At 40.6% G+C, this 288,358-nt stretch overlaps 1 protein-coding gene and 1 long non-coding RNA gene across 4 annotated transcripts; both read right to left on the bottom strand.

The window, feature by feature from the left end:
- Positions 17,055-36,319, bottom strand: LOC108637760. The gene is made up of 3 exons (XR_001919260.1): positions 36,261-36,319; positions 33,180-33,331; positions 17,055-17,067 (listed from the first exon to the last, which is right to left on the bottom strand). It is a non-coding gene; the product is annotated as an uncharacterized LOC108637760 (long non-coding RNA).
- On the bottom strand, positions 64,231-284,856 carry DISP1 (dispatched RND transporter family member 1). 3 transcript variants are annotated; one of them, XM_018060190.1, is made up of 8 exons: positions 284,746-284,856; positions 121,785-122,310; positions 85,863-85,892; positions 78,973-79,096; positions 78,018-78,145; positions 77,560-77,657; positions 75,564-75,661; positions 64,231-67,862 (listed from the first exon to the last, which is right to left on the bottom strand). In XM_018060190.1, the coding sequence occupies exons 1-8, from the start codon at positions 284,795-284,797 to the stop codon at positions 64,251-64,253; spliced, it is 4,668 nt and encodes a 1,555-aa protein (XP_017915679.1). In that variant the 5' UTR covers positions 284,798-284,856; the 3' UTR covers positions 64,231-64,250. The 3 variants fall into 3 exon arrangements, with proteins under 3 accessions (XP_017915679.1, XP_013825573.2, XP_005690561.2); XM_013970119.2 differs by lacking the exon at positions 284,746-284,856 and adding an exon at positions 139,963-140,046; XM_005690504.3 differs by lacking the exon at positions 284,746-284,856 and adding an exon at positions 136,655-136,853.

Genomic DNA, 288,358 nt, shown 5'->3' with positions numbered 1-288,358 from the left:
GTGGGAGGATGAATGGAAGGGTGAATTAGATACATATATAGCTGGGTGGATGGATGAATGAATAGATGGTTGGCTGGCTGGATGGCTGGGTAGATCAGTAGATGGATGGATGGATGGATGGATGGATGGGTTGGTGGGTGGTCATTATCAAATGCTTTATGAAAATCCCATAATAAATGACAAAGACCTACTGTATAGCATAGGGAATGATATTCAGTATCTAGTATTAATAACCTGTAATGGAAAAGAATCTGAATCACTTTGCTGTATATATAAAACCTTGTGAATCAACTATAGCTCAATTAAAAAAAAAAAAAACACAAAATCCCATAAAAGGAACCCTGGCTTTGGTTACGTAGAGGTCACTAGTCAGAAAACCACAAGACAGTTTTTAGGGGATGACTAGTGAGAGAGTGTAGATTGTTCTAGTAAGCAGCTTGGCTGTGAAGGGCAGAAAATACAGAGTATTTAGGAGGGCGATGTGCTGAAGAGAAGGTTTTTGTTCAGTTTTAAGATGAAGCACCTTCAGGGTATAGACATGCTCATGGAAAGACGACCTAGTAGGGAGGGGAGAGCTGAGGACGCAGGAGAAATTAGAGGTCTGTGGTTGGGGGTAGGGAAGAAAATGGGCAATGACAGGGTTGGGGGAGGGTGGGAGGAGGTAGAAAATGAGAGTGGAGGAGGGGAGGAGGGCTGAGATCAGGCCAACTCATAAACCTCTATGCAAGTATCTATGGCTGTACTTATGGACAAGGCCGTAAAGATACATTCGAACTTGGAAGAAACAGAAGTCAGATACAAAAAGGATTAAAGCTCGCAATCTTCCCCAAGCTGACTCCTTCCCTGTGTCAGTAAAAAGCATTTAAGCTGTTTTGCATTTAGGCTTCTAACCCATCCCTTTGAGCACACAGCACAATGTATTCACAGCTGAACTGACTCCTTGATTTATGTATCCTTGAGAAACTTTCTTCAGCTGTATTTTCAAAGACTATAATGTGCGCCAGTGTGTGTCATTTCATCTTGTTGAAAGTTTCAGCTGGGAAAGTGAAGCCATGCAGATTTGTAATGGAAAGAAATGCTCACTTCTCACAGAAATCTGAATGTGGAGGGGGACTGATCGTGGATCTGGTCTGTGTTTTGTATATGTTTGTCAGACAGCAGCAACATTGACATCACAGCAAACACTGACAAATTCTTTCTCCCCACAGCTCCCTCCTCGTTAATTGCAGTTAACTTTCATGGAAAAATTTTTCCTTGAAGTCTTCCACATTCTGAGTCAGTCTCAGAGTAAATCTTTTTGGGGGAAAAAGTGAGTTAAAATTGCTTCAGCTGTTTTTGACTGATGGGATGTTGGAAAACATACACTTTCTTCTTTAAGAGAGGGAAGAAAAAGCACTGACCTATTTTTACCCTCACGTAACTCCCTAACAGTGGAGCAGTAAACTCCATGCTTGGCAAGGCTGGGGATGACATCTTTGAAGAGGCAAACCCAGCTGGCTCAAAGGAAAAAGGCCACAGACATCACAAAAGTTTCAAACCCTGCCTCTGAGCCTACAGAGAAAACATTTCCTATCCAGAATTTCAGCAAACCTCATTATAGGAGCCCCACTAAAAAACTTCAGGGATGTTGCCAACTGCCATTTCTTTTCATGAAAAACAAACTTGGAAAAAAAAAAAAAAAAGAAGAAGAAAGAGCAGAAAGCAAAGCAACATTTATCACCCAGCAGCACCCTGGGCAAGGGACAAACTTCAAAGACCTGAGCTCCTGCGGACACCTCAGCTGATTCAGGAGACAATGGCAAGAGTTTTTCTGGACTGATGTGGGTATTTGAAGGCGCCAACAGTAAACCCCAGGGGATGGGTGGCTGACTATTGAGCTCATGAAACAAGCAAGGAGGCCAGCAGATGGGACTCCCCAAAGTGTGCCTAAAAAGTCGAATACAGCTGATCTCCTATTTAAAAAATGGTTTGGCTACATCCAAGGACAAACTGTGATGACAACACACCAACAAGGAAAGGTCAGACTTGACCTGGTCAGTCTATAAAGGATGGTCTAGTCCTCCCCAGTCAGGGACTGGAGAAGCTTTCTATCCCCTTCTGTGTAAGGCTGGGATGACCTAAACCCCAAGGAGACAGAGGGCCAGGAAGCAGATGGAACGTGGAGTCTGGGATCAGAGGATCCAAGTTCAAAGCTCAGCTCTATAGTGACTTGAACTCTCCAAGACTCAGTTTTTCTTTGCTGTTGTGAGGTCCTGCACATGTTCAATAAACAGCTGAATGTAGGCATAACGGGAACAGAGGCCCCAGCACCACACATTCTGCCAACACTATTCACTAAAAATTCCCTGCTCTTCAGGGAGCCCCAACTCCTTTGAGCCTCAGTGTTCTCATCTGTGAAATGGAAATTGCAATGATGATAATGATACCTGCTTCATCTAAAGTACACTCCCTAGGGGACTTCCCTGGTGGTCCGGTGGCTAAGACTTTGCACTCCCAGTGCAAGGGACGGACTCAGGTTTTATCCCTGGCCAAGGAACTAGATCCCACACGCCGCAACTAAGAGTTCTCATGCCACAACCAAGACCCAGTGCAGACAAATTAAAAAATAAATAAAGTAAGCAAATTCATTTTACCAACAAAGGTCCATATAGTCAAAGCTATGGTTTTTCCAGTAATCATATAAGGATGTGAGAGTTGGACCATAAAGAAGGCTGAGAGCCAAAGAATGGATGCTTTTGAACTGTGGTGCTGGAGAAGACTCTTGAGAGGCCCTTGGACTGAAAGGAGATCAAACCAGTCAATCCTAAAGGAAATAAACCTGAATACTCGTTGGAAGGACTGACGCTGATGCTCCAATACTTTGGCCACTGGATGTAAAGAGCTGACTCATTGGAAAAGACCCTGATGCTGGGAAAGATTGAAGGCAGCAGAGGATATGTTGGTTGGATGGCATCCCGGACTCAGTGGAGATGAACTTGATCAAACTCAGGAGATGGTAGAAACAGGGAGGCCTGGTGCGCTGCACGCATGGGGTAGAAAAGAGTCGAACATGACTCAGAGAGTGAACGATAACAAACGATGGGAACGAGCTGAGAGCTGACTCCATCTCCCGGAAGGCCCATAGCCGGGCTCCCCTATCCCATCACCCCCCACCAACCCCTGCCTCCTGGTTAGAATAGGGGTTCCTGGAGCCCTGGGGGCCTCCAAGGCCAGAGCCCTCAGCATCAGCATGGGCAGCAGTCCCTGTCACTGACTCTTGGGCCCCGTGGGAGAGCCCCTACACCAGCAACCAGGGGCTCTCTGGACCTGATCTGTTGGAACAGCCTCAAAGAGCCCCCTCCCCCTCTTCCTCCCTTGTGCTGTCCTCTGGCTCTGCCACCCTCGCGCATCCTTCCCCGTGCGACGTGACCGTGGCCCCGCTCCACCTCCGGATGTACACTGTCCCGGGGTCTAGACAGCCCATATGTCCTCCCGCGGCCGGACTCAAAGCCTGTGTCAGCGGGCCTGGCAGCAGTGAACCCGCTGTTCCAATCTATCTCGAACACTTTGTCCCTGAAACCATTACCATTCCTTTCAGACAGAATTTATTAAGTGGAAAGAGGTTCCCGGAGACTGTCAGGCAAATTCCATTGCTTCGGCGCCTGCAGCAAACGGCCCCTCGAAGCCTGGTTTAGATCTGCCTGGGGTGCCAAATGCTTCCCTGACTCCTTTGCCTGAGGCTGGGCCTGAGATCAAAGGGAGCAGCAGCCACAGGCCCTCTTAAACACAGGGCCCTTCTAGTAACTTCTAAACCCTGGGGGCGAGGGGTTGGCCAACATTTGGGAGAGGGGAAAATCTGAAGAGGACCTTGTGCAGGGCTGCACTCAGACTGAGGGGGTACAAAGTGAGCATCACTCTTCCCATCAACATTCTAGGCACCAACAAACACCAGCGTCTAGGGAGCTATAGATATGCGTGCATCCAGCACTGCGTTAATGCTAGTATAAAGGGGCATGATGCGGGTCGGCCTTCCAGAGGTCTACGGTTCACAGAAGCGTGCTTTGAGACCTACAATGTGCAGGGCATGTATTAAGCACCCTCAGGTGGGGCTAAGGGAGAAACAGAGCTGACTCATGGTTGCAGCCAGGTTGCTGACCATTCTGGACATGTGTACAAGAAGAACGCGCGGAGGGGGGAGTAAGGCTAACCGCTGGTGGCTGGCGGTGGTGAAAATGGTGTGGATGATCTGCTTACTGTAATGTGGGTATTTTTGCTGGAACAAAAGCAGCTCACCTATGCAGGGAAGAGGGTTGTAAGCTGGTCCTCAGAGGATGAGTAAGGTTTAGATTTACTGGCGCTCTCCCTGGGCCCCTCAGCAGTGCTTGCCCTTGCTCTTGAGCCAACCTGGGTATCCTCACACTGCATCCCCAACACAGACCTAGCTCCAATCTAGGGATAAGGAAGGAAACCCTTGCTGTTTTCCCAAGGAGATGGAAGAGAAATTGATCCAATACCCCCAAACAACAAAACCTTCCCCCAAACCACTTCTTTCCACCCATCTCTGATCTTTGGTGGAGTTTCTGTTCCTACATGAGTTGCTTCATCCACCCCTTACATCCCCACAACTCTCCTCCTTGCTGCTCTCTGAACCATATTCCATTTCAGAATTTCCATTCAGAAATCCATTCCCTTCAGCTTTCAGATGGCCTTTAACGGGAGGAAGAGCCCAGCAAATGCCAGATCTGCGCAATAGATTTTTATGGAATAAACGGCGTCCTCTGCCAAATTCCTAACGCCCCTGTTTCTCAGACTATGACCTCATTGGGAGAGAAGCTCTTTAGAAAGGCAGTCAAGTTAAAACAAAGTCATTAGGGTAGGCCCTCATCCAATATCTTTATAAAAAGGGAAAATTTAGAGACGGGCAGGAATACGGGAAGAATGCCAGGTGAAGAGACACAGGGAGAACACAAACCAAGGAGAGAGGCCTGCAGCACATCCTCCCTGCCCCAGTCCTCAAAAGGAGTCAACCCTGCTGACACCTCGCTCTTGGCTTCAGCCTCTAGCACCAACCATGAGATGACACATTCCTATTGTTTAAGCCCCGCCCCCCCACTTCTGTGCTGTGTTACAGCAGTCCTGGCAAGCTAACATCATCACATCCCCCATCTCCAATCCCCCCACACACACCCCCACCCCATCCCAGCCCTAGGGGCTCCTCCTGGCTGTGTTCTGCTACAGCAGAGAGGAGCATGGCAGGCATCCACCCCAGCAAGGGGACCCAGCAAAAGCCAATGCATGGGGACAGAGCATCCAGCGAGGCCCAGCAGCCTGGCTCTGGGGAAGGATCACGGCTGAGGAGCATCAGATAACAGGGTGGCCAGGCCAGGCTGAAGAAAAGGAGGCCAGGCTGTGGAATTTAGTCATGAAATTTATCACAGTATTCATTCCCTCTTGTACCACAGTGTTGGCAGGCAGCAGAGTCTGGGCTCCCCAGAGCCTCAGCTCTCTTGGACCTGAGTTTAAGTCTGGACATTTTCACAGCAGGTATGCTGTCTCCATCATCATCACTTTGCCAACAAAGCTCTGTTTAGTCAAGGCTTTCATCTCTCCAGTAGTCATGCACAGTTGTGAGAGCTAGACCATAATGAGCGCTGAGGAACTGATGCTTTCAAACTGCAGTGATGGAGAAGACTCTTGAGAGTCCCTTGGACAACAAGGAGATCAAACCAGTCAATCTTAAAAGAAATCAACCCTGAATACACTCATTGGAAGGGCTGATGCTGAAGCTCCAATACTCTGGTCACCTGATGTGAAGAGCCAACTCATTGGAAAGGACCCTGATGCTGGGAAAGACTGAAGGCAGAGAGAAGAGGGTGACAGAGGATGAGATGGTCGGATGGCATCACTGATGCAATGGACATGAACTTGGGCAAACTCCAAGAGATGGTGAGGGACCGGGAGGCCTGGTGTGCTGCAGTCCATTGGCGTTTCTTAGAGTCAGACACAACTTGGTGACTGAACAGCAATGCTGCCTCCGTGCCCCTTGGGGTCACTCTGTCTGCCTCAGGCCCGCAGCTCTAGCTCCCCTTCTGAGACTTTCAGCTCCATGCTTATCTTGGCTTTATTTGGTGGGCCCTCCTCCCTTTAGATCGTCGTGGGTCCTCAGCGGGGTCCCTTGAGCCCCTCTGTGGAGGCCCGATGTCCTCTCCACACCGCGGGTGGACCACACACTGCAGGTTGGGAGGAGCGCGGGGCTGGGGGTCAGGAGACGGCCTTTCTGAAGTTCAGCCTCCTTATCTGTAAAAGGATCCTCTAAGGCTGTTGTAAAGAATTGTCACCTCTCAATAGAACAGGTACTTTGACAAAACATGGGGCAGGGAGGCTGGGAAATGGGGTCTTCTGGGTACTCCAAGATCCCCCAGCAACGCCATCTGAGGGTTTCAGGGCTAAGTTTTTTCCTGTTTACTGATGTGACCAGAAAGCAGATCTCCAAGGTCTCCCAAGGGCCTGGGAAGTCTCCCCTGGGGTCAGGGCCAGAGAGAGGACTCCCTGATCGTCCACCGCAAATGGTCCCTCTGGCTCTTCCTCCGGTAGCCATTCTCCTCATCGCCCCCAGGTGGCGCTGCAGGACCACAGCCCTGAGCCGTCCTCAGCCCAAGGCTCCCCGAGTCCTTCCTTGGGAAGAAGACACCAAGAGGCTGAATCTTAAACTCAAGGCCTGGCTTTCGCTCCAAAGCCTTCTAGAGCCTTCCAAACCAGTTGACTCAAAGGCATCTAGCAAGTCCCTGACACCTGACGTCACAAGAGGCAAAGTGCTGAGAGCCTGGCTGGGGGAACTCACACAGGCCAGCCCCAGGGTGGGCCGCCCTGTCCTGCCATCTGTCCCCCTGCCCAGGGGACCGCCTTCCCCTTAGACTCGCTCTCCTCCAGAAACCAGGGCCACGCCACATCCCAGACATTCGCTTCAGGGAGAAAAACCTCTGTGAGCAATAAGCTCACAAAAACAAAGACAAACTCCAAACAGTCTTCACAGAAAGAGCCTTCTGACTGGGAAAATGGCTCACCTCCTCCACCTACGTTCCTTCTGGAATTCCTCCACACTCAAGGGGGACTCACACACCTCCCCCCTCCACACACACACACACACATACACACACCGCACACACCACACACACCACACATCACATACACACACCACACCACACACATACCACACACACACACCACACACATTACACATCATGAACACACTCCACACCGCACAGACACCACACCACACCACACACATTACACATCACATACACACACACCACACACACACACCACACATCACATACACACACCGCACACACCACACACACCACACATCACATACACACACCACACCACACACATACCACACACACGCACCACACACATTACACATCATGTACACACTCCACACCGCACACACACCACACACATTACACATCACATACACACACCATACCACACACATACCACACACACACACCACACATATTACACATCATGAACACACTCCACACCGCACACACACCACACCACACACACCACACACATTACACATCACATACACACACCACACACACACACACACCACATATCACATACACACAACACACATCACATACGCACATCACATATCACATACACACACTACACCACACACACACCACATCACATACACACACCACACATCACATATCACATACACACACCACACCACACACACACCACACACACACACACCACATCACATACACACACCACACACACACCACATATCACACACACACACCACATACACACACACCACACACACATGCACCACATACACACGCACCACACATCACATACACACACCACACACACACACCACACACACACACACACACCACACATCACATACACACACCACACCACACACACACCACACACACACCACATCACATACACACACCACACATCACACACACACACCACACACACACCACACATCATGTACACACACCACACACACACACCACACTCATTACACATCACGTACACACACCACATCACACACACACACCACACATCACATACACACCACATCACACATATACCACACACACACACACATCACACATCACATACACATACCATACACACACACATTACACATCACATATACACATCACACATATATACACACCTCACACTACATACATGTACACACCACACACACCACACAAACACACACACACAGATATAGGCAGAAGGCGCCTCGTGGGGAATGGAGCTTCAAGTCCCCTTCAGCTGCATCTCAGCCTAAAGGCCAAACAAAAAGAGGTGTTTAGGCTCTGCACAAGGTCACTCCTTGAGGCTCAGGTTCTGTTCAGGCATCTTGAAATAGAAACACTCAAAGCTACTTGAACTCACCTGAGCAGCTGGTCGTTACCTTGGTGTCTGGGTAGGGAGAGTTCAGCCTGCCAGCCTGTGTTTCAACAGTGACTGGGGACTATTCCCCCAAAAGAGGATTGCTGGGACTTGCAAAATGATAACTGCCACCTAGTAGGGTCTGGACGGCTAACACGAAGGGTGGTTAAACGTATAAGGAATCTTGAGAGTTGCACCTCCTTTAGTCTAGGATTTATTCTAGTCTTTCTGGCAGGGTTGACCCAGCCTCTGCTTGAATACTTCTGGGGACAGGAAGCTCTCTCCTTTATAAATCAGCCTGCTCTCTCATTGAGAGGTCTCTCTTCATTCTTTGATTGATACAAAATCTGCTCTCTGGAACTTTGACCAGCTGGTCCAAATTCCACCTTGGAAGCTCCACAGAAGGGTCTTCTCTTCCCATGAGGCAAGATGACCCAGAACTTGGTCACCGATCACTATCTGCTGAGGAGAGGGGGGAGCTGTGTGAGGAAGCAAGAGGCGACCACGGCCGCTGGATCGAGGCCACTGGCCACACTCACTCCTGGGAATCATCCAGGGCCACACCACACCACACACACACCACACACACCACATCACATACACACACCACACCACACACATCACACACACACACCACACACACACACACACCACACATCACATACACACACCACACATCGCATACACAGCGGCTGGGGTGGAGGGTAGAGCTTTAAGGAATCTCAGATTCTGGGGGTTAAAAGGATCCAAAAACTGGCAGAGGAGAGGTTCATGGCCCTGCCCCGACTCTGGACTGGTTCTGTGACCTGCCTTGACCAGTAGAAGGCAGTAGAAGTGACCTGGCCAGTTCTAGAGCCAGCCTTCAGAAGACCTTCTGGCTTCCACCGTCTCCCCGGGGAGTCCAGTCACCCCGCTATAGAGCAGCTCCACTCTCTATATGGGTCCACTCCGTGATGAGACCCCCATGGGGCAGAAGCTTCCACCCCCGTCTCTCTGGCCCCTCTGCAGTCATGCCCCGTCCTAGTTCAGCCCAGCCTGCAGCCCTCCTCCTGCTAGGGCCTCTCCGTCCTCTGTGGCTGCTCCACAGCCCTTCTGCCTGCTGGTGCTCCTCTGCCTGCCAATGCCCTTCTCAGGCCTCCCACCTTCCTTCCTGGCCTCCCCACCCTGGCCTCCCGGGGCCCAGGCCCTGGCGGAGACACAGTGCTGATGCCTGAGCAAGGAGATGTCCGGGCAAGGTCACGGCTCTGATGGAGGGAACCCCAGGTTTCTTTCCTGAAAGCCTCACAGGTATCGATCCTGTTCGCTCTAGGTCCTTCACAGCTTTACCGCAGGATTAGCATGTGGGGGGCAGCCAGAGGGCGAAGCGAGCCTAGGAGGCTTGGAGGGAGAGTCTGAACGGGATGTGACTGTGCGCGTCCCATCTCCTTGGCAGAGCAGTTACAGACATTACCTCATTTCTCTAAGACCAGCTTCCGTATCTCCAGGATTCCAGGGCAAGTGGCTCTCCTTCCCTCCCTCTCTGCCCTGCTCACCAAACCCATCCTCATGCAGACCCAGGGAGGCTGGGAGCGCCTGGAAGGGAGACTGGGGTGGCCCAAGGGTGCTCCTAGGAAAGAGAAAGTTCCATCCCACAGGTCCCTGTGAGCCAGAGCCGGACCCCGACTCCTTGGGGGTACAGGCGGCCCTCTGGGCTGGGCCTGCTGCCCGGCACCTCCTCGGGCCCCGAGATTTGTCAGTTCCGCTTCTCTTTGTCCCTGTGCCCTGGCCTTTGTGTCCAGCTAACCCGAGTGTCTATAGCCATCTGGGACAAGGACTCTTCTTTTCATCTTAGTCTCAGAGATTCTTCTGCAGGCAATGTCTTTTATATAATAATCGCTCTGATGGATGGATGGACATGGCCCTCCTGGTGGCTCAGACAGTAAAAAAAACTTCCTGTAATGCAGGAGACCTAGATTTGATCCCTGGGTCAGGAAGATCCCCTGTAGAAGGAAATGGCTACCCACTCCAGTATTCTTGCCTGGAGAATTCCATGGACAGAGGAGCCTGGCGAGCTACTGTCCATGGGGTCACAGAAGAGTTGGACACGACTGAATGACTAACACTGATGGATGGAGCCCCAGGTTTTTTGGAGATCATGGGGGAAGGACCTCAACCTTCCCTGGAACCAAGATGGTGAACCCTAAGCCAGAGGCCTCACCCACACTCAGCCCCGCTGTCCATAACTGTGACCAGCAGACACTGCACGAGGCACAGATGCCCATGAAAGGCCACAGGGTGCCAGGACGCTTGTCCCCACCCACCCTCCGGTTGCGCTGTGTGCCCGGGGTCGGGCCAGCCACCCCTGCACCCTGTGGATGCAGAATGGAAGGGAGAGATTTCTGGAGCATAGCCCATCCCTTGGGCCACAACAGTATCCGCTAATTTGGCCTACTATAGTTTTCCTTCCTTTCACAGAGGCTATTATTGGCGTTTCCCACTCATCTTCAAGACTGAAAAGGAATCTCTGGAAACCGCATGAAGGGGAGGAGGGATGAGAGGAACTCCTATAGGCCAAATGCTTCTGGAAGTCACTGATCTCCAAACAGGAAGACTGGTCTTTCCTGTTTAGACATCATGTCTGGCAAGAGGAAGTCAAGACCAAAGTAACAATAATAATTACATAAACTCCTGATATGTTAACATCACTCCTATCAAAATTTTGTGGAGGGCCTGCCAAGCCCAGTGGGGCACAGCTCCACTGGGGGTTGCTGTGGTTGGATGATGAGCTGTGGAGTTTGGAAGACTTGGCCAGGGAGGGGATGCCTTAGGGACATTCCTGGATGCCCAAGGGACCCTTCAGGACCAGGGAGGGGTACTGAAGGAGTGCGGACTCTGCTCTCAGCCCAGATTCAGTCCCAGCCCAGCCCAGCCCAGCCCACATCAGCTAGTGAGCCTGGGCCACTCAGCTTCTCTGAACCCTGAGCTGGAGAAAATACTCAACTTCTCTATGTGCATGGACCATCTTGTCCGTACCCTTGAATGCTTATGAGCCATCTTGAGCCAACTGGGAGAAATACAAAGGCCGACAGTGCAAGTTATATTTAATCTTGAGAATGGTTGGATTCAAACGGGGCAAAGGGACTTGGTTTCCATTGGGGGAAGTCATCTCCCATGGAACCAGCTGTCCTAAGCCTGATCCAACTGTCCCTGGTTGCTGACCGGCTTCACCCAGTGAGAACCCCATCCCCTTAGCGGGTCTTAATAATCTGCACTCTGCCCAGGGCAGTGACTGTGCACACGTGTGTGCTCAATGCAGTTCAACCCCAGACATGTTTGTCGAAAACTGGGCCCACATGTCTGTGCATAAAAAGGGAACCAAGAAAAAGAACCGCAGTGGGTCCCTGGAATCCAACACTATCCCGGGGCGGGGTGGGGGGAGGGGGACAGTCTCTCAGCTCTCCCTTAGCTACAGAGAGTGCGCTTTTCGATGGTGTTTCTTTTAATTGATATAAACTATTTCCTTTTATTTAGAAAATGACAATTTTAAAAATTAATTGGGGTGTAGTGGATTTGCAAGAAAAAGCCCAGGTGGCGCGAGTGGTAAAGAACTCAGCTGCCGATGCAGGAAACAGAAGAGGTGCAGGTAGGTCCCTGGGTCAGGAAGGTCCCCTGGAGGAGGGCATGGCAACCCACTCCAGTATTCTTGCCTGGAGAATCCCCATGGACAGAGGGGCCTGGTGGGCTACCGTCCATAGTGCTGCAAAGAGTCAGACACGACGGAAGCGACTTAGCACCAGCACCATAGTTGCTTTACAATGTTGCGTTAGTTTCTGCTGTACAGCAAAGCGAATCATTATACATATTCATACATTCACTCTTTGCAAATCAAAACTGAAATGAAGTGTCACCTTCAGTCAAAATGGTTATCATTTTTAAAAATCTACAAACAATAAATGCTGGAGAAAGTATGGAGAAAAGGGAACTCTCCTACACTGTTGGTGGGAATGCAAACTGGTAAAGAACACTATGGAGAGTCCTTAAAAAACTAAAAATAGAGCTACCATATGATCCAGCAACCCCACTCTTGGGCATATATCTGGAGAAAACCATAATTTGAAATGATATTTATTCCCCAATGTTCATAGCAGCACTATTTACAATAGCCAGGACATGAAGCACCCTAAATGTCCATCAGCATAGGAATGGATAAAGAAGATGTAGTACATATATACAAACGAGTATTACTCAACCATAAAAAAGAATGAAATAATGCCATTTGCAGCAACCAGGATGGACCTAGGGATTGTTATACTGAGTGAAGTCAGAGAAAGACAAATATCATGCGATATTGCTTATATGTGGAATCTAAAAGGAACTTTTCTATAAAAACAGAAATAGGGGTACAGATGTAGAAAATAAACTGATGGTTACCAAGGGTTAAAGGGGGAGAGGGATAAATTGGGAGATTGGGATTGACATATACTCATTACTATCTATAAAATAGGTAACTAACAAGAACCTGCGGTATAGCAGAGGGAACTGTTATCAATACTCCGTAATGACCCGTATGGGGAAAGAAGCTAAAAAGGTGAACGAGCCAACAGTGTTTAAATGAATAGTGTCCCAGAGGGAATCCTAGTTGAATCCCAGAAGGCACTTACTGAGTATTAAGATCGCACAGGCACATTTTGTTCCTTCCGTTGCTTTGTTTCAGGTCTTTTAGGATGCTTCAGCTCCAATCAGTTTAGGGGAAGAGCTAACAAAGAAGGAAACGAAGGCATCGCAGGAAGAAGCACAAGCCTCCTGCTCACTCACTCCCATGCTTGTGCTCAGTCATATCCGACTCTTTGCAACTGGTGGACTGTAGAGCCAGCCCATCAGCCTCCTCTGTCCATGGAACTTTCCAGGCAAGAATACTGGAGTGGGGTTCTAGTTCCTACTCCAGGGGATCGTCCAGACCCAGGGATTGAACCCATGTCTCTTCTGTTTCCTGCATTGGCAGGATTCTTTACCACTGCACCACCTGCTCACACAAGCAATTTGCAAAATCCAAGAGCACATCTGGAGATATGGGAGATGCTGGAGAAGGCAGTGGCGCCCCACTCCAGTACTCTTGCCTGGAAAATCCCATGGATGGAGGAGCCTGGTAGGCTGCAGTCCATGAGGTCACTAAGAGTCTGACATGACTGAGCGACTTCACTTTCACTTTTCACTTTCATGCATTGGAGAAGGAAATGGCAACCCACTCCAGTGTTCTTGCCTGGAGAATCCTGTGGACAAAGGAGCCTGGTGGGCTGCTGTCCATGGGGTCACACAGAGTCGGACACGACTGAAGCAACTTAGCATGCATGCATGCTTTGGAGAAGGAAATGGCCACCCACTCCAGTATTCTTGCCTGGAGACTCCCAGGAACGGAGGTGCCTGGTTGGCTGCCTTCTATGGGGTCGCACAGAGTCGGACACAACTGAAGCGACTTAGCAGCAGCAGCAGTTGATTCAAGTTAATTCATCTCCCATCCGATCACATTAAGCAAATTGGTTCTGCAGGGCTGTCCTGATTTTTTAATCTGAGGCTTGTTTTTATTTAACTGTGTCTGATGTCTTCACAAGAGACCATGAAGACATCAAAAATAGCATTCCCTAAACCTAACAAATTGTGAGGGGAAAAAATATACATTAAAGGCTAATTGTTGAGCTGTAAATTTTTAACACAGCGCCGATGAACTCAGAGACTCTTAACGACAGTTGAATAAATAAGCCATGGCCTTTAGAACTGAGGCAGTAACCCAGGCACGCATCTCACGTGCGGGCTGCTGGTGGACACAGCGCACCCACGCCGCACCCATGTCCTTAGATATGCTGCCCCGGGCCAAAGACACGTCACCCAGACCTTGCAGAGCCTGTGACCGCGTTGTCATCTGCTGGCTTCCCAAGGCCACAAAAAAGCAAACTATGTCTTTATAAAGAAAGAAGTGACTGCCAAGACGGGATGCAGGGCACTTGAGCTCCTGCGGCTGAGGTCACACTCCAGGTGCTGTCCGTCCACCAGGGTCACGGTCACCTCTGGTCACCCAGGCTCCTTTCCACCTGCCCCCACCCATCTACCCTCCCGGACCCTGCAGACCAACATCTTGGCTCCACACACCAGGGGCCCCTCTGAAGCCAGGAAGTTAGCTTTCTGTCAGCTTCTATTTTGGGAGCTTGGACTTGGCCCTGGAATTTTACAAGACTGAAAGGAATTGGCGGGGCCTCAGAACTTTCCTTTGCCCCTTCCTCCCCTCCCCACAGCACCCCCATCGTCTACATCCCCAGGATGATGGAAAGACAGACAAACAGGCACCCGATATCCATGTGGTACAGTCCCAGGAAGATTTGGGAAAGCTAGCTCCCCACACTGGCCTGCAGCTGGGGAGCAGGGGAGCTGGGAGGGGTAGAGGCTAAAGCCTGATGAGGAGGAACTGGACTGTCATCAACCTTGCAGAAGGCACGCCATGCAGGGAAAGTCTAAAATTTTGTGATTTTCAGCAGCAAACTTGTACGGTTTAGAGGTGAGCCCCACATCCATTTCTGGGCTTGTGATACTGAACAACAAGGCTTGTGAATGAGCCCCTTAATGGTTGCCCTTGTTTGGGGGAATTATAACCCCAACCCTGACAATCTTATCCTCAACCTAAAGAGTTCCTTCTCTAATTTCCCCTCCACTATTCCAGAGGCCCCCAAAAGCTTGCCATCTGGCCAGTTTCTTCCTTGCAAAAAAATCTCTCCTATATAGCCTTTATGTTCTTAAATGGAAACATAACAACCCAGGCTGCAGGTCTTGTCTCTGTTCATTTCTCCAGTGTTTGTCCCAAGAACAATGAACAGGGGCCCACCTACATGACAAGAGGACTCACCAACGTCATCCTCCCAGAGCGAGGGATAAATCAGCCCAGAGGTGTAGCCTGCTTCTTATTTTAGAGCCAAATAAAGACTATTTTGATTACTTTTATTAAAAAAAATTTTTAGCATACTGTTTTGGCTGCACCAGGTCTTAATTGCATTTGGGATCTAGTTCCCTGCCCAAGGATTGAACCGGGGTTCCCTGCATTGGGAGCCCAGAGTGTTAACCTCTGGACCACCAGGGAAGTCCTTTGATTAATTTTAGAATAACCCTTTGCCTGTGGCTTGATCTCAGAGAATCCAGCTACTTGATAGAGAAAATCTGTTAATGATCAGGAAAGATGCAACCATCCTTGAAACTGTCATTTGCCAGACAGGAAGCTCCAATGACAAACAGTTGGGAAAAGCTAGACTTCTGGTGAATGAAGTCTGGGCAGCTCCGATTGGCAAGCCAAGAAGTCCTGGTTTCTGGTCTTCCGAACATCAGTCAGTTTGGTTTTTGAAGATTATAACTCAGTGCAGGCAGACCAGTAACTCATGAATGGTGGGGCCCCTGAGAGTGGACACTTTGTCCCCTGTACACTTGCACACTGCCTGCCTCTCCTTGAGTGTCTGCTGATTCAGTGTTTGGTGCTGAGTGACAACATCGCCCTTCAGTCACACAACCTCATTTCAGACCAGTGACACTGGTGGTGTATATGAGATTGAGATAACCAGTCTTCTGTAATTTAACCATTCCTCACAACTTCACTACCTTTCTTGGGGCTACAAGTAGGGCCCTTAAAGAGACTTGCCAACCCACACATCTGGTCCCAATCTGTCCAGACTGATTTCTCATGACATCTTGAGATCTCATTCCATCAGTCACCTTACAAGTTCCCATGCTAAGAACACCCTTCTTCCTCTTTTCCCACCCAGCCTCTGCCCATCCTTTACCTACCTTCTCAGCACGATCTTTCTTAATCACCCTCAGATCACCACAATCCTTCCATTCTCAGCTGTTCAGATCTGAATTACCCTAGGGGACTTATTCATTGATTTAACAAATATTTACTGAGCACCTACTGTGTGCTAAGTGCCAGAGATGAAGGATAAATCAAATGGCCCTATATTCTTAGGGACCTGCCAGGCTTAAAGACTACTTTGTAACTGTCAGTTAGCTTTCCAAGCAGCTTTGCTATAGAGATCAGTTCAGTCACTCAGTCATGATTGACTCTTGACGACCCCACGAACTGCAGCATGCTAGGCTTCCCTGTCCTTCACCAACTCCCAGAGCCTACTCAAACTCATGTCAGTGATGCCATCTAACCATCTCATCCTCTGTCGTCCCCTTCTCCTCCTGCCTTCAATCTTTCCCAGCATCAGGGTCTTTTCCAATGTGTCAGTTCTTTCACATCATGTGGTCAAAGTATTGGAGTTTCAGCTTCAGCATCAGTCCTTCCAATAAATATTCAGGACTGATTTCCTTTAGGATTGACTAGCTGGATCTCCTTGCAGTCCAAGCGACTCTCAAAAGTCTTCTCCAACACCACAGTTCAAAAGCACTCAGCAGATCCTTGAATGGTTAAGGATGTCATTCCGGTCTATACATCTGAGTTTGGCTAACGTGACTTTGACTCAAGAGACAGAGCCATTCTTGATGTGCTGAAGGCAAAGCTTCAGGGCGTATGAGGCTGAGAGCCAGACAGTGAGACTGCCACATTCATGAAGAGGAGGTCCCCGTAGGCCCTTCCTGAGTTCAGCCCTTCTTGTCAGTTTGTACCTCCACAAGTTGATCACACTCATCTCACAGCTGCATGGAAATACAGAGCACACACAGTCACCATGGGGCATCCTCAACAACATGCACAGACAGACCCCAGAGCATTCACACTCGGAGGGATGGGACCTGCCTAGGTATCGTCTGGCCTCTGCCCTACAGGATCTCCTTAGGTGTTTGTTCATGAGCAAAGAGCTGATAAATGCCTGATTTAGAGCTTAAAAAAAAACCCCAGAAGGTTAATTAAAAGGAAAGTGCATGCTTCCAGTGACTTGAAAACTGTGAGCAGAAGACAATTAAGTTAATCAGTCTCACTGTTTTTGTACTCAAAAGTGTTTTTAATTCAATTACTTCTAATTCACTGTCTATTAACTCAATAGAAGGAGAGTTTTACAATAATTAACTCGTTCTAAAAAATAAAATGTCAGCCACAGCCTGAACACAGTTAAATCTGAGGGGGGTATACAGAGAGTTTCTCTGTTGGCAGTGCTTAAAGCTGGTGCCCTGCACTCGGTGTGCTGAAATTAGCAAAGCTAATATGGTGATAATGGTGTCACAGTTCTCCATTTGTTCCTGCAAGTCTGTTCATTAATTGACTGATGTTGATTTTAGCCAATGCTTGGATCTTAGCCAGACTTTCTAGGAGTAAATGATTTTAATCATCACTTATGGAAATTCAATATTTTATACAAAATCTTCAATGCTTCTTTTTTTTTTTAACTTTTTGGCCCCTCAGTGGGGCATGTGGGGTCTTAGCTCCCTGACTAGGGATCAAACTCATGCCCCTGCATTGTAAGCATGGAGTCTTAACCACTGGACCACCAAGGAGGTCCCTCAGTGCTTCTTAACATTAGGTATTGTCCACTTCTGTGCCACCTTGGAACTTCATCTCTCTCATTTAGTTCAGGTCACACTCATTCTCACATCACAGATTCCCCTTCAGCAAGAAGTAAATGATTCCAGAAGAGGGGGAAGGGGTGGATCTTGGCACCCTTCTGCTGCTTATAGACACTACTTATTTTCTTTTATTTTTTAGTTGAAGTATGGTTGATTTCTGAGCAATCTTTATGCAGGTCAAGAAGCAACCATTAGAACTGTACATGGAAGGACAGACTGGCTCAAAATTGGGAAAGGGGTATGTCAAGGTTGTATATTGTCACCCTGCTTATTTAATTTATATGCAGAGTACATCATGTGAAATGTTGAGGTGGATGAAGCACAAGCTGGACTCAAGATTGCCAGGAGAAATATCAATAACTTCAGATATGCAGATGATACCACCCTTATGGCAGAAAGTGAAGACCTAAAGAGCCTCTTGATATAAGTGAAGGAGGTGAGTGAAAAAGCAGGCTTAAAACTCAACATTCAGAAAACTAAGATCATTGCATCCAATCCCATCATTTCACGGCAAATATATGGGGAAACAATGGAAACAGTGAGAGACTTTATTTTGGGGGCTCCAAAATCACTGCAAATGGTGACTGCAGCCATGAAATTAAAAGACACTTGCTCCTTGGAAGAAAAGCTATGACCAATCTAGACAGCATATTAAAAAGCAGAGACATTACTTTGCCAACAAAGGTCCACCTAGTCGAAGCTATGGTTTTTCCAGTAGTCATGTACGGATGTGAGAGTTGAACCATAAAGAAGGCTCAGTACAGAAGAACTGATGCTTTTGAACTGTGATGCTGGAGAAGACTCTTGAGAGTCCTTTGGACTGCAAGGAGATCAAGCCAGTCCTTCCTAAAAGAAATCAGTACTGAATATTCATTGGAAGGACTGATGCTGAAGCTGAAACTCCAATACTTTGGCCACCTGATGCGAAAAACCAACTCATTGGAAAAGACCCTGATGCTGGGAAAGATTGAAGGCAGGAGGAGAAGGGGACGACAGAGGATGAGATGGCTGGATGACATCACTGACTCGATGGACATGAGTTTGAGCAAGCTCCGGGAGTTAGTAAAGGACAGGGAAGCCTGGCGTGCTGCAGTCCATGGAGTTGCAGAGAATCAGACACGACTGAGCGACTGAACTGAACTCAACAGTTTATTTACAATGTTGTGTTATAGTAAAGTGACTCAGTTATATACATATATATATTCTTTTAAATATTCTTTTCCATTATGGTTTATCCCAGGATATTAGAATTCACTATACTATACAGTAGGACCTTGTTGTTTATCCATTCTTTATATAATGGCTTGCATCTGCTAATTCCAAACTCCCAGTCTATGCCTCTCCCACCACTCCTTTCCCTTGGCAACCACAAGTCTCTGTGTTGATAAATATGTTTCTGTATTGTGAAAAGTGAAAGTCACTCAGTCGTGTATAACTTTTTGTGACCCTGTGGACTATACAGTTCATGGAATTCTCCAGGCCAGAATACTGGAGTGGGTAGCCTTTCCCTTCTCCAGAGGGTCTTCCCAATGCAGGGATTGAACCCAGATCTCCCACATTGCAGGCAGATTCTTTACCAGTAGATAAGTTCATCTGTGTCATATTTTAGATTTCATGTATTAGCGGTCATACGATATTGGTCTTTCTCTGCCTGACTTACTTCACTTAGTTTGGCAGTCTCTAGGCCCATCCATGTTCCTGCAAATGACATTTTTTCATTCTTTTTTATGGCTGAGTAGTATTCCATTGTGTACATGTATCACATCTTTATCCATTCATCTTTTGATGGACATCTTGGCATGCATGCCAAGTTGCTTCAGTCATGTCTGACTGTGTGAGATCCAATGGACTATAGCCCACCAGGCTCCTCTGTCCATGAGATTCTCCAGGCAAGAATACTGAAGTGAGTTGCCATTTCCTCCTCCAGAGGATCTTCCCTACCCAGGGATTGAACCCACTTCTCTTATGTCCTCTGCACTGGCAGGCGGATTCTTTACCACTAGCATCACCGAGGAAGCCCATCCTGGGCATATATCCGGACAAAACTCGAATTCAAAAAGATATATGCACCCCTATGTTCATAGCAGTACTGTTCATAATAGGCAAAGCATGGAAACAACCTAAATGTCCATCAGTTGCTTGTTTTCTTAATGACATGTTTTAGAGTGGCAGGACTGAACAACCTATTTCTGTATCACTAGGGTGAGGCTGAGAGACTCTTCCATCCAAAACCTGCCCCCAATCTCATATGCCTCCAAGGAGATGGCATGGAAACTCAAAAGATGCATTCCACTCCATGTGAGTATAGCAGAGTACCCCAGGAGTGGGCAATTCCTATCTGGATGCCCAACCCAGACAAGCAGAGCTTGCTGCCCCTGCATAAACCAAGGCTCGGGTGGGGCAGAGCTGACGGTTGGTGGTGACTCGTGTAGCTGAAGGGTTGCAATTAGGGTAGGGGGTCAAGAACCAGCTCCACTTTCAGTTTCAGTTTCAAGAGTTCTAGCCAAGAGGTGAAGATCAGATCAGAGTGAAGGTCTAAATTCTACAAGGCAGCTCTGGAGATAAGCTGGAGGCAGTGTCAGGGGAGGCAGTGAGAGTCGGAGCATCCCCAGGAGCTCTGGCGTATGTCACAAGGGGAGGAGCGGGAAGGGCAGGCAGCCTGGTCCTACTGCTTCATTGCCCAGGTGGGAAGTAGCCCTGGGCCTGGGCCTGGTATGACATAAGCCAGAGACAGATTTTACAACTACAACCATCCAGACGTGTGCCTCTGTACACAGCTGCCCCTCTCCATGGAAAGCCAGCATCATTCTCCATTTCCCTCCTGTTCATAGTTAAATAGTAGATGCCTGTGTTTCTTCTCCAGCTAGATTTTGCCTCCAAACAGCAGAGAGCATGTTTTATTCATCTCCGTATCAGCCACTCAACGCTAACATTTGTCGTGCATTAATAATTACATTAATCATAAGACAAAGATGAACAAGTTCTGAGTATCAGGCGCTTGGCTGGGTGCTTTACATTAAAGATTGCATTGACTGCTCAGGACCATCCTGGGCCATAGGAATCAATACGTCCATTTCAAAGATGAGAAGACTGAGGAAGGAAGAGGTTAAGCAAGGTGACCGAGTCCTCCATCTGGTAAGTGGCAGACCCTGGCTTCAAACCAAACACAGTCCACCCTGAAAGTAGGGCTGACTCCACAAAGGAATCTTATTTCCAACTCTGGGCAAAAGGATGAGACCTGGCTGCCTGGGGAGGTGTGAGGGGGAAGCTAAAGACCTTCCCAAGGTCATACAGCACATATCTGACACAAGTTTGATTGGAGAGTCAGAGGAAGTAAGAACATAGATCATCTCCTGCTCTGAGAAACATCCAGACACAGCATTTATTAGTGAGAGGATAGGCCTCCTCCTGCCTCCAGAACCCCTGGAACTGCCTGCCATGGGTCCCCCATGATTCGGAGGCCACAAAGTTGCCCTTGACCTTCCTGGGAGAAGCCTAGTGCCTGAGAAGCAGGGGTGGAGATGCCCAGGCCACACACTTCAGTTGGCCCCAGCCTTGTGAAAAGGGGTCAACCATCTCTGCTGGGCCGCAGGCGAGCTCAAACATGAGGCTGGCCCTTTAGTTCTCAGGAACCCCTTGTGAAAATAGAAACAGACAGGCTAACAGGCAAGGTGAGCCTCCAGCTTGCTTTTTTAAAATCGGGATGCCTCTTTATTATTTATCTTTTGGCCATGCCAAAGGGCATGTGAGATCTTAGTTTTCTGACCAGGGATCAAACTCATGCCCCCTGCATTGGCAGAACAGAGTCTTAACCACTGGACTGCCAGCTTGTTTGACTCCTACACAGAAACCCAGCCAGACTCCGGCACGTGAACCAGGTCGAGGGACAGATGCCAGCACAGCTCGAGACAGGGCTCACCAGCTGCCATTCCAGTATTTCACACACACTGCACAACGGCCCTATGTGCTCAGATCACATGTAGGTTTGCATCCCTGGGTCACAGATGAGGAAAATCAGATTCAGAGGCCTTCCCAAGGTCATACAGCACATCTCTGACACAAGTCCAAGTCCACCAGTCACCCCAGCACTTTGCTGGGACAAAGCAAGGAAGGGTGTGGACTCCGTGTTAGGATTAGAAAGGTCCTCTGAGGCTATGTCATCCACCCCCTCCCATGCTGGAGTCTCCCGGGCTGTGGGCCGAAAGGCATGGCCTAGCGCCCCTTGCTCCAGGGTGCTCGGCCGGCAGCATCAGCGTCCAACAGGACAACCCACAGCAAACAGATGGCACACGTTGTCACAGGACTCGTCCTCATTTACTCATTTGGAGCAGGGCCCTACTTGAGGCTCAGTTGGCTGAGTCAGTCAGAGCTCAGGTTGGGCTCCAAAGCTCTGGGAGAACAAGAGGGCAGGGCATCCAGGATTCTGACAAATAGGCCGCAAAGACGCCCACATTAGTCTCTTGTTGAGGGCGGGCTCACTGATTTGCTCCCTAATCCAGCTTCCCCACTCCTTGGCCTCTTTGTGATGATGGGCAGTGAGGGGCAGACCTAGTTTTACTGTAGATGGAAAATACCTACCATGTGTATAACAGGAGCATATGGATACCCAGAAGACAGGAAGTGCTCTACAGAATCAATATGAGAAAGCCAATCCAGCGGCATAAAAACAGGATATGAATAGGTGAGCACAGAAGAGGCAGTGCAAATGGCTGATTAATACACAAAAATAGGTACAACACAAAAGGAATTTAATCTCCCAGTTACATGCTACTATTCATCCGTTGACAAAGGTTAAAAAGTGTTGGTGACAGCAACCTAAATGTCCATCAACACAGGAATGGATAAACAAAATGCGGCACATACATGCAATGGAATATTCAGTTCAGTCGCTCAGTCGTGTCTGACTCTTTGTGACTCCATGAATCGCAGCACCCCAGGCCTCCCTGTCCATCACCAACTCCCGGAGTTCACCCAAACTCATGTGCATCAAGTCGGTGATGCCATCCAGCCATCTCATCCTTTGTTGTCCCCTTCTCCTCTGCCCCCGATCCCTCCCAGCCTCAGGGTCTTTTCCAATGAGTCAACTCTTCGCATGAGATGGCCAAAGTATTGGAATTTCAGCTTTAGCATCAGTCCTTCCAAAGAACACCCAGGACTGATCTCCTTTAGAATAGACTGGTTGGATCTCCTTACAGTCCAAGGGACTCTCAAGAGTCTTCTCCAACACCACAGTTCAAAAGCACCAATTCTTCAGTGCTCAGCTTTCTTCACAGTCCAACTCTCACATCCATACATGACCACTGGAAAAACCATAGCCTTGACTAGATGGACCTTTGTTGGCAAAGTAGTATCTCTGCTTTTGAATATGCTACCTAGGTTGGTCATAACTTTCCTTCCAAGGAGTGTCTTTTAATTTCATGGCAGCAATCACCATCTGCAGTGATTTTGGAGCCCCAAAAAATAAAGTTTGACACTGTTTCCACTCTTTCCCGATCTATTTCCCATGAAGTGATGGGACCAGATGCCATGGTCTTAGTTTTCTGAATGTTGAGCTTTAAGCCAACTTTTTCACTCTCCTCTTTCACTTTCATCAAGAGTTCCTCTTCACTTTCTGCCATAAGGGTGGTGTCATCTGCATATCTGAGGTTATTACTCAGACATAAAAGGAACAAAATTGTGCCATCTGCAGGACGTGGATGGACCCAGAGACTGTCATACGGACGGAAGTAAGTCAGAAAGAGAAAAACAAATATCGGAAATTAATGTATACATATGCAATCTAGAAAAATGGTACAGATGAACCTATTGCAAAGTAGAAGTAGAGACACAGATATAGAGGGCAAACGTGTGGATACCAAGTGGGGAAAGAAAGGGTGGGATGAATTGGGAGACTGAGATTGACCTATATACACTACTATGTCTAAAAGAGATAACTAATGAGAACCTACTGTAGAGTATATGGGACTTTACTCAATGCTCTGTGGTGACCTCAGTGAGAAGAAAATCCAAAAAAGTGGGGGTATAAGTATGGCTGATTCACTTTGCTGTAGAGCAAAAAATAATGCAACATTGTAAAGCAACTATACTTCAACAAGTTTTTTTTTTTATAAAAAGTGTTGGTGAGGCTGTCAGAAAACAGGCACTGTTTGTAAGAATGTGTGCTCACACAGACCTCTTGGAGAACAGTTTGATTGAGTTTATTGAAATTTAAGGCATATGCTGGCTTAGACCTATGTTATCCAATATACAAAAGCCACCAGCTTTGTGTGCTTGTCTAAATTTAAGTGTTAATTAATTAACATCCATTCCCAAAGAAAGTCAGTGCCAAAGAATGTTCAAACTACCCAGCAATTACACTCATTTCACACGCTAGCAAAGTAATGCCCAAACTTCTCCAAGCTAGCCTTCAACAGTACATAAACCGAGAACTTCCAGATGTTCAAGCTGGATTTAGAAAAGGCAGAGGAACCAGAGATCAAATTGCCAACATCCATCGGATCATAGAAAAAGCAAAGGAATTCCAGGAAAACATGTACTTTTGCTTCATTGACTACACTAAAGCCTTTGGCTGTGTGGATCACAACAACCTGTGGAAAATTCTTAAAGAGAGACCACCTTATCTGCCTCCTGAGAAATCTGTATGCAGCTCAAGAGGCAACAGTTAGAACTGGACTTGGAACAACAGACTGATTCCAAATTGGGAAAGGAGTATGTCAAGGCTGTATATTGTCACCCTGCTTATTTAACTTATATGCAGAGTACATCATGCAAAATCCCATTCTGGATGAAGCACAAGCTGGAATCAAGATTGCCAGGAGAAGTATCAATGACCTCAGATATGCAGATGACACCACCCTTATAGCAGAAAGTGAAGAGGAACTAAAGAGCCTCTTGATGAAGGTGAAAGAGGAGAGTGAAAAGGCCAGCTTTAAACTCAACATTCAAAAAACTAAGATCATGGCATCCAGTCCCATCATGCTATGTTGCTTCAGCCATGTCCAATTCTTTGTGACTCTATGGACTATAGCCTGTCAGGCTATTCCGTCCATGGGGATTCTTCGGACAAGAAGACTGGAGTAGGTTGCCATGCCCTCCTCCAGGGGATCTTCCCCACCCAGGGATCAAACCCACATCTCTTATGTCTCCTGCATTGGCAGGCAGGTTCTTTACCATTAGTGTCACCTGGGAAGCCCAACACTTCATTGCAAATAGATGGAGAAATAATGGAAGCAGTGACAGACTTTATTTTCTTGGGCTCCAAAAGCACTACAGATGCTGACTGAAGCCATGAAATTAAGACGCTTGCTCCTTGGAAGAAAAGGTGTGACAAGCCCAGACAGCATATTGAAAAGCAGAGACATTACTTTGGCAACAAAGTTCTGTCTAGTCAAAGCTATGGTTTTTCCAGTAGTCATGTATGGATGATCATAAAGGAGGCTCAGCACCAAAAAACTGATGCTTTTAAACTGTGCTATTGGAGAAGACTCTTGAGAGTCCCTTGGATTGCAAAGAGATCAAACCAGTCAATGTTAAAGGAAATCAATCCTGAATATTCATTAGACGGACTGATGCTGAAGCTGAAGCTCCAGTACTTTGGCCACCTGATGTGAAGAGTTGACTCACTGGAAAAGACCCTGATGCTGGGAGGGATTGAAGGCAATAGGATAAGGGAATGAAGAGGCTGAGATGGTTGGATGGCATCACCGACTCAATGGACATGAGTTTGAGCAGCTCCAGGAGATGGTGAAGGACAGGGAGGCCTGGCGTGCTGCAGTCCATGCGGTCACAAAGAGGTGGACATGACTGAGTGACTGAACAGCAACAAATACAGTTACAATTTCACTTCCTCAGCGGCACTAACTACATGTCAAGTGCTCAAGAGTTAAATGTTAGCAAGTGTCTACCATCTTGGATAAGATGGAATAGAACAGTTATATCATTGTAGAATATTCTATTAGCCAGCACTACCTTAGATGCAGAAATTTCACTTGAAGGCTTGAAATCTTAAAGAAATAATAATGCATGAACTCGCATGCAAAGTTGTTTCCTGAAACATTGTTTGCAATAAGAGGAACTAGAAAAACTGGAAACGAGGACCCCTAAAAGAAAAGGAATGGGTAAATCATGGCACATCCATACTATCCTTAGTAGTTTTCCATTTTACTAACATGAAAATACCTCTTAAGTATAGTGTTAGGTAACAGAAACCAATTACGAAATAATAGTAGTACCCCATTTGCATTAAAACTCTTGTAAGCCAAAACTGCAGGGCTTCCCTGGTGGCTCATGGTGAAGAGTCTGCCTGCCGATCCTGAGAAGATCACAGAGGCCACAGAGCAGCTAAGCCCATGCACCAGGACTCCTGAGCCTGTGCTCCAGAGCCCAGGACTGAGCCACAGCGACTGAGCCCATGTGCTGCAACTATGGAAGCCCAAATGCCCTGCAATCTATGCTCCCCAACAAGAGAAGCCACCACAGTGAGAAGGCCACGCACCGCAACCAGAGAAGAGCCCGCACAGCAGCGAAGACCCTGCACAGCCACAAATGAGTAAATGCATTTTAAAAATTGTATGTTTCTGTTAGGTGTGTGAGTGAATACAGAGAAAAAGATCTAACTACAGTGAGTCTCCGTGGGAAGAAGGTAGGGTTGGTAGAGGTCAAAGGAAGGGGGGGACTTTAGCTTTATCTGTCATATTTGAATGTTTTAAAACAAGAACAAAATTTTAAAAACTGGCAAAGAGTATCGATGACTCAAGATTGGAGAAGTTTCGATCTGCCTTCAGCACAGAGTCCGATGCTCCCTGGGCTCTGTCCTGGTCCCATGGAGTCACCCTGGGGTCTAGGCCAGGTCCCCCAAATATGAGGCACCTAAGCGTGCATGATGGTGACATCAGTGGCCTTGGCAATCACCAGCCATCATCAGCACAATAGCGGCAAAGGCCAGCTGTCCTGGGCCTCCCCCCTGGCACCAGCAGCCCGCAGCCAGGCCTGCTGGGCGATGGGGTGGCGGCAGCAGCCTGGCCAGTCCCCTCAGTTCACGCAGCTTCACGGTCGGCTGAGATGTGAAACATCACAACAGGTAGGAGGGTGGATGGCCTCAGGAGGCGAGAGCAGGGGGAGACGTCTGTTTAGACTCCTGGGAGATTCTGGGCAATTGGAGGACAGTCTGGGGTGGGCATGAATGTGGAGAAATTATGCTTTGTGACTGTGAACTATTTTACTCCTAGACTGGTGTGTTAGTCTGTGTGGGCTGCCATAACCAAACACAGCAGATTGGGTATGGTAAACAACAGAAGTACATTCTCTCACAGTTTTGGAGGCCAGAGTTCAAGATCAAGGTGTCAGTAGGGCTGGATTCTTCTGAGACTTCCTTGGCTTGTAGACAACTGTCTTCTCCTTGTGTCTTTTTATTTTTTTTAAGGATGTGAACTCTTTTTTTTTTTTTTTTAAGTATTTATTTATTTGGCTGTGTTGGGTCTGAGTTGCAGTGTGCGGGCTTAATTACACATGGGATCTCAGCTCTCTGACCGGGGATGAAACCTGTGCCCTCTGCATCTGAAGGTAAATTCTTAACCACTGGACCAACAGGGTAATCCCTTCTTGCGGCTTCACACAGTCTTCCCTCTGTACATATCTATGTCAGATATGTACCTATTTCATTATAAGGACATCGGTCATCTTGGATTAGGGTCCACCCTAATTACCGCATTTTGCTTTAATCACCTCTGTAAATGCCCTGTCTCCAAACACAGTCACATTCTGAAGAACTAGGGGCTAGGAATTCAATCATGGGTTTGGGGGAGGAGGACACAATTCATTCCACAAAATTGGTATTGCTCAGGAAACACTAGTTGCTCATTCAGTCAATCTTTTGTTCACTCAAGAAATATTTATGGAGCATCCTCTCTGTGGCAGGCACTGTATTTGGTACTGAGGATAAAAAGATGAATGAAACACAGGCTTGGTTCTCAAGAAACTTGTAATAAGGAGACAAGCACACAACTAACTCAGTACGATACAGATCTGCCTTCCTGAGTCCAGCCACCAGCAGTCTGCTGACCTTATTTTCCAAGCCACCAACCACCGTGGAGCCTCCTAGGCTCAGCTCTGCTTCCTGGGTGGGACATCTGCCACTTGATCTCCTTTAACACAAACTCCTTGCCTGAACCAGGACCAGAAATTGCCAGCATGGAACATCATCCGTGATTCATCATCCATTCATTCAAGACTCATCTATTAAGCACTTATGATAAGCCCTGTTCTATATACTCAGATTTACAATCAAGCAGACACATCCCTGACCTCAAGGAGTAAGTAAGTGAAAGTCACTCAGTCATGTCCGACTCTTTGTGACCCCATGGACTATATAGTCCGCAGAATTCTCCAGGCCAAAATATTGGAGTGGGTTCAGTTCAGTTCAGTTCAGTTCAGTCACTCAGTCGTGTCCAACTCTTTGCGACCCCATGAATCGCAGCACGCCAGGCCTCCCTGTCCATCACCAACTCCCGGAGTTCACTCAGACTCACGTCCATCGAGTCGGTGATGCCATCCAGCCATCTCATCCTCTGTCGTCCCCTTCTCCTCCTTCCCTCAATCGCTCCCAGCATCAGAGTCTTTCCCAATGAGTCAACTCTTCGCATGAGGTGGCCAAAGTATTGGAGTTTCAGCTTTAGCATCATTCCTTCTAAAGAACACCCAGGGCTGATCTCCTTTAGAATGGACTGGTTGGATCTCCTTGCAGTCCAAGGGACTCTCAAGAGTCTTCTCCAACACCACAGTTCAAAAGCATCAATTCTTCGGCACTCGGCTTTCTTCACAGTCCAACTCTCACATCCATATCCCTTCTCCAGGGGATCTTTCCAACCCAGGGATTGAACCCAGGTCTCCTGCACTTCAGGTGGATTCTTTACCAACTGAGCTATCAGGGAAGCCCAACCTCAAGGAGTATATAATCTAAAATAGGGCAACATACAGTGATCAATTAAACAAGTGAGCATACTCACTGTGACAAAAATAAACTCTTAAAGCATAGATATTAATATAGAGTGATTAGAAGGGTTATTTTGAATAAGGTGGTGATGAGGTGGCTGTTGAGCAGACAGACCTGGGAGGGTGAGCCCTTTGGGTGAATGTCTGGGAAGAGCGTTGAATCGGGCAGATAAAACAGCAAGTGCTCAGGATGGGAGCAAGGACTATTTGGGGGAGAGCAGAGAGGCCAGCGGGCTGTCACTGAGTGGGGAGATATGATCTGGCCCAGAACAGAGGAGGAACTTTCCTGCAGGACCTGGTGGGTTCTGGGAGGAAGTTGTGCTCTCTCTGTCTGCAGTGGGAGACGATTCCAGGATTTTGAGATTGATCGTTCACTCTGGCTGTGTGGAGGGAAAATGACAGCAAATGTTGGGCAGCTCTGCAAGCACCCTGGGGAGAGAAGACAGGGTCCTAGCCCTGGGGGTGGTAAGAAGCAATGAGATCAAATGTAGAGCCGAAAGATAATAAGGGGAATGACTCAGACATGCTCTCGATTTAGTCTAGAAATGGACAGAAGACGTAAAACCAGGGTCAGTCTCACCTAGCTCAACTTGCTAGTCCAAAATCAACAGCCAGCATCATGAGTGGGGCCAGTGGTGATGCTCTAGAAAGGCACAAATGATGTGATGTCTAACTGTTACTAAATATCGTGAGCAAAGTGGTGAAATCACATGGAAACAAAGATATGGGCACCATCACAGTATGAACGAATTTGCTCTGAGTTCAGCCAAGGACCAGTCTGAAGCCCTTTTTCGGATCTGATGGCCAAAATCACTGTGAAGGACACAGGCCAAGGACTGATGTGCCCGTCCTATGAATGGGGCCAGAGGGGCAGAGCTGTGTTTGTGTTCTTCCCAGTGCTGCTGGACAGGGTGCTGGGTTTTGAGGGTCTCTGAAATGGTGATTGTCACAGAAAACAAAACCATTTCAACTCAAAATTTCTGATCACAAAACTGAACATTTAGGCCTGAGGTCAAGCACCAGCCCAGCCCACTTCTACCCATTTATGTCTCCGGACAGCCTGGCCCAGGGCACTGGGCAGCGGTAGGCAGCGTAGATTCTGGCCCCAGTTCTGCTTTGATTTAACGCTGTGACCCAGTTTCTCCATTTATACAGTGGTAACAGTATCTTCCTTTTCCTTCCTTGCTGAGAGATGAAGGCCCTAGCTATATCCAAGACACTAATGCAGTGTTTGGCAAGACCTAACAATGCTGATTGGATTGCTCTCTCAGTGCAGGGAAGGTGGGATTGTATGGGGTCGAATGCAATTACTTTACCTTACACAACAATAGGGCTTTTATCATCAAAGCACTTTCTCCCATTATTCTGGAGAAAAAGACAAGGAAACCCACTGTCACCACCTCCATTTAACTTTATACCATAAGGCAAAAGAAAGAAAAATGAAGAAACTGTTCAGAAAAGAAGAAAAACTACCTCTGTTAGCAGCTGTGATTTTATACATCAAAAATTTAGAACAATCCACAACTAGAATTAATTAGAACTAGATTAATTAGAATGAATAGAATTAATAAGTGGATTTAACTATATCACTGCATAGAAAGCCAATATAAAAAATTAATCATATTTCTAAATATATGCTAGCAACAAAGAATTGGAAAAGAAAATTTTTTAAAGAGATACAGTTGATTTACAATATTATATTAGTTTCAGATGTACAACATGATTCAAAATTTTTATAGATTATACACCATTTAAAGTTATTATGAAATGTTGGTTATATTCCCTTTGCTGTGCAATATATCCTTGTAGCCTGTTTATTTCATACATAGCAGTCTGTGGCACCCCACTCCAGCACTCTTGCCTGGAAAATCCCATGGACGGAGGAGCCTGGAAGGCTGCAGTCCACGGGGTCACTGAGGGTCGGACACAACTGAGCAACTTCACTTTCACTTTTCACTTTCATGCATTGGAGAAGGAAATGGCAACCCACTCCAGTGTTCTTGCCTGGAGAATCCCAGGGACAGGGGAGCCTGGTGGGCTGCCGTCTATGGGGTCGAACAGAGTCGGACATGACTGAAGTGACTTAGCAGCAGCAGCAGCAGTTTGTAATCCTTAATCCCTTACCCCTATCTTGCTCTTCCTCCCTGATGATTACTAGTGTTTTCTCTATATCTGTTAGTCTGTTTCTGTTATTTTCATATTCCACATATGTGATATCATGCAGTATTTCTTTTTCTTTGATTCATTTCACTTAACATAATTCCCTTCAAGTCCATCCATGTTGCTGCAAATGGCAAGATTTCATTCTTTTTTTTACGACTGAATAGTATTCCTTATACATATATACCACCTCTTTGTTACCCATTCATCTGGTGATGAGCTCTGAAGTTGCTCCCATATCTTGACTACTATAAATAATGCCGCTATGGACATGAGTTTCCCTGGTCATTCAGATGGTAAAGCATCTGCCTACAATGCAGGAGACCTGGGTTCAGTCTCTGGGTCAGGAAGATCCCCTGGAGAAGGGGATGGCTACCCGCTCCAGTGTTCTTGCCTGGAGAATCCCATGGAGTCTCCCTGGCAGGCTGCAATCCATAGGGTAGCACAGAGTTGGACACAACTGAAGCAACTTAGCACACACACACGCATGAACATGGGGTGCTGTGTACCTTCTCAAATTAGTCTTTCTGTTTTCTTCAGATATAGACCCAGGAGTGGAGTTGTCAGATCACATGGTAGTTCTAGTTTTAGTTTTTTGAGGAACCTGTATGTTTTCCACAGTGGCTGCACCATTAACTCGAGTATAACATTCTGCAAAATAGTCTCAGAGTTGCTGACTTGGAATGACATGCTTAAAAGTATAATTAGTGGGACTTTCCTGGTAGTCCAGTGGTTAGGAATCTGCCTTGCAATGCCTTGCAATGACACAGGTTCGATCCCTGGATGGGGAACTAAGATCCCACATGCTATGCAGCAACTAAGCCCACACACTGCAACTACTGAGCCCACATCGCCACATTTAGAGAGTCCATGCGCCTCAACAAAGATCCTACATGATGCAGAGAAGATCCTTCATGCCGCAACTAAGGCCCAACACAGCCAAACAAATAAATAAATGTAAATATTTTTTTAAGTATAACTCAGTTCAGTTCAGTTCAGTCACTCAGTTGTGTCCAACTCTTTGTGACCCCGTGGACTGCAGCACTCCAGGCTTCCCTGTCCATCACCAACTCCGGAGTTTACTCAAACTCATGTCCATTAAGTCAGTGATGCCATCCAACCATCTCATCCTCTGTCGTCCCCTTCTACTCCTGCCTTCAATCTTTCCCAGCATCAGGGTCCTTTCAAATGAGTCAGTTCTTCACATCAGGGGGTCAAAGTATTGGCATTTAATTAGATTCCAAGAAATTGCGGAAGTCATGATTTTGTCCGTGTGTCAGTTGGATCATTCTGGGAAGCAGACTCTAAGATGGAGTTAGAAGTGCAAGAGGTTTATTGGGAGTGATGCTTGTGAAAGACAAAGGGAGGACGGAGCAGGAGTAAGCGTCCCCATTGTGAGGGCTGTGATAGGAAGAGGCCTGGGGGAGGAAGAAGAAAGGCGTAGGAAACGCCTTCAGCTGCTGTGCAGCTCCAAGGAAATCTTGGCCAGTCCAAAGGGGAGCTCTGGCAAAAAAAGTGTTGTAGTAGAGTCCCACGTTGGACACAAAGAGTCATTCCCTGGGGCCCTCACCTCTCTGTGTCATTGGCTGGGGGCTACTTGGGAAGAGTGTGGCATTAGCTCAAACATTGCCACCAGAGGCTGACAGCTGGCTGCACACCTCAGAGCTGACTGGCAAGTCCTTTCTTAGAGGGAGATCCAAGTGGCATATTTTCAAGGTTGTCACAGGAAGCCTACAAGGCCTTTAGGAAGGATGAAACTTGCTACCGCTAAATTCTAAGGAGAAGGTATGACACGAGCTGTTTATAAGGGACGGTGAAAATATAACAGATACAGGAGACGCTGGAGCAGGGCATTATTTGGTGGTTTATGATAGAATTTGTTTTCAGCTGTCAAATCCATCTTGTCAAGAACTGTATTACACTGGGTGAAGGATTCCCTTACTATCGCCCAGGGCAGCGGTCCCCAACCTTTTCGGCAGCAGGGACCAGTTTCATGGAAGACAACTTTTCCCTGGACGGCAAGGGTGGGGGGAGTTCAGATAGTAATAGCCCTGACCTTGAGCTGCAGAAGCTTCTTTCTTTGCTCACCCGCTGCTCACCTCCTGCTGTGCAGCCAGGTTCCTAACAGGCTGTGGACAGGTGGGCACACAACCCAGGGGTTATATCCTGGGTGTATCCTGTAAATGTAGTCCTGGACACCGACTTGGAAAATGTGATCCTTCCACTGATCCGTGAGCACCTCCAAACTCTCCTGCAAGCACAGAGAGGACTTAAATGACAAGACCCTTGGCCACGTAGAGTCTGAGGCCAACATTGGCTTCCTGACATCACAGCTGGGAGTTAGTAAGTCCATGGGAGCCTCGTGGGTTCTGTAACTCCTGTCTAGTCTCCACAGCCGCCATTATGTATTCACACATGGCTGCTCACTGTTTCTAGCTTCTGAAAGAAAACCTCTGGAGTCCAACTCTCCCACTCATGGGTTCCATTCTCCATCTAATGAAACCTTTCTTTTTCTCCAGGAACATTGTCTCTTCTCCACCTTCTCTTATGGCCCCGAACCATTTTATTGTTCAGAATAACATCCATGTTATATGTGAAATGAGTCCTGGGTATGTGAGATTATAATGCCTAACGTAACTGATAAAAAAGGAGCCTATTAAAAGAAGCATAAAATCAAAAGAATGCTACAAAAACAGGGAAACAAATGAATACTTGACAAATAAATAGAGCATTTGGAATAGTAAAATATTATGCCCTGAATGGAACTTAATTACAGAGGGAAGGGTGTGAAAGTTTTAGGAAAATTTATTCTGTTACATGTGGAAGTAATGAACCATGAGTCAAAGAACATGTGATTTCCATTTCAACACCAAATTTCCCAAGCATATCCCCCAAATAATATGGTTTGCTTATTAGATTTCAAGAATTAATCCAAGTTGGGCTTCCAAACGCACATTTTGGAAAAAATGAATAATAAGAAAAACGCAATAAAATGCAAGCGTTCCTTTGCTGGCCCAGACAACAGGAAAACATATCCACTGCTCAAAGGCACCAAGCAAACTAAAGTCCCCAAGGGTTCCACCTCCCACAAACGCTCTTCACTGTTCTCATGCGGATGTCTTTCCCTTCAGGTCCATCCATATACACATCCACGCACACTGGGATTTCCCCCTCACTCCTGGAAATCTCCAGGAGACTTCCTCTTCCATGTGGAAATATTCCCAGACTACATGATTTCTTGTCTCTGGACAGGTGGTCATCTTCTGCATAAGCAGGATGCCAGCTGACCACCCAAGAGGATGCCACCACCCCTGAAGTTTTCGTCTGGAGTCTAGAAGAGTCATTTCCCCTCAGGGGTGGGGTTGGAGGCTTAGGAGCAGGTATTGACTAGGAAAGGGCCTGAGGGAGCCTTCTTGGGAGCTGGAAATTGAATGTTTTAATCTGGGTGGTGATTATATCTGTACAATGTCACTTTAAGATTCATTCGCTTAAGATATGTGATTATCTCAAAAAAAAAATCAGAAAAGAAAAAAGAAAGAGAATGGGAGGAGATAAAGAGGGGATGGCAAAGAAAGACTTGTGAAAAGTTTTTGCTGCAACAGGAAGCAAAGAAATGGGTCAGTGGCTGGAGGCAGATACTGCTGCTGCTAAGTCGCTTCAGTCGTGTCCGACTCTGTGCGACTCCATAGACGGCAGCCCACCAGGCTCTCCCGTCCCTGGGATTCTCCAGGCAAGAACACTGGAGTGGGTTGCCACTTCCTTCTCCAATGCATGAAAGTGAAAAGTGAAAGTGAAGTCGCTCAGTCATGTCTGACTGTTAGCGACCCCATGGACTGCAGCCTACCAGGCTCCTCCGTCTATGGATTTTCCAGGCAAGAGTACTGGAGTGGGGTGCCATTGCCTTCTCCGGGAGGCAGATACAGATAGGGTTAAAGGAGAGTTGTTTAAAGTGAAAGATATTATGGCCTGTTGCGATGCAATTGTAAGGTTCCAAGAGGGAGGGAAGGTTGGTAACGAGGAACAGAGTGGGCTCAGTTGCTGAGCAGGGAATGTAGTACAGAAACGCTCCACTCCTAGGGTCTGGCCTAGGAAGTCCACCTAACCTCCACCCCTGCCAGGGTAGATCCTCAGCCCCACTCGGGTCATCACTGTAGACTCTGCCCAACGCCTCACACCCCCCTGCCCCGCCCCCACCGCACACACACTTTCCTGCAGCTCTGGGAGAATGCCGTGCTGTCTTCCCTTTCCAGGTCTTGAACAGCAGCCTGCTTTTCCTGGGGTGGAAGACCAGGAGCCTGACATAGTCAGTATCTACTCTCAGCAGCAACCCCCCCACCCCCCGCCCCACCATCCTAGGATAGAGGCCAAGCGTGAATGACTCCTAAAAGGCCCACTAAGGAAGCAGACTGCATTGCCCAAGGCCTCTGAGGTTGGTTGGCACGAAAACAACAGGAAACTGGCATTAAATCCTTGTTTGAGGTATGATCTTGGGCAACTCACTTCTCTCTCAGTTTCCTCCTTTGTAAAATCAGCTGGTTCCCAAGGTCCTTTCAGTTCTGACTCTGAGTCAGTGAGTCTAGGCATAGAAGAGTCTGGGTGCCACGGAGGAGACAGCCTGAGGCCGCTGGTACCCCGTTCCTTGCCTCTCAGGGTCTCTTTTCTATGTGGAGTTTGACACACGAAGGATGGTAAGCCAGTGCTTCTCAGAGGCTCGCTCAGGGCCTCCCAGGAGCAGAATCAGAACCCGCGATCTACCAAGTGTAATAACTAGTTGATAAATGAAGAGCAGGGAACTCACAAGCGTTTATGAACAAGGCAGGACGCTTGGCTGAATGTTGACTAATGGGTCAGAGGCCAAAGCTGTGGCGAGAGCCAGACACGCGACAGCAGAGGCCCAGGAAGGACCGGCCCGCCCTCAGGTAAAGACGCCGACAGCCTCGGTGCCCAAGCCTGCCGGGTGGGGAAGAAATGTGAGGAGGAGCTAAATGGGGACTTTATTGGGTGTTGGGCTTGGGGACTGTTTTTGTTTGGGGTCTAGTCATAAATTAATCCTACACGTAAGTGTTCCCAGAAAGAGAACCCAGAAAAAATATTTCAGTTTCAGTTGATGGAATAAATCTTCGGGTCTCCAAGGCCCAACCAAACTCTCCTCCCTCTCAGACTCCCCCTCACCCACTCACCCTCTGGTGAGATGCCTGGAGTGTGGAGGCAGGACCCTTTCTTCTTGGAGAGAGAGGAGGCTGAGGCAGGAAGATAAGCGTGATTAAGGCTGAGGGAGGCAGATAAAGCTCTGTTTAATTTGGCTCTCCTTGCTCAGCCCTGGTCCCTGCCCAGATTCTCAAAATTCGAACGGCCAGCCCGGTGGAAGGAAAAGGACAAACAACGGAAATGCATGTAAACAGATTTAAGGAAAGTCCAAGAGAGGAGATGGGCTGGGCTGGGCTGGGCTGTGTGGAGAGTCCTTCTCCCGCTGCCCTCATCCCACAAGGGCCAGGGGACACAGAGCCCAGGAGCCTCACTGGCACCTCAGGTGCCATAGTGGGGAGCTGGGCCAAGCCGCTGGAGGCAGAGGTCAAAGTTCTGCAAGTGGCGGAGGCCCCCAGCCAGGGCTTCCATCCTGTCTACTAGTGCAAACCCTCTGCGGGGATCGTGAGCCACTGCCCACGTCACAGCCGCTTTATCCTTGGCCCAAATGAAGCCCGGTGTCCCTGCCATCTCAGACAAGAAGTCTTCCTGCCCTGAAACCCGTGCTGCAGAGGACCCTCCCCAGGGCTTCCTCGAACCACAGCCGCCCGCCTTGAGGCAGAGTCAGTGTGACCAGGGGGATGGCTCTGCCTGGAGCCATGCTCTGCCTTTAGAATTTAGACCCTGCTCGGTGGACCCAGGGCCCCCTCATGTCCTATCCAAATGGTCCTGAGCTGCTTCTGGGACCATCACAGGACTCTGCCTCTGGCCCAGCTCTCACAAGGGATGGCCAAAAAGCAGTCATCTGTAGGAGACAGAAACAAGGTAAGACCCTGGGCTGGAGGTGGGGGCACATGTATGCCTGAAAGGCCCCCCAACAATGCAGGACAGAACGAGGTTGAGAAGGGAAGGAGTGGACTTGGTGGGTTCTCCAAGCATCTCCTCCTTCCGGCACAAACACCAAAGAATTCAAAATTCATAAAACCTGGCCATCCAGTTGTTACAAAAGTATATTTCTCACAGTTGGAAAATAGAACACATTATGGTTTGTTGGCTTCTTAGAACTTTAAAATATTTAGACCTATGATGTATGGGACTCTTGCCTTGAGTCCCACCAATGTAAGAGTAAATCTGCCTAAAAAGGAGTAAAAGGCTTGTCCCTAGAGTCAGTTGCACCTATCTGTGTGGTTCCTCCTCCTGCTAGTTCAAAGTGTCAGATTAAGACAAAGGAGATTCTTCAAGAATGAGTTTGTATGCCCAGAGAGACATGAATCTGATCATGTTGTGGCATGCTTGCAAGCCTCCAGTGCCCCCAGAATCCAGAAAAAATTCTTTGGAGTGGCATTCAAGCCTCTTTGTGCCTTCTGCCTCCTCAAACTCACCCCTCAGCTTCCTCTACACACCCCCTGACTCCCTCACCAACACCCTCTTTCCTCCTCCTTCCACGATCCCAGAATCTCCTCCTGCTTCTTGGCCAGGCCACTTTCACTTTGCCCTTCCTGACTCAGCTGAAATGTCACCTCCTCCAGAATGCCTTCCTGGATTTGGTGCCCTCTGGTTCCTATAGCATTTCTCTCCTGGTCCCCGAGCAGCCTCTCAGTTTCTTTCTCTCCCAAGATGGGAGCACCTGGAGAAGATGTGGGGTCATTCCTGTGCACCAGGGCTGAGCACTTGTAATCCAATGCCCACTTGAAAGTGAACACACACATATCTGAATGAAGGTCCAGGGAGCACACGCACAGAGGGGCTGGGAGTGGAGGGAGTCCAGTCCTAGACTCCACAAAGCTAGAGGAGAGTTTTATCTTATGGGGCTTGATTTTCATCTTTAAAACAACCATAATAGTGTGAAAGCACCCAACATCACAGAGTACAAGACTATTCTGCCCACCTTGATAAGCACTTAGCCATCTTCCTTTCACCCCAAACTGGAGCCCCTGGGACAGTGTGGTAAAAACCAGAAGACATCAAACCAACAAGTCGAAAGTTCCACAGAATGGTCCCAAATGACAAGGATCCCTATGTGGAAAGAATAGAATCTGACCCCCACCCCACCTCCCACCACCCACTGTGGGTGACATCCTTTATCCCACAGTATTTAAGAACCAGGAGTCCCCAGGAAACAAAAGTCACCTTTCCAATGAACAGGATGCTGCCTCATCAAGAAGTGGGGGCTCTGGCATGTTCATCTGTGAGAACTTAGAGTCAGAAGCAGTTCCAAAATCCCCTCTTCCGGAGAGAAAGAAAGAAAGTGTTAGTTGCTCAATCGTGTCCCACTCTTTGTGACCCTATGAACTGCAGCCCACCAGGCTTCTCTGTCCATGGAATTCTCCAGGCAAGAATAACACTGGAGAGAGTTGCCATTCCCTTCTCCAAGGGATCTTCCCAACCAATGAACTCGGGTCTCCTGCATTGCAGACATATTCTTTACCATCTGAACCACCAGGGAAGAGGGGAGAAATCCCAAATATTCATGCCCAGCTGTGGGAAATGTATGAAACAGGTAGGAATGCAGAAAAATGGAAGAAAGAAATGCCAAAGATTTCCAGGAAAAGCCAGGAGTCACAGGACACCTCTGAAGTCCCAGTGGCTCAAGGGCTCCCAATGGCCTTGACAAGCCTACCTTAGACTGCACAAGGTCAAGGACACATCCACCCAAATTGCCTTCCACTCTTCTTCACTCATTGTCACACTTGCCTTGTGGTCTGACAACTCATCCAGCCTTCTGAGTCCCCTCCTCGTTATCTCTCATAAGCATTTCCCTTAATAAAATATACGCACTGTTAATCCCATCTTGTTACATGCTTTTTGAAGAACCCAGACAAACACTCTGACCTTCGGTGAGTCACTATCTCAGGACCCATAGCTCTCATTTGCTGTGTTAAGAGTAGATCTACTTGAGACTCTTGTATTGACATAAAATTAAAACAAAGAAAACATGTCAGACATTTTATTTAGTGCACTAACTGATGAAGGAACCTATATGATGTTACTGGTTCAGTATATATGGGCAGATAAAAGATGCTGAAATGAATTTACAAATAGATCCAAAGCAAGTCAATAATCAGTTGCATCCTACTGTATACAACTAATTTCCTTTTTTTTTTTTTTTGAGGGGGGAGAGAAAAATCATTTGCATTATTAAGCTTTTTACAATTTACAGAGCTGTAACAGGTGCGCTTAACAGGACACTCAGTAATCATTTGTTTACCCATTTCAGGCTTTCATATTTTTTCTTGACTGGAAAGAACAGGATTGAATGAGATGATCTCTGGAATTTTCCATAGCCCATATAACTGTGTTCACTTGTTATAACTGAAATCTGGTTCTTTTGCATAGTGCTGGAGTCTCCCACCCTAGAAAAATCTTTCTCTGATCATGGCCCCCTGATTAGGAATTGGCATTCTGTGGGTTCTGGATTGAATATTAACTGGTAATTAAGAATAAAAATTGTGGTGCTGGAGAAGACTCTTGAGAGTCCTTTGGATAGCAAGGAGGTCAAACCACTCAATCTTAAAGGAAATCAGTCCTAAATATTCATTGGAAGGACTGATGCTGAAGTTGAATCTCCAATCTTTGGCCACCTGATGTGAAGAACTGACTCATTGGAAAAGATCCTGATGCTGGGAAAGATTGAGGGCAGGAGGAGAAGAAGATGACAGAGGATGAGATGGTTGGATGGCATTACTGATTCAATGGACATGAATTTGAGCAAACTGGGAGATAGTGAAGGACAGGGAAGCCTAGTGTGCTGCAGTCCATGGGGTTGCAAACAGCCAGACACAACTTTGGACAACAACAAAGAGAAAAAATGACGGAGAGTTGTCATCCTTTAAAATTGAAAGGAACCTTACAGGGTGTAAAACACTCAGCGTAGTTGTACGTTTCAAACAATAGAAATAGCCTCTGATTAAGTAGAGAAGGACCAGTAGCTCACAGAATTATGGAAGCCTGGAGCATATGTCTGACCAGGAAATGAAGGGAGGGGGGCATCCAGCCCAGGGCCATTGTAATCACCCCTGCAAGCTTGACTTTAACACTGCCGGCACCAGCTGCTGAGCCATTAGACTCTCCACAGCCACTGTTAAAAAGAACTCTCTAGGACTTCCCTTCTGGTCCAGTGGTTAAGAAATCCACCTGTCAATGCAGGGGACATGGGTTCAATCCTTTGTCCAGGAAGATTACACTGGCTGTGGGGCAACTAAGCGCATGCACCCCAACTACTGAGCTCGCACTCAGTAGTCCAAATCACTGAGACCCTGCAGCTATTGAGCCCGCACACCTCGAAACTGTACTCTGCAATGAGAGACGCCACCACAATGAGAAGCCCTTGCACCACAACTAGAGAAAGCCTGTGTGCACCAGTGAAGATCCAGTGCAGCCAAAAATAAATAAACAATTAAAAAAAAAAGAAATCTCTAATTGATCTGGAGTCTATTTACTTCTTCAAAATGCAGAAACAGCGGCAGGAGTCTATGACTGACTGCCCTTAGGGAATATCTCCATGGTCAGCCCTTTCCTAATTTCTGGTGGTTGGTGAGTGATATTTGAGGTTCCTTGGGTTATAGATGCACCAACCAATCCCCCGACCTCCCACAGTGCTCCTTCTGTCTCACTCACTCCTCTGATGGCCATCTTACTCGGACAGTAGTCACACTGGATTGGGGGCTCGGCCTCCTCCAGCATGACTTCACCTCAACATAACTGAGTGAAGCGGAGTCTTTATTTCACTTTTTAACTTTAACTAGATGTGTTTTTGTATGTGTTCATTGATATGGTTCTCACACCATCAAAGAACTGGAAATGATCTAACGATCCATTGCAGGAGACTAGTTAAAACTATAAATCGTGGTTTATCCATTGGGTAGCGTACTATTCAGTCACAGAAAAGTGAGATAGGTCTATATACGCTGATATGGAACTTGCTAAAAAGCTATGTGAGGGAAAAAAGTGAGATGCAGAAGAGCCTTATTGTTTGCTGACATTTACATTTCATAATTATATTGCATTGTTATGTATTTTATAAATGTTCCATATATGTGTATGTATATATATATATATATATTGCTCATGCATGAAAATTTCTAGAAGAATGCTTTTGCTACTAGTAATTAACTGGGTAATGAGGCTGAATAGTTGTGGAACATTTGAACTGACTGTCTTTTAGAAATGAGAATATGTATTTTTTGATGTAGGGATTTTTGTTCATTTCGCTTATTTGTGTCTTTAAAGATGAAAGGATGAGAGGAGAAATGTCAAAAGAGAAAGCAGATCTGTCTCACAGCCATAGCATGTGGTTGCTTCAGTCCCACATTCAAGGCCAGCGATGAAGTATAGGAACAGGCACCAAAGGAACAATCATAACACATCTCAACAGAACACCTGTTACCTGTACCCCCACCTCAGCCCTGCACCACCTCAGCATCTTATGCAATGGTTTTATTCTCTAATCTTTCTCCCCACAAGATATTGAGAAGAGGAGTAAGAACCAGTACTCTCCCTCTTGGGGGGAGGGGAAGCTGAGTCCAGGACAAGCCCTGAATCCTTAGGGAGCCAACGAGGCACGGATATCACACTTCTCTGCAGCTCCACCTGGACAAATAGCTCACTTGGGGCCTTAGGAACCTCCTAGAGCAGGAGTTCTGTTGGTCATCTCACGTCCTACGACTTGGAGAGCAGAGCAAGTCTGATTTCCAGCGTAGCCCTGAGCACACTTCTACTCAAAGCTGGACATCAGAGAGTTCTCAACATACTCCACATTCTTGTGCAGACGCCAGGCATAATGCCTGCCTTCAGGATGAAATTAACCCCTGACCTTCTCAAGCTTGATCAGATGCCAGTCAAGACTCACATCAAAACCAGCAGTAATAAACCACAGCCTCTGGGCACGTGGCAGGAAGTGGAGAGATGAACTGCCTCCTCCTCAAGATTTCACCGCAGGCCGTATAGTCACTCCTCCAGGTGAAGACAAAGAGTGCGAAAGGGACACAGACCTCAGCCCGCACCTGGCTCCATTAAGAATGACCTCTTAGGGAAACTGCTGAGGAAATTTAAAGATCTCTTGTTATTTCCATTTGGAAATATTGCTGTCCAAATTTTAGTTGCATTTGGACCTTCTCAAGGTAGCAGCTCAGGGGTCATCCTCAGTGTCTTTTTGTCTGACCTCCCACATTCAATTCATCTGCAATCTCATCAGCTCTGTGTTCAAAGGAGACTTCCCAAGTGTATGTGCTTCTCCCCAGCTCACTGCCACCCCCTAAGTCAAGGTTACCACTCCCTCTCTCTCTTCCCCCTTCAATCAAGTTTTCTACCAACAGCCCAAGAAGGTAAGTAAAGGTGAATTAGAGCAGATCACACTCAGAGTGTAAGCACTTCTAAGAGCTTCCCAACAACACTTAGAGCCACATCCCAAGAGCTGCCCTTGCTCCCTCCTTCCAGCCTTGTCCCGTGTTTGCAGCAACACAGCAGACCCTTCCTGTCCCTTGAGCATGACAAGTGTGTTCCAGAGCCTGAGGTCCTCTTTCTGGTGTCTTTCTACAGCTGGATCTTTGTCCTGGTTCCTCGGTTCAGGCCACTTCCTCAAGAAAAACCCTTCTTGTTCAGGCTTCTGGTCTTTTGCTGCCCCTATCCACCCAATGCCTGGTTTTCTCTTCCTCAAAGCACTTAGCATGGTCTGCAGTTAATGCATGATTTTAAAGATAAGTTTGTGTATGTATTTACTTTTGGCTGTGCTGGGTCTTCATCGCTGCATGGGCTTTTCCCTAGTTGCAGCGGCAAGCGGGAGCTGCTCTCTAGTTGTGGTGCTTGGGTTTCCCTTTTCAGTGGCTTCTCTTGCTGTGGAGCAAGGGCTCTAGAGCACTTCGGCTTCAGTAGTTGTAGCTCCCAGACTCTAGGGCACAGGCTTAACAGCTGGGGTGCACAGGCTTGACTGCTCTGTAGCACGTGGGATCTTTCCGGATTCGGGATTGAATCCACGTCTTCTGCATTGCAGGCAGATTCTTTTCCACTGAGCCACCAGGGAAGCCCCAATGCATTATTATTTTTTAAAAAATATTTCTCTATTCTATTTCTTATTTATCTGGCTGCACTAGGTCTTAGCTGGGGCACTCGGGACCCTTAGCTGTGGCACTAAGGGTTTTGTCATGCAGCATTCACACTTGCTGGTTGTGGCATGTAGGATCTACTTTCCCGACCAGGGCTCAAACCTGCGTCCCCTGCAATGGGACTGTGGAGTTTCAGCCACTGACCACCAGTGAAGTCCCTGTATTATTTTATTTAACCTCTGTGTCCTGGTCCCCACAAAGTTAAGCTCTAGGACAGTGGGAACCTGCCCTTGTCGGCTTACTCAACCTTTGTGTCCTGGAAAGCCAGATAGCGCCTTGTCTCACCTTCGGGATTGGTTAAATGAATGGGTCAAAGAAGGGGAAATGGCATGAATGGAACCATCCACATTCTCCTGCTGCTGGGTCAGGACTGGTGTCTCCCCTGAGATGGGATGACTCTTGTACAAAGCTAACATGTCAAGGCAGGAGGCTAATAGGGAGATGTGGCCCGATTACCCTCCATCCAGGCCACTTTCACCAGCGAGAGGCCTTATCTATGTCAGACACATACATACTCTCCAAGTGGCAGAAAGAGAACGTGGAAAATCAAGCACTGGCTCTGGAAGTTTCTGCCTGATGTAACACAGGTCACCTCCACTGACAGCTCAGTGGCCAAAGTAAGTCATGTGACCAGAGCTGAGCTTCATGGGGACCAAAAGAACTAATCCTCCTCTTTGCATTTTTCTGTACTTCACTGTGTTCCCCATTTATTACCATTATAGTCTGAAAACAACACTCTATTGGATAAAGAATTGTTGGAAACCCTTCCTGACAAAGAGGGCGTGGTCCTTTCCTGTAGATTTCAAGCTTCCCTCATAGCTCAGCTGGTAAAGAATCTGCCTGCAATGCCGGAGACCCAGTTTGATTCCTGGGTCGGGAAGATCTGCTGGAGAAGGGATAGGCTACCCACTCCAGTATTCTTGGGCTTCCTTTGTGGCTCAGCTGGTAAAGAATTCCCCCGCAGTTCGGGAGACCTGGGTTAGATCCCTGGGTTGGGAAGATCCCCTGGAGAAGGGAAAGGCTACCCACTCCAGTATTCTGGCCTGGAGAATTCCATGGATACAGTCTATGGTGTCGCAAAGAGTTGGACACGACTGAGCAACTTTCACTTCACTTTAGATTTCAAGCAGAAGCGGTGGGGAGATGCCAGATTTGGGATTTAGAAAGTTCTCCCTGCTGATTGGAGAGAGTGAAGGGGAGTGGGTGGGGCTGGAGAGCAGGAGCCCAATCAGGACCTGAGACAGCTATTCAGGTAAGAAGGAAGGAAAAGATCTCCCAGCATCGGTTTGGATCCATTGGGTGAATGGATATTGCCCTTCCCTGAGATGGGGACACGGGGAAGTCACCACTGTGGGCCCATGGGGCTGTCTCATCAGGACGAGTGCATAGAGCCAGGGCGAACACTCCGCCCAGCCCCAGAGGCCGTGACACACCCCACCTGCGCGTCACACGGAGCCAAAGGAGTGGCCGCCGGGTCACCCAAGACACAGCCAGCCAGGCCAAGTTTGGGAGGAGGTGAGTGAGGCACAAATTTAAGGAGATACTCACTCCTAGGTCTTGAGGCCCTGAGAGAGCAGGGTCCATCCCGAGCATGATGCTTCCTTAAATTTTGCACCCTTAAACCTCGCCCCCCTCGCCCTAATCTCAACCCTGACCAGAGGACAATGGACTCAGACCCTCTTCCCAGGGCCCTGTGAGCAACATGGTCTGGTGGGACGGCTGAACACTGACCCCGCCTTTCTGGTCCCCACCACCACCCTCTCCAGGGCCCTGTTTCATCTAACTCTGATGTCTTGCGGATTCCCATGTCCATATGCCTGGTCCTTACTGAGCCACCTGGACATTATCGGTCTCTACTGGACGCCACACGCCCCTCTGGGCCCCATGGACACAGCCTTGCTGCCACTGGCCAAGGACCACAGTCCTGTGGAGGCCGCTCTTCACACAAAGGCCGTCTGTGAGCCGCACAGGAAATGCTCAGGGGCAGCCGACCAGCACTGGGCCCCGGGGGGCCCGTCCCCCACACGCAGCGGAGGCGTTTACACAGGCGGGCTGCCACCCTTTCTTGAATCTGGAAATAGGTCTGCCTGGTTACAGGAATCCCACAAACATAGCAACGCAGAGAGAGGCGAGACCGGAGAGGTAGAAGTCACCCAATTTTGTCTGAAAGCAGAAACACCCAGTTGAAAAAGCCACAGGGTGAAACATGCAATCACCCCTTAAAAAGCTGCAGAGACTATGTTTCCAGGAGAAGGAGGAGCCAGGGGAACTTTAGGAAGATTCAAGTGTAGAAGCTGAATGCCCTGAGCCAGCCTTGCACAATCCCGCTCCAGGGCACACCAGAGGGTGTTCTTGCTCAGACAAGGGGTGAAAGCCCCAGGGCCGTCACCTCTAGTCCAGAGGGGATGAGATGGGACACACGCTCAACCCTCCTTCCCTGGCCCTGCTCTGTCCCTGGAACTGTTTCTCTGGCAGGAGGCCTGAGCAGACACAACTGTTGGCTCTCCCGTTGGGTGGCACTCATCCCTGGCTCATCCAGGGTGCAAACCCCAGAGGTCGCCCACTGGACGCCCCCTTCTCCATCCTCTCTCCGAGAAAGGAACCACCTCAGGGCTTCAGGGGGCAGAGGCAGCGGCACTGTGTTTCACCCCCGCCCTGCCAGCCGTGGGATCTCAGCCCCCAGCCCTCCTCACCTGTGCCTTCGGATACACAGGCACCAGGCTGGGCGAGTTGAGGGGCCCCCTCCCCCTCCTCTCTCACTCCTCTCTTTCCTCCTGCCCCACCCCCACCCCCATCTCTCCTTTTCCTGCCTGAACCTCCAGTTCACCTCCCTACTAGGACTCTGGGCAGGGCCAGGCAGCCAAGCAAATAGCAGGACTCCCAGTCAAATTTGAATGTCAAATAAATAATGGATTTGGGGGGCTACAAGTAGGGCCTGCATTGTATCAGTTAGGAGGCTGCCAGTGGGGATCCCCAGGGCCCTGGCCCCTCTGCCCCTGCTGGTGAGAGGGGCTGGATGATGTCTGGCTTGCTATGGCCCTTCCCTGGCAGCTCATTGTGCCCTTCCCAGAGAGGAGTGAGCAAGGAAAATGGGAGTAAGATGGGGGCGGTGGGGGACAGGGAGAGGAGCCCCTAATGGCTTCAATATGGGAGACAGCGAGTGGAAACCAGATGGGCTATGCGCACAAATCCAGGTGCAAAGCCCAGCTCCAGCTCGCATTGTTTCTGTCCTTAAGGAAGTCGTTTAACCTCTGAGAGCCCCAGTTTCCTCATCTGGAGATGGAAATTCTATTGCCCTAGTTGAATAATTAGGAACCATGGATATAAAGTGCCAGGTAGGCAGAGACTTTGAACAAATAGTAGCTGCAGTCGTTGGTTGTTGGCTCGTTAGTGGTTGCCTTGTGATGAACGGGGTGTCCGAGACCCAGTTTTGCCCCTTCTCTCAAGGAGTTGATGGGCATCAAGCAAGTCCTGCTCCATGAAGGCCCTTGCTGGGCAAGCAGGCCTAGAGCCTGGCCCTGGGGGCAGAGGGTGAGCAGCAGGCCTGGCTCCGGATCTGGCCAAGTGTGGGGAAGTGACCCAGAGCCACGGTAATTGCCTGGGAGACCCTGGGAGGTGCGAGTGTGGTGCTTTTGTGCCATCCTGACCTGACACCAGGTGCTGCCCTGACACCCTCATACCCCATCTACCTGAGCCACGTGTGGTCTGGTCACTGGAGAATTCCAGAACTGCAGGAGCTCCTAGCAGGCCTGAGAAGCCAGCCTCGGGCTCAGAGATGGAGGCTGCTGGGGGCACAGCTGACCTGAGTGTGTCTCCCAGCCCAGAGGCCTCTGGGAAGGCAATTCCACAACCTGGGGCCTTAGGGAGAAGGAGGGGAAACATTCGCGGTGGCAAACGCCTCTCAATGGGGTATTCTTTCAGGGTCCTGGTCCCACTTGGTATGGGGAGGACTCGGTCTGGAGGTGCAATGTCAGGCCAGTCTGCCCCACACCCCCCAAGCCTGGGACTTCTGAGGGGTGGAGGCGAGGTTCCAGTTGCCTTTGGGTCTCTTTGACCCAGGACTAGACATGGAATTCACAACAGTGCTGAGAAGGGGCTGCGCAACCCCTCGAGGGTCCACAGTGCTTTCGTTCCTGCTTCTGTGGTACATGACCTCTCTCCTCACCAGCCCTGCTTGTGACTCTCATTTCCTTCTCCAGGGGATCTTCCCCACCCAGGAATCGAACCCCGGTCTCCTGCACTGCAGGCAGATTCTTTACCGACTGAGCTACAAGGGAAGCGACCTCTTGGCAGCAGCCGCTGTCATTTCCCGATAGAGCATCCAGTCTGAACTTAGACAATTGTCTGCCCTTCACAACGCTTAGTTATTACGTTGTTTTGAAATGGGGAAGAAAATCTTCCCAACCATCTGAAGTTCCTCGGAGGAAGAGAGGACAGACCAGCGATTAGTGCCATGAACTTGAGTCCTGGAAAGTCTCTGAGGGGCCCGGGTGTGTTCAGGCCAGGCCAGGCCAGGACTCCACCTGGGAGAGTAGGGCGGCGCCTGCTAGGAAACCACGGGCTGGCTGGGGCGGAGGATGACGTGGTGCAGATCTGCAAAGCGCCAGGACGTGTTTGTCCCTGGGCAACCCGCTCCTGAGCCACCAGCACAGGCAGCCCCCTCTCCCTGCACTCACCCCTACCCGCCCCTGCCAGACCTAGGACTGAGCTTGACTTTCACTTTCCACAACAGGGTGAGAGCGTTTCTTTCCAGGAAGGAAGGGCCACTAGGATGTGAGGTTTAAAAACACAACTTTCCTCCCATCCCCAGGAAGGAAGAAAATTCCAAGGAAGTTGCAGGAAATAAGGTGACCAGACTCTGGCAGCCATTTGGATTTTCCCAACATCTGTCTACGACAGGCCTGGTCCAGGACCTGGAGTCCTGAGCATGAGGGATTCTGCAGGGAAGGGTGGAGAGAGGCAGCGCTCTGCAGTGGCCGCAACAGTAACGCGAGGCCCCACCGCCCACATCACCAACTGAGGACATGCCAGACGCTTAGTCCATAGGAGGAGGCTGACCAGTCTGAGGGGATGCTGAGCCCTTCTCTGATGCTTGTTGCCAAGGAGACAGACCATCTTGGGTATGGAAAGAGGAACTCCCTGACCCGCTCTGCCAGAGAAGTGAGCCCTGCTCCATTTAGTCCAGGGCGGCTCTCGAGTTCTTTCCTACTGGGCAGTTTCACTCCGGTGCCCATTTTCCATCCACTGCAGCCCAGAAGAAGCAGATTCTGTTCCCTGACCCCACCCCCAGCCTCCCATATCCCAAACCCACAACTGTGCCCATGACCCTGGCCTGGAGACCCAGTGCACCCCAACTTTCCTCCTGACCACCGCTACCCTTGGGGGTCACTGCATTCACTTTAAAAAGCTTTCTGCAAATTGTACCCTTGCTGCTTGTTCTCTAATTTTTCTGCTGTTGCTTGTATTCCGCTCATGAGCTGTGAAGGGTTGGAGTGTTCTGATTTCTCTTTACCCTCTTGAAACTGAATCAATGGTATTGTTCAAACGAAGGACTGAGAGAGGGTATGAGTGAGTCAGTGAGCTTGCATGTCATTTCCTCCAGAAGGATTTTCCTCTAGACCAGCGGTTCTCGTCTTAGCTGTGTATTAGAATCACCATGGGATCTTTTAAACACCCTGGTGCCAGCCGCATCCTGACCAATTCAATCAGAATCTATGGGGAGGGAGCCAGTTACGTGTATGTTTCCAAGCTCCAGGGCAGGATGAAGAACCCGTGTATCAGGCTGGTACTTCACAAACATTACAGCGTCTGTGAGAATCCCGTGGGGATCTTGTTGAATGGAAGAGTCTAAATCAGTAAGGAGAAATTAGGGCTTGAGATTCTACACTTCAAACAGGCACCAAAGTGGCCTGCTCCGGCTGGATGCACAGGCTCACTTTGAATAACAAGACACTAGACCAGTGGTCCCCAACCTTTTTGGCACCAGGGACCGCTTTTGAGGAAGACAATTTTTCCACGGATTGAGATGGAGGGGGGGTGATTTCTGGATGATTCAAGTGCATTACATTCATTGTGTGCTTCATTTTCTGTTATTACATCAGCTCCACTTCAGTTCATCAGGCATTAGATCCCATCCCTGCACTAGATTACACTTGGAACTTTGGGGAGCTGTCCTGTGTACAGCCCCAGCTGGATACTCTTTACACTCTGATTGCTCATTACCTTCTCACTAGACTGCGGGCAAGGCCATAGCCTCTCTTGCCACAGTGTCCCCCCTCCTCCACCACACTGATAGCACGGGGTAGTGTTCAATCACTGTGCGCATGCGTGCATCAAGTAATTAACTGAACCGAATGAGCTTCAAAGTGCACAGATCCACAGTCCTGCTCCTACTCCAGGCAGATCCAGGTGCTTCTTGCTTGCTGGAAGCGCCCAACATCCTCTCCATGGACAGCCCGGAGCCCACCTCGTTGCCTGAACCGCTGGCCACATGGGGCCAGAGCTTCGAGGCTACTAGACTCACAGAGCACATCCTGTGGCCTGAAATCCACACCAGCTGCGGCCGTCCTGAGCTCCCTAAGGAAGGGTGGGCCCTGCAGAGAGGAGAGGAGCCGGAAGGAGGAAAGGGCAGGGCAGAGGGCTGGCCCCGGGGGAGATAAGCCTCTAATGGCGGCAGCATCTGATCTGCCTCTCCTTCCTGCTAATCCTAAATCACAACAGTGTGAAATCTGAGCAAGTGTGAACGCCATGGGCTCCAGCTGTTTTTCATGTCAGGCCTCCATCCCAGCCTGTCACAGCAAGAAGCCTGAGGATGCAGTGGTGAGATGGTGTGGGGCAGGGGCCCAATCCCTGAAGGAGGGGAGGGGGGACACTCCAGGCTGGGGTGCACTGTGGGGACCCCACCTGGTCTCTGCTGCCTGGCTGCCCCCAAAACTCTGGGTCAGCCCCCTGTTGCTGTCCGCTTCCTCTCTCCCCACTGACTCCTCCTGCCCCCAGGGACCCCAGTTCGGCCTTCCTTCCCTTTGTGAGTTTCATGGGGCCTCTGGGATGTAAACCAGGGACTGAGGGATGGACAGGGGCAGCTGCCTCCCTGGGCAGTGGGGACCCAGGGAGACAGCCAGCCCCAGCAACTGGGAGCTTGGAGACGGACCCCGACCAGGCCAGGCGACAGACCAGGGAATCTGGTGCAGGAGGCTCAGCCTTAGGGGCCTTGATTAGGGAGCGGTGACAACCACAGCGACTTCAGGGGGTCTTCAGCACCCAGATGGGCTGGTACCTGAACACAGCCTGAGCAACCCTCCGGGAGGAAGTGCTGGGGTCAGAACCCGGGGATGGGAGATCTGGGGGCCAATGATCTGTGGGTGGAATTCACTCCTCAAACAGGGGCTGGTGGGAATAAGGGAGCCACAGGCCAGAGCAGTGTGCTTCCTGCTGCCAGAAAAGCGAGGCCCAGCAGGACCGTCCGCCCTGCTGCCCTGCTGGTCTTCCAGCCCTCTCTGGGCCTAACCAGCCTCCTGACGGGCAAAGGTAGGTAAGCTCTCTGCAGCTTCAGAGCTGAAAGGATGTTGGAAGCTACTGGCAACCGGCTTCACAGAGCTGCCTTCACAGCCCTCCTGCCCCTGCCACACTTGCCCATGCTGCCCAGGGAGACCAAAGCCGTGTCCTGGTGGTGTTACTCCCCACAAACTGACTGAATGGGGTTTGCAGGCTGTCAGGTTTGCAGTTTGCCATCAAGACTCCAGGAACCCAGGGCAGAGAGCAGCTGGAGCTGTGGGCTCAGGGAAGAAGGCTCACTTTGGAGCAGCCCTGATAGGCCTGGGCAAAGGGCAGAGGGAGCGGATTCACACTGAGAAAGAGGAGAGATGGAGAGAGGCCAACGCACAGACAGGCGATCGTGTCACTCCAGAGAAGTAGCCATGGAGCCTGGGGCTGAGCCTGGGTGCCAGGTCCTCTTGGAAGCCTGCCCTAGGTTGCCATGTGGTCCCCTAAGCCCTCTCACAAAAATCTTTCCACTGAATTTGAAAGAGATCAAACTTCTGGTCTGTGCAAGCCGGTCATTCATGTAAGGTCAGATTGCAGAAGCAGGCCAGGCCAGGCGGTCCCACAACCCTGATCCCAGAGGCCAGGCCAGCTCCGGGGGTGTCCAGCCTTCCTCACCTGCAGGAGGCCTCTCAACTGTCTCCATGAGGGTCCTGGGAGCTGAGAGGAGCTCAAGGATCACAGGCTGACCTGATTTTGGTCCTAGATACAGGGCGGCGTCTGGATCCCCTAAGGTCTGCCGGCTGCCTCCCTCCTCAGGAATCCCAGGCTTCCTTTGGCCCCCTGACCTCAACACACCCACCACCCTGGGCCATCAGAGAGCTCAGAGCAGCTAGTCAGAGGTGAGGCTGCTGGCCGCCTCCCCGGCTCCTTCACCACATCAGGGAACAATTGTGCTTGGGCCCTTGAATAGCCCAATATCCAGTTTCCAGGAAGGTGGACTGCATTATTTGAACCTGAAACACACCAGGGGTAATAAGATCACTCTGAGAAAGCTGAGAAGCCTATAATTTATTGAGAAGAGCTTGGCGGACAGAAACCACCAGCCTCCACTGTGACCCTGGGGAGGGGGCGGTACTGGGATGAAAGAGGCATCTCCTCACTGCAAAGTGATTCCCTCTCACTCGAGAAGCAGGGACCTGGGGGCCCTGGAGCATGGGACGGATGGTTGCCAGACTTCACGACAGGGCCCAGACTGACACCTCCCCCTGGGCAGTTGCCAAGACACAGTGGCTGTTGCTGAGGTCCTGGGCCTTCAGAGAGCTGCTGCCAGGTTCTGAGGACAGCCTGTCATTCCCCACTTCACACTCATCCAATGCCCGGGTCATTGGGATGTTTCTGACTCCCTTGATCTACCATGATGGGGGGCTTCCCCGCCTCCTGGAGACAGTGCAAGGCAGGAATCTTCCCGCCCCAATCCTCAGTTGACCTGCTAAACCCTTCTTATGAAAACCCCAAAAGTTTAGAATTCAAAGATGTTGAAGGGCACATAGAGGCAGTGTTCACAGTGGGGAAAACAGGATGCTGGCTGGTGGGTCTGTGATCAGACTCAGTGAGAGGTATGAGGGGAGATGCTGAACTTACAGGGGTGCTAGGTCACCAGAAGGGGCCAGAGGAGAGTGAGGGCTTGCTGGATGCTGATAGGACCCGCTGCTGTTGGATTCCACCGTGTGCCACTGAGCGCTTGCAGATGTTTTGGACTGTACTGCGGTTGTTCAGTCACCCAGTCATGTCCTACTCTTTGTGACCCCATGGACTGCAGCACACCAGGCCTCCCTGTCCCTCACCGTCTCCCAGAGTTCGCCCAAGTTCATGTCCGTTGCACTGGTGATGCCATCCAGCCATCTCATGCTCTGACACCCTCTTCTCCTTCTGCCCTCAATCTGTCCCAGCATCAGGGACTTTTCCAATGAGTTGGCTCTTTGCATCAGGTTGCCAAAGTATTGAAGCTTCAGCTTCAGCATCAGTTCTTCTTCTGGGTATTCAGGGTTGGTTTCCTTTAAGACTGACTGGTTTGATCTCCTGCTGTTAAGGTGACTTTCAGGAGTCTTCTCTAGCACCACAGTTCGAAGGCATCAATTCTTTGGCATTATGCCTTTTTTATGCTCCGCTCTCACAACTGTACATGACCACTGGGAAGACCACAGCCTTGACAGCCCTTTGTCGGTGGAGTGATTCTGCTTTTCAACACACTGTAGGTTTGTCCTTGCTTTCCTGCCAAGAAGCAATCATCTTCTGATTTCATGGCTACAGTCATCATCCACAGTGATTTTAGAGCCCAAGAAGAGGAAATCTATCACTGCTTCCACCTTTTCCCCTTCTATTTGCCATGAAGTGATTGGACTGCAAGGAGATCCAACCAGTCCATTCTGAAGGAGATCAGCCCTGGGATTTCTTTGGAAGGAATGATGCTAAAGCTGAAACTCCAGTACTTTGGCCACCTCATGCAAAGAGTTGACTCATTGGAAAAGACTCTGATGCTGGGAGGGATTGGAGGCAGGAGAAGAAGGGGACGACAGAGGATGAGATGGCTGGATGGCATCAGGACTCGATGGACGTGAGTCTGAGTGAATTCCAGGAGTTGGTGATGGACAGGGAGGCCTGGCGTGCTGCAACTCACGGGATCGCAAAGAGTCGGACACGACTAAGCGACTGAACTGAACTGAACTGATGGGACCAGATCTTAGTTTTTTTAATACTGAGTTTTAAGCCAGCTTTTTCACTCTCCTCATTCACCATCATCAAGAGATTCTTTAGTTCCTCTTCACTTTCTGCCATTTGAGCGGTATTATCTGCATATTTGAGGTTGTTGACATTTCGGATAAAGACACTACAGAGAATTAGTGTCCATGCTCACAAGTCCGTCTAGCCTCCCCGCCTCAGGCTGAGTGACCATGGTCTGGACTCCCCATCCCAGCCCTCCACCATCAAGCCTGCATCACAGTCCTTCAGCACTCATTCGTCTGTTCAGTTAGATTTGCAGAGAAGAATGGAAACCAAGTGATGGAGGGAAAGGAGAAAGAAGGGGGTGACAGAGAAGGCTGAGACCTGGGGAGAAAGGCAGGAGGGGGAGGGGCAGAGTGGCTAGCGGTTGAGTTAGCTGGACAGCTCATGCCCCTCAGGGCCTCTCTCCCAGAAACCCAGCCTCTGAGAGGCCACTTCTCACTGAGCTGCTTGGGTGATGCTTGTTTTTATGCAAGTTTGAGAACCAGTGATGCCTGGGCAGGATTGTCCACTCTGGCAGCTGCTAGCCATCTGGGAGGAATTAAAATTCAACATTCAGCTCCTCAATCACCCAAGCCGTGTTTTAAGTGATCACTTGGCACCTGGGACTGGTGGTTATCAGGCCTCACTGTCCCTTTGAGAGGCTGGTTTCCAGCTCTGCTTTGTTGCCCAGATACAGAAGAGGTGCATGTCCCCTCCTCAGGGATTCTGTGCCAGGTGGTCCTTCCTGCATGCTCAGAGGGTCCCTCCTTGCAGACTTGGTGGCGATCTGTGTGTATCTCACAGGGACCAGTGACACCGGCTGACTCCCAGCTGGTATCCCCAGCTCTACTCAGGCTCCAGCCCAGACCTGCATTTCCTGGTCTCCAAGTGGCCACCATGTCCCCTTAGGCTCTGTCCTCCAGAGTCTCAGCAGAAGAGGGACCAGTGTTGAGAGACCAAGTGCCTTGGGACAGGTGGTCCTCCATTCATGTCTCTGCCCTCATAGTCAAGCCATCGCTTCTGAGTGATGCGAGAACAAGGCCGTGGGTGCCCTAGAGGCTGTCCATTTGGGGCCAAGGTGACACACAGCCCGGGGAGGCCAGAGGCCCTGTTCCCACTCACCACCCAGACCCAGGTAGGTGAAGCGATGGGCTTCAGGTGTCACTAGTGGGGGGTGGGGGCCGGACTTGCATCCCCACAGCCAGGACTCCTTGCACTTGCCCTGCTCTGTCCCTTCATGCCTGGCCTGGGAGTGGCCTGGTCTTCAGTTCACAGGACACAGCCTGTGTCCCAGCCCTTCCTCTTGTGGGTCTGGAAAAGATGCCGAGCAAGGCCCATCTCACCGATCAATGTCAGGATATCCCTTCTTTTCAGTTAAAAAGAAATACTGTGCTCAGGAATTTCCAGGGCTGGACGGCCTTCTGTTTATTCCTCTCAACCTGCTTCAGCCACAGATAAGGAAGAGCAGCCCATTCTCCGCCCGCGCCCTGTGTGCTTCCTGCCTAACTGCAGGCAGCCACTTCCCAGTAGGCTTTTTCCCAAGGGGTGGGGTGGGTGCCACAAGACCTTCAGCATGAGAAGGCAGGGGACAGGGAGCCCAAGGGAAGTGACAGCAAGCAGGATGGTGGCAAGAAAGGGCCCAGCTGATCTGGCCCCGGGCACCCTGTAAAAATGAACACACAAGAAACTGCTTCACTTTCTGCAGAAGACAGGCCCCTTCTCCCCACCCAGGGCCCCCTCAGCTATGCACTTAATGGCAGCTCAGATGAGAAACCAACCAACCCACTGGCCACCCAGTCAGTTGACACTGTAACGGAAAACAAAGCTGAGTCCATACTGGATTTATTTTTTAGCTCTAATCTGGTGCTCTGTAGCCTGTGCTTAGTCATGGTGGCTCGGCATCTTTTGTATTAATAAAAAAGATGTTGCCTATAGCCTGAAATATACAGGATCGCCCATTCTCAAGGCTTTGACCTTTAAAGGTATAACATGTTTCCATTCATAAAGAGATAAAAAGTTGCAGAACAGAGAATAACAATTGTCTTGATAGAGGTTTATAGGAACATTATGACCAGATCCACCTGAACAGCTGCAACAAAAAAAGGATTCCTGTGCTAAGAAGTTTGCAACAACCAACCACCCTCCAGTCCTTTGAGTGAAAAAGAAGCCTAAATTCTAACTTTGTCAACAAAGGTCCATCTGGTCAAGGCTATGGTTTTTCCAGTGGCCATGTATGGATGTGAGAGTTGGACTATAAAGAAAGCTGAGCACCGAAGAACTGATGCTTTTGAACTGTGGTGTTGGAGAAGACTCTTGAGAGTCCCTTGGACTGCAAGGAGATCCAACCAGTCCATCCTAAAGGAGATCAGTCCTGGGTGTTCACTGGAAGGACTGATGTTGAAGCTGAAACTCCAATACTTTGGCCACCTCATGCAAAGAGCTGACTCATTGGAAAAGACCCTGATGCTGGAGAAGATTGAGGGCAGGAGGAGAAGGGGACGACAGAGAATAAGATGGTTGGATGGCATCACCAACTCAATGGACATGGGTTTGGTGATGGACAGGGAGGCCTGGTGTGCTGTGGTTCATGGGGTCACAAAGAGTCGGACACGACTGAGCGACTGAACTAAACTGAACTGAACTGAAATTCTAACTTGAGTAAGATGGTTCTTTAGGACTTTAGTCCACCATCTTCTCGGTCTGCTGGCTTTCCAAATAAAGTAACTGTTCCTTACCCCAACAACTTGTGTCTCAACTTATTGGCTTATGGTGCAGCTCACAGTATAGGCTTGGACTCAGTAACGATACCAGGCAGACCTGGCCAGGCAATGGTCTACCTGGCTGGTGCTTCCTGGATGCAGCAGAGACAGATTCCTGGTGCTCCAATAGGGCACTGCAGTCCTCTGCCTTTTCCCGCCAGCCCAGTGTCTGCACCTTAGGGAAGCTGGTGACCCTAGTCTTTGCCTTCTGAATGTGGTGAAGAGAGAGCTCACACACTGTTGGCTCAAAAGATCTACCGCATTTCTTGTCCTCCAGAGCTTCAACTGTTCACATTCTTTTTCAGATGGGTAAACTTCATGGAGAAGTTGCTGGAGGAATTAGGCACAGCCCTGCAGCTATCTATTTGGGTGGAGTTGTTTCCACTATTAGCATTTGCTGGAGAAGTGGATGTTTCAGAGGTTATGAGGGCCAAACATTATTGTTAGAATGTTGAGCATACTTGTAAATAAATAAAATAATCAATGGCTTCTGGGTAGAGCTTAAAACACCAGGGTAAATCCTAAACATGATTGGAACTCACTGACCTCTGGGATGTAAAGACCAGTGTTGGTAGAGAGGCCAGTGCCCCTTATGTTTATTTCATTTCTTGCTCATTCCTTATATGAAGCTGAGACTAAGGTTGTAAGAAACCTCTTTCTCTCTCCTTAGAATTCACAAAGTTGCAGACAACAGAATCTACTCTAGTAGTCTACAAGTGATATTTTTACCAGGTCACTCATTTTATGCTTGCAATCCTATGAGGTAGGTATCATCAGCTTTATAGATGGGGAAGCTGAGGCATTAGTGGTTGGCTTCACTCTTCAACCTAAGTCTTTGGATTTTAAAATCCAAATCCCTTGGGATGTTTTAAGGCCTTGTTACTTCACACCAGGATGACTCTAAAATGATAAATCCTACTTTCAACATTTTTCATATCTCCCACTTAAAAAAAAGTCTTACTTGTGCAGTTGTTCATAAATTCCTTTTTCTTGGAGGGCATCCATTTTACTTTTTAAGGATGGTAGCTATCTTGAAATCAGAGGTTCTTCATCATTAGAGGCTCACCACTGTGTCCCAAATACAGTGGACTTTGGGTGAAGCTTTGTTACTTCAGCACAGCAAGGTGCTGAAGAGTGCCTGCTCTTAAGAGCTTATACTAGTGAGAGAGGCAGGTAACCAGTCAATGAAAACAGTAGGTGATGGATGCTGGTGGTGATCCTTGGTGTCAGAGACTCCCTACTCTAACAGAAGTGTGGAGTTTGAGCAAGTGAGGTTACCTGTAGTTTTCTTCAGAGTGGCACAAACTGCTTAAAAAGATTAATTAGGCTGATTTTCCCAAGACCCACATAATGACATCAGAGAAAATGAAACTCAAGATGAGTTCCTCCAGCCCAGAGTGTTTTTAAAGAATCAACCCACAGATGAGAAAAATCACAGCTTTTGTTTCCAAGGCAGGATTTATGCCTAAATTAGTTTTCTGAATCATAGTGATTTAGAGGAAGGATTGAATTTTGTCTCAAAATGGGCTTTTCTAACCTCTGCTTACTCTCTGGTAACGTGTAGATATTTACCAAAGTGCTGTATAATTTGTCATGATTGGCAGGGAAGTCATTCACTGAAGGAAATTTACTGCGCCTGCCAGTCACAGCCTAGAGTCCTTTTCAGGGTAGGGCAAAGAAATTCTAGAAGGGATCTGTGAAAGAATTATTAAAACAATTCAAGATTATTCAGCGTCTATCTCTCCCACCTGACGTATGTGACTCATAACACATACACTCTTCAGAACACCGAAGGTAAAGAGATCAGACTGTAGAAAGGAACATGCATCAGTGGGCTTTAGTCTGAGTGAGGGTGTTGCCAGAGATTTGCGTGCTTCTCACAGCCTTGCCTCAGATCTCTGCAGGAAAAGGAAATTTTGCCAGAGGGAGGATAAAGCTTGTGGCTTTACAGATCCCATCCTTTAAGGCTACATTGATTTAAGCACTTCCTTACTGCCAAAATGCAGAGAACTAGGTCACCCTGCAGACCAAAGAGTTTCCCAAGGTAGAACAAAGGTTCTCACGGGAGTGGGGAGCATCCAACAAAGATCACATTTAAGACATTTAAAAATAGATATTACTTAATACTCTCAACTAGTATTGAAAACATCTGGTAAAGTTTTGCCTAGAGATACTCCCACTAGACCTTTTTTTTTTTAAATCAATGAGATTTGTAAATGATCATGTTATATTGCAAAGGCAGTAACACTACAGTAGTTTTTAAAACTCTTAGGGGTTTGTTTTCTTAAGCAGGATGAACAGGCTCTTTGTAATCTTGTTTAGATTATTGATTTACATAGCAAATCCTTTCCCCTTTAAATAGTGGAAATCTCAAGTCCATTTCATTAATCAAAAACGTCCAACTAGTGGATAGAAGTTGAACAAGTTTCACTCTTTTTGTTACTTTGTTGCAGGTTAAAACCAGCTCGTATAAGAGAAAGTGTATCTTACTGTAAAGAGTCTATCTTCACTTTTAGGAAGGTGTAGATTACACTGCAGAGTTACATGGAAAAAATATGATTAGAAGGGTAAAGGTCATAGTATTCCAGTTGACCTGATGACATCAAGTGTAACTCCAATTTCACTGCTAGTCACAGGGTCAGGGATACCACAGAGCTGTTTATAATAAGCACAAGATCATGAAATTATCCAGTTTTACGTGTTAGGTAAGAAGAGTAGAGGGGTTGACAACCATTTCAAACCTTGGCTTAAAACCCCTAAGAAGAGGGTACATGCTCTACAGAGTTCCTATCAACAACTTAGGCCACTGACTTATTTTCTTACTCAAAATTAAAAGTATATGGTTCCTCTCCAACACTGTTGGTGGGAATGTAAATTGGTGTAGCCACTCTAGAGAACAGTAACAGGTTCCTTAAAAAACTAAAAATAGAGCTATAGGATGATTCTGCAATCCCACTCCTGGGCATATATCTGTAGAAAAACTTGATCCAAAAGGATACACGCACCCATGTTCATTGCAGCATGTTTACAATGGCCAATACAAGGAAGCAACCTGAATTTCCACTGACAGAGGAATGGATAAAGAAGATGTGGTCCACGTATACTTTGGAATGTTACTCAGCCTTTAAAAAGAAAGAAATGCCATCTGCAGCAACATGGATGGACCTAGAGAGTGTCATACTGAGTGAAGTAAGCCAGACAGAGAAAGAGACATATTGGTATGACTTCCCTTATACGTGGAATCTAAAAAGAAATGAGACAAACGAACTTAGAAAATAGAGACTCACAGACTTAGAGAACAGACTTACGGTTGCTGGGGGGAAAGGTGAGGAGAAGGGATAGTTAGGGAGTTTGGGATGGACATGTATACACTGCTGTATTTAAAATGGATAACCAACAAGGACCCACAGGGAACACAGCTCAGAGTTATGTGGCAACCTGAATGGAAGAGGGGTATGAGGGAGAATGGGTCCGGGTACACGTGTGGCTGAGTTCCTTCACTGTTTACCTGAAACAATCACAACACTTGTTAATTGGCTATACCCCAACACAAAACAACAAGTTTTAAAAAAGGTATACAGTTCCCCATTTTCCTGAAAGAAAACGCTAGAGGAATATCCAGGCTTGGAGGGGCCATTTCTTGCACTATGGTTTCTGAACTCAGAACATCACTGCTTTATTTCTTGCCCCCAACTTAATACAGCACTCTCACACCTCAAATATTAGGATGTCAGACTTATGGGCGACAAATATCCATCAGGCTTTGCTGAGTTAGGAAATCGTGTCCTAGTTGGCACTTGTGTTGCCAAGCTCATGTTCTAACTGATGGATTAGGGGAGCTGACAGACACTGCGTTGATCTCGGTTACTTAATGAGTTGTTTTTAAGTGTGCATGCTGTGGTTTCTATAGCTGATGAAAAGAGAAATGACACTTTTTTCCCCATGAAAAATCCAAAATGAGGGCCCTTATAACATTGTGAAGAACAAAAGGCATGACTAGTCAGCCAGTCAGAATTCATTGCTTATCTTTTTTGGTACATATTTAATGCAAAAATAGGAAACCTCTTAGTGCACAGAATCAAACATTATTTAAAGTGGCTGTCTCACAATGAAACAGTATAGATTAATATAACAACTGGAGATAAACAAACTAAATGCTAGCAAGCATTTTGGAAAGATTCACTAGGGTATAAAGGGTATTTGAACATGATAGTTCTTTCTGCATTAAAAAAAAAAAAATCCCCTCATGAGTCAACAAATTTCTCCTTTCATGGCCACGTCTGAATCTTATGAAGAAAACCCAATGGAATCTTCAGATTTTTTTTTTAACATAGGCTTAACTTTCTTTTCTAAAATGACTCTCCTCGTTAAAAAGATGCAGCTGTTTTCAAAGTCATTGTTTCCTCATATTTCCTTCAGAATCTGTCCTGAACTGCTGGCAGAAAGATGGTTTCCATGTGAGACAATGTGAGTGAGGAACATTTCCTAATCTCCTGTAAGACCACATTTGTAAAACTACTCTTCAAATCACCCGTTGCAAAAGTTTTAACATTGGGAATGATTAAGGCTGGGGCATAGATTATCATCATGAAATTTAATATAATAACAGCTTAGCAAAACTTCAAAGAACATTGTTTTCGGAGGATGTGCATTTTATAACAATGATACACAAATGAATATCTGCAGACAAGGCCGTGCAGCTTATTTCAAACAATATAATGCTTCTCTGTGAAAAGTTGTGTTCTTGGCCTATTCCACTTTTCCATCAAGTAGGGATTTAAAACCCTGGAGAAGGAAACAGCAACCCACTCTGGTATTTTTGCCTGGAAAATCCCATGGACAGAGGAGCCTGGCGGGCTACAGTCTTTGGGGTTCAAGAGTCGGACGTGACTTGGTGGCTACACCACTACAAAAGGGATTTAAAAAGTGACCTTACAAGGAAGAAGTCAGCGACAAACTTGGTAACTTGGAATCAGATCTCAGAGGTGTGTTCTGTTGCACAAGCTTGTAAGAACATCCTTTTCATAAGCAAATACCCTCCAAGTTACAAATAGTTTTCACAGTAAAAGGACTCTTTTTCCCTATGTACAAATTAGCCTCCTCTGTTTTGCAGTCCCTCTAGAAGAGGACAGTGGACAAAATGTCTTTGTGAAACGGAGCTACAAATAGTGATCCTTTGCTGCCCAGAATGAGGAATAATTAAAAATAACTTTCTAGTCCCAGCTAACAAATTCTCTAGAAAATCCTTGCATAAAAAATAGAGTCAATTCACAGTTCAGAGTCTGTAGATGAAATCAATGTGAAAAGGTTCTGACAGCATTCAAGGTTGAGGGTGATGAAGCAGAGTGGGTGGTGTGGGAGGGAAGAGAGGCCCCTCCTGCCCCCCAAAACCAGGGCAGGTGCAGGGGAAGATCAAGAGCGGTGCTGGACCGAGGCCCAAGGGAAAAGACAAAGGACTTCTCTCCTCCTCCTAAGTCCCTTTCATCCCAGTTTTTAATTTCTACATGAAATAGCGCTTAGCTCACAGGAGTCTTGCAGGTTGGACTCCTGGTAAATAAGTTTGCTTCTCTTGTTGCCCTTTAATTCAATCTGTGTCCCTGCTCAGCATAAAAAAAGAAGTGCCTTCGGATCACTGCATTTTCAGTGGTCAACTTTATATTTACATGTTTCAGAAGGAAAACAAAGGATATAGTGCTGGGGATTGTGAGTCCTGTTTTTCAGTGTTCCCTTCTCTTCCTTGGATTTTTCTAAGGGAGCTTGAGTGCACTGGGTATGCACATATGATCCCAAATAACAGGGTCAGAAAGGACTCGGTCTGAAGGGGCAGCTTGGCAGCAGTCCAGGAGAGAGATTTAGTGGGCTGAGGTTCCTCAAAGCTGCAATGTGAGGCAGCTGTCAGGCCTGAGCCAGAAGTTATTTCCATCTCTAAGTGAGCTACCAGAAGCACCATCCTGTCTCCCTGGGGTTGGCCCTCCTTCCTGCGCTCTACTGGAGTCTGCTTGGATCTGGTATCTGGGCAAGGAGTTCAACAACTTTACTTATCCAGAGATAGTAATTGCTCATTCACTTAAAACCTGGTCATGAGAAGAACAGTAGAGTGAACTAGGGATGTGAGTGGGAAGACAGGACTACTGTTTTCAAATCTCTTTAGGGATGCCATCTGGCAGAAAGATGAGAGCCATGTGTTTCCACTTCAGAGAACAGAATGAGAACCAAATAGCATAGAAAAACTATACAACAGATTTGGGTTCAACCAAGGTAGTCAGGTGGGGCTTCCCAGGTGGTACAAGTAATAAAGAACCTACCTGGCCAGTGCAGGAGACGCAGAGATGCAGGTTCAATCCCTGGGCTGGGAAGATCCCCTGGAAGAAGGCACAGCAACCCACTCCAGGGTTCTTGTCTGGAGAATCCCAAGGATGGCGGAGCCCAGTGGACTACAGTTCATAGGGTCACAAAGAGTCGGACACGACTGAAATGACTGAGCATGCACACAAGCTAGTTAGGTAGTAAGTTTCTTGTCACCGAAGTATTCAAGCGAAAGCTGGAAAGCTGCTTTCACAGAAAGGTGGTTTGGTGGAGATGGAGTGGAGTCAATGAACTGTAAGACCCTTTCCAACCCTTGACAGCCGTTTCAGGTCCTGAATAACATGCAGATCTAAGATGGAAAACCATTCTGAGAAAATAACAGAATTTTTGGAAAGAACATTGTACTTAGAAATATTTCCTCCAGTTTTCTTCAGAGGATCAAACTGGAGGCAGAACCCAGAAGGAAGAACGCAGTGGAAGGCTCCCTGCCTGGGACAGGAATGTGCACTCTGTCAGATGACAGCCTGAAAGGAGGCTCTGTCACCTGAAGAATTATCCAGAAAGCGTGCTCCGACAGCTCAAGGATTGGAGCTTGATCTAACACAAGATACAGGAGTGTCAGTTAAGACGCTGCCTGCAGGTTCAGCATTTCCAGGTGTTAGTTGCACAATAAAATCATCAATGCATATCCCAAGACATCTGAGCCCAGGAGAACACAGCCCTCTGAACACATTCCCCTGGGGGTTGGGCAAGACTGAAACAAAACTGCATAGAAGAAGTTCTTCTCTGACTGCTTCATCTGAACTGGGGCTCTCTAGTCAAGATGAAACTTATCATTTCAGGTGATCACCTCTCTACATCTGTGCTCTTCCTTCTGTGGCCCTAACATCATTGTCACCAGACCCAAGATGATGCCCATGACTCCTGAGTGAACAGGTGTAACCATGGAACGACTGTACATTTTGGCTAATTTGGAAAGAAAGACACCAGTTTGGATATAAATGGATCGTTGGCTTCATGGACAGTCTACCCATGCAGACAGGTGGAAGGCACTATTTAAATGCTTGGCAGTTCATTTCTGAATGAGGTCTCATCAAAATTAGCCATTTTAAAGTTGTTTAGATCCTGGATCCCAACTGAAGGAGCTTTCTTAAAAATCAGTATTTATCTTAAGTCATCAAAAGCCCGAACTACTGACAATCAAAGGCACCAGAATAAGGGTTATCAGGTAAATACAACTGCCAGGGAGAAATGAAAGTTCTAGATAATTCAGACCCTAAATCTTCGACTTACTGCTATGAGAGGGTAGAGAAATAGGCAATAACTGCTCAAGCTGAGTATAAATGTCAAAAAACAACTGTACTTTTTGAAAATATAAAACCCCAAACAGCTAACACTCTTAACACTCATTAGATACATGCGTTTGTTGATTGTTCATATGGAACCTAACAATACTTCATGATTTTTGACAAAGTGAAACTTGTTTGCTCCTATATTTTTGGACTGTTTCTAAACTTCTGGATTTTTACTTTTATTTCAAAGGAACGACTGAGGCACTGGTTTAATACTATATTTATTAAAGTGTTTTTATTAACAAACTTTCACCAGAAAGTTCCGAGGGTGTTAATACAGCAGGCACGTTGGCTTCAATGTTTGGTATTTGACAGTCCACAGAATTGCACTTAACTCTCACAATTCTGCCACAGCTCTGTGGATTGTTTGGGCAGGACCTATAACCGGCCTCCCCTATTAAATGGTTAAATAGAAATTTGGGTTCATTCTGATTTAAATGTTCTGAGCTCATAATAACATCAGTCTGTGATGGGCTCGGCTCCACCTGCCTTTCTGCCTTGTTGGTCTGACTCACTGAAACGGAGTCCTTGTCGGCGGCCCCGCCACTGCCCTCTGTGGTCCCGAGGTCTCTGTTCTTACAGAGTCCCCTTGGGTGAGTCTCAGGACCACAGCAGGCTTTGTGCAAGGCTCCGGCACTTCTGCAGACCAACGATGACGGCTCTACCATCTTTGGAAGATGCTCTTCGAGGCTCTGAAGACTGTGCACACTGGTCTTAGTGATTTTATCCTGGCCCTGAACGTGCTGCACTGGGTGGAGGAAGAAACCCCTGGACAGAGCATTCTGGGCTCCAGGTGGTTTTGCCCTGCACTGTAGGCCAGGACAAGGGTGGATGTGTGGGACTGGATGCACGAAGCCCTCGGGGGCTTGGTGTGTGGCCTTCAGAGGCACCAGGCCATTCTGGACATGCACGAAGCTGCTGGCAGTGGGAGTGCACTGGTGGCACAAACAGTCACCCATCTGCTGGCAAGAGGGCGGGCCGTATTTCAAATGTTTGTAGGCATTTGGGCAGCTGCATCTCTGATTCAGAGAGAAGAAGTGACACATGGTGTGCTGTTCAAGAGAGGCCTGCAACAAGGCAGGGCTCGTCTCATTTTTGGTGCTTTTGTTGAGTTCACTGTTGTAAGCTGCGTGGACAGGCAGCCCTAAATGCCTTGCCTGGCTGCTGAAAAATTCAGAGCAGATATGGGTCTCTTCGTAAGTGGTCTTCTCAGAGGCTGCGCAGCTGTGGGCTGCCAGAGGTTCCAATTCATAAAACTCATGTTCCATTTCTGCTGTCTGGCCCCTGGGATCTAAATGATAAGCATTCAGGGTGTGTGTTTTGCTTGGTCGCTTGTCACCAGGACTTGCAGACAAGGCGTGGGAGAAGGCACTGCACTGGAGTTTTTTAGGTAAAGGGATCTGACCGCAGGTCCCCTGTGGCCCAAGGCACCGGCACATGCATTGGAAAAAGAAGGTGGCGAAAGCCCAGCTAATACACATGATGAGCATCATGAAGGTGCCCAGCTGGGTGTAAGCCAGAACCGTAGAGGGCATCATCATGGCCCCGGCCACGAAGGTGGTCAGCGCGGCCATGGCGATGGCAGAGCCCATGCGACTCAGAGAGAAGATCACCTTCCCCTCTCGGTCAGCGTCTGGGGCCAAGCGATAAGCCACCCCATAATGGACAGCAAAGTCTACAGATAGGCCCACAGCCACCGAGATGGTGACTGACTCCAAAACGTTCAGCTCCCAGCCCAGCAGGACAAGAGAACCCACGGTGACAAATATAGTTCCGGCAATCGAAATGATGGCGTAAAGGCTGATGATGATGTTCCAAGTGGTCAGCAGCATCACGCTGAAGGCCACGGCCACGGACAGCCCCATGGCAATGAGGGTGCCGTCGGAGAGGCTGTCCTGGAGGTCGTAGAACTCCAGATTGCTGACAAACCAGCCGTGGCTGAGGCCCTCAGGGGCAGAACTCAACTCACTGGAAATCCACGAGTCCACCTCTTTATAAAACTGGTGCATCTTTTCATAAGCCAGGGTGAAGAGGTAGGTACTCTGGAACTCTAACACGACCGCCCTGATGGTGTCATTGATGTCAAACCTCGGCCCCGGGGTCTTGCTGTCTAAGTGGTAGCCTGTGCTCCTCTCCAGCTCCATGATGGCTCTCTTGATGCACAGTTCGAAAATCTCCTGCTTGTAGGGGAAGCTCCAGTGGCTGCAGCACGGGTACAGGGCAGGCTCATCGCAGTCCTGGTTTTCCATCCACTGCTTAAACGTCTCGATGAAGCAGCTGGTGAAGTCCTGTTCGTCCGTCTGGTAAAAGAAGGTCTGATTTCTCAGTTTTTGACAGAAGTGCAAAATCCAGAGCTGCGAAGCCGGACTGGCGATGTTGAAGGCGCTGTCCAAGGTCAGCTTCCCTTTGCTCTTAGGATTTAGGGGGTTGCCGTTGTCCTCTGGGGATACACCCCAGATGACCGTGATGGGCATGTGGAGCTCCTCTCCGTGGTGGACACGCTCGAACATGAACAGCTTTTTGTACTCGGCGTCGTAACGTTCGAAAGGATGGGACGACCTGAACACCTGAAACTCGGACAGCTCCAAGGAGGGCAGCTTCATCTTTGGGTTTATGCAGACGATGTAGGCCCCGCCCACCGTTAAGGCCAGGAACCAGAATAGCCAGAGGTAGCGAAACTTAATAACGATGCACGGCAAGACTTTTTCAAAAAAAATTCGAGATGCTTCTGAAATGGCAAAAAGGACTTTGTGGCACTTCTGACAGGCCACCGTCCAGCAGCTTTTGTTGTCGTAAATCTGCTGCTGGGGCTTCTTGAAACAGCTGAAGATATTAAGCAGATACCGCTCGTGCAGGACAACCACCGCCGGAAGCCACGTGACCATCAGCACGTAATTGACGAGGATGGCTGTCCCCGCATACACCCCGAAGCATCTGATGGCCGTGATGTTGCTCACGTAGTTGGCGTAAAAGGCAGCTGCCGTGGTAAAACTGGTGACGAACATGGACAGGGCGGCGTGCTGCAGCGCGATGCTCACTGTCTCTGATGTTTCCGCGTGAGGCTTGTCAAATTTGGTGTAGTTCCAGACGTCACACAGGACGAAAGCATCATCTGCTCCAATGCCCACCAGAATAATGAGCGCGGTGAGGTTCATAAAAGGGAAGAATTCAAAGTTAAACACCACGCGGTAGAGAAAATAGGACACGATCAAAGAACTGATGATGGCAAACATCGTCATCAGGGTGATGAACATGGACCTGGTGTAGACGCACATGACTAAAAGGACGATCACCATGGCGATGGCGGGATACACCGTATCCATCAGAAGATAATCCTGAAACAAGCTGTGCTTGATTCCAAACTCAATGCCGGTGACAGTGGTGACGCCGTCAGATGCGTTCCAGTTTTCGAAGTTGTCCAGGTAGATGTTCATCATGCTCTCGCCTTTCTCGGTGGGCGAAAAGAGCATGCTGTACTTCAGAGTGGGCGTGTAATCGGCCGTCTTCGGGGCCATGAAGTCCTTGTCCACCAAGTAGTGGAGGATCTGGTACACGGCGTTGTACTTGGTGCATTTCCGCGGCACATTGGTGCACTTGAGCTGGTCCTTCCTCCGGGCTGCCATGTCCCAGCAGTCTGGCTCCAGGGTGCCGTTCTGGTAGTGTTTGGCGCAGGTCCGGAGAAGCTTCAAGGTATGAGAGACGTCGCGTTCCACGATTTTCTGGCAGGATGATCTGTTGTTCAGAATAGCGATGTAGTTCCCCAGCGTCCAGCTGGGGCAGCAGGAAGCAGCCGTGGTCCTCTGGCAGAGATCGCCAAACTGCGGGTGCGATCGGATCTGCGGAGACAGAGACAGGCGGAAGGACTGCCATTTAAAATCGGTTCATGCAAAGGTCTGAAGGACGGTGGCCTTGAGGGGCAGGAAAGTTACCGCAGTTACAGAATCATCCTCTGGAGGTGTCAGTTTGACCACAAGGTGAGACTCCCTCCCCCACCCCACCCCAACCCCGTCCCCAGTCTGCTTTCTTCGGCTACAGAAGGCTCACTTTGTTGTTCCGTTGCTCAGTCTGACTCTTGGTGACCCCATGGACTGCAGCACATCAGGCTTTCCTGCTAGATTACTTCATTTTGAACAGTAAACTGCTATTTGGGGATGACATACAAGTGTGAAACAATTTCAATCAATGCCAGTTTGGTTTCAAAAAGGAGATAAAATTAACACCTCTTTGGTAAACAAGCCCTTTCAAAGTCACTTTAAAAAGCAATTAAATGGATAGGCTGTGAAGCATATGTAGGAACACCTACTGGATTAACTAAGAGAACAATTGCCCAATTGATATATGAAATGAATTTGTGGTTTCACCTAAAATTTTTGGTGATCAGTATGAAATATTTGGTGACAGAGGTACTGTATTTCCATCATCTTAGGTGGAAGCAAAGATGATATTCTCTAGGAAACTGTCAGTGAATCAAAAAGTGATCCTGGTAAAGATACATGAAAAACCTGGAATAAAATGGTTTCCTGGTATATAAGTAGAAAGGGGAATGTTTCTAAATTAAAATATGTATGATTTTAAATGAATATATACCGGTAATAAAATTCTTAAGCGGGAATTTATTTCTTCCACAGCCGTCCAAGTTTATTCAAGTTGGCTAACCACCCCTCCCTCTTTGGGGAACTTTCTGTTTGGTAAACAAAGGTCTGCTGCATATTAGTACGTAACAACTCTGGATTTAATGTGGGCAGTATTTCATTTGGAACACTATTCCTGGAGAAGGCTTTTCTTCTTATGGTTGTTCTTCTTAAAAGAAAATTGAAATCTGTTCCAATGCCAAAGGTGGCATTGGTAAGGTTAGAGTGAGGTCTGCACAATCCTATTGCTTTAAAAAACTATAAATTACATGAATGGCCCCTCTACCCTGAGGCTGAGGGTAAGAAATACCCCCCTGCTCTCAAGCCTGTCCACTGACTTCTCTGTAAGCTCCAGGGCTAAAGATGAGCCACTCCTATCACTTTAATCATCTCTGTCTACCAAAGGTTGTTCCAGGGAAGAAACTCCAAAGTTCAAGAAGGGCTTCAGTATTTTTTTTCTAATGAGATTAAAACCACCCTTTCCCTTTTTTTTAAGTGTCATATCCGACTCTTTGCAACCCCATGGACTGTAGCCTGCCAGGCTCCTGTCCTTGGGATTTTCCCAGTAAGAATACTGGAGTGGGGTGCCATTTTATCAATCATGCACTGAAATATTTTCTCAAAGTAGAGACATTGGCACAAATCATCTTTAGAACTCAGACTTATCCAAGAACCAAGTTACTTGTAATTCACTAAGCCCTGGTGATCAGCATACTTTACTGGGACTTATCCTGCAAGGGGCAAAGTGTAGATGAAAGGAGATTGGCCACATACTGGGAACTGCTGAAGTTCTCTGACCTGCACACAGAGATTTGTTCTACTATTCTACTTTTGCATCTGTTTGATAATTTCCATAATAAAAAGTTGTCGTTTTTTTTTTTTTAAAGATACTCTATTGGGAGTTTAAAAAAATGAATCAAAGGGTTGTTATACAATGTACTAAAATAATGCTGATTTTAACAAAGGCTTAATTTTCAAGCTCATTTTTAGAGAGTGATAATTACTAGACATTTCATAAAATGGGAAAATTAACATTTAATTGTTCCTAGGTAAAAACATTCTCATAAGCTCACTCAGAGGGAACTGAACCACCTAATAAATAACAGGAAGTCCTGGAATAGCATCTCTCAGATAACCAGTTTTATCCCATAAAGAAATAACAGGCAAGTCCCTGGGCTCAGCCCACTGAATTGAAAGAAAGGTAATGCATAGTGTCTGACAGTTTTCAGATGGAAGAAAATGAACTGTATCCATTACAAAACCCAGTATCAGCTAGAAGGAACATATTTATACTTGTCCAAATAACCAAATGCCAAACATAAAGGAAACAGGGTTGCCAGCTAAAACTAGGGGAAAAGGCACAGAATTCTGTCCTTGACTAACCTTTTCAAAGAATTGCAGGTTTTCTTATGTGTGTATCTGACCAGAGATTAAAAAGTTGGACATGACAAACACAGACCAAATACTACTTTAATGGCTGCTATAAAAAATAAATGCTAATGAGCCTCTGGAGGGCCAATCCTCAAATTCAAAGTGATGCTGGCTGATGTACAACCTTTGGAAAACAGTTTTTGAGGACTGTTTTAGAGGGTAAAAAATAAGGACAGAGAAGATATTTATCCTGAGTTGGATGCCAGTGCCCTAAACCTAAAGTCATGGAGCTCAAGGGTCATCTAGGCTTTCAGGGAGTGATGCTGTATGTCCCCATCCATCCATCCATCCATCCAAAAGAAAAAATATTTATTGAGCACCTATGCAAGACAAATAAGGGAAAATTGTTCTGCCCTCAAGTTGCTCACGGTGAGGTGGGGAAATCAGACAAGAAAAGCAATGGTGACAATTCACATGAGAAGCAACATATTATGTTTAAGAGTCTATGTGAACCTGTATACAGAGTGCCAAAGCCTGTAAGTGCAATGAGAGAGAAGCATGGCTTAGTCATCTGGGATGGAGACACCCTAATACAGAGTCATATGTTACACTGTGGGGCTGAAAGGGCTTGGCAAGCAGGTGTATCTTCATGCAGAATGCAGCTGTATCTTTGCATATTTTTGCCATCATAGGAATGATTTTGAAATCTTTGAAGTTTATAAAAATAAGGATGGAGTTTCTGAGAGCCATGTCTTGCAGCTCTCATGAGGGATGCCCTTTTTATTCTAGGTATTCACAGATGGGAGTTTTAGGAAATCATTATGCTTGTGTGGTGATAACACATCTTTGCACACTTCCCTGGTCAGATGGGAGCAGGGGTGGAGTTGCCTTCAAATAGAGAAAAAGAAGAAACCAGAATAGTTTAAATGATACATTAACTTTCAAATCTAATGGCCAAGTTGGAGATATGGTAAGATGCTGAGAAATGAAGCCCTTAATACCAGATTCAATCAACTGCTGGACTCTCACTCCTCACGTGACTAAGTTCCTCATGCATAAAAATTGAAGGGAGCCTAGAGATGAAAGAAAAAGCAAGGGCTCCACAGCTCTCTTTAAAACAAGCATCAGGGAACTTCCCTGGCAATCCAGTGGTTAAGACTCTGAGCTTCCACTGCAGAGGGCTTGTGTTCAATCCCTGGTTGAGGAACTCAGAGGCCCTCATCACATGCTGCATAAAACATAAAACATAAAACCAAACAGCCAAAACATAAAACAAAACCAAACAAAATCTCCAAGCATCCAGAAACACATTTCTAGAGCCTTCTAAACTTCAGAGGAGGGGGGTGTATTCCAGCTGTCCACAAAAGCTACCTAAGTAAAAAGGGTTTTAGGTACCAAATTTCAAATCCCTACTACAAGCTGATTCCTCTGAGCACCAACTTCTACAGTGTACAAAGATTAAAAACAGGGTAAAGTGTTTCCAGCAGAGTCAAGATTAGACACACAAACATCTTCGTTACTAACGACTCTCTGCCAGCATGCCCTAGAGGAACACAGAAGTGCAGGAAAAGTAATGAAGATCAGGAGAAGCAACTGAATCCCCTTTTGAGAGAGTCTAAGAAATCAAGCATTCTGTGAGGAGACAGATGCAGCATCAGAAACAGAAGCTCTACAGTCTGGAAACCAGTACCCGTCTGAACTGTGAGTACAAGCGGCATGTAATTTAAATGGGAACTGGTGTTTGAACTCAATGTGCTATCAACACAGGCAGGCAACAATGGAGACACCTGGTCTCATGGTGACATCACACTGATTACCAGATGCTTTCTGGAGTCAACTGACCAACGATTAAGCGCTTCTGCTCTGGATCATTTCATATGTGTCTCATTCAACTTGATTAATAATCAAGTGCTTAGGTACAATAGCAAGGATCTGGGGAGGGGGGAAAAGGAAAGACTGCCAAGTAGCCTCAGGACACCGTTTGCTCAAAGCACCATAACAAATAAAAATCCCCAAAGGGTCTTGACCTGGGAGACTCAAAAAGGTACAGTAATAATCTGTAATCTAAACCGTTAACCACTAGATGTTATTCCCCGATGGTTCAAGTGGTAAAGAACCTGCCTTTAATGCAGGAGACACTGGAGACGTGGATTTGATCCCTGGGTCGGGAAGATCCTCTGGAGGAGGAAATGGCAGCCCACTCCAGTATTCTTCCCTGGGAAATCCCATGGACAGAGGAACCTGAAGGGCTACAGTTCGTGGGGTCGAAGAGTCAGACACGACTGAGTGTGCACACATCACTAAATATATTATCTCTGTGAGAAACACGTTGTTCTAGGTTCACAGCAAGAGTTTGAGGCTAGAATACAAGGGCATTTGCAATTGGCAAAAATAGCATTTAATTTAAAAAGCTCAAATTACAACCATATTCCTTGAGGTAGAATTTCAGGACCGTGGTTATGTTTATTCATTTATTGGTATGTATCTGTCAGTGGCTTGACCATTCGTTCAGATGCGTCTTTGGGTCTGTTCCTCACCTTTTCACAAGAGCATTACAAATCATTATGTTCTTCCCAGGGAGTACAAGCTTGAAGTCACAGCTAAACATTCTTATTATGAGCTCAGTAGAGAAAAAAAGACAAGCAAAGTACATCTACTTTTTTCAATAGTTTAAATTTTGCAGAGGCTTCAAGCCAAACCATTAGAAACCACGTCTTGAGATTTCATTGCTTCATCTCTTGTAGAAAACTTCTGCTGTATCTCAAGTACCAACCTACCTGAGATATGGTTTACAAACCAAGTAAGAATCAATACTGTACCTCTCGTAAACCTGCTAAACCTGCTGTTAAGAACTTTCTTCAGAACATCATACTTCTTTTGTAAGTATGGGGACAATCCTTTCCTGACTTAGTATGAAGGCAAGATGGGTTTCTTCTAAAAAACAAACTTGTCACTCTATTTAAGTGACTTTTGTCTCTGACCATGACTTCTTTGCTCTGGTTGCCAGGAAGATTAAAGACAAATTTGAGCTCACCACCATGCAAATACACAGAATTTTGGGGTATGCATATTGTATGTCCAATCTCATCCTCAGCTTTATTTTCCACCCACTATCGTCCCTTCAAGTAATTCATTCAATTATTTATCCTTTCTGTATGCCTTTTTGCAAGGTTCCTATTGGTGCTGATATTTTATCATCTGAAATAGACTCATATATGTATATATAATATACTCTTTTCACTTATGAAAGCTATAATGGCACAGTACTGCTTACTGGCTTTTGAGTTTATTAAAAATCTAAGATGTACTCATAGAATAAATTGCTAGCTTTTTAAAAAAGGTATTTATTCTATTCTAAGCCCTGATGATTCTTCGAGGTTCATTTGAGTGGGAAATGGTATATATAGCGAACAATGCAAAGCATAAATGGGAGAGGGAGCAGTAATCTGCATTATGGAAGCATAAAGAATGGAGGGTAAAGGCACAGACTCTAGAATTAGACTTTGGTTGTTGTTTAGTTGCTCAGTCATGTTCGACTCTTTGAGACCCCGTGGACTGTAGCTTGCCAGGCTCCTCAGTCCATGGGATTTCCCAGGCAAGAATTCTGGAGTGGGTTGCCATTTTCTCCTCCAGAGGATCTTCCTGACCCAGGGATCGAACCCACAGCACCTGTGTTGGTAGTGGAATTAAGACTTGTCTGGGTTCAAATCCTGCATCTGTCAGTTACTACCTGTGCGAACTTCCTCATTTGAAAAACAGGCAAAATAAGTGTTTCATTCCTAACACTGTTGTGAGGATTATATTAAATAATTCATTAAAGTGTTTAGAACACTTCCTGACAAATATCAATAAACTCAAAAAACATCAGCTGTTAATCAACTGAGTGAATTCAATCACTTTAATGTCTTCAAGGGAGGTAAGGTCTAAAGATTAACTGCAAGGGTAGGAATAACAGGGTCTAAGAGGTTAATGAATTGTTTTCATCCAAGGTGTGATTATAAAGTAACCAGACTGGCTTAACTTCTCTAAGCTTAACTGCTCATCTGTTAAAAGGTATTATTCCAAGGTCACAGGTTTACTGTGAGAGATGTAAAATACTCAGCATAAAGCCTTGCACACAGCAAGTGCTCTTCAAAGTTAGAGTCAACTTTCTATATGAGAACGGTTGTAACCCATAACAAGGAGAAATATGCTCATAGTAGCTTTCAAAAATCCACTGATTGTTGTAGAACAGAACAAAATATGACAAAAATGGCTCACCGATGAGGAAACTGTAGGCTGTTTATAGATGGTTTGTGACTTTGGTCTATTTGGAGTTGCACAGAGACAAGATGGCACTCACAGAAAATCCTGATATCCTCATCAATGCAAAAGTTATTTTCAAAATATATAAACGGCCTCTCTGAATGAAGAATGAAGTCAGGAGATCTGGGACCAACTAACTAGGTGACCTGGGTAAGCCACTCAATTCTCAGAAGGTCCTTTTATCTACACAGGGACAGTGCTGGTCTGTGGGTGACCTCAAAGGGTCCTTTCTACCTCCTATGCATTAAAGAACCCTGTTTATAGAACAGGTGATTTCCCTGGATTGTCAGGCTGGCTCTTAGGGCATGTGATTAGATTTTCAACTGACAAGTGATTTTACATTTTATTGGGTTTCATGCTGGAGTTTCTCACTTGACAATGCTCCAAGGTCAGGTAGACCAGCTGAAGTTGATAGTGATCAAATCAAGACATTAATTGAGAATAGAAATGCTCAGAATACAAGTTTCTTTTCTGCCTTGTTACTGTGCTTGGACGAGGCCATTAGTGACCTTAGACAGCAGTTTCTAGTAGTTGGAGAAACTACGTCTGAACACATGAAATTGACTGCTCTTCCAAGCCTGGTAGGTGACTTTATTTTTTCTGGTGCTCTACAGATTAGGAGTGGAAGTGCCCGTCTTCTTATATCTTTATGTCCTGTTAAAGCATTAACGTGTTCAGAATTCAGAACAATCTGGATTAGATTACTCAGGCCATTTCCATAGATATTGTATTTATGTTCTTTGATGTCCTCTTTCCTAGCCTGTGCCCTAAATTTTCCTTTGAGGTCACCGGCCAAAAGGATCCATTGATTGCCAGAAAGGTGAGCATTTCATTGCATAATTAAGATGCTGACAATTGCCTCAGGGGGAAAGTGGAGTGAACAATGAAACTAGGAAAGAGAAAATACAACAAAAGAAGAAAAAGGCTTAACTATTATCCCGAAAGGAAATAAGCTGTGAAATAACACAAAAGACTGTCAAGGACAAAGAACATGAGTGGGAAAGAAAGAGATCTTTATTAAGGAAGATGGTATGTTTTAAAGGTGGGGAAACAGAAACACTTTGATCCTGGGGTCGGAAAGAATGCAAAGCCATTCTCCTGCTGTTTATTCTTCAGTAGGTAAGCCACTTAAGTGCTTTCATCTGATCAGGCACCAGGCTCAGCAGTAAAAGGAGTTTCAGAAATATAACCTTATTTGTGCTGAACAGATTTCAGTTTTACTTTACATACCCTTGAATTATCTACATTGCACATTGATTTAATTGCAGGTAAATTCCACAATGTCTCCCCTCCAGCTGAAGTAAACACTACTCTGGAATATCGGTCACCTGGTGACAGGGGAGAAAAAAAAAGAAAAAGGTTTATAAATTATTCATTTATTTCAGAAGACTCAGCATTCAGAAATAATTCAAACTGGGAAACCACATGGGCAATTCATTAGCACTGGGGAATCCTGTCTTTCATTAAATTCCAGGAGAAAAATGTAAAAAAAAATTTTTTTAAAATATTGCTTTAGCTCAAAGCCTTTGTCGACTCACTGCATCTTAAAATTGGTAGCAGTTAGGTAACATATCTAGTTCTGATCAGACTGTAATTAGGAAGAACAATCCATAAGAACTTTTGGGAGAAAATCAACTGAATGCCTCCCTCTTAATTTCACAACATATCACCGCAGTGGTTAAAAAATTAACATAAGTGAACTGAAACAAAGTAGGTTAATTTTATACGATCGAAAATGCCAAATGGTGCGAACAAAGAAAGTCAATTTGCAAATTTATGAATAAACCTTTATTACATGAGTAAGTGAGTGACTGAGTGAAGTCGCTCAGTCGTGTCCAACTCTTTGCGACCCCATGGACTGTAGCCTACCAAGCTCCTCTGTCCATGGGATTTTCCAGGCAATAGTACTGGAGTGGATTGCCATTTCCTTCTCCAGGGGATCTTCCCGACCCAGGGATTGAACCCGGGTCTCCTGCATTGTAGACAGACTCTTTACCGTCTGAGCCACCAGGGAAGTCCTTTATTACATAAGCATTTGTCTTGAAGACAGGCATTTACTAAAGAAAACTTTGTGACCATTAATAAATGCTCATGTAATAATTTATTTATATTTATTTATTACAATAATATATTTATTACATGAGCATTTATTAATGGTCACAAAGTTTTCTTTAGTAATAATTTATTACATGAGCATTTATTAATGGTCACAAAGTTTTCTCTAGTAAACTCCTGTCTTCAAGACAAAGACCCTGAAGTTTGGATATAAGAAACATCTAAGACCCAATCAGGTCCCCTAGTGATCTAAGAAGATAAGAAAAAAACACATCTTAGAAGGATTTTTAGCAACAACAAAAAAAGCTGAAACCAAAGGAGCTTCAATATTAATATTTAGTTAATCAGACATTGAAGTTATCACAATTCCTCACTTGTAACCATGAGGGCTAATCAGTGATATACAAAGTTAAACATGTTTCTCTGAGGCCCTGAACTCTTCTTTCCTGGCAGCTACAGAGGAACCAGGCTGACTCTATAGACTACAGCAGATTTTGTTTAGTGAATTTGCTGCCAACATTTAGAGATCTGTGATGCCATATTGAAATCAAGATTCCTGGCCTCTGGGAATTTCTTACAATATTTGGGCCCTCATTTTTTCAAGGCCATATTCTGCCATATACTCTTCAATCACCATCACTTCCTGCTGTCTTAACTCAGTTCACTTATCTCATCCATATATGAGCTGGGTCGCTGAGGCATGCAAGCTTTGAACCTCTGGACTTTATTTGTTCGTCTTTCTTCCACTAATGCCTGATGACAAGGCAGGCACAAGAAGGCTATTAATACAGGTGTTTTGACAGTAGATTGTTTCAGGGTTCAATCTAAAAATATGTACAAGGAGTTTTTTAAAATGACTTGCAATATTGAGCAAGGTCAGTAATTTTATTAGATTTATATCTGTCTTAAAATTGGCTATAACTCAATGCTCTCTTTCTTCTTATTATTTTTTTTGCTCGTTATTTTTCTTTAATTATAGGTAAATAAATTCAGATTAGTGGTTGACTAACCTAGAGAAGTAAAATTACAAGTTAATTAAATAAAATCTCTCGAAGCATGACAGAAACACTAAAGCTGTGTGATCAGTCACATACACCCGGACAGTATAGGTTATCAGACACGTTCAATCCCAGGAAACTCGGAGAGGTTTGTCATTTATGATGCCACTCACTTGGAACGTCACAGAAAAAGCTGTCCTTGTGGAAGTTCCAGTCAACTTCTCTCTTCTCTCTTTCATAATGATCGTCTGACCACCTATCATCCCGATGGCTGAAATGGAACACAATTTGATCTTCAGTCAAGTCCTCACCATTCCAAGGATGAGAAGCCTACTGGTAACAATACTGCCTCAAAGTCAAGACCTATTTAGTGCTTGGTATGAAGTTGGATGGATAGGCATAAGCAACCACCATTAATTTTCTCACTTCTGAAAAAGGTAAAAAAGAAAACAAAACCCAAACCCAAACCTTCACTAACAGACAACACAATCTTAAAAGACAATGACAATTTCAACACATTCAGTGGTAAAGATTTTGAGCCACACATTTCAGATGTAATTGTTTTGCTCAGGCAGTGTTTATAAGTGGAATTCATTAGCAGTGTTTTGTCTAAAAGTTAATAAACGGTTACCTTTTGGCTTGTTCATCTGCATATTTAAAGGGGTAATTTGCTAATGTTGCTTTGTATCCTGTATTTTTCACCATGTTATTCCATGTGACCAGTCTCTGGCCTATTGCAGTCCCTCTTGGTTCAAAACCCTAAGGCAAAATATTACAAATTCCCATTAGTGTACTTCATTTCAGGCTAAGTATAGTTATAACAGCTTGGGAAGGCAATGTCAAGGTGATGGATAGCTTTCAACAGAAAATAAATACGTTCTTCACAGCTACTCCAGAGGTGAACTGCATTAAAACAAGATGATTTGACATAATAATGATCACCTATTTTCTGTGACAAAACAGCCTGATTCTTTGGTATGTTACATATCCCAGGAAAGAGGATAGAAAACTTATCTGAAGCCTCTCTTCCATATGCATCCCTAGCATTTAGTAAATACTTATTTTTATGTTATAAAACATCATGGTCAAATTAAATTACATTATGCATGTTTTACAAAGAGTTTATCATTATCATTATCCTCATTCATATTTTCCTCCCTATTCCATACCCGAGGGACATCTATCAGTACTTAAAAACAGACCCTGCTCTCTTAGTAACACTGAAATTCCTTTAACTTCCTCGGGAAAAAAAAGGTGACATTCTAGTTTTAAAGATTTTGCGAAAATGTTTTTATAGTCTGCAGATTCTCCAATTTACAGCTTTTTAGCTTAACCTGGAGACCAAGAAACAGCTTTCCAGATTTTTGAAGGTGAGCGAGTTCCTTGACCGCCTTTGAGAACCTGAGAATACAGACAAGTCTTCCCTCTTTCAGAAAGTGACTATTCTTACTGATGGCTTGAGAAGGTTGCAAAAGAGAGGGTACTAGATAACCTAAGACAAAGTGTCCTAAAATGCTTACTCTTTTGAGATGGTTGAAGGCTAAATAAAATAGATGAGCAGATTCTATTGGCTCAGTTTTCCTTACCAGCAGTGGATCAGAGAAATCAGGAAGCTCTGGCACTAATACTCCAACCAAGGCACAGACCACGATGAACACCGTGCACATGCCCAGGACAACCACGGGCCAGTCTGCTATCAGGGCTGCGTAACTACAAAAGCAGAGAGAGAGCACAGAGAAAGCCTCTTAGGAGCAGAGTGAAGTTTTTTCACTACCTAACGGAGCAATGAGTTAATTCTTCCTACTTCAGACCTAGTACCGGTATTTATCAATGAAAGATCTAATGAGATTATAAACTCGAAGCAAAACGAACCAGCCATACATATATACATATAGATCCCCTCCCTTTGGAATCCCTTTCCATTTCAGGTCACCACAGTGCATTAAGTAGAGTTCCCTGTATGTTCTCATTGGTTACCTATTTTACACAAAGTATCAGTAGTATGTATATGTCAATGCCAATCTCCCAATTCCTCCCATCCTCTCTTCCCCCTTGATATCCATACAGCTGTTCTCTACGTCTGTGTCTCTATTTCTGCTGGGCAAATAGAAAAATGATATGGATGATCCTGTCTGCAAAACGGTGTCTTTTAAAAGGTGCTTGGTCACTATCTACTGATTAGATGAACAAACACCCATGTATCTATCTTCCCTCAATTCTCTAATCACCATGGCCTGGCTGTGGTTTCTTACTATACCTCAGAAACTCCTCTCTGTTACCATATCCCACAGTCAAGCCATTTCTCCCAATACCCTTCCCATACCCTCATTCACTATCTTCCACTGAAAGACCTGTTTCTGGGCCCTTCCATAAGATCTTGGACCAGGCCTTCCTAACCTGATGCTTGCAGTTCTTGCTAACAACTTAGTGCTTAATAGAAGTTGACTAAACTGAACTCTTCTAAAATTCAAAATGTATTCTGCCAACTTCAGGTTTTCTTGAATTTTTATCAGAGAAGAAAAGAAACATCTAATTTCTGGACAATTACTATTCAAGTCTCAACAGTGTTAGCTCATTGGGCTGCTGTGATGGCTATTTCTGGCTCATTTGAAATAGACTTCTTACTCAGATATTTTGAGTTTTTTCTTCAAAATCATGCTGGCAGTTTAAAGAAAGCTTGTGGCTCTACAATTCTGAAAAAAGCTACAAGATGTCTCTAAGAATAGATGGCTGATTTTTATATTCTGATCGCTCAACTTCATAGATCTGGCTTCATGGAGATATTCACATTAAATTTTAATAAGGAAGTTAACATATAACATAATTATGCTTTAAGGAAGCACTTGCACAGGCATTTTTCATTATTTTTCTTTTAAAAGCAACCTTAGGAGAATAAAGAATAATAGCTTGCACCCACTAAGAGTTCCAGTCGCTCTGATTCTTTACATAGATTATCATCTCACAGAATTCTCACAACAGCTTTATGAGGTGAAACTGAGGCATGGTCAGGTTGAATAACTTGTTCAAAGTCACAAGCTGGCCCCGGTCATGAAACAAGTATGTCCTGGGGATGTAATGTACAGCACAGTAAATATAGTTAATAATACTATACTGTATATTTGAAAGCTGCTAGGGGAGTAGATTTTAAAAGTTCTCACTGCAAGAAAGAAAAAAAATTTGTAACTTTGTGTAGTGATGAATGTTAACTAGACTTATTGTGGTGATTATTTCACAATACATATGAATATCAAATTATTATGTTATACACCTGAAACTAATATAATGCTACATATCAATTATATCTTTAAAAAAGAAGTCACAAAGCTAGGAAGCCAGGTAGTCTGGTTTAAGAGTCTGGCTTCTTAGCCACTATGATATCATCTCTTGCTTCAAACACAAGAGAAACAAAAGACATCAAGAATAAGTCAACTTGCCACAAACAGATGCTTTCCAAAACTGTCATTTAGAATTAAATTCCTAAGCCACACTCTTAATTTCTCTGTGCAAAATCATATAGACTCAAAGGACTTCAAGTTTGAACATGATTCACTAACTATAAATTCTGCATTTAAAAGCTCATTAAGGAAAAATTATGCTAGGTAAGGTGGAATAACTTAAGAATAATTCTGAATGTATTGAAAACACATAAATCACAATATGTTGATTGTAGTTGTTCAAATGTAAACACCAAGTGGTCAGAATTGTTCGTATTTCCAGAACACACCCAATGCTTATATTTTCTATACTTTATTTCCTCCTCCACCAAGTGCAAACCAAGATGAAAGTAACTGGTTTGAAGCAATAAAATCCTTTGTCAATAGCACATTTGAGACTTTCTGTTCATTGCTTCAGGTTTTAAAAAAGTCCTTTACATTTTAGACCTTTAAAATATCAGCCCTATGAAGTGAAAAGGGCTCCAGGCTTACACAATTACTCATTATACTTTATATTAAATGGATCAATTTTCTTTCAAATAAACCAGAAGTTATGCATTTTTACCTACAAACGTTATCAATAGAAGGCCATGGGCCCCCAAATTGCTTAGTTTTCATACTGTGGTTTAATTTACCTATATAATGACTTTTTGTTTGTGTTCTTGAAAAATCTGCACACATGCACAGCAATCTTAAAAACTCGTTCAATAATTGCTTTTTCTTGCTTTTGAAAACATTTGGTTTTGATTTTACAGCACTGCTCTCTACTATATCCGTGCATGGACTACACATGGAAACTTTACGGTATTAGTGATTTCAGCATATTTCTTCCAAACACATTTAACCTTACCCTATTACAAGTCCACTTCCTCACACAGCACATGTTTCACATGCTAACCTTTCCTAGAGACAACTGCTCGCACTTAAGAAATGGAATCACTATCCTGAGGACATAAAGCTCCACAGGGGGAAAGCCCTAACTCTTTTAAGTAAATATCACTCAGACAGTGGTTTCTCCTAAATATCATACAGTGACTGAGGCTATTTCTGCTTCCTGCTGTCTATGCTAAGATGTTGTGTAGCTACAGGCACCATGTGGGAAACAAAAGTTTCATGTATTATATGAAACCCAGACAATGGTTGTAATATTATGACAAAAATCTAATAAAGCAGGAAAACTGGAGAAGTAAAGGAAATTAAAAATGACCTATAAATCTTACAGCTATATTTTTCTAGCTAATTCCCTTCATGATGCATCTGAGTTCAAGGTACATATTCTAAGTTTAAATCTGAATAAAGGACCTGCACATTCTTTTCTCTGAAAAGTCAACTACACATGCATTAGAAGAATTTTCCGAAGGACCACTCTTTTACTATAATATTTTCCTCTGTATACCATGTAGTAATTGTCTTTCATCTGCCTGATCTAATCTTATACATCTTTAGACCACACTACAAAAAACTGTACATGCCGTCCACTTCTCTGGCTCCTGGGTGACAGCAGGCAGTCATTTCTTAGTGACTGACTGACCAGGTGATGGTTTTCCTCGAGGCCCTACTGCTGATCAGCTGCTTAGGTTAGGCCCACAGCACTACCCATGGCACTGTTGTATTGGGTTGGCCAGAAAGTTTGTTTGGGTTTTTCTATATGATGGTACGGATAACCCTGAATGAACTTTTTGACCAACCCAATATGAAAGAGCACATCATCATCTCAACAGGTCACATATCAAACAGTACAGATATGAAGGATTCATTCTCCTTCTATAAAATGACAGATAACAGAAGGAGCAGGGACAATGGAGTGCGTTTGTGGCTGAACTGCAGATCTGAGTGAGTGGGCAGGCTGCCTAGCACCCTGGTTCAGGCTGTTCCTGCCCTGCTAAAGTTTTCATGAGGTATATGGACCTTGATAGCTCAAGTGGTAAAGAATCCTCCCTGCAGTGCAGGAGACTCGGATTTGATCCCTGGGTCAGAAAGTTCCCTAGAGGAGAACATGGCAACCCACTCTAGTATTCTTGCCTGGAAAATCCCATGGACAGAGGAGCCTGGGGGGCTATAGTCAATGGGGTCGCAAAGAGTCAGACATGACTAAGCACACACGCATACATGGGAAGTCCCTCAAACATACTCATAGATTCTCAATCACGTTATTATTGGGTTTACTCTGGAACAAGATCAGCAATAACTGTTAAAACAAATAAATGAAGTATCTTACAGGGCGAACTTACGCTCATGTGACATTATAAGGGGGACCTGTTTTAAATGGACCATTTGTATTACAATAAGACCCTCCATAATAAGCTTTCCTCTCTTAGTTTACAAAGATTTTTTTCTTTTGACTTTTGCTGCCTTTCTGGAAACCCTCTTCTCTTTCTCCCCTTCCTTTCCGAGTGGAGAGCCAGGCTTTAGAGAGTATGAGTACCTCGGACCTGAGGTACTCTTTTCCTGACCAACTACCCAGTCCTTAACCCCTAATAGTCTGGCTTTTGCTCTGATGAGTCTTCTGAAACTGCCAATGTCAACTGTCTTAGTTTTCATCTTCTTTTACCTAAGCAATAGTTAACACTTTAGCTATCGCTTGCTTCCTAAAAAAATCTCTTCCTCCTGAGTTTCTTCCCTTCTGTTTCCTTCAATATATTTTCCTTATCCCTCTTCTCTTTTAAGGGTAAGCGTTTCTAAATGTTATTAATCCTAACTTTTCTAGTGGCTGCTGCTGCTGCTAAGTCACTTCAGTCGTGTCCAACTCTGTGTGACCCCATAGACGGCAGCCCACCAGGCTCCCCCGTCCCTGGGATTCTCCAGGCAAGAACACTGGAGTGGGTTGCCATTTCCTTCTCCAATGCATGAAATTGAAAAGTGAAAGGGAAGTCAGTCGCTCAAGCGTGTCTGACTCTTCGCGACCCCATGGACTGCAGCCCACCAGGCTCCTCTGCCCATGGGATTCTCCAGGCAAGTGTACTGGAGTGGGGTGCCATTTCCAGTGGCATCAACTATCAATTTAGTGGAATATTTGAAGCTTATGGAATTTCATAGAAGAAAACAGTACAGAACTCTTTCTTGTGAAGTAATAAACCCATTCAACAGTTAGTATCTTTCTGGGAATAAAATCATAGTAGATATGGATATTATCCTCAAGGAACTTAGAGCCTAATTCAGAAAATCAGACAGGTACACAAATACCTACAGAACTACTAGGTCAACAGAGGTACATTTTTACAGGGATACAGATAAAAAAAATTTGTGAATTCTATGAAGGAAAACATTACTTCCAGCGAGGGTGGGAAGGGGAATCAGAAAAAGCTAATTTTAGGAAGAAATTGTATTTACATGTGTGTATATTGAAAATAATAAATTAAAACTTTTAAAAATACAAATCTTTTAACAGAGAAAAATACATATTATGGCAAAACCAATACAGTATTGCGGGGTGAAATGAAGTAAAATTTAAAAATTTAAAAAAAGAAGAAAAAAAAACTGTGGACACTCACTGCCTTTGAAAAATTTTGAATCTAAGGATAAATAAAATCTTTAAATACAAAAAAACACAAAACATATGACTCTTTCAAAATGTAAAACTTTTTGTCATTTAAGAAGACCCTATTATTTCCAGAAAAATGGATATTCATTTTCTTCATGCGTCATATTCCCATGTATAACCTCTTTCCTTCATCTTTTTTCCATAATTTTTTTTGTTGCAAAATTGGGTTAAAAAAATGCAGTATATGCATACTATGGAATGTCATTCAGTCTTAAAAAGGAAGGAAATTCTGACGCATGCTCATGGATGAAACTTGAGGACAATATGCTAAGTGAAATCAGATAGTCACAAAAGGACAAATGCTGTGTTCTTCCACTCATATGAAATGTTAGAGTAATGGAATTCATAGAGACAGGGGAGAATGGTGGTTGCTGGGAGCTGGGGGGAGGAAGAAATGAGCAGGTACTATTTAATGGGTACAGAGGTTCAGTTTCGCAAGTTGAAAAAAGTTCTGGAGATGGATGGTGGTGATGTTTGTACAATAATGTGAATGTACTTAATGCTACAAAAGTGAACACTTTAAAATGGTTAAGATGGTAAATTTTATGCTATGTCTATTTGATTACAATTTAAAAATAATATTTTTAAGTATAAAAGGAATTTACTAATTGAAATTAATGTAGCAATCTTACTACAACGAGAGAATAACTCCCCTGAGGAAGGCTTCAGAGCTATCAGTATCTGAGCTTCCTTAGCAAATGAATTTCAAATATCATGAAGAATTTCTTAACAACCTCATATCTGGAATCACCATGCAAAAGGACATCTGATGAGACAATGCTTTTCTTGGGAAACACTTGTCCATTTAAAACTTTGATTTTCTACTAAAAAATGAAAACTTAAAAATTTTCACATAAAAGAGTACCTCCATCTTAACATGATAACAAAATTTTTATAAAGAGGCACAGACGAGCCATCTGAAATAAACTGCTGTGAGTTCAAGTCATGGCAGTTGGCTGGATGGTTTCTCTCTCATCAATAAGTAAGACATTGAGAAGCCAAGCCTTACAGGAAAGAATTCAAAATAATCATGCAAATATAAATGATCAAAGTGAAAGTGAATGTTGCTCAGTCGTGTCAGACTCTTTGCGACCCCATGGTGTACAGTCCATGGAATTCTCCAGGCCAGAATACTGGAGAGGGTGGCCTTTCCCTTCTCCAGGGGATCTTCCCAACCCAGGGACTGAACCCAGGTCTCCCGCATTGCACACAGATTCTTTTTTTTTTTTTTTTTTTTTGCACACAGATTCTTTACCAGCTCAGCCACCAGGGAAGCCCATAAAGGATCAAACCCAACTAGAATTTAAAGGCTACAAGACTCCCTTGGGATTAAAACCACTTTTTGGAGTTCAGGATTCCTCAAGCAGCCAAATCAGAGGAAATATAATTTTCCTACGCAAAAATACACACGAGGAATGCAAAAACAGCAGCAAAACGTAAAGAAAATACGAAGATGGGAAAAGCATATATTTATTTCATAAGATGATCCAGACTACTTTACCTTTTTGGTAACTTGAAAGGTCTGGATGGTCTGGAAAAAAGCAAAGGAAAAACAATCAGAAACAAGGCATCATAATAGAAACAAATGCTTTAAATATACATTTAACATTTCACTTATTATCTCTCCTTATGAAAGAATCCTTGAAGAGTTGAAAAAGACATTTCTATTTGAGAGATTTTGGATTTAATAATGAATGTTGACCATCTTGTATGCCAGTAGGTGGCATATTCTCAGATGTTCATCACACCCTCCTAGGGGAATCATAGTCATACCAGACATTCTCCAAACCTATAGCTACAGATTCCCTCATCTCTGTCACAATAGGAAGCCACATACCTGTCTCCAGTCTGAGCTGCTTCTTACTTATATCTTTTTTCTTTTAATTTGGACATCAATACCTTCTTCAGCTAGAAATATCATATCGCCTCTTCAGTTACAAAATTCACTGCTCATGTTTCACCATGCTGGAAGACAATGGTTCTCCCCATGTGGGATGAAGACCCCTGGGAGTTCCTCATATCCTTCAGGGTGTTTCAGGGCCTCCCTTTTCCAACCCCATACCTCTTTAAGGCTGGGTTTCCTCCATAATATTATATACTTCAACCAAACAGCAGACTGCAATAGACTGACTGCAGAATCAAGTATGAGAAGCCTGCTGTCTCCTATTAAACCACACATCAAAGAGACTTACAAAAATGTGAAACAGTGCTAATCGCCTCACTAAAGTTTTTTTTTTCATTTTGGAAATTGTTTTTCATAACTTATGTTAACATGTAAAGGGCTTACAATCATTATTTTAAGAGTTAAATTTAAAATTTTAAATTTCTCAGTTTCAATTCCAATGTGGTACCTATCAGATATAACACGTGAAATATTAATACCTCTGGATCCTTAGTAATTTTGAAAGTGTAAAAAGGTTGTGAGATCAAAAGGTTTGATAACCATTACAATAATACTGAGAGGATACTTAAATATTTGCTTAGTAAATGAGTAATTTCCTACCTGTGTACTCTCTCCTAATCTAAATCTGCCATCAGGCTGTCCCATACTTTGAGGAAACAAAACAAAATGAAACATCTATTTTTGGTTTTTCTACTTCATATTACTCTTCCAGTAGTTAGACCTCTGTTTTAGATTTTCTTTGAGATCTAAAGTTTCCTTTCTTATTCCTCCCTCTCTATTTATATGTCTCACTAATATATATGTATTCATTCTTTAAAAAATATTTATTTAACTGCTGGTATTGCCATGAATGAGACCAACAGGGTCCTAAACTTCAGGGAACTCATGTTCCAGAATGCACTTTGTATAAATCTGCTTACAGAAAAGATGCATATGTTCTAAATTTCATGTGTTTTGTACATGTCCTCATTGATGACTCCAAGCCCCTTAAAAATATTACACTCAAGGAGGTGAAACAACCTCAGAGATTGCAAGCACTGGAAACAGTCTTAGAGAAGACATATCCCAATTCCATCCTAGTCCTGTTTTTAGAGATGAGCCTCTGTTTGCCTCTGGTCATTCAGGGTCTTAGGAACAGAGCTGGAGAGATAATTCATGTTTCCTGATCCCTAATTTGCTGTTCTTAGTCTTGTGTGTGTCAATCTGTAATACCAAGGGGGAAAAATGACATAGGGATAATCATAAAAGTATTCATCTGTCCTATATGAAAATAAGTAGTATTTCTGTGGGGAGATATGGAATTTAGAGTTTCTAGTAAGAAGAGCATAAGAGACCTTGTTGCTTCACAAATAAATATGAGGCCAAATATTTGTGAATATTCTTTAGCATTACAAAATAAATCATTATTAGCATTTAATCATTACTAAATAAATCATTATTTAGCATTACTAAATACTCTAAAATGCATTCTTTTTAAATATATATACAATAGAGAATTCCCTTTAAAAGCTAAAAACTGACATTAAAAGCACACACAGGGACCTATCTTATTTGTGCTCACATCTCCATAATCTAGTATAATGCAGGGTCCCTTGTAGATGTCAGATCAGAGTTTTCTGAATTAATGAATTAGTTAATTAATGAATCTTTTATTAATGAAAATTAATGAATCTTTTATTACTTTTCTCAGGTTCAACAGATGTGAAATCAGTAGTCAATGGACAGCAAGAAAATGACGACATAAATATCAACACAAGTGAATTTAGCTCTATTTTCTATTTGTTTATCTACTTGTTAAACACACATATAGACACAAACGCACCCTCTGTAACTTAAACTCATTTATATCTGCGAATCCTAAGCTCCTTTACCACTTTACTATATTTGACAAGTTTTCGTTTGTGTCTCTGAATCCTATAATAGAGGCCCTTTTATTCGATGCTGCAAGAATCATTAATTTGGTGGCTAATCAGAAAGGTTAAAGTAAAAACTTCTTTAAAAGTGCCACAGACATTCCTTACATATCTAATTGTAACTTATGCTCAGTCATGTCTGACTTTTTGTGACCCCACGAACTGTAGCCCATCAGGCTTCTCTGACCATGGAATTCCCCAGGTAAGAATACTGGAGTGGGTAGCCATTTCCTTCTCCAGCATATCTTCCCAACCCAGGGATGGAACCCAGGTCTCCTGCATTGCAGCCAGATTCTTTACTGTCTGGGCCACCAGGGAAACCCAAATGCAGACACAGATGCCAAGGGAAATCTACCAAGGGAAAACCCCCACAGTCTTCTCAAATATAATTATATATTGATGTTTTAAAAAATATGTTTTACTGAGATATAGTTCACATTCGATGTTGTTCAGTTGCTAAGTCATGCCGATGCCTTGCAACCCCATGGACTGCAGCAAATCAGGCTCCTCTGTCCTCTACTATCTCCTGGAGTTTGCTCAAATTCATGTCTGTTGGGTCAGTGATGCTATCTAACCATCTCATCCTCTGCTGTCCTCTTCTCCTTTTGCCTTCAATCTTTCTCAGCATCAAAGTTTTTTCCAAAGAGTTGGCTTTTCCCATCAGGTTGCCAAATTATTGGAGCTTCAGCTTTAGCATCAGTCTTTCCAATGAATATTCAGGGTTGATTTCCTATAGGATTGACTGACTTGATCTCCTAGATGTCCAAGGGATTCTCAAGAGTATTCTCCAGCACCACAGTTCAAAAGCATCAATTCTTTGGCGCTCAGCCTTCTTTATGGTCCAACTCTTACATACATGACTACTGAAAAAAACCACAGCTTTGACTATATAGACCTTTGTAGGCAAAGTGATGTCTCTACTTTTTAATATACTCTCTAGGTTTGTTACAGCTTTCTTTCCAAGGATAATTATTCCATTTAAAGCATACAAGTTAATGGGTCTTAGTGCTTCCACAGAGTTGTGTGACCATCAACACAACCACACACTGCTTTTTAAAGAACATGCTATCTGAACACCAATGATGAAGCTATTAATGAGCTTTGCAAGAAGATTTATTTTACAGAGAGGGAGACAATGACCAAAGAAGCCAGTCACTTAACTTGCACATGAAACCTTAATTTGTCACTCTCACTTTTCAAGTTACATATCCTCAAAACTACCTCGAATTTCCACAAGAAATTAACAGATTTTGCTGTCTTTAGACTGAACGTGACCCCCAGAGCCATAGCTCTGGGCTGGATCATACCCAGCAGTTGCAAAAAAAAAAAAAAGATGTTTTATTATATACATTTTGGGTTGTTACAAATATAAACATTCTTTTCCCTCCTATTCACCCCCATTAACTTTTTTTTAAACTGAGAAACTCATGGATCTACAACTAGTTTATTCCCAAGGAACAGAAACAACTATATATTCATCACATTCTTTCTGCTTAAGTAAAAACTTCATTTTATGTTAAGGTTGAGACAATAAGAAGAGATTGTTGACATCAGCTGAGAAAGAAAAATTGAGGTTACCGCAAAGATACCTTCTGGGAAAACATTAGATCCCTTTGAAGTTTTTATACTAATGGACATGACAAACAGATGTTTGAAACACCAAAACCACAACTGCAAGTAAAACATGAAACCTGTTTGATTTATGGTTTAAGGTGTTGCCATCTTGAATTCTGCTCTACAGTCTCTTACCAGAACATAGCTGTTTAAGGAGGCAGGCGAGAGAATCCACCATATACTTTCATGACCAAAACTGGTCTTTCTTCATTGGTACCATCTTTCTGATTTGCTACTTTTAATAGCTATCTAATAAAATCTGCAGAATGATTTTTTTCCTCCTAACCTCAGTCTTGTGTTGCTAAATAACAACTGGTAAAAACAAAAAGAGAGAAACCATGTTTTTCCAAGGTTCATTCACCTTTTAATAGCATCTGGTCAAAACCCATGCCAAAAAAACAAATAAAAAATAATAATCTTAGGTGGAAACATCTGCTTGTTCTTTGGTTAGGGTTGTGGACATTTTATTTTCTACTGAGAAAAAGCCCCAAGGTGGATGACATTTGCAGGCTCCACAGCACAACTTCTACAGGCTGTATTGTAAATAAGCTTGGGTTGTGCACAATCCCCAGATGACAGCTGGAGTGTCATTCTCTCTCCCACTCAAGAAAATATTTCTGTATGTGACTGGGTAACAGTGACATGATTGTAGAGCTAAATTCAACTCTTCTTTCAAAAAAAGAAATAAAGCACTTGCAAACTCAGTACTCAGGCTAAGTAATTAACTGCCCCTGGCACTTCACATTTGAGAACTGTAATAGCAGTTAGAACCTCGGCTCCAGCTCAGATGACCAGTGAATTGTGGTATGTGCACATATATTGGTCAAGGGACCAACTAATGAGAGTGTAGCGTTCTCAGAAGAAGAGAGGGTGGGGGGTACAAAGAAGGGTAATCATGACAATAGGGGTTGGGGGAAATACAGAAGCAAGGAAGATCTTTTAAAAAGGTCATTAAAAAAAGTATGGGAGGGAAAAGTTAACAGGAAACAGGAAGGAATGTAGAAAAGCTACAAATGGTCTGTTTCTTGGTTTCCCTCACCTTTCCTCTTTCTTTTGATAATTTTTGGGAAAAGAATGGCAGATTGTAGGGTGAGGGAAATGGGACTGCTAAAACATGAAAACATTCTACCCATCTAGAGAGTTCAATTGTTGAGGTAACTGCAGAATTAATGTAACAACTTAGAAAGTGACAGTATCAAGTTTCACAAATTCCAAATAGCTTTTCCTACATTCAGGAAAACCAAAGCTGTGGAAAAAAAGAGTTCTGTATATTTCTGAACAACTAGAATGCTGTGAAGGAAATACATTTTCCACTTCATGGTAGTAACCAAATTTAAATTAAAAAATGCTTAAAGTAGCATATTTTAGTCTCAGTAGTTCCATATTTTAGTCCCACAGGATTGTGCCGCATTGCCTTTTTGTAAAAGGGGTATTCTGCAATTAATAACTTCAGTTCAATGCTGGTATGTTATGAAGAAAGTATCTGAAAATAAAGAATCCACACTTTGATAAGCATTCTTTAAAAGATTTCCAACAAAAACAAAACCAATCTTCATCACTAAGTATTTCCATGAATCATCACTGGCACGCTTGGGGTCTAACGTGAAGATGAAACAGATACCCTGTAGACAAGCTAAGCTTGGCCTTTAATTCATCTTCATGCACCAGAGCTAAATGTTTACGGTCTGTGTCAAGTGATTTGAAAGATAACAATAACCACAACTACTTGCATAACGCATGTCCTGACTGCTCAAGAGATGTTGACTCAAAAGTACTGGTCACTTTGACATCTCAAACTACTGTACCTGACCAGAGTCCCACTACCATAAAAAAAATATAAACTAAGAGAGGGGCTTCCCTGGCAGCCCAGTGGTTAAGACTCTGCTCCCAAAACAGGGAGTTCGAGTTTGATCCCTCCTCAGTTCAGTTCAGTTCAGTTCAGTCGCTCAGTCATGTCCGACTCTTTGCGACCCCATGAATCGCAGCACGCCAGGCCTCCCTGTCCATCACCATCTCCTGGATTAAAATTCCACATGCATTGGGGCCAAAAAAAACCAAAACATAAAACAAAAGCAATATTGTAACCAATTCAATAAAAACCTTAAAAATGGTCTACATAAAAAATCTTTAAAAAAATAAATGAGGAGAGCAAGGGAAAGGTTGGATGTGGACTAATATTTAGAGAGCATGTAATAAATAGACAAATCTTTATAAATGTTAAAAAAGAAATTGAGCAGAAATTAAATATTTGAGTATGAGGCAACTGTCTTTAAGAAAACAGGTGAACTTAGTAATCAAACAATGTGAGTTAAAATGGATAAATAACTGGGTCCTACTGGATAGCACAGGGGACTACATTCAGTGTCTTGTAATAACCTATAGTGGAAAAGAATCTGAAAAAGAATATATATGCATGTATTAAAAAATGTGAGTTAAAGTCTAAACCAATGAAACTCATTAGTTGAACTATCTTGAACAAGTCCTTTAATTTCTCAGTATTTGTGAGAAATGAATAATACAAAGAATGAACTCCGTGAGCAATAGTTTTCTGTTACTACTACTACCATTACTATTAATACCACACTACCACCATCACCATTACTAGTAGTTTATCTGGAAATGGCATTTAAGCATCAGTAAGGAAGTAACGCAGGAGACTAATGAAGACTAAAGTAATGCACTTTTGTTCATAAGCATAGTGAACCTTTATGATTTACATTTCAAGATTCAAACGGCACTTGCTACTAGCTGAATACAATAAAAATAAATGGTATCATACCTGCAAGCCTAATTAGAACAAGAAATTGTTAGAACTGTAGGAAACTCTAAAAGTCTTCCCTCTAATCTTTGTTTTCATGTAACAAAGGAGAAAAAGGTACAAGTTTACAGAGAAAGTCAACAAAGAGCCAGGTCTAAAATGTGAATTTTCTGCCTTGATCCTGTACTTTTGGCCACAACCTGGAAAAGAGTACACTGATGGAGGTTATGAGATACTGCTTGTGAACAAAAAATGGAAAGGAGGGCAGAGCAAGATCTTATTTAAGAGCAAATGGTACGTATTCATAAGCGTGCATTTGCAAGGATGTTCACTGAGGTGTGGTTTACAGTAAGGATAAAAGTGAGAGCAACCTAAAGGCCCATTTATTAATAGAAGGATGCTTAATTAATGGTAGTACATCTATACTGTGGAACACTGCACAGAACGAATTCTTAGAGGTACACTTACACAGATGTATACTGATACAGAAAGGGCGCCAAGACAAAGTGAGAAAGTTCAATATAATTTCATATGGCATTTTTGAGAAAAACTATATAAAATATGTAAATGTACATTAAAAATTCAGAAGGGAACATGGAAAATCAATAGCCTTGTTTACCATGAGAGACGGAATCAAGAGTGAGTTTTACTTTATATTTTTGAATCCTTCATGAGCCTGTATTCATATGTTCGTTGTACAGTTACAAAGAAATGGAAGAGAACTTTACAGAGGGAAACTGCATACTTATTCATTTAGGTACACGTGACTGAAATATTTTATTTGAAAATTTCTCTCATTGACATAGACTTTAGGAAGAATGAAAACATCCCAGCTAACTATGTACTAGATGAAAATAGCTAACACTATACACAGATCATAAATTATCAAAGAACTTAAAACAAAATACATTTAATATAATATCTACAGTTAATTTTGCTCAATTCAAATATTAACCGCACAGTTTAAATGACACCACGTAATCTGATCTTCACTGGAATCACCTGGGTAGCTTATTTAAGAAAGAGATTTTCCAGGGTCCTCAGGGATCTGGTTCAGTAGGCCTTGGAATAGAGCCTACACAGTCAGAGCTTGAACCACTGCTTAGGACAATCTGCCAGGAAAATGTGACTTTCGGACAAGAAGCAATTAGAGAATAGGACAAGAAAATAATAAAAACTTAAAGGTGTAGTACAAAATATTGACTAGGGGAGATAATATTGGAACAGGGCACTCCACAAAGGATAGCAACTGAACTCAACATAAGTAGAATCTGAGCTAGGTCTTCAAGGATAGTTAGATTGCAGACAGATAAATAGGAGGCAGTTTCCTTGGAAACAGTACTAAGTCCTGTGCCAGACACCTTCCCACAGCAGCGTGAACAATGGCAATAGGACTTAATGAGGGAACAGTGCGGAGGGCTATTGGACCAGGTTGGGAGTTAGTGTAGTGTTCTAGGTGTACAGTGTGGCGCGAAAAAGAAATGACGAAGAGTTTAATCTTCCTTTAGTGATTCAGAAAGCCTCTAAGAATCTTATACATACATATGTGAATCAAAATACAATTATCTGTTGTCATAAACATATTACTATATAATATATAATAAGATTGGGATTGACATATACACACTACTATATATAAAATGGATAGCTAATAAGAATCTACTATATAACACAGGGAATTCTACTCAATGCTCTAATGACATAAATGGGAACAGAATCTTAAAAAGAGTGGATCTCATGGGCTTCCCTGGTGGCTCAGACGGTAAAGAATCCGCCTGCAATGTGGGAGACCTGTGTTCAATCTCGGCTGGGAAGATCCCCGGGAGAAGGGCATGGCAACCCACTCCAGAATTCTTGCCTGGAGAATCCCCACGGATGGGGGAACTTGGTGGGCTACAGTCCATGGGGCTGAAAAGAGTCAGACACAACTGAGTGACAAAGTGCACACACACATACACATTTATGTGTAACTGATTCACTTTTCTGTACAGCAGAAACCAACACAACATTGGAAATCAACTATATGTCAATAAAATTAATTAAAAATAAATAAAAATTGGAAAAATAAAACAAATTATATAACTATGTTATTAATTACATATTTATCATGTTAATATAAAATATATAGATAAGGTTAATTATATAATCAATGTAATTATATAATCAATAATATTAAAAATATATATTACATGAAAAAGACTCTGGTGAACTTTTGGATAAATTTATATATTCTATGTATAACACACTTTCATACTCTCAGTTATATAGAACCCAGTTCTCCTGCATTGCAGGTGGTTTCTTTCCCATCTGAGCCACCAGCAAAGCCCATTAATATTTATTCAATATACATAATGATGAACTTTAAGTACAATTAGAAATGCCTAAAACTTCACTTATCTTTACATAAGGAATTAAAAATTGCTGCGGTACCTACTGAAATGAAGCTAGAGATCATTTGAATTACAACACAAAGGGGTTGTCCAAAAGGTTAGTCTGGAAGTTGAGGGCATAGTTCTTTAAGTATATTTGAGAAGGTTGAAATGTATTCAACAAATACATTTCATTACTCTCATTAAGGTAAGTTACACAAACATTTCACCATTTTCAAAATTTTATGGATCTTGGCTTCCCTGGTAGCTCAGAGGGTAAAGAATTCACCTACAATGCAGGAAACCTTTGTTTGATCCCTGAGTGGGAAGATCCCCTGGAGAAGGGAATGGCTACCCACTCCATTATTCTGGCACAGAGAATTCCATGGACAGAGGAGCCTGGCATGCTACAGTCTATGGGGTTGCAAAGAGTCAAACACAACTGAGTGACTTTCACTTTCACTACCTGTAAAAAAGTAAAAATGTTTGGCATTTTTATTACAAAGTATACAAGTAAGAGTTTGTATGTTAATTAAAACCTCAGTGAGGTCTATTTGCATTCCTGAAAATAAGTTATCTACTAATATTTTGTTAATAGGACAAGACCTTCATCAATTAGACTGGAGATCAAAAGTATAAACATAATCATAATCTACAAACTTGCCAATTATTTTCTCCAATATTGCTGGTTTTCAATTTTTAGTATAACACGTCTGCATTTTGTTCAATGTAAGAACTAAAGATCTTACCCCAAGCAAAATGTATTCAAACTCCACGTTAGAAGATAATTAATCTTTCTTAAATTCATTTCCCACATATTCTGGATTATTTTGGCCCCCACAAAATTATTCAGTATCAAACAAGTTTGAGTTTGGAAGGTTAAAAGTCACACCTGCTATCAAAAACTTTGAGGGGAGGGTGGGGAAGTTAAAAAAATAATAAAAATCCACTGTATCAAAATGAATTCCAACGGTGTAACCAATACCTTGCAGCTGTTGTGATATCTTCATTTTACTGGCCAGGAGGATAGACTATTCCCTCAACTACTATAGAAATTCTTTAGTTATGCTTTTCAGAACAACATATAGTGAAATTGGTTTTTCTTTCTTAACTAAAATTTCTCATATTTATCCTTTAATTTATTTATTTATTTTTTAATTTTTTATTTTTTTTTAAATTTTAAAATCTTTAATTCTTACATGCATCCTTTAATTTAAAAAGTTACATTTATATACCTCAACAGCCTAGAAGCTTTACTAAAAGAAATCAAAATAAAAGTCCAACACAGTTTTTATAAAAATAATACTGGCAGGAAAAGAGTCTTGTTAGCCAAAGTCAAGGTTAAAAAAAAAAATCAACTCTGTTTAAAAGAATTAGACTGAGAAGAAACGAGAATTTTTGAAGAAAAATGAAGAAAACCCCAGGATGATGGGACCATGTGTCCTCAGGCTCTGCTGAGGGCCTCTTTCTACTCTAGTGTTAGGGTGATCAGGTGCTGTATTCAGTTCATAATGGTGCAGATTCTACCTGCAACCCCAAAACCTATCATACCAAGGACCATGAAACCAAGCTGAGGAACTTATTCTAAGAATAATGTATTAACAAGACCACAGTGAGAAGTAAGAAGACCTGTTACTAACTTGGGGGATTAATCTTGAGCTTTAACTTCTCTGGCTTCAATTTCCTCATCTTTGAAAGAGAGTTGGATTAAGTTATTTCTAAGGTCCTTTCCTGCTGTGAAATTCTATTGTACTCTCATGTGAAATTTCAGAGAATCCAAGTTATCACCTAAGTATTTCAATACTCTACCATGCCAAAAGTTGGGAGGCCAGGTTACCCTCATCAAAATTCCCATGTTGAAATACTTCATGTGAACAATCAATTAAAAAACAACACCCCTCCCCATAAGGTAGGTAAGAATGAACTTAGGTTTCAAAATGAATGCTGGCTACTTATGTGAATAGCTTGAGAGACTGGCCTTCTAAATAGCTAGATAAACGGTTTAAGGGAAAAAGGGAGTACGTAGGAGGACGGGGCAGGGTGCTCCGGGTTAATGAACATGAAGACTGATGAACTGTGATGCCAGTAACACATTTTTGCTAGTATGTGTCAAAGGAAGAAGAAAACACTGCTGGGAATCATGCCAGGTTATTGAAGACGCTGGTGGTTAAGAAGTGGTGAGGAATCACCTAGTTCACCAGCCTAATACATTTTACCAGAAGAGCAAGCATGACAAAGTGCTCAAGTTAAAAGGGCTATTCTGAGGGGACATATCTTCTGCTTTAATGTTAGCTTTGTTTTCTGATTATAAAACAAACACACTTTTTCAAAAAATTCTGAAAAATGCAGAAAATTATGAAGGGACAAAAATCAGCCATATTCTTACTACACCAATCTAACCTCTGTAATTCTTTTTGATCTATTTCCTTTCAGTATTTTTTCCTTTGTGCCTAAATATACACCTTAACTATGCACACAGTTAGGATCATACTAGATGCATGAAGTGTTACCACTTTTGATTATGAGTCTTTCCCATGTATCAATAATTAAAACCTTCTAAAAACAGGAAAAACATGATTTTAGTAGCTGTATAATGTTTCATTCCCCAAATTCATTTAACATACGCATATAGCTGTAATCACATTAACATATTATTTTATGCATCTTTTGCTTATATTAATATATATCTTTCCTACTTATTTATAAAAGAGTATAAAAGCTCTGAAACATCAAGATTTTCCTAGTTTGTGATACGTTTTTAAACACGATTTTTGACATGCGTTCTAAAAACTTCAATGGCTGTATTTTCCTTTGTAATTTGGGTGACTATTTTTACAATTAAAGAATTATTCTTAATCCAGATGTCAGTTTTTTCCAATTCCACTTACTGATAATCTAGGCCAGGTCTATTATTTTGTGATACTTCAACAGGGTCTCACTTCAAGGGGAAAAATAGAGTCGAAAAATTCATTTTTATAAAATATATGGCATTTGAAATTGTGAGAATAATAAGCTGATCATGGTACACCTGTTCAGCTAGGAGAATGAAATCCCCGTGGTCTGGCTGAACCATCCAAATCCATCCTAGTACACGGTTTGGCGCCATCTAGTAACAGTTGTTCTCTTGGGTTTAATTATCAGTGGGGACAAATGTGGATTTGGAGCTTGACTCATCCTTCCAGGACTATCACAGTGGTAATAGAAATTTCCCAGTTAGTTGGTACCATTTTGTTATCTAGATGTGGGGAAACTGGGCTGAGAGAGAAACACAAATACAGATATCTTTCACTTCCTGAAAGAGGGTTGCCTGTGATTAGGTGATAAGAATTTGAGTCTGGCCCTGTTTGAGAAAAGGGGTTAGGTGGAAGTCAGGAGCCCACTGAGTTTCTAAGGAGTTTTACTTTATTAAAGTTTTACACATACTAGTGTCTATTTGGTCCAATTACTTCCATAGAATGACAATGTTTTAGTTATTCTGGCTTCAAGATAGCCAAAGTCCCAGGATGGAATATATTTAGGAAATCCTAATTTCCTTTGAAGAATTAATAGATTCATAGTATTATTCTTGCGTTGGTAATTTGAAAACAATTTCAGTTAGTGAAAGATTGAAAGCGATTTTTAAATGGGTCCCCAACCAAATACAGGAAACTTAACCCTCCGATGACATACACATGCTAAATGATAGTCTAGAACGAATATTCTAAAGGAAATTTCAGCTTATTTGGAAAAACTTCATAATAAGACAATTGCATGAACCTCAAGGGCAGTATTATAGCAAGTTTCCCCTATGCTTTCCTTGTGCACAGGTATTTCTTGCAAAGTAAACTCACATTCAATTTTAAGTCAACTGAGCACAGTAAGTTTTCCCAGAACCTGACTTATGTCATAGGTTGAAGTATTTTGGAGGAAAAGGCTTACGTATGTAGAATCCAAGGGCTCTCTCTTGTCATAAATGTTAAAAACACCCTTTCTTTTCCTTCTTCCTGGCCCTAAATCTGTCTCTTCCACATGGAAAACAAATCTTTTTATAATCTTGGCTTACCTCTATCATGAAATGTTTGGCAGAAGGCTGGGAAAGATGCTTTATTACCTTTCCTAAGGAAGACTGTCCAAGGACAGCCCTTGATTTTCTCAGCATTATTAAATCATTCATTTTGTTATCTTCTCTCCACCCGAGAAATTCTAGTCTGCTAAGCACTTTTGAGCAGTAAAAAGTAAAAATGCAATTTCTACTTTCAAATACCAAAATAGGAAGATGGAAGGCTGACAGAAGATGCAAGTGGGGAAGCAAATAAGGCAAGGTGTAAGGTGTGTGCAGGAATGTGATTATGTCACAAAAGACTCCATTTTTCAGATTCTGAAATAAAAATGCAGCTCATAGATTCAAAATAGATAACCAACAAGGACCTAGTGTATAGCACAGGGACTCTGCTCAATACTCTGGAATAAGCTACACAGGAGTAGAATTTTAGAAAGAATAGATACATGTATAAGTATGATTGAATCACTTTGCTGTATACCTGAAACTAACATAACATGGTTAATACTCCAAGATAAAATAAAATTTAAAAATAAAAGTATGTAAAGTTCAAAAATGCAGCTTAACTTTACTATCTTCAAAAGAGGAAAAAACATACATATTTAAACAGCAAGGTGGCAACTCAGAGTGGAGCTTGGTTTATTAAGAAACTCTGCTGGGAGGAGGTGAGTATGGTAGCTGTTATTAAGCCTTCCTCCTAACCTCCAACCTCTCTCCCAATGCATAATCAGGAATATAAAATTTAAGAGAATGTTATCTCTGCTTCCAAGTGTATATATGGACTGACCAAGAATGTGAAAGGATATTTTAGAATTAAAGGGGAGAGATTCCTAAATCCCTTACGTCATTCTTTTAAACCCTTCCTATTTTACCAACTCTTTGATAAGAGACACAAAGTTTAAGTGTTCAATATGATGGATTTTACATCCATGGAACCACCACTCAGATCAAGATATAGAACATTTCCCAGAAATCCAAAAGGCTTGTATGTGCCCCTTCCAATCAATAATCACAATCAGAAGTAGCCAACATGCAGGCTTGTATCACTACAGATAGGTTTTGCCTACAGTATCACCCTTTTCAAGATAGCCAAAGACAAAAGTTTAAGTAGAACCTTAGATAGCTAAGATTTAGGTTAGCTCAAGTTTGGGGAAACATAAAAAAGAAGTTCCAATAACATTTTAAATAGGTAACTCCTGGATGAGTCATAAGTCAACTTCTTTTGAAGTTTTAGAAATATCTGTCCTGATGACTTATAAGGTACAGACCTTAGATTACCTATAAATGGGCTTGGATGAGCAACAGAACTTCACTGATCTACAGCAAACTAGTCCTATACTATTATCTGTCGTTATATTACTTTCGAGAAGATTATTTTTTCAAAACCCCTGTTGCTCTGCTTCCTTACATTTTAGCTTCTTCCAAAGTTCAAGATCTTTCCTGAGTCAACAATATCTAGTTACAGTAAATGGCTATGCTTACTTAGGGTGCAAATGCTTCAACTGAAGGATTATAAAGTACTCATCCTCTGACACTTTGGCAGGATATTTAAATAAAGATGTCCTACACACTACTGTGAATTATGGGAATATCCATTACATTGAGAACTCCAACAGGAAATGGGGATCTGAAATTTTTAACAGTTGAGAGTGGATGAAAAAAAAAAAACAGCAAGATATTATGGAAATGACAGTCATGTGAAAGAGTAGAAAAGGAGTCTCCATCAACAGTGAGAGGTCAGGATGGTCACAGCACATTGGATAAGAAGGAAAAGCATACAGTGATAGAGTGCAAAAAAAGAGGACAGCTGAAGAAGGGATGGTAAATGGGAATTACATGCCATTGAAGGAAGGAGGAGAAGAAATGAATTTGTCAAAAGAGGTCACTGACCCCAGGATCGCCAGGAAAGGAGTGATGGCATAAATCAGACTGCAAGGCATTAAAAAGGAAAGAGGTAATACAAAGTAAAAGCATTAAATATACTAATATTTTAAAAAACGAATAGTCAACATTTATAGAACCTCACTATGTGCCAAACACTGTCCTGAACACTTGACATATATTGAAGTGAAAGTGGCTCAGCTGTGTCCGACTCTTTGTGGCCCCCTGGACTGTAGTGTGCCAGGTTCCTCTGTCCATGGAATTCTCCAGGCCAGAACACTGGAGTGGGTAGCTGTTCCATTCTCCAGGGGATCTTCCCAACCAAGGGACTGAATCCAGGTCTTCTGCATTACATGCAGATTCTTTACAGTCTGAGCCACCAGGGAAGCCCTGACATATATTGAAACATTTTTTAATTCTTAAAACAATCCTAGGCAGTAGATTTTACAGATGAGAAAGTGAAGCACAGAAAGGTTAAGTAAGTTGCCCAAGCTCACACAATAAGCGTTAGAGGCAGGATTCAGACCTAGGCAATTGACTACAAGGCTCCCCCTTTTAATCTCAAAGGTGCACTCCACAGAAGTTTCCACTGTTTTCATAATATAGTGGTCAGTGATGCTGCCTACGGATCAGGGGTGGAGAGAGTCAACTATGGTTTGAGTAAACGACAGACAGAAGAGCACATGGAAAATGCTGCTGGAGAAAGTATATTGAGGAGTTAGCAGTGAGGACCGAGTTATATCAGACTACATGAAGTCATAATAAGGAAGGTCTACAGTTTCCACCTTGTTATAGCGAGCATTATTTGGCAGTCTGGGAGCCAGAGCAAAGGCATCCAAAATCCTGAGGATGATAGCATGGAGTGCGACATTTAGACTAGAAAATATGATTTAGGTGCAAAGAAAATATTATACCTAAAATGTGGAACATCTATTTCTTACTCCTAGCCTGTCCAAGTATCTGTTGTGTGTCCCCCTGTGAGTGTATGCTCAATTGCTCAGTTGTGTCTGACTCTTTGCGATCCCATGGACTGTAGCCCACCAGGCTTCTCTGTCCATGGAATTTTCCAGGCAAGAATACTGGAGTGGGTTGCCATTTCTTCCTCCAGGGAATATTCCTGACCCAGGGATCAAACACACATCTCCTGCATCTCCCTCATTGGCAGGCAGATTCCTTTACTACTGTGCCATCTGGGTGTCCCCCTGTGAGTGGACCTGTAACAAACAGATGGGAGAAATCAAGCGGGATTCTTCCTTGGGGTCTGCACAAGGTATTGCTGTGAATATGTCCTTTCTGTGATCTAAAAAGGACTTGGAAAGCCTGGGGCAAGTCATCTGTGCTTCTCATGACTGTGATCTATGATCTGTGCCATCTTAGCTCTGTGGTTTCAAGGATGAATCTGCACAGTGTTTACTATATAGCTCAGTTCAGTTCAGTTCAGTTCGGTCACTCAGTCATGCCTGACTCTTTGTGACCCCATGGACTGTAGCACGCCAAGCTTCCCTGTCCATCACCAACTCCTGGAGCTTGCTCAAACTCATGTCCATTGAATCAGTGAAGCCATCCAACTATGTAGCTAGCACTCAGTAACTGTTTCTTGAAGTACTGCTAGAAAAAATCAGTAAAAACAAAAACAAAATTCTCTCTTACATTTGAGCAGCACATAGATGTGACTAAGAAGACAGGCTCCACAATCAGACAGACCAGGACTCAATTCCAGGCTCTACTGCTTATCACTAACTATTTAACTGATCTTTTAAACACTATTAAATTTTTTCTAACCATAGTTTCTTCATCTATAAAATGGAAATGACAATAATAGCTCTGAATTCCTTGAGTCGTTTTCAGGATTAAATCAGAGAGTACGTGGAAAATATAGCACCATGTCTGGTGTATAGTAAGGGTTCAGTAAAATCATTAATACTGTTACTGTAAATTTAATTGAGACTATATGCTATTAATGTCCATTTTCTTCACCAAATACAGGTACAACACATGACCAGATCAGTTCCAATTCACAATTTAAAAAAATTCTTTACATTCAGAGACTATTATTCATTATTTTGGAATATTTTAGAATATTTGTAATAATAATAAAACTTACTATTAAAAATTCTTTGAAAGATTATTTTATAAAATTACACAAAAGAGACACTCATGTGATAGCAGAATAAGAAATTAAATGCAGTCTAAATTGCAATGTTGGTGAGGAACTAAATATTCTTAATTGCTTACATGACCAGTCAGATATAGTCAAGTACTCCAGTAATATAGAAACAATTTACAGGTAATTATATTTCCATGCACAGCCTACATCTGTAGGTGAGAAAAGGAGATACACCTCTTCAAAATGTTCTTCGTCTCTTCCCATTTTGAAACTGTGATGAAACACGTATAATGTTCGGCTTAGGTGTACTCTATAATATAAATTTTACAGACTATTCAGTGACGAATCGTTTTTCTTTTAAATCACGGTTTTTAAACAGAACATCTGAGATTAGTTATTTTAAATAATGAAAAAAATTAATTTCTAAACTATGAGATATTAAAATCAGACTTACACCCATGTTGAATTTCTCTCTCAAGATATATCTAGACCCCTGACTATGACCATTCCTACCTTCAATAATAAATGTCTACACTTTGAATATAAAAATGTATGTTGTTTTGATAACTGACAGGAACATGCCAGCCAAAGGCAGAAGAAATGTCCATGGATTATAGGCAATCCTACAGCTGAATTTCCTTTGCCATCTTTCACCTCCTTCTATTGCTTAAGCCATCGGCGGCTATTGTTTAGCTAAGAAAAACTTACCTCCAATTTAGCTGTTAAATAATTTTCCATTTTCTCCCTAGGGACATTAGGAATACCTCAGAGATATGATAAAAAATTGCTGTGAACAATGATAAAAATGTGCATTTCCACATATTTATAAACCCACATGCTAACTTTACTAAACTTGCTGGTAAAGACAACTATCTGATATTTAAGGAAGTTAGTCCAATGGGAAAACTGACAGGCAAAACTGGCCACTCACTGGATCTACTAGACGTCACTTCAATTAGTGATTGAGACTGGTAGCCCACAAAGGCATTTCTGTGTGATGTTCATAAGAAAAATATGCTTTGTACATAATGTACAATATTCCCTGTCTGTCCCACTCAGACTCAAAACCCTATAAAGCTGGAACGAATCAGACTTTCATGTAACAGCTTGAGTTCCAATTTAAGTTAAAAAGAAATTTTTCTCTTATTAGTAGAGCCTGACCCTAATAAGCAAGAAAGAAATTTTGTTTTTTCCCAAGTTATTGCAATAAATAAGAAAAGAACTGTGTTATACGGATCTGGGTGTGAACAGGGAGGGGGGTAATTTCCTCTTATATAATTAAATAATTATTTCTTCTTAAAAAGGTGAAATTCTAGGCCTGGCAGATCAGTCGTCAAAGGGCAGCTATTCTGCCGTTCATTGAAAGAAGAGGGAAGCAGAGCATGGGAAATTCATTTTGAGATACATTTTGCCTTTGCCACTTTCAAATACATTTTGTCCCTGTAGTACTGGAGGCCAGAATTTCACTTGGTTCTGGTCCTATACAATGCACACCCCAAAAGGAATCTAAGAATGATTTTAAAAGAAATAGTTTAAAACAATGAGCATTCTGAAAAAGACAACTGGTTAAAAATATTTTTTAACAGTTGAAAAGTATCTTTGCTTAAAAGAAACATTCTTCCTCAGCCCATGAAGTTAAATTTGCATAGTTTAGCTGGAGTTATAAACTGAACAGCCCCATGTGTTACATTTTAAAGTTATACTAAATTATAAAGCACTTGCCCTTAAACTCAAGACTTTCCGTGCCAGACTTGCTGTAAGCCCTGAAACAAAACATGCTAAATGAGAGTATAGTATATACTTTTCTTAATAAGATGTGAATAATAATCACTAATAGCAGATCCAAGAAAAGCTCATAAGAAAGCCAGAAAAATCTTATTAAATTTAACTAACTTAAGAGGTTGGAATGCTGGAATGAAGTTTAAAATCCTCAAGCCAAAATACTCACCAGATACTAATGCTGCTCACTCAGAATTCTGAGCTTTGGGAGATGGAGGTCACGGGTAAGGAGGTTAAAAAAAAAATTAATACAATTTGGAGCTCAAGGTAGGGTTTAATTCTGCATTAGAGGGAGACCTTTTAACAATCAAATGATACATTTAAATAAATCTCTCCTGGGGACAGCTTTACAATGAAGTCGTTTCAGTTTCTGGTAGCCAATGACAGAGAGCTAAAAACAAAGACCCAGAATATTTAGTGTTGACCAGGACCAAAAAAATTATCTGAGTCTAGTTTCCAACTACATATTAACATAAATGGAAATGGAGAAACAATCATTGATCAGATTTCTGTTTAAGCTTCTAAAGTGCAGGGGGAAAAATCTGATACAGTAATCTCATTCACTGAGATCTGTCACCTTCTTCCTGACCAGGGCTAGAAGATTCCTCCTCCCTGAGCTACCCTTCCTTCCCCCACAAAACACACTCCATCCCTTTAAAGGGACTTTCAATGTCAGGCCAAGGAGTTTGGGGAAACCATGGAAGATTTCTGAGCACAGCGGTGACATAATGAAAGCAGTGTTTCAGGGAGAGGGAGGTGGGCAGATTCAAGTGCCCACAGGCACAGAAAGAGGGTCTGAAGGAATGAATGTGTTAACTGTCCATCCTTGCTTCTCAGTAGACACACAAAATAGTGTTTAGAAACAGTAAATTCCTCACATTCCTGTAGAAAGCATCATGTTTGAATCTCAAGCTATTTGATAACCATCAGAGCCCTGTACCGTTCAAATGGGGAAAAGAAATTGATTTAACTAAACCAACAACTTAGCAAATTCACAGACTAAAGCATCAAATCTGACCCTGTGTCCTCTCGTTTTATTCTAAGTCATAAAATACATAGGGACCAAAAAAAGTCCAGACTATTATTTAGGAATTTATGTTTCATCCGTCAGTTCTATAATCTGCTGATTGCTTATAAACTCACGTTTACTAGATGTGCAAATATCCTGAAGGTGGCGAGAGCTGAGCAAACAGAAAGGTTATTCTGGGCTGATGCTGACTCTCCCTGGGCACAGAGTCTCCTGGGCCCCGCCCTGTCTTTCTCAAAAGAGCTCTAGAATTATTTATGAAAGAGGCTTAGGAGCCACTGTGGGAGTGAACTGGGTCTCTACCTTTCCTTTCTTTTTTAAAACATTAATTTATTTTTTTATTGAAGGGATAATTGCTTTACAGAATTTTGTTGTTTTCTGTCGAACCTCAACATGAATCAGCCACAAGTGTACATATATCCCTTCCTTTCCGAACTTCCCTCCCATCTCTCTCCCCATCCCACCCCTCTAGATTGATACAGAACCCCTGTTTGAGTTTCCTTAGCCATATAGCAAATTCCCGCTGGCTATCTATTTAGGGTCTTTCCTCATAGCTCAGTCAGTAAAGAATATGCCTGCAATGCAGGAGACTCAGGTTCGATTCCTGGGTCGGGAAGATCCTCTGGAGAAGGAAATGGCTACCCACTCCAGTATTCTTGCCTGGAGAATCCCATTGACAGAGAAACCTTGCAGGCTACAATCCACGGGATAGCAAGAGTTGGACATGACTTAGTGACTAAACCATCTATTTCATATATAGTACTGTAAGTTTCCATGTTACTCTTTCCACACGTCTCACCTTCTCCTCCCCTCTCTCCATGTCCATAAGTCTATTCTCTTTGTTTCTCCACTGTTGCCCTGTAAATAAATTCTTCAGTAGCATTTTTCTAGATTCCATATATATGCGTTAGAATATGATATTTATCTCTTTCTGACTTACGTCACTCAGTATACAGATTTTAGGTTCATCCACCTCATTAGAACTGACTCAAAGGCACTCCTTTCTATGGCTGAGTAATATTCCATCATGTGTATGTACCACAACTTCTTTATCCATTCATCAGTCAATGGACATCTTGGTTGCTTCCATGTTCTAGCTATTGTAAATAGTGATGCAATGAACAGTGGGATACATGTGTCTTTTTCAATTTTGGTTTCCTCATGGTATATGCCTAGGAGTGGGATTGCTGGGTCATATGGTGGTTTTATTCCTAGTTTTTAAGGAATCTCCATACCATGTTCCATAGTGGCTGTATCAATTTACATTCCCACCAACAATGCAAGAGCATTCCCTTTTTTCCACACCCTCTCCAGCATTTATTGTTTGTAGACTTTTTGATGATGGCCATTCTGACTGGTGTGAGGTGATAGCTCACTGTAGTTTTGATTTGCATTTCTCTAATGATGAGTTGGTGATGGACAGGGAGGTCTGGTGTGCTGCGATTCATGGGGTCGCAAAGAGTCGGACACGACTGAGCGACTGAACTGAACTGAACTGAATGATGAGGAAGGTTGAGCATCTTTTCATGTGTTTGCTAGCCATCTGTATGTCTTCTTTGGAGAAATGTCTGTTTAGGGCTTTCTCCCACTTTTTGATTGGGCTGTTTGTTTTTCTGGTATTGAGTTGTATGAGCTACTTATATATTTTGGAAATTAATCCTTTGTTAGTTCTTTCATTTGCTACTATTTTAGCCCATTCTGAGAGATGTCTTTTCACCTTGCTTATAGTTTCCTTTGCTGAGCAAAAGCTTTTAAGTTTAATTAGGTCCCACTTGTTTACTTTTGTTTTCATTTCTGTTACTCTAGAAGGTGGGTCATAGAGGATCTTGCTTTGATTTATGTCATTGAGTGTTCTGCCTATGTTTTCCTCTAAGAGTTTTATGGTTTCTAGTCTTACATTCAAGTCTTTAATCAATTTTGAATTTATCTTTGTGTATGGTGTTAGAAAGTGTTCTAATTTCATTCTTTTACATGTAGCTGTCCAGTTTTCCCAGCACCATTTATTGAAGAGACTGTCTTTGCCCCACTGTATATTCTTGCCTCCTTTGTCAAAAATAAGGTACCCATGGGTACATGGGTTTATTTCTGGGCTTTCTATCTTGTTCCATTGGTTTATATTTCTGTTTTTGTGCCAGTACCATACTGTCTTGATGACTGTAGCTTTGTAGTATAATCTGAAGTCAGGAAGGTTGATTCCTCCAGCTCTATTCTTCTTTCTCAAGACTGCTTTGGCTATTCGGGGTCTTTTGTGTTACCATATGAATTGTGAAATTTTTTGTTCTACTTCTGTGAAAAATGCCATTGGTAATTTGATAGGGATTGCATTAAATCTGCAGATTGCATTTGGTAGTACAGTCATTTTTACAGCATTGATTCTTTCTACCCAGGAACATGGAATATCTCTCCATCTGTTTATGTCATCTTTGATTTCTTTCATTAGTGTCTTAAATAGAGGTAGATGAAGAAGATCTATATATATTAAAGCTTAATTGCAAGGGGAAAAGAACAGTAGAAAAAGCAAAGAAAGGAATAAATGCAGAGAAAATAATAATAGGTTTAAAAAAATAAAATTTAAAAAAAGAGAAAAGAAGAAAAAAAAAAAAGGAAAATTCCACAAAACTGCAAAAGCCCAATGTAGAGGCAGAGGTTTATAATAGCAATAAAAAATGTGGCTGAGAAAAAAAAGAAATAAAAAAACAAGACTCAAAAGCTTAATTAGATTTCATAGTGCCAATAACTGACAACTACAACAGAGGGGGGGAAAAAAGGAAAAACAGAAAAAAAAATCCAAAAGAATCTATAGAACAAGTCAAAACATAAGAATAATAAACGTTTTTCTTGAGTCACTGCTGTCAAGAGCCCTTTCCCTTGCTGGGAGTTATAGGCCACCTCTCCTCACTAGGATGCCCTCCAACACTATGCTGATCTCCAGACCTGTTGTGGGGGTAGCTCAGATTCTAATCTGGTCCTACTCCTGTGTGTTCTTGCCTCCAATGTCCACAGCTATCAGAACTAGTGTGTTTTCTTTTGTGGGAATGCTCAATGGCCTTTTATATATTCCATAGAGTCTGCCTAGTTGATTGTGTGGATTTAACCTGCAGCTTGTACAGCTGGTGGGAAGGTTTTGGGTCTTCTTCCTTAGCCACGCTTCCCCTGGGTTTCAACTGTGGTTTTATTTCCACCTCTGCATGTGGGTCGTCCACTGGGGTTTGCTCCTCAGTCTGCCCTGGAGGATGGAGGTTTGCCCCTGTGAGGGCCAGGTGTGGAGGTGGTACAGCTGCTTGGGTCCCAGGGGTTCTGGCAGCACCAGATACTCAGGAGGTTGGTGGCTGGGGCAGCAGGAAATATAGTGCTCTAGAAGGGTATGGCGACCAGTACTGGCCAATATGCTCCAGTATGCTTGCCTGGAGAGCCCCCTTCCCTGACAGAAAAGCCAGGCAGGCCACAGTCTATAGGGTTGCAAAGAGTTGGACACGACTGAAGTGATCCTGCACGCATAGAGGCAAGATTTTTTTTGCCTGTGGCAGCTCTGCCCCAGTGAGAGTTGAGTGTGAAGGTTGTGCAGCTGCTTGGCTTGCGGGTATCCTTGCGGCGCCAAGTGTGCAGGGACATGGACTGCCTCTGCCCCAGGAGTTATAACCCTATCAGAGTCTTTTTTCTAGCCTCTTGGAGTTGGCAAACAGAAGGCCTCTTTGGCTAGTCTTTCTCGGTAGCTCTGACCATTCAGGCACTTAGGGTTCCTTAGGGGTCCTTCTCTATTGTTTGGCAAGTCAGGCACATAGAGGGATCCCCCTGGCTGGGGTCCTTCTCTGTAGATCTGTGGTGCATCAGGCACTTAAAGGGGCCCCCTGGGTAGGGTCCTGCTCTGTAGTTCGGTGAGTCAGGCCTTCGATGGGCCAGCCTCTCTATTGTTGAGCTTCAGATGCTGGTGTATGGGGAAAGAGAGGCTATGGTGATGGCTCCACCCCCTACACGTGACTCAGCAGTATTGCCTTGCTTCCATGGCTGCCTGGCTTTCCTCCACAGGCATTTCCCACCACAATCTCCTCTCTCACATCCTCTCGATCTGTCTCTCTGCAGTCAGCAGCAGCCCTCGACCTGGGATTGCTCCTCAATCCCTAAACTCCGGCTCCCAGTCACTGCACCTTCCAGGGGACCTGCATCCCTGTCCTGGGTAAGTTTGGTTGCGGCAAGGACTGTCTGATTCTCATTCCATTTAGGCTGCCACAGATCAGCTGTTTCACTCTCAGCCTTAAATGTTTCACCTCTGACTCAGACAATTGCCCTGATGTGGGGATAGGACCCCTGCCTCAGTTCCCCCACTCACCAAGGACAGGTCAAGTGCTACTAACCCTCCTGTTTTCCCCCCTAGTTCCTTTGTCCTACCAAGTTTTGTGTGGTTCTATGTATTCTTTCCACTGGTCAGGTACTCCTGTCTGCTCTCAGCTGGTGCTCTGCATGCACTTCTGTGTCTGAAGGTGAATCCTGATGCATCCGTGGAGAGAGATGTACTCCACATCCACCTGCTCCTCTGCCATCTTGTTCTACCTTTCCTTTCTTAATTCTTCATGAATGAGGCTGTAAGCTTTAAGTTAGAAACCAATGCATTGAGGGGGGATTTAAAGGACAGGAGGTGATATCCCCCCAAAGAGACTTGACAATTAATAAAATAGGGTCTTTAAGGGAACAAAATGTTTTAAACCTTTCGCCACTGTGTGGGAAATATCTTATTCCAGGAGACCAATGCGTCTGATTTTCATTATCAAAGTAAAACATCATAAAATCAAGCTCCGCATAAGAAGGACTTGCCTGGTGTTCAATTATTTATTCATTTCACTCAACAATTTCCAAGTCTTCGCTAAATGCTAGGCATCTTGGTAGCTGGTACCCAAAGGCAGTACTAAAGAAATAGTTCAACAAACGAGCCTAAGGAAATATCAGTGCATCAAACGTATCAGAACTATAGACATCACTACACATAAAGTACTCAGATACTTCCCAAGTCCTTTATGTTGACTCCACAACATTCAGAATCCACTGTTTCAGTGGAGCAGTCTTTGACAAACTATAGCCTATTGTTATCCAAAGGTCAAATGAAATAAGCCCAGTGGTCACAGTGTGCCGCCCCCTCTGGGCTCTTCCCCAGACAGAGGACGCTGCTTGCCAGGCTGCCCTCACACTTGCTCCCACTCTCATCTCCTCCCAGCCGCCTTTCCCATATTTTGGGCAACTGGTCTCCTGTCTTATTTTTGAAAGACTTTGCATCTCCCAAGGCTGCTTCTCTAAGCTACCTTATGACTCCACCTTCCTCTTTGCGACTCACATAAGCCTCTAAACTCTGATTCTGGTTTCCAGAGACTGTGGTTTTTGTTGCTGCTGTTGTTGTTTAGTCATTCACTTGTCTCTGACTCTTTGCGACCCTATGGACTGTAGCCTGCTAGGCATGGGATTTTCCAGGCAAAAATACTGGAGTTGGTTGCCACTTCCTCCTCCAGGGGACCTTCCTGACCCAGGGATCAAACCCCACTCTCTGGGTCTCCTGCATAGCAGGCAGATTCTTTACTGCTGAACCACTGGGGGAAGCCAGTGGTTTACTTCTGCCCCAGTCTCTCTATTAAATAATAAACGGCTTGATGGCAGTGTTCAATCTGGCTTTGTGAGGTTTTTTACAAATTTAAGCTTTATCAACTTTTCACAACTAAAAAAAAAGATGCCCTGAGAATTGGGGGCAGGAGGGAGACAGTAGTAAGTCATTCAATAAATATTTGAGTTCCAAATATGTCCCAGACTAGGCTGTATTTCAAACTCTAAAATGCTAAGCAGCCGACTCTCTGGTTTGTGTTTTTTAAGATACAATTTTGTAGAATAAATTTTGCTGAAAAGACCACAACATAGTATAGTAATAAAAATTTTCCTATAGATGTTAAGTTCTTTCCTTTTTAAGATGTTTTCTACACCTTTCTTTTTAAAATTTACTGATTTATTTTTGGTTGCGGTCAGTCTTCCTTGTCACACGCAGGCTTTCTCTAGTTTCAGTGAATGGAGGCTGCTCTGCATTGTGGTGTGTGAGCTGCTCACTGCAGTGGCTTCTCTTGTGGTGGAGCCTGGGCTCTAGGCATGAGAGCTTCAGCAGTTGCAGTGCATGGGCTCAGCAGTTGAGGATCGTGGGTTCTACAGCACTGGCTCAGAGTTGCGACACACGGACTTAACTGCTCTGTGGCACGCAGTATCTTCCCGGCCCAGGGATCAAACCAGTGTCCCCTGCATTGCAAGGTGGACTCCCACCCACTGGACCACCAGGGAAGCCCTAGAAAGTCTCTTAAATTACACCTAACAATCCACTTAAGTCTGGAAAGAAGATTTAGTAGTACAGTTGGTTCTTTCCTGCAATTAGAGATGTAACAGATTCATAACAATATCTTTTATGTTTTGCTGTTTGCTAAATATTTTACCTTTTTAAACTTTTTTTTTTAATGAAAAAGAAAAAATTGAACCACTCCTCTTTTTCTTCAGTTTCTAGAATCTGCTAAACAAGTAGGAACACTATAGAAAGGGGGCAATTGGAGAATACATTTGCTTCATTCCAAAATGTTATATTAATTAATTTTAAGAAATAAAGAGGGTATTGTTTCCTGACATTTATTATTAAAGTAAAAGATGACCAAGGCTCATATTTTGAAATGTATTACAGACTGTGCAATGCATTCCATGAGGCATAGCACACTCTAAAATCGGTTCATTTATAGTATATACACGTCTCTAAAAGACGTCTTACTAATAAAATAGGCCTTTACTCAATTTGACTGCCAAACTGACTTACTTTGGCAAGGAAGCTTGGAACATTTTAAATTTTACAAACATTATCCTGTTTTAAAAAGTTAATTTTGACTACTTTAAGGAATGTAAAAATAAACCTTGGTTTCAGTGAAATCAAGATTAAATCCTACCAGACTTCTAAAATTAACTGTCATAATCAGATTATACAATTAGTATAAAGTATAAAGGCTCTGAGTCTTGGGGTTGGAGAGGCCCATTTATTCTCAACAACTCCCCTTTCCTCTTCCAAAAGGCAACTTAGTGACCACCTTTCCCATTTGCTCTTTCCTGTAGGTTGATGGGGTAAAAAAAGGTACACAATTCATAAATGGAAGTGAAAAGCAACACATCAGGTATTTATTTAAATTGAGATTCAATAATAACCTGATTTCTGAAACAATATTAACAAAAATAAGTACACAAAGCAAAGAACAACAATGACAAAAACTTAAGGGAAGAAAATGAAAGGAACAAAAGCAGAAAGAGAAGAGAAAGGAGACTAATAATCTGGTTCTAGGCACTAGGCTTGGTTCTAGGGCTTCCCTAATGGCTCAACTTTAAAGAATCCACCTGCAGTGCAGGACACACAGGAGACGCAGGTTCCATCCCTGGGTTGGGAAGACCCCTTGGAGGAAATGGCAACCCACCCCAATATTCTTGCCTGGAGCATTCCATGGACAGAGGAGCCGGGTGGGCTACAGTCCACGGGGTCACAAAGAATCAGACACGACTGAGTGATTAAGCACACAGGCACTGTTACTCCCATTTTTATAGAGACAGAAACGAAAGCTGAGAGAGATGTAATATTTACTGAAGAGCACAAAGCTATTCAATGGTAGAGCCAGGATTCAAACAGGGCACCTCTTCTAAAGTCTATGCTTTTCCCACCTCACGTCGTACAGGAAAGAAAGGAAGAAGGATTGAGCGAAGAAAAACGAGAGCTGTAATGTAGTAGCCATGATTACTCCTAGAGGCTAGCTGTACTTGCTTATCTACTTTTCAGGAAAACTTTGTTTTTTGTATTTTAAATCCACGAATAGAAAGTGCAGGCAACTATAAATTCAATACACTGGCACTTTTGCCTCCAGATTGATCTGTAGTAGTTTTTATTAGACATTAACTGTGGCTTCTAGAAGATGTAGAAGGATATTGCTGACCTGCTACATTAAAAATAATAATAATAATAATATGGAGCTTTAGACTTTCAGATTTTTGGAGAAAGGGAATTTTATCTTTTGTCATTTCCTTGTTATAAACAAAATGCAAGCAACCATACTCCAATGAATTAGAATTATGTTGACCAAAAAGGGTATTCACTGTCAAATACTGCTGTTACTCTACATCGTACATGTTCCACTTGTTGCCATAGAGGTTAAAAAGGGATTCCAGTTGCTTTAACAGAGTCAAGAAAGATAGTTTTCCAATAAAAGTTTTCTGCAATGATGGATGTGTTCTATATCTGTGCTGTCCGATATGGTGGCTACCATATGTGGCTACTGAGCACTTGCAAGGTGCCCAGTGTGACTGAAGAGCTGAATTGATGATCCTAAACAAAGACACCTGCCTTGCAGTCCTGGCCAGGTTATAATTTGTAGCAATTGTATATAAAGACAAATGACTGTTTAGCTATTAGTGGTGCTAGTGGTAAATAACCCACCTGCCAATGCAGGAGACATAAGAGACGCGGATTTGATCCCCAGATTGGGAAGATCCCCCGGAGAAGGGCACAGCAATCCACGCCAGTATTCTTGCCTGGAGAATCCCATGGACAGAGGAACCTGGGCTACAGTCCATAGCGTCACAAAGACTCAGACACAAGTGAAGCAGCTTAGCACACCTGCACACAATCTCCCAATGGTAAGAGAGGAAAAGAGGGGAAAATGAATTTATAAAACAGTAGACAGTCTCGTTCTCCTTTTTTGTTAATATATAAACCCTGCTTGTGTCTCTGTAAAAGCACTGATATTTAACTTCTGTGCTCCAGAGAACAGAGCAGCTCTGCAGTCAATATTTGTTGATCAAAAAGGGCTGTCTATCTGAGGTCAACTCATGCTAAAATCTGAGCATCTTACCCTGTCCGCATTACCTCTACATCTTGGAAATTGGGACCCGTGCTTGCAGTTTTTACCCCTGTCTTCAGCAATTAACACTTAGTATTTATTAAATACCTACTAAATAAGTGAGTAACTAACCTTGAAATTTCTCCACTCATTGCTCCAACATCTCAGAAAAGCCATTTGAGCTGAGTCTGGTGATCTGGGCAAATCAGAGACTCCAGGATCTGTGTCAATGCCAAGTTCATGCTACATTGCTGATGAAGTGTTCAGAGGGACTTTCGGTTCAAATTTCCTAGCTAACTAAAATAACATCATTGGCAGGCTTAGGGAAGGGGGAGGGTGGAGTGTTGCAGGCCAGGTGCAGCAAAGTAAGACCCTTCGGAAAATGGTGCTCAGGTCTATAATTTAACCCTGGACGTTATGATACAACATACACAAAGGAACCACATTCCAAGTGGTAGATTCTATCTCTTTTAACCAAATACAAGAATTCTCAGGTCTTACTTTTTAGGAAAAATTGTTCCCTTCAGAGAAAGTAACTAGTGTCCTAAGGGGAAACAAAAAGAAAACCTCGGAGAAAAGCGAGTCTGAAATTGGAAAACTAATAAAGAACTCAAGGAGAAAGGAAATATAGGTTACAAAAATTATATAGTCACAATGTATGCAGAGGTAGGGACAATGTTTGTTTAACCTTTCAGGGGCTGAACTAATGGTAGGGTTCCATGGTCCCCCTCTGTGCCAAGTCTTCTTAACTCGGTATAGCCCTAATTCCTCCAGAGTGCCATGGGGAACATTCAAAGTGACCATCTGTCTATGAAATCACCCTCAGAGAAATAAAAATGCATTTGGCAGGCACCCAAAACTATCACAGGTTCCCTACCATGATAACGAGTTTATTGGTCATTGCCAAGTATCCTTTATGCAGCCCTCTGTGAACATCAGGAACATTTTTTGCAACACCAAATTAAAAGGTAAGTATAGTTTAGATTAGAAATCTTGTATGCTATTTTTGGATGCAGAACTCTGTATTAATTGTCATAATACCATTGCCCTTTCACTTTAATATAGCAATAAGAAGATTCCCAAATGAATCATTCAAAACTTTGCTTCAACGAGCACACATGGAATGTGACTGGCTCCTGAGAGGTTTTTCCAGAGCTTTGAGGATAAAGAGCAGATCATTACCAGGCAGCCTTTTAGAGGACTTGACTGTACTCAGGATGTAAAATTAGGAAAAGCTGTCCCTCCTGACAGTACAAATGATCCCTTCACCCCGGCCATCCTGTTCTCCTTACTCTTCCTTACGTAGGCTTTTATTTTTGTACGCTTTCCCCTTCCAGGCTTCCCCACCACCTTCTGTGTTCTGCACTATGCAGGCAGTCCCTTCATCATTCCCGGTCACCCTTCAAGGGTCACTCAAGCTCTCTCTTGTCAGACTGTCCCTAACTTTATCAACCTACAGGGATCCTTCCCACTTCTGAACTCCTGAATGCTTTATCGTTTCTACTGCAAGCTAAACTTCTCATTATTATCAAACTTATCTTACTCTTTAATTCCCCTGGTGGGTACTGATAATCAACTAGGTTTAGGACTTGTGGATATAGGCTCTGTCTCATGGTAGGGAGAGACTACTATCTGCCTTTTCAAAATTCTCAGTGTTCTCTGATAGAGGAATGGATAAAGAAGATGTGGTACGTATATACAATGGAATATTACTCAGCCATTAAAAATGAGATAATACCATTTGCAGCAACATGGATGGACCTAGAGACAGTCATACTGCGTGAAGTAAGTCAGAGAAGCAGAAATATCATATGACATCCCTTATATGTAGACTTTAAAAAGAGATGATACAAATGAACTTCTTTACAAAACAGAAACAGACTCACAGACTTTGAGAATGAAACTATGGTTGCCAGGAGGCAAGGATGGGGCATAGTTAGGGAAACTGGTATAAACATGTACACACTGCTATATTTAAAATAGATAACCAACAAGGACCTACTGTATAGCACATGGAACTCTGCTCAATATTATGGATGGGAGGGGAGTCTGGGGGAGAATCAATACATGTATATGTATGGCTGAGTCCCTTCGCGGTTCACCTGAAACAATCATATCATTGTTAATCGGCTATACCCCAATACAAAATAAAAAAGTTTAAAAAAAATAATCCTGAGTGTTCTCAATTAGTCATATTATCAGCTGATTGATGGGCATGAGGATAGGAATCTATACATGAAAAAGCCAGAAGCTTTAAAACAAGATTAAGTTGAACTACTTAATATGTGGTGATAAATAGAATCAAAAGAGAATATACTACATGTGACCCTTGCAATGATCTTAATCAGTCAGATGATTAACAGATAATTTTAAAAACAGCAAAAACACACACACGAGTGATTGACTATAATGAATCTCTTAGAAAGATTTATTACAGCTTAGAGAATTAAGAAACAATGAAAGAGAACCCACTGTAGTACAGAAGGTGGGCAAAAGAGAAATGAGAATATGAGCAACTGAAAGGAGGTGGCAAATGACCTGGGATAAAATTATATTTTCTATTTGATTGGCTTTTTAAGACATTCTATGTGGCTTAAGTACTTTATAAACAAATAGCAACTTTAAAATACCAACCAGGTAGGTGCATTTGTAGGTGCAAAAAGGAATAGCAATTGAACATATCTGGGATCTTCCATCTATATATAATTTTACTACAAGGCTGACAACCTTTAAGATAATCTTAAAGTGATGCGAACATTCTATACTATTATCAAGTCAGAAGTACATCCCAAACATTAATTTAATATTTCATTAAGTATTTGAGAGTATCAATTTTTAAAAAAGCAACATGCAAGAAATCACAAAAAGAAAATAAAAAGATTTAGAGAATCTGCATTCCTGGTAGAGGAACAGCATCTAGAATCTTTGTTCTAATAACTATCCTAAAAGTGTTGGGTAGAGTAACTAATAAAAGGCAGCAAAGTATCACACAACATCCTCATTTTCAGCATTTCCTAGTTAGACCCATCCTGTGTACTCTATCCCACACTGTCCTGCTCTTACATAGTAGCTATATCCACATCCACATTTGTTTCGGTGGATGTCTTCCTGATTTGGGAAGGACAGACACAGCACCTGGCTTAGTGCCTTGTCCATAGTACAATGCTGCAAATACATGCACGCTGGGCTGAGTCTAAATGCTCGTTTTCATCCTACGACCACCTCCAATAGTTTCGTTACCCTCAGTGAAATTGTCACGTGTAACTCAGCATCCTTATTCTTTCAAGAAAGCTCAAAGGACAGTACTCTTCCACTGTTACTACCCACTCTCGACGCCAGAAGCTTTGCTTGCTAAGCCTTCTATCCTCCCCATTTTAGTGACTGGCATCCCCATCTACCTGCTTAGTTGCTCAAACCAGAACACGGCAAGTTAGTTGTGATTCTTTCTCTTCCTCCCCCATAACCAGTGGTTCACCAAACCTAGTAGATTCTACCTCATAAATCTTCCTAGCGTGAAATTATTTCTAAATCCGGGATGAAGTCATCACCTTCTCTCACGTGCAAAAAGGCTTCTAAAGGTCTTTCTCTCTACGACAGTCTACTGACCCAGTTCAATCTACTCGCCACAATGCAGGTTACAGACTTCTCTAAAATATGAATCTGAATTATTTTCTGCTTAAAAATCTATAATGTCACACCCATTAGTATGGCTATTATAAAACAATTAAAAACAAACAGAAAAGAACAAGTGTTGGCAAGGATGTGCACAGCAGCTGTGGAAACAGTGTAGCGGATTCTCAAGAAGTTAAACATGGAATTACCACATGATCCAGTAATTAACTTCTGGGTATGTAACCAAAAGAAGTGGAAGCAGGAACTCAAACAGGTATCTGTTCACCCATGTTCAGAGCAGCACTGTTCACAATTCAAGTGTCCACTGACAGATACGTGGATGAAAACAATGTGGTATATACATACAATGGAGTATTAATCAGCCTTTCCAAAGGAGAAAATTTTGATACGTGCTACGACTTGGATGAACCTTGAGGTGATGCTAAGTGAAATCAGTCACAAAGGAACAAATACTGTATGATTCCATTCATTTGAGGTACCTAGAGTGGCCAAATTCATGGAGATAGAAAGTTGAATGGTGGTTGCCAAGGGCTGGGAGGGAAGAAGGGGAAATTATTGTTTAATGGGTATGGAGTTTCAGTTTGGGGAGATGATGGATGTTCTGGAGAAGGGAGAGTGGTGATGGTTGCTCAACAACGCGAATGTACTTAATGCTACTGAACTGCACTCACAGGAATGATTCAAATTATACATTTTATGTTCTGCATATTTTTTTCACAATAAAAAAGTCATGCACACACAAACATCCACACTGCCTCTCACTGGCTCAGGATACCGTCCAGAAATCTCCGGTGATTCACATGCCCCTCAGGATTTAGGCCCAGTATACCCCTCCCCTTGCTAGTACACTTTCTTCTCCGGCGCCTCGTCATACTCAACCATGCTGGAGTTGGGTTCACACTACTTTGTAAGTCTTTACACAGACCATTCCCACTGTCGACCAGACCACCTCTTCTCCATTTGTAACATTTTTCTTTTTCATCCCTTCTTGGCATCTCTTATCACAATAAGAGATAAGAGCTGCCAGTAGCTGCCTGTTTGTTTTCCTGTCTCCGTCCCTACTAGCTTACAGTTTTATGAAGGGAAAAAAAGAGTCTCATCTCATTTGGAATTATGTCTTTGGTGCCTGGCACACATAAATATTCAGTAAATACTACTGATTATATACATGTTAAATACATAAATGTAGCAGATAGGGAAGAATTTCTGGAAGCACATATTTTACAATAAAGTATGTAATATACACAACTGGACACACAACCATTCCTTCACAGGCATCTTAAAAAAAGTCTATGTCTGTTACAAACAGTTCATCAAAAGGTTCAAATTCTTGAGATAGAATTCTTATATGAAAAAAATTTCACATAATATTCCAGTTTCTTCTACAGTTTTGCCTGATGGGCAAATATGGTACTTTTAAAAAGTTAGTTTGTTTTTTTTAATACCATTCTATTTAAAGTCATATGCATATAGGACTTTCATTCCTTTAAAATTAGATCATTGAGAAATGTTAAGTCAGAATCCTGAAAGTACAGATATGTCTGTCATGTTGAAACAATTGGTTTCTTGCCCATTGTTCTACTATTTTGTGACAGTTTTTAAAGGAGGGATCAGCTTCAAAATATCATCTCACATCCTGAAACCATATAATTTATGGTTCTAAAACATCAATATTTATGACCATATAATTTTAAAATTAATCACTTATACTATTTCATTCAAAGTGGAAAGAGTCTGAAACTAGCCATGCTGCGCAATGCTGTCAGGACCAATCTTCTAAGAAATGGCTTTGGTGAGTGCTTTCACCATGGTTCTATAAACTAAAAGACGTCTCACATCTGATAGGAAAAAACTATTCAGCAACTGCAGAAACACGCTGCAGAGGATCCCCATGCCCTCCCTCCCATCCCTTGTCCTTTTCCCAATCTTTCTCTTCCTCTCTTTTCAAAGGACTGAAACCAGATAATCTCAGCAGCATCTAAAACCTGATAAAAGTGAAAAGTATTTATCACTTAATCCCTGTCTGGATGTGATTTTAAAAAAATTGAGATATAACTGACATATAACATTAGTTTCAGGTGTACAACATAATGATTCGATATTTGTATACACAGCAAAATGATCACCACATTACGTTTGCTTACCATCTATTACCACATATTTACAAATTAATTTTCTTGTGATGAGAACTTTTAAGATCTACTGTCTTAGCAACTTTTAACTTTACAATACGGTATTATTAACTATGGTCACCACCCTGTACATTACATCCTCATGACTTATTTATTTTAGAACTGGAAGTCTGTACTCCTTTACTTACAAGTGAATTTGCTATCTGCACACAATGAATTACTACTCAGCAATAAAAAGGGAAAGTAACACACAGAGCAGTTAGGTAGTCTCAAAAATGTTGAGTCAAAATCGTCAGATAGAAAAGCGTACCTATTGTATGATTCTGTTCATATGAAGCTTTAAATCAAACAAAATAATCTATGGTAACAGAACTCAGAACAGTGCTTCTGGTGAAGAGAGAAGGAATGGCTAAGCAGTGGCATAAAGGAACTCTCTGGGGTGACAGAAATGTTTTACATCTGACCGAGGTATGCCTTATACTACTGTATACATTTGTCAAAGCTGATCAAACCATACACTTAAGATATATGCATTTCCCTGTATAAAAATCATACCCTAATTTTAAAAGAGAATGTCCTCTTCTAGCTCTTTTAACAACCAAAAAATATAATTCTTGGTCTCTGTTAAGTACTTAGGATTTTATAAAATATGTTATGATTGCTCACCTGCAGTATGTGTGACTTTAAACTTACTCATGGAAAAAAAAAGCTGGAAAGCATATAACAGAGAAATCACGGCGGGAGATAGGAAGGAGAACTGGCAATGGCAGAGATTTTCTAGTATTTTCAACCTACCAGATCTGAACATGCTTTATTTTACAAAACATATTTTTTTAAAAGTCCTATGCTACAGATTTATAGGTCCTACCTGCTATGAAAGAAATTGTTTCTTTTGTATCATCTCAACATATTACATAATCGGCCAAACGATCTGAATAGAAACTGTGAGTACAGCCTTAATGAAGCACCTGGTTTTATACTTATTTTTCATAAATGTTGATCACTATCAATAGCAGCAAATAAAGACTCCTGTTTAGGCAGCCTCATCACAAATATATCCATCTCCCATGTTTAATAATAGAAATTACTGACAATAAATCTTTTTACTGAACTTTATACTTCAAGGCCTAGCAGGGACACCTAACCAGCTCACCAACAGGAAAATAAGGAAGAGAGGGTTTAACTGACTAAGAAGTCACCAGATAAAACAGATAAAATAATACTTCATTTGCATTTTAACAGCCTTCACACAATCCACAAAGTAAGCAGTTTCATTAATTCCCTTTTCCTGATACATTCTTCTCTCCTCCTTTTGGAGAAATCAACACAAGCAGTCACATTCACATGGAATCAGTCTATGCAAAAGCACAGCAAACCTTGCGGACCACTCACCTGATGTTGGCTATGTGCTGCGGCACATGCTGATGCTGAAAATGGTCAGGCCACGGATGATGCAGGCAGAAGGATGGAGAGGGCTGAAGACAGCACGTTGTCTGATAAACAGGTGAATGGTTTGGACAGAGAGATGCAGAGTACTCTGAGTGTGGCTGCATGCAACACGAGGCCAAAGCAGGAGGTGCTGCAGGGCCAGCCTCGGGATGGCACTCTTGGTGACTGTCATGGGGAGTCAAAGGGTGATGGTATGGGCAAGGATGGCAGCACTGGGGTAACACCGGAGGCGTTCTTTGGTTGTCTAAAGGCAGAAAGGATGATTTAACGGTGCCATTAACTTGCAGGCATCCATTTGGACTCACTTTTGTTCTGGGTGCTTCTTTGGGTGCGAGCTGCTGGGCTGCAGGGTCTCCATCACAGGGGGTGAGGGGAGTAGGCGTGGTAGCACTGGTTGCGATGCTGCCATTGCTCAGAACCATAAAATCGCTGTTTCCGTTGCTCATAGCCATGCTCCAGTTTCCTGACCCTAAGAAAGAAAACAATATAAAATCAACCACTTACAGTCAGACAATTATGTAGAAAAGACGGGAAAAATATTTTTAAATAGCTCTTTGAAAACAAGGGTTCTTGCAGGAGTTGTGAAAGCATTAGGGGAAGGCCTACCACTCGTGCAACAGAACCAGCTGGTAGGTTAGCCCTCCTCTTCTCTCCTCCCAGCCACACCAGGCAGAACCCTCTCCTGTCCCATTGACCACTTCCTCCCTGTGTGCTTAGTTGCTCAGTCATGTCTGACTCTTTGCAACCCCATGGACTATAGCCCGCCAGGCTCCTCTGTCCATGGGGATTCTCCAGGCTAAAATACTGGAGTGGGCTGCCATGCCTTCCTCCCTGCCCCACCTCTTATTTTCAGTATCTATCTATCTTCTCTCCTCATCCTAGATGTGAAAATCATCAGTTAAGAATCAGAACATTTGGGGACTTCCCTGGTGGTCCAGTGGTTGAGAATCCACCTTGCAATGCAGGGGATGTGGGTTCGATCACTGGTTGGGGAATTCCACATGTTGCAGGGCAACTAAATCCATGCGCCTCAACTACTGAACATGCTCTGGAGCCTGCGAGCCACAACTAAGACAATATGTAATCAAATAAATTTAAAAAAAAAAGAATTAGAATATTTTTAGGATGGGGGTGGGGAGGTGGTAGAATAGAGAGGGGATACCAATATCATTCTTTAGCTTTTCAATAATATCATGCTTGAGGTGTTCTGATACAGAAACAACAGGCAAAGTGAAGGGCGAGGGTGATTATTTGTGAGGGCAATTAGTTGTGTGGGTTAAGATAATGTGAATAATCTTAAGAATGTCTTACATCTTTTAAAAATGTCAAGGAAATATGATATTCCGTCTATGTCACTTAGGTCTTAGAATAAAAATAAACAAAAGAAAATAGAAGCTAATCAGCTAAGCTAAGAATTGTGGCCACCAAGATATCAGATGCAAAAGTTTTGTCCCCTAAACCAACAAATATAATGCTAAAAAAATAATAAACTTAAGTTGTCGTGATCTCATTAACTTGTTTTCTATGTTATGTCCTATAGGGTAATATTGCTTGCACATAAGAAAAATAGTACTATGGCTGGGATTTGCTTCAAGTGAGATTTTTAAATTAATTTTTTCCCCTCTATCAAAGGGTCCAGGCCTTAAATATAGAGGAAAAATTAATCTTCAAATTACCAGTAATATTTTTTTCTGCCTGGTCAACAAACAAAAGCAAAAACAACCTTCTTTCTTACTTTACCACCTTCTGACCAACACACATACAAAAGCTGGAAATGCAGTAAGAAAAATGGATCATCAAATGCTATTGGTTCATCAATGCTATTTGACCTATACATGATGCCAAGAATAAAAAAGAAAACCATTGTTTGGCTCACTAACCCTCTGGCATAGCATTCTTCAGAGCAGACAAAACAACTTCAGGAGAAATCTCTCTCCAGTCCCTCGCCACCTCTGGCAGACACACAGGTACCAGAAGAAATCATCACCCATGAGGACGATTCCTATGCATATTTTCACCCAGATTATAAACTACTCAACAGGGACCTTTCTGAGCAGAGAATGCCAGAACAATGCATGTTTCAATCTGAATACTAATACCCAGAAGATAATCTTGGTTGTTGTGGTTGTTCAGTTGCTAAGTCATGTCCAACTCTTTGTGACCCCATGAACTGCAGCACACCAGGCTTCTGTGTCCTTCACTATTTCCCTGAGTTTCCTCAAACTCATGTCCATTGAGTCAGTGATATCATCCAACCATCTCATCCTCTGTTGCCCCCTTCCCCTCTTGCCCTCAATTTTTCCCAGCATCAGGGCTTTTTCCATTGAGTCAGCTCTTTGCATTAGATAGCCAAAAGTATTGCAGCTTCAGCTTCAGCATCAGTTCTTCCAATGAATATTCAGGGTTGATTGCCTTTAGGATTGATTGGTTTGATCTCCTTGCTGTCCAAGGGACCTTCAAGAGTCTTCTCCAGCACCACAGTTCAAAAGCATCAATTCTTTGGTGCTCAGCCTTCTTTATGGTCCAACTCTCAATCCATACATGACCACTGGAAAAACCATAGCTTTGACTAAACAGACCTTTGTTGGCAAAGTGATGTCTCTGCTTTTTAAAACACTAAGTTTGCACAGCTATTCTTCCAAGGAACATCATTGTTCAGTTCAGTTCAGTTCAGCTGCTCAGTTGTGTCTGACTCTTTGCGACCCCATGATTTTAGTGGAAAAGATATAACATTTATAAATATCAAACGTATATATAAATCAAGTAGATGCTACTTCTCTCATCAGCCTTAGCGTCACTTTTGAAAAGTGGTCTGCTAGTCCCAAGTTCCTATTATAATGACCACTGAGAAAGATTTTGAATTGTAGTAAAATGCCCTGTCCTTCAGTTCAATCACTCCGGGTATAAATACCCACTAAAAAACATTCAAATGATATCCCCAACACAGAGCATTTGTAGTTAAACGTATTATCCAACTAGTGGGAAGACAGTGTAGATAAACTGGTTAAGAGCCCTAAACTGATCCTGGAGGCACAGACTCTAATTTTCTTTCTATCCCTTTCTTAATCTGCCATCTCAGCAAGATCTGCTCCCTTAAGTTTCCATTTACTGAAGGATATATCCTTTCTTCTGTTGTTAACAAAACAAAAAGCTGTGTGCAAATGTTCTGAAAATGATAAAACGTACTAATCAGGGGCCATCTAAAAAGGCACTGGACTTCATGAAAAGTTAACTGAAACTTAAGATGTTTATATTCACAGTTAAGTGAAAGACCACCTAGAAAATGTAAGAAGTAATCACTTGATGAGATAAAAATGTAGTCATTTCTCAGCATCAGAAACTCTCGTTGTACAAATGCTCTAGAGAAATCACGGAAGGCACATGCTTTCTCTTGCCTTTACCCATGACTCATGTTCCCAAGACTCCTCTACGAACCTCAGCCAAGCTACTGGCGCTGATGAGATCTGCTGAGAAAATCAGGACCTCCTCTTGGCCCTTTTATCAAGACAGACAGAATAGGAATACGCTTTTTTGGGTCTATTGGTTTGTTCTGACCACACTAGGTGGGTTAATATTTCAGAGAGTCTATTTTGGTTTAATTCAATCACTCCTACTGCCGCTAATCATAGGTATCAGGTGAGTTAGGCTAGGGAGAAGTATCTAACAAAAACCCTCAAGGTTCAGGTGAAACTGACTTTCAGACAGAGTGACCTCAACCCTGATTGCTCGTGAAAGTACCCTGAGGCCCCCTCTAGATGATCCAAAATGTCTCTGTTTCCCTGTCTTCTCATTGACTCTATTTCTCATCAGGAAAAATAATTTCTCTTTTTCTGTGTAACAAGAATGACAGCTACCATTCTCTCTTGTTTTTATTGCCAAAGCATCATTTTGTAGTTACATAAGAGTTAAATAGATTTTTGCAGGTCAGCCAAGGGACCTAATCATGATTTATAACATTTTTTCCCCCCGGTGTGGTAAATTGCAGTTCAAGTGCCAAATAACTTACTTACAAATGAACTTTTGGAACATAACTTGTTTGGTAACTTGGAGACTTCTTGTAATGAAGTAGGTATGAGTGGATAGTAAAGAATAATTGAACTGTGACTTTGGTTTGTATTTGAAGTAACTCACATGAGCTTTCTAAGATTCAGTTTCTTTAAGCATAAACTGGGAACAATCAAATTGACATATAAATAAGCTGCAGATTATAAGTTAAAAATGATGAAAAAGCAAAAGCTGGCACAAATTGTTCTCAGAAATGTTTACAGATTAAGTTCAATTAATGTATCTGTGTAAGAATTCAGGTGACCAGGACAATGGCAAAATTTCCATCTAAAGTCAACAGTTGACTTTAAGGCCACAAAGAGAAAGACTTTGTTTCTTTAGGACTTTCACTGAAGTTTTTTCACTGAAACAAGTGAAAAAAAAATTGATCTCAGTCAGAAAGAACAGTGAAAGTGATGAGCTAGAGGAAGATTCAACATTATAAAAAGGAACTATTGTGACAAATGTAATGCTATGTGATTACAAATGCAGTGACAGTTATTATTTACAGTGGAAGTTTAAAATAAGTCTTGGATCAAATATAATGAATGGTTTTGCCATACATTGACATGAATCCACCAATACAGTATTATAAAGTAAAATAAAGTAAAAATAAAAAGTTAAAAAAAAAACAAATACAATGAATGACTTTAGAAGAGCTATGTTGAAATCACCTGTTTTCCCCAGGGCCATAACACACAGGGATTGCCAAAAGAAAGCTATTCTTGAGGCTCTGGCTTGAGATGTGGCGAGGCCCAATAGCCAGTATTTTAGTGTGTATTTCCTGTTGTTCATGAGTATAACAGGCCAATATCAATATATCCAAAGCCACTAATCTCACACCTCCTATTTCAACCTTTCTACTAGCACTTTTATGTTCTGAGTGCTTTATCGGTTCTGAGGCTTATAAGGCCTTGGGCCAAGGACCATCTTTGGATTACATTTTAAAATCTAAGATTTTTTTTTTTCTTTGGGCCTCAGTTCTTCACAAGTGTAAATCAGGGTACAAATCAATGTCCACCTCATATGATTACTCTGAAAATGTAAAAATATGTTTTAAACCATAAAGGGTTATGTATTTACAATGAAAGAATTATTATTATTGCTTAAGTGAGGAGAATATTTAAAAAATATGAAATGATGCTTCCTGGTTTCAAAGCCAAAACTGTTTTAAAATGGCATCAGTGATATCTGTAGCTTAGAAGAAATGGCCTGGATGAGTCTAAATTTTAAAGGTGATTCTACTAGTTACTGAGAATGAGGGTCAAATTATTTACATTATTAGAATCTCAAAGTCTTGACTCTATTTAGAGTAAAATTTGTTTGAAAAGCAAACTAACGTAACCTTCTGAAAGAGCAACATGGCATTACTATTCAAAATTTAAAATACCCTCATCCTTTGACTCCGGGGAAGGCAATGGCACCCCACTCCAGTACTCTTGCCTGGAAAATCCAATGGACAGAGGAGCTTGGTGGGCTGCAGTCCATGGGGTTGCACAGAGTCGGACATGACTGAAGCGACTTAGCAGCAGCAGCATCCTTTGACTCACAATTCTACTAGGGTTTACACAGTTTGGATATACTTCAGCCATGTGTAAAGATAAATGTCCAGAGAAAGATGTTGACTGCACCACTGCCTGTAACAGTAGAAACTGGAAATGATCTAAATTATCAATAGGGACTTAAATTCTGTCATATCCATAAATTTGGTATTCTGTACAATAAAAAAGAGTGAGTTAAATCAGGATTACTTCTAGGGAAAGAAGTCCAAAGTAATACCTCTTCATATGTGAATAAAATCCAGGTGCAGAAAAGCCAATGTGGTATGAACACATTTCACTGAAAAAGTGGGGAAGACTCACATATATGGCTAGTGTATATATGTAGATAGTTTCCAGAAGAATATGGGAAAATGCTTACATTGTTTCCTGCTAGAGTGTTGCCCTGGGCCATTTGGAAGTATAGAGAAGACTCATATTTTACTTTTTGTACTGCTTGCAACTTTTACTATAAATGTGCTGTTTTCATAGTAATAAAATATTAATGAAACAACATGTAAAGTTTCTAGCATGGTGACTAATAATGAACAGAAGATAATTATTATTAAAATGCAAGAACAGAAACAAATTTACTTTACCTTAAAGGATTAATAGTCATCTATTCACTGGATGCATTTTAAATTGTTTGTCTTCCAGTATATACCAGCTCTCTTATAATAACACCCTACACAATATATCAAATAACTGGATAAAGCAGGAAATCAAAACCTAGCTAAGGAGAAAGAGCAGATGAATACAAACTTTTAGAAAATGGTTTTCAATCTCATTGCGTCCAAATTTGGGGAAACATAAATTATTATTTGTTGGACCAAAGCTATCTGTGAACCAAAATTACTACGACTAGTTTCATAAGCATTAAACAGAGAAACAGAGGAGAAATATAGAGGTGTTCCAATCAAATGTAAAGAGAAAAGTCATCAGAGTTCACGTGATTAGAAGGTTCAAACAATTACATCCTACTCTGGCTTGGGGCTCAGGACACTAACACTGGTAAGATAAAAGGAAATTACCCTGCTTCTAAGACTAAAAGTAGTATCTCATTGAAAATGCTATCATATAATCATAGTAGGAACTGAGAAAATTATGGAAATGTTATTCATCAACATATCATTTATTAAAGTCTGTTAGTGACACACAACCCACCCAAAAGATGCAATCACACTATTAATATTAATAAAAGGGTTACAAAAACCTCATGGTAACTCCTTGTAACTGGAAGCCAGAACTGCTGGTATGGCCAGAAAACTGTCAAGTTAAAATCTATATGTAATGTTGAAGAGACTACACAGACATGTTCCAATTACCACAGTAACCACCCAGCGGAGTCATCACTACCCTTGACAAACACGAGGCTCAGATAGCCTGAAGGAACATCTTCATCCACATCAACAGTTACAATGGCACACCTCTTTGGTATTGCCAAACACTTTCACACACATGATCTCACTCGAGTTTATCCTCCTAATAGCCCTCAGAAAAACAGGTGTGGCAGGCATTGTGGCTCTACTTTGCCAAAGAAAAACTTGAGGCACAGAGTCTCAAACAGTTAAGGTCAGGAAGTCTGATGCTGAGGTTTTGAGGGCTTTCTGCTAAACTACATTCCATAAGCTCAGACAATGTATTCCAGAACAACCCTTTGCTTCATTAGATTCATAACACCAAACTTAACAATAAATGGCAAGACTGTATCAAAAACAAGATTCCATATTGTAGACAATCAGCTTTTTCAAGAAGAGTGATGTTCCCTATAACACAGTTTTATTAGACAAAATACACAACACTGATATGGTATTTTTCAAACATAGGGATCACTTGAGGATGCTGCCAAAATGTAGATTCTGATACAGCCCATTTGGAGTGGGGTGACAAAATCTTCTAATCTTCCATACTGTTGGTTCAAAAAAACACTTTGTATAGCAAGGCAAAGACACAACTAGGCGGGGAGGCTTCAAGAGAATTAGGCCTAAGCAATGGCAAAATGATGCCCAATGAAAGCAGACAAGATAACAATTAACAGAGAAACAAAAGGTCCATTTTTCTAATTAAGACAGAGAAGAGTACCAAATTTTAACAGTAGAAGTTCTAATTGATAACCAAGTTTAATTATGGCTTATTTCAGGCCCCTAAACTGTTGTGTGCATAGAAATAACAACCAATCAGATTTAATCTTTTTAGTGTAATATATGTGAATTGAAGCACCCTGCCCAGGTAACTGCATGTGACAATCTTTTTCTTTCAAGTGTACTAGATATTGGAAAATAGGAATTCTTCCTTCCTAGAGAGGAAGACTGGATCTTCAGATATAAAGCACCTCGTCTTTTTTTTTTTTTCCACTCCAGGTATAAAGGCAGTTTGGGAGTACCTCTATTCATTATGCACCAAACCTGTTTTGATATGAAATCAGTCCCCTAAAATTGTTTGATGGTCTCATTTCTTATCACTGGTACCAAAATGACCTATTAATATTTAGTGCTATGGCCAGAGAATAAATAGCTTCTCTAAATGCACCAGAGAAATGACAAAGAAAATCTGAGGTAACTTCTAGAGTGGAGCTATTAAAACTGGATAGTAGAAAGACACCAGCCAGGTTTCGTCTCTAACTACACATTACCCTTCAAAGGGCTATCCAAATGTGTGTGTGTGTGTTTTGGGTTTTTTTAACATCTCACTGTGTCAGACACTTCCCTCACAATACCTCTACAAAGATCTTATTAAACCCATTTTAGAGAAAACTGAAGGTCAAAAATATAGTGTAACTAATCCAAATCACATGCTGGGATTTAATCTCAGACCAGCATGTCTCTAAAAGTAAGGCTTCTCTAACAATCTCAAGATGCTTTTAGGGCAATGCCAAGTTCAACTAGCTTTTATAGGACCACTGAAGGATACTGATATAAAATTCAGTCTGAAGGTCCACATGAAAAATATCCTCTGAACTCGATATTTCCCAAGACAGTTTTAAATGGTACAATTCAGGATTCAAGAGTGTGAGAGACATATTTCACTGAGTTAAAAGAAGTGCTATCCACCCATGTATCACAAAATGCAAACAGTAAAAAGCAAGGTGATGGATTGATTTTGGTTGTCATGTAGTATTTGGACTATTTTAAAATAATGTAATTGTTACCTGGCAGCAAAATCTGTATCTTTAATCAATGAATCAGGTCCTTTTAGGGAACTAAAAAGTATAGTCTTAAATCAAGAAACAATCTTCTTCCCTTCTGAAACAAATTAAATTTTCTTATTTTTCTTTGAGTTCATGAACTTTCTATGGTAAAACTCTCCTTCAATAAGAGCACTTTAAATATCTTCATTTAATCACCTATAAGCATTTTATGTGTTGCAAAGAACTCTACAAAAATAAGGCATTATTGATATCATTTCCCTTACAGCATAACCTGCAATAAATTAGAAGCCATTTTCTCAAGGAAACAATGTTATACATTTGAGAATCTATACTACTAAGCAAACATTTTGTAAGAACCCATTAGGTACTACTATGCTTTCCATCACACCATGAGAAAGCAAACTGAGTTCTAGGCAGTCTGAAAGCAAGGAATCACTATTCTTGTACAATGAAAACTCACTGTTTCCTTTAACTTTATATTATCAAGAAGGTAGTTTCAACTTATAATAACAAACCACATCTTTGAAATGAAATACACCTAATGTTTTTATATAACTTCTTAAATAGGATCACACACAAGATATATATTGATAAAGGCACCGATAAATTGGTATATGCTTCACTTTTACAAAAACCATTCATAATACTTGCTGTTTTTGTTCAGTCTCTAAGTCGTGTCCAACTCTTTGTGACCCCATGAACTGTAGCATGCCAGGCTCTTCTGTCCTCTATTATCACCTGAAGTATGCTCAAATTCATGTCCATTGACCAGGTGACTCAGTGGTAAAGATTCTGCTCCAATACAGAAGACACAGATTCGATCCCTGGATCAGGAAGATCCTCTGAAGAAGGAAATGGCAACTCACGCCAGTATTCTTGCCCAGGAAATCCCATGGACAGAGGAGCTTGGTGGGCTACAGTCCATGGGGTTGCACAAGAGTTGGACCTGACCTAGCAACTAAACAACAATCATAACCTTTACAAACAGTGCAATGATACAGAAGAAAAATTTAAATGAGCAGATACAGTTTTGCCCTTGCCCCGATTTACAAAACTGTATTGACAGATAAGATTTAAACAATGTTAGAAGATACATAGTGCCATAGCAAATCTGAAGACCCTGAATTTGGAAAACAGTCTTATTGCTAGATATGAGTTAGCTGAGCTTCATATTATAGGACTGAGTGATAGGAATTTTACTGCTGTGGAAACATTACTCTCATTTTTCTCTTGTTTTATATCTGATGTACCTTTGGTAGCAGGTCTATGTGAGAAGAGAAATGTGGGTGTAAGAAAGTTTATCTTTTATAGTCTGGGATAAATAACAGTCGAGAACATTCTCTTTCCAATATAAACACTTCTCTATCTAAAAATACATTTCAAGAGCCCTATCACTATACTGTAGCTATTAAAGCAGTTTTTAGAGCTCTCTTTTCCAAGTTTATCCACCAAAATCATCGTTCCACAAAATATTCACCACTTCTCCCCACACTTGAAAATATTATATCCATAAGCATCAATGCTCTTAAAAAAGAGAAAGTATTCTTTTGTTTTCAGATTCCTATTTCAGATGAGTTTCAATTATATTATGTGGGAACAATTTAACCCTAAATCTGAAGATTTTATGTTCATTTTCATAACTAAGAATATGCAAAATGAAACTAGAGAAGTTTCTATAATCAGATATGTTGAAGGAGTCTCGGTTTGGTAGATGCAAACTATCACATTTAGAATGGATAAACAAGGTCCTACTGTACAGTACAGGGAACCATACTGAATATCCTGTGATAAACCATAATGGAAAAAAACATTTAAAAAGAGAAAGTATACATATGTATAACTGAGTCACTTTGCTGTACAGCAGAGATTGGCACAACACTGTAAATCAACTATACTTTAATTTTTTTTAAAAATGTCAATCTCTTGTCTTTCAAAAAAACTCTAGAAAGCCCTCTAAAAAGTTGTTATCTAACTGAAAAATCAGCTGAGACATTCATCTGGACTTTGCTGCAAGTCTTGAAGGGAACAACATACTCAATATAACAAATATTCACAAAGTTACAAGTCTATTACAGCGGTTTCAACTCCTTCTACATACTAGAGTCACTTCGGTAATACGAAACAATTACAGACACTGGGCTCTGGTCCCAGAGGTTATGATTTAATTCATATTGTAATGGGGTATAGGCATTAGCATTATTTAAATACTCCCCAGATGATTCTAATGTGCAGCTAGGATTGAGAACTACTGATTTATACTTTATTTAATTAATGCTGATCAAATTATAGGAGCAAGCAACTAACTCTCAAAATATTCAATACTGTTTCAAAAAATATTGCTTGAAATGCAGACTGTTACTGTATATTCTAAAACATTTGGACCTGGTACTTCATGTTAGACATGTATTATAGTATTTGGATTAGTTTTACTTCTTTTTGGGTTACCACTGAAGTTATAAGGGTGGGGACAAGGGTGCCGGGAAGAGAAATCCTCAACAACACATTAGTTTGAGAGGCAACAGTGTGAAATTCATGTGGAACAATGTTGTGGATATATAAAACAACTTGTCACATGGTCTCAATTATTGGGTTGGTCATAAGATGTTATGCAAAAACCTGAGTGAACTCTTTGGCCAAGCCCATACTTATGGATCATCTGAATAGAGTATAGGATATGGCCAATTTGACTATCAAGTTTATTTAACCCTCAAGTAAAAAATATCTCCCCAACCCCTGGTCAATCTCCAATGTGAAGTCCCAAGCCTCTCTATTAAAAGAGCATGCTCCCTAAAGCTTTCTGCCTAAAAAGAGAAGGAAAAAAAGGGAGAAAGAGAAAGAAGGAAGAAAGCAAGAAGGAAAAAAAAAGAGAGGGGAGGAAGGAAGGAAGAGGAAAGGAAAAAGAAAGAAAAAGCCTTCTGATTGCATTTTAAGCATTTTAAACATTCCATTTCTAGAGTCAGACAGCCTCCAGAAACCAGACCTCCTAATCTAGCCTCGTATCCCACTAAAAGAAAAAAAAAAAAAAAACAATTAATCACAAGATGCTTTGGTAATAAACAGAACCCCCAAGATGTGATAGATCTATCTTTAGGTCATAAGATTTCATCTGAAATTATTCTGCTCCAATTAAAATCATAAAGCATTGAGCAATCTGTCTGTATCACTATAGCTCTTCCCCAGTAGAAACAGAATCATATGACTGAGCTTGACTCATGCTGTTGAACAAAGATCACAAGCAAGTCTAAAGACACCATGAATGTTTAATATTTCATACATCTCAAAACCTCAAAATTTAGCAGCTGAAAGGAAAACATCATCACAGAGATAAATCAAAATAAGAAAATTCTACATCCACATACTGTGAAGCAAAAGAATGTGAAGGAATTTTTAAAACGTCTTCCATAAAGCCAAAACCTGAGATCAATCATCATTAAGCGCTTGAAAGTTGTTTGATTTAAATGGTAACCTGTTGTTTCTTCATCCTACACTGAAGAATTATCTAAGCTTTTCCCACCAATGCTAAGCATCTGACACCAGGCTCCGCTCCCTGCTGTTCCGTGAAGTTTGAGAAGTAGCAAATCAAATTTCCTCAAGCAGCTCCCCAAATGGGTTCTTCCCTGCAGAGTTCAGCAAATCAAGTCTCAGGGGTATCCTTTAGTCTACTGAGCAACTTGGAAGACATATCTCAAGGTATTTGTATGAGACACAATTGAAGACATCTTTTTACTTAAATAAAGGACACTGAGATTTACTTTCAGCTTAGAAAAACATCAAATTTTGATTGCTTTTTTCTTACTTGAATTGGATCAGTAAAGTAACCCTTAGGAAGAGTCTGGGTACATCTTCCATAAATCTTTTTCTGTTCCTTACTTAAATTACCATTATAAATGCTTGTGAATTCTGCTGTTTTCTTTCCTGTATGTATCAGGTGAACTGAAATTCCATTTACATTGTTCAAGTGGGAATTTCATTTGCTCACAAAGGTAATTAAATTGTATTTTTCAGTTCAATAGGTGAGTGTCCTTATTTAGCAAGCATACAATAAGTACCTACCATGTTCCCTGTGAACAGTGTTTTTGGAATCTAATACGTGAGCCTGAAATAAGTGAGCCTGTTGAATAGTGATTAAAATGATAAAAGAATAGAAATTAAGGGAGAGAGAACAAAGGGCCACCCTGTTCCCCAAGTCTTGCTTTATTCATATATATAGTTCTTTTGCTTTATATTTTTCCAAAAGGCTGAGAGGTTAAGCAGTTCATTTGTCTTGATCCTAAACACTCAGTTTTCTTTCCCGTGTTAGGATGTGATAAGGAACTGCAATTTTTGAAAAATCAGAAATCTTCATATAGTCAGTGTGTCAAGGCTTCCATCACCCATACTGAGCTGTAAGAGTTGTACTGCTGAGGGTGGCTCTGATCCAATCCCAGAAATCAAAGTAGTTAGAACGAAAGGTAAAGAACTGATGCACAGCAAACACTGAAAGGCAGATCTCCCGTTACCAAAAAAGGGTTGAGTGGTTTAATACACACTAAAAAGACAACTGGAACTAGACTAAAATTTTGGACAAATCCATTTTATAATACAAATCATTTCCTGGACCTAGGCAAGGTTAACATGTATTTTACTACATTGCTTTGTAGGTCAATCATTTCAGACTCTTAAACATTACACACCTTTCATAATCAATTCAAATAGCTCATGCTCATACCTCTATAATCCATGTCTAAGATGCAAGCTATATGAAACAGAAGACACATAAAAAAATACTCTGTCTTATCTTTGTATACTAAAACAAAAACTGACAAATGAAGTATAATCAACCAATAAAATACTCAAGATCTGGCAATGAAAGCATAGGATAGTTTATTAAGAGATGTAATTTTTAAAGTACAATAATTTTTTTAATGATATTTTAAAAATAATGCCAAGACTGTTTAATACTTTAAAAAGTAGAAATGTGTCAGCAGACATTAAAACCATGGGAAGTGGTAAAGCCACTGTCTACCAGTAGAACATTCTAGAGTTTATTTACACAGTTTAGTGACTTCCCAGCCATCAAAGGGAACTGGAGTTTTCTTAAGTATAAATACTATTATCTAAGATAACCCTCTTGTGGGTAAACAGGACATATTCATTCTTTTCTTTTCAACAGGAATACCTATTACAGAAAATTTTAGCAAACTGTAAAGTATGCTGTCCATTTTTTACATTATCCCTGAAAAAATCATTTATGTTCTGTCCATGATTTGCATGATATACTCCAGTTTTTGCAAATATTTTACCCACTTGGTTTAGAAAATTTTCACATTTTGCTACAAAATGTAAAAATATTTCACAAGTTAATCTAGTTTGAAATTTTCTACCAGTCACATATAAAGCATCCACTTTAATTTTAAGCAAAAGTAAACATGGCAAATACATTCTGCTTTCTACTATGGGTAATAAATCCAATTATAATGTAGCTCTTACTGCCACCATTAAAATGAACATAATACATGAAACATTTAATCATCTCAAAAACAACTTGAGAGTGTAGAGCAAGCTCTGTGTTTAAAACGAACATTGATAAAAATTAAACTTGCTATGGAAGCTTGGCTCCCAAGCTTAGTCCCCAATTTCTCTTTTTAAAAGCTGGAAGATGTTAATATTTTATTATTTTCTTACAACATTTAATTCACAAAAAGTAATTAAAGCACTTCCTACAATTCTACATCTATTTTTTGACCAACTGGCAATGAGAGAAGCATTTATTTTCTGACTTCTCTGATTAGAAAGTGATTTAAAAAGAAGCTCAAAGCATGAAACAGCTAAACAACTTGACATCTGAGGTTTCTTCCCAACTTCATAAAGAAAGCACATTAGAATAAACCTTAAGAAACAGCTTACCTTACCCTACTGTGCTAGACTAACATTCAAAACACTTCATGAGGCATTTTAATGCATTCAGATGCCGTTCAAAGCTTACACTGAAAGAAAACTGTGAACTAGAATTTTAAATTTAATCTGAGAAGCACACAGCAAAGTTCAGCTTTAAAAGAAATTCTCCCCAAATACATTCACAGAAGCATGAATAAATGTATTACCCTTCTGTTAAGAGAAGCAGCGTTCCTGGTTCGGTTTGGTCTGCTAGTGACTGCAGTAGCAACAGCCGAAAGTGGCCGCAGGAGCACAGCACAGCAGAGGGCGACCAGAGAGTCGCAGGAGCAGCTCCTCGGAGCGGCAGGACAGACCGAATGACAAGCACATGCAGATTGCTTTGAATTAGGCATGTTAGGGGCTGGAACTTTCGAGTTTGCTCTCCTATAGGACAGGAGACGTTCTCTCCTACTTAACCCCTGGGGGCAAGGTCTCGGTAATGGTAACAGCTGGCATACAGAGGGGCTTGATCTGAGCACAAGGTCAGCAAGCCAGGATATGAAGCTGACATGTAATTTCTAGCCTTTTCCTGCTTCTACAGGGAAATTGCACGAAGGACTGTTTTTAGTTATAACTTCCTTTGATCTTTTGGACTTAAAGTTACTTAGTAGATTAAAGCCATGTTAGCTGACATTATTTGCTTGCTTAGCCTAACTTAGGTGTTGCAGATTCAGTTTTCTGACACATAGGGCTACTGCATTTAAACTAACACAAATAAACACCAATCGTGTTTATTTCCAAGTTCCGGGGATTCTTGTGTTCTTTCACAAATGGCTCTTGAGACTGCTTTTAAGGCAGAAAGTTCATAGTTTTTCAAAGAGGCAGCCTTCTTTATTAAAAAAGAAAGTCTATTATTTAAAGCAGTTTTAAGTGTTTCTCTTCAATTGTCCTTAACAAAAACAGTTAAATGAATTTGACACTGCTTTTCATAAATTTGTGGTCCTGTTGATGCCAGTATTTAAAATTCCATGGTCACAACAACATAAAAAGCTTATAAATACCTGCAAATAAATGCTTTAAAATTACCTATGACAGCTATTGTCAAATAAGAGATAATTTACTGAATCCATGAAATCTAACTTTTTATGACTTTAATAAAAATGTGTAAACAACTCTTACAACAGGCTGTATTGATAGCAATTTCAAAGTTAAAGAAGGTAATACAAGCAGTCAAAGAAAAAAATAGATGAAATTGGGCTTCATCAAAATAAAAAACTTTTATAAATTGAAGAATGTTATCAAGAAAGTGAAAAAACCTTTTGAATGGGAGAAAATATTTGCAAACCGCATATCTACGGGGCTAGTAATCATAATACATAAAACTTACAACTCAACAATAAAAAGACAAATAATCCAATTTAAAAACAGGCAAAGTTTTAGAATAGAGACTTTTCTAAAGAAAATATACAGATGGCCAATATGCACATAAAAGGATGCTCAGCATCACTAGTTATTAAGGAAATGCAAATTAAAACCACAATGAGAGACCACTTGACAGCCACAAGGATACCTAGGGTTTCCCTGGTGGCTCAGAGGTAAAGAATCTGCCTGCAATGAAAGAGCCACAGGAGACTCGGGTTTGATCCCTGGATCAGGAAGATCCCCTGGCGGAGGGCACGGCAACCCATTCCAGTATCCTTGCCTGGAGAATCTCAAGGGTAGAGGAAGCTGAGTTGCAAAGAGCTGGACACGAAGTGACTTACCACAAGATTGCTACAGTCAAAAACAGAGAGGAAGGAATAAGGGAGGGGGAGAAGAAAGGAAGGAAGGGAAGAGGAAAGGCAGGAAAGGAGAAGGGAAGGAGGGAGAGAAGAAGAGTTGGCGAGGAAAAACTGGAACATCATACAACATTGGTGGGAATGTAAAACAGTATAGCCACTATGAAAAACAGTCCAGCAGTTTCTCAAAAAATAAACAAAGAGTTACCATATGACACAGCAATTTTACTCCCAGGTACAGTTGAGCCTTATTATTTGTGGATTCCGTATTTGCAAATATGCCTACATGCTAAAATTTGTTTGTAATCCCCAAATAATCTTCTTGGTGTTTCTTAGTCCTTCAGTGTGAACATACAGAGAATAGGGGGAAATTTGAGTCCTCTAACACACAAGTTCCCAGGTAAGGTTCAGCAAGGTGACATACTGCCTTCTTGTTTCAGCTCTCACCCTGAAAACAAGTGTTCCTTTTGCAGTCTATTCTGGTGCCACGTTTTTCACATTTTCTTGCTTTTTGTTGGCAATTTCACTGTTTAAAATGGTCCTGAAGCGTCATGTACAGTGTTGTTTGGAGTTTCAAAGCTCAAGAAGGCTGTGATGTGCCTTATAGAGAAAATACATGTGCTCAATAAGCTGTATTTAGGAGTGAGAAGGAAATGGCAACCCACTCCAGTGATCTTGCCTGGAGAATCCCATTGAGGGAGGAGCCTGGTAGGCTACAGTCCATGGGGTCGCAAAGAGTCGGACACGACTGAGTGACTTCACTTCCACTTTACAGTGCTGCTGGTATGAGTTCAGTGTTAATGAGTCAACAATAGATATTAGATACGTGCTCAGTCATGTTCAACTTTTTGCACCCCATAGACTGTTGCCCACCAGGGTCCTCAGCCACAGAATTTTTCAGGCAAGAAACACTGGAGTGGGTTGCCATTTTCTGCTCTAGGGGATCCTCCTGACCCAGGGATCGAACCCATGTCTCTTGTGTCTCCTGCATTGTCAGGCGGATTCTTTACCAACTGCACCAGTGAGGAAGCCCCATATAGTTGGTAAGATATCTTTAAACAGAAACACACAAAAACAAGGGCATGTACTGATTGGATGTCACAAATGTGACCAGAGGCTTGAAGGAACCTAAGCCTGTTATTTACCTGCAGAGCAGTGACTTAGCATGCGTTAATGCAGTGTTTGCAGAGACTTTAAAGACTGTAACTACCACAAATAAGGTGAATCAACTGTATATACCCAGGAGGACTAAAAATGTTATGTTCATGAAAGAACTTATAACTAATGTTCACAGTAGCATTATTCACAACAACTAAGGCATCAACTCAATTTAAATGTTCATCAAGTGTTGCATGGATGAACGAAATGTAGCGCATGTATACAATGGAATATTATTAGACATAAGGAGGGATAAAAGCACTGATATATATTACAACATGGATGAACCTTGCAAACACTATGCGAAGTGAAAGCCACACACAAAAGGTCACATATCATATGACTCCATTTGCATGAAATATCCAGAATAGTCAAATCCATACAGATAAAGTGTATCTATAGATTAGTAGCTGCCAGGGGCTGGGGGGCAGAGACAGAGGACAGAGAGAGTGACTGCTAACAGGTATTGAGTTTCTTTTGGGGTGACAGAAATGTTCTAGAATTAGGCAGTGCTGATGGTTTCGTAACTTTGTAAATACACTAAAACTCACTGAGTTGTACACTTTAAAATAGTGAATTTTATGATACGTGGATTTTACCTTGATAGAGAAATGCTTGTGTACATGCTAAGTTGTTTCAGTCATGACCAACTCTTTGTGACCCCATGGACTACAGCCCACCAGGCTCCTCTGTTCATGAGATTCTCCAGGCAAGCATTCTGGAATGGGTTGCCATTTCCTCCTCCAGGGGATCTTCCTGACCCAGGGATCGAACCCGCATTTCTTATGTCTCCTGCATTGATTGGCGAGTTCTTTACCACTAGGGCCACCTGGGAAGTTCCTGATAGAAAAATAAGAAAGGTATAAAATTCTTGGAGAAGGAAATGGCAACCCACTCCAGTATGGAATAGCCCGGAGAATCCCAGGGACGGGGGAGCCTGGTGGGCTGCCGTCTATGGGGTTGCACAGAGTCGGACACGACTGAAGGGACTTAGCAGCAGCAGACTAGTGGTTCTCAAACCTGAGTGTATACCAGAATCTTCTAGAAAGTTTGGGAGAAGGCAGATGGCTACAGCTCATTCCCAAAGATTCTGATTCTGAGGATCTGGGATGGGGCCTGAGAATTTGCTTTTCTGAAAGACCACTGGTGATGCTGACTCTGCTGGTCTGAAACCCACATTTTGAAAACCAGTGTGTTAAAGACAACATATAAGCTTCTGGAGGGCAGGAAAGGTAACTTTCACCTCTGTATCCTCTAAATTTCCCTTAAAAAGAGCCAATCTTGGGGAAGAAAAAGAGGGTGGGAGGGATAAGAAATATTTAATCAAGTAAACATATTGAAAGAGTCAGTCCTTGCAAACTTATGGTACGCTGACTTCATGCCTTATGTATTGCAAAGGCTGTAACACCTAAAAATCTACCCCAGAGAATTAAAGAATTAAAATCTGAATCAAAACTACAGTGAGTATCACCTCACACTGGTCAGAATAGCCATCATAAAAACATCTACAAACAATATATGCCAGTTGGTAGAAATGTAAATTGATATAGCCACCGTGGAGATTTCTTTAAAAACTAGGAATAAAACTACCATATGACTCAGCAACCCCACTACTGGGCATATACCCTGAGAAAACCATAATTCAAAAAGACACATGTATCCCAATATTGATTGCAGCACTATTGATAATAGCTAGGGCATGGAAGCAACCTATATGTCCACTGACAGATGAATGGATAAAGAAATTGTGGTACATATATACAAAAGAATATTACTCAGCCACAAAAAGGAATGAATTTGAGTAAGTTCTAGTGATGTGGATGAACTCACAGCCTGTTATAGTGTGAAGTAAATCAGAACGAGAAAAAAAACAAATATTGTATATAATGCATAAATACGGAATCTAGAAAAGTGATACTGATGAGCCTATTTGTAGGGCAGAAATAGAGATGCAGACATAAAGAACAGACTTGTGGACACAGCTGGGCAAGGAGAGGGTGGGACAAACTGAGAAAGTTCATTGAAATGTACACATTACCATGTGTAAAACAGATAGCTAGTGGGCAGTTGCTGTGTAACACAAGGAGCTCAACCTCATGCTCTGTGACAGCCTAGAGGGGCAGGATTGGGTTGGGCGATGGGAGGGAGGTCCAAGAGGGAGAGAATATATATATATATATATTTATGGCTGATTCACAGTGTTGTATGGCAGAAACCAACATAACATTGTAAAGCAATTATCCTCTAATTAAAAATTGAAAAATTGAAAATTAAGGTATTTTATCATTCTTTGGTCATCTGAAAAGTACTTTGTTTTAGTTTAGTAAAAAAGCTAACCCCATTTCACTATGCTCATCGTTCTAAGATATGCAAACAAAGGTTCTAGAGTGTGGATCCCATAAATTACTCCAGGAAACCTCTTAAATTAGTAAAGGTGCACAGAAACCAAAGACTTGAACTCCCAACTCATAAATATGTAAACTCTTATTTCTCCTTTTACCAAAGGCACTAATTTGTACATTTAGTCACTTTATTTTAAAATGGTCTATGTTATATTGGATGACATCCCTCATATGTGAATTTAAAAAGAAATGATGCAAATAAGCTTACAAAACAGAAACGGATTCACAGTCTTAGAGAATGAACTTATGGTTGTCAGGGGTGGTTAGGGAGTTTGGGATAGACATATATACACTGCTATATTTAAAATGGATAACCAACAAGGACCCACTGTATAGCACAAGAACTCTGCTCAATGTTATGTGCCAGCTTGGATGGGAGAGGAGTTTGGGGGATTATGGATATAAGTATATGTATGGCTGGGTCCCTTTGCTGTTCACCTGAAACTATTACAGCATTGTTACCTGGCTATTCCCCAATTCAAAGTAAAAAGTTTTTTAAAAATGGGTCTGTGTTGAAGGAAACCCAAAAAAGAGAGGATCTATGTATATGTATAGCTGATTCACTTTGCTGTACAGTAGAAACTAGCTGAACACTGTAAAGCAACTATACTTCAGTAAAAGTTAATTTTTAAAAATGGGTCTACATTAAAATACAGTTATAATTTAAAGTACACTTTTTGTATTGTCATGTGAAATCCATTATTTTATAGATAATAACCAGGATTATTTCCAATCGGTTTGTGTTTCTCAACATATTAGAATGAAAAAGAAAACACTAGTAACCTTACAAAGTTCTGATGTTTTCTGAAAACAAAATCCTAGTTTTTCTCAGATCACATTACTTAGGTATCTTTCTTCATTACTAGGAAGACAGAACAGCACAGGAGAGGGACAGAGAGACAAGAACTGGCCGCAGACGCACAACAGGTGGTACTTTTTAAAAAGTGAAAAAAAAACACCCACTGGGTAACAAACTCTTTCACATCTGAACGCAGTCCAAAATGTGATTCCAGATGTTGTTATATTTATTGACATTTAAAAGTCCCACCTATTAATCTTCGTGTGTGTGTTAAACTTCAAAATAGCTGGCTGTGAATAAACTGCAGTCTAAGGTAGATGGGAGAGTTCTGCTTCAGCCAGATTTCTATTTCAGTATGGTCAAGTCAATAGCTTTGTAACTGGAAAGTACAAGTTCAGAAAAAGTAATGACAAGAAAGTTCTTCAGAGAACATCCTACCTTGTGTTTTAGCGTTTTTAGAGAACAGACTGTTAGGTACATGACAGACTTCAGCCCGGAACATTACGCTGCTCAAGTCAGAGTCAGAACTGGGAACTCAGTGGAGTCCTGAGGTGCAGTGTCAGCTCTGCCACTCACCAGCTCTGCACCATGAACTAGTCACTTGATCCAGAGCTTAGGACCTCCTATTTATAAAGTCAATAGGGGCTTCCCCAGTGGCTCAGAAGGTAAAGAACCTGCCTGCAATGCAGGAGACTTAGGTTCGATCTCTGGGTGAGGAAGATCCCCTGGAGAAGGGAAAGCAACTCACTCCAGTATTTTTGCCTGGAGAAAATCTATGGATACAGGAGCCTGTGGGCAACAGTCCATGGGGTCGCAAAGAGTCGGACATGACTGAGCAACCAACATGTTCACTTTCATACCTTAGATGAAATAATCTCACAGGTCCCTCCTGACTATGAATTCAGTTTTTATGAATTTGCATATCACTCAAATGGATAAAATGAACCACAGTCTTACTATTCAAATTTGGATTAAGAAAAAAACCTATACCGTCACAGTTGAATCAGTGAGTTTGGAGTAAAAACAATAAAGTAAGCAAATTGGAGCAGAAACAAAATAACCATGATGCTAAAATTCCTTTCCATCAAGATGGAAATATGTGCATCAGTCTTACATATTCCTCTCACCTGATAATTCACATTTAAATATCTTACACCTTCTTTTCACATCTTATTTCCTGTTGAAAACACTATCTTTAAAAACTACAATGCTTACAAATGAAAATGTGATGACCCTGCTTATCTTCCACGGTGTGACCACTAAGGAACTTGAGGGTGAACCTCTTCATCTGTCTTTTGCTCTTCACTCCAGCCCTGGAGTCCTTATCAAGGCCTCTTCTACTTTTCCTTGCTTTGCACTTCCTTGATTCAGATTTTATGGTCAGCATTTATTTACTTTACAAGCCTTCTACTGGGCTGGCCCTTCGAAGGTCTCCCCTCAACTTACTTTCCCACTATCTTTTCTTCCTTCCAGGTTTGGGAATGCTACTGAAAAAAGTCATTAGACGGGAAGGCAGAGACCTAAACCAAATGCAGACTCTCACCTCTGGAGGTTTCCCCAAGCTGCTGAGATTCATCTCATCTATCACAGATTCTTCACCAAAATCCCCACAGGGACTGCTGGAAATCTTTTCCATGCTCCCTATTTTTTAACCTTCTCCATGAAAAATACTATCTATTTCATGAAAAAGAAATGACCATAAGTGCTTGCAAGTAGTATCATCTCTACCTCACATTTCTTCTGGAACTCATCCCTATCTTTCACAATGTCCATGCCTCTTTCCTAAATTAACTACTTACATACTAGGTCTGTGCTACCCAATGTAGTAGCCAGTAGCCACATGTGCTACTTATATTTAAAGTAATTAAAATCAAATGCAATTGCCACATTTTCACGTGCTCAGGGCTACCCGCTCAGGGCTACGTGCTCATGGCTTTTGCACTGGACAGAGCAGAGAAGAGAAGATGCCCATCACTACGAAGGCTCAGTGAACAGCTCTCCTCTAGATCCACCTGTTCCAGATTGCTTTGGTTCTTTAACCTGTCTCACCCTTCCTCCCCAAGTCCATCTACAACTTTTTTCCCCCCAGAAACGTCTTTATCTTCTTAGGAAAAAAATATTTAGTTTTTCCCACAGCCTAACCAAGTCATTCCTTGTCTTGGCCTGCTGGTATTCAGGTCTCTCTCTTCCTTTCCTTTCACTGCCAGGCAATACTCAAGCCTCACTTCCTCTCATTCCTTAACTTCTAACAATCTTGCGTGAGTGCATGCTCAGTCACTTCAGTTGTGTCTGACTCTTTGTGACCCCGTGGACTGTAGCCCACCAGGCTCCTCTGTCCTGGGATTCTCCAGAATACTGGAGTGGGTTGCCACGCCCTCCTCCAGGGATCTAACCCAGGTCGCCTGCATTGCAGCTGATTCTTTCTCCACTGAACCACCTGGGAAGCCCAAGTGAAAGTCGCTCAGCAGGGTCTGACTCTGCAACCCCATGGACTGTAGCCCACCAGGCTCCTCTGTCCATGTAATTCTCTAGGCATGAATACTGGGGTGGGTTGCCATTCCCTTCTCCAGGGGATCTTCCTGACCCAGGGATGGAACCATGTCTCTCGCATCTGCGGCACTGCAGACAGATTCTTTACCATCTCAGCCACTAGGGAAGCCCCTAACAATCTTACTCACCATCTAATAGAACTGTTTCTTCAGAAACAAAATTCCTTTCTCAATACTCATTTTCTTTACATGCCTTCACTTCCCAACCCTGCGGGCAATCTCCCTTTCTCCTTGCTCAGTTCCCATCATTTTAACACTCACGACTTCTTTAACATCTATTCCATTTTCTTAGCAGATCCTCTGAACTCTCTTATTTTAAACCTCAGGCACCGTCCCAAGTCTTCTGTCACCTGTCCTTTCTGTTCTATGCTTCCTGCCTCTGTCATCCCATTCAACTTCTTTTCTAAGTTCCATTTTTGCAATGTTTGCTATCTAAGGACATTTCAATATATATGTCCTGCCAACAGTTCAAACTCAGTAATGTCCACTACAAATTATCTTATCATCTTCAAACAGCTTCTTGATTTTCCTATTTCTATTTACTCAGTCACTTAAGCCCCAAATTTTAGCTTAAATATTTATTCATTGAACACCTGACCTGTACCTTTGACCTTTATACCACTATCTACCCTTATTTATTTGTTCTCAAGATCTAGCCATTGTCACATAAGCCCTCCTTTCCTCTCCCTTTCCTCTCTTACCTTCTATGCACTGTGCCCTGGAATTATGGCAACAGCCTACTTGTTTAGGCACTCAATCATGTCCAACTCTTTGTGACCCCGTGGACTGTAACCCGCCAAGCTCTTCTCTCCATGAGATTTCCCAGGCAAGAATACTGGAGTGGCCTGCCATCTTCTTTTCCAGGGACTCTTCCTGGATCAGGGACCGAAACCTCATCTTCTACACCGCAGGTGGACTCTTTACCACTGCGCCAGCAGGGAAACCTGCAACAGCCTACCAGACGTGATCTAATCCATGGTACCCTAAAATTCCAATCAAAGCAACACAGAACTTTTAGATTTCTCACCATAACAGATAGATCTGATCAAGATGCGCCTCAGTACAGAAAACACTAATGGCTCCTGCGTGCCACTAAGTAAAGTTTAAACACGTTACTTAGCTGGCATGCAAGACCCTCCAATGTCCGGGTCCTTTCCCTTCCTATTCAGTGCCCTTGTCAAACAGAATGTGCTTTAGCCCAAAGAAACTGGCACACAACCGCTCAGTGCTTATGCTCTTCCTTCTGTTTGCAGCGCTCTTTGTTCACATTTCCAACTTCCACCATCCCGTCCATTCTTTACAATACATGACAAATAACGTATCTTCCATGAAGCCTTCTCTGCTTGCCTAAGACAGGAATTCTTTCATCCTCTTCTAAGTTACATGACCCTGAGAGCGCTCTTGCGGCACTCAGCACATGTTAACTTTTTATCATGTCATTTGTACACATCTCTCACCCTCTTAATCTACACATAACAGCACAAGCTCTATTATAATTTTTACATCCTTCAAGAAGATCTAGTAGCTGGCGAGTACTTGACAGATACTTACTGAAGAAGTGATTTTTTTGTTTGTTTGTTTTTACAATGTGTTACTATTACCTCTATCATTTATTAAACAGAATAAATGTACCTTTGGAACACAGTCTGCAAAGTAAAATTCAATACACAAAATCCTATTTTTCCTGCTGATTTATATGAGCCCCAAGGACCACGTCCACTGTGGTTGTAGGAAAGAAACAACAGCCGCGATTCAATATATTTTAATATGACTGCGACATGCTGCACTGTTCTCTGTCTTTAAACTCTGAGTACTAAACTTCTGCTAATACTCAGAGATGTCACTAACTGGCTTCTCACCCTGTTCTCCAAACCAGTAGAGGTCACTCCAGAAGCTAAGATGCAAGCTTATCCCTGGACAGGTTTTAAATTTCTTTTTGTCAAGTTTCTAAGGTAAGATTCTCCTTGGCATTAGCAAAAAATATTTTTAAGGAATGAAAATAAATGAGTTTTCCCTCACAGCGAGCCATTCAATTTAATGAACAGTAGACTTTCTGTTTAACTGCCGACTGATCTTACTGTAGCAAATACGACTTCTGTGATAAAATGCCTTGGAAACAAGCATTAATTAATCTGAGAAATTTCTGTATTCATTACGTCCTTTGCTTAATTAGAAACCAGGTAATCATATGCATTTTCTCAACAATCCAGAAAGCATTTTGGTCATCCAGAATGAAATTTACTTATCAATCCATACACTATCAAAATTTTTAATGAAGATCAGAAGCTGGAAAATATATCTTAAGCAAAAAGCACAGAGATTAGTAACTTTCAGAGAAAATGTAGGCCTTTGCTCTGTGAAGAAAAAATATCTTACTATGCAATACAAAAAAAAAAAATTGGCAAACATTTCAGCTCTCCTAAGATAAAAAAAAATTACTATCAAAAAGAACTTTTTAAATGTGAAAAATAACTCAAGCAGGTTAGTTTATTGTAGGTTTCATGTTGGTATTCTGGTGAATATCTTGTCTTGACATGAGCAGCATAAACAGCATGCTGCCTGAGAGCCTTTCTCCCACACAAGGCATAAAGAATGTTTCATATTTTAGAGGAGGAGAGGAGGCTCAGATTTGATAGTTTCATATAAAAAACAAGCTGGATCATTTCAGCCATAACAAAATAACTAGACTGTAGATCATCTGAGAATATAATCTTGTGATGTGTGATGATTTAGAAGCAAAGCACAGAGCAGTCACGGGCTCTGGAGAGGTTCCAAAATATTTTTGGTTTGAAATATAGGATTTCAAAATAAGATATTTTACCATAGATGCCCCTATCAGGAAATATACTCCTAGAATGAAGATTAGTGTGTCTAAACTCTAATCTAATTAGAACATTATTATAATGGTTACAGCTGTATTGTTACTAACCAGCAGTGAATCTAAAAATGAATGCAGTATGCACATGTTAGGAAGAATTATGACCAATAAATTGAAATTTCTCTGTAAGTTAGACTTCTAATATTGATGGAGAACATGACACCAACTTTCCTTATGTCATGAAATAAAAATACAGGCAAGTTAATTTTCCAAAAGTCAGAGTTTATTGGAAAATACGCGTCACTTGCGTACAAATACCTATCGTCATTACTAAAGGCTTTGATCAAGTAACACTATGACACACTGCATTCTCTGATATAAAATGAAATTGTATGGGAGAAAGTAAATGAAAATTCTAATCCTATTTTATTTACTTATACTTTTTGTAACATGTGGCAATATTATTTTTGGCAAGGAAAGAACCCTAAACTACCCAAACTCTAAGACAGAAGATATTTATTAGGGTTAGAAGATATTTCAGAGTTGTTTTATATGATGAAAGCACACACTTGAGATATTCAGTTCAAGCAGTTCAAAATTATGAAACTAAGGCTATGTGTGGCTTCAAAAAGTCATCTACATGAAATAAAATTCTGTGAGATGACTAAAAAAATTAGAAATAATGTAATAACAAGTGGGAAAGGAGTAAGAATACTTATTTCTATAAGACTGTAAGAATATGAGACATATACTAGAATACTAAAATACTCCATTAGCAGGGCAGTCAGATTCAAAATATAGATCTGGCTGAAAGAACTCATTTGTAAGTGGGTTATATTAGAATCTAGAATTAGTTACTATGGACAATAAAAGGTTATCTCTTTTTCCCATGTTATTTTTTATTTCTAGTGTTATTAACCTGCATAGCATCTACAGTGTTTTGTAACATATACAGCAACACTGATGTAAGTACTGAAAGGTAATTCATCTTGTAAACAGACAGTGTAAATTTACAGAGTCAATAAATATAGTACTGTAGGAAAATGTATTTTCCTCATGATTTTTCTTAATAACATTTTCTTTTCTCTAGCTGACTTTATTGTAAGAATATGAATATAATACAAATAACATACCAAATGAGTGTTAACTGACTCTTCATGTTATTTGTAAAGCTTCTGGTCAACTGTAGGCTGTCACTGGTTAAGTCTGGGGGAAGTCAAAACTTATACATGATTTTCCACTCACAAGGTGTTGCGGCTCCTAAACCTCATGTTGTTCAAGGGTCAACTCTAATTCTCTACGTTATTGGATTTAATTTGCTAATAATGTAATTCATTGATTTTTTTTTTAAGTCTATGTCAAGAGATACTGATCTGTAGTTTTCTTTTTGTAATGTCTTCGTCAGGTTTCGGTATTAAGATAACGCTTGCCTCATAGAATGAGTTAGGAAATATTCCCTCTGTTTCTATCCTAGTAAAAGGTATCTTAATGTATTTAACATAGTAACTTATTAATAGCATGACAAATGCCACTTTAAAAACACTAAAACAAAAATCATCACCATGACTGGCACTCCTCAAGAACAAGGCATCTTTGGCACATTCATATGAAGAAAGTATAAACACGCTCTAGATGGTCATTACCATCCCTGAATGGTAGACCTTTCTGGGCTGTCAGCCAGAATGGACCTCCTGGGTATGTACTGGTAAATTCTCCAGCTCCGGTGTTGGGAAGTGTGGACACAAGACAACTGTCCAATGCCCATACCAAACCACCATGTGTGGGCTGTGACATGTATCATTAGATTCTGGCATCCCCCAGAACTTAAGATACTATAACTGGGGGTGGATGAAACAAGCCATTTGAGGCATCCTTAACCTTAAACATCTTGAGAGAGACCAGCCCACAACTTTCTTTGCTAACTTGTTCCAGGTACTCATATAATCCAAGATCACAAAACTTCTGACAAAAACATAGGGAGAAAATATTTAAAGCAAATTTAAATATTTCTATTCCTTTATAATAAAACTCAAAACCTAATTATATATTAAAAATTACCATGACAGATACTTAACAAGCATAGGTTCAAGCACTGCCTTTGCAAAGAAACACCAAAGGAGATAGGAATTCCATTACTCTAAATACAAAGCAACAGCAGCAAGGAAACTTACACAACCACTGACATCAAGAAAGTACATGATTTATTAAGCAGATCACTGTATCTGAGTTCCACATTATGTTAACAACAGAATACCACCAAGACAACCTCTGCCTTAAAAAGAAACAGAGAAGTGATATTTATCAATATTTACCAACTTATCAATGTTATTATTCAGTATTTAGACTTCACAAAGAACTGTCAACGAAAGTGTCACACTACAGGAGAATGAAGGGTGAAAAAACCTGAGGAGTCAGAGAAACTGAACTAAATAGTTCTTTATTTCTAAATTATGGCATCCACCTTGTTAGTCACCCAACAGACTGCTTTCCTGGATATCTCAGTCAATGACCAAGAATTCCTAAGTATGTGTTTTACTTAATAGCCTCAAGTCACATTTCCTTACATAGTACACTGTCAACACAGCCGTCAGTCACAGTGAAGGGACATTACACACTCCCCATCACCATCCCTCTGGGATATTAGGCCATGCCGTGTTCATTCCTTTCTTTGCCAAGTGGAATGCCTTAGTAATATGCACCCACACCCTGTTGGCTTTGCAACAAGTCAAACCCAGCATCAAAGATCCAACTCAGATCCTCTATACAGCAACAAGTAGAATAGTCACAAATTTCTAAAATGATCCCTAATCTTGCATAAAGCTAAGACACATCTTTTGCTTAGATCAAAAAAGCCCAACTTTTGGAAATAACTGCTTTTCTTAATCTCTGATTATTTGCAATGATGGTTACTATTGATAAACACTTGACAACTAGTACTCAAACAGTATCCAGGACAGCTAGAGCTAAACTCAGATTTTATAGATCCAGGAGTATATGAAAGATACTCAGTCTTTGCTACTATGATCTAAACTTCCTTATGTATTTTTTTGACACTGTCAGAGATTAAATTTTACAAGCTCTGTCATTATGCCTCCTAAGAGGGGAACAATACTGGCAATGCTTATTCTCACAGTGATAAATAACTCTGTATCCTTGGCAAGAGGGTGAGTGAAAAAAAGAGAGGGGAGGTGAGAAGACTGAAAAAGGAGGTAAGGTCCTGGTGTTCATGTTATCTTATCTTTGAGGGCAAAGCCCCTTGAACTAGTCCAAAGGAAACTCGAATCCAAATTAATAATAATGCACAAATTTCACCAGGTCACAAGAAAAATACTTTTTTTCTGATCCCAACTTCAGAGCATAAAACTAATATCTCAATGGTATAATGCATTTTGAAATCAATTAAGTTTATATATAGAAATACACATTTATTCCTGTTTTCTGGTACTAGTATACATGAAAGGTTTTACTGTGGATATGTACAAGTCTCCCTAGAAGAGTTTTTATGTTTTAAAAGTTCCTTTAAAAAAATTAAATACTGGTCCCTTTGATCAAAACTAACTTCAAATAGAAGAGCAAGGAATTTTATAACAGTCCAAAGATTTTAATGATTTTCTCTGGATCAGCTGGCATCAGAGTAAGCCTATACTGATGTGGGTAAGAGAAACATGTAACAGTATTAGTTAGACGAGCAGACCATATCCATTTTTTTTTTGTTTAGAATTTTTTAAAAATAAACTACTTCCATTTCAAGTATGAATTTGGGAGTAAAACAAGTTATCTCTCCTTGGCTCTGGAGTGTTTGAATTTCAAATTTCATAAAACTTATCTCTAAGATGAATGCTAAGAAAAGATTCTTATTTTATTTTTTATCTACTTTTATACTAAATGTTTAATGCTAACATCATGTCACTTTTTTTTTAAGACAAGTGTTTTGTTTTGTTTTGTTTTAAAAAGTAGAGGAACAGAGGCAAAGGAAGACCAGCTAGGGCAGAATCTTGTGCTAAGCAAATAAAAAGAATATAGTTCAGGTAGTTTTAATATGCTATGAACCAACTTCTTTTTCAAATAAACTCTCTAACGTGGAAGCTCATATTTTAGATAATATGGATATAAGAGTAACATCTCCATTCTCTCTGCTCTTTACAGATACATACAAACTAACATGCGAAAGCAAATTATCTCATCCATGAAAAACAAATTTAATCCATTAATGTATTTGCTTGATTCTTAATGTTTTTTATAAAATGATTCAGTCTTAATTTTATATTTCACTTCAAACTATTTCATAGCTAAGTTTTTAAAGAGAATACAAGTGATCAAGAATCAAGGAGAAAGGGTGTAGGGCAGTATTTTTCACATCAAAATAAATCTTAACATTCTAAGTTCCAGTCAATATTTTTTACTTTATTCTAAAACTCTGAAGTATAGTTCAAAGTTTTTTATGGTACAGTTGTGTTTCTGTTTTTAGCATTCCTGCTATAAAAATCTAGTTCTGTGGGCTGAGTCCTGCACACTGTCTCGTATCCCAAGATCACGTCACTGCATATAGCGGCGATACTTCATTCTTGCTCCCACTACCTCATATGTCAATACTCAGACATGAAAGCACTTTCCTATCACCCTGCTATTTTTCTAGCTCACATTCTTTAGTGAAACCTCAAATAACCAAATAAGTTCAACAAAAGTTTACTGAAGCTTAGGAATATAGTATGATTGCCTTTTATTTTCTACTGCTTCATAAGTTCTGAGAATAAAATTAAAAGGAACAATTTGATTAATACATGAGTCAACCCCCTATAATGAACTTTAAGAAATCGCTTGTACAGAAAGAGAGTTCAACATATGAAGAAACTAAAGCCAACGGAGAGTAAAGAGAGGAGTAACAGAAGGCAAATGGTAAAAGGAGCATGGGAAATGGAAAATGAAATAGTACTGGGGTGACAAATTCAAGACACACACAAGTAATGGGGATGAAAAGGAGCAAGGCAGAAATGGAGGCAGTGAGAGAGGGCAATTGAAAGCTGAAGGGAAAAGAGGAAATACAGCACTGAAAACAGACACGGCAGAAGGAAAGTTAGGTGTTTCATGCTGCAATCTAACACAGAGTGGGAATCTTTGCTTTTATAAATAAAAACAATTTATTTGCTTTGCTTAATAAATAAAAACAATTCATCAGGAGAAAAAAATACAAATGAAGAAACTACAACATTCCACATAGCTACAGTTACTGCAGAGGTCTAATTAAGCACTCCTGTACACTATGGTTCCTCTTAAAATTCCAGCCGACTTTCTGTATAACCCCATAACATTCATTGTAATTGTGAACACACAGGAACTTGATTAAAGCACATTAGTAAGAGCTTATGAAAAACAGAGGACTACTGGACTACCAGAGATGGGAGTCAGCCTCCTCTGACCTATGGACAAGGGTCATATTGAGCGCTAACTCTTGTCTGCCACCATGCACCCACCCCCCACTACTTCTTGAGGTGGCAATCACCACCTCACTTCTTCATTAAAATAATCTCTTCCATCTGCCAAAGAAATAAAAAGGCACCAGATAATGGCATCCTTCCTTTTAAGAGTTCCTTAGCTTTGCTCTATGCAGTCTCATAATAGTTGAAACAGAGTAAATCCACGTTTTCCCAGTCCTTTTGTTCAGGTTCCTTTATCTCCTAGACAATTCAAACTGGAAACAGCAAGAGATTTTGGTTTAGAGAAGACAATCTCTGATACTATGATAACCTTATGATACCTATAGAGCATTTATTCAGTCTAAAGATCAACTTTGGGACAAAATGAAAAATAGGTTTAACTGTACATTAAAATAACATAAGAGAGATGGAGGCTTTCAAATAACCTACTCATCAGGAAAAAAGAAAAGACAGCTTGAGAAAAAAGAATTGACCAGAAAAAAAAAAAAAAAAGGAAACCCACTAAATCAATTACTATTAAATCTTAAATAAATGTATATAGATCATTTATAGAATACAAATACTAGATTTTTGACTAGACAAAGTCAACTTTTTAAAAACAATGCTATCCCGTTATTCTCGATACAAAGATTCCCTCTTGTCTACCAGAAGGGTTCCAAAAGGTTAAAAAGATCCTTCCCAATCATGTTCTTACATAAATTCTCAAGCCCAGCCAAACTATTCTCAAAATGAGTCTTGAACTTTATCACTTACATACAATTTGGTCATATTGCTCCTTCTCTCTCCCTACTCACCTCCACAACATTGACAAAGCTAACTTCTACCTATTTCTTCAAGGTACAGGTAATTTCCTTTTTTCATTTTAGACTGCTCTGCCTCACAGAGATCATTCTCTCTTCTGTCTACTAAACAACTGGTTTCTATAACATGTATTGGATATTTACAGTGTTATAATAGCACATTTTTTTGTAGTGAGAATAATTAATATTCTTGTTTAATATATCATGTACACACATTCTCAAAGACAGGATTCCTACACCTTGCTGACATATTTAATCAACTTCAGTATTGTTTTGTATTTGTGCCCAAACCTTTCTTCTGGGATAACTTTTCTTATTGTTGAGTGCACCTTTAATTTAGTATTTCTTCTGGGGAGGTTAGGTGAATAGTGAACACTCTTATACACTTGAAATTTTCTTAATTTTGCTATCATTCTGGAATAATACTTTAGCAGAATACAAAAGTCTATATATTCTAACAGAACTTTGAAGCTGTTAGTTCTCTGCCTTCCGGCATCTGTGTTGCCAATGAGAAATCTAGTATAGGTCTAACTAAGTCCCTTTAGGTAAAGCCTTTTTCTCCCGTTTTCATATTTTCTCCTTTGTTTGCTGCAGTTCTCCTATATTGTTTCTTGATGTGGATTTAGCTTTATTTACCCTGTTTAGTGTAGAGGGAAGGGGTGCTTCCCTGTTGGCTTAGTGGAAAAGAATCCAGCTGCAATGCAGGAGACTCAGGTTTGATTTCTGGGTCGGGAAGATCCCCTGGAGAAGGAGATGGCAACCCACCCCAGTATTCTTGCCTGGGAAATCCCATGAACTTTCCAGAAATCCCATGAACAGGAGAAGCCTGGAGGGCTACAATCCATGGGGTCACAAAGAGTAGGACATGACTAAGTGACTCAATAACAACCCTGTTTAGTAGCCGGGTACACTTTTGATGTGATGACTCATGGCTTTCATCAATTCTGGAAAATCTGAGATAGTAACCTCCTCTGCCCTTTGAACATACTTATTTTACAACCTTTGTTTAAATTGCATAGTAGTGAATTCAATTCTAATTTTAAAAAATTTTTTGGCAATTTTTTAAAATTAAAAAAAATTTTTTTAAACTTGTACTTTTGGTAACTGCAGGCTCATTTTTTAATGGGAGTATTTTTTATTTTGTTTTAACCCAGTTTTCTTTCTTCCCCTCTCCTGACAATTGTTTTTGCAGATGCTTGCACTTGCTCCCTCTCCTAGCCGGATTTTGTACAATTCTTAGCTCTAAAACAGTCCAGACAATAACATTTAAAAACTATACCTCTACAGTGATATTAGGAATATATAGAGCCAGCAGACAAAATAACTCAGTTTCTGAACATTAAACTGTGCTTTTATCCTACTTTCTCCATTTAACTCACAGCTTCTAATAACACTATGGTTTCCCAAAGTTGGCAGTGCTGGCAACTTTTCAGGCTTCAGACACAATAATGGAAATCAGGCTGGGGAGAAAGGGTTCTCCTCACTCCACTCCTTCCTTTAAACAATAAGCTTGGCTCCTTTCCCATCTTCTGAGGAGCAGCTGAGCAACCTTCTGCCTTCTGGCCAGGAGCTTGGCAGGCTAACAGTTCCGGTCGTACCAACAACTTTCTATTTCTGATCACTTTCAGGTCATCTGAGATGTTTGTTTTGATTTTGAGTCAGCTATGACATTTTTGTTCTCTTTTTATATTTGGCCACTGCCATGTGGAGGATGGTGTTGAAACAAGTCCTTTTGGACCAAGCCTGACCAGAACTCTCCTGTATCTCTTGTCTGAACCTCAGTGCCCAGTATGGTGCCAAACACAGAAGAGATTCTCAATAAGTAACTTTCACACAAAAAGTGCAAGTAAATGTGTATATATGAAAACATGTCAATGGAATCTTGAATCACAATAGAGGAACACTAACACATTCATAAACACTCATAGTAGAATATGTTTTATTTGCTCTGATTAAAAATAACCATACTGTGCATGTCAATCACATGAATGTGATAACTTCCTGTGTAATTCATAATAAGCTTGAAATAGTTATAATTTTAAGAAAATGAGTGAGCTAATTGGCATAAAACAGTAACCACAGTGTCTGATTTATCTCTTCCTGAATCCCTTTGTTCTCTACATACAATATACTGATGGTGATATCATTCTAAGGAAAGTTTATCTTGAATCAGAAACAGAAATTAACATGCATCAATCCATACTCATTTAGCAAATTCATTCACGTATCATTCCCAGAGGAAAGTCACCCCTAGAAGCTTTTTTGTAAGAGGAGTATACTCTAAGGAAGAAGAGAAGGTATTCCAAAGCACACCAAGAAACAACAGGATACAATACATTTACAAAGTGTAGTACAATAACATCACGGAAAGTAGAGCTATTATCCCCAGGTATTCTTTTTTTTTTTTTTACTTTATTTTACTTTACAATACTGTATTGGTTTTGCCATACTTTGACATGAGGAAGAAAGAAAGAAAAAGAAAAGGTCAAAGAATAAAAAAATCCATCCAGGGTCTTGAGCATTGGCCAAGAGAAAATGGTCTTTGATTTTGGAAATGGTCTTCTGATTTTATTTTTCACTGGTACAGAGAAAGAAAGTTCATTAGATTATTGATTTCAAAAGAAATAATGTTTAAAAATATCCAATTGCCTTTAATTCTCTGTCTATCATAGGACCTCTCTGACTTAGAAGTTTACCTTTTAGGAGAATAAACACAGCAAATGGAAGTGTATTGTTCTGGTCTGAGCTAGTTTTGTTCCCACCATAACATAAAAAAGTTGACATTATACTTCACAAATAAGTCTTCAGTTACTACTGGCTAAACAGATAAGTGTCCTTCCACCAGCAATTTTGAAAGTCTGAGGTTACTGCACCAAAGTACAAACATCTCTACGTTATTTAAAACTCTGTACATTCAGTGATGAGTAATTTCAGCACAGCTACACTAGGTCATCAAATTGTTATATCATTCAGTTTACAGTTGGAAATGACCTTAGTGGTCACCTCTTTTATAGAATTGCTAATCTCATGACTGTTAGCTATTACCTGATGAGCCTACTGATATCAGAATTCTCTAGAAGGTCCATTAAAACACAGATCACTGAGTCTTCCCCTTCCCCACTCCCACCAGATCCTGATTTGTTAGTTTCAAGCTAGGGCCCTGAGATTTACATTTCTAACAAGCTCCTAGAAGGTGCTGAAACTGCTAGTCGAGGCGTCAACTTTGAGAAGCACTGCTCTAGCTTCTTTCCCTTCTTACTATATCCTACAAAGCCAATCAAATGAATTCTCCTCAGACCAGACATTCATGTAACATCTACCACTCTCTTACTAAAGCTACTCCATTTAATGTTCAGTTCAGTTCAGTCGCTCAGTCGTGTCCGACTCTTTGCGACCCCATGAATCGCAGCACGCCAGGCCTCCCTGTCCATCACCAACTCCCGGAGTTCACTCAGACTCACGTCCATCGAGTCCGCGATGCCATCCAGCCATCTCATCCTTGGTCATCCCCTTCTCCTCCAGCCCCCAATCCTTCCCAGCATCAGAGTCTTTTCCAATGAGTCAACTCTTCGCATGAGGTGGCCAAAGTACTGGAGCTTCAGCTTTAGCATCATTCCTTCCAAAGAAATCCCAGGACTGATCTCCTTCAGAATGGACTGGTTGGATCTCCTTGCAGTCCAAGGGACTCTCAAGAGTCTTCTCCAAAACCACAGTTCAAACGCATTAATTCTTCGGCGCTCAGCCTTCTTCACAGTCCAACTCTCACATCCATATATGACCACAGGTAAAACCATAGCCTTGACTAGACGGACCTTAGTCGGCAAAGTAATGTCTCTGCTTTTGAATATACTATCTAGTTTGGCCATAACTTTTCTTCCAAGGAGTAAGCATCTTTTAATTTCATTAGCCCCTCTATAAATCAGATTCCTCATTCATTCTGACCTCATCTCTTGTCCAACCGAGCAAACCCTTTCACAATTCTGCCACTTCTGTTCACTCTCTGCAAGGAGGTTCTCTTTTTCTGCCAATAAATTTTTACTATTTTCTTAATCAATGGTTATTTATTCACTCACTAGTTCAATAAATATTTGTGAAGTACCACCATAGTGGGTACTATGGGTTAGTCACTATGCTTGGTGCTGTGAAAAAAGCTGAGGTCAAATCTTCCATAATTAACCTTGAATCAACACCAAACACCCCATGACTCTAAATCTCTCTTAGAAATTAGATTGCTTAAAGAATCAAAAACTTCTGACCCCCGAAAAGCATTTCGAACTGGTTTTTCCAGAAGTGGAAATGGATATACAATGAACCTACTATACTCTCTTTCCTGATCCTCTTATAAGGGCTTCCCTGGTAGCTCAGCTGGTAAAGAATCCACCTACAATCAGGAGACCCCTGTCTGATTCCTGGGTCGGGAAGATCCGCTGGAGAAGGAATAGGGGATCCTCTTATAAGTTAGAATCCACTGTAAAAAGAGTTAAGGATTTAATAAAAGATGCCATTACATATAAGCTGAATAGATTTGCAATATCTTCTCACGTAATAGGCTTTAAAAAAGTAAGTGCTAGTAATTACAAGTTGATGCTTAGTATTCTTTACAGATAAAAGAAAACTGAAATATTTGAGGGCAGAAAATAAACCTTACATATTGTTGTCTCTGGAGTTTCACACAACAAATGCTCAAAAGTTAGACAAAAGGATGAAACCACTCAATGTCCTTTAAATTTTTCATATAAAACATTTTTATAGATAACACTATAGCAATACATATTTAATGGTAACATTTTACTCACTCTTTTGAATCAAATATTTCTTAAATCCTCAAAGTCCTATGAGTATATTTTAAAATTTGCTTTTACTCATGCTTACTTAATTTTTAAATAATATTTATTCATATTCTAGCACAAATCTGAATGAAGTCATACAAGTTATCCAAAACTAATAACCCCATGGAATAAATGGAATTATTAATGCTAAAAGAAGCTTTCACACAGACCCAATTAAATCAATGTTATAATTTTATTAAAGTATGACAGAAGAGTCCATGTAAGTGCAATAAAGTTTAATGGAAACTCAGTCTGGTACTAAGAGTAGACATTATATTCAATGAAAACATAAATTATAAATAAAACATATTCTTATAGAAGTCTGTAATGTCTCAGAAATTAGCTAACATATACTTATAATCAAACTTATGCATTCAGAGTTTGCAGATAGCTACAGCGATGCTAGATACTGCTTATATAGTCTGCATCTGAAAAATGAAGTTATTCTTTAATTAGCTATTTCTATGCCGAAGTTAATGGTTGTTTGAAAATGAGTCTCATTACATGATTCTGTAAATGTACTCTGTAATAACTAACATTACCACACAGCTGTATAAACATATTTACTATGACATATTCTTCTACCACAGGTGTATATTTTCCATTCTGAGCATTACTAACATGTATTTCATACTAGCCTGATTTGGAATTAACACTGAAGGGAAGAAATGTTTCTTAAATCATTCAACTAATACTAAAATAAAATGTTAACACAACAGAACACTTACTATGTCATAATCCATTTTTGCATTTTTATGCTCCAACTTGTTCCTAAAAGGGTTTATGGCAGCTACTTAATTTCTTTATTTTAGAAATATTAACAATTAAATCATCATCTAAAATGTCAATAAGATCAGCCTCAATATAAATTAGGATTTGCATTTACCAGCATACATCACTCGCAGCATGAGTATACTTTATATTTTTCTAGTAACATAGTAAAATATAGTTTAATAAGGTTAATAAACTACTCCAATAATATAATAAGTAGAAATCACTTTATTAAGACACGAGCCCCTGAATAAATTAAAGATAAATTATTCCTTCTAAATTTAATATAAGTATCATAATAAGAAAAAAGACTTCAGAAATGAACTTTTAGCCTCTTTTGAACATCAAGAATGCTAGTATTGGGCTTCCCTGGTGGTCCAGTGGTGAAGAATTGCCTTGCAATGCAGGGGACATTGGTTCAATCCCTGGTCTGGGAAAATCCCAGATGCCACAGGGCAACTACACCCATGGGCCACAAGTACTGCGCCCTCATGCTGCAACTACTGAAGCTGGTGCACCTAGAGACTGTGCTCCACAGTAAGAGAAGCCACCACCATTAGAAGCCTGCACACCTCGACTAGAGAGCAGGCCCCTGCTCACCGCAACGAGAGAAACCCCACACACAGCAACAAAGACCCAGCACAGCCAAAAAGAGAAATCAATTAAGTAATTAATTTAAAAAGAATGCTAATGTTAATTGACAATGGAAAAGTCTAAAAATATGTTAGCATATAAATAACAATAAATGGCTCAGTAATGACTTACAATGTAACAGACCAAAGACTGAATGATCACTTAAGAGCAGAGGCTTAGGAAGGCTCCCATAAATGTATTTTGGAGATAACTTTTCAGCTTTGGAAAAATAAAAGAGATGAAAAACTTCACAATGGCAAGTAATCAAACACCTTCCATGTTTCAAGTGATTTCTAAGGATGTGTAGGCCTTTACATAAAGGACATGAGAATATTTTTCAGCCATTGTCCAACAACTATTAGCTTCATCTTCCCTGATTAGGGAAAGGAATAAGCAGACTCTTTTTCCTTTCCAGTCTAAATAACACAAGATCTTTAAAACCAGCTTATGGAGCTTTTGTTTTCTCTCTCATCCTAAAGGGAAAACACAATAACTCAGGTACTTGATAAAATAAAAACCTATGTTCCGAATTCTTCATGTTATTGTATTAGTAAATATATTTAAATATACAACTTTACATTTTTAAACTTACTTTAAAAAAAAAACTTACTTTTTACAATTAATGCTTACTTAGACACAGCAACATATTTACCCATTTTTCTGTGCTCATATTGATTCTTGCATTTCACACTTTCCATCTGGGTTCACTTTCTTTCCAGTTGAAACATATGCTTTTGTAGCTCTTTTGGCAAAAATCTATGAATAGTATACATCTTCAATCTTTCCACATTTCAAAATGCCTTCTTTTCCCTCATACTCTTAAATATTTTCCTCAGTACTTTGAACACATTATTCCACAGCCTTCTGGCATCTGTAAAGAAGTCTGAAGAGAAGTGAAGTCGCTCAGTCGTGTCTGACTCTTTGTGACCCCATGGGCTGTAGCCTACCAGGCTCCTCCATCTATGGGATTTTCCAGGCAACAGTACTGGAGTGGGTTGCCATTTCCTTCTCCAGGGGATCTTCCTGACCCAGGGATCGAACCCGGGTCTCCCGCATTGTAGGCAGACGCTTTTACCATCTGAGCCACCAGAAGTCTGGGGTCAATCTTAATTTTCATTCTTGGTACGAAACCTATCTTTCGTCTCTGGTCACTGTTAATATTTTCTCTTAGAGATGACTATTTCATACCTTTTCTTGGCCCTTCATCCCTCTGACAAATCCTTCTCTGTCCTCATTTTGGGTTCATGACCTGGGTATCTATTTCACTACACAAACAATCAGAAGATAACTTCCAAGGCTGCCTGTCATCACAGCTACTCACCTACACAAATTCACTTTCTGCCATCTCCTCTGTTTCTGGAAGTAAACTGTTCTCTTATCTAGGGCTAACCATGACATATGTGTACGAGATACCATTCCTTTCACCTACTAAAGAACACTGTCAAGCAATTTTCATTTTCCTCATAAAATTTTCTCTTTCTACTGGACTATTCCCATCAGTTTACAAACATGCTTTTACTTTTCCCATTTTAAAATAACAAAACAAACCAAAATCTCTCTTGGTCCACATCTCCCTTGAGCTATTGCCCAAATCTCCAGACAAATCACCTAACTTCAGCTCCCCCTCAGTTCTCTGTTCATATAATTAGTTGAGATAATAACTTATTTACAATAAGATCATAGTTAACCTAATTGGAATCATATTGTGATCACAGTTCACTAAGTTTATCTTGATCTCCTTTCTCTAATTTTTCAGGTGTTATTTTAACGCACTAAAAGTACATTCTGGAAGGAACCAAAATGTCTTTCAGTAGATGAGTAGATAAATGAACTAGTGTACATCCAGACATTGGAGTATTATTAAGCCCTAAAAACTAATGAGCTGCCTGGCCATGAAAATACAGAAAAGGGACCTTAAATTCATATTAGCAAGTAAAAGGAGCCAATCTGACTGATTGCAACTATATGACAATCTGGAAAAAGGCAAATCTTTGGAGATGGTAAAATGTGGTTGCCAGGGGTTGAGGCGAGGAGGAAAAGATGAAAAGGCAAAGCACAGAGGTTTTTAGGGCAAAGAAAATACTCTATATAACACTATTATGCTGAATACTTATACCTTGGTCCAAACCCGTGGAATGTAAACACCAAGAGTGAACTGTAATGTAAGCTCTGGACTTCAGGTGATTATGATGTGTCAACACAGGTTCATCATTTGTAAATCCTGCTCTGGTGGGGGTACTGAAAGTGGAGGAAGCTGTGCATGTGTGGGGAAAGGGATTGTATGATAAATCCCTGTATCTGCCTCTCAATTTTGCTGTTAATTTTAAAACTTGCTCTAAAAATAAAGGCTGTTTTTTTTTTAAAGCAGGTTCTTGGTTATTTTGGGTGTCGCTCTTCAGTTATGTGTCATCCAGTTTGCTAATCTGTTGAGAGTCACTACTTTTCCATATTCTGACTAATCCATTACTAGGATCTCCAACAGAAGAAAGAAAACAGAAGTACTGAAAATCAACCAACTTAAGAGTACAGTAAAGTCAAAACCACTCAGCAACTACATTTCCTTTTTAGGTATCTCATATATCATAGATAATAATCCACATTAACTGTATCATGTTGAGTTTGAATGTACGATATAAATTCTTCACATATATTATCTCATTTAATCCTCAATGTTACCTGTAGAGGCAAGTTCTATGACTAACCTCATTTCTCGATAAGAAAAATAAAACTTATCTCAAGTTATACAATGAGAAAGTGGCAGGACTGACCCCCAAACCTAGGCAGTTTGAATCCTGAGCTTAAACTCTTAACTATTGTATTATCAACCTCAATCTCAGGATTTATGTTAATAAGGAAATGTACAGTATCCAACACATGAATCCTATTAGTACTTTTAGGAATTAAACCACTTGAATTTTACTTATTTTAATTAATCTTACTGAATTCTTAATTATACAGTATATATTATACTTTTATTAAACTTCATAATAAAATTGTTTGAATTTAAAGTCAGAAATCTTTGAGGGTGTTAAACAATTGCTTTTTGAAATTTTTTCTTACAGCAAAAGCCAGCTTTATACAGTGCGTAACACTGAATTTCCTCTTGCTTTTTATTAAATACTCTTATTCCTTCAAGGCAGACAATATAATACAAGGCCCTCACTCTTTGCAGTGAACACATATTTAAAATGGAGATTTTATTTTGCATACTCAGTCCACATAAAACTTGGAATTAATGCTCATTAATTACTCTCAACCATTTTTTAACTACTATTGACTATTTCACAACTTGAAAATCACAGATAATTCCTCAACTTAGAAGACATGTTCTAATTTTCTCAGGCAGATACTGAAAGCAAATCACCTTAAAAAGTATCTTAAACTTTTTCTTAGCATTAGAATCTGAGACACTTTTTTCTTGATTTCCCCCCTAAAATCAATAGGTTGAAATTTTGGGGAGAGAGCACAATGACATAGAAAGACTGTGTGTTAAACTTAATTTCTGTGAACTTTGGTTTTCTCATGGCCTTATTGTCGGAATCAACTAAAAAAGGCTATATTCATATCAAGTGTTATTTTACATAGAAGCTGCTTTGAAAGGTATTTACAATTTATTTACTAAGAAAACATTTAAGTCTTTTCTCCAGAAACATTAAAGGCTAAACAGTACAAGAGTTAAACTAACTCAGCGTTAACTGCGTGCTTAGAAAAACCAGAATAAGGACCCAAGTACATGAACTGGATAATTTAATTTAAGCTAGTCAAAAGCTGAGCTCAGATATATAGGAGACAGATGTAAGGGAATGAAAGTAATGTAATACAGCCAAACCTGATGCAACCTCACACATTATCTGTTAAAAATGAAAACCATATCTTTCACAGTGAGCTGCTCTGATGTGTAGGTCATATGAGATGATGCATCTAAAAATGTTTTAAGCCATTAGGCATTTTTAATTGAAAAAGATTATTATTGCTATTATTAAACTAAAAATTCAGCAGGAGGAGAGTTATAAATTATCTAAGAATTTTCCATTTGTTTTTCAGCAGAATCACTTTTACTCTTTAAAGAACACTCTATGCCACATTCTTAAAAATAAAGGTGAAACTTCAATAATTGTGTTTCCTTCTCTGCTGTATGACCTCAATTAAAAAAAAAAATTCTCTTTACCACCTCTGAAAAAGAAACTTTGATACTGGTTTAAACTTTTATAATATATCAGCTAGTGTGGACTTTTTCCATTCAAAACAAAGTTTATGTCCCTGCAGTTAAATTTCTTCCATCTACTAAGAGCTATAATCCCTGAGAAAGTGACCAGAACTTTACAAATAAGATTTAATAAGAAAGCTTATGTTTTTTCTCAAAGAACACGGCTAGTGAAAATTGGATGTCAACAATTCATCTGTAGGAAATCAAGACACAAAGCAAAATTTAAAAAATGACAGTAAAAATGCACTACTGACTGAAGATTTAAGACTTGGACTGAAAAAGACATATTCTTGTGATTCAGATTAGATATAGAATGTTTTTGAAAGTAAATTGAAAATGGTATACTCTTATTTTTAAGGCATGTGTAGTTTGACTAAAACTCCCCAAAACTTTGGCCTCTGAAAATACAAGACAGTAAATATAATAAAACTGGTACATATTTTTAAGATATAAAAACATTCAAATCAAAGTGAAAGCTATGGATGTTAAGAAATGTTTCCTTAAGGGAATAGGGTCTACTTCATTATCTCTGGATTTAACTATAACTATTAGATGCAAAATTAAATTATTCATGACAGGAACACTGAATTGCCTCTCAGAAAGTTTAATAAAGCATCCTAGAAATACAGAGCAACTCCCCATAAATTTAAGTGTCAGATGCTTTTTCAAATACACAAAACTAGATGCTAGCAATATTTAAACTATTTTAAAAACAATTTCATCATTTTCTTATTTTTAACCAACTTTATTGAAATATAATTTACACACAATAGAAAGTACAGATTTTAAGTATACAGTAGAATGAGTTTTCACAAATGGATAGACATATCCATGTTCCTACAAACCCAGTCAAACTACAGAATATTTCCACCACCACAGAAAGTTTTTTTGTACCTTCTTATAGTCAATCTCCCCAGTGTATCCCATTCAAGGCTACCAATGATCTCATTTCTGCACTCATACAATACTTTTGCCTGTTCTAGAACTCTGTAAATGGAACCATACACTATACTTGCAAGCATGAGTGGTCAGTCACTCAGTTGTGTCTGACTCTTTGCAACCCCATGGACTATAGCCCGCTAGGCTCCTCTGTCCATGGGATTCCCAGGCAAGCATACTGTAATGGGTAGCCACTTCCTACTCCAGGGGATCTTCCCCACCCAAACCTGTGTCTCTTGCATGCACTGCACTGGCAGGCAGATTCTTTACCACTAGCGCCAGCTGGTAAGTCATACTATACTATGGTGCTTTGCTAATTCAGAGGACACATCAGATTCTGATTTCATGGTGAAGTATTACATGGCCAGATTCACATTTCTTTGCATTTGTTCTGTTAATGTATTTACAAATAATTGTAGCCTGTGGCAAATACCAAACACTGGAAACTTAAACGTTATTAGACAGTATGGGAAGTACATAATGTTCGTATCTCCTAGCAAGTTAATGGAGAAGGCAATGGCAACCAACTCCAGTACTCTTGCCTGGAAAATCCCATGGACGAGGAGCCTGGTGGGCTGCAGGCCATGGGGTCGCTAAGGGTCGGACACGACTGAGCGACTTCACTTTCACTTTTCACTTTCATGCATTGGAGAAGGAAATGGCAACCCACTCCAGTGTTCTTGCCTGGAGAATCCCAGAGACGGGGGAGCCTGGTGGGCTGCCGTCTATGGGGTCGCACAGAGTCGGATACAACTGATGCGACTTAGCAGCAGCAAGTTAATAATATAACATAGAAACACGTCTGAATTGCCAGTTTAAGAACTTATTTTGCTATTGAAACTTGTTATTTCTTGGGACATCACTCATTGGAATTATACAAAGTGGACTATGTGGATAAACTTATTAATATTTATGTTGTTTGCAAGAATGATTCACAATAAGCAGTAGACAGGACTAGGAATACATACTAACACATGGCAAGAGCCACAAGCAAGACTGATTGTGAACCCTTTTCTCCTCTGTGCTCCTACCCAGGTTCTCAGAAATGTCCATCTTAACCTGTGACCCCCTGGGTCAATGGCTCCTGCTTTTGCTCTGGACTTAGTATCAGTGAACTCCTTTCAATCCACAATCTCTGCCTTGATTCTTAAACCTTAATTCTAACAGGAGCATTGTAACTTTCTCCATTTTGCTGTTTTCTCCACTATTTGGCATCTGATGAAAACAAGGCAAACCCCACATGAAAACACTTCTCCTTAGGTTCCCTATCAATAACCCCCCACTCCGACCCCTACCCCTATTCCCACTGATTTTCTGCTCTTGGCTCCCAATCATGTGGCCCCCTACTTATCCCCTTCATTTCACTGCCAATTCTTAATAAACATATGATTACAGTATAAGTATATAAATACAGTATATAAATATATTTTTTATTTTAACTCCTCTGCTTTCTCATTTGCCTTTCACTACTCAACATACAGACATTACTTTGCCAACAAAGGTCCGTCTAGTCAAGGCTATGGTTTTTCCTGTGGTCATGTATGGATGTGAGAGTTGGACTGTGAAGAAAGCTGAGCGCCAAAGAATTGATGCTTTTGAACTGTGGTTTTGGAGAAGACTCTTGAGAGTCCCTTGGACTGCAAGGAGATCCAACCAGTCCATTCTGAAGGAGATCAGTCCTGGGTGTTCTTTGGAAGGAATGATGCTAAAGCTGAAACGCCAGTACTTTGGCCACCTCATGCGAAGAGCTGACTCATTGGAAAAGACTCTGATGCTGGGAGGGATTGGGGGCAGGAGGAGAAGGGGACAACAGAGGATGAGATGATTGGATGGTATCACCGACTCGATGGATGTGAGTTTGAGTGAAGTCCGGGAACTGGTGATGGGCAGGGAGGCCTGGCGTGCTGCAATTCATGGGGTCACAAAGAGTCGGACATGACTGAGCAACTGATCTGAACTGAACTGAACTCAACATACAAAAGCCTAGTTTCCACTTTAACCATTCTGCAGGGTCTGGTGTTACTAACGGTTGCTTAATGAATTGGCAAATGAGACCTCTTTTCAGTTCTTACTCTACTTGATCTTTGTATAGAATTTGATGCCAAAACAAGTCTTTTCCCAAACTGTCTTCTAACTTGGTTTTCTAAGTAGTATTTCATCCAGGCTTTTTTTTTTTTTACTGCATATTGCTTTTTGCCTTTTTGTTGGCTTTTTGTTCTGGCCTCCCCTTTAAATATGGTTGTTTTTTCAAGGTTCTAAGTAAGTCCCAGCCCTTTCATCTAGAGCACTCTTCCTGAGTCATTTTAGCTAACTCTGACCTCAATGCAATGCGGGAGACCTGGGTTTGATCCCTGGGTGGGGAAGATCCCCTGGAGACGGCATGGCAACCCACTCCAGTATTCTTCCCTGGGAAATTTCATGGACAGAGGAGCCTGGCCGGCTACAGTCCATAGTGTCGCACAGAGTCAGACACCCACTGAAGCGACTTAGCAAGCAACAAGTGAATCACTCAGGCTTCCCTGGTGGCTCAGTGACAAAGAACCCACCTACCAATGCAGGAGATGCGGGTTTGACTCGTGATCCCCTGGAGAAGGAAATGGCACCCCACTCCAGTATTTTTGCCAAAAGAATTCCATAGAGAGAGGAGCCTAGTGGGCTACAGTCCACAGGGTCACAAAGAGTTGGACACGACTGAGCAACTAACACTAACACTAAGCTCAGCTGACTTCCAAATCCCTTCTGTAGCCTCAGCGCTCTCTTGACCTGCAGATACAAATTTCTGTCTCCCAGGTATCTTTACCTGGAAATGGCAATAGCACTTTAACTCAAAAAGACTAGAGATGCAGGAAGTTATCTTTGATTATCCGTTCCTTCACACCACATTCAGTGGGCCATGATATCCTACCTATCTATCCTACCTTCAAAATATTTCTGGAATCATCTCACTCCACCTTTGCTCTGAAGTTCCTATGCTTCAGCTACAGATTGTTCCCTGAATGAGCCATGCTGCATGTAAGAATTAAAGATTTTAAAATTTAAAAAAAAAATTAAAAATTAAAATAAATAAATAAATAAATAAATAAAATAAAGTAAGACCTTTAAAGAGGCGTTCTCACTTTCTAGAAAGGTGTTTTCCCCTCCCCTCTTCCTCACTTTGCTAACTCCTGCTGCTAAGGATTGAGTTGTATTCCCCTCAAATGTATATGCTGAGATCCTAATCCCTAGTACCTCAGAGTGGGACCTCATTTGGAAATAGGGCTGATGCAGAATAATTCATTACAATGAGGGCATATGGAGGAACATGGGCCTCTAATCCAATATGGCTGGTGTCCTTATGAAAAAAAGAGTGTGGACACAGACATGCACCCAGGGAGACTGCCGTGTGAAGATGAAGGCAGAGGTCAAGGTGATGTGTCTACAAGGCAAGGAACACTAAGGACTGCCAGCAAATCAGTAGAAGCTGGGAGAGAGGCATGGGACCCATTTGCCCTCAAAGCCCTCAGAAGCAACCAACCACACAGACACCTTGATCTCAGACTTCTAGTCTCCAGAACTGTGAAACAGTTTCTAGTGCTCAAGCCATGCAGTCTGTGGCACTTTTTATGGCAGCCCTTGGGAACTGACACTTGTAGACATCACTCAGATCTTAGCTCAACTGCCGCTTCCTCCAGAGAGTTTTCCCTGACTCCCTCAAAATGGACGTGGCCTCACGGCGCTCTCTCCTCTTCCTTTATGGCATTCATCAGACGGGCCTGCACGGCTCACTGTACTGATTCTTATCTCCTCGACTAGTCCACCAAACAGATCAGCACATGTACATGATTAGTTTTCCCACATCACTGTCTTTGAAGCACTGATCCCCACCTGAAATGATCATAATCACTTATTTACATCCTTATTTATCACGTGTTTCTCCCTTCACAGAGCATAACTCCAGCTTGTAGAACAGTGCCTGGGACATGGTTGGTGTTCAGTAGTTATCTATTAAATGAACTAAGGCATAAATAAACGCTAAGATGAAAACCTGTGACAGTTTTGCTCACTAGTGACTGTGTCTCCAGTGCTCAACATATAGGAAGATATATGGTCATATGAAAGCACTCAATAATTACATATGCTCAGACAACAATGGTAACCTTTGCTCTAAATGGAAGGAATATGTCCATGAAAAGACATGAACAATTCAAAACTTAACCTATTCCCAGGATGCCCTCCCTGTTCTTGAGTTATGAGCTATGTCATTTCCCACTCTGACAGGTTATAGTTCACATAATTCATGATAGATAAGTTTCATCTACCATTCAATTTTAAAATATCCCATTTTCAATCATTCTAGATAATGTAACATCTTCCTTTTTACATTGATATAGAGATATTAACTCTGGAAAATAGCTTACCAAGCTATATTAGAATGTCTAAAGTAACAAATATATATAATATTAAACTTATAAGTTACAAATAAAAATAATAATTATATATGTTGAATAAATGAATGAATGAACCTATTTAATAATGACAAGCATATCATTATCAGGAAGTTTAAATATAGTAAAAGTTTGGAGATTGTAACCTTCCATATAATATAGCAAATCTTTTACAGTAAGAATATTTTATTCATTAATTTGCTTCTGCTTTCCACTTGATATTTAATATTTAAGAATATTTGCCAACAAAAGAACTCAAAAGGCCCAGCTATGGCTTTTAGCTATGGCTGATCTCAAAATTATTTAAATTCATGGAATGAAGATATAAAACTTACCATTTTCTTCGTAAAGATTTCTTTTCTAAAAAAGCAAAATGGAAAAGGCTCTAAAAAAGTTTTTTCAAAATTGTCAAAAACATAAATTGTCTTCCTTTGAATGCTATGTATTGCTGAGGTAATACCAGCAACACTAAGACATTTTTTAAAAATTACTTTCAGCCATTATCCCGTGTCTTTAACGCAGTAGGTATTTTCCTTTTTCTAAGTTTCTTGTAGACTTTGCCCCAAAGCGTATATATTTCATGTAGCTGAAGAGCATGTGACTACAACTATAAGAAAAATCATCACATGCAGAAAATGATAAACCAACTAAAAACTACATTTGGAAGAAAAACAGTACTACAAAAGCCAAGAGATAGTGTCCAAAAGCTACTGTTTATATTCTGTCACCTCTAATCTGAAGATCTCTTGAAAGAGTTCCTTTTAAACACGAATCTTTAGGAATTGCAGAAAAGCACTTATTCAGGGGAAAACAGATTCCCCTATCATTATTCAGTTCAACAGACAAAGCATACAAGTTAACTGGATATCAAACAAAACCCTGGCTTTCAATAGATTAAACATCAATTTATTTAATACTAGCTTCCTTAGAATTTGAAAGTTTTTCCTTCTCTCACTCTTAACCTTAAATATTTCTGACCTCACAAAGATCCCAACACCTTTTCCCCAAATCACATTATCAGAAATACAAAGCAGGTGCTACTAAAAGTATAACATGTATTTTTATCAGAATCTCAGGATAAAACATTTATATTACATGTTTTAAGATTAAAAAAGAAGCAAACAACCAAAGAAACTAAGGCATTTCTTAAAAGTCTTTCAAATAGGGGAAAAAAAAAAAAACTGAACAAAACCAGTCACTGAAGATAAGGTAGTTAACAAATGATATAAAAAGAAATCTTAAAATTTTCATAGTTCTGATAAAAGTTAACACTGTTGATGTTTACGAAGATCTAGTTGCTCTCTCCCAGTTGTGGGAGAAAACAAGGATTACCTAAACACTTCCTGGTTTATCTGCTATCTTCAATGTGCAGCATAATTTATTCTATTATCAGAATACACTCTGATAAAAACATTGAAAAAACTCAAAATTTAAAAATACTCTCCCATTACTGAAATTCTAATTTCTTCATTTTATACTGCCACACCCTCAGCATTCCCTTGCTCTAGAAAAAAATTTACTGAAAGTAGAATTTTTAACTCTTTACATTTGATAAAAAAACCACAAAAAATTCTGCTTTAAAGATTCTTTCCTTCTTAAGATTGGCTTGTCCAATGCACATAATAGCTTGACGTGTTTACTTTTTAAAAGGTGGTTTAATATATATTATATATGTTTGCATGTAGAGATGTGCTTCAACTCATTCATGTCCTACAGGTAGTAGTCAGCCTGTATATCACAAGCGATGCTTATTATGATTGGCTAGTACAACCAGCTGATATAAAACTAAAAATTACTAGTGGGCCTTTCTCTCCACTGCACACTCATCGCTTAGCAGTGAATGGAGGAAACTCAAGTAGGGCTATGTTGTGACTTTTGGGTAACTCTATAAAACCATTTCCTAGAAATGCTCTTTGTTGTTGTTCAGTCGCTCAGTCATGTTCTACTCTTTGTGATCCCATGGACTGCAGCAGTCTTTCACCATCTCCCAGAGCTTGCTCAAACTTATGTCCATTGAATCAGTGATGCTACAGAAAGGCTCTTAAATGATACAAATGGTATGAAATGCAAACCTCTTCCTCATATTCAGGTAGAGCCACTTTGCAAACCCACCCAAGACTGTAGACTCCTTGAAGCCCCACAGTCAATAATCTTCCAAGGATTTGTAGCCAAGGACTCAGAAGTGTCCCAATCTGAACGCAGGGTCAATAACTCAAATTAGTGACTGACACAATCAAATGGTAATGGGTCAGCAGCGTCACTTCTCTGCTTCTATGACCTCTACACCCTGTTTTGATCTGCTAAATTAGGACAAAAGCTATGTTTCCATTCTCAAAGACATCATTATTTTTAAAATGAAAATATTAAAAATAAAATGAATATCATATTTATAAATAATTATCTAGTTCAGGAAATTTTTATGCCTGAAACTAACAAGTATTTTAAACCACGAATTTCAGCATAATGAAGACAATACCTTGACAAGTTTCTTTTAATGTCGACTATCCCAAAAATATCCAGATGCTCTGGCTATGATCAGAAGAACAGCCAATAAGAAGGATGACAAACAGGCAGGAAAATAAGGGCTTGTACTTCAGGTATTCAAACAAGTATTTTAAAAATGTGCCTGTCTTAACAAGCAACATTTTAAGATGGAAGAGGATAACACACACCAGCTTTCAGTTTCCAATTTCCCATTAACCTGACATTACGAAGAAACCTGATCACTTGGTATCTCTGCAACTGGACCTTCAGCTTCTATGATTTCTTTTTCCCATTTAAAGTCCTTTCTGGCTGACTTTTAAAAAGATCTCAACTACACACTCTGTGGTTACGTAGAGCTGTGTATTTATCAATAAACTGGTCCTTCCCAAAAATGTCTGATGTTAAATGCATCGGTGCCTGAGAATTCTGAGAGACAGATTACATCGAACTATAAATTCCCATAAGGAATCATTTTGAACAACTAATCCTCTGCCTTTAGGTAAATCAGATTAACTCCAAATGATCTCTCTGGAAACTCTTTAAGTAAACATGATGTTTCAAATCACTTGTAGCTATTTTCAACTCCCTTTTGGCAAAGCATTTTTTCTTTCCAGGCTTTCTAGGTCAGATGATTGGCCCTATGTAAGCAAAGATTGCCTTGAGTCACTCTGCTTCAAAGGAAACGCAACCAAAGATGGTCTCTCAAAACAGTTCTGACTTCAAAGTACACTCCAGCTTCCTATACCTTTGGAATTGACAGGGTTAGTCTGTGCAAGTTAAGGAACTTCAAAGAGCTGGCCCCCAGCCAGCCACACATTTGTGCTCAGTAGCCTCCAATACTAAATTAATCCTCCCTAGGGAAGAAATGCAGGTATTATTTACCAGAAAGGTCTAAACTTTGTCTTTTGAGAGTCAGTGGAGCTTTGTCTGAAAATAAATTTGGGGGCTTTGTTGACTTTTTCAATGTAATCTTAGAGCACACAGTAAGTACTCAATAAACATTTCATGAAGGGCAGACAAAGCAAGTGCAAACTAATGGGTGTGGCAGCTGCCCCCATCATCTGGATCCCACAGAATTCTCCAAGCCAGAATACTAGAGTAGGTAGCCTTTCCCTTCTCCAGGGGATCTTCCCAACCCAGGGATCGAACCAGGATCTCCTGCACTGCAGGCGGATTCTTTACCAGCTGAGCTACCAGAAGCCCCTATCATCTGGAGTGTTACCTAATAAACCTCAGGATGTTGCTCTGCTTCCTGTCTCAGGTGATCTCTCAGCCCTCACTAAGTCACATCTGCCACTGCCTAGCAAGCTCTCTTTGTCATTTGCATCAGAAAAAAGTGCATCAGCACCATTATCCAATGAGAGGTATCACTGACTGATCTTTTCCTTCATCCCTCTATCTCCCTATACTGGAGATGTCGATGGCAGGGCTCTATATACTATATTAAATACACTGGTTTAAGCATATAAATCTCCTTCCAAATTGCCTTCTACAAGGGTTGTCTTACTTATAGGGTATAGCACCAGCAAATCATGATGCTTTTTATGAGATATCATGCTGACTCTTGGTGAGAGATTATAAAACAGGGTGTGTTTAATTCTGCCATACAAATCGGGGATGATTTCACAGCAGACAATATTATTGTGTATATATTTTTAATAAAACTCAGCCAAGGGTTCATACATCACAATACAAAATAAGCTTATGAATTTTATATGATCATCAAGGATAATATAATTTAACTGTTTGTCTTACCATTTAATGTTTACTAACAGAAAGTAGTAACATGAACATTTATGAGAAAATTAAAAACTGAGCAAATTCTATCCATTTGTCATTTTCAGCCAACTTGGAAAAGACCACTATTACTTTGTTGTTCAGTCACTAAGTTGTGTCCGACCCTCTGTGACTCCATGAACTGCAGCAGGCAAGGCTTCCTTTCCTTCACTATCTCCCTGAGTCTGCTCAAACTCAATGTCCGCTGAGTCAGTGACACTCATGTCATGTTTATGTACTTAGCAGAGATATAAACCAGGAGCTTGTGAGACATCAGAGTGCTTGAGAATGAAACTATGACATAATCAGGGAGAGTAAAATGGAGGGGATGGCTGCATCTCCAAAGCATCCCCTAATTATGCCCCTGGCAAACCTCTTCAGAAAAGTAGATGGAGTCTGTTGGAGGTCCTAGGCAGCCATGGCAACTCCCTCCTTAGCTTAGGGAGAAAGGCAGCACCTGTAGGTCTGAGAGACCCTTTTAGGGGAATCTAAAAGATCAAAACTATAACAATATCAAGTCATTATGTTCGTTCTTCACTCTTTCTCTCTTGAGTGGCCAATGAAGTTTTCTAGAGGCCACATGATGTGCAATATTGCAACAAATGGAATGTAAAAGCAGCTAGGAAAACCCAGATGTCTTCTGTTAAGCCACGTCATAAAGATATTTGTAAACAGTGGACAATAATGCCACTACTCTTTTGAGAAATAGTTGTTTTGCATAAAATGTTATTTATGTAAACATGTAACAGGTTTATTTTTTAATGACTTACTGAATACTTTTAAATTGCTTTTATTTCTATCATGACAAAGATTGATAGATACATAAACAAAAGCTCCTTGAGGTCCTCAACCAATTTTAATAGTATAAAGGGTTCTACAGATCAAAACTTTTGACAGCCTCTGGTTTAGAGAGTAGGAAACAACTAGGTAAAGATTGAAAGGACAGTGCTAAGGAAAAGACACATATCAGAGACTTAGATGAGGGCTTAGAATAAATAAAACCTAAGCAACTTGCATTTTCAGTGTCTGGGTGAGTTAATTCATTTATATTTATAGCCCTATAATGTCCCTATAATAATTATTTTCTGTTTTGAGGATCCTAGAAGTCTCATTAATTGGGACTAGACAAATTAATTTAACTAATGTAACACACTAATTAATCACTTAAAGATCTATTATCCTCTGTTGTTGGGGTGGGGGGTGTTGTATGGGGGAAGGGATCCTGTATTGCCATAAATATTTAGTTCTGAATGACAAGCACCAAATTCAAGCTAAACCACACGGGCTGGTCATAAAGAACGTCTCAGTATCAGACACCTTGAAAACACCCTAATGAGACTTTTATTTAGTAGAAGTGGCAAGCTATTAAACATCTGCCCTCAGTTTGTTTGTTTTTTTCCAAAAGAAAGTCACCTTTTCTGTGCTACACAGCGGAAGACTCTAAACTTTTTTCTGCCACCCCACCATGAGCAAAGTATTCTTGTGCACATACCCCCAGTTTAGAATGTAAATTATAGAGCTGAACTTCTATACCAAGAAATTAGATAAACTTAAACACATACAAATTAGAAAAATTTAAAGGAAAGATGAAGGAAATAACACATTAAAGTAAGCATTCTATTTATTAATGGCTCCAAAACTGTTTCACAAAACATTGTTTTATTATTTATATATTAATATAGTGGTAGAGTGTTACATATGCTTTTTTAAAGAAAATCTTGATTTAACCCTTTGTGATAAAGGGATTTGTAAGTCAGCTTCCAAATTCAGTTTCTTAATTACTTCTAGTGGCTGTCACAGTGGGGAATAAAGTCTCACAAATGATATACAGATCCAAATGGAAGAAGCACACATCTTTAGCTGCATTACCAAATGTTGGCACTCATTTTTCAATTCTACCCATTTGTTGTTAGAGGTTTGCCTTCATGTACCAAGTGTTAATTTAAAATCTTAAAACACCGTAAGTGGTAACTTCAATAGCTAATAACTCAAAGTACAATATGCACATAGAGTGAAATTAATCCTTAATAAATGCATGTATCTAAGAAGCTGAACAACTGAGTTTCAAGGCTAGAAAGTATATGATTTCAAAGCCAGTGCAATAAACTCTTGTTATTCAAAGTATAACCCACATCACTGAATCTGCAGCTTGTTGTAAATCCATATTCTCAGTCCCTCTGCCAGATCTACGACCTTGAGATCTTTTAAATTAGACCTTCAGATGATCTGTATGCATATTAAAATTGGGAAGCACTGGGTGTGCAGCCAAAATGGTAGAGAAGGAAGATCCTGAGCAAACCTATTCCCAGGGGCACATCAAAGTTACAACTGTTTACAGAGAGAAACTATCAATGAGAAAGGGAAGACTAACAGAAAAAGATCTCCTACAACTGAAGACACAAAGAGACGTAAGAGAGGTGGAGACAGATAGTCAAGATCCACACCCCCAGGGAAGTGACTCACAAATGGGAGAACTATAGAGGTTCTTCCCTAGAAGCAAGAAGTCCAAGCCTCACATCAGGTTCAAGCTACCCAGCCTGGGGGTCCTGAGACTGGAATATGAGCCCTGAGAATGTCTGGCTTTGAAGGCCAGAAGGCCTTGCTTTGGGGAAAGGCAGAAGGCTGTGAGAAACAGACATTCCACTTTAATGAGTGCACACAAAATCTCACATGCTCTGACATCAGGGCAGAAGCAATCATTTGAAAGGAGCCTGGATCAGACCTACTTTCAGATCTAGGAGAGCCCCTCAGAGAAGCAGCAGGCAACTACTTAGGCAAAGACTCACTCTAAAGACACAGACACTAGCAACAGCCATTTGGGGAGCTCAGTCTACCAGGAGGACCCTGGTGCCGGCAAGGGTCATTTTGGAGCACTCCCTCTAGCTTATTAGTGCCGAGACCCAAACTCACCCAGCAGCTGGTCAGCACCAGTCCTAAAGCCCCTTAGGTCAAGCAGCTGGCTGCACAGGAACACAGCCTTAATCACTAGCAAACCAGCAGGGGCAGGAAACACTCAGGAGTCCCTCAGCAGCTGGAATCTAGTCTTGCCCATTTGCAGGCTGACACTAGCTTTCGGAACCCCAGGCCTGCAGCCAGAGACCCTGAGACTCAGCTCTGTCCACCGGTGGGCTGGCACTCAGACCAGAACTCCCCAGGCTGTGCAGGCAGGCACACTGGAACATGACCCCACCTCCCAAGAGCCTGGACCAGGATCAGTACGCCCTAGAACCCAGCCCTGCCCACCAGTGGGTGGCACCAGCCCTTGGACAACCCCAACCAGAGACCTATCCACCAGCTGGCCAACGCCAGCTCTTGGACCCCAGACTCATAGACAATCATCTCAGACTAGCTCCACTCATGAGCAGACCAGTCCCAAGACCCAGCTCTGCCCTCCAGTACTCAGCAGCCTTCACACTAGGCAGGGCCTGAACAACAAAATGGGTTGGGAACCAGTCACAACTGCCAGCATTCCCACAGTAGTCAACCCTGCCACAACAGAAGAACCCACACAGCCACACAGTGGGCACCCCTAGAGAACACAGCTCTGGTGAACAGAAGGGAGTGTGCTGCAGGATGCCACAGGGCATCACCTACGTAAGTCCACTTCTCCAGGATGGGGAACATAACCAACCTACCTAATATATTCAAATAAAAACAGAAAATTGGGGGAAAAAACAAGGCAATACAGGAATATTTTTTAAAAGAAGGAACAAGAATAAAACCTCAAAAGAAAAACTAGCAAAGGTGAGATAAGCAATCTACCTGATAAAGATTTCCAGGTAATGATCATAAAGAAGTTCAATGAGCCTGGGAGAAGAATGGAAGAATACAGTGAAAACTTTAACAAAGAATTCGAAAATACAAAGAATAACTAAAGAACACACTAACTGCAATAAGAAATACAGTGGAAGGAATCAACAGTAGATTAGATGATACAGAGGAACAGATGATTAAACCGGAAGACACAGCAGGGGAAATCACTCAAGCTGAGACAGAAAAGAAAAAAGAATGGAAACCTTGAGGACGGTTTAGGAGACCTCTGGAACAACAGAGAGCATATTAACGTTTGCATTACAGGGGTCCCAGAAGGAGGAGGGAGACAGAGAAAAGGGCAGAGTACATATCTGAAGACATAATGGCTAATAGCTTTCCTAACCTGGTAAAGAAAACTGATATCCAGGTCAGGAAGCAAAGAGAATCATACACAAGATCAAATTATAAGATAAATAAGTATCAGGAATGCAACGTACAACATAAATATCATTAACACTGTTCTATGATATATATGAAACTTGTTAAAGTAAATCCTGAATTTTCATCACAAGGAAAAAATTTTTTAAATTTTCTTTTATTTTGTGTCTATGTGAGGTAATGGAAGTTCACTAAACTTACTGTGGTAATCACTTTGTGATGTATATATATCAAATCATTATGCTATACACCTTAAATTTATACAATGTGTTATGTGTGCGTGTGTGTGCGCTCAGTTGTGTCCGACTCTTTGTGACCCCATGGACTAGAGCCCGTCAGGCTCCTTTGTCCATGTAATTTTCCAGAATACTGAAGCAGGTTGCATTTCCTACTCCAGGGATCTTCTCAACTCACGGCTCAAACCTGTGTCTCTTGCATCTCCTGCATTGGCAAGTGGATGCTTTAGCACTGCCTGGGAAGCCTATGTATGTCAATTATATCTCAATATAAAATTGGAAGTTAAAAAAAAATTAAGTTTGTAAAAAAAAGTCATGGGAGAAATGTTGTTAAAAAATAATAAAAACACTGCTCTAAAACAAGTGACGTATTTATCACTTGAAAGTCTAGTACCTAAGATTGTTTATCACCTGTCTACAGGCACTCACTAGAAAATTCAACTTCAAACGGTCTGATATCTATACATTTTTCAAACCCTAAAAGGATTTGTATTTGAGAGTCAGAGATGCATAATTATGTGTTTCTCTAGACATTTTTGAACCATGATACTTAGTCTTTCTAGAGAAAAGCTTCCATAAAATCATGACTTAATTATTACCTTAGCCTCTTACACTGCACAGTCATTGTATTTTCTGAAAAACTGCTATGAGTCCCCTAAAACGTGAACTACTCAAGGGCCATGAACCATGTCTTAGGTATTTTCTATCACTGGGAAATAGTATAGTGCCTCAGTACTTAGCAACATTGCAATTAATATTTGCTAAGGGAAATAGACGGGGAAACAGTGGAAACAGTGTCAGACTTTATTTTGGGGGGCTCCAAAATCACTGCAGATGGTGACTGCAGCCATGAAATTAAAAGACGCTTACTCCTTGGAAGAAAAGTTATGACCAACCTAGATAGCATATTCAAAAGCAGAGACATTACTTTGCCGACTAAGGTCAAGGCTATGGTTTTTCCAGTAGTCATGTATGGATGTAAGAGTTGGACTATAAAGAAAGTTGAGCATGGAAGAATTGATGCTTTTGAACTGTGGTGTTGGAGAAGACTCTTGAGAGTCCCTTGGACTGCAAGGAGATCCAACCAGTCAATTCTGAAGATCAGCCCTGGGATTTCTTTGGAAGGAATGATGCTAAAGCTGAAACTCTAGTACGTTGGCCACCTCATGCGAAGAGTTGACTCATTGGAAAAGACTCTGATGCTGGGAGGGATTGGGGGCAGGACGAGAAGGGGACGACAGAGGATGAGATGGCTGGATGGCATCATGGACTCGATGGACGTGAGTCTGAGTGAACTCCGGGAGTTGGTGATGGACAGGGAGGCCTGGCGTGCTGCGATTCATGGGGTCGCAGAGTCGGACACGACTGAGCGACTGAACTGAACTGAACTGAATGTATGAGAGAATAAATACAACTATTATGTGGGTTTCCACTCTCTGCTGGCATTGTCATAAACATTTCATGTATATTTTTATATCCTCACAACAACCCATAGAAGTAGGAATCAGAAGCTCAGAGAGGGAAAGTAACGTACCCCCATTAGCTACCTGAGAGAAAATGCATTTAAATTCAGGTCTGACTTCAAAGCCTATGGGCTAAACCAGTGAGTGGTTCTGAAAACAGCTGAATATCAGAATCATCGGGGGACTTTTTAAAAATAAGACTCACACTTCGCAGAGTGTACTGTTTTGTACTGCTCTGACTCAGGATGTCCAAGATGTTTCACTATAATCACAAAACAAAAACCAAAAACCCCAAACTGAATACAAATAGTAACAAATGATCCTGAGTGAAAGGTCAGTGGAAACTCTGTAAAGTCTCTGAAGGTTTTAAATTATTTAAAAAATGAAAGGTTAAAAAAAAAAAAGCCTCCAGGCTTAGGTGAATGAGTAAGAATTCCAGAGGCAGGAGACCTAAGAAACTATATTTTTAAATAACCCATGTGACTGTGATACAGTCACCCAGTAGGGCTTTGGGAACCTAATTAGGGACCAGGATTTTGAGGGGAAAAAAAAAAAAAATGACAGATCCAAATAGTAATCTTTTACTGCTAGTCAACTAACTACTCTCCAGGTGAGTAGTCTTACTTCAGATGCGTAGCCCTCCACTTGAGCACAGAAGATGTATTTTGCATTTTGTCTACTTGTAAGCAAATGTAGCATACTGTCCCGTTCCCTTGTTTAAGGACAGAAATATATGATGACACATTGTGCATTTCCAGTCTCATATATATTTATGAGACACAATAAACCTTTTACAAGCACATTTATAATTACATGTGTATAATTAACTAACTGGTGTATGCTTATACCTATGCAACTAATTCTTGTAACTCTTGCATAGTCTGTCTCTAAATACAGTGTATGACCTTTATCATGAAAAATGTGCAAACTAAAAAAAGTAATGTTTCTGTAAAAAGCTTTGTACATATGTACACCCTTGGTTGTTGCTGCTTTCCTCTTTGTCATCTTTTAAATTATTTTCTTAGCATAAATTTTCATGCTTGGAATCGCTGGGTCAGAGGATATGAACATATTTATAGAGCTTAAATTGCACTGTCAAATTGTACTCGGCATCCAACAGTCTGATAGATACCAGGCCTTATCACCTTTAAAGAACAAAAAAATTTAGTGTAAAAGATATGAAATTATTCTCCTACCTTATTTTAACCGGCATTTCTTTAAGTAATGATACTCTTCCACAAACTTCATTGCTATGTGGAGATACATATTTTTTCTATATTTACATATATTCTGCATTTTTTCTATGTTAATATATATACATATGTGTTCTAAAGCCTTGGCCAATTATAATCTTACCTATTTCACTGAAGTTTTACATGTGACAGACTTCAGCATCCTTCTTGAAAAATTTCTTGACAAAAATTTACCTTTTTTGTTTCTACAATATTCATTTTTTTCACTAGTTTCTAAATATTCACAGATGCACTATTCTGATGTTTAAAGATATTCTTAATTATCATCATCATCATTTATTTCCAGTAGGTTTAGCCTGTCATAAGAAGATAAGGAATTCATATAATTCCATCATAAAATGCTTTCTCTGCTCTGTCAAATTCTATAGAAAACCAAGTCAGAGACATGAGAAATAGCCTAAAAGTCAAACACAAAACATAGGGATTTTTTAAACTGGAACAAAAGAAACATACAGAGAATAATTTTCTCCATTCATTCATAAATTACAAAGAGAAAAAATTTTATTCTTTTATATTAACCTGCAAATTTGCAATATTTCTTTTCTCCCTAGACAAAGATGCTTTTAAATGTAGCGCAGACAAGACAAGATCCCACCACACTTCAATTTCCCTCTCCTCTGCCATTGTATTGGAGTTCTTCTAAATATTTGCCATTCCCAGATTACTAAAATAGAATGAGAATCTGCTCCTTTGTAGTGCAGATGATGGAATAGCCCTCTAGAAGTAAAGCAAAATTCACACGCCTTCAAGGAGGAATTAAATTTAGAGGGTAAATTTTAAAGGAGGAGACAAAATTATTTTAAAAATTAAATTATTTTTTATTTGCAATGTACATTTTAAAATTATTTGCAGTGTACAGTGGTTTATTCTTGATTACCTTGTAACATGGCATACATATGGTAAATAACGTACAATAAAAAATTAAGAAAATCTGAAACTTCATGTCAATTTCAGATACAAATTAGATAATTTCTTGGATGTTCATACAACATTTCCTTTAAATATCTGTCAAAATGCCAATTTTATAGAAATGAAAATACCTGTTTTCTCTAAATGTTAAGTTTAAAATCCATAACCCTCTTCACCCACCTTAAAATTTTCCTTTTGTTGGTTCAATCTTGTTAACTGTCTTCATAAATGTTTTAATTTAGTGCAAGTCTTACTTTATGTGTACATGTCAGATACACAAACACACATGAATACATATGATGTACTCAAAAAAGTGTTCCAACTCACTCTCATTAAAGTATCTTTTGTGTTCCTTCCAAAAATCTAGAATTAAAAATTGTCAAAGCAGTATTTTTCCTTTAAACCAAACTGAAGATATAAATGACCTGTAAAAACCTTTGGGCGTAACAACTGAAAATAAATGTTGCTAATTTTACAAGTTTGAATGATCCCTAATGTCAGCAGGCTTTTGTCAATAAATCCATTATGAAGCTGCAAACACAGCTCTTACTTGAACATTGTAAAGAGAACTGCAAGAAGGAAGGAGAAATAAAAGCACTTGTGTGACCATCTTGTTCCTTTATTAAAATCCATTAATATGAACTGAAATGTTTCTTTATCAACAACTCAAAGAAACTGACAAATTCTGCTTTAGAAGGATAAAGCAGGCCTCTCAGTTTTCCCAAACAAGTTAAAACCAATTTTCCTATATATAACACTCTTCTAGAACTCTTCTAGACATTACATTTTAGGATGACTATCCACCAAGTTACGTGTGGCTTTCTCTCTCCACACTCAGCATAGTCAGAATTTCCACAGAAATATATTTATTCTTGAGCAGTTCAAAGAGGAAAATGTTGCCCTCTCTTTAAAAAAAAACAAAACAAAAACTAAGTTCTCCCTTGTGATAAATAGCCTACCCCATGGAAAAAGAATCTGCTACAAAAGCCTGGACTGACTGAATTCCCTAGCATGGAATGTCAGCACACAAATAAATGATTTTGAGAAAATAATGTCCATTCTCTCTATAATTACAAATGTAGTACACACCAACTGAAGAAAAACTGGACCACACAGAAAAGCATGAACAGTGAAAGAACCATCCATGGTCCTAACGCCTGAATACCTTCTCAACATCTTGGCATCTTTAGTCTTTTTTAATATACCCATGTCTTTTTTAAATATAACTAAGGTTGTGCTTTATGCTTTCTCCCCACTTAATATCACAACAATCACTTTTTCAAGTTAATTTAAATTTTATAAATCTAAACTGCAACAGTTGCATATTTCATCATATAGCACTCCATAATTTATTCAAACATTCCCTGCTATGAATGAACATTAGGATCACTTCTGATTTTCATTACAATAAAAAAATACCTCAATGAATACTTTATACATGACCTTTTTGCATAATTATTGTTTCCTTAAAACTCCTAGAAGTGGAGTCTTGATACATATTCATTTCAGTAAATCTTCAACAGTCTGGAGTGTTAAAATATATTTTGTTAATCTTACTAGGTAAAAACAGTATCTTATTAAAAATGTACATTTCTTTGATCATTAGGAAAACCAAATCTTTTCCATTATATACAAGTAATATATATGTCCTCTTTTGTGAATTGCCTTTTTGTCTATTGAGATTTTAGTCTTCTTCTCAATCTGTATTTTTAACAATTTATAGTTCACAGGTCTCAATCTTGTCATTTTTGATGCAACTATAGCATTACTAGCTAGCTTTCTGTCTTCTCTGTTTATAATTTTATGTCCTAAAAAGTGACTTCAAATTTAAAATACATTCTTCATAATCTATAGTGGAAAATGTAGACAACTGCATTTTACAGAAACTGAAAATTCTATTATATAGATATTCTTTATATAATTTCAAAAATTTCCTCAGTTCAAGTCATCATGATATCATATGAGGTTTTAAAAAATAAGTAAACAGAACATAATTCACTCTTTTCATCATTACCACCTCCTTCACCAACATAGTTATTCCCCACTTCTTAACAACCATGCTAAACATATTCAAGTGTAATAAACAGGCACCAAATTTGCTTGCTTGGGTTTAAAACACATCAACATATTTTATATGGCAAAGTAAAAATACTGCACATAGGTCTTAAACATCTAAGCCTGGTGTCTTATCACCAGTGAGGAGACGGTCCCTTAAGATATTAAACAATTCTGTTTTTAAAACAAATGTTACACCTACAAATACAAATTAAAAACTAAAGTCAAGAGTCCATCCTTGAAAACACAGAGAAGGAAAAGATATACATAAAATAAATGCCAAACAATAAAGAAAATCCTAGTAGGATCATACATATGGATAATTACCTTTAATGTAAATGGATTAAATGCACCAACCAAAAGACATAGACTGGCTGAGGGGATGAAAACACGTGCATGTATGCACCTCCACTTACCATATCACTCTCCTTAACCCCTCAAATCATATGTAATTATTTTATATTGTTAGGTTACTCATGTTTCCATTACGGCTTGCAATTGTCATTATCTTTCATTTTTTTGTCTGGCTATTGATTGTGAACACTGATAAATATATTTTACTTTTGTGACTATGTTACTATTATTCACTTAATACTAGTGTATCATAATTGGTCAAGAGAAATTAACAGAATTGTATATCACTAAAACTACCATTTAATAGAAAAACCTATAATAACTGTTTAAATCCAGATGCATATCAGAATTATCTTGGTATTTTTGAAAAATACAACTACCTAGGTATTGCTTTTTTTCCTCCAGAGCTCCAGATGTGTTTCTAATGAGCAGTCATGTTTAACAACAACTGGGCTATATAATGATCTTTTACTTTTATCTAGTTTGTTTCACATTCTCTATTTCATATTTAGTGCTCCCATTTCATTTAGCTTATATTTTCCAATTTCTCCATCTCTTCTTTTTCACTTGATGTTCTTTGTCAAGCCTTTATCAACCATAGTAGAAAAGCTTTTGTGTATATATATATATATATATAAAAATAGTATGTAAAATATATATTTTTTAAAACTTATAAATTTCTTACCTAGCTAAAAAATTGATGACATTTTGATTCCACTTGTTTGAATTAGAATGAAAAGATTGCTAGATTTCTAATTTTAAAAACAATAAGGAACACAACAAGCAACAAAGGTTTACTGTACAGCACAGGGAACAATAGTATCACATGATAACCTAAAATGGAAAATAATGTGAAAAATAGTATATGCATATATGCATAACTGAATCATCTTACTGTGTACCTGAAACACTATAAATCAACTATACTTCAATAAAAAAAATATTTTTTTTAAAAAGTCCTTTTTTGAGAGAATCAATTTCAGTATAAAGCAAAACTACTAGAGCCCCTCGTCTATTACAGGGCAGAGTCTTTAACTGCTCAAAAGAAGAGAAGAAAAAAATCAAAAGACCAAGCTGCCACACAAGCAGACATCAATTATTAATAAAATGCTGCTTTTAGTTATAACCCCAAAGCAGGTAGTAACATTTAGTCTCCTTACACACAATATCTTAGTGTATAAAAGTCACTTCAGTCGTATCCGACTCTTGGTGACCCCATGGACTGTAACCCGTCAGGCTCCTCTGTCCATGGGATTCTCCAAGCAAGAATAATGGAGTGGGTTGCCATTTCCTCCCCCAGGGGCTCTTCCCAATGCAGGGATCAAACCTGGATCTCTTATGTCTCTCGCATTGGCAGGTGGGTTCTTCACCGCTAGCACCACCTAGGAAGCCCCGTATTAAAGGACAGATCTCTGCTTTCCTGAAATTAACTTTTTAACATTACAGAAGCTCCCTTAAAGATGTTTTAAGAATAAAACAGAACATCTGGAGATTTTTATTTTCAAAGTAAATAAATTTAGAAAAAATCTAACATATCATACTTCCATGCTACGTTGGAGTTTACAAAAATGCATTTGCCATAAGATGCGGTAGTTCATCATTATAATCCCCAACTCTCACAGAGGGCACCTACGCTGACAACAGTACATGACTCCCCACAGAGCTAATCACAGACCGAACCTCCTACCCTGGATCTTTCTGAAACAATGCCTGCTTATAAAGTCCAGCGTCTCGGAGCATAATGAAAGCTGCTGATCCCTTGGAGCCAAACTTAAACCTAAGGACTCCTGGTTAGACATGAAAAATTAGAAGCACTACCTAAATAATGTGAACAATTGGCCAAAAATTAACAATAAAGTAAAATTAACTTACTCATAACTACATTACACTCAAATCAAAACATTCAGATGCTATTTTTTCTTGTCACACAGGCTAAATTTAAGTTTGCTGATACCTCACACTGGCAAAGGTGTGGGAAAATGTACACTGTTATGCCTGTGGGAGGTAATGTAAACTAGTGCAACCTTTGTAGAGGGCACACAGCAATTGTTACTAACAGTTTAAAAATATATCTTTAAAAATACCTGTAACCCAGAAATCCTATTACCACAGGAGTTTACCCTATGACTAACATGAAAGTTCATCAAAATAACAGATACAAGATGTTTGTGGTACTATTTTTTATTTAGTAAAGGAGAAAAAGAAGAAAAAAGAAGGAAGAGGAGAGAGAAAAGAAAAAAATTATCCATCAACAGGGAAGTAGTTAAATCAATTACGGTCCATTCCTGTAAAAGAATTGTATGTAGCCAAGAAAAAAATATTTATCTTCGTATTTCTCTATGTTTAAATTTATACTTTAAAACCTTTATTCGTTCTTTTCCTTTAGCCACCAGTTTTCAGAATAAGTTGGTTTCTTAGCATCCTCTAAATTTGACAAATGAGGCAAGAGATTTTTATCTTTTTTGAAGATAATTTTAAAAACCAACCCACTCACTCCCTCCTTCCTTCTCTCTTCCAATTTCTGATCACCTCTTTATTGCTGGGGGCAACATGAAAATGCTTCAGAAACAAGGGGAGCAGCTCCAAAGCAGGGGAAGGGAAGGGAATAGCCTTTCAGAGTAAGAAACAAAAGACCAACAACAAACTCATTTATCAATCACCTGTATATGTGACACAGATATAATAAACCCTCAACAAGTATTTATTTAATTCACTAATTATGGAAAACATTTTAAACATTAATGTACTAAGCACTTCAGCTGATGGAGGGGTAAGCATGCTGCTGCTGCTAAGTCGCTTCAGTTGTGTCCGACTCCGTGCGACCCCATAGACGGCAGCCCACCAGGCTCCCCCGTCCCTGGGATTCCCCAGGCAAGAACACTGGAGTGGGTTGTTATTTCCTTCTCCAATGCAGAAAGTGAAAAGTGAAAGTGAAGCCGCTCAGTTGTGTCCGACCCTTAGCAACTCCAGGGACTGCAGCCTACAAGGCTCCTGTGTCCATGGGATTTTCCAGGCAAAAGTACTGGAGTGGGGTGCCATTGCCTTCTCCGGGGGTAAGCATATCTTTGGTCATTTTGGTAACAGTGGTTCCACACAATGGAATCCATCTTGAATACTGTCAAATTCCTTGGTATTGGTTCACTATTTATTTAAGACTCTAACTTTGTGTTTGTACAATACAGCATAAATTCATAATCTGTACAACTAAGGACTCTATATTTAAAGAAGATGGCCAATAAGGTGAGCAATTATTGGTGTAAATAAAGAGGCGGGATTATTGGGTGACCAATACCCTTCCGATTCCGTAAAAGTTACAACAAACTACCCATTGGTTTGTATATGCAACTTCAGCTTCTTAATTCTTGTCTTCTAATAGGCCATCAACACTAGCTCTGATTGTTCTGGACCCGTTCAGCTGACCACTTTCTAGAATCCCCTAACAATGTCACGTTGTTTAAAGTGGTTTCCAAACTGTCCTCCAAGCATTTCTTCCGTTCGCCCGAATTCATGAAACTCCAGCTTAGTAGTGTCTTCTAATTGCTCTTCTCACATTCTTAATTATCCCACGGGGCCTACAGAGTTCTGCAGACCCCGCCTTCCTACCTCTTCAGCACTCCAGGGCACATCTGTTCTCCCCCTAGAACTCTCTGCTCCATCCCCCTTGCCTCCTTTCAGCTCCTTCTAATGGCTCCGCTCCCTCCTACAACATTTCAAGCTGCTCACTCAGGTTGGACCACGCTACTCTCTTCTCTGCACTGAGGTTCCTGTTCTTCAAGGCCTGGCTCTAAGGCACTTCTCAGGGAGCCCTTTCAAGATCTCCCCTTGTCCCAGTCAGTTGGAGCTGTTATAATAAGAATACCATCAAAGGGGTGTCATAAACCACAAGCACTGATTCCTCACAGCTCTGGCGGCTGAAGTCCTGGATAAGGGTGCCAGCATGACTGGGTTCAACTGACAGCCCCCTTGCTGGTTTCCTGGCATGGCAGCTGGGAGAGAGGAAGCAAGCTCTCTAGATTCTCTCCTAAGAGCATTAATCCCATCATGAGGGCTCCACATTCACACTTAAGTACTTATTTCCCAAAGGCCCCACCTCCAAATATCATCACATTGGGAATTAGAGTTTCAACATATGGATTTGGGCCAGGGGACACAAACACACAATCCATAATACTGCCTATGAGAAGAACTCATAGTACATTGCACTTGTCCTTTAAGAGACAGATCACAGATACCATGTACCTTTATCTGGGTGATCAACTGATCATTTACTTCCCCATCTAGACTCTAAAGTTATGTAAGGGTGGCATGACAATGCCTATTGTCATTCATACCGTATTCCTGACACTTCTGCATCTCAAGAGCTAAAAAAGGCTCTTTAGATGTGTAATCTATTTCACACAATAAACTGGGATGGAAGTATTACTATATTCATTTTATAGATGAGGTAACAATCTTAGAGAGACACAGCAACTTGCCCGAGGCTACAGAGGCAAGCAGGACAAACCTGTGCCTCTCTGACTCCAGAGGCCAGCTTCTTTCTCTCTGTACTGCTTGTAGAACATCTTCACATATCCATCTTAATTTGCCTGCATGTGAAATACTTCAACAAAGAGAAATAAAAAGCCTAATAAATATCCATGTACTTGTTTCCCAGATTCATAAAAATCTTAAAATTTTGACTTCTTTGCTTTTCTTTAAGTAAAACGTTACAAGCAAAACAGAGACCTTGTGGATGGTTCTAGAATCCTATTTCCTTTCTTCCTTCCAAAGAGGTAACCACTATCCTAAATTCAGTTTTCATTCTGTGCCTATTTTATACTAGGCTTCCCAGGTGATGCTAATGGTAAACAACCCACCTGCCAATGCAAGAGACATAAGAGACGTGGGTTCAGTCTCTGGGTTGGGAGGATCCCCTGGAGAAGGTCACAGAAACCCACCCCAGTATTCTTGCCTGGAGAATCCCACAGACAAAGAAGCATGGTGGGCTACAGTCCACTGGGTCGCAAAGAGATAGACACAACGGAAGCGACTTAGTGTGCACAGAAGCCTATCTTATACTACTATTACTACTTCATCTGTATCTATAAGTAATTCATGTATTTTGCATGTGTTCAAACTTCAAAGAAATACTATCATATGGTATCTATCACTCTGCAACCTTATTACTCAAGGCTGGCTTGGAGATTTATGTTCATACAGCTCTATTTCATTCTTTTTAACTGCTTAACAATATAAAGACATCAAAATTTATTTATTCTTCTTTATGAACATGTAGGTAGTTTTGATACTTTACAAGTACAGACAGCGCTGTAAAAAAATCTGTTTTTGTATGTCTCCAATATATATGCAGGAATTTCTCCAGTGTATTTCATTAAGAAGTGAAACTGCTGGTAAGAAGGAAGAAAAAATGTGCACAGAAAAGGCAAAACTGCCCACCAAAGTGTTGGTACTCTACTTCCATTTTTAACCTACTTATTAAAGATTAAAGACAAATCACATTATATACTCCAGAAGCTGAATCTTACTCTCTTCTCCCCTCACCACGACTGATCAGTTGTACCTCTTCCCCATACACACACTGCAAGTAATGAATTTTTATGAAATAAAATGAATACCCAAATCAGGTAAGAACAGAAGTTAAAATTTTATTAAACATTTGTACTATGTCAGACACTATTCTGAAAATTTTAAATAAGTAATACCCCATTTAATTTTCATGAAAACCCTAAGAAGTAAATACTGCTGTTATTGCATTTTGTTATCTGATAGATCAAGTCTCCTTTCATAACTCTCTTTTTCAAAATTTTCCTGGCTGCTTTCATATTTTCTTCTTCCAGGTAAACTTTACAATCATGTGCATATCTTAAAATGCAACAGCAAGATCAAGAACATTTAAATTTAATTCATAATAAAAACATTTTAAAAATGTTTTCTGATGTTATTCCCTATCCAAAAATACTCTTTGCCCCTCTACAAGATCAAGAGAGGCTCTGGCCTTTCCACTCATTTTGGGATCCTCGTATATGGAAAAGGGGGAAAAAAAAAAAAAGCCAAAATAGAGTTCAAATAATTTATAGTATATTCTACAGTGTAATGTTTTTAAAACAGAGACAAAACACATATAATTATATATCATGGACCTTATTTGGTGATAATATTAAAAACTTAAATTTAAGGCCCTCCAAGAATATTAACTAAGACCCAAGCTCAATGACCCAATAGCCCCACCCCATTACCAGCCCAGAATTCTCTCTCATTTTCTATTTTCGCCTTACCCCTTCCAAAAAATCAGGATATTAAAGTAATGGCTTCCTTTGACCTGACAATTATCTAATTTTCACTTATAGTTATAAAAATAGTAAGTATAAGAGATGGTCAGAATTCATGAAGGGTTAATTTTAATGTTTCACTAGAATGGAAACTATGCAAACTTATAATTTATAAAACTAATCTATGCAAATTTAGATGGCTATAAGTTACATCTCAAAACGTGGAAAAGACCAAGAAGAAGACCAGATCCTTGTAGCCTGAATCAACTAATCCTTAAAGCTATCATGAGCTTTTAGATCAGATGCCCATGGTTTCTGCAAGCTTTACTAGCTCCTCAGAGATAAGAATTCCCTTGTTAAAAAGGTAGTGCTTGAATCAGGTCTGGGTTACAATCTTATGGTCTTTTAAAGGTATTTATTTGGAGCTACTTCAGTGAAAAAAAATAAAAGCTTGCTACAAGAGCAACTCATAACACACACCTTAACCAAGAAAAAGGTTAGTATTTTGTTTTTTCCATCCCAAATACACTCAAATTGTTACTGGTATTTTTCTTATAGTTTTTAAATTTTATGTGAAGAACTCCTTTGTTAGTGTTACATGAAACCTATGACTAACAGACTCCTAGTAAATATTTACATTCAAAAATATTTTTCTTTTATTAGCACCTGTCATTTAAAACAAACAAACAACCACTTAGGACCTGAGACGTCTCTAATGGTGGAAAAGTACAAGGCATTTACACTTATTTAGAGTTACTGAAGGCTCAGAGACTTAGAATTTATGAAAATTCTCAAGATGCAAAGAGTTTATTTTGCCCCCTCTTTAATTAAAAACTTTAATTACACTACATATATATACCTTTCTTGACAAAGGGAAGGTTTGAGTCTTAATTGACTCAAGAGCATTATGAGAATATTTTAGCCTTGATTTCACATGGAAACAATACTCACCTTCATTAGTGAATATACTAATCAGTTCACTGCTAAACACAAAAGATTTCTAAAATAAAATTAGTTGAAAAATACTTAACATTATGTAAATCAAGAATATTACCATTAGAAAAGTTTGATCATAGAAAAAGCATATCTAAAAATTATTTTCAAGATGCTTGTTTCTGTATGTACATTATTACTGAAGAACTTAAGTGTATCAGAAACTACCAGAGTTTAGCAATCCTGTGGCCAGATAATCTGTATCTTTTCTCCTGTGAGAAATTCTATTAACTAACTTCACTATTACAAGCTCATTTAAAAAATAACATACACAAAAAGCTATAGATTGTTTTTAATTTTTGTCTATTAGATCTCTTTAATAACAAAAGATACAGTGGACAGAGAACCATAAAACCTGGGCCCTACTTACAGCTTTGCTCTGCATGACTGATGTGACACTGACAAGTAATTTAACTCCGTAGAGGGCCATCTCCTCCTCTAAAGAATGAATCGCTTGAACTAGAAAGTTTCCAAAGTCTCTTCACACTAAAGTAAATAATAATGGTACTGATCCAACAAATACAGACTTTATGATAGCCCAGAGAAATAAGTTTGCTAAAGGAACCTCTATATAACTTCCACAAAGGGTTTACTAACAAATTAACAGTACAAACAATACTCAAAAGAAAAAAATATTGTAACTAAACAAGAAAGCAAAGTTTAAGAATCTCCATAAGAACATAATTACATATTTACAGACAAATAATATGCTAATCACAATGGCCAATTCATTGAAACAACAGGCCAAGAAATCTTATGTTATTATATATGCTCAGCTTGGTTCCCATTATTACAGACCTTAAAAATAAAATTAATTTCTTTTAAAAATGTAGCCAGTACTGAATGGTCATCAGGAGACTTGGGCTTTACTTCCGCCTCAGCTATTTAGTTTCTAGATTAATTTTTTTCATCTGTAAAATTAAAATGTATCTCCAAAGCTTTCAGGATTCACTTATTCATTCAACAGATCTTTATCAGGCATCTACAATGTTCCAGGCAGATATTCTGCTGCTGTACTAAGAATACAGTTGAGGAAAAAAAAAACATGGACACCCTAACTATTCCCAGTGCTAAGACAGTATCATTCTATGATTCTGCACTTCAGACTGTTTTCTGATTCAAATTGGCCCTTGCTTTCAACTTCATTTAAATTTTAATATATATCTTTAAAAATATTCATGTATCATTTTCTTGCAAACATTCCACTGCACTGTTAAAGAACAACAACAAAAAAATTAGTCGTCACTTCAACTAGCAGAAACGTTTAGCAAACTTATAGGAAAGAGGTGGGAATTAGTAATTTAATATCCATAACTATATTTAGCTCATAAGCAATATTAAAATATACCTGATTTTCACTTTGCTTGATCTTTGACTTAAAGACACATATAGAAGAAGAACATATAAAAATATCCTAAGAATACCATGCACTGATCATATTTCTGAGGCACCATTCTTCTGTGAAAGAAAGAAGTAAAAATAAAAAAGGAGGTAAGAGTAAAGAGAGTGAAGGAGAGAAAATGCTATTTGCTCCAGACAAAATGACTAACAAATGGAGAAAGACAAGAGAGCTCTTATATAAAAATTCAAGGAGAACACAAAAACATAACTTTGGCTAAAGGTGCAGAGATACTTTTGGAAATAAGCCAAGAATACCAGACTCTAATAGTTAGTACTGTGTACATGTGTGATATGAAAATCATTAATATTAGGTTGTATAAAGTTTATTAACACTAGGCTGATGCTGGAGCTACTTCTATTTATAGAGATAACCAAAACAGGCAACAAGGAATCAATGACATGACAATACCACCCACCCCCAAATACTTCTTAAGCAACAATTTTAGGATATTAGCTTTATAGCCCCATATTTAAAAGACATAAAACCAGAGAAGCCAAGATGGCAGAATAGAAAACACTGAGCTCACCATCTCCCATGGGCACACCAAAGTTACAACTGTTTACAGAGCAACTATTGGTGAGAAAAACCTGGAGACTAGCAGAAAAGTTCTTCTGCAACTAAAGATATAAAATAGGAACAACGATGAGACTGGTAGAAGGGATACAAACATGGTGCAATATCTGCAAAAATGTGATGAATGGTATTAACAAATTAAAAGATAAAAATCCTATGAACATCTCAAGAGATATGCAGAAAGTGCTTCTGACAAAATTCAACATCCATTTATGGTAAAAAAAAAAAAAACAGCTTTGCAAAGTGCATGTAGAGAGAATGTTATCTCAACATTATAAAGATCATATATAATAAGACCATAGCTAACATCATACTCGGTGGTGAAAAGTTGAAAGCATGTCCTCTAAGATCAGGAGTAAAACAAAGATAGCCACAGTCATCAAACAAGAAAAAGAAATAAAATGAATCAAAATCGGAAAAGAAGTAAAACTGTCACTGTTCACAGATAACATGACACTAAACACAGAAAATCATAAAGACGCCATCAAAAAGCTAGAACTCATCAATGTATTCAGTAAGGCTGCAGGATACAAAATTGCCCTATCAAATGCCAACAGCATATTTCACACTATTAAAACAAATAACTCTAAAATTTATATGTAACCACAGAAGATACCAACTGACTAAAACAATTGTGAGAAAGAGGAATAAAGCTGGAGGTATTTGGCTCCCAAATTTCAAACTATACTACAAAGCTACAGTACTCAAAACAGTATGGAACTGATATAAGAACAGATACATAGATCAATAAACATGGAACAGAGAGCCCAGAAATGAACCCACACCTATATGGGCAATTAATCTATGACACAGGAGGCCAAAATATTCAATGCAAAAATGAGAAGTCTCTTAAATAAATGATATTGCTAAAACTGGACAGCCACATGCAAATGAATCAAATCAGACTACTTTCCCACACCTTATACAAAAATAAACTCAAAATGGATTAAAAACTTAAATATAAGACCTGAAATCATAAAACTTCTACAAGAAAACATAGGTAGTACATTTCTTCGTATAGGTCTTAGAAATTTTTTTTTTTTTTTTTGGTCTATGCCCCTACCCTCCAGGCAAGGGGAAAAAAAGCAAAAAATAAACAAATGGGATAATACCAAACTAAAAAGCTTCTACAAAGTGAAGGATGTCAACAAAACAAAAAAGGCCACCTATTAAATGGGAGAAGATATTTACAAATGATACCTATGACAAGGGATTAATATCCAAAATATACCAAGAACTCATGCATCCAAAAAGCAAACAATCCAATTTTAAAATGCGCAGAAGACCTGAATAGACATTTCTTCAAATGTGACATAAAGATGGCCATGAAAAGATGTTCAACACCATGAATCCTCAGGGAAATGCAAATAAAAAGCACAACGAGAAATCACCTTATACCTGTTACAATTATCAAACCAACAACAATAACCAGAGTTGACAAGGATGTGGAGAAAAGGAAACCCTCATGCATCATTAGTGGGAATGTAAATTTGTGTGGTCACTATATAAAACAGTACTGAGAATCCTCAAAAATTAAAAATAAAACTATCATACAATCTAGCAATTCCACTCTTGGGTACTTACCTAAAGAAAATGAAAGCACTCGTTTGAAATGATATATGCACCCCTACGTTCATAAAAACAGTATTTAAAATAGCCTAAGTGTCCATCAACAGATGAATGGAGAAAGAAGTTGTGTTTACATGTACAATGGAGCATTGCTGAACTGTAAAAAGAATGAAAGCATGTCTTTTGCAACAACACGAACTAGAGAATATTACGCTATGTGAAATAAGCCAGAGAAAGACAAATGCCATATAAGTTCACTTAGATGTGGAATATAAACAACAAAACAAATGAATAACTAAACAGAAACAGTCACAGATACAGAAAACAAACTGGTATATGCCAGAGAAGAGGGGAATAGGGGTGAGAAAGATAGGTGAAGGAGATTAAAAACAGGTAAAAATTTCCAGTTACAAAATAAATGAGGCACAATTATGAACTGCACAGTGTAGGGAACTTTGCGTTGTTCAATCGCTCAGCTGTATCCGACTCTTTGCGACCCCATGGACTGCAGCACGCCAGGCTCTTCTGTCCTTGCTTCTTCCAGAGTTTGATCAAACTCACATCAATTGAGCCGATGATGCCACCCAACTGTCTCATCCTCTGTTGCCCCCTCTCCTCCCGCTCTCAATCCTTCCCAGCATCAGGGTCTTTTCCAATGAGTTGGCTCTTTCAATCAGTGGCCAAAATATTGGAGCTTCAGGCTTCAATTTAAGTCCTTCCAATGAATATTCAGGACTGATTTCCTTTCAGACTGACTACTAGCTTGATCTCCTTGCTGTCCAAGGGACTCTCAAGAATCTTCTCCAGCACCACAGTTCGAAAGCATCAATTCTTTGGCACTCAGCCTTCTCTGTGGTCCAACTCTCACATCCATACATGATTACTGGAAAAACCATAGCTTTGACTAGACAGGCCTTTGTAGGCAAAGTGATGTCACTGCTTTTTAATATGCTGTCTAGATTTGTCATAGCTTTTCTTCCATGGAGCAAGCATCTTTGAATTTCATGGCTGTAGTCACCATCTGCAGTGATTTTGGAGCCCAAGAAAAGAAAGTCTGTCACTGTTTCCATTTTTTCCCCATCTATTTTCCATGAAGTGATGGAACCAGATGCCATGATCTTCATTTTCTGACTGTCAAGTTTAAAGCCAGCTTTTTCACTCTCCTCTTTCACCTTCTTCAAGAAGCTGTTCAGTTCCTCTTCACTTTCTGCCATAAGGGTAGTAGTGTCATCTGCATATCTGACGTTGTTGATATTTCTCCTGGCAATCTTGATTCCAGCTTGAGATTCATCCAGCCCGACATTTCACATGATATACTCTGCACATAAGTTCAATAAGCAGGGTGACAATATACAGCCTTGATGTGCTCCTTTTCCAATTTGGAACTAGTTCATTGTTCTATGTCCAGTTCTAACTGTCGCTTCTTGACCTGCATACAGGTTTCTCAGGAGGCAGGTAAGGTGGTCTGGTATACCCATTGCTTTAAGAATTTTCCACAGTTTGTTGTGATCCACACAAATGTTTTGTCATAGTCAATGAAGCAGAAGTAGATGTTTTTCTGAAATCCTCTTGCTTTTTCTATGATCCAACGTAGGTAGATCATAGGCAATTTGATCTCTGGTTCCTCTGCCTTGTCTAAACCCAGTTTGAACATCTGGATGTTCTCAGTTCATGTACTATTGAGGCCTAGGTTGAAGAATTTTGAGCACTACCGTGCTAGCATGTGAAAAGAGTGCAATTGTACAGTAGTTTGAGCATTCTTTGGCATTGCCTTTCTTTGGGATTGAAATGAAAACTGACCTTTTCCAGTCCTATGGCCACTGCTGAGTTTTTCAAATTTGCTGGTATATTGAGTGTGGCACTTTAACAGCATCATATTTTAGGATTTCAAATAGCTCAGCTGGAATTCCATCACCTCTTCTAGCATTGTTTGTAATAACGCTTCCTAAGGCCCACTAGACTTCGCACTCCAGGATGTCTGGTTCTGGGTGGTTGTCCAGGTCATTAAAACCTTTTTTGTATAGTTCTTCTGTGCATTCTTGCAACCTTTTAATATCTTCTGCTTCTTTAATGTCCATACCATTTCTGTCCTTTATTGTGCCCATCTTTGCATGAAAATGTTCCCTTGGTATCTCTAACTTTCTTGAAGAGATCTTTAGTCTTTCCCATTCTATTGTTTTCCTCTATTTCTTTCCATTGATCACTTAGGAAGGTTTTCTCATCTCTCCTTGCTGTTCTGTGGAACTCTGCATTCAGATGGGTGTACCTTTCCTTTTCTCCTTTGCCTTTTGCTTCTCTTCTTCTCTTTTTCTCTTGGGGATGGTTTTGATCACTGCCTCCTGTACAGTGTTACAAACCTCCATCCATAGTTCTTCAGGTATTCTGTCTATCAGATCTAATCCCTTGAATCTGTTTGCCACTTCCACTGTATAATCATAGTGTAGGGAATACAAGTCAATAATAACGTAGTATCTTTGCATGGTGAGAAATAATAACGAGACTTCTTGAGATGATCAGTCTGTAATGTATAGAAATATTAAATCACTATGTTGTATACCAGGAGCTAACATAATGATGTATATCAATTATACTTCCAAAACAAACTCATAGTAAAAAGAGATCAGACTTGTGGTTACCAGACAGGGATGGAGAACAATCAAAAGGTACAAACTTCCAGTTATGAGATAAATAAGTACTAGGGATGTAAAGTATAACATAATAAATATAATTAACCCTGCTTTATGTTATATATGAAAGTTAAGAGAGTAAATCTTAAGAGTTCTTATCAGGAGGGAAAAATGTCTTTTCATTTTCTTTTTTTGTTTCTATATGATAATAGGTGTTTACTAAACTTATTGTGGTAATCATTTGGATGGGAAAAAAAAAGCCTGAAACAACAACAAAGAAGATAACCTTTAGACTGCAACAAAACACTATCACAAATTTAAAAAAAGAAAAGATGAATCCATACAAACTTTAAAACCCTGACTTCAACAATTCAGTCTTGGGAAAGAAGACTTTATTATATAAACTGCTATAGTTTTTCTTTATAGAAGGCTTTCAAGACTGAAGTGCTTTAAATGTCATGATTTTTCTATTTAATTTAAAGGAAACTTGATATTTCCCCTTATATGCATGGGGGAAATTTTTTAAAATAAATGTTTCCATAAAGGGTTAAAGAAGCTATGTTGGAGAAAAACTTCCTTAAAACAAAAATAATCAATTCCCAGCCAATCTGATAGAAAAGTCATTCTTAACATAAAACTAACTTTCTTTTCTCTTTCCTACTTTTCTGGTAGTATGACATGAGAAATTATACGTTATGAATTCTACAGTATAGATTACCTTGCATATGCTATATCTAACATACTTTAGTTAAACAGAAAAATTAAATATAAAGTAATTTTTAAGCAACTTTTTAGGGATAAACTGAGAGTTTATGTGCAAGAAGTTTTTAGTTTTAATTACATCAGAGAGAGAAATAGACCACATTTCCTGAGTTTTAAGGGAGAAAAAAATCCACTTCAAGGGGTACCATCACTAATGGCTGTCCTAACGTGTAAATCTATAAGCTTTGAGGGCAGAGGTGAATGAAACCCTACTGTTTTCCCCCGATTATTCACAGAGTTAGTAATATAATTTGGCAATGAGTCTTAAGGTTATCAGAAATTTCAAGTCCCTTGCTCATAAGTTATCGTCAGGCATTCTTGTTTATAGCAGCTTAATGACAAGCAGCAGTGAAATGTAAGTTCTTTTTGCCTGATGGCAGGAGGTATAGGAAGAGAATTCAGATCAAGAACATATTTTACATCACCAGGGCTGACAAGTGTGAAAAATGTGCCAGAGGGACTCTGCAAGCTACAATATTTGTAACTGAAAATGCTGAAACTTTTCAATGGCGAAGGCCACATTTGAGCTTTTTTAAACAAAACAAAGGAACTATTTTTCTTATAGAGCAATTTTTGTTTTTATTTATGACTTTTTCTTATTGGAAAAAGGACTGACTTTATATTCATTGAGTAATCTATCTAGATTCACGCTGTATATGGGAGAAAACAAGAATATTCTTATGGAGTCATATATCATCTTGTTTGAAAGTTAAAAATGAAGATACGGGAGACTAAAGAACCATTTGTTCAACAAAGTTTTAATCAACATCTACCTCATGCCAAGCACCAGTCACAGCCATGAGGATATACAGCGATAACAGCAGGGTTATTTTATTTACTGACTCATTTATTCAAATACTTAAAATGTACCAGTTCAGTTCAGTCGCGTCAGACTCTTTGCGACCCCATGAATCGCAGCACACCAGGCCTCCCTGTCCATCACCAGCTCCCGGAGTTCACCCAGACTCATGTCCATCTAGTCAGTGATGCCATCCAGTCATCTCATCCTCTGTCATCCCCTTCTCCTCCTGCCCCCAATCCCTCGCAGCATCAGGGTCTTTTCCAATGAGTCAACTCTTCACATGAGGTGGCCAAAGTACTGGAGTTTCAACTGTAGCATCAGCCCTTCCAATGAACACCCAGGACTGATTTCCTTTAGGATGGACTGGTTGGATCTCCTTGCAGTCCAAGGGACTCTCAAGAGTCTTCTCCAACACCACAGTTCAAAAGCATCAATTCTTCGGTGCTCAGCTTTCTTCACAGTCCAACTCTCACATCCATACATGACCACTGGAAAAACCATAGCCTTGACAAGACGGACCTTTGTTGGCAAAGTAATGTCTCTGCTTTTTAATATGACATCTAGGTTGAGCTATTTCAAATTCTAAAAGGTGATGCTGTAAAAGTGCTGCACTCAATATGTCAGCAAATTTGGAAAACTCAGCAGTGGCCACAGGACTAGAAAAGGTCAGTTTTCATTCCAGTCCCAAAGAAAGCTCAAACTACCGAACAATTGCACTCATCTCACACGCTAGTAAAATAATGCTCAAAATTCTACAAGCCAGGCTTCAGCAATATGTGAACCGTGAACTTTCAGATATTCAAGCTGCTTTTAGAAAAGGCAGAGGAACCAGAGATCAAATTGCCAATATCCGCTGGATCATGGAAAAAGCAAGAGAGTTCCAGAAAAACATCTATTTCTGCTTTCTTGACTATGCCAAAGCCTTTGACTGTGTATCACAATCAATTGTGGAAAATTCTACCAGACCACCTGATCTGCCTTTTGAGATATCTGTATGCAGGTCAGGAAGCAACAGTTAGAACTGGACATGGAACAACAGACTGGTTCCAAATAGGAAAAGGAGTACGTCAAGGCTGTATATTGTCACCCTGCTTATTTAACTTATATGCCGAGTACATCAGGAGAAATGCTGGGCTGGAGGAAGCACAAGCTGGAATCAAGATTGCTGGGAGAAACATCAGTCACCTCAGATATGCAGATGACACCACTCTTATGGCAGAAATTGAAGACGAACTAAAAAGCCTCTTGATGAAAGTGAAAGAGGAGAGTGAAAAAGTTGGCTTAAAGCTCAACATTCAGAAAACGAAGATCATGGCATCTGGTCCCATCACTTCATGGGAAATAGATGGGGAAACAGTGGAAACAGTCGCTGACTTCATTTTTGGGGTTCCAAAATCACTGCAGATGGTGACTGCAGCCATGAAATTAAAAGACACTTACTCCTTGGAAGGAAAGTTATGAGCAACCTAGACAACATATTCAAAAGCAGAGACATTACTCTGCCAACAAAGTTCCATCTAGTCAAGGTTATGGTTTTTCCAGTAGTCATGAACAGATGTGAGAGTTGGACTGTGAAGAAAGCTGAGTGCAAAAGAATTGATGCTTTTGAACTGTGGTGTTGGAGAAGACTCTGGAGAGTCCACTGGACTGCAAGGAGATCCAACCAGTCCATCCTAAAGGAGATCAGTCCTGGGTGTTCACTGTAAGGACTGATGCTGAAGCTGAAACTCCAATACTTTGCCCACCTGATGCGAAGAGCTGACTCATTTGAAAAGGCCCTGATGCTGGAAAAGGTTGAGGGCAGAAGGAGAAGAGGATGACAGAGGATGAGATGGTTGGATGGCATCACCGACTCAATGGACATGAGTTTGGGCAGACTCCAAACTTTGGGAGTTTGTGATGGACAGGGAGACCTGTCATGCTGCAGTTCATGGGGTCGCAGAGAGTCGGACATGACTGAGTGACTGAACTGAACTGAACTAGGTTGGTCATAACTTTCTTTTCAAGGAGTAAGTGTCTTTTAATTTCATGGCTGCAGTCACCACCTGCAGTGATTTTGGAGCCCCAAAAAATAAAGTTGGCCACTGATTCCACTGTTTCTCCATCTATTTGCCATGAAGTGATGGGACCAGATGCCATGATCTTAGTTTTCTGAATGTTGGGCTTTAAGCCAACTTTTTCCACTCTCCTCTTTCACTTTCATCAAGAGGCTCTTTAGCTCTTCTTCACTTTCTATCAATAACCTCAGATACGCAAATGACAAACCTAGACAGCATATTAAAAAGCAAAGACTTCACTCTGCCTACAAAGGTCCATACAGTCAAAGCTATGGTCTTTGCAGTAGTCATGTACGGATATGAGAGCTGAACCATAAAGAAGGCTCAGTACCAAAGAACTGATGCTTTCAAACCGTGCTACTGTAGAAGACTCTTGAGCCTCTTGGACAGAAAGGAGATCAAACCAGTCAATCCTAAAGGAAATTAACCCCTTAATATTCATTGGAAGGACTGCTGCTGAAGCTGCTGAAGCTCTAATACTTTGGCCTCCTGATGCGAAGAACCAACTCATTGGAAAAGACCCTTACGCTGGGAAAGATTGAAGGCAGGAGGAGAAGGGGAAGCCAGAGGATGAGATGATTGGACTCAATGGACATGAGTTTGAGCAAACTCTGGGAAACAGTGAAGTACAGAGAAGTCTGGTGTGCTGCAGTCCATGGGGTCGCAAAGAGTTGGACACAACTTAGCGACTGAACAACAACAAAAAAGAACTAGAAGATAAATATAAGTAAATAGGCACATGGGTGGACACGTGAACAGACTGGACAGGTAATTTATAATAAATATACAATATACCATGTGCTGAGTACCAAATATGCCGTAGGCCTTTTATAGGGCATATTTTTATATCTACCATATTATTAATCCTCACACTAACTCTATAATCTATTATTCCATTTTATAAATGAAAAATCAGACTCAAGAGATCTTCTATCACTGACCTAAGGTTACAAAGCCAGCTGAGATAAAGCCAGAACTGTCCAGTTCCAAATTCCATGATCTTTATTTTGTACAAACTGTTTTTTCAGTATCAATTTGCTGTTATTGTTAGTTAAGCACTCAGTTGTGCCTGATTCTTTTGTGACCTCGTGAACTGTAGCCCACCAGGCTCCTCTGTCCATGGGATATTTCTGGGCAAGATTACTGGAGTAGGTTGCCATTTCCTCCTTCAGGGAATCTTTCCAACTCAAAGATGGGACCAGAATCTCTATTATCCCATTTTACAAATGAAAAAACTGAGACTTAAAGACTTTCTAATTGACCTAAGGACAGAGCCAGCTGAGATAAAGTCAGAACTGTCCAATTTCAAATTCTATGATCTTTATTTTGTACACACTATTTTTCAGTATCAATTAAAACAGGTTAAAATGCAGTATGACTCTGATTTTAACAATATGGTAATGGTGATAACATTTTGAATGTTTCTGAAAGTTCTACTAATTTTATAACAAGAATTCTAAAAAAACATGAAAATATATTGTCTATCCCAATTCAACATTCTGTCCCCAAATGGCAAGTGGCATCAAAGGATAACTTGTGGTAGCAAACAGCTGCTCTCCACGACACCAACTTCAAAAACTTGGGGCAAATCCCTAATACATCCTTATTTTTCCTTAAAACCCTAATGTAAGCCTGTCTTCCCTTGTATTATGTCTATCATCAAGTTCCTATCTGTACTAGCCCTAAAACAAAGCCTAGCTATGTCGGTGTGAAAAAGACCCACTATCTCCAGTTGCTGGAATTTCAGGCACATTATCACCAGCTTCTCATGGGAAAAAGGCAAACACTGCCTTTAAGTTCAGAAAAAGAAAATTAAAAACAGTAAGCAGCCATACCTGGATTAGTAATGAATGACAGCAACACAGCTTGGAACTATTAGTTTCATCTGGGCCGGAAGGAATCTCAGTGGAGGAATTTTTGGCTGCAGCTCTGCTATTTGCTGAGAATTTTGAAAATTAAACACTGATCCACTAAAAATGGAATGTGCCTATGCAGATCACAGTAACATGTAGGCAGCTGCAGCCAAAGCTTTATATGAGATCTAATAAAGGGCTCCATGTCAGAACAGTTTTCAATTTTTCCAATTGAATGCAATAAAAAAATAAATGACAGTGATGGGGCTCAAAATATTCACACCCTGGAGCTGCCAAGCTAAATAATTTAATATCTTTCTGAACAGAAAAGCCTTTTCCCCCAGGACATATTTTTCAAAATATTAAATGTTCTGTTAGTTTAGCTTTCCCCCTTGCAAGCAGCTGCATTCTTTTGTTTGAAACTGGAGAATGATGGTCTCGCCTCTCCTCTAATTGGAGGAAAATTCCAAGCATATTAGATAGAAAGCATTCAAATCACATACTATTACAGCTTATAAATTATGGTACTCTAATACTATGCAAAATTTGAATAAGTCAAAATATCTTCAAAAGGTAGGGAGAAAAACATGTTTTGAAAATAAAAAGGAGGAAGTATTTTACACTGCAAAATTAAGTTAGTTATTTAAGTTTTGTTTCATTAAACATGGAAAGCACTTAGCAACCAACTAAGATTCACTGCAAAAAGCAGAAAGCCCTGACATAATGAGGACTTCATCCTTGACAAGTATGGTGACATGGAGCTATCTACTGGTACATAAAAATTTTTCCATGTGCTAATCCTGTGAAGGTTAAGACTCGTTAAATATGTTGCTAAAATATGTTGCTTTCTAAATAGTTCAGCATGTTAGTTACTTTTACATATATTCTTAATGAAGATAATATATTTTCCCATTTAATTAGGTAATTTAAGAACACAATTTTCAGGGCTTTCAAATATCAATTGTTTACATCTATCATCTCTAACCGATATTATTCAGCTCCCACAGTGTGGAAAGTTCAATTGTTGTATTTCTTTTTCTTATTTCCCTTTGCACAAAAGGGCTGCGTGAGGAGAGGGGCAGAAGAGGAATGGCAGAAAGAGAAAAGAAGATGGGAGTCCAGTTGAAAGGTCTTAATGAGGCTCCTTTTCATTTGGAATCCTCAAGAGTTGGTAAACAAAGCCTCTATCTCAGGAAGGTTCTATGACAAAGAATTCGTTTACTGTTTTCAAGTTCTTTGTTTTGCTTTGCATCTGCCCCCTAGCTAAGGGTGGAGGGATACAGGCAGAGACTTCTCCCTTCTCAACAAACCTACTTCCACTGACAGCCCAAAGGTCCCTAAGCTACAAAGCCAAGTTTGAAAATGAGTTTGACTGAACTGCCTCAGTTCCCCAGGAAACAAATAGAAATGTTGGCATTCTAGAGAAGCTACTCTCCTATTGCCTCAAATCTTGATTATCTCAAGAAGTTGGGATTATCTCACCTCCTTAACACTCAGGTTTCAAAGCACAGTCTTCTGGGTAGCCATTTATAATGAAAAAAAAAAAGGGGGAACAAAACACTGGATCAGAATATTTAGGCTCTGCAGTAAGATCCCCCTCTAATCAACTAATACAAAAGGAGGGCAATAAAGCACTTCACTTTACACTGGAAAAGTAAAAGGGTCAGACTAATTTTGGTGATGTTAAAATTATTCCTTAGAGCCCAGGGTTCATAGCTACTTTCAAAACAGGAACTCTAGGACCTCAGCTTCTATGATTCAGCCTTGTTTAAAGGATCTACTGCTCCTGCTACTGCTAAGTCACTTCAGTCGTGTCCGACTCTGTGCGACCCCACAGACGGCAGCCCACCAGGCTCCCCCGTCCCTGGAATTCTCCAGGCAAGAACACTGGAGTGGGTTGCCACTTCCTTCTCCAATGCATAAAAGTGAAAAGTGAAAGTGGAGTCGCTCAGTCGTGTCTGACTCCTCATGACCCCATAGACTGCAGCCCACCAGGCTCCTCTGCCCATGGGATTTTCCAGGCAAGAGTACTGGAGTGGGGTGCCATTGCCTTCTCCGAAAGGATCTACTAGTTAGGGAAACACAGTGATGAAAAACAATAAAGCTCTTCCAGCCTTACTCCCCGCTATAGGCTGTGGCCAACATCTCTTGAATGTGTACCTACATTTTTCCATTTCAGAGCAAATTTTATGTTTCAAGGTACACAAATTTTTTGGATGACCAGAGTGCCTTCTTTGTGGTACAGCCAAAAATCATGGGCTGCCATCAATTTTATTAAGACACAGAAAACAGATTAATCAAGACTAAGGGAGGAGCTCTACTTTTTCTATCAAATAAGTAGGTGGCTTTATAAAGCCAAACTGATTCCTTCTCAGGCCCTATTCATTTCTTCCCTGCACTTTTCACTGTTTGTATAAGACATACATACATATATTTACATATGTGTAAATATATATATATACGTGTGTGTATATATCATATACATATACATGTATTTGTTCTTCGCAAGGGCAAGAACCTTAGGTGCCATGTTTAGTACTGTACACCAATATCCTAGCTCCTACTAGGCACTTGGTTTATTTTTGTTATGTATGTATATGGCACTGTGTTAGCTAAGTTCTACACAATTATGACACTTAGGTATCAGCTAAGCCAGGTATCAGCTAAGCCAGGTATCAGCTAAGACAGGGTGGGTGGGATAGGACATGGGGTTTGTGCTTGTTAATTTGGTTTGATTACTCCCCAGTAGAATCAAAGCCCTTGAAAATGGGTGTTTTATTTTTGAGGTTAGAATAATCACAAGAGAGATGAAAGAAGCACTGTTTCCAAAGGAATATTTCTCTTCTTTAGACTTTCACACACATGATAAGATATATGAAGAATGTGATACTTGGGTATCTCCTTTTCCTAGAGGAGTTCTAAAATTTTCAAGCTGTCATGATGATTCATGTGAATGCCGATTTTAGTTAAGGAAACAATTTTGGCTCTTTGACCAACTAGAAAAAAATACTAAAAGTCTACATTACTATTTTGTCATAGCTGACATGCCTTCCTTCAAAGGCTAAAAAGAAACCCCAAATGCTTGTCAATATGGAATATTTTTCCTAATGAATTTATAACTGATTCCAAATATGCTTTTTCATTGTACAATTGGCTTCAAAATATTGAGTTTCCAGAATACTGAGCTTTGATTCCAGAAATAGAAAATAAGAATAAATTGAGAAATATCTACTTTGTTTTACATTAAGCTGGCCATTTGTTATGAATATTTGAAACAGGGAAAATAATTTTATGGAATACATAATGTTATATTTCTAAAACCACTAACATTTTTTAAAATGAAGCTGATACATATAAATATGATATCACAACATAGTAATGCAACAATCGATGAATCACCTGGGAATTAAGTTCCTTTATAATAATTACTATGGTGCAAATCTCAGGTGCTCTCTGAGCACAGAAAACAGAGTACTGAGCACTTTTCCATGTGTAGAAACGTGCCTCAATACCAGTGAGGCAAATGGTCAAAGGTCCAAGATACCATCTGGAAGGGAGGGTAGCTGCTATACTCCATGAAGCAATGGTTCTCGACCTCAGAGAATTTGTGAAACTCTCTAACACCCTGGTAGTGAACTATGGAAAAGTGGAAGTGAAGTCGCTCAGTCATGTCTGACTCTGTGACCCCATGGACTGTAGCCTACCAGGCTTCTTCATCCACGGGATTTTCCAGGCAAGAGTACTGGAGTGCGTTGCCTTTTCCCTCTCCAGGGGATCTTCCTGACCCAGGGATCGAACCCAGGTCTCCCATATTGCAGGCAGACGCTTTACCCTCTGAGCAACCAGGGGCTATGGAAAGTGCCCCTTAAAAGTTGCTTCTTCATAAGATTTTACTTACAATTTCAGAAGTTCTTTAGACCCTCTGAAGGGCATTCAAAGATCTCAGGTTTAAGAGCCCCCAAGGCAGAGATACAGGAAGACCTATGAAGGGTAAAAAGTGTGGCCACCAGGTCTGTCACACAAAGGAATAGGAGCTGGGAAATTTCCAAAGATAAATCTTGGAGTAAAGTGGGAAAAAGCAGAGTTAAAAGAAAGAGACCAAGAGTGAACAACAAAGGAGGGAGTGGAGTAAAAACAGAAGTGGGAAAATTAGAAAACTAAGAGAAAGGGGAAAATGAAAATAAGAGTAAGCAGAGAGAAGAAAGTTGGAGCAAAAATGCATGAGGGGAGAATGTGTGTTTACACTGAACTTTATTGCCGGCACTGACCAAGTGCTGCTCGAGTGCTAATAACACACTGAGCATTTTTCACATATTCACTCACGTAAATCTCACAACCACTTTAAGGGATCTATTTTATAAGTTTCACAGCTCAAGAAACTGAAGCACAGAAAGGTTAACTATACTGTTCAACAGACTAAAGGCAGAGCTAGGATTTAAACAACCTGTTGTCTCCTCCCAAAGCCAGCCTCTACATTTTTTAGCAATACTCACAATACAACCTGTTTTTCTGCCACTTGAAAGGCATTCCTAGACCTCTCATATTTGTATTCCTCTTGAAGAAATTTTCTAATAATGAAAGTAACTCTTTGTTACATTATCTTTCTTAATAGACTGTGTGTGTGCTCTGTGCTTACACTCAGTTGTATCCCACTTTCTGCGACCCCATGGACTACAACCCGCCGGGCTCCTCTATCCATGGGGATTCTCCAGGCAAGAATACTGGAGTGGTTGCCATGCCCTCCCCCAGGGGATCTTCCCAATCCAGGGATCAAACCCAGGTATGATGCACAGGAAGCAGACTCTTTACTGTCTGAGCCAGCAGGGAAGCCCAAAAATACTGGAGTGGGTAGCCTATCCCTTCTCCAGGGGAATCTTCCCTACCCAGAAATCAAACCAGGGTCTCCCATATACCAAAACCTAAATTACACTCTCATCAAAGTCTGAAATTGTCATGATTTTCTTTTTTATCCCAGCTTTATTAAGAAACAATTGCCATGTAACATTGTGTGCCATGATTTTCATTTCAATTGAAATGGAACTTTTATTTAGGTGTTTAATCTTAGAAAATTACATAATCCCACTTGTCAAAACACTTCCAATGCATTAAAAGGTTATCAAAAATGTACAGAAATAGGGCCTGTTAATGGTCCACTAATATCCACCTGAATACTCACTCCAGTGCTTTAAGCCCCCAACTTCCTGGCGGGGTCCATGTTTGTCAGATTGGCGGCCAGCTGTTTCACTTTAGTTATTTTCCACAATACTGTTTTGTTAAAGCTGCCTTCCCAAATCATGGGTTTTTTTTTTTAAGCTACATTGATCCTGAAAGTTTTATGTTATACAGATTTGGTCTATTGCATCTTGGTATGGTTTTGATTTAGAGGGCCTCTTTTGTATGAATACTAGGTTTACAAGTAACTTCATTCTTCTCAGAGTTTTAGTAATTGGTATTTTTCACATGGTTACCAAGCAAAAAATAGAACGTAGGCATCAAAGCTGGGGGACCCTTTCCTAAAAATGTGTTTCTCTTTTATAAGTGAATGGTGAAAATCATCTTGTCACAGGTGTGGAACATATATAGAACAGATGCTTGGATTTTAAAATTCATTAACTTGATCTTATAAAAACAGAAATCGATTACATGATTTTAGTCACAGAACTAGAGGAAGCATTCATAGAAAACAATATTAGAATGAGTACTGAAATCGCCATCATTTTGTTAATATGTAGTATAGTATATGCGTTCACTATTCAGGATTAAACATGCAGTAAATAGAGTTAAGATCTTTAAAAGCAGAAAACATACAAAAGAAACATTCCAAAAATGTGACTTTTTGTCTTCTTTGTGACATATCATATAAGGTTGAGGGGGTAGGGGCTACTGCTGCTAAGTCGCTTCAGTCATGTTCGACTCTGTGCGACCCCACAGACGGCAGCCCACCAGGCTCCCCTGTCTCTGGGATTTTCCAGGCAAGAACACTGGAGTGGGTTGCCATTTCCTTCTCCAATGCATGGAAGTGAAAAGTGAAAGTGAAGTCGCTTAGTAAGTGTCCAACTCTTTGCAACGCCATGGACTGCAGCCTACCAGGCTCCTGTGTCCATGGGATTTTCCAGGCAAGAGTACTGGAGTGGGGTGCCATTGCCTTCTCCGAGAGGGTCAAATAAGCACTTTGAGAAACAGTTCACAGGAACAGAGCAAAACAACACTGTTTAAATATTCTCATTATCCCATCCTTACATTTAGAAAAATGTGTGACTGAATGTGTGCAGTTCTGATATAAATATTCCCACATTACTGGAAGACAACTAAAAACATCCGTGTGTGTGTGGGAGGGGGGGTGTTTGTATTTATTTTTTTATGTGTCTGTTTCCCCAACTAGATTGTGAGCTGCTCAAGACTGATGGATGTTATATCTTGTTTTATGCTCAGGGCCTGGCACACTGAGGTGCTCAATAAACACCTGTTAAATGAATTAAGACACAGCCTCTGCCCTCAAAGGGCTTGTAATCTACAACACCTATCATTTAATCTCAGTTGCACTTTTTTAAAATATGTTATCTGTATTAAAAGAATATGAGTTCTTGACATTCCTATAAGCATAGTATAAAAAATTAGGAGCTCTAAGCTTTTATGGAAAAAAAAGAGATGTCTGTATCTCTTACTATACTTCTTCCTTTTGCAATTTACTCCCCTATCTTTTAAAAAATTAATTCCTTTTCCAATCTAGAATGATGGTCCTGATGAAATCATTTGCAGGACACCAGTGAAGACACAGACATAGAGAAGAGACTTGTGGACATGGAGGAGAGGGGTAGGAAGGAGAAGGGGGTTGTATGGAGAGAGCAACATGGAAACAGACATTACCATCTGCAAAACAGACAGCCAATGGGAATTTGCTGTATGCCTCAGGGAACTCAAACCAGGGCCTGGTAACAACCTAGAGGAGCAGGAGGGGGTGGGAGGAGGGAGAGAGGTTCAAGAGGGAGGGGACACATGTATACCTATGGCTGATTCATGCTGATATTTGGCAGAAACCAACACAATACTGTAAAGCAATTACTCTTCAATTAGAAATAAATTAATTAAAAATCAGTCAGTTCAGTCGCTCAGTCGTGTCCGACTCTTTGCGACCCCATGGACTGCAGCACACCAGGCCTCCCTGTCCATCACCAACTCCCGGGGTTCACTCAGACTCACGTCCATCGAGTCCGTGATGCCATCCAGCCTCTCATCCTCGGTCGTCCCCTTCTCCTCCTGCCCCCAATCCCTCCCAGCATCAGAGTCTTTTCCAATGAGTCAACTCTTCGCATGAGGTGGCCAAAGTACTGGAGTTTCAGCTTCAGCATCATTCCTTCCAAAGAAATCCCAGGGCTGATCTCCTTCAGAATGGACTGGTTGGATCTCCTTGCAGTCCAAGGGACTCTCAAGAGTCTTCTCCAACACCACAGTTCTAAAGCATCAATTCTTTGGCACTCAGCCTTCTTCACAGTCCAACTCTCACATCGATACATGACCACTGGAAAAACCATAGCCTTGACTAGACGGACCTTAGTCAGAAAAGTAATGTCTCTGCTTTTCAATATGCTATCTAGGTTGGTCATAACTTTCCTTCCAAGTAGTAACCATCTTTAAATTTCATGGCTGCAGTCACCATCTGCAGTGATTTTGGAGCCCAAAAAGATGAAGTCTGACACTGTTTCCAGTGTTTCCCCATCTATTTCCCATGAAGTGATGGGACCAGATGCCATGATCTTTGTTTTCTGAATGTTGAGCTTTAAGCCAACTTTTTCACTCTCCTCTTTCACTTTCATCAAGAGGCTCTTTAGTTCCTCTTCACTTTCTGCCATAAGGGTGGTGTCATCTGCATATCTGAGGTGATTGATATTTCTCCTGGCAATCTTGATTCCAGCTCGTGCTTCTTCCATAACCCCCCCAAAATTGATTCATTTTCTATTGAGATGATAATAATAACGGCTAATATTTGTTGACTATTGCCTACTATATCACTGGTATCTATTCATTTTATGTGCAATTCTCATCTAATGCTCACAGGCACCCTACAAGGTACTATTACACTATCCCACTAGCAGGCATGCAATGGATGAAACAAACATGTAAACAGAACATAAAAGTATAGAAACAGAACAACGTAAAACAGGATCCAATGGAGAGAGCATTTCACCTCATTGGGGAAAAGACAGACTAGTTAATATTAATGTTAGAATAACTATACATTTGGAAAAACAAAATACAATTAGATCCTAAATATCCCTCTAAAATCTTAGGTCTATTAAAGATTAAAATGTTAAAAAGAAAAGAAAAAAAGTGATATGGAAGAAAAAATATATTTTAAAAGACAGATTTACTATTTTTAAGTTTAAAATTCTGTAAGGTCCCTTTCTTTAGTTCTCTTAATCCAATGGAGTAATTGAGCCAAATTTCATGAGGAAGACCTCCCCCCACCCCCCACCTTCTCTTTCATCTTTTTCCCCATTCCCTTGGGCTGGACACAGCGGCTGGAGAAAGAAGAGTTGACATGTCCTGCAGGGAAAATTTGGCCATCTGTACCCAGAAGATTTGCAATGTACCAGGGAACTGAGCAAATAAGCAAATATACTGCAGTCAATGAAAGACAGGCTTCCTTACAAGCAAAGAGGAAAACCAAGGGAAAAAGCCCATGACACTGGAGTACAATTAATGGTATAGGTATGAACTCATGATTATTTATATAAATAGGCAATATAAAAGTAAGTATACATACATACATTCTATATATGTCTGTGTGTATATACACCTATATGTATATACACACATTTATATATAATTTCCAAGTTCTGTATGCTGATAGGACCTAAAAACAATGAGGCCTTAGTAGCAATGAGCATAGTTAATATCTCGATCTTTGTTTCTGAGTACCATTCTCCACTAAAAAGAACCAGAGATGCTTGGAGAAATGACTGAGTACAGGGCTTAGGCAGGGAAAGTGCAAAATGAGCTGAGAATACGCCGTTATGAAAGAATATAAGAAAGTGTTCAATCATAAAGTGAAAGTGAAAGTGAAGTCATGTCTGACTCTTTGCGACCCCATGGACTGCAGCTCACCAGGCTCCTCAGTCCATGGAATTTTCCAGGCAAGAGTATTGGAGTGGGTTGCCATTTCCTTCTCCAGGGTATCTTCCCAACCCAGGGATCGAACCCAGGTCTCCCGCACTGCAGGCAGACGCTTTACTGTCTGAGCCACCAGGGACGTGTCAAAAGGACACAAGTCAGCTTGAAGTAACCCATTTTCACAGGCCATTTCTAGGATAATTTGGAGAATCAAAATAAAAATAACGCAATCTTACTTATGTGAAAAGCATATGTCTGCATATCTAGACAAAAACTGAAAGAATAATTTTATTAGCAGCTATGCTGTGATGGATGGAGAGAAACACAGTGGAAACAATTTTTAACATCATTCTTTTATACTGCAAATATAGTAGCTTCACTGCTGCCGCTGCTGCTGCTGCTAAGTCGCTTCAGTCGTGTCCGACTCTGTGCGACCCCATAGACAGCAGCCCACCAGGCTCCCCCGTCCCTGGGATTCTCCAAGCAAGAACATTGGAGTGGGTTGCCATTTCCTTCTCCAATGCATAAAAGTGAAAAGTGAAAGTGAAGTCACTCAGCTGCGTCCGACTCTTCATAACTCCATGGACTGCAGCCTACCAGGCAAGAGTACTGGAGTGGGGTGCCATTGCCTTCTCTGAGTAGCTTTACTATGAAACTTAAAAATTGTAAAGCCATAAAAACTAACATAATGGAGACTATATAACAACATAGAAAACTGGTTACAGTGAGTTAAAGAAAGAAATGTTCTAAGAATCTGGCTATGCCCCAACATGTATGCCTGTGAACATGGACTAAAGATCCAACTATCACATAATTCAATAAGGTGAAAGCAGGACCCTTCTCCATTCATCATAAATCTTTTCCTTATCCTATATTCCAGTCCTGGTTACAGGCCATACTATTTCCTGGAACCATAAGCTTAGCCTCATCTTTCCTCCCTATCCAAAGTTATCTCTAAAATGCCACGTGCATGACTGGTGGTCTAATTCAGGTCATTATTAACTCACACCATTCACCTTTTCACCCTTTCACTGCAGCCTTTACACTGTCACTAAAGTTGTCTCTGTATACAACCATTTTCAACAGGTTTCTACTGACTACACACACACACAAATTCATATTCACTCTACACAAAAATTAACTCAAAGTGGACTACAGACCTAAAAATAAAAGCTAAAGACTTTAATAACACTTCCAAAAGAAAATCTGAGAGGCAATCTTCAAAACCCTACGCTGAACAAAGATCTCTTAAACAAGGTAAGAGATGGTACAAAAAGTACAAACTGTGTAAGAATAATAGGTAAACTAAACTTCATCAAAATAAAAATGTATACCTCAAAAACCACCATCAAGAAAATGAAAAGGCAGGGCATAGACTGAAGAAAATATTCACAATATAAATATTCAACAAACTACTTGTATCCAGAATATATAAAGAACTCTTAAAAGTTCAATAACAAGAAGAAAACCCAAGTCAAAAACAGGCAAAAGACTTGAAAAGACCTTTCACAGAAGAAGCTACATGGATGGAAAATAAACACATGAAAAATACAGATTCAGACCAAATGAGAACACCACTACACAACCACCAAAATGGCTAAAATTAAAGACTAACACTATCATCAGTTGATAAGGATGTGACGCCTCTAGAACTTTCATATATAATTAGTGGGAATGTAAAACAGTACAACTCTGAAAACGATTTGGTAGTTTCTCTTCAAGCTAAACATAAGCTCACCATGTGACCCAGCAATTCTACTTCTGAGTATTAACCCAAGAGACGTGAAAACACATTTCTACACAAAGAGTTACACACAAATGTCCACAGAAACTTCGTCCGTAACGGCCAAAAAGACTAGAAATAAGCCCAATGTCCATCAACAAACAAATGAATAAATGCACTGTGATATATCCATAAAATGGAAACTACTCAGCAATAAACAGGAACAAACTACTCACACATACAACGTGGATGACTCTCAAGAATATTACGCTGAGCAAAACAAGCCAGACACAAAAGCGGGCATGTTGTATAGTGCCATTTGTTTTAAATTTGTGACAAAAGCAGATCAGTGGTTGCCTGGGGCCAGCAGCAGGAGGGGAAACTGAAGGGTCCAAGTGTGCCGCGGAACTTTCTGGGGGATGAAATATTCCATATCTTGATTGCGGTGGTAGTTACATGGCTGTCAAACACCTAAAGCTATACACTTAACATTTTATACACAAATTACATCTCCATAAAGTTAATTTTAAAAGAAAATAAAATTGAGAGACTCAAAAATGTTCATTCCACACTGGTTACTGTGGTCCTGTAGTGTTTCTGATACTTCCCTGGCCCCCACACTGCTCAGGGTAAAGGTATTTGGCCACCTGCAAAATTGTATTTGGTAGTACAAAGTTTAGAGGCATATTATTAGTCCTCTCTTATAAGAATCATCCTGTTTCAACACTGTTCCAAATTATTTTTAAATTTTTCAAATATGATTTGTACATTAAAAATGTACAAACTATATTGTTCATATAAAAAAATCCAAGAATGAAAACAACTTAAAGGTCCATTAAAGGGGACTAAGTACATACATTCCATCCATCTGTACAACGGAAACCAAGCAGCTCTGCACACACCCATATCTACAACCTGTAATTCTCACTGCAGTCAAAATTACCTTCTAAAAACTTAAAGCAGATATCATAGCCTTGACGAAAACAAATGAGCAAATAAACAAACCTGCTAATGTCTTCTCATCACACTTAAAAATGAAATCCTGTACCTTGGCCCTATTCCACCTAGCTCTTGCCCATCTAATCCCTTTCACCTCCCGTGCTCCATCTACACTAGCCTTCCTAAAGTCCCTGGAGCCTCTTTCCTCTGATCTTCTTCCAGCCAGTCCCTTTGTGTCATTCCGGTCTCCATCTTGGAGGTGGAAGGAAGGTTCAGGAGGGAGGGGATATACGTATACCTATGACTGATTCATGTTGATGTATGGTGGAAACCAAAACCATATTATAAAGCAATTATCTTTCAATTTAAAATAAATAAATTTTTTTGCTTGCTTGTTTTTTTACATTTACTATTTACACAATTTTTTACTGAGATAAAATTGACGGAACATAGATTCTGTCAATTTGACCATTTTAAATTGTACAATTCAGTCATTTTTAGTACATTTTGCAACCATCACCACTAATAGCAGAACATTTTCAACATCTAGAAAACAAACCCCAGATCCATTAAGGAATTTTTAATGGGCATGCCTCATGGTGGGGTGCATATCTCTTCCTGCTAAAACTGGAAGATCTCAGGCTCTGAAACCCATCAGGCTCTTCCAAGTGCCCCTCTCTTATAACTCATGATACAAGCACTACTTCACTCGCCACTTGGTTTTCATAAATACAAGAAAGATTAGCAATAATACGAACTTCAGAAGTATTCTGAATATTAGAACAGTTAATATACACTAAATTAAAGAGAATAAAATTTTTTTAAAGTCACCTCTTCAGAGACCTTTCCTAAGCACCTAATCTAGTCATTTTTTTCACCACAAAACCCTACCTTAGTATTCTCTCTCTCTCCCCTTCTATCCTCCTTACTTGAACCTGAGCACCATAAGAGCAGAGACCTCGTCTGTTTTGTTCACTGCTGTATTCCCAGGAGGGAGACTAGGCACTCTATTAACACCTCTCAAATAAATGATCTCCAAGATATGTTGTTAAATGGGGGAAAAGGAAAAAAAGGATATTACACTGTTCTTAGTTTACTATAATTTAAATAATAAACTGTGAAATAAAATAGATGCACACATTACATATATGCTTGTACTCACATAAAATCTCTGGAAAGATACTTAAGAAACTGGTATTACTGTTGCCCTTAAGGAGAGGAACAGGTGGGTTGAAGGGCAAGGTTAGAGAGATTGATACTCAACCTTTATTCTTTTTAATTTTGTACCGTGTGCATATGGTATCTACTTTTAAAAGTAATCTAAAATATATATAAGCCATTACTCATAAAACAGCAATATTTACCATAATTAGAAAATGGGAGATGATCTCCTCTTACAGCTTTACAGATTTCTAGCTTTACTGCACCTTTGAATAGAAACAGTGTCAGAAATTGACACCAGTTCTTAAATTCTCTCATATTTGTTACCTACACTTATTTATCATCATAAAAATGACACTTTTATTTTATTAGTCAGTATGTAAGTGTTTACATCATTGAAAACGCTTTCCAACAAACTGGCCTATCTTCTATTTTTTTTCTCCCTGATGAACACACATAGCTCTTACTCTGCATACAAATCATACTGGCTAACACAGGAAAGGTCAGAAGGTAACATTCACTCAAAAGAACAGGCTCAAGAAACAGAAAATTACTGAAATATCATAAGGGTGATTTAAAAAATTACTCAAGCCTATTTGGATCTAATGACATTTTATGGTAACAGCAAGGTTCTATCATGTGAACTGAGAACAAAATAAATAATAAACCAACACAAAAAACCATTAATAAGCTAAAAACTAAAACTTAATTTTTAACTGAGTTGAATTTTTTCAAAATTAAAGATAGAAAATCAATATTTTTTCAAAGTATCCTTAAATTCAACCTAACAAATTTGCAGTTACTTGAGTAACAGTATCAAATAAAGGATACTGATTAGCCACTGAAAATTCCAGCTTCACTATAAATTATTCTAAATATTGAAGCTCACCAAATGATTCACACAATCCAATTACTACATCCTCAAATGTATTTCCAACCAAAAAGCTGCATATCAGAGAGGGGGAAAAAAGTGAAGAGTAAGGCTTCAAAATTATCTCCTGACAGAACTGGCATTAAACTATCTGAGATCTGGATAAAGCCAAAATACACAAATACACATATGAAAACAAATCAGTTCAGTCATAATAAAAATAATTCAAAACAACCTAAACATGTTCAAATAACCAGAAACTCATAAAGGACTGTGTTAGGAAATGTTTATTGTAGTAATGTGAATAACAACACTGCAAATCTACATATGCTTCAGAAACATTTGTTGAAAACAGATCTAATAGTTATGTGAATTTTAAACCTTTTATCTTACATTGAAAAATTACACTAATGAAGGCAACTCTGAATAAAAAAATATGTTGTTTTTTTTTAAAAGAACTCTTGCAAGTAATAATGTCTATGGTTAAATGTCAAAACACACATGTAACTATTAGGCTGTATTTACTATCAATCCAATTACTCTCTCTTCAGTTTCTTGTTTGCATTAGCATGGCAAATGAAGTACAACATTTCAATTTCAAATGTGCATGTAACAGTAACTGTGCCCTTTTTTTTGGCAGGGGGAGGCATTTACCACAAGTAAATTATTTGAGCATTCTTTCAAAGAAGAACTATTTTTGTCAAGAATAAGCCATGAGCTACCTTCAGTGAAAATTTTACCTTTTTAATCACTAGATTACAGAAAGTCATTATTTTACCTTGCTAGATAAATGATAATCAGCAGTTTTTTACAGCCAGGTCAATTAGATATAAATCCTAAACGTTGAGCCTGAAGTCTTAGCCATTTATCAAACAATTCTCATTCTTCTTTTTATTCAAAATACCTCTTTCAAACAAATAAAGTGACTGCTGAACACGATAGGGAGTTATTCTAAACTCTGCTTCATAGTATCTTAAACTACTTACTCAGAAACACAATTATTGATACAAATCCCACTGTAATTGTTTCATTCTGTCTCCTTGCCACATGGCACAGTGCCACATAGTGTACTTTTTGCAGTCTGACATACTCAATGTCTTAGAAACAGCTTTGAAAACTGGCTCATGGCCTATTTGCAACTGATACTAGAGCTTAAATACCTTTCCAGCAAAGTTATACTAACTTCAAAATACTCTGGGATCAACCATTAAAATGTTTTTGTTTCGGTCACAACACTAATGAACACCAAATGTTAGAATTTGTTTTAACGATCTAATACAGCAAGGATTTTCTTAAAAGGAAAGGCTGGATCAGCTATCCATTATATAATGAAAGGCAGATTAGTTAGTACTGATACAGATAATACTTGAAAGATTTAATACTTAAGTGTAGAATCAAGCATTAAAAAGTTAAATTCATAAAGTCTGCTCAATTAGCCATAATATTCTTTCCCTATAAAAATACCAAATTCCTGTGCTCTCTTTAGCAGCACATATATTAAAAAAAAAAAATACCAAACTCCTGGCTTCTGAGTGACATTTGAAAGCCTCCTTCCCTCCATTCCTAAAAGAGCCAATTAACCTTTGCCTTGATTTCCCCATTTCTACAAAATGGGTGATACTACACCACCCTTTGCTTACCACAAAGGAATATACAATATCAAAGGAAGTAGAAAGGAGTTGGAGGAAATCTGAACACATCAGGTCTATTAAAGCCTGGTAAGAATACTGGTTTGACAAGATTTTAGCAAACAAATACATAAATGCTATTTTTAAAACACAAGAATAAAGAGTAGAAGAATTTTGCTTTCAAATTGTGATGCTAGAGAAGACTCTTGGGAGTCTCTTGGACAGCAAGGAGATCAAACCAATCAGTCCTAAAGGAAATCAACCCTGAATATTCACTGGAAGGACTGAAGCTGAAGCTCCAATACTTTGACCACCTGATGCAAAGAAACAACTCATCGGGAAAGACCCTGATGCTGGGAAAAATTGAAGGCAAAAGCAAAGGGGACAATAGAGGATGAGATGGTTGGATGGCATCAACGACTCAATGTCCATGAGTCTGAGCAAGCTCTGGAAGATGATGAAGAACAGGGAAGCATGGGCGTGCTACAGTCCATGGGGGTCACAGAGTCGAACACGATTGAGTGACTGAACAACAATAAAGCAATTTCTGTCAGATACTATATGTGTGAGAGTACTAGTTATCTGGGTGAAAAGGGAAGATATGAGGTTTAAAAACCAGAAATGTAGGTATTCTTCTCTAAAACAGCTACACCTGATAAAACAAATAGTGCTCTGTTCATATTTAAGCCTTCTGCTATAGTTATATTTGAATATAATAGATGATTCCTTCTTTTTTAAAAAGATGACAGGTTTTGTTTAATAAATATCACAGTGAATTCAGACTTTTTAAAAATGTAACTATTTCGGGACTTCAAACAACCAAAGTACTAAGAAATATCCCAAAAGGCTTTAAAGAATGGTTACATATAACCATTAATATGAATTGAGAGTCTTGATTTGTGAAATAATCGAACTCAAACTCGACTAGAGTTTGAATCTTCAGAACTCCTTCTTAGATCACAGAACTGGACAAACTGGGCAAGGAGTTTTCATGACCTACAGAGACCAGTACAAGGCATATGTAAGCACTATACAAATTTTTGTTAAATAAACCTTTAAATACACATTTGCAAATAAAGGTTGTTGTTATACAATCCTATTACAAAAGAAAATTATTTTAAAGAAAGTGTGGTAAATAAGCTTTCATTTTTATTTATTTATTTACTTATTGGCTTTATTAAAATGAGACAAAGTAGACTTCAGAAGAAGGAATATTGCCAGGGGTAGAGAGGAACACTACATAATGACAAAGGGGCTGATTCATCAAAAAGACACAGCAATTCTAAAAATGCATGCCCACTCAAAAAAGAGATTCAAACTACATGAAGCAAAACTGGAGAGAATGAAAAAAGAAACAGACAAATTCACATTCCCAATTGTGACTTCAATGCTTCTCTTACAGTAACTGACAGCATAAGCAGACACAGAATCCATAAGGGTGTACAGATCTGACGAGATCAATCATGGGAAGGCAAATGAAACACTATATTCATAAAAGAAAGATTTACAGATGAAACTGGCATTTATTCCAATTCACAAATGAGTACATGTTCATTGATTTAGTCATTCATTCATTCAAACATTTACTAATAGCTTTTTATTTTCCTAGCACTGGGCTAGGTATTAAGAGAGAAATATGATAAAATAAGAGAGTTAACTAAGATAAAATCTGTGACCCAAGACTAACCAGGTACTCTGCTCACTTTCATTATTAAGAATTTAAAGAAAATGTGACGCTTACATAGTAGTTAACTAAATGATGTAACTATGCACAGTAATGTGGTTTTGTTGCTGTAATCATTTTTTAAAGAACCCTCCTAAACATATTGCAAATAAAAGTTGAAGGCTGGTGAAACGGACAGACAAGTGTATCCAAACACATTTTCTCCTTACTCTTCTCTCAGAATGCAGCAGCTAATTAAAGAACGTTGGATATGAAAGCCTGGCTGTGGTGGGTAAACTTGAAAGAAACTAATATGGTTTTCTGTTATCAAATAATCTGATCACTCTGAGAAAAATGAACAGGAGTAATTTGAAGCATGCAATTTGCCTCTTTGCTCTGAAGCAGATTTATGGTTGCTCTTACCTCCTTACATTTTTGTTGCGGGTAGGCTATCCTTTTCAACCCACATCTTAGCATTATGACACAGAAATCTTCTTTCTAACTTGGCCTTATATCTACTTAGCCTCATAACCCCTAGATTATATTATTTGACTTGGAGACACCATGCACACAAAACAATGGATACCAATAAATAGTCAAATAAGTGGTCTTTAAAAGAAAACTCTCATACAGAAATTTTTAAAGCTTTAAGTCTATATATCCTTTTAAGAACAGACAATACTTACCAAACTAATCCCTCTCCCTCTGCACTGTCATAGCAGTCTGAACCAGCAACATATTCCCAAATATTTAGGAAATGAGATAGTACAATTTTGGGAAAAGTCTCTCAAACGGCTAGACCTCTCTACTCCTTGCTAGACTACTCCACGGGGAAAAAATTAGTTTGTGTCTATCTTGAAACTGATTTTTAAAATTTTAAATTGTATTAGAATATACATATAAAATTTAACATCTGAACCACTTCTAAGTGTATGGTTCAGTAGTGTTAAATACAAGCACACTGTGTACAACCAATGTCCAGAAATTTTCATCCTGTAAAACTGAAAGTCTACACAAATTAAACAATAAACGAAACCACCATTTTACTTTCTGTCTCCATGAATCTGACTACTCTAGCTACCTATATAAGTAGAACTATATAGTATTTGCCTTTTTGTGATTAGCTTATTTCATTTAGCATGTCTTCAAGGTTGTACCGCATGTGTCAGAATTTCCTTCCTTCTTAAGGCTGTATAATATTCCACTGTATGTATATACTACATTTTGTTTAACCATTCATCCACTGATGGACACTTGGGTTGCTTCCTGTGTCTATCACGAATAATGCTGCTATGAATGTAAATTAGATGATTCATTTAAAGTACATATTACTAAATTATTCAATGATGAATATGAAAGGTAAGAAAAATACCGAAATAAATTATCACTTGGTTTTCTAATAAAGAGTGCTCATTTCCATTCAACAGACTGGTAATGCCTGCCAATGCAAGAGACACAGGTTCAGTCCCTGATCTGGGAAGATCCCACATGCCACACAGCAACCGAGCTGGTGTGCCACAACTCCTGAGGCATGTGGGCTCTAGAGCTGCTGTTCCACAGTAAGAGAAGTCACCGCAACGAGAACCCCCTGCACCTCCGCAACTAGAGAAGAGCCCACACAGCAACAAAGACCCGGCAGAGCCAAACAACAAACACATAAATAAAGTTACTTTTAAAGACTGGTAAACAGAAAATAGCGAAAGGCCCGCATATATTTGAATTGTCACTAAGTTCTCTATCTTTCACAATTAGTTTTAAACGTCTACCCGGTCAATTGAACAATGCCTAATTTTTATATCTAAAATTAACACATATCAAGAATTTATCATGCAGGAGTACTCAGAAATCTTTTTTCCACAGCAAATATTCTTATAATTTTATGGGGAAGCTTAAAATGATGACTGATCTTTTTTTTTCCTGAAACATCCTTACAACCTCACTAAATGACATTTTTTTCAAATTCCATATTTCAAAGAGGAAACACAATACACTCTTTTGACAAGCGTTTAATCATATAATCAATGAAAGCTATTTAAAGGTTTAAAATATCCAGAATGAGGAACTATTATTAAGTCTTGAATAATATTAAGTAAAAGCTTTTCTATTTAGACAAAGGTACTTATGAAGTGAACGTAATACATGTATGCCTATGTGTCAGAGCACTTATTCATCTTCCAGTTAATAATACGTTATTATGCGTTCAATAATCCTAAAACCATGCCTATGTTCTAACATTCAATTTTCATACCAAAGTGTCATTATTGTGTAGCATTCAGCTATGACACCTTACGGTCTCCTTCTAAGGGCACTGCTCAAAGCAAATGCATTGTGGGCTTGGTCCCCACAGTCACTAAAACTTCCTTCAAGAGGGTTCCAGAATGTTTACTTTGCTGCCACTGGAAAATAGGCAGTATCTCCACATACCATATGGAAAGAGGTCCAAAATTCATTGTTTCATTAAAAAGTCAAATTGCAAGACAATTCTGAAAATACATGCAAGAAAATATTAACTGTAGTTTCTTGGAGTCAGGCTGGAAAAGCGTGTCGAATAAAGAACTTCTTATTTTCATTTAACATTCATTTAACATTTTTAAGGCAGTAATACTGTTCTGTATGAAACTACAATGATGTATATATGACATTATGCATTCATCAAAACTCACCGACTTGTACAACACAAAAAGTTAGCAATAGGAGAAACTGGCAGGGTGAGGACAGAAGTGGGAGAAGAATATGGGAATTTTCTGTACTTCCACTCAATTTTTATATAGATCTAAAAATGCTCTAAAAAATAAGTATGCTAAATAAAAAAGAAATCTGTACTTTTAGTTTCAAATGACAACTTCATGCTGGATAATAAAAAACAAATTTTAAAACTTATAAGAATGCTACATATTTTAAATCCCATGATTAATGCAGATTTGGGAGATGAAATCAACATATGCCATGTTATTACAGGGCTTTCTATTCAATATTAGACATTTTGCTATTTAAAGCAGGCTAGCATCCAGAATATAAAAACGTACATTTTTACATATAAATATGTACTAACATATAAAATATGCTATATTAATATAACACAGTACATATTTTATATGTATATAAATTATATATAATACACATGTATATTTTATACACATATATATTTTATATACATATAAAATACATAGTATACAAAATACTACATATTTTACATATAAATATGTACTGCTGCTGCTAAGTCGCTTCAGTCATGTCCGACTCTGTGCGACCCCATAGATGGAAGCCCACCAGGCTCCCCCGTCCCTAGGATTCTCCAGGCAAGAACACTGGAGTGGGTTGTTATTTCCTTCTCCAATGCATGAAAGTGAAAAGTGCTCAGTCGTGCCCAACTCTTAGCTAACATAATATAAAAATGCACTGATATAGAAATGTTAGTATATATGAACCAAGAGATAATAACTACCCTATATAGGTGTGGGCTTCCCTGGTGACCCAGTGGTAAAGAATCCATCTGCCAATGCAAGATATACGGGTTTGATCCCTGGGTCAGGAGGATCCCCTGGAGAAGCAAATGGCAACCCACTTCATTATTCTTGCCTGGGAAATCCCATGGACAGAGGAGCCTGGAAGGCTACAGTCCATGGTGTTGCAAAAGAGTCAGACACGACTTAGTGACTGAAGAACAATATATAACATGCTACATGAGAACTATCTATACTCTAGATGGCTATTCCTATCATCTCCCTAAGGTGCCTTTTTAGACATTTTCCCCCAGTCATGCTCACCCATGAAATTTTAATGATACCACTATACTCTCTAATCTTTTATATTATTACAAAGTCACTCCCCCCACCCCCCCACACACATGTATACATTGTATCATTAATTTCCTGTTTCTCTATCTTACAGGCAAAAAGGATGCACTCAACTCTAATCAGCCCCTTTAAAATTTTAACTGTGGTACTCCAAATTGCACATAATAAGGTCCAGAGAACAGGTACTAAAAGCTTGGATAAATACTGTTAAATCACTTACCAATGATTCTATTTTAAAACCTAGTCTATTTAAAATATGCTTGAATTACACTAGGAGGAGAAAAAGGGAGAACATGTAAATTATTACAACTTTTTTGATGTGTTTAGCACAAACATTTAGGGTTTGTTTAGCCTAGAAAATGGGGTGAAAAGAACGAGCATAAGGAAAATCTTTATGTTTTCTAGTGAAATATTTCCTTATCAAAAGTTTTGTATAGGAGGTAAAAAATGGAGAGGCACAGAAATGCTTCCAACATTCCAGAAAAGAGATTTCCTTAAGAAAACATTACTAAATATTAGAGCATGTACAAGTGTGCCAGGAAATCTACTGATTATAACCAGGAGTATGTGGTTGAGGAAAAAGTTGAGATTTAGGAAAGTGTAACTTGTACTCAGCAGGGAAGGGATGAAGGGGAGAAGGCCTTCTTGTCAAGAATATGCTAAGGGGCCATGAGGTATACAGATCCCAATAGGAGCCAGTAAGCAAAGGAAATGTTCTCCTGCACCCAGCACCTCTGAAAAGTATGCTTCTAATACTAATAGATACAGATCTCTACCTCTGGGCTTATCTTCCTCCAAGATGCCAAAGGCTATCTGAATTAAGGGGAAGAAACTATTAATAGATTAGAGCATGCCCTTCCCTGTCTTCATCCTTAAAGGTGAATCAAGATTTACCTTTGGGATATAACATATACACAGTACAATTTTTAATGCACAGCCACTTTAACTTTCTTCCACTTATCTGCTGATGATTAAAATGTCTTTGAGATGATAATTACTTTCTTATGATGATAACAGATAAAGAACATTTAAAATGAAACAAAAATTTGAAGAAGAAAAAGGAATAAATATATCAAAAAAAGGAATAAATATACATATAGCTCTAAGTGTTTTTCCCTTTATTACAGTGAATATGTTACTTCTCCAATGAAAAAAATTTATAAATACTTTAATTGGTTTTATCATGTATTATCATTCAAATTTTTTGACTAAAAATACAATTAATCTACAAGTATAAATAACATATCAGTTCACCATTCCATCAAAATAAAAAGACAAGACCAGCTGGGCCATAAAGAAGGCTTAGTGCCAAAGAATTGATGTTTTCAAGCTGTGGTACTGGAGAAGACTCTTGAGAGTCCCTTGGACAGAAAGGAGATCAAACCAGTCAATCCTAAAGGAAATCAACCCTAAATATTCACTGGAAGGACTGCTGCTGAAGCTGAAGCTCCAGTACTCTGGACACCTGATGAAAAGAGCTGACTCACTGGAAAAGACCCTGATGCTGGGAAAGACTGAGAGTAGGAGGAGAAGGGGGCAACAGAGGATGAGATGGTTGGATGACATCACTGACTCAATGGACATGAATCTGAGCAAACTTCAGGAGATAGTGAAAGACAGTCTGGCATGCTGCATCTCAGTTCAGTTCAGTTCAGTCACTCAGTTGCTCGGTCGTGTCCAACTCTTTGCGACCCCATGAATCGCAGCATACCAGGCCTCCCTGTCCAGCACCAACTCCCAGAGTTCACTCAAACTCACGTCCATCGAGTCAGTGCTGCCATCCAGCCATCTCATCCTCTGTCGTCCCCTTCTCCTCCTGCCCCCAATCCCTCCCAGCATCAGAGTCTTTTCCAATGAGTCAACTCTTTGCATGAGGTGGCCAAAGTACTGGAGTTTCAGCTTTAGCATCATTCCTTCCAAAGAAATCACAGGGCTGATCTCCTTCAGAATGGACTGGTTGGATCTCCTTGCAGTCCAAGGGACTCTCAAGAGTCTTCTCCAACACCACAGCTCAAAAGCATCAATTCTTCGGCGCTCAGCTTTCTTCACAGTCCAACTCTCACATCCATACATGACTACTGGAGAAACCATAGCCTTGACTAGACGGACCTTAGTTGGCAAAGTAATGTCTCTGCTTTTCAATATGGGGTCGCAAAGAGTCGGACACAACTGAGCGACTGAACTGAACTGAGGTTGGTCATAACTTTTCTTCCAAGGAGTAAGTGTCTTTTAATTTCATGGCTGCAGTCACCATCTGTAGTGATTTTGGAGCCCAAAAAGATGAAGTCTGACACTGTTTCCACTGTTTCCCCATCTATTTCCCATGAAGTGATGGGACCAGATGCCATGATATTTGTTTTCTGAATGTTGAGCTTTAAGCCAACTTTTTCACTCTCCTCTTTCACTTTCATCAAGAGGCTTTTTAGTTCTTCTTCACTTTCTGCCATAAGGGTGGTGTCATCTGCATATCTAAGGTTATTGATATTTCTCCCAGCAATCTTGATTCCAGCTTGTGCTTCTTCCAGCCCAGCGTTTCTCATGATGTACTCTGCATATAAGTTAAATAGGCAGAGTGACAATATACAGCCTTGACGTACTCCTTTTCCTATTTGGAACCAGTCTGTTGTTCCATGTCCAGTTCTAACTTGCTTCCTGAGCTGCATACAGATTTCTCAAAAGGCAGGTCAGGTGGTCTGGTAGAATTTTCCACAGTTGATTGTGAGCCACACAGTCAAAGGCTTTGGCATAGTCAAGAAAGCAGAAATAGATGTTTTTCTGGAACTCTCTTGCTTTTTCCATGATCCAGTGGATGTTGGCAATTTGATCTCTGGTTCCTCTGCCTTTTCTAAAACCAGCTTGAACATCTGAAAGTTCACGGTTCACATATTGCTAAAGCCTGGCTTGGAGAATTTTGAGCATTACTTTACTAGCGTGTGAGATGAGTGCAATTGTGTGGTAGTTTGGGCATTGTTTGGCATTAGCTTTCTTTGGGATTGGAATGAAAACTGACCTTTTCCAGTCCTGTGGCCACTGCTGAGTTTTCCAAATTTGCTGGCATATTGAGTGCAGCACTTTCACAGCATCATCTTTCAGGATTTGAAATAGCTCAACTGGAATGCCATCAACCCCACTAGCTTTGTTCATAGTGATGCTTTCTAAGGCCCACTTGACTTCACATTCCAGGATGTCTGACTCTAGGTAAGTCATCACACCATCGTGATTATCCAGGTCATGAAGATCTTTTTTGTACAGTTCCATGTATTCTTGCCACCTCTTCTTAATATCTTCTGCTTCTTTTAGGTCCATACCATTTCTGTCCTTTACTGAGCCCATCTCTGCATGAAATGTTCTCTTGGTATCTCTAATTTTCTTGAAAAGATCTCTAGTCTTTCCCATTCTGTTGTTTGCCTCTGTTTCTTTGCATTGATTGCTGAGGAAGGCTTTCTTATCTCTTCTTGCTATTCTTTGGAACTCTGCATTCAGATGCTTATATCTTTCCTTTTCTCCTTTGCTTTTTGCTTCTCTTCTTTTCACAGCTATTTGTAAGGCCTCCCCAGGCAGCCATTTTACTTTTTTGCATTTCTTTTCCATGGGGATGGTCTTGATCCCTGTCTCCTGTACAATGTCACAAACCTCAGTCCATAGTTCATCAGGCACTCTATCTATCAGATCTAGTCCCTTAAATCTATTTCTCACTTCCACTGTATAATCATAAGGGATTTGATTTAGGTCATACCTGAATAGTCTAGTGGTTTTCCCTGCTTTCTTCAATTTCAGTCTGAATTTGGCAATAAGGAATTCATGATCTGAGCCACAGTCAGCTCCTGGTCTTGTTTTTGCTGACTGTATAGAGCTTCTCCATCTTTGGCTGCAAAGAATATAATCAATCTGATTTCGGTGTTGACCATCTGGTGATGTCCATGTGTAGAGTCTTCCCTTGTGTTGTTGGAAGAGGGTGTTTGCTATGACCAGTGCATTCTCTTGGCAAAATTCTGCAGCTCACAGGGTTGCAAAGAGTTGGACACAACTTAGCAAATGAACAAGTGGTCTTGAAAGAAGACAAAGATTATCAATAAGTTGAAACAGCACAGGAATGGAAAGAAAGACTCTCTTTAACAAGTGGTGCTGGGAAAACTGGTCAACCACTTGTAAAAGAATGAAACTAGATCACTTTCTAACACCACACACAAAAATAAACTCAAAATGGATTAAAGATCTAAATGTAAGATCAGAAACTATAAAACTCCTAGAGGAGAACATAGGCAAAACACTCTCAGACATAAATCACAGCAGGATCCTCTATGATCCACCTCCCAGAATTCTGGAAATAAAAGCAAAAATAAACAAATGGGATCTAATTAAAATTAAAAGCTTCTGCACAACAAAGGAAAATATAAGCAAGGTGAAGAGATAGCCTTCTGAATGGGAGAAAATAATAGCAAATGAAACAACTGACAAACAACTAATCTCAAAAATATACAAGCAACTTATGCAGCTCAAGTCCAAAAAAATAAACGACCCAATCAAAAAATGGGCCAAAGAACTAAATAGACATTTCTCCAAAGAAGACATACGGATGGCTAACAAACACATGAAAAGATGCTCAACATCACTCATTATTAGAGAAATGCAAATCAAAACCACAATGAGGTACCACTTCACACCAGTCAGAATGGCTGCGATCCAAAAATCTGCAAGCAATAAATGCTGGAGAGGGTGTGGAGAAAAGGGAACCCTCCTACACTGTTGGTGGGAATGCCAACTAATACAGCCACTATGGAGAACAGTGTGGAGATTCCTTAAAAAACTGGAAATAGAACTACCTTATGACCCAGCAATCCCACTGCTGGGCATACACACCGAGGAAACCAGAATTGAGAGAGACACATGTACCCCAATGTTCATCGCAGCACTGTTTATAATAGCCAGGACATGGAAACAACCTAGATGTCCATCAGCAGATGAATGGATAAGAAAGCTGTGGTACATATACACAATGGATTATTACTCAGCCGTTAAAAAGAATTCATTTGAATCAGTCCTGATGAGATGGATGAAACTGGAGCCGATTATACAGAGTGAAGTAAGCCAGAAAGAAAAACACCAATACAGTATACTAACACATATATATGGAATTTAGAAAGATGGCAATGACGACCCTGTATGCAAGACAGCAAAAAAGACACAGATGTGTATAACGGACTTTTGGACTCAGAGGGAGAGGGAGAGGGTGGGATGATTTGGGAGAATGGCATTCTAACATGTATACTATCATGTAAGAATCGAATTGCCAGTCTATGTCTGACGCAGGATACAGCATGCTTGGGGCTGGTGCATGGGGATGACCCAAAGAGATGTTATGGGGAGGGAGGTGGGAGGGGGGTTCATGTTTGGGAACGCATGTAAGAATTAAAGATTTTAAAATTTAAAAAAAAAAAAAAAAAAGACAGACTCAGCTCACCAAAGACAAGTAAAAATGACTGTTAGCAACATCCAACAAGAGAGCCAGCATAGCACAGTGTGTTAAGAGTGCTAACACACACACTCTTCTAATCCCAGTGTTGTCTCTTTATACAGATATAAACTTAGGGTACCAAAGGGAGGTATCTTAACTTCTCAAAGCATTAGCTGCTTTATTCAGAAAATGAGGACATCAGAAGTCACAGTCACATTAGTCGTTTTAAAGTTCAAATGAGATAATGCCTTCAGCATAGAGTCTGGCACATATAAACACCCAATAAATGTTAGCCTAAAACAGGTACTATTACTATGCGTTGATAAATTTGAACAAACAGCTCTCTAGGCACACTATTAAGAAGGAACACTGTTACTGAGCTGTAGGGCAGACAACTATGGAGTTCCATGGGCCTTCACGAAGGTATCATTTGAATCATGGCCAACGCGTTACATGGATGCTTTGTAGGGGTTAACATCAATATTACAGACTTTAAAAGAATAATCAGAAAACAGCCATCTAGAAATGCATGAACACTCAAGCTGGCACAGATGTTAATCTGAACATTAATCAATCTCTGAGTTTCATTTTTCCTATTTCTAATATGAAGATAATACCAAAACTGACAAGGCTGTTAGAATAATAGAGAATAATTCATGTGACTTGCTTAGTACAGTGTCCAACAGCTTATAAGCAGCCAACAAATGATATTAGGATTACAACCATGATGATGACAGGCACTTTTCTTCTCTTATAATCAGATAACAATAGAAGGGAAATTAAACTGTTCTAGTTCTCTAAAAGAAAAAAAAAATACTTGAGATGTTCCTTTCTAGGAAAAAAAGTCAAAACCACCACCCATTATTACTTAGAATGCAGTTTTTCATTAGAACAGGCTGACATATATATGATACCTCATTCTTTTCCTACCACAAAGCCAGTTTGAATGAATAAGTGAATGAATGAATCAATCAACAAACTAAGTAAATAAATAGATCTCTGAAATGACTTCATCCATTACTGCTTAATTCATGAGACTGCTGAAATACAGCCACTTCAGTGATATACTATGGTTGCTACCCAAAACTAGAAACTTCTCGCCAAGCCATAGCTGATGGAACAGCAGTGGCATAAAGTAGAGGTGGTATTAGGAGGGTTTCAGCTTTAGTGTGCAATGTTCTCTCTCTCACTATAAGACAGAGAATTTTTACTAGGATTAATCTACAGTGGAATAAAGAGGTACTGGCTTTAAGTGAAAGCAGTCACATATTGTATGATTGCATTTCTATGAAATGTCCAGAAGAGGCAAATCCATACCAACAGAAAAGAGACTAGTGGTTTTCTGGTGCTGAGGTGGGGGAGGAAGGGCAAGGAGCAGGATGAGGAGTGACTGCTCACAAGTATGGGGTTTCTTTAGGAGTGTTAAAAGTTTTCAAAACTTAGATGTAATGGCTGCATAACCAAATGTGAATAAACAGGAAGCCACTAGACTGGATGAGTATGTTTTCTAACTTTTCTTTTCCGTGAATGTCTGTAATTAAAGCTATAGGAATAGATTCTGTAAAAAGTATTCTTTCAATAAGCTGGCAACGTGACACCCTATTACAAAACTTTCTAAGAAAAGAAATTATATCACCAAAAAGTAGTATCTACCCCTTAAAGTAATCAATCAGTAATGCCTAGGTTTATAGCAAAATCATGATCTCTCATTCCAGTAATATGATTAATGATTTATACACTTTGAAAATGGAATTTCTGCTGAGGATTGAATGACTCAAAGAAATCATATCCAAACTTGTTACCTGCTAAGAAAAAGAGTCCACATAAGAATTTATGTTCTACATGTTTGGGCTAGCTTTTATTTCTGGCTGTACTACACACTAAGATACCAGAAACCCTTCTGGAGTGGACACTATGATTCATCTCCCAGGTCTTGCGCTTAAAGACTCAATTTCCCCAGCTGCCAAGAATGTTAGCTACTGTTGGTTCACAGCCAAGAGTCACACCAGGAATTGCCCTCATCCAAAGACTCTCATCACTAGGAGAAGATGGAGTACCATTAGCCCCTGGCAGGTGGCAGGACAGTTGTTAAAACTTTCACCACTAGTAATCTAGAATGAGACACCAGTATAAGATGAATGAGCTGGTGGATATCACGTTTCAGGATTTGAGAAGTCAAGAGTAAAGCAGTAATTATAAGGACTGTGAAATTAGATGGCTGTTACTAGATGCTATCGGTGCTCTGGGCAACTGACTGATTAATCACCAACTGAATGTAAAGTGCAAAAGTCAAAGGACCTCCTTGGCAGCATATAAAGAGCCTCTCATCCCCAACAACAATAACAACAGAAAACCGAAGCTTCAGCCCAAGACTCAACACAAGGGTAGCTGAGCTCCAGGCTGGATTTTCAATCCCCTCAAATCAACTACATCAGAGTCAGGGTTCTGATTAGAAAGGCATGGAACCCTAAGGCTTAGCATGAGGATATCTGAGTGACGTGCTTGAAAATCTTGAATCTCCAGGTTCCCAGGATCTATTTGATCCTGAGGAATTATTAATAACACTTTTCCTTGCCTGAAGATGATGCAAAGGTTTCTACTATACAAGACAACCTATGTCCTCCACAATCAACCTCCACTTCCCCTTCCAGCCTCCAGACCAATCACAAACAACTATGCTTGGCAAGTGCGGAATGTGCTATGGTAGAACAGGTCTACATGCTGAAGGAGCCACAGGACTGACTTAGCCAACATTTACCCACAGCAGCTGGAAAAGTACATGTAGGGCTGGATCCTGAAAGTGCCAATCAAGGGAGATGGAATATAAAGTTGGATAAAGGACAGCTTAATTGGAAGGGCTTCCCAGGTGACTCAGTGGTAAAGAATCCACCTGACAATGCAGGAGACACAGGAGATGTGGATTCAATTTGTTGGTCAGGAAGATCCCCCGGAGAAGTAACCCACTCCAGTATTCTTGCCGGGAGGATCCCATGGACAGAGGAGCCTGGCAGGTTACAATTCATAGGATCACAAAGAGTTCGACATGACTGAGGGACTGAGCATGCATCTAGCTGAAAGCAGGTATCCTCCCATGATACAGAATTTAACACCTAGACGAGAACCTTGGAAATGATACTACTCTACTACTAAGATAGCTCTTAAAAGCTTGGATGATGATGCAAAGGTCTATAGTAAGTGACAGGAAAATGCCAGAATTGCTGTTGAAGATGGTAAAGTGAAGGAATAGTGAGACCCTAGAGAGCACATATCAGGTTAAGGCTGAAAAAAAGGTGCCTGCCCACCATACTCCATAGGAGGGCCCAGAAGACACTGTATCCCCAAAGCAGTAAGGAACGCACTGGTGAGCATCGTCCAGCTCAGCGGTAGCTGTCCTCATAGGCCAGTCTGACCAGAGGAAATAGTATTAGAGAGCGGGGTTCCCTGAGGTACAAAGACCTGGCCCCATGCCTGAATCTGAAATATCTCTAAACACTGAGCCCAGCCCAGAGCTCCCCACAGAATTGAAATCCTGGTTGCAACTGCACTGTAGGTTAGCTTCTCCCTCTGCTCAATCCTGCTTCACAATCTTTCACTTTACTACAGATGCTATTCCCAAGAGAACTGCCTCAAAAACCTCCTCCACGCAAATCTCTGCCTCAACTCTCTTATTTCCTGGAGAACGAGACCTAAGACTATCTTAAACATTTCACAATGCTAGATGAAATAAAACAATAATCCTTTAAACACATAGAAGGAAATTAAGCAGTGAGAGGCCAAAAATAAGAGACAGGAACTGAGAAAACCAGAGCCGTAAGCATGAATTGATTGTGGTTGCTGTCGGGAGAAATGCCAGTTTCAATAACCAAAAGGCTTGAATTTTAACACCTATTAAGTAGCTGGAAATGGGGCCTTACCCTTGAGAAACAGAGAGTTAGAATAAAATGCTCTCATAAAACCAAGTTACCCAGCTAAGAGGTTTAACTATCTTGGCCAGAGTTCTAATGGACAAAAACAGCCTACACTGAGAACTTGAGAGTTGTGGCCCAGCCTTTAGAGAGGTCTGACGTTCAAACATATATTAGCTGCATGGGTCAAGAAATCCAAGGCTCAGAAACTTATCAGAAAAACTCATCTCAGGCCAACAGTACTCCTGGGATACCTAGCAAAAACAAATGCAAAACTACTCTGGACCTAGAGAATTTCTAAAAATAAAGCCTCACTAAAGATGAGCTTACAATCCAAAGTTACAAAGCACTTGAAGAAATAACCCACCATATGGTAAAAAAGACATAAAATTAGACAATTAAAAACTCAGTTAATAGTACAGATAAAACTTACAAAATAAGCATGCTTAAAATTATTTAAAAGACATTATAAAACATATTAAAAATGTCAGACAGATTTGGGAGGCGGAATAGGAGTTTTATAAGCATTGAAATTAAAATAGATTTATGTATATGTATATATTTTACTAAGCTGCAGGTTGGGCTTCTCTGGTAGCTCATCTAGTAAATGAGCTCATCTAGCTCATCTGCCTGCAATGGAGGAGACCCTCGTTCGAATCCTGGGTCAGGAAGATCCGCTGGAGAAGGGACAGGCTAGCCACTCCAGTATTCTTGGGCTTCCCTTGTGGCTCAGATGGTAAAGAATCCACCTGCAATGCAGAAGACCCCAGTCCAGTCCCTGGGTGGAGATGGCAAACCACTCCAGCATTCTTGCCTGGAGAATCCCCATGGACAGAGGAACCTGACGGGCTACAGTCCATGGGGTAACAAAGAGTTGGACACAACTGAGCAGCTAAGCACAACATAGCAAGCTGCAGGTTAAGACACAGCTTAAGAAACCATTAAAAAAAGACCAAGAGTTAGAACTTCCCCGGTAGTTCAGGGGTTAGGAGTCAGCCTTGCAGTGCAGGGGACACAGGTTCGATCCCTGGTGGGGGAACTAAGATCCCACACGCTGTGGGGCAACTAGCCCGAGTGCCACAGGGACTGAGTCCACAAGCTCTAGAGCCCGTGTGCCACAACTAGAGAGCCCACGCACTGCAATGAACGATCCCACAGGACACAACAAGGTCCTGCATGCTGCAACCAAGAGCCAGCGCAGCCAAACACATAAACGAACATTAGGGAAGAAAAGAAAGAGCTTAGGGAATTACTCAGATACAAAACAGAGACATGGAAAGTGAAAAATGGCATCGAGAAATACAGAGCAATTTATGTCCGATGCAGGATACAGGATGCTTGGGGCTGGGGCACGGGGATGACCCAGAGAGACATTATGGGGAGGGAGGTGGGAGGGAGGTTCATGTTTGGGAACGCATGTACACCCGTGGTGGATTCGTGTCAATGTATGGCAAAACCAATATAGTATTGTAAAGTTAAAAAAAAAAAAAAAAGAAATGGGAAGAGAAAAAAAAAAAAGAAATACAGAGCATAGGAAAAAAGACGTAGTAACAACTTGCAGCAAATCAAGAAGAGACCAGAATGAGAAGCAATATTTGAAGAAATAATAGGTGAGAATTTTCCAAAAATGACGAAAGGCATTAATCATCAGACTGAGAAACCTCCTACATACACCTCTCACTAAGATGCATTGTCAACAAACTATACAGACACCAAAGACAAAGAGATTATCTCAAAAGCAATCAGAGAACACGGTCTCAAGAGGAAGAAACTACATGGTACACTGCAAATGAAAATTAAACACAGTAAGACATTAGGAAGGCTCTATGCTGATATTCCTGTCATTCAACAAGCACATCTAGACAACAGAAGGGGAGACAGGATCAAACAGCATGTGAAAGAAAGAAGCACAGAACACTAATTCCTCTCAGGAGGGAGCGCTTGCCAAGCAGTAAAAACTCAATTCTTTTTCTTTTGGGGCTTCACTGAGATGAGAGAAGGAAGGTAAACTAAAATGAAAGAAGGTAAGGAGGGAGAACAAAAATTCTCTTTCCTTATAAGAGACTATCATAAGAGAGAATAAAAAAGTCTCTAAAGACAAAAGAATTTGGGGGAGAATTTTTATGAAACAAATTTTCACGGAAAGCCTCTAGCATGAAGACAAAAATGCTTTGTTTATGGGTAAGACTAATGAAACTTGAATAATTAGGGGAATCCTAACTCAGCAGTGGCCACAGGACTGGAAAAGGTCAGTTTTCATTCCAGTCCCAAAGAAACGCAATGCCAAACAATGCTCAAACTACTGCACAATTGCACTCATCTCACACGCTAGTAAAGTAGTGCTCAAAATTCTCCAAGCCAGGCTTCAGCAATACGTGAACTGTGAACTTCTGGATGTTCACGCTGGTTTTAGAAAAGGCAGAGGAACCAGAGATCAAATTGCCAACATCCGCTGGATCATGGAAAAAGCAAGAGAGTTCCAGAAAAACATCTATTTCTGCTTTCTTGACTATGCCAAAGCCTTTGACTATGTGGATCACAATCAACTGTGGAAAATTCTGAAAGAGATGGGACTACCAGACCACCTGACCTGCCTCTTGAGAAACCTATATGCAGGTCAGGAAGCAAGTTAGAACTGGACATGGAACAACAGACTGGTTCCAAATAGGAAAAGGAGTACATCAAGGCTGTATATTGTCACCCTGCTCATTTAACTTATATGCAGAGTACATCATGAGAAACGCTGCGCTGGAAGAAGCACAAGATGGAATCAAGATTGCCGGGAGAAATATCAATAACCTTAGATATGCAGATGACAGAACCCTTATGGCAGAAAGTGAAGAGGAACTAAAAAGCCTCTTGATGAAAGTCAAAGAGGAGAGTGAAAAAGTTGGCTTAAAGCTCAACATTCAGAAAACGAAGATCATGGCATCTGGTCCCATCACTTCATGGGAAATAGATGGGGAAACAGTGGAAACAGTGTCAGACTTCATCTTTTTGGGCTCCAAAATCACTGCAGATGGTGACTGCAGCCATGAAATTAAAAGACACTTACTCCTTGGAAGGAAAGTTATGACCAACCTAGATAGCATATTCAAAAGCAGAGACATTACTTTGCCAACAAAGGTTCGTCTAGTCAAGGCTATGGTTTTTCTAGTAGTTATGTATGGATGTGAGAGTTGAACTGTGAAGAAAGCTGAGTGCTGAAGAACTGATGCTTTTGAACTGTGGTGTTGGAGAGGACTCTTGAGAGTCCCTTAGACTGCAAGGAGATCCAACCAGCCCATCCTAAAGGAGATCAGCCCTGTGATTTCTTTGGAAGGAATGATGCTAAAGCTGAAACTCTAGTACTTTGGCTACCTCATGCAAAGAGTTGACTCATTGGAAAAGACTCTGATGCTGGGAGGGATTGGGGGCAGGAGGAGAAGGGGACGACAGAGGATGAGATGGCTGGATGGCATCACTGACTCGATGGACGTGAGTCTGAGTGAACTCCGGGAGTTGGTGATGGACAGGGAGGCCTGGCATGCTGCGATTCATGGGGTCACAAACAGTCAGACACGACTGACTGACTGAACTGAACCGAACCTATAAAAAACATAATGATATAAAATATAAAAATGATGATACAGTGAGAAAGCAGAAATACTAAAACTGAACACTGTAATGGACACGGTGATTGCACCCCCAGCAACCATGTGCCCTACTTTGCCTCTGGAGCACTACTCCTGCCTCACACAGCCTTTAGATTTAGGGGGAAGGCAACCATATTCACTCTAGCAATAAGGCACAGGACTCAGCTTCAAGGTGTTCAGTGTAATATCCCCTACTTCACCCTGACGTCTAGAGAAGTTTCATGGGAACTTTTGGAAAAGAACATCTCTCCTCTTCTGTATGATGGTGGTATGAAATATGATGCCTAGAACTGCTGCAGCCATTTTGCAATCATGAGGAAAGCCAGCCTAAAAACAAAATCAGCATGAAGATTTGAGCAAAGCCAAGAGAATTACAAAGAAACAGAGCCAGAGTCCTGCTCAAATAGCATCTGAAGACTGACCTATCTCTAAACTTTCCAGTTAAGTAAATGAAACAAATTCCCTTTGTTTTACCAAGTCAAGTTTTCAGTTATTTGTAACTAGAAACGTTATCTGATATATATGATACATGGTTAAAGCTCTATGTGATTTATCACTAAAATTTCCACTGATTTAGACTCAAAACAAATTTTAGACTAGAAATTTATTAAGATACAATACAGAAATGACTTAGGGGAAAAAAAATGAGAAAATGCTTGGTATGGGAGATTTTCACTAGTCATGAGAAAGTAATTTGCAGGAGCCAGGAAAACTGAGCATTCCAAACACCAGAGGCCCTGCATGTCCTAAGACAATTGTGCAGATGAGAGTTAAGATGCTAGAGCCAGAGAGAAAACAAGACATTCTTAAATGAGGTTTGCCTCTAAAGAAATCCAGAGAGTATGAAACTACTTCCTCTTGCCAGTCTTTTTGTTTTCATGCTATTTTGCTTAAACTTTGTTTACTATTTTTAAAAATTGAGAGATCTCTCATTATATATGCATAATATATGCATTTATCATCACTCCCTCCCAAAACTCTACTAAAAAGACAGTAAAGGAAAATTTTTTTTAAGTTTTAAATACTTGGGATAAAGACTGGAGGAAATTAAAGACAAAAGAAGCTAATAAAATTTTGGATGATGGAAAGCAAAGAGTTGAACAGTTTCTGATTTAGCAGAACAGATAGAGTGGAAACTTAACAACCTGTAGTTAAGAGAACGATGCCATCAAGAAAGTAATCCACAAAGAAAGAATCCCAGAAAGGCACAGAATGAGGCAGAGTTACGAGCGCGGCCAAAATCAGGAGGATGATGAAACTTTTCATAAGGAACAACTACACACTGGACACTTCTTTCCAGTTCTCCCACTAACACTCATTCCGGCAAAAGAAAAGCAGTTACTCTCTGGTAAAAACTGAATCTAACAAAACTGACTTAGGATCTAAAGACACTGGGTGTGAGGATAAGATACTGTACTGAAAACAAGAAGCATAAATACAAGTTTACTTACTAAGCATTGAGATCACCCCCGACTCCCAAGCTCTCTTCTCTTACTCAAGTGTCAGACCAGCCTTTTACTGCCTAGGCAGGAGATAATGATTCCTCCTTGTGAAGAAAAATCAGTCCAAAAGAAAAGACTGTAAGTTTTAAGAATCAAGAGATATCTCAATAATATAAATCTTGCTTTCAACTAACAGTCCTAGAGTGCAATTCATATGCACAGAGATTCCACTAAAATTTTCTGCATTAACTAAACATTTGAGGAACAACTGGGACATGATTCTATCATGAATAAAAAAGAAACCAAATCAGATAGAAAAAAAAAAACTATACAGTAAACAAATAAACTGTTTTTTAAAAAATTAAAAATTAATACCTTTAGTAAGATGAGATGAAACTGTATCCATAAAACAAGAATAGGGGATACATAAAGGAAAACCTAGAAAATAAGAAAAAAACTTTTGAAAAATTTAAATGAGAGCAGAAACTTTAAAAATATATATAACAGTAAGGCTGAAAATAAAGCTGAGGAAATCACCCAGACTCTAGAAACTTGGAAGATCAAAATCTAGAATAGCTATTATTAGACTATAGAAATTCTGGAAGACAGAAAAAAGAAGAAATTATTGAAGATATAATAAAAGAAAATTTCCCATAAAATCCAAGAACAAGAAGTTATAAAGAAAAGTGAGTATAATCATACTAATCACTTTGTGGCTCAGCTATGAATAATACATAATTATAATAATAAAGACAGTGACTAACCAAAAACTGTACTAACTATTATGGAAGAAGAAAGTTGATGGGGAGAGGGAAAGAATTAATGGAAGGCAGGTATAAAAGAGCTAAATCTTCATTTGTCTTATTAGAAAGTCAACATATACTGACTAAAATTGTAAAATTAAGAAATGAGCTCATAAATAACAATGAAAAATATGAAAGTATATACCAGAAGAAACTGCTAAAGAGAATTAAAAATAGTTGCCCCTGGGGATAATAACCCAAGGTTGAGAAGAACTAGTCAAGGATCAACATTTTTCATTACACACTTTACCTCATTATTTGAGTTTTTAACATTAATTAAACTTATAAACTAACCTCTGTAAGAGACATTTTATGACACTAAGTAGCATAAAACAATGGAAATATTTTATTAAATATTTTAATCTCTCTATTCATTTTTTAATTCTTTTAAATTTAATATTTTTCTCATACAGATCCTCTTGCCCATTTCTTACTATTTCATTCTAGACAAGTATATTTTTGGTTACTATCTTGACTGACACCATAAAAATTTTGTTCTCTAACTGGTTATTGCTAGCTATTTATCATATTTTTAATTCAAAGAACGCTTGTTTTTAATTTTCTTAAATCCACTGTTAACAAAAATCATTTTCATTATCCTTATATTTAGCATTGTGCCTCACCCACAACAGGTAGAAAGTAAATATTTAACAAACAACAGAAAACACTGGCAGAGCACTTATTATGTCACACTGAACTAGGCCATTTATAATCTCTAATCTTCACAGCTCTTTAAGGTAGTGTTTAGGCAGACTATAACAAACTGTCAACAGCTATAATAAAGGAAAAAAGAATATTTAAAGGCTTATGTGAGACAGGTTATTTCTCTCTCACATAATAGTTGGAAGGTAAGTGAGTACTCTACGGCAAGTACAGCTCTGCTCCAGGGAACCCACACTAGCTAGCTGGTTCTGCCATCTCCATCATTCAGAGTCCATCTCTGGATAAAGGTTCCTGCTTCAATTCTTGTCCTTTCCCAAAGAGAAAAAGAAGAGGACATCCAAGGCAAATGACTTTTTCTTTAAGAAGATCACCCCAAAAGTTATCCACATCTCTTCCTTTAACATCTTATGGTCTCAAACTTAGTTACAGGCCCCTTTTAGGTATATCCCGGGACGGGGGAGCCTGGTGGGCTGCCGTCTGTGGGGTCGTACAGAGCCGGACACGACTGAAGCGACTTAGCAGCAGCAGCTGAGAAATGCCGGAGAAGGCAATCTCTCCAGTACTCTTGCCTGGAAAATCCCATGGAGCCTGGCAGGCTGCAGTCCATGAGGTAGCGAAGAGTCGGACACAACTGAGCAACTTTACTTTCACTTTTCACTTTCATGCGTTGAAGAAGGAAATGGCAACCCACTCCAGTGTTCTTGCCTGGAGAATCCCAGGGATGGCGGAACCTGGTGGGCTGCCATCTATGGGGTCGCACAGAGTCGGACACGACTGAAGCAACTTAGCAGCAGCAGCAGCAGCTGAGAAATGCAATTGTAGTTGGGTGGTCATGCTGGCTAAAACTTGGGGTGGGGCTGGGAATCCATTTCTCAAAAGAAAAAAAGAATGTATTATAATCTCTACTTTATAAATGTATTATAATCTCTACTTTATAAATGCAGAAACCAAAAAATCAGAACTGTTTGCCTAAAGGTCATATGGCTAATAATAATTAAGCCATGATTCAATTCCATCTTGATCCTGTACTATTTCTACTGTGCATGCATACTGTTGCTTCAGTCTTGTCTGACTCTGCAAACCAATAGACTGTAGTCCACCAGGCTCCTCTGTCTATGGGATTCTCCAGGCAAGAATACTGGAGTGAGTTGCCACACCGTCCTCCAGAGGATCTTCCCGACCCAGGGATCAAACCCATATCTCTTATGTCTCCTATATCATGTTAAGTAACAATAGGAATGTATATATATTATAAAATTTTTCGCTAAATGTGGCAGAACTGGATTGATTCTAACCATAATCCTGGTGTCCAGCAGTAGCAGCCACCCGACCCACACTGGTATCAGCCTTTCCACCTCTGAGGGAATTAACCCCATGCTGCCTAATGAAACAGCAAGGGTCTCCCCAGAGGGAGCTGCCATGTAAGACAATGCTGACTCACCTCCACCAACCCTCTTTTCTTCTAGATTTATAATTAGACTCAAGTCCCAGCAGGTCCCTAAAAGTGAGGTACAAAGTAAGGAGATTTGCTACGTACACTCCAAAAGAACTACTTAGGTTTTCAATTATAATTTATGCTTGCAGAAATGGAGGGAACGTGTCTGGAAATGAGTATTTAAGGGTATGGGATAATGGTACAAGGAACATAAAGTTGAACCAGGCTGAATTTCTTGATAAGGGCTCAGTAAGCAAAGATTCTGCCTTTAATGTTCCAGCTGGGGTCATTAGAAAGGGCTCTAACAGTTTGGCTGGTTGGCCAAAACATCAAAAGATGGCATACCATGAGCAAATTTAAATCACCCCAACCCTGGGTCCCCTTTGGTCTAATGCAGGAGGGATTCAAAGGCTCAGGAAAACTGAACTGTTAAGAGTGAGTTGTCAATTAAGACCTATTTGCCCAGAATGCAAGGATCCAGAAAAGTCTGAGAAATAAATCTGTGACAGGTGCCCCAACATCCTTGAAAAGCCTTCTGATTACTCTTCCCTGTAAACTAGACCTTCCACTGGGAATCGCAACCATTCAACCAGAAAACCTACACACAATGGAAGTAATTGGGTCCCAAGGTGGCAGGGACCAACTGGCAGCATTTAGCTGCCAAAGCAAGGTGGGCACAGTCACTGTAACGAACAACAGAGTCAAAGCAATTGGAATAGTATGATTCATACAGACCTACGGTGTTGGCTAATCATGGTATTGCTAGAAGTGAAATAGATAGGAAGCTTACTAACTTCTTATTTGATCTGAATAAGCAGAAAAGTCTAGGTCAAAGGAACAAAATACTAATTCAAATCATAAAAACAGAGAGTCATGGCCCCTCAATTGATCACAGACTTGAGCCAGTTTACAGACCCAGAACCCCTTAAATGAAAAGGTCAGTTCCCTTGAAGAAGGACCCTAGCAGACTACTGAAAACGTATGCTGTTAATCATTCTCCCAACCTTAGTAACTACGGACTGGGGAAAAGAAAATAATGAGACCTTCCAGGGACTGGTGGACACTGGCTCTGAACTGACACTGATTCCAGGAACCCAAAACAACAGCCCTCCAACCAGAGTAGCAGTTTACAGAGGCCAGGTTACCAATGGAGTTTCAGCTCAGGTCCATTTACAGTGGGCCCAGTGGGTCCCCAAACCCACTCCGTGGGTTCCCCAGTTCCAGGATACATAATTGTAACACACCTACTTACTAGATGACAGAATTTTCACACTGTCTCCTCCCTGACCTGTGGAGTCGGGGTTACCATATGGGGAAAGGCTGAGTGGAAGCTACTAAAACTGTTTCTACCAAGGAAAACCCAGTAAATCAAAAGCAATACCACATTCCTGGGAGGACTTCAGAAATCAGGCTATCAACAAGGACTTGAAAAATGCAAGAGTTGCAATTCCCACCACTCTCCATTCAATCTCCTATTTGGCCTGTGCAGAAGACAGATGGATCTTGGAGAGTGACAGATTAATGCTAAGTTTAACCAAGTGGTGATTCCAATAGCAGGAGTTTCAATAGATGTGTTTTCATTGCTTGAGTAAGTTAATACAATCCCTGAGATGTGATATGCAGCTATTGACCTGGCAAATGCCTTTTCCTCTATCCTGTCCATAAGACCCAACAAAAGGAGTTTGCTCTCAGCTGGTAAGAGCAGTAATACATCTCCACTATCTTACTTCAGGGGTGTATCAACTCTCCAGCCCTGTGTCACAGTATACTTCACAGGGATCTTACTGTCTTTCCCTTCCACAAGATATTACATTGTTCCATTATACCCACGACACGACGCTAACTGCAGAGCAGCAGCAACTATTCTAGACTAATTGGTCAGACATCTGTATATCAGAAGACAAGAGACAAATCTGACTAAACTTCAGGGGTCTTTTACCTCAGTGAAATTTTTAGGGGGCACTGGTATAAGGCAGGTCGAGACATCCCTCCTGAGCTAAAGGATAGGTTGCTGCATCTGGCCCCTCCCACAACCAAGAAAGAGGCACAACGCTTAGGGGACCACGATGGATTCTGGAGGCAACACAGTCCTCATGTGGCTGTGTTACTCCAGCCCATTTACCAAGTGATCAGAAGAGCTGCGGTTTGAGGGGGTCCCAGAATAACAGAAGGTTTATGACAGGTTTCGGCTGCTGGGCAAGCAGCTCTGCACTCGGGCCACATGACGCAATAGATCCCACAGTGCCTGAAAGATCACTGGCAGACAGCGATGCTGTGTGAGCCTTTGGCAGGCCCTCACACTGGAAGCGTGGAACTTTAGGATGTGGGAGCAAGACCCTACATCATCTCCAGATAATCACTCTCCCTTTAAGAGACAATTTTTGGCCTGCTGCTGCTGCTACTGCTAAGTCGCTTCAGTTGTGTCTGACTCTGTGCGACCCCATAGACGGCAGCCCGCCAGGCTCTCCCGTCCCTGGGATTCTTCAGGCAAGAACACTGGAGTGGGTTGCCATTTCCTTCTCCAATGCATGAAAGTGAAAAGTGAAAAGTGAAAGTGAAGTCACTCAGTCGTGTCCGACTAGTAGCGACCCCATGGACTGCAGCCTACCAGGCTCCTCTGTCCATGGGATTTTCCAAGCAAGAACACTGGAGTGGCGTCCCATTGCCTTCTCCTTTGGCCTGCTACTGGGCTTCAAATCAAATGCTTGACCACAGGCTACCAAGTTACCATGAGACCTGAGCTGCCCATCACAAACTGAGTGTTATATGACCCATCGAGCCCTGAAGTTGGGCATGCACAGCAACACGTCACTGTCAAATGGAAGCAGTGTGCACCTGATCAGGCTCAGCATGCCGTGAAGGCACAGGTAAGATATGCAAAGCGGCCCAGATGCTCATGGTCCCACTCCTGCTACACTGCCTCTGTTTCCTGCCCCCCTGCACCAGCACCTACACAGTCAGTCACCTGAGAGGAAAAGGAGGTTTGCGTCTGGTTGATAGACGGCTCTGCTGGATATACAAGATAAGTAGACAGATTCGAGACTCCTGACTTCCATTGCAGCATTCTTTTCACTATCCCATCTTGCAGTGGAGTAGGTTTGTCTATTACAATTATAGTCATTCCCAGATGTTAAACAGTTTAAATGATAATTTTTTCTTCCAGGTGATTATAAAGCTCCAGTCCCAAGTAAATCCTAAAGTTTGGCCACACTAGTAATCTTCTCTATATTTACTGAAAATGTATCAAGCAATGTTATTTTACCAACATAAAGTTAAAGGAGGAAACCTTCACAGTCAACAGTTTGTCTGTACAGATATTTCTAAAATCTAGTGTGCTCACTTACAAACATCATTAGAATAGAATAACTGAAGTCTGATTTTTCTCTTAATTGTGTTTACCTTCACGGTCACCGAAAGAGTCCAGTAACCAGTTTTCCCTCAGAGAATGAAACACCATATTCCTTCCATCTCAGTCAAAATTATTCATACTCTAATACAAGGTCTGTTTACTCTGTTTGATACTTCTTGCTACTGTCCTAAATACAAAACAGAAATCCAGAATGTCTGCTGAATAAAGCTAAACTTCTGCCAAAGTTACCTAAAAGAAGGACCCAAACATTCTTTTCCAATATTTGTGTCCTCCAGATTCACACCTACTGTCTTGCTCCTTTTTATATGAGGCAGACAGCGAACCTGCTGTTAAGATCCCACCTCTTTACTTGAGGGATTAGCCAACAAAGAGTTAGCTTATCTCTCCAGCCACAGAATATGGTGCTACATTCTGTTACACTATTTCTCTATGATGCGCCTGCCTGCTTAGTTGCTCAGTCACGTCCAAATCTTTGCGACCCCATGGACTGTAGCCCACTGGGCTCCTCTGTCCATGGGATTCTCCAGGCAAGAATACTGGAGTGGGTTGCCATGTCCTCCTCCAGGGGATCTTCACAATCCAGGGATTGAACCCAGGTCTCCCGCATTGCACATGAATTCTTTACCATCTGAGTCACCAGGAAAGCCCAAGAATACTGGAGTGGGCAGCCTACCCTTCTCCAAGGAATCCTCTCTAAGATGGAGAAGGGATAATCAAACTTCTGAGGAAATAGAGAAACAAACAAACAAAAAAAGTAAAAGTTTTTAAACTAAGAAATAGAGAACATGATGTAAGTACAACCAAATTAAAACACTAGGTACATGGTGGTGAAACAAACAAGCTCCTGCCCTCACAGACCTGTGCCTTAGCACTGTGGGTACTCTTGACACATTTCTGCCTCCAAAGACTCACAACCTACCAATGACGCTTCACATTTAATTAGCTCTTTGGAATTTTATAAAATCCTCTCTTAGCATCCTATCTAAGCAACAACCTGCGATAGAAATGACTATCCCTCCCTTTATTCAAGACAAAAGAGATTAAGAAAAACAACATTTTTTTTTTTGCAGAGTGACACAAATAGTAAGAACAGGAGCCAAGAAGCAGGTCCTCTGGCTCCAATTCTCCTTCACTAATGATCTCTGAAGTCTGGTTTCTGTCAGGTGAATTTAGAGCCCAATTTATAACATCTGAAATGAATCCCTCGTAACCCACACATCACATTGTAGTTTCACACCGTCATGGCAAGCCAGTGGTCATCTGAGGAACGCAGTCAACAACCAAAGGGACAGATTCTAAAGACTGAGGTACAGCAGCAGGCCCAAGCCTCTCTTACCCCCTTTCTCCTGGAACAAAACCCCGTTTACCACTCTCAGTTACAAGTCTCTCCATGCAGTTTGAATATATAACTAAACTGTCCAACAGTCTCAGAGGTCAAAAGGTAGTTTATGGTCACAAAAAGCAGGGTACAAAAGGGTAGTTGTGGATTATCCAAACACTACTGTCAACCTAAGATCAGAGCCCGCAGAGTAGCCCTCAACAAGAAAGGAGACAGTCTGGAAGGACCTACTTAATACCCACACTGTGGCCACTCTAATATAAGCTCCTGTGAAGCTGTACTTGTGACTTATCTCAGCTATCCATACCACTTCATTAAATGTCTGTTCTCAAAGACACGGCTCTTTTCAAGCACAGAACCCTCAACGTTTCCATTCCATCCACAGGATGGGTACAAAACTGTTCTTATTAGCTCTGATTTCTTTGGGGTGCTTTTGAACTTTAACTTATTTAAACTTAAAATGTTAATTTTACTTTCACCTTAAAGTTAACTCAAAATTAAATCAACAATATCCAAAAGAAAGCAAAACTATATAAAACAGTCCTTTATTTAAAAAATCCTCAACTAGAAAACTGCTAGGTAATAAAATTTTTGTTAGTGATGAGAAGATAATTTTCTATGTATTTTATGATCAGTAACCCAAAATGCAGGGTCTTTCTTATAAGAATTATTAAGACCTTAAACATTAGAAACTTTGGTAAAATCAATGATTTGGTGATTTGCAAATTTGTCAACTAGAACCAATCTAGCTCTGTCAGAAAGGATCCAAACACTTGTACAAGATTACTAAGCCATCAAGTAGTGAATCAGGACTCAGACCTGGAAGTTCAGGCCCTCAATCAACCCATAGTTTTACAAGATTTAGAGCTTTCTCATGATGGTATTCAGTGTTCTATATGCCCCAGCTCCAGTCTTATCTTCCCTGTTCCCCTAACATGTGTTTCATACCACTACAACCAACTTGGTCTCAAACACATCTGCAATGTCTCACCTTCACCTCAGCGCCCTCTACTGGGTACTTCCTCCTCTACACCTACGCCTTCCAAATCTATCTTCAGTGTCCAAAAAGTTTTCTCTAATCTCTTTGCCCCGTGATAATCTCTCATCAGAACTACTACAACACTTACTTTCACCAAGTACAGCTATAGGGTTTTTAAGGTTAAGGGATAAGAAGCTATGGCTGTTTATAAATTCTATCCAGTATCAAACAAGTTCTACGTGGGCATTTAGCTTATATCTGTCAAATGAACTTAAGAGGCCTTTATTATCAAAAAATAAACAATGCCTCTGATATAACTGTCCCATTTTTTTAACCTAACTTTAATTCAATATTCCACATATATATGCGTATGTGTAAATGCCAAACTGTGTAATACTTAAAATAGAGTAATAGCTTTTATCAGATAATAATGTTGAAATTCTCAATCTTGAAATAACCTAGGGACTTCTGTGGCAGTCCAGTGGTTAGGATTCTGCAACTTCTACTGGAAGTGCATGGATTTGATCCCTGGATGCAGAACAAAGACCCTGCAAGCCACATGGCACAGTAAAAAAAAAAAAAAAATGAACCTAGTTTGTAAGAGGTCAGAGAATCATTTCACTTTAGCACAATTGAAGGTCGGCATATTAAAGATTCTATACAATCAATCTGTATATATATCCTGCAAAAGAAAGGAGCTAGGAACAATTCTAATACTAAACATGTGCTGAAAACACTGAAGGGATCTAAGTCTAAAAGATTCCCCAATCACATGTGCCACTACAACAACCCCGGCAGGTTCTTCGCAAACTTAGATACCATTCTTTATAGGGATTAGGCTTCTCCATTAACCATAAAGCAAAAGCACAGAGAGCAGATTTAAATAAAATGCAGAGGTTGCAATCTCAGAGATGCTGACTCAGATCTATAAAAATATAATGGCCTAGTAGCCCTAGCACAAAGGGATCATGCGGGGAAGACCAACCAAAAAGTACTATAGAAATCTTTCCACTGAAACTTGATTCAAAGAAAGAAGAAAGGATGAAAGGAAAGGAGGGAGTGTGTGTGCGTGGTAGGTCACTTCAGTCATGTCCCACTCTGCGACTATGGGCTGTAGCCTGCCAGGCTCCTCTGTCCATGGGACCGACCCAGGGATCAAGCCCACATCTCTTACATCTCCTGCACTGGCAGGTGCGTTCTTCACCACTAGTGCCACCTGGAAAGCCCCCTGATGGCTTAGACAGTAAAGAATCTGCCTGAAATGCGGGAGACCCAGGTTCGTTCCCTGGGTTGGGAAGATCTACTAGAGAAGGGATAGGCTACCAACTCCAGTATTCTTGCCTGGAGAATTCCATGGACAAAAGAGGCAGAGAGGGAGAGGAAACAAAGTTCCAATACGCATACACAAACTGCACCATCTTCTTTTCATTGTAGTGGCCAAAAAATATTAAAAATAAAATCTACTTGTAAAGAGACCTTCGAAACACCTGCTTGATTTCATGGTCAAGTTATATGATTTGTAAGACTTGAAGATAATTCAAGTCAGTGATAAACACCAAATCACATGACCCACTCGTGGAAAAACATGGAAATATCTGTCTGGAGTCTATAATGGCCATGCAAATGAATGTATTTAGTCATTACTCAACATCACCACTCATAAAGCAAGCAATTGCTTCCCTTCGAATGCTCATCCTTTGTATTAGCACTAACAAAATCACTGCTAAAAACAGTAAATTAACACTTCCCACTACAAAATAATAACTTGATAAAACTTTAACCTTAACTATTAAAAAATATGGTGTAAGTATCTCTTCAATTAAAATATTATTTTTACAGTGTTTATCTAGTGAGCAAAGAAAAACACATACATCTTATACAGAAACTAGGTCACAGGTTTATACGAAAGAAAGAAGAAGAAAGAAAATACTCCTTTAAAGTTATTTTCTACTTCTAGATATCCTCATAATATTTATTAATAAATAAGGAGAACAAGTAAAAAGCAGTACAGGCACCATTTTTCATAATGCATGATTTTTTCACTTGAAAATCAATTAAAACACATGAGAAAAGCTTGTCTTGTATAAATGTTTTATAAAAAAATGAAAAACTACTTTTGAGCCTAAAATTTAATGAGAACTGATAAAGTATGGTTATCTTCTCTTTGAAGATTACTGAGGCCCTTGAAGAAGATACAAACTCTGCAAAATTCCAATACAAATACATTTTTACATGTTCACTGTAATTTCAGTGCTAGTCACTCAGTCGCGTCCGACACCTTTGTGACCTCATGGACTGTAGTCCACTAGGTTCCTCTGTCCATGGAATTCTCCAGGCAAGAATACTGAAGCAGGCAGCCATCCCCTTCTTCAAGGGATCTTCCCTACCCAGGGATCAAAACCTGGCTTTCTGCATGGCAGGCAGATTCTTTACCATATGAAGCACCAGGGAATTTCAGCTTAAATAAATCTCAGAACATTTGCTCCTACCTGAGCTTTATAAGTGACAATCCATGCTCATATCAAGTAATCCTTAGCTCCTGTTTATTTCAGAATAAGATGCAAGAGAAAGCAATTTAATGCCTCATTAAAGATTTGTTTTCAAATATTTTTTTCTTCCTCCAGAGGGCAGTCAACATAAGTCTCCACTAAAGGGAGCTTTTAAAAAGTTTTTTGGAAAGTCCTTTGGTGGAAACCATCTGGTCTTTTTTTTTTTTTTTCAGTACCAATAAGTTTTTATTCATTGTATATTCCCAAGGAAAACAAGGAAGGGAAAAGGGTCAGCGTGTGTGTTACAAAATGATAGCAAATGGGAAAGAAAGTACCTGGCACAGCAAAATCAGCCATCAAATAAACACTCCCCAGATGGGGTCTCCAAAGCCCGAGGGGCTATGTCTCCTGCAGTTCAGGAATGAGAAGAAGGGATGAGGAAAAGAACAGATGGGTACATGCTTTTCTACCCTCCCTCCCTCCCTCCCCATAAATTCAAGATTTCATACAAAGCTTTGGTTTCTAGCAGTAAACATGGAGTTACATTCGTCCGTCTGCTATTAAACAATCTTGTGGCTACTTTGACATAAGTTTCTTGCACCTGCATAAAAGTTCCTGAGTGACTTGGATATACATTCATCTTTCCTTTCATGGTCTCCCAGCCCCACCTTCTACATGGAAGGCCCCCTTCATTGCTTCTCTCTACCCTTGGAGTTGGTCTTTATCCATCCAAATACATCAGTCCGTTTAGCATGAATCACATCAAGGAATGGACATGACTCGAGATTGGGAACAAGGGATGGAGCGATCTTAGCTTCTTCAGGATTTTTGCACAAATCACTTAATCACAGATACCCCACAAATTAAACGTATAGGTATATGGTCTATTTTGGGGGGTACAAAGGTGGAAAGAAGAGGGAGTAGGAATCTAGTTTTCAGGACAGATCTTGTTTGAAATAGGAAATAGAGGAAGGGGAACACAAAAGAAAGTGTAGTTCAAGACCCCCCCCAACTTCAAGAGGGGCCCCCAAGCTTATGTTTCAGATCTTTTTGCCTGGTGCAGAACATTTTGTCAAAGATGCTTTGGCTATTTTTCTCAATATAAAAAGAAGTTTGTAAACAATAAAACCCCAAAAGAACATGGAGAAGACCAACACATTATATTTACACAAACTAGGCCACCTAGCAATCACCAAATCAGCTACTTGTGAAGTCTTACAAAGCCCAGACAAATATAATAACTAGAGGGGGCAGCAGCTGGGGGAGACAAGGATCAGACACACATCATCCAATGCGTTCTATTGCGTTTGCCCCGTGACAACACAGTGAGGTAGGTCTGCAGTGATCTCACAGCTTGTAAACGAACCCCCCGCCCCCACCGCCCTTTCTCCTTTAGCTGCCATGATACTAATCACTGCTGCAGCAGAGTAGGACCCTGGCTCTGGGAACCACAAAGAAGCCATTCCTGATGGTCTCTCCAGAAGCCAAGAAGGAAAAGCCCAGAATTGGTAAAGATCTTGTCCTTGCTTCACATATCCATCCCTGGGCAGCTCAAGATGGGTACAGTGGCTTTGTTCTTAAAAACCTCTCCTTACCAACTTCCATTTTTTATAAAAACACACACACCCTGTTGTGCATGATCGGCCTAGCCCAGTCAGATGAAGGATGGATGTGGTATATAAAGTGAGTCCTGTGGTATATAAAGTGAGTCCTGTGCCCTAGGATTATAGATCTGGAACAGGAACCCTTTGTCACACATACACATGACCTTTGCCTAATCTTGGCTTCCCCTCTCTGCACTACTTACCTGGCCCAGCCTCTCCTAACCTCTCTGCACCACGTTTTCCTGTTCAGACCAATTTCCAATCTTTCAGTAGAAAGGAGACCAAGTCATGGGGCAACCCAGTTAAAACCCAGTCTCTCATGAAACGCTGAAGATGGAGGGGTTTCAAGAGGACACTATGGCAGAAGAGCCAGCTCTAATTGGCAAAAATGAGGTAGTTCAATAGGCTATACACTCCAAATAGTTGTTCTCTCTGATGATACAGCAACAAAAAGCATTCCTGCTGTGCAGACCCGGAGCTGCTGCTGACTTATCCCTGAGATTGCTCACTTACCTGAGAACACAGTGCAGGAATGAGGGCCTTAGATTAAAATACACAAAAATACAAAACCAGAATATTTATATTACGAAAAAAAAAAAGTTAAAATGCACAAGATACGTCATTCGCACACAGCTAGTGCAGTTGGCATCCTGGAGAAAGTGGGACCCAAGGTTCAGTCACCCAAGGCAGCAAATAAATAAAATTGAGTTGGCCCAGAATGGGGTGAGAGTGAGCTTAGAAGGAGCAAGTCTGAAGCTGTTCCCTCAACCACCCCTTAACTTGTCATCATAACCCATTACTTGGGACAGTTCTTAGCATTCTGTCCCAAGAGGGGGTTATGAGAGAAGACAAGGAAAACCCTGCCACCCCCACCAAGATGTTTCCTCCCATGGAATGTAGTGGCTTGTTGGTTGGGTCCATCAATCTGTTCTGTTCCTAATCTTTACACTCTGATATGGGAAATATTATTCCACATTCTTCTTTAAGAGTAAAACAACTTCCCTACCCAGGCCACTTTCAAAAGCTGGAGATTCTGGGGGTGGAGACTCAGATAAAGCATGCAGGAAGGTTAACCCCCAAAGCCCTCATATGCATTTGGAAAGAGCTAATTGGAGTTTCTTTGCCTCACCCCTTCTTCCCACCAAGAGGGAAGAGGGGGTGATGCTGTGGACTCCAGCCTCAGATATATGGCAGTGCCCATCTGGTCTTATAGGAGAGGAAAAGTATCTTTTCCTTCTACCCCTCTTAGATCTCTATAGAAAAGACAGATTAACAAGAGAGAAGCACACAAATTTACTTAAATTTTATATGCCACAGGAACCTTCATAAAGAAATAAAGACCAAAACAATGGTTAAGCCTGAGTTTTTTACATTACATTTGATGAGGGTAGAGAGTGATGGAAAAGTATTACAGGACAAAAAGCAGTATAACCTAAGAGGAGTAACCAGAGGGAAACTTAGCAAGGCCAGTTTGTTCAAATCCTTCTTCTCCTTTGGGGATAGGCACAGCATCTCTTACATGAGATCTTATGACATGCTTCAGGGGGAAATCAGAAAGTCCCATACCTGTCATTTCTCGAATTCCTTCATCTTAAGACAATCAACATGCCAAGATGCCATATTTGGGGACAGCATGTCCTAAACCCTGTCACTCTCCCATATGAAACTTCCCAAAGAAGTTTCATTCCCAGAAACTGAGTTGGTAGACTATCCCATAACCAAATGAATCAATCTCAGTCCTGGAAAACAGTCAGTCCATTCAAACAGTTGTGTCTCATTTCAGGAGGTGGTGGCACAGACAGGAGTAAATGCCTACCAATTAGTTCTCTATACAGTATGAGCAATCAAGCACTTAATAAGGGACAAAACAAACAGAAAAATATCTAAAGGTTAATGGTTAGAACAAACATGAACTCAGTTTTTGAGTCCAGACTGCAGTCAGTTAAAATTTCTTGATGTTGGGCTTAAAAGTACCTTTAGATGGTAGAGTGAGGACAGGTAGTAGAAATCTAATGGATTTTCCTGGTTGGCTGTTTAAAATGTCTGTAGTGAGGTCCATGAACTTTCTGAGTAGCCTACACAGCAACAGGCATGAAGGTTGCCCATACTTGATCTATTGTCGTGATTTCTCTGAAGTTTAACTCAAGTCAGCCAGCCTCAGATTCCAGGATTCAGGAAAAAGGAAAGTTTTATTTCTCAATGATTCCATGTCAGAAGGGTGAGAGAAAAACTGGAAATGCTAACTTATAGCCAAACACTGGAGGCAACTAGAAGAATTCAGGATCCAGTCCAATTACAGGTAGATAAAACCTTAAAAACAATGGTCAGAACTAGAACTTAAGACACACAAGGGTGTACTATAGTTTCCTATTGAAACATTATTTTTCTCTAGGTTCAGTTCAGTTGAGTTGCTCAGTCGTGTCCGACTCTTTGCGACCCCATGAAGTGCAGCACACCAGGCCTCCTTGTCCATCACCAACTCCCAGAGTCTACTCAAACTCATGTCCATCGAATCAGTGATGCCATCCAGCCATCTCATCCTCTGTTGTCCCCTTCTCCTCCTGCCCCCAATCCCTCCCAGCATCAGGGTCTTTTCCAATGAGTTAAGTCTTCGCATGAGGTGGCCAAAGTACTGGAGTTTCAGCTTCAGCATCAGTCCTTCCAATAAACACCCAGGACTGATCTCCTTTAGGATGGATTGGTTGGATCTCCTTGCAGTCCAAGGGACTCTCAAGAGTCTTCTCCAACACCACAGTTTAAAAGCATTAATTGTTCGGCGCTCAGCTTTCTTCACAGTCCAACTCTCACATCCATACATGACTACTGGAAAAACCATAGCCTTGACTAGAAAGACCTTTATTGGCAAAGTAATGTCTCTGCTTTTTAATATGCTATCTAGGTTGGTCATAACTTTCCTTCCAAGGAGTAAGCGTCTTTTAATTTCATGGCTGCAGTCACCATCTGCAGTGATTTTGGAGCCCCAAAAAATAAAGTCTGACACTGTTTCCACTGTTTCCCCATCTATTTCCCATGAAATGATGGGACCAGATGCCATGATCTTGGTAGTCACCCCCATTTCCAGCAAAGATAATAAATGACTAATCTGTTTGTAAAATCAGCCTCGTCTTCTTAAATCTGGCCTGATACTTACATACACGCAGCAAGAATAGTGATAGACCATACAGACTCTTTTTTAAGTTTGCTAAAACTTAAAATAAGGAATCTCAAATGAGACTTTTAAAAGCCTCTCAAGGATATGAAGTCAAGCCAGAAACTTGCCACCAGACTTCCCTTCAAACGTGCAGATTTGGCTGAATGTACCGAATTGATGCTTTTCAACTGTGGTATTGGCGAAGACTCTTGAGAGTCCCTTGGACTGCAAGGAGATCCAACCAGTCCATCCTAAAGGAAATCAGTCCTGAATATTCATTGGAAGGACTGATGCTGAAGCTGAAACTCCAATACTTTGGCCACCTGATGTGAAGAACTGACTCATTTGAAAAGACCCTGATGCTGGGAAAATTTGAAGGCGGAAGGAGAAGGGGACGACAGAGGATGAGATGGTTGGATGGCATCACTGACTCAATGGACATGAGTTTGAGTAAACTCCAGGAGTTGGGGATGGACAGGGAGGCCTGGCATGCTGCCTTCCATGGGGTCGCAGAGTTGGACATGACTGAGCGACTGAACTGACTGACTGACTGACTGACTGAGTCTCCCTGGAACTGATATTTGTCACTTGCCTCTAATACTGAGCACCCTGTAAGCCAGGTACCAGGCCAGTTTTTTTTGTTTTTTTCCAAGAGATTTATAAGCATTAGTTCCATAAAGACCACCATAGTTCCTTAAAGCTGTCTGGTCGTACCTGATTTTATACATCATTCTGAAATATAAAAGTCCAGTTAAAGCCTTGGTAATACAAGTGATGTTTTATTATGTTCTATTACAAGGAAAACAGATTCTTATTGAACTTGTGCAAATAACTATATTGCCATGAAAATAAAAATACTTAATAAGTTTCTGAATTCTGGAGAGATCAGGTAGGGAGAAAATAAACTGTTTCGTCTTTGTTCATAAACGTATATTTTACCAAATTGCTGTAACTTACAGAGAAGACTCCTGAAAGTCCCTTGGACTGCAAGGAAATCCAACCAGTCCATTCTAAAGGAGATCAGCCCTGGGTGTTCTTTGGAAGGAATGATGCTAAAGCTGAAACTCCAGTACTTTGGCCACCTCATGCGAAAAGTTGACTCATTGGAAAAGACTCTGATGCTGGGAGGGATTGGGGGCAGGAGGAGAAGGGGACAACAGAGGATGTGATGGCTGGTTGGCATCACCGACTTGACGGATGTGAGTTTGAGTGAACTCCAGGAGTTGGTGATGGACAGGGAGGCCTGGCGTGCTGCGATTCATGGGGTCGCAAAGAGTCGGACACGACTGAGCAACTGAACTGGCTGACTGACTGACTGATAGATAGCTTAAGAGAAAAGAGAAAAACAAAACATTAGGGAATAGGCAATGCTTCAAACAAATGTCATTAAAAAATTATAATCATCCTCATCAGTTCATCCAGTCTCATGTGATTAGCACTTGTTCTGTTTGATCTTGGATTGGCAGTTTTGTGAATCCATGAACTTCTTCATTAGTTCAGAAAATTCTTATTCCACTGGCCTGGTCTCGAAGCTATTCAAGTGATGGCATCATGGAGCTGTCTCGCTTGCAGCTGACTATAAACACTTTCAGAGAAGCATTAGGAGTAAAACAAAACTGTCTGGGAATGACAAAAGACTTTGAAATGACCATGGTTAAAAATCTGATGCGAGGTCATTATAATTGACACGGAACTTTGTTTATTTCAGTGATATACAATATTTTAACATAATAACCAGAAACATGACTGATAACATAATGCTGAACATATGAACACCAAGTATTGACAAATTGCTTTGAACTTCATACCATTTCTGAAATACTTATATAACATATGCCCCCACAAATACAGCTTAAAGAAGTACATCATCACTTATTTGACAATGCTTCCTATTCAGCTTAATATATCAAATAAACCTAATTAGTTTAACATTTCTCCTTTAACAAGATGAGAGACAAATCTTTTGAGATTTTCTGAGGACTCTCTGGGAAACCCCAAAGTGAAAAAAAAAAAAAAAACACTTTAGTTAGAATTTGATTTGGGGAAGTTTGTCAAAAATGTCAAAAGGTTTGAGCAGCTGATTAAATAGGAATGCAGATGATTATAAAATAATAATTATCTACTTAACCAAAGTAACAATAAAAAATTTTAAAGGCAGATACAGAAAATAATATAGTCAACAAACCCTTAGATTTTTTCATCTTAAGTAATCAAAGATCTGATAAAGACAACTGTGAAGTACAAGAAATCATTCTGATAAGACAGAAAAATTTGGTTCTTCAAACAGATTACTTAAAAGAAAAACTTTTTAACAATTTCTTAATAAGGGAAGACCAGTAATCCAAGAAAATGTTGTCATTCTAGTTACATCCAGTATCCTTTTGATATTAAGGCTTATCTTTTCATTTTTAACTTATAAATAAATCTATTCAATCTTAGAAGATTGACCACACATAAAATTCCTTTCCCTCAAACCTTTTACACTCCTGCTTTTTTTCTATATATACACTATGTTTTTGTCCCATGCTTTTCCTCTTTCTCATTGTGGAATAGCCAGTCATTCTATTTTAGGATAAGATTACCTTCCTTTCCCCTTAACAAAAACATATTCTTCATACTGTATATATTTTTCCTTATCAGAAACACATTCTATTTTCCTTGTATACTTTGGATACAGAGATTTTTTTCCTTTGTCCTTATTATTCTTAGAAGTTTCATTAACATAATTGATAAAAATTTTTAATCCCTAGTCATTCTATTTTTCAGTGAAAACTTAATAAAAAGCATCCATTTGTGAACTGCCTATCTCATGCTAACATTATGTGGTAGCTTTGAAAATTTATAAATATGCCATTTCACAATTTCTAGAGGCATATACTTCTTCTTAGTATAGTTTTTCCATGTGGCAAAGAAGATGTTTGCTAATAGAATGAAGTATCTTTGGCCTCTACAAAATTTAGGATGCCACAAGAAGATAAGCCATGTCCAGCAATCAACGTTTCAGTATTTCATTTTATGTGGAAATGATCAGATATTCAATGAACACCCATCATTTGAACATAACTTAGTATGCTCTGTTTCAAGTTACCAAAAAGATTTTGGAAATTATTCTTAAGTAGACATATTATAAGATATAATTATCACTGAAAATTTCATTTATAAATTTTTATCCTACTTACATTAACTCACTTATTCTTAACAATTATGCCTGACTTGTTCATGAAAGTTTCATGAGACATTAAACAAAGCTAGCCATCATTTTATTTTTCTTATTGATAAATCAGGCAAATATAAAAAATATCACAAACACAAAGAACCCAAAAAGTTAAACATGATTCCCTTCAACTGTTTTTATTTTTAACCTGTTGTGCTTGACATACATCAAGCAACTTATTTTTATTACATATTTTGCTGCTAGGTTGGACTTACAGTTTCATAACGTTAAATATCTAATACAGGTTTGTTTGACTAGTAAACCTAGGTAGGAAAAAAAAAGTGTACTTCTGCATTATATTTAATACTGAAAACTATGAGAGCATACCTGTTCTTATTTTACAAAGACTATTAAAACTAGCCTTATTTACCATAGGTATCCCCGATAATGCGAACTTTAAAAAGTTTGGGTTAACGTTTTTTTAAGGTTGGGGTTAATTTCTATACTCCTAAGAATTTTAGGAATATTTAGTTTATATAAATGTTCATTCATCTCTAAGCCAATCTGAACAGAACTTCAAGGGATCTTATAAATTAATTTGGTAATATCTTCCAAAGAAAGAAAATTAGCACCAGGCTCCTCCGTCCATGGGATTTTCCAGGCAAGAGTACTGGAGTGGGGTGCCATTGCCTTCTCCAAGACATATATATACACACAGATAAACACAAACAAAGATTTTGTAACTTTTATTCTAAAATTTTAGCCATGTGTCAGTAAAACATAGTAATACAAAAATCACTGGATTTTACTCACTTTATATTTTTATTTCCGGAAAATGGGATCAGTTGAGGTAATTTATTCAACATGAGGTTAATGTTTTTTATCAATATTTGTGGAGAAGACTTTTTAAATTTTCACCTTCTCTAATATATACTCTGATGCAGCCTGTGAACTACATTTTAGGCAAGTGATTGAGGAGACATTGAGCAGCTGTCTGGATGTCTCTAAAGCTCATCTGAGGACATAAAATACTCCATCCAATTAGCCTTTTTCCTTTTCAACCTCAGACAGTTACTCTGGCTGGGGGGACCCTGTGTCCCCTGAGAACAGGAGGCCAGAGTGTAAGCAACCAAGGGGCTGGAGTGGAGAATATCTGGCAGAGATAAATAAGGGGGGAAGAGACAGGGGCTTGGAGAGGGACCTATCAAAGGATTCAAGAAAGCTGGAAGAATGAAGGTGGCAAAATGAGGAAATAGAATCATAAGCGAAGGAAGAGAGGTCACAGAAGAGCCAGTTTGAGATCTTAAGTCTCCCAAAGAAGCCAGCAAAGTTCTAAATCATCCTCAGCAAAACTGTGCCAGAAGTGAATTAGACAAAGCTGGTGGAACATACAGTCAGCAAGAGTTCCAGAAGGGAGTTTCACTCAATTTAGAAGAGCAGGATCAAAGAGGAAAAACAGAAAGGACTTTAAAAAACAAACCAAAAACAAACCAAAAAACTCCTATAAAGTAATGAATATCAGCTTTCAATTATGCCAACTTCTGACCATAGAGCTCTTGTATCCTTTCAAATATCTTAAAACCAGGTATCACATAAGGCAAGCAGTAAATATTTGGAAGTTTTGCCTGTTTTTTGTTCTGTTTTGTTTTTAAAACCAAAGCTATGCCTATCTCAAGTGACTCGAAACTGTTAAGCTTTTCATGACTTAAAACCAATGAGCCTGTTACGGCTCAATCATGGACACAAGAGGCTTCCTCAAAGAGGGTGCAGAAGATACAGCCCTCCCAAGATCCCAACCCCCCACTCTACCCAAGAACTGGCAATGGTGGGGAGGACATTACCCGCAAATGGGGTGCATTCCACATTTCTGTCCGGACACATTCTGAAAGTGTTAAGTCACTCAGTCGTGTCTGACTCTTCTCGACCCCATCCTCTGTCCATAGAATTCTCCCGGCAAGAATACTGGAGTGGGGAGCCATTCCCTTTTCCAGGGGATCTTCCCCACCGAGGGATCGAACCCAGGTCTCCAGCATTACAGGCAGATTCTTTACCATCTGAGGCACCAGGGAAACCCATTCTAGGTGCCATTCACATTCTAGGTACCTCCAATCTGACAATTGATGCCCACTCACACTGATTTAACAACCCGAATGCCCCAGCAGGAGGAAAGCCAAGCCAAGTTCTCAGGACACAAAAGGAGACAAGGAAAAGAACAACAGCAATCCCTGAGAGGGACAGGATTAATAATCAGTAGCTACTAGAAGACATATTCACAACAGTCAAACTTCAAAGAACTAATTGTTACAACTAATTGTTTTTCTCCTGCTGATCTGAATCTGGAAAAGAATGGACAAAGCAATTTTTACCCTCCTCTCTTGACTGAGCACTATAGACAGAGATCTGGGAGTACTGACTGGTTAAGAATTGTGTTTTTTCTCTGACTTTTGTCAGTTTTCCCAAGATTCCATCTGCAGCTTCTAGAGCAAACAGGGTGCCCCAGTCATCATTTTCTGGTCACCAGAAACTGTAGGGGAGGAAAACTATCTTTTCTCTCTATGGTTCTAAGTTCTCAGCTGGCTCTCTGTAACAAAAGACAGATTAACAAAAGAAAAACATACAAATTCAGTTTTATGTGGCATAAGAGCCTTCACAAGGATATCAAGAACGAAGAAATGGTTAAACCTGGGCCTTTATACCAAGTTTGATGAAAAGAAGAGTCATGTAAAAATATGATAGGACAAAAAGTTGTATGAGCTAAGAGTAGTGAACTGGGGAAAACCTAGTAAGGACTGTACATTTAGATTTCTCTGGTGTTCCTCCATCTTAGGAGATAAGGATGCTCTTTTCCTTAGTGTACATGGAGGACACCTCATACACTGAGGTGTCGTATGACCTGCCTAGGGGAAGGTTAGGAGCTACACTTGCCATTTCTCAAACCCCTTCAGCTTAAAATATTCAATATGTCTAGGTGTCATATTTGGGGGGTAGAATGTCCTGAATCCCATCATTCTCCCTCAAATAATTTCTTTCATATGCTCTCAATAAAAGATTTTTGCCAGTTACGAGGAATAGGTATGGTAGACTAAAATAAAGGTCCTCTCCCCACCTCCCAGGGTCAATGCAAAACACTCCAGTCAAGCACAATGATAGCACGAACTTCTGTTTCTGGCAGTATAGATCTGATGGTTGGAAATTGCCTAAAAATGCTAGAGTCAATAGTTTAAAATTCTTCTGATTGAGGAAAGTAAGGAAGTCATATGACACAGGGTAACAGGAAGCAGAATTCAAAGGCCTGTTCAAGGTGGAGAGCTAGGGCAGCAGCCTTTCCACAGGGAAGCTGGAGAACCAGGGAGCTGGGGGAACTCTGTACGGGGGCTGGCTAAAAACCAATTCATCTTCCAGCTAATATGCATGAAGAACAGGCATACAATGAGAAGGAAAAAGAAATTATAAATGAATACAGATAAATCTAAACACTGTTATTCTGTCATTTCTGTGGTTAAAAGATCAAGTATGAGGAATATAACATCTAATAAAAATAATTTATACCAGAAGGAGGTTGATCTTATTGCTCAGTTCGGTCAGTTCAGTTCAGTCGCACAGTCGTATACGACTCTCTGCGACCCTATGGACTACAGCACGCCAGGCCTCCCTGTCCATCCCCAACTCCCAGAGTTCACTCAAACTTATGTCCATTGAGTCGGAGATGATCCACCATCTCATCCTGTGTCATCCCCTTCTCCTTCTGCCTTCAATCTTTCCCAGTATCAGGGTCTTTTCAACTGAGTCAGTTCTTCGCATCACGTAGCCTAAGTACTGGAGTTTCAGCTTGAGCATCAGTCCTTCCAATGAATATTCAGGACCGATTTCCTTTAGGATGGACTACCTGGATCTCCTTGCAGTCCAAGGGACTCTCAAGAGTCTTCTCCAACACCACAGTTCAAAACCATCAATTCTTCGGCGCTCAGTTTTCTTTATAGTTCAACTCTCACATCCATATATGACTAATGGAAAAACCAAACCATAGCTTGACTAGACGGACCTTTGTTGGCAAAGTAATTTCTCTGCTTTTTAATATGCTGTCTAGGTTGGTCATGGAGAACACAATGGCACCCCACTCCAGTACTCTTGCCTGGAAAATCCCATGGACGGAGGAGCCTGGTAGGCTGCAGTCCATGGGGTTGCTGAGGGTCGGACACGACTGAGTGACTTCACTTTCACTGTTCACTTTCATGCATTGGAGAAGGAAATGGCAACCCACTCCAATGTTCTTGCCTGGAGAATCCCAGGGACTGGGGAGCCTGGTGGGCTGCCATCTATGGGGTCACACAGAGTCGGATGTGACTGAAGCGACTTAGCAGCAGCAGCAGAAGGTTGGTCATAACTTTTCTTCCAAGGAGCAAGTGTCTTATTTTCATGGATGCAGTTACCATCTGCAGTGATTTTGGAGCCCCAAAAAATAGTCTCTGTTTCCCTATCTATTTGCCATGAAGTGATGGGACTAGATGCCATATCTTCATTTTCTGAATGCTGAGTTTTAAGCCAACTTTTTCACTCTCTTCTTTCACTTTCATCAAGAGGCTTTTTAGTTCCTCTTCACTTTCTGCCATAAGGGTGGTGTCATCTGCATATCTGAGGTGATTGATATTTTTCCCAGCAATCTTGATTCCAGCTTGTGCTTCATCCAGCCCAGCATTTCTCATGATGTACTCTGCATGCAAGTTAAATAAGCAGGGTGACAATATACAGCCTTGATGTACTCCTTTTCCTATTTGGAACCAGTCTGTTGTTTCATGTCCAGTTCTAACTGTTGCTTCCTGATCTGCATAGAGATTTCCCAAGAGACAGGTAAGGTGGTCTGGTATTCCCATCTCTTGAAGAATTTTCCACAGTTGTTGTGATTCACACAGTCAAAGGCTTTGGCATAGTCAAGAAAGCAGAAATAGATGTTTTTCTGGAACTCTCCTGCTTTTCTGATGATCCAACAGATGTTCGTAATTTGATCTCTGGTTCCTCTGCCTTTTCCAAATCCAGCTTGAACATCTGGAAGTTCACAGTTTGCATACTGTTGAAGCCTAGCTTGGAGAATTTTGAGCATTACTTTACTAGCATGTGAGATGAGTGCAATTGTGCAGTAGTTTGAGCATTGTTTGGCATTGCCTTTCTTTGGGACTGGAATGAAAACTGACCTTTTCCAGTCCTGTGGCCACTGCTGAGTTTTCCAAACTTGCTGGCATATTGAGTGCAGCACTTTCACAGCATCATCTTTTAGGATTTGAAATAGCTCAACTGGAATTCCATCACCTCCATTAGCTTTGTTCATAGTGATGCTTCCTAAGGCCAACTTGATTTCACATTCCAGGGTGTCTGGCTCTAGGTGAGTGATCGCACCATCGTGATTATCTGGGTCGTGAAGATCTTTTTTGTACAGTTCTTCTGTGTATTCTTGCCACCTCTTCTTAATATCTTCTGCTTCTGTTAGGTCCATACCATTTCTGTCCTTTTTTGTGCTCATCTTTGCATGAAATGTTCCCTTGGTATCTTATTTTCTTGAAGAGATCTCTCGTCTTTGCCACTGTATTGTTTTCTTCTATTTCTTTGCATTGATCACTGAGGAAGGCTTTCTAATCTCTCCTTGCTATTCTTTGGAACTCTGCATTCAAATGGGTATGTATTTCCTCTTCTCCTTTGCCTTTTGCTTCTCTTCTTTTCACAGCTATTTGGAAGGCCTCCTCAAACAACCATTTTGCCTTTTTGCATTTCTTTTTCTTGGGAATGGTCTTGATCCCTGCCTCCTGTACAATGTCATGAACCTCTGTCCATAGTTCTTCAGGCACTCTCTGTCAGATATAATCCCTTGAATCTATTTCTCACTTCCACTGTATAATCATAAGGGATTTGACTTAGATTATATCTGAACGGTCTAATGGTTTTCCCTGCTTTCTTCAATTTAAGTCTGATTTTGGCAACAAGGAGTTCATGATCTGAGCCTCAGTCAGCTCCCAGCCTTGTTTTGGCTGACTGTATAGAGCTTCTCCATCTTTGGCTGCAAAGAATATAATCAATCTGATTTCAGTACTGACCATCTGGTGATGTCCGTGTGTAGAGCATTCTCTTGTGTTGTTGGAAGAGGGTGTTTGCTATGACCAGTGCACTCTCTTGGCAAAACTATTAGTCTTTGCCCTGCTTAATTCTGTACTCGAAGGCCAAATTCGCCTGTTACTCCAGGTATTTCTTGACTTCCTACTTTTGCATTCCAGTCCTCTATAATAAAAAGGACATCTTTTTTGGGTGTTAGTTCTTAAAGGTCTTGTAGGTCTTCATAGAACCATTCAACTTCAACTTCTTCGCATTACTGGTCATGCTCAGGAAGAAGGTAAAAATACTACGCATATTTAGAATTTGTTAAGTATACATATCAATATTTCTTAGGGTAACCACTAAAAGAAAAGAAATAAAACTGAAAACTTCCAACAGAGTTGAAAGGTAAAAATGGAATAAGAAAACAAGGGGAAACAAAAAAGACAGCACAGGATATCAATTAACACCTTAGAATAAGATATTACTGAGTTCAAATCCCAGCCCGGCCAAGTATTAGTTCTAACCACAGACGAATCATGTGCTATTTAAAATTCCATTTCCTCATCTTTAAAAAAAGAGATAAAAGCTCAAAGTCATTAAACCCAGGACCTGAGCTACTGTGCAAACATACAATAGTAGCACAGTGCCTGCCATAAAGATGCATAAATACCTTTTTCCTTTCCCTTTTCATGACACTGAAGTACATTCACTAATAAGCAGGTCATTGTTTTAGTCTAAATGAGACACTTTAATCATGAATTTCACAACTACTACATACGATTGTCATCCTTGCTTCCTTGGCTTTCTGCTATATGCCTTCCTTATTCAGGACTAAAAAGCTTCCAAATAAAATCACATAATGTGTAAGTACCTCCAGTTTATTACTACTTCAAAACTATGCTTAAACATATTTAGGTTTTCAAAGAAAGATTAAGTTTAACCTGAAGCAAATACTTCTTCCATAGCAAAAGGCAAAGGTTAACACTTCATATAAGACAAAGAAAACCCAGTGGCTGCTTTATTAAATAGCTACCTACTCTTCCTATCTATAACTTGCTGGGAGAAAAAGAAACGACTATTAGTTATGTCACCTCAAAGATGTGTAACTCACTTTGGTTAATCAATTTGTTGAAATTCAGAATGAGGATGTAATCTCATAATAAAATAAAATACCTTATTGCATGAAGATTATTTCATGGATTAGATATTGTGCTCTGAAAATTAAAGTCCTCAGTAAAAGTTCAGTTAAGTATTTCCCAATAACAGTGTTATAAGGGTTGGCACTAAGGACAAAAAAGTTAAAAACTTTTCATTCAACAACCTATATATGGATTATCCACACTCCCACTCACTTTTTAAATTCAGCATGACCAATTCTTAATTCAGAGGGGATTCTTTTTCTCTTTTGCATAAGAGAACTTTCCAGAAGTTCCCCATCTGCGCATTTACAGAATAAAAATGAACTTCTACATGTGTCTAAGATAAACATAAAATGGCAAATCTACCCACAAACTTTTCTAATCCGAAATAAAGTATAAGTACTGTAACTGTTCATTTCTACTGAGACAAAGGATTGACTACCGCCAACTTTAAAGCACATATGTCAAATACCAAGGTGACACAACCCTCTTACCTGGAATAAAAATGGTAAAAACTTTCAAAAGTTTTGCAGGAAACCAACTGGTAACCTCTAAAACTAAAGATGAAAGTTTTATAAGAATAGAAATGGTAAATCTGTATACAGACTCTAACAGGAAACAATATGGGAGAATTTTATGAGTGGAAATCTTAATAATAGAGTTGTTATGCATAAAACAAAAGGCATCAACTTGCTGTACAGTAGAGCAGTTAAGGGCTAAAGCCCTGAAGTCAGGTTGTCCCCATTCAAATCCCACCTCTAATTCCGGTGTAACGTAAGCAAGCTATTTAGCCTCCATGCTGCTGCTAAGTCACTTCAGTCGTGTCCAACTCTGTGCGACCCCAGAGACGGCAGCCTACCAGGCTCCCCCGTCCCTGGGATTCTCCAGGCAAGAACACTGGAGTGGGTTGCCATTTCCTTCTCCAATGCATTAAAGTGAAAGTGAAAGTAAAGTCATGTCCGACTCTTCGTGACCCCATAGACTGTAGCCTACCAGGCTCCTCCATCCATGGAATTTACCAAGCAAGAGTACTGGAGTGGGGTGCCATTGCCTTCTCCTGTATCTATGAAGTTGGCACAATAAGGGTCCTTAATAAAACTGCAATGAGGATTAAATTAGATAACAGGTGTAAACCACTGAGCACAATGATTGGCACATAGTAAATATTTATTATTAGCTAGTTGTATAACTATTATCCTCTATCTAAAACTGCTTTGTAGCACCACACTAGCAGAAGTGTCAAAAAATCACCTGAAGGAGTTAAATTAAGAAATTACGTTCTCACTCCTTTATGGGACCAGATAATCCTAATGCCCATCATACAACATTCAGCAAATATAATAACCTGGAAGCCAACACCAAAGAACCACAAATTAAATCATTAAAAATTAGTAAAGCATAAGTTCAGTTCAGTTCAGTTCAGTCGCTCAGTCATGTCCGACTCTTTGCAACCCCATGAATCGCAGCACGCCAGGCCTCCCTGTCCATCATCATCTCCCGGAGTTCACTCAGACTCACGTCCATCGAGTCCGTGATGCCATCCAGCCATCTCATCCTCTGTCGTCCCCTTGTCCTCCTGCCCCCAATCCCTCCCAGCATCAGAGTCTTTTCCAATGAGTCAATTCTTCGCATGAGGTGGCCAAAGTACTGGAGTTTCAGCTTTAGCATCATTCCTTCCAAAGATCTCCCAGGATTGATCTTCAGAATGGACTGGTTGGATCTCCTTGCAGTCCAAGGGACTCTCAAGAGTCTTCTCCAGCACCACAGTTCAAAAGCATCAATTCTTCGGCCTCAGCTTTCTTCACAGTCCAACTCTCACATCCATAAAGGTGACTACTAATCTACTCACTTGAGCTCAGAGATCTAATTACTAATAATTGGATTACAGTATTAAGTGACTAATGAATTTCTTCTACACTATACTGCTGCTTCTCAGGTGCCTCAGTGGTAAAGAATCCATCTGCAGTTCAGGAGACACTGGTTCCAGCATTCTATCTCTGGGTCGCGAAGATCCCCTGGATGAGGAAATGGCACCCCTCTCCAGTATTCTTGTCTGGGAAATCCCATGGACAGAGGAGCTTGGTGGGCTACAGTGGAAGTGAAATAAAGTGAAAATGTTAGGTCGCTCAGTCATGTCCACTCACTTTGCGACCCCATGGACTGTACCCCACCAGGCTCCTCTGTCCACCAGATTTCCCAGACAAGAATACTGGAGTGGGTTGCCATTTCCTTCTCCAGGGGATCTTCCCGACTCAGGGATTAAATGTGTTCTCCTGCACTGCAAGCAGATTCTTTACCATCTGAGCCACCATGGAAGCCCACGGGGTCACAAAAGAGTTGGGCATGACTTAGCGACTACACAACATATTGCTGCTAAAGTGATCTTGAGGGGCAACCACGATAAACCATACAATGTCTAAAAGAATCAAGAACCATAAACTATTCTGTAAACACAGAAATTCAGTATGCCCCCCTAACCCGATAGCTCTAGTGGCTGGTGAGAAGGGAAATATATTCGAGATAGTAGCTATTCGAAACAGCTTCATTCTCTCTTGTTCCAGTGAGTAAAATGATCTACTGCAGATAATTCTAAATGTTTGGTTTGCTTTTGACCTTGACAGCCTAAGAAAACCTAAGTAGTTCAGGGAAGGTAACACCTTTATCTAAAACCTCTCAATTGGGGATGAAAAGGAAAGCTTCTCAAGAATGCTTGAATGCTTATACTATCCCCAAGGGAGAAACTATTTGAGCCTGAACTGTTCACTGGCAGCACCTTCAGTATCACCTGCACAGGCTCCAGCACAGGAATGTAATAACTACTTATTAGGTAGTCACTAATTTACTCTTCATTTCAAAGCAGCCTTTTTAATCTAGGTTTAAAAAAAATGAAACTGTCTAAATTTCGTTTTGTTGCTTTTTTTGCAGCAGATGGAAATGTATTTCATCATTACTCTCTCCATTATTCTTTTCAGCCTGCAAAAATCTGTGGTTGTAAAGCAAAGAAATAGAAGAGTTTGGATGATTTTAATCAAAGCTTGGATTCTAACCCTGCCCTGCAGCATGCTGTAATATGAGGAATGTTCCTGCCTCACATTCCAAAAGAAATGAATTTTTATGTGAACACCCCCTCCTATTACCTGTCACTTCTCTTTTTGTTGTTGTTTCTATTCATGCAGCAAATATTAGGTATCTACTTCCTTATGCTAGATGCTACATTAATTATAGTACCATCCTTGGGGAACAACAACAACAACAAAAACATTTATCAGTAATAAATTGACTGCATTAATAAAAGTTTAAAGTGGAGCAAATGAATCATAAAACACTTTCAGGAGTACACGGATATACAAACAAAAAAATTCTATACTCAACATGCTGCTCGTACTCTCTAAAAAGTACTGTAGGTACAGGCACCAAAATATTTCAGGTGCTTTTCAAATGCAGAGGAAAACAGTGTACAACCAAAAGCAGATGGGTTTTAAAATTAGTTCCACCATTTACAAGTAGTATAAACTTACACAAATGATTTACTCTCTCCAAACTTCCCTCATCTCTAAAAGGGAAATATAAATATTTACCTTATATAAAGGTTGTTATAAGGATTGAATATAATATATATTAAATGCCCAGTGTAGCACCTGGAGTACATTGAGTACATTATCAATATAGAGAGACTAGTATTATTAGAGACATTTTCAACAACAGGACACACTTAGTAGTGACTTTTACTCCTTGATGGAAAAAATTCTTCATGTCACTTAAAACTGTTCTGAAAAAGAAAGTAAAATCATAAGTTTCATAGACGAACACATAATTTGACAACATTTAAATAAAGAAAATTTCTTTTGACAAGTTGGAAGACAGGAACCTGAACTAAGAGATGAATCATATTTCACAAGAAGAGTATCTAACTAAACAAGCAAAAAACATATAGTGACATTACAGAGGGAAGGCCTGGAGAAGGAAGAGTCAAGAAGTAGCTATCCCTATTTGTCAAACACCTTGTCTCTTCCTTTTATTCTTTCTCAATTTCTGGAGGGAAGAAATATGCTCTCACAGAAATTGGCAATCAAAAAAAAAAAAAAAGGAAGTCAGAAGTAATAAAGCAAACACGTCATCTCTAAATATGAAACCATCTGCTATTTCTCTGAGTTGACAGGTTTTTTTTTATTTAGTTTCATAAATTTCACTTTAAAATACATCTAACTTACATAATATACCTTGCGATTAGGTCTATCAATCATTCCATTCCTACTCTGAATTAACTTAACCAAATAACTACACATTAGCTATCAGTTATGAGACAAACGGAGATTTCATTTGGGGGAGAGATTAAAGGACAAAACAAAGAAAAACAAAGTGTTATGAATGCATAGGGCACTTGTGAGATGAGAAAGCGTCGTTATATCCAATGGAGGAAATAACAGCCAGGAAAGGAAGAAAATGCAGGAGAGTATGCATCAGAGAACAAACACTAATGATCAACACAGCACTTACTTTTTTAAGACAATAATCACCAGCATGTCTCACTGACCAAATGCTACTACAGACCACCAATACTTATCAACTGTAGGACTGTGAAACAGAACACCATACAATTTGAAACACTGGGGCCTGAAAACAGGAAGGTGTTCTATCTTATGATCAAACTATAGAAAAATAAAAAAATCACTAAAAAAGTGATGTTTATTTAGTTGCATCTTTGGGGGAAAAAATAGGGATAGCTAGAAAGAAAGAGTCAAATTCACTTCTCCTTAAAGGCCTCTTTCAAGCTTTTCTGAACTCCTTTGCTTATGAATGTAGACATACAACAAATTTCTCAGTTTAAATTTAAAAGCCTAGCATACAAAATTGTGCACAGAACCTCTCTTTCACCTCTAAGGGTTCCAAGAAAGAACCCTTCTTTAACAGATCTTCAAGCACTGCAAAGGCTCCTTCAAATGATAACATACTAAGTCACTCCAAGTTAAGTGTAAACTTTACCAGCCTCTGAACACTAGGGCAATGGTTTCCAGGTTTGGTTCAGAAACAGTTGCAGTAAAGTTGAGATATATACTCAAAGCCTCATAGTTAGCCCATGGGACTTCCCTGATGGTCCAGTGATTATGACCTTGTGCTTCCACTTCAGGGGGCACAAGTTCAATCCCTGGTCAAGGAACTAAGATCCTGTATGCCCTAAGACATGGCCCAAAAACAAACAAAAAAACCCATAAGCCTACACACTGAAAAAATCTGTCACTTGATTACCACTGAGTCTACATTCTTGAGTGTTTTTCTATCTTAACACACAATTAACATAGAAAATTCCTTTTTTTTAAACCAGTTATCTTAGGAGTTGACATCCATCAAACAGTTCACTTTTTTCTCAAAACTAAAAGAAATAACCCTCTGAAGAGGAAAGTGAGAAGTTACTCCAAAGTCTTGTACTTTCCACTTCCCTTCCAACCATATCTTCACAGTTAAATTCCAAAGAGTGTTGGGGGTGGCGGCGGGGGTGGGGGAAGAGGCAAAAAGTTAATTAGAGATAGTGCTGTTAGGAAAGTACATCCTTTTAATTTGAGGAGATGGATTTTGAAATTGAAATATGGTCCCCGCCCCCCCCCCCGCAAAAAAAGTGCACAGTTTATTCAAAAAAGAGCTAGCCTGAGGATCACAGAGGTAGAGAAGCACTAAACAGAGTCAGAGACATGCACCTTCCCAGAAGTAAGAACCTGAAACAGAAAGCATGCTGAAGAGTTCCCCACTGTTTCATATTAATATAACTTTCTCCTTTGTTGAAAGGATAATATCATATATTAATGCATGTATATGGAATCTAGAAAGATGGTATTGATGAACCTATCTACAGGGCAGCAATGGAGACAAAGAGAACTGACTTATGGACACAGTGGGGGAAGGAGAGGATGAGACAAGCTGAGAGAACAGCGTAGAAGCATACATATTACCTGTGCACAACAGACACAGCCGGTGGAAATTTGCCGTAGGGTGCAGGTAGCTCAAATCTGGTGCTCTGCGACAACCTAGAGGGGTGTGATGGGGTGGGAGGTGCCAGGAAGGTTCAAGACAGAGGGGACACACATATACCTTTGACTGATTCATGCCAATATATGGCAGAAACCAACACAATATTGTAAAGCATTTACCCTCTAATTAAAAATAAAGAAATTAAAAAAATACTTGAGGGGGGAAAAGTCACGATAAAGAGCAATGGAGGAGACATAAGAATAAGGAAGTAGGGAAAAAAGGATCTCACTCTAGACCCTCAGCCAATTGCTATGACATAATAAAATAAATGCTATTGTTTACTGAATGCTATGTGCCAGACGTTATGCTAACCACATTACATACAGTATCCCCTTTACTCCTTATAACAACTATGTTAATCAGGTATTATGATTTTACAGATAAGGAAGCTCAGATTATACCTGAAACCTGGCAACCTTCTAAAGGATCCCTTTACATCCTACAACTTTTCTCTATGCCCCAAGGTCCTTAAAATTCCCTCCTAGAGGAATTCCAAACCCTTGCCCTATGTGGGTTTACAGAGAGCACTTGAGTTACAACAGCTACATTTTTCTCTATTCTCAATCTCCTCAACAAAGAAAGCTTTCAGTAACTTATCTTGGTCCAAGTGTTACCTACTCTTAAGATCCTCTGCAATATCCCCTGTGAATCATCCAGTGGCTGGCCTGTATTATATTTCCTAGTAAAATCTCTTCAAGCCCAGGGGGTACCCCATGTCACTGTGTGCCCCACTTGGATATGTGGTCCAACTGGAAATATCTTACAGTATCACACTTCTCTCTGTCCTCCCTCTCCTTTCAGAGTCACTGAATGGCATGAATTTCACCACTATTCTCTTACTATTAATTCATATTCACTCCCTTAAATAAGACTCAAAATGACTTTCTCTTCAGAAAACCTGCCCATGATTAGCATCATTTAACTGTAACCATTCTGGTGGCAGAAAAGGCGCTGGATTGGAAACCAGATCTGGATAGATCTGGCTTCTAATCTTGGTTCTTTTACAGTAGGATATGTTACCAGGGCAAATCACTCCACTTTTGCAGGACTAGTTTCTCAACTGTTACTGAAGGGAATTAGACTAAATAAGTTCAAGACTAATTCCTAGATCTACATTTTTTTTTTCCTATAAAAAGGCTACCAAAAGCCATTAACTTGTAAAAACAGAAGAATTGTTATGAAATGATTAAAATTACTTAAGGCATCTTACATTTTAAAAAATTAATATACAACATATTAAAACCACAAAAACAGAGAAAAACTTAAATTTCAAAGGGTGACAAGGTGGATTAAGTTGTCCATTTTCAATTCTCTATTTGACACATGACTGAAAACCCAGGTAATCCCTTAAAGACTACTGGGCTGTGAACATACACACTCTCCTATTAATAAATCAGTACTGCAATATTTCATATACCACATATGTGTTTAACACACCAAAAGTATTCCAAATACTAACTGTGAAGATTAGTCTTATCTGTCAACTTTGCTAGGATATAGTACCCAGTCACTTAATTAAACATTAATTTAGGTGTTACTGTAAAGGTATTATGTAGATATAGTTAATATCTACAGTAAGTTGACTTTAAGTAAAGAAGATTACCCTTGACAATGTGGGTGGGACACATCTAATCAGCCTAAGGGCTTAAGAGTAAAAAAATTTTCCCAGAGAAAGAATCCTATCTCAATACTGAAGCATCACCTGACCTTAAATCTGGCAGTCTTTCCTACAAATTTTGAACTTGTCCCCCCACAATGTCATGAGTCAATTCATGAAAACAAATCTCTTTTTAAAAATACGCAGATGCACTACAAATGAGAGTGGTTTTGTTTCTCTCAAGAACCCTGACTGCTACACTAACATACTAAATACTCAAACTAGTATTTTCAAGTAAGAATTAACAGATGTCTGTTTCTGGTAACCTCTTTAAAATATTAAAGCATTTTAAGTAAGTATTCAGAATGTTACTGCAACAATTATCTCACTGTGCTTTTCTTTATTAAAATACATAGGAAGAAAAAGAATAGTGATGTTTTCCACACTGAACTGTTAAGTTCCAAAACGGATTTCAGAAAATTCTGAGATTCAATTTTTTTTCTCATTTTCATGCCCTTCAAAGAGTTTCATAACTAGACATTATATAACATTACTGAAGAAAGTCACTTACCAGCCCAATTTTAAAGACTAAGGAATCAGGCAAAGAGAAGTAGTAGACTTTGCAGTACTTTACTGAGGTATATATGCAGAATCAAGCTGGAATTTTCTAGCTCTAAGCTTTATTGTTGATCCATCAACTAGTTAGCCTGCCATGGTACACTGACACAGAAAAAGATTTTAGAAATCCCAAGATACAAAGAAACTACTAAAGACATAGAATGACATATTTAGAAATATCAGTTCATATGCTGGTTCCATTCAAAAAGTGTTACTGATTCTAGGTACCTATAAACTTTTTTTCTGTAAAGGGTCAGTAGTATTTAGGCCTTGCAGGCCATAAAGTCTCATTGGCAACTACTCAGCTCTGCCACTGTAGCCCCAAGGCAGCCAATGACAGTACATAAATGAGTATGGCTGATATTCCAATAAAACTTGATTTACTAAAACAGGCCAGATTTGGCCTGTGGACCATAGTTTGCTAAGCTCTGATTTATACACATGAAATCAAGGAGCTAGAAGAGACCCTGGAGATCATATGGCAAACTCCCATTCAATGCCAAGATATCTCTATATCCAATGCCAGTGATCATCTGGCTCAGAACAGGTTCTATAAACGAACTGTTTTCCAAGCTAGATTGGTTAGTGCTCAATAAGTGACTTCATGCTTTTTGGATAGGATATTTTCCTACAGTGTGGAACTATCTATCTAGAGCACTGTAGGTCGTTTAGCATTCCTGGTTTCATGAACAGTCACAAATACACATCCATCACTATGACAACCAAAACCTTCCCCACCCCGTGTTCCCAAATCCCATAAGGTGGGGGTACTGGTACCCAGGGGGTGAAGATATATTGAGCTATCCTGAGATGGGATATGCGGCAGCTGTCCACGCAGCCATTTCCCCTTCTACCTAGGGCAGACATGACTAATCAATCACAATACTATTTCCTACTGAGGTTGGACTTCGCCTCAAAATGTTCAATACAATGCTCAAGGCAACCATCACCAATGAACCAGAACTGTGACATTAAAACACATTTGTTATCCCTAATCTAAAAAGATAGTTCTACACACACACACACACAGAAAAGAAACTGGCTTCCTTTAAGCTTGCTGCTGCTGCTGCTAAGTCGCTTCAGTCGTGTCCAACTCTGTGCGACCCCATAGACGGCAGCCCACCAGGCTCTCCCATCCCTGGGATTCTCCAGGCAGGAACACTGGAGTGGGTTGTCATCTCCTTCTCCAGTGCATGAAAGTGAAAAGTGAAAGTGAAGTCGCTCAGTCATGTCCGACTCTTAGCAACCCCATGGACTGCAGCCCACCAGGCTCCTCCGTCCATGGGATTTTCCAGGCAAGAGTACTGGAGTGGGATGCCATCGCCTTCAAGCTTATGAAGCTGAAAAATAATATGGTTTAATTTTAAACCCTATGGGATGTTTTGAAAGTTTGTGTGAACATTTCTTGGTTTTGACAATGACTGGGGCCACCGAAAGCACTTGGCACACTGAGGAATGAGGGGCACTGCTATACAACAAAGGATAATCCTGCATCCTCCTTGATTTTTTAATATCCCACTAGAAACAGACCTGTTTAAATTACTAAGTCTAGACTGTAACTCCATTTAACATACAAATAGGAATTCTCTTTTTCTCATTTTTAATAATACATAAGCTCGCCCAAAATGTAATTGCTCTGAAAGTCAAGGCAAGACTGTATTTAAATTTTTTTCTGAATTTTGCCAAGAGTTAATTCAACATTTTGGAAAATCATCTCAATGACTGCAATATAATTCAGTGTATGTAAGTACAATTTATCTGAATAAACCTGAATTTTTACTTATTTCAGTCACAATAATTCCAGATACAGGTAACAAAGTTAACCACTTGCTATGTATAGAGCATATACGTTTTGAAAAATATATTTAATGACTTTATTTTTATTTCTCCTTTATATTTAGAGTTGGAACATTATGTTCATTTCTTTGCAGTCAGGTTTGCAAGTAGTTACAATATATCTATGAATTCACTTCAGCATAGTAAAGGGGGGACTACAAGACATGTTTTAAAAACAGAGCATCGGCTCTGCCAGGTTAAAAACCACTGGTCTAAACTAATGAAATCTTTTTGACCAAATTTCACTAACAAAGACACCAATCTTGCCCACAATTTTGAAACAAATCTAATGTGTTTCAAGAGTTTAAACACAACTTTCACTGGCTAGCTAAAGTCATTTTTACAGAAAAACACAGATCTCTCAATGTAGGTGCAGTTTCTGTATCTCCTCTCCCTTGCTGTATTAAATACACAAGAAATGGCTTAGGACCTCTAAGTCCTCCAGCACACTGGAGCTGTCACTGTGATTATTTCCAACCAATTGTGAAGAGAACTGGCACTGTTACAGAGTCAATGAAAGAACCCAGTCATCACCGAGGCAACTGCCCTTGAGTATCAGACAGAAAGATTCTACTCTAAGCCAGTCCATTTTCCACATTCAATTATGTTATTGAGAGCTGTCTCTTGTTCTGCACAGAACAACTCTAGAACAGCATTCAAGAGGGCAGAAACGTTCAGTATCTGCACAGTCTATGTAAGAGATTACTAGATTCAAAATTCAAAATTACTAGATTCAAAAGTGGAAATAATCTCCACATAAGTCTACATATTATACACACACCTATACAACAGACTAAGGCCAACGGCAAGCCTAGTTTCTAAGAATGTTAATTATTGTTTCCAAGTACAAGTCTCTCTTTAAATACCTTTTTATAGTTCATGGCAGTTTTAAGTCTTAGAGTGTGAATCGTGCTCATGCTCAGTGGCTAAGTCACGTCAGACTCTTTACAACCCCATGGACTGTAGCCCACCAGGCTCCTCTGTCCATGGGATTTTTCCAGACAAGACTACTGGAGTGGGCTCACATTCCTTCTCCAAGGGATCTTCCTGACTCAGGGATGAACCCCGCATCTCCTGCACTGGCAAGTGGATCTTAACACTGAGCCACCAGGGAAGCCCTAGAGTGTAAGTAAGTCATTAGTTCAGTTCAGTCGCCCAGTCGTGTCCGACTCTTTGCGACCCCATGAATCGCAGCTCGCCAGGCCTCCCTGTCCATCACCAACTCCCAGGAGTTTACCCAAACTCATGTCCATCGAGTCGGTGATGCCATCCAGCCATCTCATCCTCTGTTGTCCCCTTCTCCTCCTGCCCCCAATCCCTCCCAGCATCAGGGTCTTTTCCAATGAGTCAAGTCTTCGCATGAGGTGGCCAAAGTATTGGAGTTTAAACTTCAGCATCAGTCCTTCCAATGAACACCCAGGACTGATCTCCTCTAGGATGGACTGGTTGGATCTCCTTGCAGTCCAAGGGACTCTCAAGAGTCTTCTCCAACACCACAGTTCAAAAGCATCAATTCTTCAGCGCTCAGCTTTCTTCACAGTCCAACTCTCACATCCATACATGACCACTGGAAAAACCATAGCCTGACTAGACAAACCTTTGTTGGCAAAGTAATGTCTCTGTTTTTTAATATGCTATCTAGGTTGGTCATAACTTTCCTTTCAAGGAGTAAGTGTCTTTTAATTTCATGGCTGCAATCACCATCTGCAGTGATTTTGGAGCCCAAAAAACTAAAGTCTGACACTGTTTCCACTGTTTCCCCATCTATAGTCTTTAATTTTTCAAAGACAAAATCCCAAAGCAACACAGTAAACATAAGAAAGGGTGGGTCCCAGATACTTTCTTTAAACCAAGTTTCCAACTATTCTAGGTTAAATAGTGACATTCAGTTTTGAGAACTAAGAGAGACAGGCACATTAGAACATAATTTCAATGATTTATTTATTTTTCTATTCTTCAGAGACATGCATGTAAGAGTGAGTGGAAGGAAGAGGAAAAAAACAGCAAGGCTTTGAAATGGTCTATAAGTAATTCTTGGGTCGCCCAGGGAATAAGGCAACCAGGTCCAGGTAACTAGCACTTCTCACATTTCTCTGCAGAGAACTTTCTATATGACCCACTTCTAAACCTACAAGGTGCATTAGCTACTTAGCCACAAACAGCCCAAAGCCAGCCCTGACTCAACACAATCTCTGAGGAATAAGTATTATAAACAGAGAGGACAAAGCTGAAAAGGATGGCTAATACACAAACAAGAATACTGAGGCCAATATACATCTTTATAAGCTAAAATGCTGAATAGCTGAAACATAGGTAGGATAAAATTAAATAGGGAGTAAGTGTAAAGTCATGCATTTCAATTTAAAACTCAGCTCTACAGGTACAAGGACCACTAACAGAACAGAGAGTTCCTGCAGAAATCTAGGGGGCTTTGGCTTACCAAATGCTTAACATAAGCGCAAGATGTGTCGGCTTGTATATTAACACAATTTTGGACAAAAAGAGTATGGTGTCCACCTTACAGGAAGTTAACAGTCCCACTATCTGCTGCCTTGATCAGACATCTAAACTAGTGTAGACAGTTATGGAAGCTGAATTTTCAGAATACTGACAATCTACTGCATCCAGAATAAGACAATTGGGATAGTGAGAGATCTAAATATTGGCATTATTTAGCCTGAAGAAGAGATAATAAGACATAGTTATCTTTAAATATGTGACAAAACTTTTATATAGTTGTGTCTCTCTACAACTAAAACCAACTAGATTTTTTAAAAATACACACAATAGGTAATTTGGATCTGTTGCATAAAAAGGAAGTGAACACCTAGTCACTCTATGTATTCGGGCAAGGGCCTAAAGTCCTCTGGGATAAGAAGTGTTATCAGGGTACCCAAATCAGGTAGAAGAATAGATTAAGCAACTGTTACAGGTTCATCCAATTCTGCAATAACATTCTTTTAAGTGCAGAAGAAAAAGTACAAGCTGAGGCAACAGACACTTTATTTCCCTAGTAGCAAGCTATGTTAGAGAACGGAGAGAAGAAATAAGACAGCCAAGTGATTTTAAGGTACATTTTAAAATACATGGTATGTAAGGACCTCAAAGTGAGATGCAGTTGAAAAGAGAACCGGATTTAGGGTTGGAAGACTTTTCATTTAAAATTGTGAATAGCTGAAACACAGGCAGGATAAAATTTAACAGGAAGCAAGGGTAAAGTCATGCATCTCAATTTAAAAATCAGTTATACAAGTGCAGCGTTTTCTTTCAAAAATGCTGAATACCTGCATCCCAGTTCCAGCCCAGCCCAGCTCGTCAGTGAACCTTTCCGTGGCTCAAGTTTTTCTATCTCTGAACTAAGGATACCACCTCTCCTGCCTCAAGGATCAGAGGACCAAATAAGAAAAGCACTACCTAAATAATTTATACATAACTTATCATTGTTATTGTTCTACATTAGTCAGACTCTTCTAAGCTCTGTTCACCTCACTTTAAAAAGGATATGAAAAACCTATTATCATATAAAATCAACCAAGTTCAGATCCTGTGATTTAAGTAGAGACACAGAAAGCATGTTTTGGGTAGAAAACGTCAAGGAAAAGAGAGTCTTGTCCAAAGAAAAGTAACAAGGTACTTATTATAGAAGAAGTTGTGTGTTCTTCTAAAGAATGCTGTTCAGCTGTTTTCTATAGGAAAAGGGAATGAGACTCAGAAGAGGTGGACTTAAATGGTTGCGAGCGAGATTACAGACAGGTCTAGAAAATAACATTTTACATACTTCTTTTGAGATCAAATGAAACGAATCCAACATGTCAAGATGATAAGACCCTGGAAGAGGCTACAGAGATTTAGAACTCAAAACCTACTTGTGCTGGATTGGTCAACATTTAATATCCTTCAGTTCAGTCACTCAGCCGTGTCCGACTCTTTGCAACCCCATGAATCGCGGCATGCCAGGCCTCCCTGTCCATCACCATCTCCCGGAGTTCACTCAGACTCACGTCCATCGAGTCCGTGATGCCATCCAGCCATCTCATCCTCTGTCATCCCCTTCTCCTCCTGGCCCCAATCCCTCCCAGCATCAGAGTCTTTTCCAATGAGTCCACTCTTCGCATGAGGTGGCCAAAGTATTGGAGTTTCAGCTTTAGCATCATTCCTTCCAAAGAAATCCCAGGACTGATCTCCTTGCAGTCCAGGGGACTCTCAAGAGTCTTCTCCAACACCACAGTTCAAAAGCATCAATTCTTCGGCGCTCAGCTTTCTTCACAGTCCAACTCTCACATCCATACATGACTACTGGAAAAACCATAGCCTTGACTAGACAGACCTTTGTTGGCAAAGTAATGTCTCTGCTTTTCAACATGCTATCTAGGTTGGTCATAACTTTTCTTCCAGGGAGTAAGCGTCTTTTCATTTCATGGCTGCAGTCATCATCTGCAGTGATTTTGGAGCCCCAAAAAATAAAGTCTGACACTGTTTCCACTGTTTCCCCATCTGTTTCCCATAAAGTGATGGGACCAGATGCCATGATCTTAGTTTTCTGAATGTTGAGCTTTAAGCCAACTTTTTCACTCTCCTCTTTCACTTTCATCAAGAGGCTTTTTAGTTCCTCTTCACTTTCTGCCATAAGGGTTCTGTCATCTGCATATCTGAGGTTATTGATATTTCTCCCAGCAATCTTGATTCCAGCTTGTGCTTCTTCCAGCCCAGCGTTTCTCATGATGTGCTTAAGGGAGTCAAATCAGATTATTTCCCAAGGTCCTTTCCAGCTCTAGAACTCAGAGAGTTAGAACCAATAAATAACTTTACTAGGAAAAGAAATAAAGTTAGCAGTTGTACTTGGGAGCATGTTTTATATGAACTTTCTACTTTCATCAAAGTGCTCTTACTTAAGTAATAAAGCAAATAAGGTAAAACGTTAAAAAATAGGTGAATCTGAGTAAACAGTATCCAGGTGGTTCCCTGAACTATTTTTATTTTTGCAACTTTATTCAATTACTATGAAATAGTCATCATTTAGGTTTAAAATATTAGGAGTTGACTGACACTGCTTATCTTACCAGTTCTTGTGGGAAAGCCTATAACTTGATTATGTATCACTTCCTAGGGCCTGCCCTCCCTCCTCTGATGTAATTAACACAAGTTCACTCATAAATGGTGCTTGGTCTTCTGGCATCTGCAGTGTTCTCATCAATCCCAATGCTTGCTGCTATTGCTGCTGCTGCTGCTGCTGCTAAGTCGCTTCAGTCGTGTCCGACTCTGTGCGACTCCATAGACGGCAGCCCACCAGGCTCCTCCGTCCACGGGATTTTCCAGGCAAGAGTACTGGAGTGGGGTTCCATTGCCTTCTCCGATCCCAATGCTTACTTCCTCTCCATTTTGCAAATAAACTTCAATATTTGTTTTTTATTCACATGTGTTTTTAATTTGTTTTTTTTTAATTAGAGAATAATTGCTTTACAATGTTGTGTTGGTTTATGCCATACAACAATGCAAATCAAAATTGTGTGTGTGTGTGTGTGTGCATGTGCCTGGAGAATTTCATGGATGTGTTTGTGTGTGCGTGTGTGTAGAAGGGAACAGCAACCCACTCCAGGATTCTGACCTGAAGAATTCCATGGACTGTATAGTCCATGGGGTCGCAAAGAGTCAGACACTACTGAGTGACTTTCACACATACAAACATATACATATATATCGTCTCCCTCTTGTCTTGCCTGGAGAATCCCATGGACTAGCGGAGCCTGGCGGGCTATAGTCCATGGGATCACAAAGATTTGGACAGGACTAAGCGACTGATACTTCTTGAACCTTCAACCCTCCCCTTAAACCTCTCCAACACTCCTAATTACCATATAAACTCTGATTTCCAGCCTCTTCCAGGTCATTCTCACAGAGGTGGGAGAGATGGAAGGGATTTTTTTCCCTGCCCGCTACTGGCAATGAGGGAGCACACTGTCTGCAGGGAATTTTAAAACAATAATAAAAGCAACTAATAGTCTTTCTGCTTCTTATCATCACCAGGCACTGGCAATATGAAACAATGTTAATGTTTAGACACTCCTTCCAACCACTGCAGACAGCTTCAAACATTACCCCTTACATCATCAGTAATGGTCAGCCTCTTCAACCTCTGCCCAAATCTTTTATCCAATAGTTTTTCTTTACCTTGGGATCTCAAAATAAAAACAAAAACTAATAATAAGAACAACAAATATTGAAAGCAATCAGTGTACTTTCTACAATATTTGTAACTGTGAAGCATATCATTATTACTTTAATAGAAAAGCTCATATAAAATCTAATGTGATGCTTCTCTCAAACAGAACTAAGAAGAGTCTCTATATATCACCTCAATCAATTATGATTTAGCATTAAAACTATTTTTCAAACAACAATAATATAAACAAGTGGTTCACAGCCATAACCCAATGCCTGAAGGCTGGAAAATTTGCCAAGATTTATGGGCTCAGACTCAGCAGAATGAACAAGGCTCTACTCGCATAACTGCAGTCCTTTCGGCCACGCTGTTCACCTTGCATCATATGGAGGGCCATGTCATCTTAGTTACTATGAAAAAAAAGGTCTAACTCAGAGAAAGAAAAAGGACAGAAAGAGATTTTAAAAGAAGGGGTCGACTATGCCTCGGTTAATCTTGCCAAGGGCCTGCATCAAAGGCAGTACACAGCTGGATGGTAAAATCAGCAGATCAACACTCTGCTTGGTATCTCCCTGTTCAAAGCTGTACTCCTCAGCTGTAACAAATCCTTCTGATTGCATCAAAAGGCAGGGAATGGCTGCCCACTAGGGCGTGCAGATAAGTGAGAATGGACTACATAATCGTAAAATTGATAATCAGAGAGTTGTTGTTGTTGTTTAGTCAATAAGTCGTGTCCAACTCTTTGCAATCCCATGCTGTAGCCGCCAGGCTCCTCTGGTGATGGGATTTCCCAGGCAAGAATACTGGAGTGCGTTGCCATTTCCTTCTCCAGGGAATGTTACCCACTCAGGGATCGAACCCACATCTTCTGCATTGGCAGACAGGTTCTTAAGCACTGAGCCACCAAGAACGCCCAATCAGAGTACAGAACCAGAAAACTCAATATAACAAGCTACTTCATGTATTACAAACTGGTGATTAAAAAGAAACGTGCTAGCATATGTATATCAAGGCAGTTTTGATTATAGCTGTTTTAACAGTTCTTCCAATGCACAGATACATGTTTCAGTGCAGCAGAAATAAAAAACAGTAAATTCATAAGAATAATGAGTAATTTCCCACACCCTGATTTTTTAAAAAAATGCCACTACTGTTAAACTGTAAAATACATCTAAATCCTACAAAATAATACTTAGAATTTATCTAGGGAAGGCTAAGAAATTTACTCAACATTAGAACAAAAGACAAAAATTCCAAAGATAATCCAGAACACAAAGCAATCAAATTTCAAACATACTACTCTAACACATATCTAGAAACTTGCTACAGAAGGCAGGACTCTTATATTTCAAAAATGAGCACTTCCTCTCCTATGAACTAATGTCTAAGAACCTACAGGCTTTCTCCTAAAACCAAGAGAAAGGGGGAAAGAAAACATTTTCAAATCAACAACATATGGAAAAATCAGTAAAGGCCTTTTCAGAAAAACAGTACAGTCTAAATAAATAAGATTGAATTAAAACATATAGAAATCTACCTGACATTTAATTCAATAGCTTTAAAGATCAGTGTCATCTTTTCACTAATTTGAAAAATTATTCAATTTCCTTTCATGTTACAGCATTGTTTATGTTTACGTAATGCTTTCCACTTGAAAGTTTCAGGTGTGCCCCTAAACACAGGAAGTTATAATAATCTTACGCAAACATAAATTTTCAAGGCCATCAAGACTTTAGCTTAATAATATTATGGTGTATACTTCAAATTTATTAAAAGAGTACATCTTAAGCATTCTCACCACAAAACGAAAGAGAGAAATTAGTAACTATGTGAAGTGATGGTTTGTTAATTAGTTTGACTGTGATAATCATTTCGCAATATATGTACATATCAAGCTATCACGTTGTACACCTCAAGTATACGCAATTTTGATTTGTCAATTATGCCTCATTAAAGCTGAGGAAAAGAGTTTACAAGCTAGCAAGACACCAAGCCACCAATATACATAAACTACTCAGGTTTACTTGAATTAGTGCAAGTCAAACCACTAAATCAGATCTAAAAGCTCTACAAACCAATACTGTAGTTTTAAAAATAAAAAAATGTTAACATCCGAAATATAAACTGCTTGAAACAAGCAAAAGACTCAATCATCAGATATTACCCTCCACCAAGGATAACTCTCTCCCTAGGTACCTTGCCCAGTTTGTCACAAAAAAACAAAATTTGCCATTACCTAAAGCTAAAACACTCTTTGTAAGTACACAGAAGTGAGACATTATAATGATGTAGATTAGGAATTACATATTAATTGTGGTCAATAAAACATAAATAAAATTAAGACAATAACTAAAATTGATAATAATTACCTCTGGTAATGATAAAAGCAAGCCCACACACTACTCAGTCGCCAATAAGTAAAACTAAATATGCTAATGTGTATATAACAACAGATCTTGGGTTATCAGTATTTTTTTTTAATCTATCAATGGAAAAAACATGTTTTCCTTGTAGCAGAAATAAAAAGTAACAGTAAATCCATGGGAATTGCTACTCAAAAACTAAACACAACAGGATAACTTTTAGTAAAAATACATTACAAAGTCATGCAGAAAAACAATGAACAGTAACTGACAACGTGACTGCACTGGCTTTCCATGTAATTATCACTGTAATTCTAAACGCATTTAGAAGCTGATTGCATGACAAAGGAAATAAGACAACCTGAACTCTGCAAGGCAGCAAAGATTCCAAAAGGGAAACTTTGGCTGGCTTATTGGTATAAGGATAACTTTAAAGCACTATCTATCTGACAAAGAAATGCAACATGAGTTGAACCTGGGTGCGGAAGAGCTCAAGTTTTCCCTGGAAATGTAAATTCTTCCCTGAAATTCACAAGGGTTTAAAAAAAAAAAAAAAGCCGCATCAGTAAACCAGCATTAATTGCAAATGAGGCAACAGGAGTTCAGCATCCAATAGGTGGTCTGATCATCTTTCTAATCCGTTAGGTCAAGAGTCCGTCTCACCTACGACCCTCACAGAAGGGCTAACTCCCGGCTCTCAAACCTCCTCAGCAAGCCAACCTTTGCCAACTCATGCCACCCTCACAGACGGTCTGCCAAGTCCCGGGACACTCCCCCAAGCGGGACAGCCCTCCTCCGAGACGCCTCCTGCCCAGTGTCACCAGCCACTCCCCCTCCCCTTCTCAGGGCCTCTCCGGCCTCAGGGTCCCCAGTGCCTCCCTCCCCAGACCCTCACGGCTGCCCTGAGCTCCCCGCCCCCGGTCCCCGACCCCCAATTCTAGTCCCCTCCCTCAAACCTGGGGTCACCGTTCTCCCTCTGCCCGCGCGGGGAGTCCCGATTCTCCCGTCCCTACCCGGTCTCCGCGTCCCGCGAGGCGGGGCGGCGGCAGGGGCGCCGAGAAGCATCCACTGAGGAGACAAGTGCCTGGGGACTCTCCGGCTCCGACCTGGACCGGAGCCGGGCTTCCGCCTCGCGCCGGAAGGCATTCGCGAGCGGGAGCGGAAGTCCCGCCCGCTCCCCGCCGGCCGGCGGGCAAAGACCGCACCGTGGGGTCTAGCCAGAACGTCAGGAGGATTCTCTGGGGGTTAACAGGGGTCGTAGGCACCCGGCCGAGAGAAAACAGGCTTACTGTTAAGGGCCAAGGCGCCAAAAGTCTTTCTCCTTGCAGCTTCTCTTTACAGCCATTGAGCCAACGCACCTGCAATCGCTTGACCAAGGGGCCGTTCTTGCTGACGCCCCCAGGGGAACAAGATGACTCAGACCCTGACCCCTGCCCCCACAATCTAGTTGAAAATTGACATAAACAGAGATGAATAACACCACAAGGCAGCACTGCTTCATTCCTTAATCCAGATGTTTATCACCTGCTATATATCACTTATTGAACGACTAGGCTGTAAACAGATGTAAGCCCCTGCCTTATAAAGCGAGGGAGGCACTGAGGGCAATGAACTAGGCAGAGAGTAAATCAAACAGCGACTCGTCCCTCGGGAAACTTAGGGTAGTATAGGGACAGATATATGGGCAAATAAGTGCAATGAAACCATCGAGCGTTAGAGGAACTATGGCCGAGCTGAAGGCAGTGGTGGCGGTGGGAAGGTGAGCAGACACAAGACTCTATAGAAATACCGGCTCCTCAGTGAGTCTGAAATGAATGATGAATAAGCGTTAAAGGTCAAACAAGGTAGGGAAGGGCATGCAGAGGAGAAGGATGCCAGAGAAACCTTGGTTTAATTAGGGATCTAGAGGAGGGTACAGCTAATTTAGCAAGGTCTGCGATCGGAAAGGCGGGAGGAAGAACAATGAGAGGAGGCAAGCCCAGATCTGGAAGACTGCTTTGTATTATACTAAGGAATTTAGACTTTAGACTCCAGGCAACAGGGAATCAGTGCATTATCTGTAGGGGAACAGACAAAACACTGAGTCATGGGTTGATTAGGATGATTGGCCTACTCATCAAAGGAAAATAACTTGAAAGATCATGGATAGAACATTGTGAGGGTGTTTTCTCAAGCTGTCGTCAGTTCAGTCACTCAGTTGCGTCCAACTATTTGTGACCCCATGGACTGCAGCAGGCCACGCTTCCCTGTCCATCACCATCTCCTGGAGTTTACTTAAACTCATGTCCATAGAGTCAGTAATGCCATCCAGCTATCTCATTCTCTGTTGCCCGTTCTCCTCCTGCCTTCAGTCCTTCCCAGCATTAGTTTTCTGATGAGTGGTGGTCAGTTTTCTGATGAGTCAGTTCTTCACATCAGGTGGCCAAAGTACTGGGGCTTCAGCTTCACCATCAGTCCTTCCAATGAATATTCAGGACAAAGTTCCTTTAGGGTTGCCTGGTTTGATCTTCTTGCAGTCCAAAGGACTCTCAAGAGTCTTCTCCAACACCATAGTGCAAAAGCATCAATTGAAACTGTTATACCCAGATGTAAAAACAATGGATGACTACAACAACCCTACAAAGGCAAGGCCACCAGAGCTCAGATCCCTGGGGTTGTCTACTGGGCAAATCACCCAAACCAGCTGAGTGGCCAGCTGAAGCTGTGGCAACCATGGGATGAAGGGGCTGAGAAGGAAGAAACTTCATTACCAGGTACAGTAATGAGGACTGTTGCCTCTATTCTCTTACTTGCTATTACTACTGTTTAATCAGTACCCTCTTGCACACCAAACCCCATTTTTCCTTTTTAGAAATAAATGGTATAACAGTTTTTTCCAATTTTTTTCCTTTTGCCAGCAACAAACTATGTTGCAATATATGGAGATAGAATTAAGGTAAAATAAAAGGAAGACTGGACATCTTGTAGAACATCTATACTTAGAGGGCATAGTATCACCTCTGGATGGAGTAGAAAAACACAGATTTTAGCTTAAAGCTCAACATTCAGAAAACTAAGATCATGGCATCCGGTCCCATCACTTCATGGCAAATAGATGGGAAAACAATGGAAACAGTGAGAGACTTTTATTTTCTTGGGCTCCAAAATCACTGCAGATGGTGACTGCAGCCATGAAATTAAAAGACGCTTGCTCCTTGGAAGAAAAGCTATGACCAAGCTACACAGCATATTAAAAAGCAAAGACATTGCTTTGCCAACAAAGGTCTGTCTAGTCAACGCTATGGTCTTTCCAGTAGTCATGAATGTGAGAGTTAGACTATAAAGAAAGCTGAGCATGGAAGAATTGATGGTTTTGAACTGTGGTGTTGGAGAAGACTTTTGAGAGTCTCTTGGAGTGCAAGGAGATCCAACCAGTCCATTCTAAAGGAAATCAGTCCTGAATATTCACTGGAAGGACTGATGCTGAAGCTAAAATGCCAACACTTTGGCCATCTGATGTGAAAAGCTGACTCATTGGAAAAGACCCTGATGCTGGGAAAGATTGAAGGTGGGAGGAGAAGGGCACAACAGAGGATGAGATGGTTGGATGGCATCACGAACTCGATGGACATGAGTTTGAGTAAGTTCCGGTAGTTGGTGATGGACAGGGAAACCCGGTGTGCTGTGGTCTATGGGGTCGCAAAGAGTCAGACAGGACTGAGCAACTGAACTGAACTGAACTGAACTGAGGGAACACAGAGAGAAAATGGCCATTAAAGCTGAGTCACGTGGCAGTGCCCTAAAGAAAAGATCTATTAACACCCCTTACCAAAGATCCAGGACCTGACCTGTTTTCTTTGATTACAGGAAATATCCCCGTGTACTTCTGAAACATTTTTTTGTTTTGCTTGACTAGGCAAGAAAGATTTCTGCTATTTGTAACCAAAGTAATTTTGCTTAAGACAATCTGCTCCCAGAGCTCCTGTTGAATAGGCACTGGGTCAAATGATGCACATTCATTGCCACAGCAAACTGAAATGGATGTAGCATGTGTTCCGTCGTGTCCAACTTTTTGTGACTCTATAACCCACCAGGCTCATCTGTCCATAGGATTTTCCAAGCAAGAATACTGGATTGAATTGCCATTTCCTCCTTCAGGGGATCTTTGTGACCCAGGGATCAAATTTGATTCTCTTGTGTCTCCTGCATGGCAGGCAGATTCTTTACCAATGAGCTACCTAGGAAGCTGAAGTGGATGTAGACACAACCCAAATCGGCTAAGAGGGTCTCTCATGCATCGATTTACGCATTGACATATAGCCCTCAACTTGGTCTCCCTTTCATGTTGAAATAGAAATGTAACATAAACCTAGGATTGGGTTAGGCATGAGCAAGTCGTCCCACACTGGTAGAAAAAAAGTGGGTAGGGGAACCAGAAGGAAGAGGAGAGAGAAACAATATGGAAGAGAGAAAGAAGGGGAAAGAGAAGACATAATTATCTGAGAAACAATTAGGTCATCTTAGTTTCTATCTTTTCCATTTTTTAATCCAAACCCTTATGAGGTCCAGCTAAACTTTCTGTCCTTAAATTCCATGGAAACGCTGTGTCCTTCCAGTAAATTTGCCATTTGACTTGGGTTAGTATTA

The sequence above is a fragment of the Capra hircus genome, chromosome 16 (genome assembly GCF_001704415.2).
Source record: "Capra hircus breed San Clemente chromosome 16, ASM170441v1, whole genome shotgun sequence".
NCBI classification, from domain to species: domain Eukaryota; kingdom Metazoa; phylum Chordata; class Mammalia; order Artiodactyla; family Bovidae; genus Capra; species Capra hircus.
Note: the sequence above shows the minus strand (reverse complement) of the source record. Positions and strands in the feature narration are given on the sequence as shown.

Excerpts from the sequence above, each read along its gene's own strand:
- DISP1 (XM_018060190.1), bottom strand. The coding sequence starts at position 284,797 with ATGCTTCTCGGCGCCCCTGCCGCCGCCCCGCCTCGCGGGACGCGGAGA. Across the intron at positions 85,893-121,784 it reads CAGCACATAGCCAACATCAG|ACCATCCAGACCTTTCAAGT; the intron begins GTGAGTGGTCCG and ends GCTTTTTTCCAG. Across the intron at positions 79,097-85,862 it reads CCTTTCAAGTTACCAAAAAG|TTACGCAGCCCTGATAGCAG; the intron begins GTAAAGTAGTCT and ends CTGCTTTTGTAG.